The following is a 208,854-nucleotide window of genomic DNA, read 5'->3' as shown; positions in this document are numbered from 1 at the left end:
ATATTGTCTGTGTGAACGCTCGCTGGGAACCTTCGCATGCCGCCCGGCGCAGAAAACCTCAAAGTCACCTCTATATTGTTCTGTTCCTAATGTTTGTATGTATGTGTGTGGGGGTCTGTATGCGTGTATTTAACGACCATCATCTAATGTGGAAAAAGAAAAGAAAACAAGACAAACACGAGTTCAACCACAACAAATATGGTGGGCAGAAGAGGCGACCTCTCATCTCCAGTCCTTCTATGCAATGAATCATATTTGGAAAAACAGAAATACAAGGAGGGAAAGGGAAGTGAAAATACACGAATGGGAAAAGTCACGCAATCATTGTTTATCACACCTGATTACTTTGCTTTGGCATCCCTCATGAATCAGAATAAGGATTCTGTGAATGTGTTTGTGCAGTATATAGGTCACCTGTAAGTTAGAATAAGAAGGGTCTTTGTTTTACTTGTGTTAACCTGGCACATGGTTTAGGGTCCCCTCTCCTCCCTGACTTGATGTCTCTGCCACAGGGTCTCTCTAAAGATGAGTTCATGGCAGCTGGGAAATGTCATTGACAGCTCAGAGAATGAGAAAGAAAATGGCAGTGTTGCTGCCACAGACTCACTGTTTTCAGTTTAAATGGTTTTCATAGAGTAGAATTTATTTATTTTCTATAAAAATTTAATTCTACACCCTAAATGAGAAACTGCTCATGGCTAATCAGTGTTTCCCTTTGCAAACAGTTAGTTTACTGCATTACAATAAACCTAAAATGTTCACAAAAGATGCTACATAACAAACGATGTCCCATTTACCTTTCTAAACACCAACATTAGAGATGTTTCTCCCCGACAAAGCAAGGAAATAACAGGCGTTTTAAGTGGGCAGGTAGCAGAAGCACTGAAAGATCCCAGTGTCCTGAAAGCATCATAACAGCTGTCGGCCATCTTGTTTTGCTTCAAGCAGGAGTTAGCTGAGTATAGGAAAGTTAGAGAGATTTATATAGACAAAAATAAAAATTTAAAGAAATATAGAGTATATATATGAAAAGATTTAAGTATATTCCCCAATATGGCGTGTGTCTGCTCAGGGGTGATGAAGAAAAGCTCCTCTTTATTTTACTTTAATTATTTATTTATTTATTTTAATAACCAACGCCCAAAGTTCCCAGTGACCTGAATGTGTACTTGTTATTTTGCAGAGAGAAGTATTGAAAGGATGTTTAGGTGAAACACAAAGCCAGTACACATACAAATATATACATATTATAGAAAATATATAATTTACAGATTATATTTGACTAAAAATACTGCTGTAGGCCACCAATGAAGGCTTACTAAATTAACTGGTATGAGAGTGAGTTTGTGTGTGTGTGTGTGTGTGTGTGTGTGTGTGTGTGTGTGTGTGTGTGTGTGTGTGTGTGTTTAAAGGTGCACTGCCACAACATGCTTAGAGAGATTTATAAGTTAAATGATGTGGAAGGTAAATTTCTGAAGAAAAGTTTACCATCTGTCTTTTTTTAATTTGCAGCATGCTGTGAAAAGGCAATTATATAGACGCTATTTATGAAAAGAAAGATTTAAAAAGAGACGTTTTTTGCAGCATGAAAACATCCCTCAACTCCCAGATCCTTTACAACTCCCACACTTTATTTCAAGTCATTGAAACTGTGTAAAAGACGTCAGTATATATATATTTTTTGTGAAACATTTATGAGATGATTTATTTATTTTATCATATTGAGGAGACAGAGAGCTGGACGGGAGCAAAGAAAGAAGAGAGATTTAGGTTTAAAATTTATAGATGCAGAGTGAGAAATTATGTTTATGTAGATGTCGATGTATCGCTGGATTTATGCACAACCACAACAATCAGATTGTTAAAAATCTGAATCTGAAAAATCTATTTCATTGAAGTTATGTTATCAAGTTTGCCTAAACAGAAAAATGTCGTCCTATTTATTTTATTACAAATGATTGGTGGGTGTTAAAAAAAAGTTTCTAATGTGCTGTCAATTGATTATTTTAAAATCTTCTTCCATAGGTTTCCCTTTGCCTACTTTATGTACAAGACTACAGGTCATCATGCTTGTTACCTTGTTTTGTTTCTCTTTTAGAGTTAAATTCAGCTGTGGGATTAAGAGTCTGATTATTCTGGTTCTGTTTGGATCTGGCCGTGGCCCTGACAAACAGCACTGAGCCTGGAGAGACCACGTCCCAGGTACACTGCCACCAGATCAGTGACTTCACCGCGAAAGCTTCAAATTAGTGTCAAAGTAGAGTAAATAATATGAGCGAGAGTTTAAAGTTACCCAAATTATATTACCAACTTCCTCTATTGTGTGTCGTATGTTTTTGGAAGTTTGTAAAAAAATAAAATGTTCAATAAAATGTTCCTCAATCACTTTTGCCTCAGGAAAGCACACTACTAAATGCAGCATCGCAGCTGAGATGTTCAATAGACAGTAGAAAATAATGGGTGTGTTCATGCAGGCGCAATAAATCAGATCTTTCACTTTATGACACAGATGTGGCTTTGCCATGGCTGCTTACAACAAGAGGGATTCTTCGTAGAGATCTGTGTCAGAACGTGTAAACAAAATGTCACGTTTTTTGCTCCTGTGTGAACACAGCCACTTAAGGTGACTTAAATATGCATAGCAGCAAGGGCTTTTATACTACAATACTGGTCACTGAAGAAAGCCATCCTGTTACTGCCCTCTAGCCAGTCGTGGTCTCTGTCTATATTCTGCATGGTGTCTGTCTATATCCAGGAGCGCAAGTTCAGACCACAGCAATCACCAGTGGGCAAATTCACCAAGCCACAGCCTGGTTTTCCAGAGGTGTTTGAAGCACAAATGTAGACCATAATAAAAGATAAAACCTAAGAGTTGTGTTCCATGTCAAGATGCTAACAAATATGAATTGAGATGTACTCGGGAAAAGCTTCTTTAAGCCCCTAAAAACAGAAAGTAATGTACGTTTTACTACATATAAAGAGCTAAAATTCACTCTCATTCTTCCAAATTATGTTTTGGGCCAAAACTCTTGGTTATAAGTTTGCAAAAGAACAAAAACAGATTTCCAGACATGTAGCCAAGAGAGGCTAAAATTGCCATAGTCTTGACTCGTCTTTGAATCCGACATCAAAAGTCTCAGCAATAAGGTTGCATTTACGCAGTCAAAGAGTCTGATTTTTGACCTTTTGTGGCACTGATCTGGTATCAGAATCCATTTTTTCTGACTGTACAGCCACGAAAAAGAGAAATGACGAACTTTTAGTGCCACAAATAGTTAAAAACAGAATTTAAATGCAGCTTAGAATACTTTTGGGAAACCCGGACTGTGTGTGTTTGCGTGTTCTTAACCAAAAAGGTAGCATACAGTGCTTGTACAGTACGTAGTGTAGTAACTGTCACCACTGCTCTTGCTGTCGGTCGTGCAGACAGTCGACATGTATAGCAGGACCGGAGAAAGATTTTAAAACACACACAAATATATATATAAATATATAAAAAGTAAATGTTTCATAGGTGAGAGGTTGTAAAAAAAAGAGAGCAAGAAACAAATAGAAAAGTCCATTTTTCACTGTAAAACCATCAGGGAGCGTTTAATCATCTTTCACCTGTAATGAATCATCAATTAAAAATTACAAGTGCATGACCTGGACACCTCCCCCACCCGACCTTACCCCACCCCCCACCCATCCCCTGACCCTCTTCGACCTCCCACCTCACGGGCTGCCATCTTTTTCCAGTGTAAATACCAGACGATGCCAGAGTCCGCTTTGAACAAACAACATGTAAATGCCATGAAGGACATGTTGTCTGTGTAACATGTCAGTCACAAACATGCTGACACACACACTCACACACACATGCGCACGCAGGCATGAGAGAGGCCTTTGCACACCACACAGCGACACAAGCTGGAGCGTATGCAAGCCTGAACCTCCCTGCCCAAACTTGTGCTTTGTGTGTGTAAAAACAACAAGAACCTACATAACAAACAAAAGCAGTTGTTGATTTGAATAATAAATGACAAAAATCGCATTGTGTACGTATGTGGCTGGCTCGTGCAGACTGTTTAAAACTCATTAAAAAGTTGTATTCGGATATAAAAAAAAAATAAAATAAAAACATATTGGTCTGTGTAGAGTTTCTATTCATGTTGTGTTTGTAAAATGAGATGACATCAAAAACATAAAAAAGGGAAAATATTCTGGCTTCCATGTAATTTTTTGGGGTGGAAAGATCTTTTTTTTTTTGGGAGATGGAGATGAAGAGGGTGAGATGGTGAATTGGACAAAGGAGATGTGTAAAAAAAAATGAAATAACCCAACTGAATAAAGAAAAGAGGGTGAAAATAAAATACAGAAAAGGTCGAGAGCCTAAAAATGATTACAAAGTGTTCCATTCACTGTTGTAAGTGCAATGAGCTAAACTTCCTGTTTCCCCATTGTAAAACCTTGTGTATGTTTCCGTGTATTCCTCCTGTAAATGGGTGTAGTAGACCTGGTGCATCATGCCATGTAATGTGATGAATGACAAATTATGACCTTACAATACATTTCAATCAGGAAAAATAAATAAAAGACAAATACATAAAAACTACAAACTGTTGTGTAAGCTCTTATTTCTTGTTTATTTTCAAACTGCATCCTGAGTTTAGATTTCATTCATTGTAAGATTAAATCGTACAGTAATTTATCTTATGTCAATATTAGGTCTTTGCACAATGTGTTAAAGAACATCTTGTTTTTGAAGTTTGTTGAAATTTACTCTCAAACAAATCTATAATTACCGTCTCGCAGTTTTATGCCTCTGCCACCAGTGAAGTTGCTGTTACAGTTTACAGCCATGTCTGTGAACACATGGATGCCTCACACACATCTTCCCCCTGGCAGCACAGAAGATCTACACAGCTGGCACAGTTTCAGCATTAGAGTCACCAATTCAGCATCTGACCAAATGTCTCCCCTTCTGTTCCTGAGAAATGATGTTGAATAATGGTTATAAAAGTGTTTTTACAGAACATAATGATGTCAAAGTGATCTTGACCTTTGACCTTTCAGATATAAAATGTCATCACTTCATCTTTTTTTCCTATTAGACATTTGTGTGAAGTTTCGTCATACTTAGCATAGGAATTCCTGAGTCATGGTCAAAAAGATGTTTTGTGTGGTCACAGTGACCTTGACCTTTGATCTTTGACCACCAAGAGGACATTTGTGCCAAATTTAAGGGAATTACATCAGGGTGTTCTTGGGATTTTGCATTCACGAGACTGAGAAAGAAAAAAGGTCATAGTGACGTTGACCACCAAAATCTAATCAGCTGATCATTGATTCAAAGTGGATGTTTTTGCCAAATTTAAAAAAAAATCCCTCAAAGCGTTCTTGAGATATGACACTGACAAGAATGAGGCAGACAAGGTCATAGTGACCTTGAATTTTGATCTTCGACCACCAAAATCTTATCAGTTCATCGTTAAGTCCAAGTGGACATTTGTGCCCAATTTGCAGAAATTCCGTCAAATGAGATATCACGAAAATCAGACAAACAGAGGGACAGATAGATAACCCGAAGAATAATGCCTCCAGCTGTTGCTGGCACAGAGGCATAAGAACATTTTCTCCCTATAGTATATCAACAACATATTTTCATTTACAGTTACTGTGGATAAACTGTGGAGGGAACAGTTGACAGTTTCATAGGGACTGTTTAGTAGACAGATAAAAAAAAAAAACTGCTCAGTCTCATTTTTGACCCCTGAGGGATCAGTCGGCTGCCTCCGTGGCCTGACTAAAGATACAAAGCACTTTATAAAACCAGTTTGTCACGGTGACCTCAAACTCACCTGGTAGTGTTTGCCCCATTTATAATAGGCTGGGTCCTTACAGCAGCCTGGGTTTGATTCTAACCTGTGGCCTTTCCTGTATGTCATCCCTCTTCTCTGCCCCCTTTCCTGTCATTCTTGAGTTGTCCCATAATAAAAGGCAAAAGCCCAGAAAAATGAGTAGATAAATATAACTTGTTTTTCACTCACAATGTGTCAAAATTGCAAACACACATTTATCAGGTGGATAGTGGGAAATGTTCTTTAATTATTGATTATTTCTTTTATCATTCAGAATGGACCCCTGACCCACTTCTGGACCATGAACCACCTGTTGGGAACTACTGCATTATGGGATGGACTGTCATGACATTCACGACAGAATAACAGCTTAATTCCATTTTGCTGCTTCAGTTTCAGGGTGCTGGTACAGTGCATGCTGTCTCACTGTCACAGCTTACTGGGACATTAGTACAGAACAGAGTCAACGTTAATGTTATTAGTAACACCTGCGCTGTTCCCAGTGGGACATGTAGCATGCTGATGTTAGCATTTAGCTCAAACCACTGCTGTGCCTTAGTAATGCCTCACAGCGGGTCATCGATATGCTCCAAGGAGCCTAGTCTCGCCTTGTGGTGAGTTCTGAGCATTTGTCTTGATAATAGAGCTCATGTTATAAGACATTGGGGATGTCTTTGCAGTTCAAACAGAAAAAAAGCCATTTTGAATGGTATAATTGTTCATCCACCGCAGATATCAATGTCTAAATTCAAGAAAACTGTCTTGCTCACACATTTGAAGGCATAGATTTCAAAGAGATAACATCAGTAGGTTATAAACTGTAGGCGAGGAAACATATATTGGAAATTTGACCAAGGATAAAAACATTGCTGAGAACATAAAACCCTTTGAAAGGTTTCCTTGATGTGTCACATGAAGAGGATACTGAGGTAGGGAACACATACAGTAGGACCCTGCCCTCACAGTCACCAATGTGTGGAGCTACGACAGTGACAGTGAAGTCCTGTTCCCACCAAACACTTTCGGTATGGTACCTTTTGTACCAAAAGTAACCCTTCAGACATGGTAACTAGCATTTTCACCGCAAACAGTTCCCTTAAATGTGGGCAGTGTTGTCGTTACTCACTGCTCCGTCCAGCACTCACTGTATTTCCTGCTTTATCAGTCTGCACCTCGTTTATCATCCACAGAACGAGGCTGCACGCCGACATTTTCAGAACAAAATAGAACAGGCTGCAGTGAGAGTCTCTCTTCATGTGATATTTAAAAATAGCAGGTTTGTGCATTTAGTCCTTCTCAGGTAAGCTCAGGGGTTTAGTGTTGCCACAAGAACAACACTCCACAACACTTTTTTTTTTCTCAGAATGAGGATTAGAATACATGCAGTTCGCCTAACCTGGATGAAATTAATATACATAAATGCTTGAAGATTCACTCATTACTAAAAGTGTGTATCATCCAAGAGACACAATAAAAACATCCTTTTTTTGCCAAATCTATTTTCAATGCCAAAGCTTGTTGTCACTGTTGTAGCTCCATACTAGCAAGGCTGTAGTCTTTTTCTTCTTTGACCAATTTTTTTGCCCCAACTTAGAACAACCAGCCGCACATGCACTGTAGTCTTCATCTGGGCTAAACCTGTTGTTAGCCTGGGCAGGGTGTGGACATCCCACAGTAACATGACACGTGCAAAAAAGCATAAAGCATAAAATCTTCATAATCTACAGGACAAGACATTTACAGTCATGTTTTGACTGTATGAAGAGTTGTGCTAGCGTGTTTATCAGTATTCATCTTACTCTAAAAAAGAAGGAGACGTGGTCATAAACTGAAATTAGGATTTTATTAGTAGACATTTCCCCCCGCTCATTATTCTACCAAGATGTCCACAGATTGGATATGACCCCTTACACTCCCCCACCTCAAAATAAAACATCTGGTACAATGTTCTCACCAAAAACTGTTTAAATACTATAAAAATAAATCAATTGCACAAAATAATATGCCATTTTGCTTGTGATTAGCTCTGTGCAGCACTTGTACACATACATTATAACATCGACAATCCCATGACACAGTCCAGGAGAAGGAGGGTCAAACTCAACAACAACCGACACTCAAAGCAACATAGATCTACTTTAATGACGGAGCATTAGTCTGGTGGAGTCTGAATCAGCACTAGTGAACATGACCGCTCCGTATGTGTACTCGCCACTTGGACCAATCAACAGCTGGAATCACTTCACGGTCAAAAGCTTTGTTGCGACTATAGTTTGTTCCCGTTTGTTCATTTGTAGCATTTGACCTGTGTACAGTTCAACTCAAGTAGTGTTTGATTTATAATTACTTTTTAATGACAAGTCTACCTACACACTGTAAATGTGACAGATGTAACGGCCACTGTAAAATGTACAAGCTGGTGAATGATGTTCACTTCAAGCTCCGATCAGACACTCTGCTCCTCTATAAAAACACTCCAGATGTTGGTGAAAGAAAGCAACTAAGAGCTGTTTGGATTAGCTACATGAACAAAAGGAAAACAGAATTATTTCATAAAACCTCAAACATCATAAATAATACACATAAATTAAAAAGACACAAAACAAAGAGGAATGAAAGAGAGGAGGCACTAAGCATGACATAGAAATACATTTTTAAAAAACTCACAAAATGAAAAGTTAAGTGGGTCCAAGACGTGTCGTCCCCAAAAATTAGAATAATTTCCAATTATGTGGAATATATTAAGATAAACTAAGAAGGCAAAGTCATACATCTGACTACTGAAGCTGAGAGGCTGAAGGTGTGTGTGTGTGTGGGGTCGAGGGGAGGATGTAAAGCTACTGTACAATAACAGATCACACATGTACTGTTCATGTTGAGGTGCAAAACTTGCATAGAGATGGTGAAATACGTCAGAGCTCCTGGATGCACTGATGAAAACGGGATTTTTAAACTGTGAGATAATGCCGGGTAACATGTTGTAGTAAGATTTCTGAAGATCACACACAGCCAATAGATTTGTTTCTCCATTATGACATTAAAGGGCTGCAACCGAGGCTTTTTTTTTTTTCTCGACAAAACCTCTCGAATCTTGCTATTTTCTATCAAAACGTCACATTCTCACCAGTGCAAACAGGTCATGTGAAGAGTGTGTGTGTGTGTGTTATGGTGGCGAGCTGTAACTTGTTTACGATACAAAAATCTAATTAAAACTCTGATGCGAGACGAACCAGGGTTTTATATGAGCGAGCCACACTACCTCAGACTGTATCTGCTTCAACATGAGCAAAGCGACAGATAAAGGGATACTGTTTCTCCACTGTGCACGGGATGTGGACGACTCCAGTTAAGAGCTTCTGTACAAATACTAAAGATCCTGTCTGCTCAGCTGGAGAGCTGCAGACAGTCCCTCTCAGGAGAATCATCTCCATTCTTTTTTTGTGCTAACATTCATTAGAGTACTTTTCACTTTCTTTTATAAATTTTAGTTTGGGAGTTTAACTCTTGACTTGCTGTCGATACATGGACAGTCTCATTTTTACTACAATCAGCGTACGAAGAAAAAACATGGACGGGTTATGAGACTATAGAAAGGCAAAGTCCCTCCCTGTCCAGTGGACCACTATGGGACCTTACTCTTTTGACAATTCATTTCTGATCACATATGACTTGTGCCATGAATTACACACACAATGTTTGTCAATTTAAAATATAAAAGTCAAGAAATTAAATTGCACACGTCACATAGATGACATCATACCTTTCTCCCTCGTTCAAGCAACAATGCCTGTGTGTTTCATACCGGAATGTAGTCACATGAGCACCGAGTCTTGCTGTTGTTCATTTACTATCCAGCTAACACAAAGATCAGGAGTCGCTGGATACAACACATCAGGTAATGTTACTTTTGTGCGTGGAACAGAGCTGGCTAGTGGGAATGGGGTGGGAATCACCAGAGGTCCCTCGATACGATGTTATCACCATCCTTTAGTCACGATACAATTTTATTGCAGTTTTAAACATTTTGCGAGTATTGCGATGTCATACATTGTGATTTATCACCTTAATTTGACTGTCAATCATGTCCACAAAGGAAACATTTGTCAACATCTGTTTGAAATTCTAAGTTAAAGTTTTAAAGATAAAGTTTCTCACTTCACTCTTTTTTATTGCAGCAAAACTATCTAATGGACTGAAATAGCAAATTAATTTAGTAAGCTACCAAAATTTTGATTTGTATTTGCAATATTATTAAGATATAATCAGATATAATCAATACTTAGCATCCATGTATTGATACAACCATGCCACACAAAGTATCACAATACTATGCTGTATCGATTTTCCCTCCCCTGCTGGCTCGCTAGCTGGTGTAGGTGACATATCGTGCGAGACAGAAGATGTAGCTCAATGAGAGGTTTCACACAAACCACAACGAACCTACGGCAAATTGCAACTTTCTTCACATACAGAATTCTGTTTTAAATTGACAAACATTACATGTCTCATTTATGGCACGATTAAACAGTAAGAAAACAGTATATGTCTCTCGCCATTGCCTAACGTACATATTTTCTCGAAAATAAGGTCCCATGGTGGACACCGGAAGAGGAGATTTTGTAATCATGCTATAATGAGTGAGATTAATAATAATGTAAATCTTGAGGGCTCACATCTTCAAATTATCATCGTTCACACAACAAATCCACTCTCCCTCTCTCTCCCTCTCTCATAGTTAATATGGCTTTAAGTGTCTGTACATATTATACACTCATTCACACCATGAATGTGTGTGTATTGTTACTGTTACTCACATTACTCTGTGTTAGTTGGGATTTCATCAGTTACTCAACACAGGGTGGTTGTGTCTGATGTGGGAATGAAAATATTCACTAATAAATGTCAAACTCGTGAGAGGTTCAACTGAGAGTGAGTTTAAGTTCAGATTTACACGCAGGCACTGACGACCATCAGATTTTACCCTACAGGGGGAAAAACAAGATTTTTGCTTTTCATTCAGCAGGATGGTCCTGTAAGAAGAGGTCATTACAACTTCAATCAGATTGCTCAGATTGAAGCTCACACACCCCGCTGAGGTGTCCTTGACCCTGACCTCTGACCTGCTCATGAGGGGAAACAGAATTGTGTCTTATAATGTGCTTTTAATATGAGAGATTTTCTCCATTTCCTCAGCCTTGTAAAGATAAGACGTACGAACCGGAGGATGAATAATGAGATTTTCTGCACTCGTGTGTGACTCCTATTTTGAACATCCGTAAACCTCAGCTATGACTCAGCAGCCAGTTATCCAAGCTGCGTATACACATTCAGTTAAGTGTTTCCTACACTCTGCGCTGGTTTCTAAAAGAAGACGTAGAGCGACTGGAGGTCAACGTGAGCTCACGGTGGGTTGTTAATCACACTGTACATCTCTACTGAACAGCTACATACAGAAGCTACTGTACAGGCCGAGTTAAGACAACAGAGTTACATTTTGAGGAGGTGAACAGCTCAGGCTCAGCTCTACGCATTCATCTGTTGCCATGTACAACATCCAATTGCATGTGGTTTCCTCTTTGATCCCAGATCTGGTCCCGCTCGAGCTTCACATTCCACTCTGCTGTCGAGGAAACATCCATTTTCTAGTAGTTGCCTTGATTTATTTCAATACATAAACCTCAAGCAGAAGGTTAATGGGAAGGTTTTAGGATATGACACATGGACAGTAATGAGCTCAAGCTTGCATTCGATTCATCTTGACCAACTAAACCAACAGTATTTCTTTATAACTTTGTTCCTTAATGAGTACAATGTCGCCTATATCTATTTTTTGAGTGTTAAAAAAGGAAAAAAAAAGCATCCTCAAGATTCATCTTCAGTCAAAGGAGCATTCACATCCCTGATTCCCCTGTTGACTGGCAGTCCGTCCATGTCCATATATCCATCCATGTGATTATTATGTTTTACTTCATGTTGTTTCTACTCATATTTACTCATCAATGACACTTGACTGTTCTAAACGTCGCCGTCTGGAAGCCTGGCGGGCGGTTTCTCAGAGAAGAGAGTTTGATTGTAAAGACTTTAAACATTCAGGTTGGATCTGTGAGTTTGTGGGTGCGTTTAACCGCCGATGCACACGTACCAGCTCTCTGCCGCTGCGATTGGTCAGGATTAAAATGGTTCTTGTGCTCTAAACGATGCCGGGGCAGAGAGATGGGAAGCGTTTGCTGGTTGTTATGTGAGAATAAGACGCTCAAGTGAAGACACAAAGACCTGATGACTCAGGAGACACCAAGCAGGCCGCTGTTTGAGAAAAGGGACGAGCTTTTGGCTTCTTTGTAAGTCTTTCCAATCTGCGCTGGTTGTGTCGGTCGGCTAAGAGATGATGAAGGCAGTGAGATGAAGGTGGGATGTGGATTCTGACATTTCTCTCCGTTTCATGACAGGCAGGTCATTGCAGGTTATAGAGGAGCAAGAGGAGTAGTAAGAAGGCCAGCGGGCTATCAGTAGATATCAGGCAGGTCTTTGTAGTTCCTATTGAAGTAGCCTCCGGTATACAGCCAGCCTGGGGCGTTGGTGTACGGATTTGTGCCCAGCTGGAACCACCTGAGAGACACAAGAGAGATTAACAACTGCTGAATTTATCTATCAATGAATGCGATGTTGATGTGCTTAAAACGTGGCATCTTTTGATGGCACCTCACTTGCTCAGTAATCATCAAAATATGAAACTACAAAGGAGCCCAGATTTAACCTGTTAATGGTTTGATGTGGACGCTCACAACAACACAGTTATGTTATGTTTGTACCACCTGTATGTTTAAATGAGTCTGACTGAATGTTAGGGAGCACTGAAAGTTAGAATGTGTGTGTATGTGTGTGTTCCCACCTAGTAGACCACTCCTCCTCATTCTTGGCTCTCTCCTTTCTGGCAGCTCTCTGTTTCTCCTCCAGTCTCTCCTTCTCCCTACTGGCCTCGTCTGTAAAAGAACACACACACACACACACACACACACACACACACACACCGTCAGCAGATTGAACCATTTAACACAATAAAAATACATTCATTAATATACATTTATAGGTTCAATGCGTATGTCTTTGTAGATCACTCATTTAGATCTGCAGGATGACATGAGACAGTGACACAGACACCCAGCAGGTGGCAGCATTGTCTTATTACTGTTCTTTGTATCCCATATGAAGTCATAAGCCGTCATACTCTCAGATGTATTATTTACCAGCACAAATGTAGCATCACAGGAAAGCTTTTTTTTTTTTTTTTTTTTAGTTACAGAGAGGATAATCCGTGACGTCGGTCAGCTGACTATTTTATCTTCATAAATCTCTGCAGGGCATTACTGCCAGACAAGTCGCTGTATGTTCAAGCTGACAGAACTCCATTAAACACTGATAATGGAATTTTAAATGGAATTACCCATGTTGCCATTCTCCATGGCTCTGATGTCAGGCCTGAAGCGACAGTCTGTGGACGCCAAGATGGCCTCCATGCCGGGCTCCAGCTCATTGAGCGACATTGCAAAGTTGGTGAAGTTGTACATCTGGGGAAGGAAGAGAGAGAATCAGGGACAGTAAGAGTGTGTGTGTGTGTGTGTGTGTGTGTGTGTGTGTGTGTGTGTGTGTGTGTGTGTGTGTGTTTGTAAATGTAGTCTTGAGAGAAAAATGTGTTCTAAATTCAGGCTCATTTTTCTGGTATGACTTAGATCTGCTAAAATCAAAGAGTATCAACATTGTTTAGCAAAAAATCAGTTGATCAAAACAGCTCATTAACTGAACTTTTGTTATTTGGCCTGAGTGTTTGTGAGTCCATCAGACCTTTCTGTACTGGACTGTCAAGGCCAGCTAAAATGAGACCAAATGACCACGGCCTGAGTGTAACAAGACCAAGACAAAACCAAGACTGAGTGGTTTGTGACTAACTCAAGACCAAAGCAGGGCGACTCCCACACTGCAGGACACACTTCCAATAAAATGTGGAACATGCAAAACACAGGCACTCATCAAATTGACCTGCGTGTGTGCATGTGTGCGCATTTTAGTGTACCATGAGAGAAGTCTTGATGAAATTATCAAAAGCCATTGCAAAGGTGAATTTTATGTGTGGGAATTTTCTTTTGTTTTCTATGAGCGAACAAATACCAACACTAAGGAGATGAAATCAACTTAACCATCTTTATTCGTAACTCCTGTCCTGCACGGGCGATTTAATGACACCCCTGCAGTTGTGATCTTGAAATAAAATCCTGATTCATCTTTGTCTGAGACCAAGACAAGACCGAGTGCGGTTGAGTCCAAGACGAAATCAAGACCTTGAAAAACTCTTGAGACCAAGACTGATCTTAAGTACAGCACTGATTGTGTGTTTTTCTTATTTTCATACCATGGCAGAGTGCCCCGGTCTGGAGTCTATCCTCCACAGCAGAGTACTTCCTGGCACAACGGAGACTGTCTCCTGGATTTCAGGCATGTCGTCTGCGTCATCGTTCTCCGCTCCCTCTTGCTCCTCCTGCAAATAATACACTCCACTGTTACTGCTATCACTCTGAGTAGATGAAATCTAAATGATCTGAAATTAGAAGTGATTTTATTTATACTGTATCTACAGGATGTGTCTGTCTTGCTTCTGCAGAGGTCCCACCAGGATGCTACACACATTTTGAAGCTATTAATGCCTCACCACAAATAACCAGGCAGACTAAAGCTGAATAGCTACAGACCTCAGCAGTAGCCTACAAAAGCCTGTTGGTTTACCTGGATAAGACCTCACAGAGTGCTGTGCACACCAACAGGAAATCAAGAGAGAAGGAAACAAATAAATGGGACTAACACCAAACACAATATAGAAATCAAGCAATTTTTGAGCCTTTTGTATTGCATTAAAAACTTAAGCCTGCTTGAAAAACAGCAGACACAGAAAAGCGATGCTTCTATCACTCGATGTGACAGTAGCTCACGATGCTGAAGAGAAATACAAGCAGCAGATTGAAGGAACAACAGCTGTCAATCACTTGTTCTCACATGTTTGTTCTTTTTGATGTCTCCTTTCTTCTCTGACTTCCTGTGAGCCTCGTAGGCCTGAGGGTCCACGCTCCACATGCACTCGGTCCACTTCCCGTAGATGACACAGTGCTTCTTTTTACTGGACAGACACAAAGACAGAAAACAGATGCGAGGAGAGGAAGCAGAGGAATAAAGGGAGAAAGAGGGGCAAGACGAGGAAACAAGAGAGAGAGAGCAGAAAGGCAGGAGAAGACAAAATGTGAAGAAGCAGCAGTGTGGGGAAGAAAATTATAGAAAGGGACGAGAATAAATGTGAGTGAAGAAAAACAAAAACAAAAGGAAGAAAGGACAGGCACAGACGGAGGAGAGGAAGAGGTGCACAGAGGAGATAAGACACAAGCAAAGAAGGAAAAGGAAGAACAGATTAATGTAACAACTTTCTAAACTTTAGGCGCAGGAAAACAGAGTATGCACACTGTAGGTGACGTGGAAATGTACTGTAAGAGTAAACACTGACTTCTTATCCTGGATGTATCCCTCCACTTTGTGCAGCTCTTTGTCAAACATCCCACAGGCCTTAAAAGTCAACACGCACTTGTCTCCAGTGCTGCAAGAGTACAAGAGAAGAGAAGAAGAACCCGTTAACATCAAGTGAAACTAATGTTTAATTCCTTGACACTGGCATTTTGGAGCTTTTTGTTTATTTGTTTTAATGAAGATTATAGAATAAAACCATTAAATAAGCATTTAATTAAATGTAAAGCACATCCCTTCTTAATATAAAAGATGTGTGCTCATACAATGACAACTACCAACATTAAAGACTGAGGCCAAAGTCTTCAAGGTTTCTGGTCCTCAGGAGAAAAGAGTATTTTACTAATTGCTATTAAGAGTGTCATTACTATGATTTAAATTAAACCCTCCTTAGGGGTGTGGTGCTGTAACAAAAGGTTGCTACTCTGAACCCAAACGAAACTGAACTTTAAATTAGTGCAGATAAAACCAAAAATGGTTCTCCTCGTTTTCCATGCGAGAAGCTGATCCAATCAGTGCAACAGTAAAGTTCTGACACCGCCAGCGAACTGTGCAACACTGTGATTTGACTGCTCCACAGCTCCTGGTGTGAATCTGTGCGACTCTGTGAATACGACAGAGCGTGACAGAAATAATGATGATACAAGCCTTGCAGAGCTTCCCTGGACAAATAAGCATTAAAAAGTGGTCAGCTTATTGTTTGCCGGAGAAGTCACACAGAGAGTCAACAAGCCGCGGTTTTAAGTATCAGAGTAAACACTGTGACAGAGTGAGTGAAGGCGCCAGGCAGGAACGCTGAACAATGGACAGTTTCTCGGACAAAACAACCAATTTACAGCCGTCACCTCTGGCTTTAGAAAACACTGATGAGCTTTTTTTTTCTTACTATATTCTGACATTTATAAACTAAAGCCTGGGTCTCAAAGTGTAGTTTGCTCCCTCACCTACATGAAAAGCAAATACATGTCAAGACTGCAGCCTGAGGCCTCTGCCTGACAACCTCCACCTGCCCAGTTCAACACACAACTCAGTTTGAACAATGTATGTGGTAGGCGGTCCCTGCTCCACCTCTCTTTCAGCTAACAGGTCCTGAGAACTTTTAATGATCCCTGAACTAAAGTATAAATCAAAAACAGTGACAAAGTTAATCAGTGAAACTAACTGTTGGCTGCAACCCCCTTTTTTAAGAGCCGTACCAAATGTCCAATTTTTAACATTCAAAGCTATTATTGAGTTTTTCAAATAAGGCTTTGAATGTCTGTGGTCACCACCCTAAAAAAAACCCTTTAAACAACATGCTCAGTGTGTATAGTGATTCACTGGACTAAATAAGTTAGTCTTTTTTATTGAATCAACTTTCTGTTATAAATAAATGTAATTTATGGTGCTGCTGGGCCGCTCCATTAATACAGGAGCAAGCCCCCACTTGTTTGCAGCAAGCAGGAGAGCGATCCATTTTTCGACCGCGGTGAAATGCAAAAAAATATATATAGATCGTAAATGATATGCTATAAAAAGACAATAAATGCACGGTCACAGACGACACCTCACATGTATAGTTTACCTGTGGTTGACGATTTCCACTGTGCCATACTGCTCTATCCATAGTTTTCCCACAATGACGTTGTGTATGCAGCAGGAAGGGTTACTCCATGTGTATGCCTCATTGTGCCTGGAGGAAAGGAGAAAATGGGAAGGGAGGGTACAAGAGGGAGGGATGAAGGGTTTGGGACCAATAAAAAAAGAAGAAAATGACAGGAAGGATAAAAGAGAGAGGGAGAGGCAGAACATTGGGGAGAGGAGGAGGAGAAGATGAGGAACTGATTTAGGATCAGAGGAGCTGTGATATGAACACGCACACAGTTTCACCAGCGTCTCTTTTAGACTCACTTGAGTAGCTCTAGTGTGATGGTCCCTCTAGGCTCAGCCTCAATACTCTTCCCCCAGAACTTGAGTTTGGGGTAGATGGAGCCGTGGAAGACAAAGTCCCCGACCAGACTTTCTGCATGGAAGGCACTGACTGGGGGATGATGGGATACCTGCTCCGATACCAGCCGGTAACCCTGATCCTCTCTGTAGGAGGCAGTGGAGAAGATGGAGGTTAAATGATCTGTTAAAAACTGCCTGGGCACTCCGTGTGTCTGTGTGTGTGTGTGTGTGTGTGTGTGTGTGTGTGTGTGTGTGTACCTGATGAGCTCATAGGTCTCTCCCAGCAGAGGGTTGAAGGGTTTTCCAGTTCGGTCCCACTGAGACGCAACTGCTGACACAGCAAAAGCAGCTACTGCCTGAAGACAAACAATTATAGACAATGTCAGTGATTGTGTGTGACATAAAAGTGTCTATACTGTGTTTGTGTGTGTGTGTGTGTGTGTGTGTGTGTGTGTGTGTGTGTGTGTGTGTGTGTGTGTGTGTGTGTGTGTGTCTGACCCGCATGCGTTCTATGGAGTCAGGCAGCGAGCTGGCTCTGTTGATGAGGTAAGTGTGTTCCATGTATTCTGTGATTCTCTGCAGGAAGCTCAGAGGCTCGTTGAAGACAATGGGCATCGTGATCTTCGAGAGTTCCTGTGAAAAGCACAACATGAAGTCTGTGTTTTAAATTTAACCTTGACTAACAGACTTTGTTCCAAATCATTAAAATTTCTTAGAGGCTCTCCATTCTGGTCCCACCGTATCTAACAAATACTAGAGAAAAACGTAGCCACAAGCGGCAATCCCGAGTTCAGGCCCTTTCTTGGCCAAGAAAAGGAAGTAGCTAAATTGCCACAATCACAGCCACCAGCACTGTTGGTTTCACAAAGGCTAGCATGTCACTACAGCTGATGTAATTTTGTCTAAAGAAGAACTGAAACCAATCACACACCACTGTCATCATTACAATGTGTGCAGTGAGTTCACACTGAAAGTCTTGCATTTTGCTCCCACTTTATCAGAAGTAAACTAAACTTGGTGTGTATGCTCAGGACTTCGTACAGGATGTCTCCACTGAGTTTAATAAGGATTGCTCTGACACAACTTGAGTTACAGCCTATTTCCTGCGAATCAACCCCTTTTGCGAAGACTCTTTGATTGATTGTGGTCAAGTTTTTTTACTAGTATTTTTCATTTATCATAGCATTGTATAGCTCTATCCCGCAATACCGTATACCAAATTTGGTACTGATTCAGTCAAATCCAAACAGTTGATGTCAGATTACTGTTTATGACATTATGCAATTTGCAATAAATCCACAATGGTAATATTCCAAAAGGCTTTTGGAAAGCACATTGAGTTGAATATGTGTGTCACATTTCAAGTTCAGTAGACCCAATGTGTGAGGGGCCTGGTCAGTCAAGGTTTTCACTTTTTCAGCTGTTGATTTTGGGGCCACCATCAGGCTGATTGGGATCAAATTTGATGTAAAGCATTGGGCATTATTTCCAGTTATGGTGCCAAGCATCAAGTCAGTTGCTCATTCCAGCCCACTGGAACTTAAGTAAAGGCATAATATAGACTTTAATGCTTGATTATGACTCTTCAGATCTTGGTAAACACCTGCCTCCCCCAGAATATGCTCCAAATTTGTTGAAATTCTGTCACCTGGGTTTTGAGGTACATATCTGTGGTATCTGTTGCACCCCTTATGGGTCAGGCTGCTTTGATGGGCCTGTTCCCCAACATGTACTGAAGGTATCTACCCATATTTATGAATGGTAGACAAATTGTTAAATGGCTCTGGCCAATTTACTCCTGAGTCCCGCCCTTTACAAAGACTTTTTGACTGATGGCGGCCATGTTTTTTTGACCAATCTTGCTCATTTATAATAGAAATGTGTGTGTGTCAGTCCCATGAAGCTGCGTAGCAAATTTGGTGTTGATAGATGAAGACATGAAGTCTATTAATTTTACTGTTGTTCACAATATGCAAGTTTGAAAAAAATCCATAACGGCACCTCTATGTTCCAAGAGGCTTTTTCTTAGAGTAAACTGAGCTGTGCGCGTGTGTGCCAAATTTCAAGTCAGTTGGACTTATGGTATGAGGGGAGTGGTCTCTCTCAAATTGTCTTTTTGGGTGTAAATTACAGCGCCACCATGTGGCCAACTGGGGATATATTTCTAGAGAAGTATTTGAACATCATTTCCAGTTACTGGGCCAAGTCGTACATCTCTAGCTCAAACCAGCTCACAGCGTTTTGAGCTGTGACATGAGACGGCAAATAATAATAAACCTGCACAATCTCAATAAGGTTCTGTCTCTTTGGGGCTCGAACGACTGATGCAACAAACCAGACAATGTGATAACATCTGCAGACTGCTGTTGAAACCATTTCTGGCCAGTGTTATCTAATCAATAAAAATATTACACTATCAGTTTAGACATAGCAGTCACAGTAGACTGCACCATGGACACTTTATTGACACTATGGACACTATGGACACCACAGCTGTCTGCTGTTTTGCACATACAATCACTTGCACTAGATGTGCTTCCTTTATCCACTGGTCATTTTCATTCACTGCTGCTCATTATTATCCACTTCCTATTATTTTATCACTATTATTATTGTTATTGTTATTTATTGCCGTCTCTTGTATTTTTGTACTTATTTGCATGCCTAGTTATTTAAGTTTTTTAAGTTTAAATTTGAAATCTTTAATCTGACTCTTTTTCCTTGACTGCTGTAACACTGGAATTTCTCAATTATGGGATCAATAAAGGTGTATCCTATCTTATCTAATCTTTAAAAAAGTCATTTCATAAGTGTGAAATAATTCAAAACTCTGCTTAATTTCTGGTGACATGTCCCCGAAAATGAAAAAAATCTAAATAAATAAAATGAAATAAAAACAACAATCAAACAAAAAAATGGCCAATATATCAACACAAACTGCTACAAACCACACTAAACTCTCATGGGGCCTATCATCTATCATCGCCTACTAAAGAAGTTTCCATCTGTACAAGGTATCTGTCAATGGTATACTAAAGTTGTCATTTACTGTGCATGTAGAAAAATTGCATTTGCATCTGGAAATCTGCGCGTCCTTACCATTCCGATGCATTTTTTCAGGATACTCCAGACACTGATGGTTCTTCTGGAAAACATGGGTGCAGGTAATGACGTCCTGAAATGACAGAAAATAAGAAATTACTCTAAGTGCATTTCTATCCACCTCTTTTTATGCAAAGTTTGTTTGCGCCAAAATTACAAAACATACATTACCTACATAACTCACACAACATGCTTACACACAGGGCTGTTAACACAACTCTTCCCAGAGAGCTAATTTCCTTTAAATGTGGTTAAACTTTGCACCACATTTAGATGGAAACCCAACAGTTCTTCATTCATGCCCACACGCACGTACACAGCTTCCCCAAAATTCACTCAATACATTCTTTCTTGGCTTTGGCACCTCATGGCCAACTGATAGCCTAAAGGTTGTTTTACCCACAAAAACCGCTGACTTCCTTTAGGTTAAAACACACAGCGTTGGTTTCATGAGCCACACAGATACTGACAGCCGGCATGAGAGAATGAAAGGCCTATCTTGTTTTTGTGTGTATCAGTACCAACAGTATCTGATCTAACAAACTGATCAGGATGAAAACTGCTGTTGTAGATAAGCTGAGCATGTGGTCTGTCAGGTGTGTTGTTAGCAGGCCTGACACAGCAAATGCTACATGTAGAGTGGAAAAGAAATGGTAAATAGAATGAGAAAGAAACAATTCACCCTAAGTCTAACATGATACTCTGCTGATTGTGGACGAACACAGACAGACAGGGACAAAACAGATATGTTCGCATGAAAAATTCAAGGCTCTCTTTCAAAGAACAGCTCTGCTGGGAGTGAATGGAGAAGTGAGTAAATTTCCACTCTGCATGTCTTCACTGAAATGAAATAAAAGTAACTGGCAGTGTAGGTCAGACACTTTTATGTACGAGTCAGCAAAGTCGGTCCCTCACAGACAGCGATAAGTTCCTATCTTCTGTATTCTTCCCTTGTTTTTTTTTTTTTCACTAACTACTGTAGAGACATGATTGTGTTGCGCAACGCTTCCTTGTACAAAGAGTCGATTCCATGGACAAAATTCTAAGAAGATTCCTAGAAGACGCTCTCCAAGAATTTTCTCTTACAATTAAGACTAGATCCTGGTAAAAATAAAGTTATTCACAAAGCATCTTAGCCCTTAAGAGAGCGTGAAACTGTTAGGAGTAGGGAGGAGGACTTTTAAGAGGCTTCTTGAACAGAGGAGAAAACAGCAGAGAGATAGAGGTAGGAGAAATATTCTCCAAACCTATGAATGACAGCGAGTTAATGAACCACTACAGATTAGACTATGCAGGGATAATGTTTGGGGTCGATCTCATTACAGATGCGTTCACATATCTCACCCAATGCAATAACATCAGAAATGAAAGTGATCACAACTGTAAGATATTTGGTAACTGGCAAAACGCAACAGTGCGGAAGTGATGGCTTGCCTGTGTTGCAGCCAGGGTTATTACAGTTAACTAAAAGTAACTGTTAAGTCACGTAAAAACTAAAACTAGATGTGAAAAAACATTTTAGTTGAAATGACAGTTTTTGTCAATTTGGTCAAATTTGTCAACACAGCAAACGTGAGGAGGCAACAGTGCGTGTGCCGAGACTGGGATGTCTACATGACTGTGAGTTAACTAAACCCCCCCGCCCCCAAAATATAAACTAAAAAAAACTAAGCAAACATACTTTGAAAACTAACTGAAACTAAACTGAATTGAACAAAAATTAAAATGAAATAAAAATAGAAACTAATAAAAATTATTATTATAACTCTGGTTGCAACCTTCCATCAGCAGAGTGATCACACAAACAATTACAGTACTTTTACAGCTTCCTGTTGTAATGCAGTTCATGTCCTTTCCACTGGATGTCCACACCTTTTTTTTCCATCAATCAATCACACCTTTACTAAAATGAGTCATAGCAACAGGGTCAGGTTAAAGTCAGTTGCATGGCTCAAAAATACGGACTGTTGTACAAAAGAATTAAACATAATTATGTTTTTTTCCAGAGCTGATGATGGAAGTAGCTACGAGGTGAGCCTACTCTCTTCCTTCCCAACTCTGCTTTGAGTTGCATGTGTTCAGTACCAATTGGGTGCTAATCAGAAAACAGCGACAGATAAAGACAAAGTTTAAGAGCTAAAGCACAAGCGAGCATCTCACCTATCCTGGACACAGGAGTTTGCTTCATACTGTGTTCTTGTTCTAATTCATTTACTTAAATAGAGATGAAACATCGCAATTAAAATTAGTCTTTATTGTTATTTGATAACTGCTAACAAATATAACAATTTGATTTGGGGCAAATAAAATTTTAGAGTAGATTTCTGACCCACTTACCCAACCAGGCATGTGAAAAAAATACAGCTGAACCATTATATGTACTGTAACAAAGCTGTCGCTTATATTAATTGTTTTTTAATGAATTCTTTTCAGTTCACTTCACTTTAGCTCACAGCTTCATATTTTCTATGTAAAAATGGAGGCCTCTAGAATGGGTAAGAATAAATGTCAATGAAAACTTGAAAATAAAACAATAAACAGGGGTTCATCAAGTGTCATGGTTAAAAACAACAACAAAAAATAAACTCAGCGCCAGTGAATAAGAGTTTTGACCCTGCCTAACACAGTGTACTGGTTTCAGTGGGAGGCTTTAAATAGTTTATGCAGCTACAAACATCCAAATACACAGTTGGAATGCAGTGCAGGAATGCAGCAATACCTGTGTTTCTTGATGCCGTTCTCCTGTGGCACCGATCCATTGTTCTTCTGACTGCTGCTGTCAAACACAAGCGCATCTTGGAAACTGGCCTCCGACACCCCTTCATACGACTCGTCCGAATCCAGGCCTGTGGGAGAAGAACGTGACATAAGGTTATAACAAACCAGGTTGTGTGCAGAACACCTGCTCATTCAGCAGTGTGATAACAAATACAGACAGTCGAATGCACAGAGACACATTGGGCTCTATGGTTTTGCTGGCAGTTGATTTTGGGTCAAACATGAACATTTTGTCTGCAACATTTAACAGTAACTGCCAGTGCATGCATTTGCATACTGTTTTGCATCAGGAACTTATTGTCTGTGTTTGACTGGCAAATTTTATTGATTGCCTGTAACTGTTTACACTGACCAACCTCTTCACTGAAACAGCAGTCGCTCACTTCAGAAACTCTTATACTATGTTTTTTAATTCATCGTCAAGATTCCAAAGTTTAAGATACACACATAAAACTGACATGGTGCAGCCATGTGGAAACATGACATGATGTCTGAATGTTTGCAATAGCTGGAATTAAATATAACACACAGTATGCCATATCATTACCATGCAAAACAGAAAAGTCAAAAAGCATTACGACAAATTGGTACAAGATTATGTTGTCACAAAGCAAAACCACACCAGTAATAAAGAGGCACACCTACAGTATGGACTGGCAGGTTGTCAATGTGGTGTTACAATATTTATTTCTGTTGATGTCAGACATATTTTTTTACTATTTGTTCTGAATAACGTTGCATTATTTGGCCTGACAACAACAGTAAACCTGCATGTGACTGATTGGATTCAGCAAAATACATGCTGGTATTTACCTACACCTGTGTAGTAGCCAGGACATCAAAATGTCATGTGAGTATTTAGTGCTGCAGGGTGGAGATGTGGTGAACTTAAGGTGGGGCCTTGCCAACGGCTTAAAATAGACCAAATTGTTTCTCATCATTTGGTAAACACGCCTACTCAGCTGTCAGAAGTAAGACAAAGGTACCAGGTGTGTATTCTTAACGTATCAGGTGAGCCATTTCAGAAAGGCAAAGGCAAAGGCCTCTCACATTGATAAACAGTATAATATGGTAAAATACATAATGGTAATAAAATTACAGCGCTTTACTATGTGAAAACGTTTCATTTATATTTGGCCCAAAACCTGCTGGCATGCAAGCATAAAATCTGACTTACATCATGTCTGTTTAATGAGGGATCTGCCATTGTTATTAATACTTATTAGCCAACAAAGGAAGGGCTGGGCAACATATCGATAGTAGGGATGCACCGAAATGAAAATTTGTGGCCAAAGCCGAAGCCGAATAAAATTAAACGCTTGACCGAATACCATTGTTTAGTTTTTCATTAGTTTCTGCAGATGAACCCTCTCCAGATTAGTGTTGTCACGGTACCAAAATTGGGACCCACAGTACGATACCAGTGAAAATATCATGGTTCTGAGTAGTATCACGATAACAGTGCATCCCTAATCGATATTATATTAATACTGTGATATGAGACTAGATACCATCATAGATTTTGAATATCGTAAAAGGCTGTATTACAGTAAAGTAATGTAATTTCCTGAACTTATCAGACTGCTGTGAAACACAAGTTTCATTCTAAATGTGTTGTATTGCAATGGTAAACTTGCAATTCCGCTATTTGCTGCAAATCTCCAAATATTTATAATATGCATTGTAATCTGAGAATGTTCTCCAAACATCTATAGCTGCCAGGGAGTGACCTTGGAGCAGAACTCTGCGATGAAAAGCTAGTTAAGTCTCACGTCCTACAATTCAATTTTGGACATGCACCTTTATGAAGTGTGAGGTGGGGAGAGAGAGAGGGAGTGATATGCAGCAAAGGGCCACATGCTGAAATCGAGCCCGGGCCACTGCAGCAACAGCCTTGTACATGGGGCGCCTGCTCTATCCACTAAGCCACCGCCGCCCCATTGAATTTTTTTCTGATCCTAGGAAACATCCATCATTTAGAATTAGAGATTCAATGTGGGAAAGAAAGGAGATAATAATGCTAAGCTGGAAACCACCTGGTGCTGATCACAGCAAACCCCATGCACATGTACTAATGAATAATACATCTGCCCTGCTCTGCATCTGTCTCAGATTAGTAAGATGATCATAACAATGACACAAAGACGAGCAGACATACACACCCATGCACACACATACACTTTTATTGATATCTGCATGGAAACAACAACTTGCACACGACATAAAAACAGTGACATGACAATGACGTTACGTCAAAGTTGACACCTAGCCATATCACACGACCAAGACACAACTGGCAGTAAAGGTACAAAAACAATGATACTAATAACTGCTGACAGAGAACAACACCCTGCTCTGCCCTGCCCTTCAACCCAACATCAACTCCATCAGGCTGGTAGCTATAATAATTCTGCCATAGTTTAATGTTCACCACCATAATCAATGTTGTCGACATGCTCTTACTTCTCATAATCATATCCCAGGATTCATTGCTGTCATTGTCGTGTTGTCAAAAATATCGATTTATCAATACACATCAATACTGAATATTTGAAATGGTTTTAATACTCATCTTCAATGTACTCATTCACAGTGCTGTCTTCTTGTCACTCGTCTCCTTCTCTCCAGTGGCGTATAGGCTTATATGCACATTGTTTTGTTTTGTACTGCACTTTTTTGCCTTTTAAATGTGTGACAGTCTCAGAGTCTTTTGAATATGTGCACTACTGCGGGAAGAATATTGTTTTAATTAACATAAAAAGTACTTAGTTATTGTTAATGTTACTAGAATCAGTCTGCTGTTCTCTGCTGCTAACCCAGAAAAGAAAAGTAGTCGTCATGCTATGGCCTTGTTATAATTATCTTTAATAAAACGTTTTCATTGTATGCCCTAAATGTCTTTTTTTTTTTTTTACCACGATAGTAAAAAATTGTATCGAATATTGTAGTAATGTCAGTAGATGTTGTACGGCGGTTTAGTGTTGTCATCATACAGGAATTTCCAAGATCACAAGTCAGATTTCTCAAAATGAGTGAAGTCGCTCCAAAACCAAGAGAAGGATGAAATGCTCTCCAAAAAACACATCTGTTCATCGCCCATCTCTCCACTGTCTGGCGAGTCAGACCCCTGGAATGTTCGTCAAGCTAGACTTCTACAGTAAACAGTCATTTACAACATCCTCGGAGTCGAAACAACTCTTTAAAGATTTATTTTTAGCAAACATATTATTTAATTAGCTGCTGCATGGATATCAGACCCTTCATGGCAACTATCAGCATACATGGCAACCCACTGACTACTTATCTAATCTCTCCACAGTAGAGGAAATCTGAAACCGATTAATCATAAATACAAGTCACGATTCATTTAACTGCCTTCCTCAAGAAGTGCTGTCAGATTAATAATGTTAAGTTATCCGCTCCATCCCTTCTCTGCCTCTGCTTGAGCAATTCTCAAAAAGAAAAACCTGAAAATGAACTGGTTGAGCTTTTTACTTTGTCTATGTCTTTGTGTTTTTGTACTGCATTTGCAAAAATACAGACGTGAACACAGCTATACAGAATCCAGGGTGTTGCTGACATTACTGATCATGTCTGCAAGACAGCAGACCTCTGAATTATTGAACTAATCATCAGACTAAGGCAGGTTAGGTTCCACTGGATGGTATAATGCTTCTATAATGGAGACAAAAACACACCGTCTAATTAGGACTGTCAGCCCCAATCGAGTCTTGCAGCAAAAACAATGTCACAATCCCTGATGCATACATGATGTGTTTGGTTTGTGACATTACAAAATTCTGTTAAGACTGGAGCTTATGGACAGAAGCCATCCAATCAATATCAATAATTGTCTCACAATTCTGGCATCTCTTGGGCATTTGGACTCAGCATTAATGACTGTCTCTCTAAGGAAGAACTTTTTTATTTCTGAACTAGCACAGAAAAATTAGTACGAACTGCTGCAAATTTTTCCTTTTTCTTTGACATAGCTCTTCAGATCAGCAGCACACTCTCTCACCTGTGACGGCGTCGAAGAACTCATCCTCATTGTTCATCTTCTAGAGTCAAAGCCAACCAGTTGTTTAGGACAGATGTACAACTTCTAGCACATGTTCCTTTTGGTGGCGACCCCTCAGAGGTCCTCTGGAGGGAGACCTGTCGATCAAGGTCCCTCTACAGTGTCACCACGACGACAGCACAACGTTCACTCAATATCCAGGCAATGTCCCGAACTCAGTGTGATGCTGATTTCTGGCAGATGGCTTCACACCAGCAGGTGTCAATCAGAAGAGTCTGCCGTTTGATTGACAGACAGCACATGGACAGCTGGTGCAACTTCTGAGTTCAGGTCGTGTTTCTTTGGCTTTGTTCAGAGAGGAAAATGAGCGACCTGTAGAAACAAACAAACAAACAAACAAACAAAAACCCATAAGTCTTGAGTTTCTGTAAACCAAGAGTCCTTTTTTTACCCTTAAACCTGTCACTGAGAGCCACAGCCAAGACAGACTTGTCATGGATGGAGTCATAGTGTGCACAAATCAAATCTGTCTACTAAGAAGCACTGTGAAAACCATATATCACACCTAAGCTGTGATTTTTCTTAAAGTATCTGCAGTCCTCTTTTTTTGAGAATAAAGTTTGACTAAAATACACAACGTACTATTGTTTATTAGTTCACATTTGAGCAATAATACTGTATATCAGAGCTGAACAAAACAGTCCGCCTTACATCTAGCAGGGGCTTTATTCGGCTTGGACCTAGAGATGCTGGACTCATTAGTAGAGGTCTTCAACGGTCCAAAATGACAGACCTGAATCCAAATGTATCCAGGAAACTCATTCCAAGAGCTGATTAGATCTGATAATTACTAAGAAAATATATATACCCGACCCATTTGCCTTGGATATTGCAGACTCTATGGGTGCATGTCCGAAAGGATAGAGACCTGTCTATTTTATGAACCCAAAAACAAGTCTAGTAATTAATATTGCTACTAAAAATGCTCTTCTACTGCTAAAAAACGTTCATCTTGGGTATATAATGTTTGATAATGTTTGAGATGTCCATTTCTATTTTATTTGATTCTACTGTCACTTTTTTGTTGTTGTTTGTTGTGATGTGAGCTGCTGTAACACACACATTTCCCCGGTGCAGGGATCAATAAAGTACCTTTGACTGTCTGCTACACACAAAACCATGCAACTCATGTCAACAAAGAAACTTGTATTAGCTACACAATATCCGGAACAGGAACCCTTTGACAATATAACAATAAAACAAATGAATAAAACGAACAAATAGCCTAAATCCTTGCAATAATAATAAAAAAAAAATAGGCCTATAGCCTTCAGCTTTCCTCCACCCCGCCTCCATTATGCTCAACATTAGAGACAGAGATGGAGACGGACAGGAGATGGAGATTTTCTCATGGATATGGGCAAAATGGAGCAGTACCACCACAGATCGTGGAGGCAGTGTAGCATAGTTAAAGCAAGATACGACCCTAGGACACCATGAAGAAATTTAAATAATGGCAGAACAGAACAAATCGGTCATTTAGTGAAAATACTTCCATCCACCATGTCCGGATGTTATGGCGTCATAGACCACTGCTGCCTGACTACAACGCTGCCTCCGTGTAAAGGTACAATATTACGACATCCTCTACTGTCGCCATGTTTGTTATTGTTTGAAACTTTTGACTCTGGCCTCTATTTCCATCTGTTGGCTATATCTATGCTATCATTAAGGATGCATGAGAGTATGAGGGTAGTGACATTTATAACATTTTAAACGGGCGTATCTATTTTTGCACGTATACATGAGTCTTTATTCACCTTACTTTCGCTCTTGTAATCTCATCCAAAGTCAGTGTAATATTTGTTATGTGTTTCTCTCATGACCTGCGCTGATCACAGGTCTTAGATCAACTCCAATATTACACATAATGATAAACAGTCCCAGAATAGAACAGAATGAAACACGACCTGGACCCCAAAGATCACAGTTAAACATGGCCTAAACTCATACACCTGCCAGGTTGTGTCTTTAGTCCAAGTAGACCCAAGACGACCTCAACTCACAAGCTACAACAGCTAGTCACAAAAGGGTTGAGTGTTACTTTATTGTAAGTTTTCAGAGGATACAAAAGGGTCATTCCCAGCTATCTGGGTTACCAGCTGAAAATCTGGTCGGCCTGGCTGAGTGACAGTCGTTTCTATCATGGCCCACTGAGTGCAAACAGAGAGTTTTCTAGTCCAGTAGTTACATAATCAGGACACCAGGCATTCTGGGTCTTTGTTACCTTCTGCTTGGTACACTGGCTCTTAATCATTTTAAACTCAAGACCCCAAATGGCCCTCAATTTTTAAATTCTCAAGTAAAAATTTAATATTATTACAAACTGTTCTTGACAAGACCAAACAGCATAATCTTAAACCCACTTTATATGAAAATCAGAGCAGTAACAGCAGGTTCAAAATTGCCATTGAGCAACAAATGCCAGAACAATTTGGAAGACAATTTGATGACAGCTGTGGCACTTGTATGGCTTAGTTTTTTTAGTCTTCACTGTTGACCTTCGAAGTTTGCTTTCAGAAACCGTACTCTTTCTCTACATGTGAGCAAATCACTTCAAAGCAGGACAATGACCATGTATTAAACAGGTTTCTGCTTGGCTGCTAGTTGTGTTTGCTCCAAGTCACAAAAATAAATCTGGTTCACAGCTTTTGTCTCATTTTGTTAGTTGCTAAAAATAATAGGCTCTTATGTGTAGCTGACCAGAAATTGGTAGCCAAGAAAATAATGTACATTTATCCCCTTTGCATTTGGCTAGTTTAGCTTTAGCGAATGTCAGTGAGGGTTGGAAATTAGCAACAGCCATCAGCCAAATACTGGTAAAATATGCACATGGCAGCTAGATTTGGACAATAAAGTTAATTTCCAACCCTTGTAAAGGTGATAGGATGATAACAGGATAAGATAGACGTTATGGTCTTGGTGGGACATTTTGGACATCACAGTGCCTGTGGTATAAAATCATAGCAAAGCTAATACATGTCGCCATTGCACCTGCCCATAATCTGTGAGTTTAATCCCTCAACTCATACAGCGTGAAGTGACGCCAGCAGGTTAATGAGTATTACACAGTCAGTTAGTCATCATTTAAAGCTCAAAGAGTTTTTGAAGGTGACTAACAGAAATGCAAATGCTTCACTGTGCTGGCAGAGGACCACATTGTTCCGCTGAACAGAAAGGTAATATCACTTACTCATTGTTTGGTGTCACTGCCCACTTCACCATATTCTCCACAGTGACACAGAATACACAATGACACATCATTTATCCCTTTGTTTACATGCCACTATAACCCCCACATTAGTAACAGCACAAGGAAACCTAATTGGCATGAAATATTTCCCTTACAATGACACAGCCCACATGACAAATACGACAAATGTTGACTTCTTCGACTCATCATTAGCAGAAGAAGCTCAGTATTAAGCTAGACACAATCACACAGCAGATGTCTCCTTTGTAACACACAGTAAAGCTAAATCCAGTTCTTCATGTATTTCATCTGAAGTTATATATTTCTCTGAGCATCAGCACTGGAGCTGGATATTGAATACTTTCTGGGACAAAAGTGGGTCTGTAACCTTGAGTACTGAACATGTTAAGCATTAAAAATTAGCACTGAATGGTTGGTTTGTACTAATTTGTGCAAACATTTCCGGATACAAATTTCTTAAGTTAAAAAAAATATGTTCGTATTCTCCTAACTAAATGAACAAAATGACCATTTTCTGTGTTGGTGCCAATACAATACCTATGTTTCGGTACCAATAGCAAAAAAAAAAAAAAAACAATACCCAGCCCGTATCATGACATAACTTAAGTGTATTTATTTATACCTACTTACATTTATTTATTTTCAAACAGTGGCCAATGAAAACTGCATACATTTTTCCCTGCCAAATTAGGTTTCAAGGTATACTGTTGTATGAGAATTGATGGTTATCGTACCGTGTACATTTGCTTATCTACAATATTATTTTAGTTATTTTCAAAAGGGAGACTTTTTTTTTTCTCCTTTAGTCGTCATTCTGACTAATAACGGTAATAATTCTGTGATACCGTGACACAGTGAAACTGCAATAGTTTCTGAGACCGTTATCGTACTGTGAAAATCTCACACCATTGCAAATCTACTCTCATCACAGCTTCTGAGGAGCCTCCATGTGTACATTTTAAGTAGTAACATGCCAAACATACTTTGCATGCACATTTTTGAAGCCCTAGTAACATAGTGACAGATGTCAAAAGGGAGCTGGAGGTTGAAACAAAGTAAATGTTTGAAGTGTGAAAGGAAATGTTACGGACCATTGTTAAGTCCATGTTCCTATCTTTATCTACAGTGTTTTTAGGCTCCTTCACTGTTTCAAAAAACAAATCATTAAATGTTGCCCTGTGCGTTTACAGTGACCCCTGCATTGTAGGATATGATTAATTAGTAGCTCAGGCTTTTCACTGTTTCTGAATGTAGTCTTGGACATTATACACAGTCATGTTGTCATGGGAAAACTAGTCATGGAACAGCTGCTCATGTACTATTTCTAAGTTGGTCAGCATTCCAATATATTTCAGCGGTTAAAATTAAATCCAGAAAGAGACAAATCCTTTCATACAGGTATTCATTCCTGAAGGTGAAAGGCTGGATGTGTGGAGAAAAGGCGCTCTCTTTCCCTTCCTCTCACTCTGCCTTTCTCTACACAGTGGAAGGGTTTTACCTTTGCTGGTTACAGGTAACGCCTTCAGCACACAAATGAACCTGGGCCTCAGTGTCCACGATCGATGAGGTGGACAGAATGGATGATATGGATACGCTGGTATTCAATTGTTTTAACAGCTAAAATAAAGTCCAATTTTGAGGTTCTTAGTATGTCACATGCACTTATACTAACTCAATTAAAAACAAAATAAAGAAATCTAAAATAGGAGTTGACTGCTCATCAGCAAATGATATCAGCCAAGAGACCTACACAACAAAATCTGATATTTCACGTGGCCTCATAATCCCAAAGTCAAAGCCATTCTCTGCAAAAAAATATGAAAATTTAACTTTTCAAGTGTTAAACATGTATCCTTAGTCTGAGGTTACAAGGAAAGCTATTGTTCGCTTCTGAAGTCGCCAGCTTGTGTACCAAAACATGACCAAGCCCACAACTGTGATAACCCTTATCACACATACTTCATCAGTACTCAATGTTCTACCCATGTTCGGCAAACAAGAAAGAATCTACATAAAACCCAGCTCCAATCCAACAAGTATTCACTTACACCCATTATAAATTAACAGTAAAACAAGTGCTCCATTTCTTCTTTCTAGTGGTGACAAAGTATTTTACTATTCTGCAGAGTTTAACGTTCAAATTGTTGTATCATATGATGGTAAGGTAAAACATTTGGTAGGCCAAAACAGAGCAATTTTATTTGTGCCAAGTCAATAATGAAAATCTTGAAAATCCTCTTTAGGTCTTTCTGCAGCAGCTCACTTAAAATGATGGATGACTCCATTTGCCTACACTACATCTTCAGAAGAAACATGGCAGGCGCTGGTGTGCCAACCCCTGTTCACTAAACTTAAGAAAAAATATTTCACAACGTGGCATCTGGCACTGTGTGCCAAAAAGCAAGTTATACCTATGTGGATGTCTGTGAATAAAGCAAACATAGATAAAAATGTAATTTGCATGAGTTATAACAGGCTCATCATTTTACAACCCTATGGCTGGTGATCTGTAGGATCTATTCATACCAAGAATAATGATGCTTTACTGAACCCTTCTTGTCAGAAATAGGCAGATGGGACTGGCATAACAGCACGGTGAGCAAGGGCTATTTGGTGACTGAGGCTGTAATCAGTAGTATTATTGCATTATTGGTTTGATGCAGTAAACTACCTAGTTCTGACTAGAGTTGTTCTGACACTGATACCATTATTGGAAATGGCTCCTGCCTAAAATGCTGGACTTCCTATCTCCTGATAGGGCAGCCTGCCTTGATTGTAAATGCATTTTCCAATTCGACAAGTAGGGATCCCTCAGGGTATCTTAAACGTAATCTCATGACATAACAACCAGCTATGAGCCAAAACCACACCTGGGAGTCACCACACATTTTTTTTACTGTGTATTAAGCAACAAGAAGCATCAGGTTGCACACAGTGTCCTAAGTCGTTGCAGTAAACGCAACACTGACTCAAACTCCAGACTTGTACAAATTGCTCCTACTGTACAACCCTTTATAAGCAGACACAATTTTCAGAGTTGGTGTGCAAATGAGCGCACAGAAGCTGTCCAGATCAGAAGAACATTCCTTCTGATTATGTGGCAACACTTAAGAAAAAGTATGACGACGACTGGTTGAACTACAACCCCCAGGCTGTGCTTGGCCTTTCTAAGATGTTAAACAGACTCTGCTCCTTTAAGTGTTTCTGAAGCATGGCTGAGGAGGCACACTTGACATAGAGACCTCAATAATTAGGTCTGCATGTTTGAAAAGAAACAGGAACTGAGAATTAGTGCAATATCTGGGAATAGATCTTGGCTAAGATCTTAATCTCAACTGCTTTCATTTTTAGAGAACATTTGTTTCTTTGAGTCTCATAGCAGCTTCAACAACTCTACATGAAAGTGAAATTAACTTCTTCAGTTTACCTGAGAAGCCAATGTTATACTATTTTCATTTGTACTCACTTAAACCTCAACTCACTTTTCTGTTCCACAGCTGTGCAGATAAAATAAGTAAATTCACACACACACTCACAGACAGAGAGAGAAAGAGAGAGAGAGAAAGAGAGCTCTCTGATTGGTTGCAATAGGCTCTTAGATCATGTCGCTCGATCTGTTTCAGACTCCCGTGAGCTGTTACATAACAATGACAGACATGGCACCATACACACACCACAAACTCACTCCCCCATATTTGGACAATAGCTTATCACAAGTAACCTCAATCTAAGGCTCTCTGATTTCATAAGATACACACAAATACAGAAAAACATGTCTGACATGATGGCCGTAGAGATAAATGTTTGAACACAGAAGGTGAAGGCGGCCTCATCATGTTGATGTTGACTGTTCCTTGATCTTAGGGTTTCTTGCATGTGACTCATTTAACACAAAACTGCTGACTACAACTTGACAATGTTAACAGAGCTCATCTTTTGGGGAAAAAAAAAAAGAAAGAAAAACGTGAAATGATGTTCACTGTCAATTATTTACATCAGACTTTAAACCCCACTGGGCCTTGAAATTATTACATATCCCTATTCTAGGGATAAGCCTACTACAATTATAGAAAAAAAAAACCAGACATCACTACATTACATTAAAGAAACAGGGGAAGACCCTCAATTTCAGAGTTTGACTTCCATATAAATAGGAGATGAGAAAAGTATCACATCATATTTACCGGATTTTACTGGCACAGAACCATTCATTTACAGAGACAAAATTAACAATATTCGTAACCAATAACTAGTATTGCCATGTATATGCCATGCAACAGTAGAAATGTGCCAACAGATTAAGAGTTAACAATACGGTTGCTACCACAGGAGCTATTTAGGGCAGGCAATGTAGCCAATAAGGGCTGGATTTTTGCGTGATCTCGTGATTCTCGCATGCTTTCATGAATCCAGCTGCGTCGCAAGGCAAAATGATTTAAGCAGAAATGGAGGAAAACAGCGAAGTTGTAAATACACTTAAAATGATCGTTGTAAGGAACCTTAAAAGCTTCCATTTTGAAATAATAGTTTAATGGTTTTGAGTCTTTCGTTTTAACTCCAGTGTTGTCTTGTGTGAGGCAGTTGTATTTTGTTTTTTGTATGGAAATTCCAAATAAGAGAAACAAAACAATCAAATGTGATGAAATACAGAATGGTTATTTTAAACTATTTTTAATCAAATTTACAGAACAGTTACTGCATCATCATGATGTAAAATTACATATACCGTGATAGAAGATTTTAGCCATATCGCCCACCCCTAACCATCTGTCAAAGAATGTAACTTAATTTAGGGTAATGTAGTAACATCGGTCCAGATAATCAGACAACTGTATAAGCATGTCAGCATTCAATATTATTATTAAAACCTCCCATCTACCAAATTCTACAGACGCCACAGGCCTCACCTCTTCATTTTGCCCTCTTAAAACAAACAGGTAATATCTAAACTTGTTAGCAACCCCACCGTCAAACTTTCCAAAGGCAAATAACCTCACTGCCAATCGAAACCTTGAAGACAAACCTACCGATGTGACTGTTCCATTCATAAGTCCAGTGTACAGATACTAGCCTAGCAACGTCTGTGTCTGCTGTCCTCCGAAGGCCGACAAAAACATCCAAAGCCGCAGGGACAAAGAGAAAGAGAGAGAGAGAGAGAGAGAGAGAGAGAGAGAGGATAGACGACCAGAGAGACGGAGTGTGAGAGAGACGAGGAAAAAGAAATTAAGAGACTAGAGCTGTTGCCATGCGAGACGAAACCCAGTGCTGAGCAATGATACAGCACACACATACACACACCTCTTTCTTTCTCTTTACACATACCTACCTCAATAGGTGACACACCTCTGCTGTCCATGAAACACATACCACAAGTCAATTTCACACTCACACTCTGAAGCGCACAGTAAGAAACCCTGAAAGAGGAAACTAGACCACATCAAGCTTTAATGTAACCAACAACAAAAAGAACAATGTTTGGGTGAACTGGGGACATAAAATATGCAGAAAGAGAAACAATTTAATGAAGTTGTCTGAAACAAATGTAGGATTGGTGGAGTTAAATAACTAGCTGGTGTCTCATCTGAACAGAATCCTGTCTGTCCAGACCAGTAGCTTCTCAGAACAGACAACTGATCCCTCTCCAATACAAACATTTTTGTCAGAAGCCCCTAAACTTTTTTACTAACTGATTTTTTTCCTCCATTTCAGCTGTAGTTTCTGCCCCTTTAGAGAGGGTCTTTCTGGTGGCCTGGGAGCCATTATGAAGGGGTCTGTCATGTTAAAATGTCTGCTCAAACGCAAGCCTACAAAAACTAGTGTACAATGTTCACTAAGATTGCAACAAGCACAGGTTGTCACTGACTAGCATCAGTATTGGGACATGGATTTCTGGCGATGCTATTGATGTTTGTTGGACCTCTTGATCAGCTAGAAAAATAGCAAAAAGAGAAATAACAAGCAAGCTGCTGAAGGTTTAATTGTGACTATTGAGTTGAGATTCTTAGTTCCTGGAGTTTTTGGTCAAAGGGGCCAAATGACAAACATCGCACACAGGCACACACAAACACTGCAATGCAAATTATGGAATTTTATCCATAACGTACTTTGCTCTTAGTTTCTTGTCTCACCAACATTTTAGTTCACAAACTAAACAACCTAACAGAAGTCTCACTGTGGTAGTTTTTAACGCTATTACCAAGCTGAGACGTTTCTGTGTTGTATTTAACAAATACATAGGACCATCCTATTATTCTGTCTTGTATTCATTTACAAAAGAAAGAAAGAAATCACCTCTCATACAAGAGCAGGCTCCCACTGATCATCATCAACCTGTATTTATATCTTACAGGTCACATAAAGGAGCCAGCTCATAGTACAAAATGACGGTCATAGGTGCTAAATCTGAGAACTTTCTTCAATCTCACAAACCAGCCAGACCCTGGCTCCAGGGGGTTTTTCGGACCTAATTGTATTGCCGAGTTTTGCACAGCGGCGACTGGATCTTTGCTCTCAAACCACAAAAAAATGTGATGGCACAACAGTCTCCTTCAGTACAGTATTCTATGCTTTCTTTTGATTTTAACATTGGCTAGTCATCCTGTTTAATTTGTCTTCTAATTAAACCGGAACCGTTGAAACAATTTGTAGGAAGCCTCTGCAAGTAATTGGTTGCTGGCAGACACTGCGTGCTGCAATAAAATGGTTAATCAGCAGTGCCGTGCACTGTAGAGCCGATGCGCTGCTGGTTCTGCCGGCCTGAATAGAATATAATGTCTATAGCCTTACTGTTGTGTGTACAGCCTTATAGACTGCGCTGAGTAGTGATGCGCGGGTCGACCCGTAACCCACCGGACCCGCCAATGCACCTGCGGGTCGGGCAGCAGTGATCGTCTGTTAAATCGGTCTGTAAATGATATTTTGACATTATTGGCTATTACTGTCATGGCATCCGAAGGTACTGATGCGTTGAGCAGGTGACAGTCCGCGGCCGTTTACAAAACACACTTGTGTCACGCACTCCAAAAGAAACTTGTTGAAACTTTAAACAATAATTTATTGTACAAAATGGGGGAAACAAAAGTTGACAAAAACGGTTCCACAAATCACATTAAATTCAAAAGACAACAAAAAACAACTACAAGTTAGAGGGAATAGTGATAAAGTGGTAAAACTTGGCATTGATCCACAGCCTCAGATGGATGCGCTCAAGTGTCGTGCACACAATCTCAGTTGGTAGGCTATACTATATTTTCACATTTTTAACAATGCAATTTAAAAGTTTTGATTTTTATTGATAACCTACATTTACCAACAACAAAAAGACTACATTTAGCACCAAAAAAATGTTTAAAAAAAATTAGTTTAAAAAAAAAAAAAAAGGTAAATAAAAAAAACGAATATCGAATACCAAATTTTCATAACAAATACCTACCCATAGAAACGAATATATTCGAATATCCGAATATTTGGGTACAGCCCTACAATGCTCCTTATTTTTCATGAGCTGCTCCTTAAAACAGTAGCTGGGTTTCCATCCAAATGTATCACAAATTTTAAGCGAATTTTGTGAAAATGCGCAAAAGAAAATGCGAATTCATGCACGTTTCCATTCATTATTGTTTTGCGAGTATTGGGAGTCAACAGGTCGAGCAGTAGGTGGCGCTTCTCATGAAAAATAAAATGCAAAAGAACACCCGTAGAAGAAGAGGGCGCCGTGAGATGACGTCATTGAGAGCGTCTCATATCCACAACTGATGTAAACAATTACCGGCACATCCATGACTACGGCGAGATGGAGAGATTCCCTGGGAACTTCTTGGCTATTGCGAGAGCTCTCATCACACTCATATCAGCGTTGTCAGCGTAGCCTACATAACGCTGTGATGTCTGTGTTGGTACACCAGGCAGTGCACATGATGCAGCGGTATTCAACACATCCAGTCTATTCAGGTAAGCTGTGAAATAGCCTACATTCACCTGACACTGGAGTAATTACCTCTCTCTAAGTTCACACAGGTGTGTGTGTGTGAAGTAGAAGTAGGATTCAGTAGCTTACGTCATTGTTTATTCGCTAAATCTGTTTCCATTGCCAAAAGTCGCATTTTCCTAATATCGATACGCTGACTTTTCCACCCCCTCTGAGCGTAAAAAAATTTGCAATATTTCGGCCCTTTTTTGAATTTCTGGCGTTTCCATTCAAGTTTCTTTTCGCAATTGTTGAAAATGCGAATAAAAATAGGTGGATGAAAACCCACCTATTGTCTACTACTGTATATCATCTGTAGGATGTGTCAGTGCTGTCTGTGGGAAGTAAAATGGAAGAACACATCACAAGATCATTACCAAGGCAGAGTCAATAGCCCACAAACTACTTTTTATTAGAGTATGACCGCGAGTATGAAATCATTTTACTCAACCTCAATCACAAGACTAACTTTGTCGGAGTGTATCCACTGACTGGAGCGATTTGTGAGTGCTAACGTCAACAACATTTATCCTGGTCTGCAGAGGGTGGACTTGCACTGCTGGCTACATTAATGACTGCTCAGCAGAATGGAAATAAAACTCAGAGGTACAGCAGCAATATACTTTACTTAATCAGCTTAAAGCACACAGTGGTGCAGCTGAAAACATGATAAATGAGAAAGTATAAGGAAACTGCAAAACTTATGAGAGCAGAAGCAAGTACTGGCTGCAACTGAACTTAACAGAGGCTGAAAATGTGCCAAATGTTAATTAGTTAATTGTAGAAAAAATCTGATCTCGTCTCTTCCTATCCTATCTTTTCACCCCATTGTTTCTGTTGTTTCTCTCCCCACTATAGCAAAACAATATGCAAAGAGACAAAAGAATAAACTGGGAGGGAACAAAGAAAGATAACAAAAACATTTTCACTATCACTTAATAAATGTCCACCAAAGACAGTGTGAGAGAGATTGGTGCAATATTTAGATTGCATCAGTCATTTGGCCATCAATGGGGACATCAGCTCAGAAAGTAAATCACAAAGGGATAAACACTGTCCCACCCACACACATGACATTAACAGTCCAGCCATTTAGACTGCTATCACACTGAGGACAATTTCAAAGTCAGAAATACAAGGATATCAAATGTAACACTTCAAGGAATTGAGCTACTGTGCCCTGAAACCAGACAAAACCTTTCTAATATATTTGCACTGGTGAAGAAATATTAGCCAGGATGCCCACACAACCACACAAACACAGCTGCATGAGTCAACCTAATGGCACTAAAATGATACGAAAATAGCTTTCAAAGTGATCACCTAAAAACAAGATTTTGAAGGTTTGTATGTGAGTCATGTCTGTCATCCAAAACTGAAAACAGCAGCTCAAAGCCTGGTTTGTTCAAGCAAAGACTAAAGCTAGTCCTAGACTAGTAGAAGTGTTTTTACCATGGATATCTCCAATTACTTTTGTTTTACTTGGGAATTTGTCTTACTCTCTGTGCAGAGGACAATCCTAAATCGTTCAACGTGTACTAGAACTCAGTGTAAACCCTCAGGGGACAAAACACTGTCTCATTCAGAGCAGGATGCTGAGCACACAGTCTCTCTCTCTCTCTCTCTCTCTCTCTCTCTCTCTCTCTCTCTCACACACACACACACACACACACACACACACACACACACACAGATAAACCAGTATTCAGTGTAGTGTGAGTCAGCACGTTCCAGCAATACCTGCAAGGAAGTAAAACCTGCTAGGATGAGTCTTACGTTCACATCACACAGGTGTATAGACAGAAAGCCTGCTCAGCAAATTGCCTCGAAACATCTTTCAAGCGTCCACCCTTTAAAGCAAATGACACTCCTAACTGACTGCACATAGAATGACTGTGCTGGTGTGTGGCTGGTTCAGCTGGATTTTTGTTGAGGTGTTCAGGTGGTCCCACCTAAGACGATTACTGTGTAGGGTTGTATTTAGAATTTATTTTTAGCTTTAACCTGTTGATTGCTTTAGGAGCTCTGAATGAATAAGTTTCACACTATCTGGACGACGCACATGTTTAGTTAATGGGGTATTACAAGGACTAACTGTGTTTACATTCGTTCAGCAGTGCAACTTAGCTAGATCACTAAATACTTTGTTGTGTGTTATCGAAAAGGAGAGCACTAACTGAGCCCTTCTTCAGCTTCCTAACTGAGAAGGGTTTGTTGATGTTGTCTTCACTATCAGTAAACAAAAACAGGAAAGGTGGAAGCAAAAAGCAAACCAAGCTGCCCTATCACACTTCTTGCAGCTTTTACATGGTTCCCTCATTGCCCTGACATGCAGGGACAAATAACAATCAAAAGTTAAATATCTGTCAATATTGTCAGTATTAATAACATTAATATCTACATATTGCTTTATATCACCAATAATGAACCAGTAATGACAGAATGCTGATAAATGGTGTATCTGTAGCAGGTTTCTTCTCACACTTTGTCCCCACTGACCAGCATGCACTCCCTATGACCGTGAGCCAAACAAAGCACAGTAAAACAATACAATGGCTGTGTATCAGACAGGCTCCTGATTGGCTACTCGCTACCCCGCTCTATCATAAATTATACATACAGTATTGTTTCTCTGTTGCCTGGATGGTTGCCTGGACTAGCGTTAGCTCAAACTTTGCCTTATCCCCAGGTGGCAACACACTACAGACACAGCCTATGCATAAAAACAAAATGAAGCCTGTTGTGATTAAGTCCCATTGTTCATGCTTTTTATATTAGAAATGTGATTTAACAGGTAGTAGGTAACACATTAATCAGAAATTCTAACATCTAATTCTTTTCAGAAAGACCACAAGATGCATTTCAATTCCAGAAACTACAACTTGGGTGCCCAAGTATTTCAAGTTTCTACTGGTGTTACACTTGCTTGTGAGTGTGTTGGTCCTGCCATGCAATATTTCTCCCAGCTGTGTTGAAACCTGGCCTTTAGGACATGCCTTGCAAAATCTCTTTCCTGTTCCCTTAAATTCAACCACAGAACTCAAAAATACATATTGCATAACTGAAACATCTCTTAAGGTGTTCACAGCATTAACACTTAACTAGCCGACCACTGAATTACCATACAGTACTCTCTCATTCATCCTGCCTCACTCTGCTGTTCTGCAGGGTGGAAGGTAGTCCGTTGGTATGATTTGATGCTCCCCTTTCAAATGGAGACCATTGCCATAGCAACTAACTAAGGAGGTAATTAAGGCACCTTTGGGAGGAAGACGCATAACAAAATAACAACAGCAGTAATTCCACAGAGAATGGCCTGGTGTCCTGTGTAATGTAGCAATAAAGGTAATTTTAAATAGAGCTGTGCAATATGGCCAACCAAATACCTCGATATCAATAATGCAAAGATATTGTAGGGTTGATTACTGGTGTTTTCAGAATATATTTACACAATGAGATTTTTGACAGATAATCATTAATAATGTGCATTTAATGACTAATTGGGTAAAGGCAAATAGTAGAACAGCTAGAACAGTCTGGTAAGTTCAGAAAATGACATCACTCTTCTGTATTGCAGCCTCTAAAACCAGGAAAAGACAAAACTATGTTATGATATCCAGAATCTAAGTCAATACCCAGTGTCATATAACGATATTGATATAATATTGATATATTGGTCAGCTCTAATTTCAAAGTAGAACTAAAAATAAGTTAGGCCCTAAGAGTCATTTCTCTAGGACAGGAAAAACTTTTTAAATCTATTATATAATATTTTGTCTTGGTGCAACTGAACTGTGTTTTAATTTATAAATGTGAAGAAAAATATTACTGTTCAACTTTAGTCAAGTGCGGTGCTTAATATAAGCGTTCAAGTATTATCAGTCTGGCAACTATTGTTAGTGATTTATCTACACAAGATAAATAATCAGTGTCCTGTTAATGTTAACAGGATGAGGTGTCTTGATACCTCTGTATCAGTTCCTTATGCCAGCCAGTACCAAAAATGCGTCTGTATTTTTGTCTGTTATTGTAAGGCAAGGTTCCCAAGTGGTGTAGTCAAAATATTTTCAATATACCAAACCACAAGATATTGGTACAGTATGTACCTGAACACACACTCAGTCTCAGTGTAAGCACTTTTCCCCGGTATCATCACCATCACAAGCCAGTTGATGCAGCAATACAATCTCTGCCGCTGAGGAATATGTCTACCAGGGGGAAGAGATAAACAGCCTGGTGTGTCAGTGCAAACCTCGGTGTCAATGACCTACAGTGCACCAGCATTTAAAGACAAGGCGTTGTTTAGTCTCTCCTGTGAGTTGGATCTAGATGCTGATGGGGGCAGTGGGAAGCCAAACAGGCAGGGGGACATTCCCACTGTTAGCTGAGGCAGTTAAACGCGATAGGAGACGACTTAAACCTACGCCTTGTCTGAGATAAGTGCTGCTGGTGACCCTTTACAGACATTTCTTACACAATAGAATCTGACAGGTTTTACACAGAGGGCTACTCTTCTCTTGACCTGCATATCATTTGCTTTTTTAAGCTCTGTCTCCCTCACATTTCACCTTGGGCAGATTTCAACTGACACTCGCACTACTATCATACCAGAGAACTTAGTCGTGACTGCTTGCTAATGATTAAAGAAAAGGAGCCCGGTGGCTAACGGCAGTTACAATACATATTTCAGTCAACTGGCAAGCTGTGTGTTGTTAATGACATCTTCATTCCACATAACAACGTCAAACTCGCAACAGAAGTACTGATATGAGGAGAAGCCATCCCAATTGCAACGCTACCGTGGACTGTTTACTTGCTAACATTAGCACAGTGTAGCTATTCATCTAGCCTGACAAATCAACGCTTATTTAACCTCAGCCAACGTTTATAAATAAGTACAAAACAACTAAATTAAGCATATGGGACACTGCTTGTTCTTACCTATACACACCAAGCTGGCAGCTCCAACTCTGACCGGACATCAGGGAGCTTTTTGACAGCTAGCAGTAACGTTAGCGGGCGGGCTAATAAAAAAAGGTGGCTAACTAGCATAGTTAGCCTCCATCCTTGCAGACAAACCGCAAAGCTAATTTTGTGGCCATGAAAATACAACAGCAGACCATAGACAGAGCAGTAAAGTGTCCCTCGTCTTACCTCGGCGGTGTGTGCAGAATATGTTTTGACAAGTCCAGAGTTGAGAGCAGGAATTTAGTGTACTGCCTTGGACTGACACAGAAGCGGAAGTCGCTGGCGGTGGGGGCGTGGTTAGATGAGTGACAGACATGGTCCGCAGCCAATCAGATGTAAGGCACGGAACGGTTGTCCAATAATGTTGAATCACCGGTAGAAAAGAATGCTAGCCAATATTTATTTATTTATTTATTTATTTATTTATTTATTATGTTTTGTTTACTTGTTTTTTATCGTGTTATGGATATTTGAAATCCGAGCAATAATACGGCAAATTTCACTATATTGTTTTATTGTTTTATATTGAGTTTATTTATACAACTTTACATATATATATATATATATATATATATATATATATATATATATATATTTTTTTTTTTTTGTATATATATATATATATATATATATCATGTTTTGTTTTTCTCCTTTATGTTATGTTATGTTATGGATATTTGAAATCCGAGCCATAATATGATAAATCACACATTGTTTTTTTTTTTGTTTGTTTGTTTTTTTGTTGTTGTTTTTTTTACCATATTGGTCATATTTTTATTATTATTATTATTATTAATTACTAAATCAAACACACAGTTACAGTTCTTTTTTTATACTTTATTGCAGGAGTGCAGCAGTTAACATACATTCACATTCAATTACATATGCTATTGTTCATACTAATAGCATCCCTACAATATGGAGGGAAAAGGAAAAACAGGTGATAGTAAAAGTAGTAAATTGAAATTACAGAAGATAATAATAACAATAATAAATAATAATAAAATAAAGTAAGTGAGTATGATGATGCAAATACATGCATACATGCTCTACAGCAGATACACATACATGCATATATACATGCATAAACCTACATATCTGCACATATACACAAATGAGAAAAAAAGGAAGAAATTATTCTCCAAAACATTTCAGGACTGAATCCATCAGTATTATTTAAATATGATCCTCATATGTAATCCATTCATTCCACTGTTTCAAATAATGTTGCTCTTGATTTCTGATTCAATAGGTTATTCTTTCTATCTCTAAAATGCTGTTTACATTTATCTTCCACTTGTTAAATGAGGGCAGAGTAGGTTTTAACCTGTACCTATCCTGTATAGATATCCGTTTATTTCTAGTGCAAATGGTGATATACCCAGAATACCACATTTTGGTTCTAGCATCTCTTTAAATCAATATTTGACATTTTTTGGGCCAACATAAAGCCAGGTGGATTGTGCAATATAGGTAGCCACTAAACACAGCACCCTGATGGTTTCATATTCCAGATGTCCTCTCATTATCTCTTAAGCAGATTAAGTGAAAATGATGAGAATGACTGGAATGCATGTCTCTGTACTGGGCGGCTTTGCGTATGTTTCATGTCAGCAGTTGACTATGACGGTGATGATGATGATGGCCATGAAAAATGGTGGTGATCTGTAGATTGCTAGAAAATATAGAGAACGTGGTTCATATTACAGTTTTTAACATATTGCATCTTTATATGTTATGCTGGTACTTTTCAGTGTGTCTGAATACATTAAGAGATATATTATTATATTTTTTAAGAAACTAGAGGTTAAGCATTAGAAATTCATTCATTTTTCTGAATGTTCGCAGTTGCTTACCAAAAACGCTACTTTCTTCAGCTCCCCAGTTCTTGTGGAATAACATTTGGCCTTTGGATAGCACGGTGTTCATTTCAAGCCCTGTTTATAAGACAACAGCTTGTTCAGTATATTATCTCTCTCATCAATAATGGAGCCTGCAGTCACTGATATGTTTGATACAGCTGGCTGCCTGCTTAGAGAGTAACACAGGCATGACAAAGAATTAGGCATACTATACGGTCTCCATTGACAGTATCTCCTGTGCACTCTCAGCCTCTCTGTGTTCACGTTCTTGTGTTTGTACACTGCTATATTAGTCCTTGCTGAGTTGATTTGTCATGTTGGGGATTGTATGAATAAATATTCCTTTTGTTCTTCTTATCATCTTTTACTAAGCTATAAAACTGTTGTGATTCAGTTTATAATCAGTTGCATACAGCTTTTCAAATTGTTGTTCTTCACACTTGCTGGTAACTGGAACTCATCAGACATGCAAGACATGATGTATTTCTGGTCTGTCTGTAATAATTTAACTGGGTAATTTAAGATGAGCATGTGGCCAGTCATCTTGAATGAACACTGAGCTGAGATGAGAAAAACTGAAAGTATAAAAGTCTAAGGACAGAAATATCCCACTGATTGACAGTTGATATCAATGAAGCCCAACAAAGGTTAAGCACTAAAAGCAGAGAAGGCATTAAAATAACCTAACAGCGTCCCGGTTTGTCTTGCTGTTAACTGAACTCTGCAGATGACTGCAGAAAATTTGAATCGTCAATAACGATTTGCTGTTGTGGGCAGCATCAGACAGACATGCACTGTACTCCTTTTCCCATCATTACATAATAACTGTGATGGTGTGATGAGAAGGAAAAAAAGGGAACAGTGGATAGGATGAGAAAAAGCAGGAGATGAGGAGGGAACAGGCAGAGAACAGTGGCACAGAGGAGAAAATGCTCTCTATTCATGCTCACAGTGGGACAGAGTCCTGCTTGTCCACAACCACCCACACACAAAGACACAGTCATGTACTGTATACATACACATGCTCACAAAAGCATACGTAACACACAGACATGCACAAAAAGAATGTGTTAATAGTGGTGCTGTACATTTGAAAAAATATTCCACCAGGCTAAACAGATACTCAACATAATTACTTCTATTGTCTGCATGCATTGCTTAGTGAGCAACACAATGAGAGGTGTAAATGATACTTGCTGTCATTAATGAATGCTTGAAAGATTCAAAAATATCACTCCTGAGAGAAGAACATTGTCTATTTTCATGGTGGCATGCATCATCAGGGAGCTGTAGCTGGTTAAACATTAAACAAGAGTGTCAATCAGTGTAGCATTTTCTCAACCTCTGCATCAGAATAATATTTTGAATACTTAACTTCCTGTTTGCTGTGTGTGACAAATTGCCTCTAGGCATAAAAACACTTCTGGCCAAGCAAATGCTTTGATCTTTACCATACAAAGGCAACAGGAAACAGGCCTTTTCTTCCTCATGCTGGTCCCCTACACATGTGCCGGACCTCACGGCAGGTTCCTCTGCTCACCAGTAGATGGAGGTAGAAGATAGAGAAACGTCCACATGGTGCTCTACTCATCACTTAAACAATGTGGAATATAATCTGGATAACATCTAGTGGTTGGTTCTTCATAATCCTGTCTGATATAAACTGGTTGTGATGCAATTAGGTCACAAGATACTTTAATTAGACTTTTGGTGACAAGAATGTGTTGTTAAAATAATTCAAACACACACTTTTAAAAACAGCTGTGAAACCAAAAAGGAGGTATAATGTATAGTACATACCCAAGCTAAATTATATGTGTAATTTAGGAAAGCTGAGGTATGAGCAAGACCTTCTGACATACGATGATGTGTAAATGTCGCCTTCATCATATTTACATTATGGCCCTATATGCACAAAAGATATGACAAGTTGAATAAAAGCTCTCTCATAATTAAATAAATAATTATTAGATGATCAAGATTGAGGAGATACTTTGAATTTGTTCGTTTGTTTGTTTGAACGTCAGTAAAAGTAGCAATACCACAGTATGGAATTTCTCTGTGACAAGTAAAATACCTGCAGTAAAATGTTACTTCAGTGAAAGTACAAGTATTAGCATCATAGTATACTTAAAGGTCCAGTGTGCTGGATTCAGGGGCATCTATTGGCAGACATGTTATCCACCTTATTCTTGAGGGCGCTACTGTAGCAAATTATTATGGATGCAACCTCTGGTGAGATAGCTGAAGTAGCAGGAAGGCACTTAATCGCTTTGACTGTCTATGGTCAGTCCTACTGGCTAATCCTGATGGCTAACAGCCAACAGACGTTTTTCCAAAAGTACTTCACTTTGAATTGAGCAAATGTTGCTTTTTTGCTTTGTTTTTCAGCAGGCATTTCACTAACATTAAATTAGCATGTTCTAACATTTCCTCACAGAGCTTTGGCACCCTCTGCACTGTCTGCATGTGTAATGTTAGTAATGTTAGTACCCAGAAATTAAAGGGATCGTTCCTGTGACCAGGGGTACCGTTTCCATTACCTGTACGTTGCCACCTGTGCTATACCAAATTGTCCCATATTGAAAAATAATATGCACTGTCCTGTCCTGAATCAATAAGACATGATTTGCCCTGTATTTTCGTGCACTCTAATGTATACACTACATTTTCACATGCTTGGAATGACATAAATAATAAAATCAAAAGAGTCTGGAGAGTGGAGTATTAAACCGGAATTTGTGGAGGAGAATGACACCTAGAATGACAGGTCTGTAACTCAACGTCACTATGATATTCCTGTCTTTCCCTGTCTCACTGTATTCTCAGGCTACATTAGAAAATAACCCTTTATAAAATAAACTCAGCAGCATACCTTTAATTATGTATTTAAAGTTATTGAGGCTGAGAATGTGTTATTGATTTGCCATACCTCTTTCATATCATATATGAAACAAATGTCCAAAGTTATTTATTTCACTATTACTTTATATTACTGATATTACTGAGGTCTGCTGCTAAATTCAGTGTGATGTTTCACTCAGCAGAACTGATTTTATCAGCAGTTATGAAAATGTGTGAACTGCGTCATCAAGGCAGATGAGCGGAGTGTTAGCTGATAAACACCATGTTTATTGACTTTACATGCTTCACTTCACATTTACATTTGAGATGGCTGTCAGAGATGACAGAGGTATGATCACATTGTCCTGTCTGAGGTGTAACAACTGGTGTATACATGTTTATTTCCCAATCACTCTATGAAAGAGGATTAACATACAGTTAGTTTATCATTTACATCGGACAAGGCTGGTTCCGGTTCAGCACTGAAAGTTGGGCCCATAAATCACTCAGTATCCCAGGGACTAGGATATATACTAAGATAATGAGGTGGATATAACATTTTAATCACCTAAAAAATAAGAACTGTTGTGTTTTCATTAGCTTAGCAGTTTATATGTTTACATGTTGTTCTACAGTGGCCCAGAATGGATAAGCCAAATACTGGCTCTGGTTAGGACCATTTGAGTTTCGCAACAGCCAGGGTAGGTCTCCTACAAGGTTGGCACAAGGGAGAAATTTCTGTTCTGCAACCTCACCACTACATGTATCATTTCAGTATGCTTTTTTTAATGTGTTGGTTCCATCTTTTTCAAATACTGCTAATACTTAAAATGTACCTATTTTAATGCAAAGCTCTTTAATGGTTATGTAGTGTGATATTTTGTATTTGTGTGTGTGTGTGTGTGTGTGTGTGTGTGTGTGTGTGTGTGTGTGTGTGCATACAAAGCATCACCTATTAAACAGCAACCACCTGCTCAAGGACACTTCAACAAGGGAGAGACTTTGATCTTTCTCTGAATACAAGATGATATTTAGTTGTTGAGTTGTGATGAGGTCTGGAACCAGCTGCAGATCTGCTACATGACGATCTTAACTTTTGATCCAATAATGATATTTTATTATCTTAAACTATAATACAGTATGGTATCACACACACACACACACACACACACACACACACACACACACACACACACCAGCCAAAATGTCCTCACTTTGAAAAATGTCCTCATTCTGTTGCTAAAATACGTTTTTTGGTCCTCACTGTGTCGCATGTATGTACACACACACACTCCACACTTTTTAGGAGCCCCAGGTGAGATCCAGCAGTGTCAGCAGGAGGTGTGTGATTTGATACTGTTATATATAGGCCATCTACTGTACCCAGCAGGCAGGTACATCAGAGGAGAAACTTGTTATTCCAGATAAAGTGGGCCACATGAGACTCATTTTACTCGCAGGAGACAAAATTCCTCTCTGACTCTCGCGGAGGGATTCAAAGTAATCAGTTGAGGCTGACAACAGTGCTGTAGAATTACTAGAAAAACCTACTGAGGTTTGGTCTACTCCACTAACACAGTGATAAAACATGTGGAAGTCATATGCAGTATTAATGAATGTAGCATAGATGAAGATTACTCTGAGACTGTTTAGGTGCAAATGTGAAAACTGAAGAGAAACATTTAAAGAGACTATTAAACATTTTGGGAAATGAGCACATTCACTGTCTTTCTGTGAGAAGAAGAAGATTAGTACCACGTTCATGGGTATGTGATAATTATACAGTTACTACAAGCAGCCATTAGCATTAAGACTGGAAACAGCTCACAGTGTCCTAAAGTGTTGAACTTGGGTATTTCTTTGAACATGTTTTTTTAAAGAATCTGAAGGAAACAGAAAGAAACAGCCAGCACACATACTAATGGCTGTAACTGAAAAACTGGGCTGAAATTTAAAATGCCCAAAACAATATACATCAACAAGGAAAGTGAGAGCAAACACAGAAGGAATGTATCTGTCCCCTCATGTCAGCAGGCAGAACGAAGCAGTGGCACTGCTGATGCAGCTCATCTTCATATAGACCAACACACACCAACTGCTTTCCAATTACTCGACTAAAGATAAATTGCAACGACAGCAAGTTTCCATTATGGTCTTTTTTTTTTCCTCTCAGCAAAGCATACTGGAAATCATGCACCCTAATACCCAGATTGGACGTCAATGAAAGGCACACCAGGGTGTTTTTTCACAGATAATTAGTAAAATATGCTCATTGTTAATGAGTATTTGCTGGTTGGTTGGCAGGGTTTCTTCCCTCCAGTCTACTATTGAGGCCTTAACTGCAGACGGATGGTATGAAGCATCATGGTGCCAATGTGGCATTCATCACCTCGTTTACACTCGTATTCTTGATGAGAGGTTGAATGGCTGCTTGTTGGCATCAAGGACGCACATAACAATTCAAAATTAAGATATCAGTCCTGAAAACACCCTTGTTACGAACACATGCACGTCACTAAGGTTAGATTGATACATGAGAAAGACATGACTGAACAACCCAGAAACCAGTTTTAACAGATTCAGCCATGGTGTCAAAACAAGAAAAAAAATGAGTGGCAGATAACTGGTTAATTGGCCATTAGTCTGCTATGCTGGCCGGTTGCCTGTCTGGTTTCTGACAGAGAACGCTCTGTGTCCACAGCACAGGGATGCACAGAGCAGTTTCCACTTTTTAAGTAGGCAACGTGTGTGGAAAAGTAGGTCTAGATTTGGTCTTGTAGCCACTCTACATCCAGGCAAGCAGGGCAGAAGAGATACAGATAAGCTAGCAGAATGGAATTTGAAGTAGGCCTAGGTAGTTTTTTATTTTGTTTTGCCCACTTAACTTCATCTGGTGTCATATACCTAAGTTCACTGTTGCTTATATTTTCTATCAAGATACAACAATCCTCAGAGAACAGGCTGAAACCAGTGCATTTAGTTGTGGTTCGACATGTAGGCGATATGGAGGGAATCAGAATTTGGTTCCTGATTTCCAACAGATTGGAAGTTGCATGTTGAAATACATGAATATAAATATGGAACAACATCTATGCTTATTAGGAGAACTTCAGCTGTACACACCATGCTGAAAAAGCTAACCAGAGATGATTTTACCACTAGGTTAGCAATTTCGAACCACATGTGTGCTCTCCGCTAATGCTAGCATACTGAGCAGCTATGAGCTACGTCATTAAAATGAAGGAACTAAGCGCTGATTTTTTTCTGAGCTACTACTCTGCTGACAGGACTGAGTAAACTAAAAAAATCCAGGTCCCAATGTGTGTTAGATGGTAGTGGTTTTTTTCATGCCAGTGAGACAAACGTCTCTATCTGAATTTTACAAAGCGCTATCAGCAAAGTGTAAACTGCATTAATACTATAGGGACTGTTGCAACACTGCTGTTGTGATACAGGTATTTCACTTTATCATGAATTTGCTACACTACCTTGTGTTTTGATACAGGGTAATTAGTGGGGGACTGGCTGTTTGTGTAGCACTTGGGTTTCTGCTTAATTATTCAATGAATGCCTTTTACCACCTCTCTATATGCAACAATGGTTGGCCTGTTCATTAATGATTCAAAGATCCATTCTGCTCATCCAAATTGCAATTTCCATGTTGAACTGGATCCTTAATAAGTATGCAATTTGAGCATGGAATTACAATGCACAGAAGGGGAACAAAATAGCCGGTGTGACTTGCACCTCCATGTAAATGGATTCTGGTTTGGGAAATATCAACACAAAAGGAGTGCGACAAAATTTCACACATGACATTTTGACTTGTCACAGTAGAAAAAGCACAGGTATAAACAATCAGATGAATGATGGCTGAGTTCCTATAAGCTGCTTCAGTTTCAGGGTCCTAGTGTTGCGCATGCTGGCTCACTGTTACTGGGACACAGAGCCACTGTTAATGTCATTAGTAACACCTGTGCTTTTCCTGCTTTGACAAGGTAAGATGTCTTCTGTGCAAACCCAATCGTCAAAATTAATGTCTGTATTGTGCAATTCTGCAAACCACATGTTACATTTACGTAGTTCAGGTGTTGAAGGAACAGTTTGAAAGATTTAGGGGGATTTAGCAGCATCTAGCAATGAGAATTGCAGATTGCAACCAGCTAAAACTTCAGTGTTCATTGTTCAGGAGGTTTTTGTCAGAAGCCAAATTATCCGCAGAGGTCTCTTTCTCTCAAAAACAAGCAGACCCAGTAATTTAAACCGGTAAAGACAATGAATAAAGCAGTTTCATGTTACAAATCAATATTTTTACAACAAGATTTGGCTTGTTGGAGTCGGGCCACTAGCCCAGCACTTGCTAATGTGTGCTCACCTTTTTCTCTGCTAACTTAAGATCCCAACCTTCAGGAGATTTTTACCAGGAGTTGAATCCTCTGCAGAGGTGATTAAATCAGCTAAAACACTGAAAAAGTAGTTTGGCGTTAAAAAATAAGTGTTTTAACAATGCTTTCGTCGTGGTGGAACTGCTAACTACAATGACTGACATGAAAATGCAAATGGCTCTATCAAGAGCCAGTGTTTGGTTTGTCCCTTCTGGGCTACTGTAGAAACATGTCGGTGCAACATGGCGATCTCCATGAACAAGGACCTGCTCCCTATGTAGATTTAAACAGCTAAGGTAACAAACACATGATTTGTAATTTCAGGTGATTATACACTAAAGAAAACATTCTTATTACATTATATTCCATTTCTGCCAATATAACCCCCTGAATCCTACACTGGACCTTTAAATTGGTACATTTCATTTGTAGAGGTCAGCTATGTTTAAACTTTGTGTCTTTATGTTTCAATTTTTGGTGTTATGTTGTGACAACATGTGGTGATCACATGGTAAGGTTTAAGCACAAAAAACACTTGGTTAAGAAAAGATCATGTTTTGGCATAAAACAAACATGGCTAGAAATGTCCCAATGTGTCGTTAAAAACACTGGTTAACTGTTTATTGGTCTTGGATAGTGGTCTGTTGTTGCTGTTTGGCAGCCGTCCCACCATCCTCTCCTCCTCTTGATGACAAACTCAGCTCATATGCATTTAATCTGTACCAGGTCTCTTCAGAAATGTTAATGCATGTGAAATGTACAAATGTAACATGTCTGTGATTAACATTAACATACTGCCAGCATATTATTCTGGTGACTTGGTTGTGAAAAAGACCTATCATCATGGATATAGCACTGATCTTCTTGTGTTCTTGTAGTGGTTACAGTATTTTTGTTGCTGAGCAGTTATTGTATTTTATAATTTATGTTTTGTTTCTCCAAATATTGAATAGTGTAGACAATGCTGTGACATCTTTTACATAGATTTACTTTGAATCAAACAGACAGAAAAGAACAACATCTGTCACCATTCAGCTAAGCTGCTTGCATGCTAACTACAAAAAGCTGCTTAGTTTTACTTATCAGCAAAACAAACCAGAAATGTAAAATGCATCACTTCCTCTGCACACAAGGATTTTCCTCATGAAAGAGATTCCAGACACTAAGTGTTTAAAACGACAAATGTAAAATATTTTTTTTCAGTACTGGCATCCATTCGGTGTGTGAATTAAGATGTGGTGTCTATCAGATGTGTTTCTGTGGCTGCCACAGCAGGATCATTGGCCATGAATGATTTAAAGAGTGCATGATTTCATCTAAATCCCTCCAGCTCATTAAAGTATCTTTCTATAAATATGGGATCCCTGCCAGAGGATTCATAAATGTCACAGAAGTAGGAAAATGTGACTGGTATGAAAAGTTTGGTGGAAAAAAATAAGTCTCTTTTAAGAATTTTTAATAAAACAACAACTACCCCAGCATGGACTGGATTCAGGAAAGAGCCAGTATGTTAATCAACTGAGCCAAGGGAGATTTTCTAACCTTACACCACTACTCATCATATTAATGGCAACACTGGCTATGTGTTGTGCTGCTCGCATTATTCTGTGCTCACATTGTTCGGTTTAAAGACAAGTGGTTTCGTCTCCTTGACTTGGACGCTCCCAAAAGAAACTCTAACCTGCAGTCTTTTCAGGTCGTGACACCGACTGCACATGAGGTTGGTGTGGACTGTACATGTGTTTCAACTGGTCTCCAGTGTGTGTACAGTTAATTTACCTGACATGAAATTACTGTGCTGTAAACACTGCTGGGCCTAGCACATCAAGCACCCTAGAGGTGGTACCTCTACTACAGAATGACAGAATGAATGAATGGCCTATGTCGCCCATGGGAAGATCCACCGCTAGCCATTAACATCTGGATTATGCTAAATGTATGTCCTTTTTAAGTTGGTCACAATGAATTCTTACAGCTGGGTTTGATGTGTTTAACAATATGGAGTAGTTTCCTCTCTTCATACAGACCCATGTGATCTCTCGAAACACACAGTGAAACCTGGCAGTGATACATGACTGCTTTACGTGGACCAAGAGCATAATGGCACCATAATCAGTTTTGTCTATGAGACCTGCATTACTCTCATTATTGTCACAATGAAATCACATTACTTGCGTGCATGTAAGCATGGTCAGTATCAAGAAAGACCTGCTACACTGGTAGGTAACAAATTCCAGAGTTGTAACGGCTATTCTAACTGCTCTAACTCTATGTTTGCCATTCTCGAGTTACTGCTCATAAATCATTCACAGAGTATCATTCAGCCCCGCGTACTCTATCGACATCTTGCATTGGTTCTCTGATGAGACTTTAAACTGATGATGGTCACAGTTCCACAACAGAGACAATGTATCAGGGTAAATTTGAATAGTTTTGCTGTTGCATTAACACCAGAAGCTATATTGTGATGTAATAACGTGTAAGAATGTAGCCTATATACTATTGAGGAAAACAGCACATGGGGAGGAGAAGCATGAATATGGTTATTATTAGAAATAGGGAATAGATGGCAGCAGTGGAGGAGGTCCAACTCTGCTTTCTGCTTTAATAATGAATTGACTTATCTGTTAATAGCTGGAGATGACATAATGTCCCTGCCACTTGTGGAAAATACTGCAGGAAACACATTTTTACCCATTAACTTAATGGTTCTTACTCAATCTGTATATAGTACATCTACTGAGAAACATGTTGTATAAGGGAGTGTAGTTACGTAACATTTTAGGACAGTATAATTAGATATATACATAATGACGTATTTCCCATATCATCAATAATAAAAAAGTGATGACGCATTTGCTTCATATACTGGACATGTTGGGCTTTAAGTGGAATATCTCAACAGCAATTAAAAGGAATGCCATGAAATCTGATATAAACATTCATGATCCACAGAGAAGGCATGCTAATGACTTTGGATATACTCTGACTTTTACTGTGAGGTTGACATTTGTGGCATTTCATCAAAGGTCTTATTGGCATTCATGTACACCTCAGGAGGATTTGTAATCTTTCATCTGGTGCCACTAAACTTCAATTCATCCAATGCTTTTACTACATTTGTGACTAAATACCTTCAAAACTTAGACATTCACATAATGAAACCTCAATAAAATGTGTCTTTATTGCCAGTTGGCATATGTTTGCATGCTAACACACTAAATTAAGATGGTGAACATAGTCAAGACTTAACTTGCTAAATATCAGCATTTTAGCATTGTTATTGTGAGCATGTTTTCATGTTGATGTTAGCATTTAGCTCAAAGCCCCACCTGAGTACAGTTCCGCAGAGCTGCCAACATGGCTGTAGTGTCTTGTTATAGAACGAATGTGACTTATATGATTATATGGTCTTGTATTTCAAAGGCTGTCGAGCTTTAGAAGGATAATTAATAGAAGGGTTCAGTACAGCACTGTGTTACTGCCTCTCTGAATCACGCTTATACGCTCATTTATTTACATCTATTAGGATAAATTGTGCTGGATGGGAGAGCACATTTCTGATGATTCAGCCTGACATATTTTGTAAGCAGTGTTATTTTAAGATTCTGACTATAGATCTGTAGCTTTTAATAATACTATTTGTTTGTTATAACAACAATGGCTCCCAGTAGTGCTGAAGGCATGAACTTGTAGCTACCTGCATCCTTTCAGGTTTTCTTAGAGTGCACTGAGCTGTGTTTTAGTGGCTTAACTGCCTCAGAAAATGTGTTGACTGAGGAATCCTGGGCTTTCTTCTCTTTCTGGCTGATATCAGAGAACGAGAAAGAGAGAGAGAGGTAATCTGAGACTTACTGTGTTACCATGTGCACATGGAATCCCATGAGGAGGTGAATTAATCATGATGGGAACAGCTGCGTAGCCTACATGACTGTATATGGAAATACAGCATGCAGACATGTTATAATAGATTGACTGGATATCTGATGGAGAATATTATCTAATTATCTTTATCAAATTAAGATAATGGTACTAATGATATTTACTAAATGTTTCATTCAATAGATTTTTATTTTGTGGACCTATTATTATTATCATTAATTTATTTTTGCCTATTTAAGGCCATACAATAAAATTTGGTAGCACCCAACTTTCGGTTTGGAGACCTCAGAATTGCATCTCTGCTTTTCGCAGATGATGTGATTCTGTTGTCTCCATTACACCGTGACCTCCAGCATGCACTGGGGTGTTTTGCAGCTGACTGTAAGCAGTTGGGATGAGAGTCAGCACCTCCAAGTCTGAGGCCACGGTTCTCTGTCGGAAACCGGTGGATTGCCTTCTCTGGGTTGGGAGAAAGTTACTGCCTCAAGCGAGGGAGTTCAAGTATCTTGGGGTCTTCTTCACTAGTGAGGGTAGAATGGAGCGTGAGATGGATCGGCAGGTCGGTGCGGCTTCTGCAGTGATGTGGGTGCTGTGCCGGTCTGTCGTGGTGAGGAGGGAGCTGAGCTGGAAAGCAAAGCTTTTGATTTACTGGTCCATCTACATCCCAATCCTCACCTATTGTCATGAACTCTGGGTAGTGACTGAAAGAATGAGATCGCAGATACAAGCGGTGGAAATGGGTTTCCTCCGTGGGGTGGCTGGGCTCAGCCTTAGAGATAGGGTAAGGAGCTCGGACATCCAGAGGGAGCTTGGAGTAGAGCTGCTGCTCCTTCGCGTTGAAAGGGGTCGGCTGAGGTGGTTCGGACATCTCACTAGGATGCCTCCTGGGCACCTCCCACTGGTAGGAGGTCCCATGGCAGACCCAGAACATGCTGGAGGGGTGCTTTGCTCGGCCTGCTGCCCCCACGACCCGGCCCTGGATAAGCAGATAAAAATGGATGGATTTTCCAGGTGCTACAGATGTCAAGTGAGATGTTTTTTAGATATTTTTTTCTGAGTGTCAGATCTGAACAATAAAATACAGGATTATTAAAAAATGTTGTAACTTCCGACAAATTTAATGTCCATCTAATAATTACATACTCCAAATATAATTTCAAGCATGTATGTGTTGTGTGTTGATCTGGTTGGCAAGATTCTGCATGCAAGTGCCCTTACAGAGATCAATGAAGCTGTGTTGAACTGAATTCAATACTGTGTGAGAATGAATAGCCATAAGACTTTTTAGAAAAGCACCTCTAGGGGCTGGACTTGCAAATTCAGGCTACAAATGCTGCGCCATGATATGTAAAAAAACAAAAACAAACAAAAAAAAAAACGTTCAAGTGTGTATTCATAAGATAAGCATACAGTAATTGCTGACAGTGTGCAGACAGAAGCAAGATGGTGAAGAAGGGTCTATCAGTCAGTGGATTGTGTCATTTTGCGGGAGTGGTCTCTGGCTGACAAACGTAATGCTTTTCAAACACTGTCCTGCACATGAATATCTTTATTATATTTCAAATTAAAGTGACCATATCCCATTTTGTCACATAGCACTGGATATAAACCAATACACAGTGATCCATGGTGGATCCTGCTCTTTCTCCATCTCTCAGAGCATCCAATTATTTATTTCGCCTGCTCCCGCTGTCCTTCTTATATCCTGCAATGGTGGCGACAGAGAGCTGCAGTAAGAGATCCAGTCTCTCTCTCTCTCTCTCCTCCAGGGCTACATCCCGTTATCTGGGCGGAGAGACAGGGAGAGAGGGACCTGACCATATCCACCACACTGCCTCTCTGTTCTCACCACAACTCCTCTGTGCAGGAACCGGCTAGTTAATGTCATCCAGACAGACATCCTGAGGAGAGGAGAGGATCTAAGAGAACAAAGCGGGATATTTTACAGTTTTACTACACACACAGTGGAAAACGGGATTATATGTTGCGTTTCTGCAGTTTTTGGGCTCCGCTTCCTGCTTCCTCGCCTTGTTGCGCTACATGAGCTCTCATTGTGACTGGAGCGAGGATCCCCTCCTTTTGTGTGGCTCTGCAGTTGTTTATTCACACTCCAACTTCTGCCTCCTGTTTCCCCTAAGTGGAGGTTTCGTTTCAGTTTTTCCTTGTTTCGGCCTAAACGGAATGAATGACAAAAACAAAGGAGGTTGATGTCCATAACTCTCCGACTCACCTCGCCTTCGCCTCGCCCAAGGAACGGAGACTCCATCTCCGGCAGAAGATGGAAAGCGGAGGCGGGACGGAGGTCTCGGACAGCGGGCAGACGCAGCACGCGGTGCCCGCGCAGCAGCAGCAGAACCCCCGGCCTGAAGCTGCGGAGCTCCAGGCCATGGTGTCCGCTCAGCCTCCGGGCGAGAAGAAGAAGATAAACCGGGCTCCGTCCCCGGCCAGACCGAAGGATGTACCCGGGTGGTCGCTTACTAAGATTCGCGGAGGGATTGGGACCCCGACCCTGAGCGTCAAGCCGGGAGCTATCCACCTGGGTAGCCGCATTTCCAGGCGCAGCCCCGTGGGGAGTCTCGCTGGAAAGGACGGTAAGGTGGACAAGAGCGGTGGAGGCAAACCGGCGGGTAAATCCTTTTCCTCCGCCGCCTTGTCTAAAACGGCCAAGACGGCCAAGAGCACCGGAGGGCGGAGGAAGGTGTCGGACGCCAGCATAGGCTCCGACGATTTATCTAAGGACTCCGGCTGCACCACCGGGAAGCTCTCCCCAACCGACAGCAGCTCCGAGCTATCGGACTGCGCCTCTGAGGAAAACAAGCTCTCCGCGGACGCTGTTAGCAGCGACGCCGAGTCGAGGAGCAGCCGGGGCGGGGGGCTGGACGGAGACAAGCCGCTCAGGGATGGCGTGTTGGCGGACAGAGCTAGCCAACAAGCCGCCGCCAAGACCACCTGCTCCTCCGCGGATAGGGACGACAAGGACCGGCTCTCCCTGGGCGTGGAGACCGGGGAGGGGAGCATATCCCCCGGCGACGAGCGCTCGGTCACCTCTTTTGACAGCAGGGTGCCTGCCAGCACATCCCTGGCTTTCTCAGACCTCACAGAGGAGTTCATGGACGGCATGCATGAGGAGTTTGTCCGGGAAATAGAAGAGCTGAGATCTGAGAATGATTACCTCAAAGTAAGTCCAATATAATAAATGTGTGCATTTAAATTTCCTGCAAGTTGCAGTTCCCAAGTTTTAATAATTTTGCCCCAAGGCCTGATTCTGCAACAAGAATCCTGTGGGAAAGGTTTTCAATGAGACAGCATAAACAAAACACAGGTCCATATTATGCTACACATTTTCCAAACTTATTCACCATTAATTGTCAGTTGACCACGATACAAAAGCAGATCCCCAGGCAGAGATTCACTGTTTTATTTCAAAGTCTGTCGGGTTTATTTACCAGTTCACTCTGACTTGTTTCCCAGTGTGGAGAGAGATGCCTTTGGATGCCATCCAAGGCTACTCACTACAAGGATGATGATGTTATGAATAGAGTCTGCACCCTCACCAGCACATGAAAACATGCAACCTTGTAGCCTCAGAATGTTTCACATGTAACATCTGCACATGCAATCTGGAGGAAGTGAGAAATACTGCAAAGAGCAAAATATAGTGGATGTAGTATTTTGGGCAGATGGTGGCATTTCAACATAATTTGCCAGTCAGTGTTGTCAGTTGCGTTTCCCTCAGCTCATGATGGAGGTGAGGATGTAGTTTTACTCAACAGCCTGAGGGGCTGTCAGTCTCTGAAACCAGCAATGAAATCTGCCTCACTCTGCCTTGCATCTAATTTGCGGAGGCATTACAGATTAGCATAATGGGGAGTCAGTATCTTGTGAATGTCAGAATGCTGTTTCTGAGTCTTTTCCATCCTGACAAGAGCCACTACTTAGGGAAACATGGATTCTGAGCTCCATATTCTTTTATATTTGTGTTTTGACAGCCCCTTTCCTACATGAAATGTACAAAAAAAATCTATTTTTCAGTCCCCATATTCTATTTTTCGGGATGCAGCGCTCAAAACAACAACCAGTCCATCACTGCATCATCACAAGGACTCACAGTGGGGTCACATGTCATCAGATCGTGATACTAAAGACATCTCTCAGCTCCCACATGCAGTGTAAATGTAATTTATGTGCATCCACCGGTCAAGCAAATCCATCCCGCCTTGAGAGTGATTGATAACAGGGAGGATCAATTATATTAGCATGTCCCTAAGCACTAACTGGCAGTTACCAGACAAGCCAATAATTGTCAGAGATTGATTGTGCAGGGTGATTGATCAACAGCACAGACTAAACACGGGGAACACCTCGCCTTTTCTCAGGGTTCTCAAGTTTTTCTATTGATCACAGCGGTGACACTGACACATTTACTTTTTTTGTGGCACTCACAATTCCACAACTCTAACAATACAATGAATAATCTTGATTATCATGATATAATCTACTTTATTATAACTTGTAGTTATGCTCACTAGCAGAATACTATGTTTATTGCTTTATGTAGTCCCAATTAGCGTTGAATAGTTAATAAAACCATTTGTCAATCAAAGAAATTCAAACATTTGCTGTTTCCAGCTTCTCAGTCATGAAGATTTGTTGCCGTTCTTTCTTTTGCATCAGTGCAAATCGAATAGTTTAGGTTTTGGAGTGTTGGTGGGGAAATGTTGAGCAATTTAAATATGTTTTTCACAATTTTCTGATGTGTTCTACTTGTTGCCTTAACTCTGATTACATGTGCTGTCTGTCTAAAATCATGATTTATTGAAGTCTCCTTAGACGTTAAAAGCATTCAAAGGCCTGCTTTCTCTCTCTTATACAGTATACATATAGTGTATATATTATATATTCAATGGATTATATATTCAATGGATGATTCTCACAGGTGCACATTTGCAGTTGTGTGTATGTGTGCGTGTTTCTGTGAGTGTCTGTGGCAGTCCATCGCTGCTGCCTGAATTTATAGGACAGTATGCAACAGAGCTACCTTATTGGACCACCCCAAAGCCTTTGGGAGGCCCAGCAGTAAAGTGAGTGTGGTTGTGTCTGTTGTTGCAGCTGTGACGAACACCTGGTTAGTAATCAGAAGATGAAAACAACATGCTGCCGTGAGGTGTCACGCGTCCCCTCAGTCTCACTCTGTGCCTGATTTATTTGTAGATTCAGCTTCTAATCCACACTCTCCAGCTCATTCTCTCTATTCCTACAAGAATGTTCATCCATTTTTCTCTGTCAGCGCTTAATGTCTGTCTATCCTCATCTTCACTTTGTGCATATCAGTATGCTGAGTGTTTGTTGGTGCAGTTACTGTTTCCCATTTGGTCTGTAATTAACAGATCAAGACAACTACAGCAGCTGTTGGAATCTCTGTAATTATGAGTTAATATTTCAGTGTGTACGTTGTTTATGTGTTGAAGCTATGAGCGAACATGTGGTTAACAATCAGATCCTCCAGCTTCCATACCTGCAGGCTCTAACCACCTCCTCACATACTTCCTACTTTCATACAGACAGAACATACTTATTGTTATGTCACATGCAAACAGCAGTTTGATTGATTTATTGTCATTCCTCCATACGCATTGTAGCATCTCTCACTCAGCAGGAACCACAACAATTAATTCAATCGTCAGTTCCACACGCTGCGATTAGACATAGTTAACACCATGTAGGTGTTAAGTGTTGGCCTCATGTTACAGCAGAAGCTGATGGAGTCACAAAGATGCTCCTTACTGAGCTTAATTTTTAAGGAATGTCTTTCCTGTGACTACAATTATGGGTAGTAGTTGAGTGTCTGTGCAGGCTGAGCTTGTATAGATGACTGTTTTAGCCTGCTGCCTCTCAATATTCACAACATTTTTACATTGCAAAGAATTGCCTTGGTAGTACAGTTAACAGTTCAACAGTCCAATATGCTCTTATCAATTTGGACATGTCACTTATGCTGCATTCACATGGAATCAGGCAGACGGCAGACTGCAAACTGGATATCATTGTAATGCATGAGAGTAGGTAGGGTAATATTACGTTGGCACAGAATACTGACGTGAGGAAACAGTAGATGCCACTGCCGTCCAAAGTAAAAAAATAATAATAATAATAATAATTTTTTGGCATTCTCCACAACAGAATTTACAACCAGATGTTAAATAGCTCCCTACTGAACATTACTAGAATAATATAAAATAACAGACACAAAATCATTTTATTTAATGTATTTCATTACATTCTTTGTAAACAATTTGTCATCACCATAGCAACATATCATCATGGATGTTATGTTTTGCTGTCCTGCCATTCCGTCGAACTATTTGTTTGTTTTTCCCGTGCCATCCCGAAGGTATTGTCCATCTGCCGTCTACCGTCTGCCGGATTTCTCGTGAACGCAGCATTATGTGACATTAAATGCTTGTAATGCTGGCTTCAGTTTATTTTCCTCTATTTCATTGAGGCAGTTTTAAGTCTTATAAATAGTTCCTGTTTTAAGTATACACATTTGATATGAGCCTAAATACTTAAACTGAATTAAAGGCTGTTTTGTAACAAGACAAGGTTTTTAAAGATGCGTTACATGTGACAGACAGACACATGATGGCAGCTTTTATGTTTCATGTGTCATGCTTCTTTATTAACGCAGTATCCATCCAGATCCCCTGTGTGTGTGTGTGTGTGTGTGTATGTTTATTAGGATATATATTGTATTTGCTTTCATGCCAAAAGTTAGCTCAGAAGATCGATACCACTCTCATGTTCGTGTGGTAAATATACAGAGCTACAGCCAGCAGCTGGCTAGCTTAGCTTAGCACACATTTGGAAACATGGTAACAGCTAGCCTGGCTCTGTACAAAGGTATCAAAACATCACCACCAACATATTTTACCTCGTCCTGCAGCACACAGTGAGGTCTGTTATCACAGCAGATGTGCGTGAGCTCTGATGTCTAGTCTGGCTCACTGAAATCTGACATCTGATTGGCTGATTCCATCTCCTGACTGGCTGGTTGCTCTCATGACAGAACCCATCTTCCCTGTTCTTCTTTAGTTAGCTGTGTAAAGCAGGTCAGTGGACCACCTCTCTCCCGCTCAGTCTCTCGCCACATTAACTTGTGATTCCCTCGTTTCGTGTCCTTACATTCTCACCCTCTGCTGTCGTGTTTTATCTCCCTCCCCGTCTACATTTCTTTCATGCTCTGTTTTTCCCATCCCTGTCTTTTTCTTATCTCGTCCCCTTTCCTTTTCTCTGTCCTTTGCTTCCATTTTCTCCTCTGTCCTTTTCTTGCTTCCTCTTTCCTTCTCTTCTGCTATTTTTGTGTCTTTGTTTTTGTCTTTTCCTCTTTTTCCCTTCTTTCTTTCTTCTCTCCTCCTCTTTCCTTTTCATTCTCCTCTTTCATCTCTCTTTCTTTTTCCTTTTCTTCTTTCTTCTAACCTCTTTTTCCTTTCTTATGTTTTTTCCCTGTTTCTTTTCTTTATTTCTCTCCTCCCATACTTTTCCTTTTATTTCTTTTATACCATCTCTGTCTCCACACACACACACACACACACACACACACACACACACACACACACACAGTCTCCTGCATGCTAAACCACACGTTATGCCACCTTAACATGTTTGCTATCTACACTGAAATTGTTTATGCTGTAGGTAGTAGCAGCCCCCACACACACACACACACACATCCTGAGAGTTACGCATTGTCGCTACAGTTGGAGCTGTGCAGAGGCTGACCCACATTCTCTACTGTACACTTTGACAGCACTACTACTACTACTACAACCACTTGTACTCCCTTAGTTATTTTGCTTACACATCACACTCGCGCAGTTTTTTGCACACACACACACTGGAGACACGCCGTTGCGTAACACCCCGCCTGTCGTCCCACAATGCCCAGCGACCCAGACATCTTCTGATGGGGTGTGGTTCATTTCGGTGCAGACACGCACGCTAATACAAGAGCTGCACCTTTAAATGCGATTCAGAGGGATGATGCAATTCATGCTGTCAGGCTGAAATGAATAATTCATCTGTAATATGTTCCTAAGAAAGATAGATAACAACACTGGTGTGCGTTACTCATGTGTAGTGACGTAATTTCAGTGGTATTCGATACTTTTTAAAAACTTTTGCGTAGATATTTTTATTGCATGTTTTTAGAGTGTAGGAATTTCCTTTTCTTTGCTCTCATCTTCCCTCTCAGGGACTGTTAAGAGTCTCCTCTGAGGTAATCTGATAACCTGACCCTGACCTTTGACCTCCTGGAAGGGAGACAAGAGAGAGGAGAATCAATACAGTATCATATTATATTAATTAGCGCACTGTTCTGCTACTTACATGTCCATGTAGATCTACGTTTCTGATGACCCCTTTTATCTGAGAACATTACTCAGCAGTTCATTTTAACACTAATTGTTGTAATGGCTGTGCTGGTAATGAGGATGATGGAGATGAAGATGTGGTAATACAGCGAGCAGTGATTGATCGGGCGGATTGTGAACAAGGTTAATGGATGATGATTTTTTGATGGTGATGATTGTCTAAGCATTTATGACAAAGATGCTAAAAGCTCTTATGGCTCCTATTAAACTTTAAAGGATTCCCTTTATGGCCTGCATATGTGCACATAATGCTGTCAGCAGTGGGAGTTACAGTCAGTTGGAAATCTCTACAATACATAACAACTCTTTCCCCACAGGCTGATATCGAAGGAGTGATGTTAATGTGACAGATGCACTTATTCACTCTCTCTTCTTCACTGTTTGCAGGATGAGATGGAGGAGTTGAGGTCTGAGATGCTGGAGATGAGGGACATGTACATGGAGGATGACGTCTACCAGCTGCAGGATCTACGGCAACAGCTGGAGCAGGTACAACTGTGGGCGGACAGACAGACTAAATGGACGCACACTCATTGAATTCGTGCTGTCATTTTATCCTAATGTGGAACTTTAAATGTATGAAACAGGCAGACACTGCGAAATGTTTTGAAACGGGCAAGTAAGATAGTGGCCAATCAATCATCTGAATGTCCTCTTTGAGCAAGAGTTGTTACACGAGGCCAGGTGCATGCTCTCATTTGTATTTTAATAGCTGCTGCAAGGCGAAATTTCCTTGAAGGTACAATAAGCAGAGTGACAAAGAAGACTAACACAGATGACACCTAACATCAACCACTCACACTGCTTCCATTTTTTTAGGCAAACAAGACCTGCCGTATCCTGCAGTACCGGTTGAGGAAAGCAGAGCGACGCTCTCTCCGTGTGGCCCAAACAGGGCAGGTGGATGGGGAACTGATACGAACGCTGGAGCAAGACGTCAAAGTAAGTCTTGGTGTTTTTGAAAGTAAGGGTGACTGAAATGGCTAAATGGAGCTCTGTATGAAACAAGCAGAGGTTCTGAAATTGTGTCACATCTTGAAATTAGCAATAGATACAGTACACTATATGAGGAGTGTGGCTGTCTAACTTTAATTTCAGCTTTTAGTAACAATCCTTCAGAAATCAAAACTTAGTTTGTATGGAAATGTTTAATTAAAGATGCATCCTCCTAATCTTTATGAGGCCACTCTCAACCAGACATCTTTATTCTTCAGTCTAATATTATGCAGATAAAGATCCACTTGTATAAAAACTTTCTTTTTCATTTAATAGATAATATCTTGCTAATTTTACATCAAAGCTAAGGGTGGGGTGCCAAATTGATTCTTATATCTATTGTGATTATCTCTTGGAAGATTATGTCTCAAAGCAGAAATGTCAATAATCACACATTTAAAACACAATTCTTGACATTATGATCACCCGTAACAATTTATTTTATTTAATTTTTTTTAAATCTGAGCTGTATGTTTCTTAGTGTTGAACCAATTGGATGGTAAAACTAGGGTTCCCATGGGTCCTTCAAATCCTTGAAAGTTTGTGAATTTGAGGGGAAAAAATGAAATGAAGGCCTTGAAAGTCTTTGAAAATAGGCATAAATAGACATGGATCATTGAAAGTGCTTGAATTTATATGCTTTGTGCAAAAATAGCAATTAATGGTCTTTTAATTTTTTTGAAATGTAACAATAGTAAATGGTCTACGTTCTGCTGACTGCATGCGTCTCCAGCATTTGTGCTATTGTTCACCTCGAGAAAGTGCAACAGTCTCTTGCGTGCATGAGTGATTGAAGTGAAAGCTGCATTGGGTCCTTGAATTTGAGGGAATTGGATGTGAAATGTCCTTGAAAAGACCTTGGATTTGATGTTTAAGAAGGTGTGGGAACCCTGTTAAACCTAACAGACTTGAACCTGTGCTTCACTGCATTGTGATTATGTTTCTTACGGCTGAACCAATTGGATAGTGAAATGAAACAGATGTAAACATGTATGTCGTGTTTACATTCCAAGCTAGGCTAAATCTTGAGTTTTAGTGAAGATGGCTGAGTGTGACCAGGACAGGAGTGACACTATATTCAAGTAAATTCATCTGTTTATTGTGATAATGTATCAATACATATATGCTAAGTTTTAAAAGTATCAAGTAGTCACACAGAGTGAAAAAAATTGAATCGTGTGTAGAAATCAAAATTTTTGATGCATCAAGATACACCGATAATCATTATAATTGCAGTTGTTATCAACCTGAATCAAGGAGACATCTAGAGGTTCTCACTCCGAACCAAAGTTAGTGGAAATGATCTGAATAGGAACATCAGTGTAATGTATTAGTGGTGACATGACCAGACCTAAGTGAGAAACAGCAGAGAAAAAAAAACCTTATCACTTTTACCCAATATGGCTGATTGTTGTCACACACATGCTGTCTGTGTTTTGTTTTGGATGGTGTTTATGTATTTCAAGACAGTTCTCATGACCCTCTTCCTGCGCAATGTTGAAGTCACAAGAGTGTGGTGAGGTCAGGGTTCCTCTAATATGTTTCAGGAAATCCCCTGTTTAAAAAATATATGGCCTAAACATCCCACTGGCTTAGAAACACTGAATGCCACATTAGGACTCTCTACTGACCTCACATGTGTACGTTAACAGGCATACCTTGATTGGTCATTCCAAGAAACAGAAAAGACCAACATCACACACACATACATACATACATATAGACAACTTTCTTTTACAAGCGTTCATCGCAGTACACTTAAACACCAGTCATCCCAATCACGTCAGGAATCCCTGGTGAAGGCCAGTTTATACACAAACACTCTGGGTGCAGGGTAAAGCTTCAGTGTGTGTGTGTTTTTTGTCATGCTGACCCTGGACTATGGATACACTCTGTCAAATTCACAGCGTTCCGCCAACATTCTCCATGTGATAGAGGATACAATGAGGCCTTTATACCCTCTGAGAGAGAAAGAGAGTGTCTGAGAGTGAGACTGTGATGTCACTTTCCAAGGGCTTTCCGCCGGCTGCTGCTGTCTGTCTCTCTGCTGCTGTCTCACCATCTGGTTGTTTTGGAAGAGGGAGGGAAGGAAGGAAGGAGGGAGGGAAAAGGATGAGCGTACATCCTGTCTGTCTGAGGGGGAAAAAAAAGGGGGATTGGTCACTTTTTGAAAATTCAAATTAACCAATCAGAGAGGAAGGATGAGGCGGGGAGGAAAACAAAAATCAAAGACAGAAACGAAACAAAAATAGAGGAGGGGAAAACAAGGTATTCAAGACGGATTAGTTGATTTGAATGGAGGTCTGACTTGAATTTAAATCTTCAGTAGCCAATTGTAGTGTTGGGTTAAGGAGTGGGAGAGGTCAGAAATGATGGAGAGAATAGAAAAACAAAGCTAGAGAAAAAAAGAGTGAGTCTGCATCTGTTAGCTGCATTAGCAAAGAGGAGCAGAAACACAGGATACTGAAAAAATATACACTGCAGGGAGACAAACCTGACCTCTCTCACAACACATGGCTGATTGTGTCGTCTTGCTGCCACAGCCAAAGAGTCAGACGGCTGGTCAAGTTACACCATGATGTGTGTGTGTGTCTGTGTCTCTGTGTGTGTAACTGTGCATTAATCCCAAGCTAAGCTTCTCTTTTGACGTCCTCTCACAGTCACTCCTCTGTTTATTCTGGTGGCTTTATCAATAGCCTTATAAAAACAGACACTCACTCCTGCCTCTGTGACTCAACACTGAATCAGCTCTACTGGAAAAAAAACCTAACCAATAGTTAATAAAAGACAATAAACAGTTCTGCTTATGCTGAAGTATAACACAAGTCTGAATACTAAAAGTAGCAGCTGCAAAAGCTGTGGATTCCTGGTTTGGGGAAACCTTCCAGCTAAGCTAATGGAGTGCTGCAGGGATGACATGACAAGTTAGCGTCACCCTGGTTCCAAAAATGCAATGTGATTTTTCAATTGGAATTTGGATTACTGCAGAAAATGTGCTCTGAGGCAAACAAAAGTTTATATTACTTTAGCAAGATAATCTTAACAAATGAACACCACTTTTATTATTATTATTGAAGCCTAAATGTAATTGCTAGAAGTAAAAAGCTAATGTTTACTGTAAACGAACTACACTAAGGTCGCATGATCTAACGTCACCACCATAACAAGACTGTAAAGCCGTGTTCGGCTCAGCTCATTGTAATGATGATCTGTAGTCTCGTTTAGCCACTTGTTAGCAATTGCCTTTTTTAAAATACATAGAAACTTCAAAGTTCATGAATGGAGTATTTACTGTTGTATTTTATTTATTATTTTGCCGTATTTTATATGTGTTTATGTTAAGAACAAAACGTGAAAGTCTCTTAAGCTCATGTTAACCACAGACCTTATTTTAGGCATCTAACCAAAAACCCACTCAAAAAACCCATTGACTTTGAGACAAGGGAACCAGGAGTGCTAAAATGCTAACTCATTTCTGGGTTTTAGGACTCTTTCCTGCTGCACTCTACAAGTGATTTTAAAAAAGGTATCAAAATCCTCCATCTGTCTCCAACATTTTATCTGTTGCGTACAAAATGCTACACACTCAACACAGCACCCCATAGCACATTATATTTACTTTTGGCCACAGTATCATCAGACACCATCATCAGCTAACAGCATACTAGCTAACAACATATAAAGCTAATTAGCATGTTGCTATCACTAGCAGCATGCTGCTCAACCAGCCAAACAATCAACCTCAGCTACTTCACCGTAGTAAGCAACAAAGCATGCACTTCCATTCACCACACTACGTTGAGCTAACTTACGTGCTAATAGCACTTAACTGCTTCTGCTTCATTTCGTAGCACAGATTGAAAAGAGAATACAATTTAGCTGTCACCTATATTTATAAGATGGCCCTCCTTAAGATGTACCATTTTTCCACCCAAGTTAACAACAAGAAGTATGTTCAGGTTTTTTAAACGGTGGGAAACTGGTTAAAAATAGGCAGAGCTCTCTGTAGCTCTGCTCTGTAGCAGATGAATATGCTTTTCTGTTTCTCAGGACGGAAAATAGGTTAGTAAAAAAAGCAGCATAAAGGCCAGTGAAAATGTTGTAGTGGTTATTTCTTTTTTTTAATCTCTTACTCAGTTTTGAACTATGTTTAATAGCTGCTTGGATGGAGACGAATGGTATTTTGTGGTGGTCCGTCAGTGCATTGTGTTGGCAAAAGGCCTAAAATTAGCGAATACCAATTGTAACCTGTCCCATGAAACACAAAGACCAAATGTGAGTGGGTTTTTTGTCCAGTGGGAAAGGGGCTATAGTTAGGCTAGTGGTGTTCCACCTGGGGATTGGGGCCCCACGAGACCTCTCAAGATTAATCTAAATTGAAAAACCACCCTTTGGATTACCTGCTTAAAGATTTTGGACTTACGCAAACTGTATGTGGTTGCAGGTGCACATTTCTCAAACCAAAACTGACTAAAGCCCTTCAGGTGTCATTACAGAAAATGGTTACAGAATTGGATGCAATGTAATCTTTACAGGTTTTACCATTGTGTATATATTTACTAAAAATACTCTAAGTGATTTAAACTGATTATCACTTGAATTGCTGCAAGGAGATGTTAGTTGCCAGTCCTTTCAATACATAAGCCCCTCTTGGACTGATTACAAATCAGACAATGCTTCATATAATAGAAAGTGGGTAGAAAAATATCAGGACAACATGCAAATAAGTTGGTGATTACACTGATTACTGAGAGGCCCTCTCAGTGAGATTGTCAGAGATTGTTCCTCACTGTTGGAAAGTAAAGTGCCGCTGCTGGACGTGCCCAGTGAGTGTTGCACTTCATGGTCCAGCTTGACCTTTAACTTGCTAAGCTGCTTTACAAAAGAAATTGGCTTAACTACTGTTGATGCTTTAAGGCCCTAATGTGATGACTCACTCACACGCGAATCCACACAGACTTAAACTTGTGCACTGTAACACACATGAACTCGCTCACTCTGTCTTTTCGCTCACTCAAACTTAGTGAACTGTTGTTCCCTGTCTGTCTTTTGGGTCACGTGACTTCTAGTGCGCCCCGAGGGAGAAAACGGGGGCTAGTGTGAGTGATGAAGGCAGATGGAGAAAAGATAGAAAGAACTGAGAGAGAAACAGAGAGATTGTGTGTTTGTATAAATGTGTTTGTCACATGAACATCTCTTAATGTACGTCACATGCTCCTTTTTTGTGTTGTTTAGAAATCTTGCATTTGTTGCCTCACATGTGACTTGTCAGTGTGTGTCTGTGCGCGGTACAGCCGTCAGACTCTCCATGAGAGTATCTGACATCATTTCCTGTCCCACTCACACACTTTTCTCATTCCCACAGGCTGCAGACATCTGGACACACACACACACACACACACACACAGAGGAAATAGTTGTTAGGATTCTCATGATGTCAACACAGCAGTTGTGTCTCCAGAGAGAATCAGTTGTGCCTTGAAGGGCCGACTATTAACTGTCCGACACTTATGACGCTTAACCTAATCTTTCAAGTGAGAAAACATGTGTATTTGTAGATTGACTGAACAGTTCCTTTAAAAGCATGTGCGACATTTAAGAGAACATGCTTTTTTTTCTGTCTCACCAGGTGTTAGATGATAAAATATCAGTTTCAGCTCTGTTCCTTCAGTATAGAGAGCGGCCCAGGATGTTTGTAGCATAGCTAGTTGCTGCTTGCCCAAATAAGGAGAGACCTCAGACCACTACAGCAGTGACTGTAAACCAGGACAGCTTTATGGTGCCATGTATAATAGTTTAGCTACACATGTCACCAGTGTACAGTCTGTGCCACTGGTAATGTAAACATACCACCCACCCTTCATGAGCATATCATCTCTACACTATACAGTATATGCATCATCTGCTGCTACTGCAGAGTGTAGTGTGTGTGTGTCTCCTGTAGATGCTATTATTGACTTTATCATACACTTAAGAGCCACCCTGCCTCTCTCACAGACACATTTAGCATACATTGCTATAGTTGTGAGGACCCTAATTGAGACAATACATTTACTAGCACCCTAACCTTTACAACTACATGTTTAAATCGGGCTGTTAGCTTTCAAGAAGGCAAAGGCATTGTGAAGAAGTGAGGCTCGGACCTCACTATCCAAAAATGTCCTCAATTTCAAGGTCTTTAAGTCAGCCGGTCCTCACAAAGATAGAAGGACAGGCGCTCACACACACAGTCATTAGATTAGAGCTGGGAAGCAGCAGTATCCGGTACATTTATCTGAACAGGGCCAGCTCCCGGCTTCATTTCCATATGGTATGGTGTGTGTGTGTGTGTGTGTGTGTGTGTGTGTGCGTGTGTGTGTGCGCATTTGTGTGTATGCGTGAGTGTGTGTGTGAGAGAGAGAGGGGGAGAGCTAAAATAGGATTCATTTTAGTTCTGAACTGTATCCAGTAAAGTGTTCCTCTTGCATATCTCTCTGTCTTTCTTCCTCTGTCTCTCACACGCACACACAAACCACACACTGAACACACACGCACACACACACACACACACACATGTCCCAACCTTATGTGTCATACACACACTGTAGGAAGTACAGTTTCCATGCGAGTATCAGTCATTACATCCCTGTTCCCAGTAGGAACTGTGGTTTCCACTACTTTGTGTGTGTGTGTGTGTGTGTGTGTGTGTGTGTGTGTGTGTGTGTGTGTGTGTGTGAGAGAGTGTGTCATGTCAGTATTGAACAAAGTAGTATTACTAACCCTTACCACACCTTACTGAAATTTCACCAGGGTTAGTGATGGTATTTGTGTACCACAAGTCTCCTACACCAGTGGCTCCCAACTGGTGCAGTCATGGGCTCCAGATTTGTCCTTAGTCATTTGTTGACGGTCCACACAGAAAAATATATTCATCGTCATACTTGCATTTGGCCATGTCATCAAGCTAGTTTGCTGTCTCTGTCAAGTGGCTGTCCGTTAGTTACTCACTTTACAGCAGGAAACGGCACTTCAGAACAAAAGCTTTGTGCCAGAAATTCACTGTACATCAAAATAAAGTGTGTTTTTTTTACAAACTTAACAAGTTAATAGCGGTTGATTCAGAATGGACCTACGACCCACTTTTGGACCACGACCCACCAGTTGGGAACCACTGGCTCTACTATACAGCTTTTCAATGCATATAATAGGGATATCAAACATACAGACCTGGGGCCAGAGCTGGCACATGTGAAGGCTGAGAAGTTTCAGGAGCAATTTAAACAGTGAGCTGATACTTAATGTACAATCCTGCCTTAGAGGTTTTTCCACTCTGACCAGAATACAGCTCTCTGAAATAGTAAAGTACTTTCTATTGTCATATTTAAAGATATTGAACATTGTGCAAAATATTGTCAACCAGCAGCTTCAGTACAAAAGAATCTGTATCAGATTTCTGTCTTAAAACAATATCAGTGTAACCCTGCTGCTGGGGCAGTGACAGAACTTGGATTGTAAATGGATTGTAACTTAACCTGCTTCTTCAATAGCTTCCACTTTAGTGGAAAATTGTGGAAAAAAGTCACATGTAATGAAAGTGTGTAGTAGACTGACTGAATTTGGAAAGACATATTGTTGAATTTGCAATTTTCGTCTTTTTTTGGTAAATGGATGAACGTTTTCGAAATGAAAGAAAAAGAAAGGGTTGATATTTATAGGTTATTATGCAGTGGTTTCAGTGGTGCGGCGCACTTGAGATCAAATTGGGCTGTATGTGGTCCCTGGACTAAAATGATTTTGACACCCCTGGCAAAGAAGAATAAAAAATTAATGTGTGTTAATGTGAAAAATGAAGTTTGGCTAAGCTATAATTGGATAATCGCTGTTCAATCATGCTCACATTATTAGCTGATTAATTGAAGGGTCGATCCACAGAAAATATCAAACAAACATGCAAAACAGTCACTGGTTACAGCCTCTCAAATGTGATAATCTGCTGCTTGTCTCTGTTTTATATCATTGAATATTTAATATCTGTCGGTTTTGTACTGCAAAAAAAAGCAATATAAAATTGTCACCCGGTTGCCTGGCAGTCAGATATGGACATTTTTTACTATGACATTTTGTCGATTGATAAATTAAATGAAGAGATCATTGAGAGATAAACAGATAATGAAAATAATCATCAGCCCTATCAAGTACTACTGTTAATACTACTACCACTACTATAAAATCAAGCACTGCTTCTAGATGGCCGTACGTACAGATGCATGTATGAACGGATGGATGGGCAGAACGATGGTTGTGATATTGGAGGTGTGATCACACTTTTCCAACTGCCAAATGACGTGCCAAGGATTGTGGGAATTCATCACATTCCACCGCCCTCTGTCACTTTGCTGCGTCCCTCCCGCTCTCCCTCTTCTGCCTCTATCCAAAGATAGATGGATCACAGGCTGTACTGGAACAGCTGTCACGCCACTGGCTCTCTCTCGCTCTCGCTTTCACACATAATGGTTTTATATATAGACACCAAGCAGATTACTTGTGATGTAACCTCCTCTAAATGGGTATTGAGAGGCCAGAATGTTGGACGAATGTCAAAAAGGTCAACAGCATCAACACCTAAACTTCAACACCAGGGTTACCTCAGAGTTACTCACAGCCTCTTGCACAATCATGTAATTCTTTAAAGCAGGCTTGATTGAAATATGGAAACTGTTTGTCTCATTTTAGGCTGTATTTTACAGCTGACAACTTTGAATATGGAGAGCACAGACCGTAAATTTCAAGCGAGCGAGCACCTACATTAGTGATATGGAAATTTAGTTTGTACCAGCCTGTTCCAACGGATGCTGGTACGTGTTTGACACACTGTGATAAGTCATAGCGGCTGGGCTCCAGGGCTGTAAGGCTATTTCTTGTTATGAAATGATGACAGTGCTCGCACAAAAACAGCAGTGATGAACTGATGCAATACAAAGCTTTTGCTGGAAATCCACAGCGTAGATGAGAGAGGTAACAAGTAGAGAGCCAAAAATGTATTCCCAGTTGTCATTCATTATTTTATAAGCAGAATAAAGCTGTGTCATCTGTGTTGGTAACCAAGACATCTCTTTCATTAACTAGCGCTGTCTGCCAGGCAATCAGAAGCTAATGTTTCCCCGGAGTTCAGCATCTTTAGATACAGAACTGTGCAGGGTGTTACAGAAGAAGAGGGGAAAGTAACTGTGTAGATGTATGTCATTATAATTTTGAGATTTTGCACTTTGAATATTTCAATTTTCTGCAGCTTCAAACTTCTGTTGGACTAAATTTTAAAGGGAAATCTCATACTTATTAATATACAGCATTTATCTTATGGCTGTATTTTGATACTTGGTGTTTTTCTAATACTTAAAGTCAAGATTAAATGAAAAATGCCTTTTTAACCCTTTTAGATCACATCCCCAGCCATATTGTGCACCTATTTAACAATATATGCCAATAAACAAGTACATTTCTTTGTAGTCTTCAGTCAAAATTCAATCTTGTTTTCTTCCTGTAAAACAAAATATGACGCTTAATATGAAGCTTATGAAAGCTTCCAACCAGAATCCATCCATCAATCAGTCTGCAACATTTAGCCACACTGAGCTGTGATTAAGTTAGCAACAGAATATTACACCAGACAGTGTTTCTCCATTTCCCCAAAATACTGTGGTTATAGACCCACCGGCTAGAACTCATTCACTTTGAGGAAAGTGGTATCTGTGACAGCTCCAGATTAGATCATACTGACTGCTTCAGCAACTAACGTTACATGGAGCATTGCATCTCTTTGCCTGACAGACAGTGCTATCCTCTTGGCATTACACCATTGAGGCCTCACTGTTTTGACATGCCCTCTTCTTAACGATCAAATCACATTCCCCCCAACTTTATGTCCCGTCTGCCTATCCTGTTTCACTTAGAAATGTGTCACAACACTGAGGCTAGATACTCACGAAATGCCATATCATCTCGACTTCAGATAAAAGATAGATACTTATTTCACCACTGCAGGAAAGTTACATCGTTAATTAGTTATTGTATCGCAAAAGAGAGTGCAATTAAATGATGTCCTATGTGTAGTAGGATTGCAAGGGTATGAGATTTTCATGGTACGATAATTGTCTCAGAAAATATCCAGGTTTCGCGTTATCACGGTATTACAGAATTTATATTATTGTCAGTCAGAATGACCCCTAAAGGAATGAAAATGGCAGGGTTATTTTAGGTTGAACAAGGGGGCCTCCCCAGTGTAGTGGTTAGAGCACTCGCCTTCCATGCGTAAAGTCCGGGGTTCAAATCCTGCTGGCGTTGACATCAGCAAAGCATGCAGTCGCAAGAGGCTCCCCGAGTTAAATGGGATCAGGTTCCTTAAGGAGCAACTCCAGAACCTGAGCCAAGTCCTCCAATGGTTGGCACGTCTCAAGCCTGTTGTAGACAGGATTTCCCATTTGTAAAAACAGATTCTCATTTTTGGTTGAATAAATGTTTCATTATTGAAACTTGAAACCTTTTTGTAAATGGGAGTATGTGTAAAAAGTCTCACCTTTGAAAATAACTAAAACAAAGGGGAGATTCTCCGTTCAGTTGCATTTTTTAAAAAAAAAAAAATCGTAGATAAGCAAATGTACTCGGTATGATAACTGTCAACTTTTACATCACGGTATACCTCGAAACCGGTATATCAGTGCAACCCTAATGTGTAGAGAAAACAAAATGAGACAGAGCAGCAGTTTATTTTGGTTTGTCAGACAATTAAAAAGCCACTGGTGTGGCAGTGAAAGAATCACGAACACTCCTTGTCTGTCTGCGGTTCTACGAGCTGATTCTGCATTTCCCTCCTCTATGATAAACTGAGGGCTTCAGCTAAACAGCAGGCTGTCGATAATTCTACAGGGAGCCGCACCTTGTAAGCACATTTCATAGCTCATTAAAAAAAACAATATAGTCGCCTCCAAGGTTGACTGTAAGACCTCAGACGCTCGTCGTCGTTCCCCAACATGAAGCCGCAGTGTGTGAATTGATCAACAACACGCAGTGCTGAGCTGATGTAGAGTGCTGAGGTAAATAAAACTGCAGATTGGAGGAGTGTTTCTGTCAGATTTAGCACCAGTATAAATGGTTATGTTCTTATTTTACTTGACAACATAATGACTGAACCACTGCAGGAAGCTAAAACACTCTGAGATAGACAAAAAAGCAAAGTGAAAAAGCATCCATAAATACAACTGTGGCTCCAACATGTGTTCAGCAACAAAAGCCTTATTGTTCTTGGTCAATTTGAAAACCAAACAATACCACTCAAAACACTCTCAGCCACAAATGACATTTTGAAACAACAAAGGAAGTGGCTGCTGAGCTTGTTTTTTGAAGTGGGCAAAGTGATGTGGTAAATTAATTTCAAGCAGAGTGGCTCTGTGTTTGTTACTGTCGCCTCAGAGCAGGAAGGTCCTCATTTCAAACCCCATCAGGGCTGACTGAGGCCTGTACATGTTTCCTCCCACACCAAAGACATGAATGTTTCAGTAGGTGTGAGAAGTTCTTCTGTCAGCGCTCTGGGGCAAGACTAGGGTCGTCCCCTGGTGCCTTACTGTAGCCACCCACTGCTCCTTAACAGAAGAGCTTTAAATCTAGACAATAACCAATCCAGTCACCAGAACAAATGTTGGCACTGCACATCTCTGCAAACCCCTGGGTACATACAGATATGTAGAAACTTTCAGTCCTAAATTTTATCTTGTGACAATGCTGTGGTTAGGTTCAGGCACAAAAACCATTTGGGTAGAGTTAGAAAAACATCACGTTTTGGCTTTAAATACGCAGTTTGGACACTAAAAATGCGGCAGAAAATGTCGTGAACATCTGTTAAAATGTACCTGCTTTTGTTTGTTTTGTTTTTTGTTGGTTTTGAACAGCCGTCTCACCCCCATCCACCATCCCCTCCTCCTGCTGATGACAAATTCAGCTCATGTACATGCAATCTGAACTTCATCATCACTTTAGAAATGTTGATATAACAGCCTATGTATGAAACATACAAATGTAACACATCTGTGCGTACAAGGCCAACATTTTATCCTGGCGTCTGGGCTGGTATAATTTACATTTTGGGAATAAAGTAGCAGCAGCATCTTACAGACTGAGAGAGCCTTTAGGCACACAGATAAAACTGAAATGTATCTTCTTATCTGACAGACAAAATTAGCGATTAGCTGGTGAACAGTCGAGCTTAACCGCTAAAGAAATATAACATTGCATCATATTACATCATATCGCTGATTTAAATCCCTACAATTATTCACTAAGTTTAAAAAATGAATGATCAGAATGTATTTTTCTGTGAAATTATAATAATAATAAGAATTTTATAATATCATCTTCCTCAGGATACATACATGTGTTTGTACTTCGTTTGTCTTCTTCTGAGAACTCTCATTAACATTATGCCTTCCATAGTCCCTAATGATCACAGACATATATGTGTCTAACCCCAACCTTTACCATAACATAAGCTTAAACCTTAGTACACACACACACACACACACACACGTGCGGGCATGCACACACACACAGCTGCTGTGTTTCCATAACAGTCATCTCTTTAACGGCTTCCCTCCCCTGTAGATTTTATCAGAGGGGTTTTACGTGCAGCCAGTAAAGTGTGTGTGTGTGTGTGTGTGTGTGTGTGCACGTGTACGCAGACCAGCTGGATAACAGGAGGAACAAGACTGGTTGTTGAATGCAATCAAACACCCCCCCCAACACACACACACACACACACACACAGTGTACACCAAAGAGATCCATTTGATGACTAACTGCCACTTGTTGAATGATATTACTGTTTGCCCTGTGGCCAGTGTGTGTGTGTGTGTGTGTGTGTGTGTGTGTGTGTGTGTGTGTGTGACTAAAGAAGCAGTCAAGAATCCCCTGCTCCCTCTGCCTCTGCTGTCCTCATTCCATCCTCTCTCTATCAAACACACACTCTCTTTAACACATACACACATGTACGCACACACTCACGCACACACATGCACTTTCTCAGCCCAGCAGCACCCTGACTGAATGCTAATTACATCCTATAGCTCTGTTGCTGGGTGAAACCACAGCTTCAATGGCGTTAAATTCCTACACGTTTCCCTTTAACGTAGAAGAACAATGCAGCATTTATGAGAAGTCAATGGCTGACAAAGGAAAGATGAAGAGGAGGGAGGAGGAGGTGGAGGAGGGGAGAAAAGGACTCATAAAGCTGTGGTGGTGAAAACATCCCATTAATAAAAGCAGTTTTCTCTTTGGAATATTGATGCATCAGTGTTAATCGATAACCTTTTCTGTCTGATTGGATCCACATAAACCTCGGGGGGCTTTCAGCCAACGCACATTAACAACTCCTCTGTGTTTTAATAAACAAGCACTGATGTTGAAGTGCACTGTTAATCTGCTAGAGAGGGACACAAATGAAATGCAAAAAACATCATTTTGGTTAAAGTGGTAATCTGCGAGATCTTCATATTTCATCTCCATATTTATTACTCAGTTCTTACTGCTGTCATGTTTCCGCACCGCCCAGAGCTGCCTGTCAAACACTACGGGCCGGATTTTGACAACATCTTCCTTTGATTTCCTGTTGCCGGAATTTACGTCCCATGTAATTAAGCCCCTGGGGACTATACAGCACCAGGCTGTACATTATGTGTATGTAGTGACAACAGTCGAAATTACATCACCATTGTAAAGAAGTGGTTGTAAGATTGTTAAGATAATCTGTTCAGTTCCATGTACTTGTACTGTCACACCAGGGGGTTCATTAAAAACAGAACATTCATTATGAGCTCTATTAGCATTTCTTTGTATTTGTGCCATTAAAGTGTGCAGAGAGTCCGCTGACTCAGTCAGTGCTTCAGATTAAAGTTATTTCTGTAAGTGGACTTCCTCAAAATTAAATAACAATATATATTGCAGTTATTTCCTTTCAGAAAGACACATATGTTTTCTTATTTGACGCCACAGTCAGCAGGACAGTGCCTTCCAAAGCCAATACAAACCACTTAAAAACAAAGAAAAGCCTTTTCTGACCTGACATAACCATGGTTAAAGTTTGAGTTAGGTTTAGGCACAAAAAAGACATGTTTATGGTTTGGGTTAAAATGAATACTTAGTTAAGGTTAGGGAGTGGCTGTGATCATTGGTAAAAGAAAGGAACAGGGGGTTCCCAAGTCAAAGTTGGACCTCTTGTCAGCCCATAAGACAAAAGTAACGCTCTATAATTTGTATGTAATCGTGAGCCAGAAGGCTGTAATCACGTGACCCATGCGGTACAGGCTGACAGGAGTAAAGGAGGACGTCAGGGTACGACGTATAAAGAACGACAAAGTCCATGTAGCAAAGTAGTCAGGGTCGTGGACAAGACAAACAAACATAGGACTTTGACCCAGGACACTGCTGTTTGTGTCGAGTGTGAAACCAAAGGTCATTGTTGAGTTATTTTAAGCTACATACTCAATGATTGTTTTCCTAAACCCAACCAAACAGGGGCTTGACTATCATACGAAGAGTTGTACGAGGATATGTCGACCCACGCCCCCTTTTTCCTCCAGACAAGAGGCATCATTGCTTCTGATTCTAGAGGACATTTTCAGGCGTTGTTCTGTCGCTACTTTTCTGTTGCAAGCTAGCTAGTTAGCTATGAAAGAAGATAACGCTGCCATCCTTTTGTGATGAGCTGTTTTAGCATTTAGCTTCTTTTTACTATATGTTGTTAATTCAGTCACATGGATGATATTGGAATGCAACAAAAGCCCCTCAAGATCAAAACCCTTTTTTGAAAAATAAAAATAAATCCAGTTGTCAGACGCTTAGCAACAGTTTTCTTGCTACTTAAAGTTGCTAAACTGGTCATTTTTTAATGTAGTGTTGATGGATATTGTTGTCCTAGAATTCAGTATGCAATTTAAAGAGAAGGAGCTGCTCACTGTACAGCTGGAAAAAAGATGAAATATCATAGACGCTGGTGCAAAGGCTCCAGTGACAGCTTGGAAAACCTATACGTGAATAAATAAGTCCCCTGAAAAACATCTTGGCTGAGGACTGAAGTTTTCATATTGGAAGTTGGCAAAGGAGTGTGAAAGTTAATTAGTTTTCATGTCTTGAATCATTTCTCTTACAGCACATTAATTAGTTTTATGTTAACTGTCCAAATACTGCACTCAGCATAACAGTGTTAGCATCAGGAAGGTGTGTTTTGACCAGTGAGTGGAAAAGCTGTGATAAACTGGATTAAGGTTGAACCACTAATTACAGAGAGTAGAAAAATTAACATTTTATTGTAAATCAAATGATTGTTATCATAATCAAATAACATAAAAAAAGAGTCTTGGGAACCTGTCTCCCAATGTAAAGCATTTTACCCGCAATTTGTGTGTCATCTTTGACTCTGAGCTCTGTTTCGACATACAGATACCCAGGGTTATGCAATCGTGCTTTCTTCAAATTAGAAACATTTTGCAAACATTTTTATCTCAAGCAGACCTTGAAAAAGTCATCCATTCTTTCATCTCGTCACGTCTGGATTACTGTAACTCGTTGTATTCAGGGCTCAGCTAAAAGGCCACTTCCTGTCTCCAGCTTGTTCAAAACTTCGTTGTAGGACTTTTAACTAACTCCGAGAGACAAGACAATATAACTTCCATCCTTGCAACGCTACACTGGCGACCTGTTAGGTATAGAATTTATTTCAAACTTTTACTAATTACTTTCAAAGCCCTTCATGGCCTTGCTTCTACATACATTATAGATTTACTTACCCCCTATGAGCCTAGCTGCTGCCTGCGCCTCCTTAAAAAAGGAATCCAGGCATTTTCCATTAGAGCCCCACAGCTGTGGAACTCCTTACCTGAGGAACTTAGGTTATCTGGTTTTAGCCTATGTTCAGTGCTTTTTATGTATGTTACTGCTGTTTTATCTTGATGGTGTATACTATTTTATCTGTCCCATTAAGCACTTTGTAATTGTGTTTTGAAAGGTGCTACGCAAATAAAGTTTATTTATATTTTTATATTTAAATGAAATTGAGAATTAGATGAAAAGTGGTGAAGTGTAAAAAATAACAAAGGAAAAACACACAGTACAAGGGGAACTATTAAGAATTAGGTGTACAAAGAGAAGAAGTAATGCACACAGACAAAGACAGACACACATTTAAACATGAATTGGCGCATGGTGGAGCTCAGGGAGCCATTGGGTAGAGTGAGAGTGGGCAGTACAGAGGGGCATTGTGGGACTCAGCTGCACACTGGCACTGGTTCAAACACACACACACACACACACACACACACACACACACACACACACACACAGACATACAGATATACAATCACACACACATTCACACTCTTCATACGCACACAGGCTTACGGTAAATACACACAATTACAAATTGTGTTCAGAGAGATTTTGCAGATGAACAGTTCAAGAGTGAATCATCTCACAGACACAAACAGTGAAAGAAGATACACATACAGACACCCACTGATATAATTACAAACCTCGTTTTTATATCCTCAAGATATGGATCTTTCATGCGTGAAACAAATAATTGTTCTCGTCAGCAGTAAGTCAAGGGATAATCGACTAACTGAAGAGCTTTTCTTAAAAGACAGATAAGTTATGTTACTGGACCACCTGGGTTAGGCCTTTGGGCACAGAAAATACCAAGTCATATCATCACCACATTGTGTTGTGCTCTAAAATCACCTTTTTTCCCATATAATCAAATGAAAGTTGTACGACAATAGCATTAGGTTTTTCTGGGTTGTCACCACTTTGTGTATGTTCTTATGTCCTTTTTGAGGTGGGACCAAATCAAGTACAGAATACATGATGTAATGATTGTGAATAATACATGAACCCATTGAGTGCACAGTTGCCCACGTACAGATTCACATGGTGTGTGTTTGTGATACACGTCGTAGGAAAAGATTAAATAGTCAACTGAACCCATTAAGAAGAGCAATGTATTCAGACAGAGTTTTTGTGAATTTGACAGTACAATTGCAGCCACAGCGATCTGTCACATTTTAGCCATTTTTCTGTTGTTATAGCGCCACCCAGTTGCCAATTAGAGTTACATTTCTCCAGTCACCTTGACGTGCCCTGTTCTACATATCTACCAAGTTTAGTAAAACTCGGTATGGCAGTTAGGCCTAGATAAGAAATTAGCTCTCTAGCGCCCCCATTTTGTTTGATGGGGTCAATAATGGAGGGGTCCCCTCAGATTATGTGTGGTCATATGCCTACAAAGCTGTGTGGTGATCGGTGAAACCCTTGAGATGTTATACACCTTTATGTGATGAGCCACGCCCTCCGCAATATTCATTGCCTTATAGAAGCTCAGTTTTAGTAAGTTTTCCAACTTTTGCCAAGAGGGAACTTTAGATATTGGTCCCTAGATTATGTTCACTGAGTTTCATGCAGATCGGTCAAACTTCCTAGGAAGAGATCGATTTGAAGTGTTTTTCAAAAAATCCAAAATGGTGGAAAATCTATATAACAGGAAGTTATGGGTTCTGAGGCAGATTTGTTCCTCATGAGGAGAGACATCTCTGTGCAAAGTTTCATGTCTCTATGACATACGGGGCATGAGATATGCCTATTCAAAGTTTGCAATTTCAATCGGTTGCTATAGTGCCCCCCTTTGGCCAATTGATGTAATATTGCTTCATTCACATCCTCCCATGACCCTCTACCACTGTGCCAAATTTCACATAGATTGACCAAGTCAGTGAGGAGAAAAATGCGGAACAGCCACACCCACAGACAGACACACACAGACAGAGTTTTCGTCATTATATATTAAGATTAGAGCCTACTCTCACTAATTGTTAACATAAAAGTAAAATCTATGAACACAAAACTGTTAAATCATCAGATACTAAAGACCCTCTCCCACTACATTAAATCAATATTGAGGTTAATGGGGCCTGAGTACATTTATGAGCTGTTGAGTGATTGATTTAACTCAAGCATTTTTCTCTGAAACAGAATATATCCATTTACTCAGCTCCCGGTGGGAATCATTAAAGTTTCATTTCATCAAATCTAATACAGCCTTTTAGAATAAAAGCCCTCATAGTCAGTGTCAGTGGAACCAAAGCAATCATTTTGAAGTTTAAATTGATGTTTATTAAAGCAGTTGACCTCTTTTATATTCTTTTTTTTTTTTTTCATAACCAAAAGGCACTGATTGAGCATGATGCAGCGGGCGATCGTCTGCCCAGTATTGTTTTCTTGTTTGTTTGTTTTTAGTGTGCAAGTCACCTGAAGCTTTAGAATCATACAAAAACTGAAGAAATACTTTCAGCTGCATCTGTGCTGCAGTTGCCGGACAAATTTCCTGAAAAACTGTGCATTAAAAAGTATTGCACATTTTTGTTTGAGTCTGTCTGCCTTAATATAAATTCCTTGATGCCTAGCTGTATTTGCATTGCACACTAATGGTGCATTTGTCGTGGAAAAAAAGAGATAAATGATACTGCTTGTAATTCAGCATAGAAAAAATACATTACCAGATACCCTCATAGGTTTGTATATTGCAGCACGAGTCAGAGATGGCCATCATTACAGCTCAGAATATGAAGCTTTATGCCTTTTTTATTGTTGCCCAGTTCATAAAAGTTGGAAGGCAATATTTCCAGGACAAAAAGCCCATCCAAAATGTCAACTGCTGGTCCAAAGACTATAACAAGGAAAAGAAATGAACACCATGGTTTAATACTGGCTCTCAGTGTGTGCTTTGACTTCAGCTATTTGTCATCAGGACATTAAACCCAGATCTGGAACGCTGACTGTCGGGGATGCACCGAATTCAGGGCCGATATTGGTGTTTAAAGTAATATTTGGACGACAGCTGATACCTATTTGTGTGTATGTGTGTGTGTTTATTTTGTTTTTCTTTGTTGTGTTTATTCCCCCTTTCGTGCTAGGGAAACAAAGAAGTATTCATGATATAAAGAAAATAGCTAAAATGAAATTAAATTACGCTATCTTTGAATGAGCACAGATTCAATCATACACATTTATGAAACAACCTTTAATATAACCTCACACGATAAAAATACATACTATATATATCATAATACCCTTTCTAATATCTATTGTACATTGCTGTTAAAACATCAACAAATTTCTCCTTCAAACAACTTCAGTATTAAAGTCAAAAAACAAAGTTTTGCAAGACAACATTTGAACCCATTGTGATGAATTTATTTACTTAAGCCCAGATCTCATTTCTACAAAGAAGAGCTTGAATGCATCATAATGTAACTCAATGCAACCGCCGTTAGTTTCGGAGGCTGCTAACAGCTAACATTAAATAGCTCTCCTCCTGCTGATTCCAAACACAGGTTTGTTGTTCACAATGTAGCATGATCAGGGAAAAAACATGAGTTCACTGCGTACTTTCGTCCAGATGCCGTCTCTCGGAAGACCTCTGTTCATCCTAAACACTACTGTCCCAGAGGTGACGGAACACTGTTAGTCTTGAGCCCTGCTTTTAAGCCTGAATAAATTTGATGTGACACAACAACAAAGCATCAGCCACTGTCTTCAATAAATGCCATCTTATTTGCCAACTGGCAGGTGGCAGTCAACAAGGCAAATTGGCAGATACTGATGTTTGGATGATAAACTAGTGCATCCCTACTGACTGTGTCGCTGTAGCACAACCACTTCATGTACCATCTAATGGACTTCAAACCAGAGATAACTAAAGCAAACAATATCACTAGACTTGTTCTTGCACTTGTCTCATAATAAAGTCATTCTAATTTTGAATATTATAACGTTATAATTGCATGATCTCCAGTAAACTGTAATTCAGTTATCAGATGGTGTTACTGCATTTTGTTTCCTGTTGTGCTGTTTTCATATCAGACTCCAGGGAGTCGACTTTGCCCTACTTTGACTCTTTGACATTAGAAACTTTTAATGAATCAATCCCCTCGGGGGGGAACAATCAGACTTTCATAAGATCACATTATGTATAAAGATCATCTCCTTGCACTCCTCCAGAGTGCTGTTAATTATCTTTTGGGCTTTATTAGGTTAAAAAAAAAAAAAGGTTCCTGTTGATAGAGATGACACAAATTGTAGACTCAGCTAAAATAACAGTCATTTAACTGGTCCCGCTTGCAATGGCAGCGTTCCTGGAACATTTCTGACACTTGAAAATGAAGTGAAATAGAGCCAAGGTTTCATCTCTTTTACCTGAACAGAGATTAGTGACATGAAAAGCAATATCCCGTGATGACAGTTTAAAGGTTATTGTAGCAGCTCTGGCTAATGGAGATCTGTTTACTGAAATGACTCATGACTCCAACTTATGTACTTTATTTTGGGGGAAGATATGAGTCATGTCTTAGTGTCCTCTCATTTGAACCTTTTTATGAATAGTTTAAGTGTCAGTTTAGGCCAGTCTTTGGAAATATGTCCTTTCATCAGAAACAAGTTTGACTTTTCTGAAGACAATCAAACTCACATAATTCCGGATTCCAGCGTACCACGAAATTAAAACAAAAGGAGCCCACTTACAATAGTATATGAAGCCAAATGAAGTATTCTCTTGTTTAGTCCATATTTGCTATATGTAAAGTGTTTTGCACAACATTACTGTTTTTCATCTACGAAGCTGGCACAAGCGTAAAGGAATTGTAAGATGCGCTGAGCCTAATTTCCTCCATCCCTCCCTCAGGTGGCGAAGGACGTGTCCATCCGTCTTCACAGCCAGCTGGACAGTGTGGAAAAGAAGAGGAGTCGTCTGGAGCAGGAGAACGAGGAGCTGAGGGTCCGACTGCAGGACCTGGAGGTCGCCAAACAGGTCCTGCAGCAGGAGATTGACAAGGTACGATCAGAATCTCCTAACTATGCTGTGTGCAGCCAGGAGAGGCCATAATGGGTTCAGCAAGGCTAGTTGGCCCACTGAACGGGTTAACTGCTGTTTGTCAAGTCTTGAGTATTTGATGTAGCTCTAAGGCTTTGTGTCTTGATGCAGAGTCAACAAAACAGTTTCTAGTTTTTGAGAATTCTGGGAGTTGTCTGTATGCAAGGAAGCTGTAGTATTGCATTTAGTTGTGTCATCTTTGTAGCAGTAGTTACCCAATTCACAATTCACTGCTGGGCTATTTAAAAACTTGTTGCAGAAGATTACTATGGTCTAAGTTCAGATTTAAGTGTCTGTTTGAGTTTGGACCAACCTGGAAATTTCAGCTAAACACTGAGGTTCAGGCAAATCCTTATTTAGCCTGTCGTCCTTTCAGCCTTTTGAAGAAAACACTGTTTACTGCACTCGGTTTGCCTGTGAGCCTCAGGAGAGCCCGTCTCTGCTCTCATCTAGTGTTGACTTTGTTTCTGCCACTCTGCTGCCACTCCAGGGACTTTCTTGTTAAACCAAGTGGAGCCAATAAAACAACGCAATGAAAAGGGAGAATAAGATTTGATGTCAGGGCCAGACGAAGTGAAAATAAAATAAACAGAGTTGGCGTTGCACTCCTTTGAAAGGAAAATAAATTAAAAAATAAAGTGATTTTGGACCTAGATTCACTCCGAGTTAAGCAAGATCAACCTCTCCACTGTCTTCCCTCTGAACGGTCTAATCTGAGTGAAAAGCATAAAATGAGGCCCCGTCTTTCCACCCTTTTCTCTCTCACCCCACTGGTTCTGCTTATTGTCTCTTTTCCTCAGTTCCTGATGGGCTGATGCTCACGGCCTTGGCCCAGCACCAGGCTCCTGATGTGGGTCAGGGTTGGGTGGACGGCTGGCTCGCTGGCAGGAGATCTGGGTCTGTCTGCTCTGGCTTGGCTGGACTGTGTGTTCTGTCTATACAATTGCCAATTTGCTGTTTGCGGATGGTTGGAAAGATGGCTGTGAGAGACGCTCAATGTATCTTGGTGTTGACTTTACAGCAGTAGACAGTTTATTTAACTGGTTACTAAGTGGTTACTTTGTTGCCTTTCTTGTTCACTAATGATTGTAAAATGGAGAGCAAGGCTGATTGGTAAATATTTATTGGCACCATCACCTATAGTCATGATGTTTGGGTAGTGACCAAAAGAATGAGATTGCAGATATCAGCAGATACTTCACTTTCTCCTTCAACCATGCTGTATTGATAGTTTTCTGTCATGCTTATTGACGGGTTAGCCTCAGTGCTGTACTTAATGTCTTAAGAATTTGGCACCTAGTTCGGCTAGTTGATTGCATCATATGTTTTGTGTTTGCATCATAGACTGTTTAAAAAGTAATGGACGTAGCCAACATGATGTCACCCATTGGTTTGTGGACTGTCGTCTTGAAGCCTTGACTCTTGGAACTGGGAGTGACCATTTTTGGACGAGAGGATGAAGCTGTGGAGGAGCGGATCTGACTCATAGATTGTAGCACAGCTCACAGACAGCCTGTCACTCATATATCCCCACCCTTAAATATGCGTAACTTTAAGCCTTAATAAAAAAGTAAGTGGGTGATATAAAAACGGGAACCAAGCGGGTTTATAAAAATTCACTCCCGTACAGTTGTCATGAGTGTTGAAACAATCTCTAGAGACCAAAACTGTTTGTACCAGGCTGTAAATATATTTATTTCAGCTGTTAAGTTTGGCATTGTAGCATGGGGTCTACAGGGATTGACTCACTTCTGGAGTCAGTCCCAAGTGGCCGTTCAAAGAACTGCAGCTGTTGGCACTTCCATGTTGCCTTCATTTTTCAGCCCTGGAGCTTTGTGCTTCATTTGCATCACTAGTTCCAGAAGTGTATTCGCTTCCAATTCCCATTTTAAAGTCTTTGTTTGTTAAATAAAATCCTCAACATTCTTCTGCACAGAAACACTGGAGTCTCTTACATAAATTGACCAGTGTTGATTATTCTAGCATTGTTTCTGAAAAGTCATGTTTTTTCCTTTATTTTGGTGGACAGCCCTTAATACTACTATTATTATCAGCTATCAGTGCAGTGGTGAAGAATCCAGCCAGAGGGGTGAATCAGAGTGAAGCTGTAGCAAATTTTTAACACGTTGTTGTTGTTGTTTAAACTGCTGAGTGAATTTTGTACAAAGTGTAATCATTAGCTTGTTCTTGCTGTTAGCAGTGGATGAAACAGAAATTTAAGTTTGGTGCTTTGTTGTTTCTTAACAAAATGCCCCACAGGAGTTTTAGTTGTCTTTTTATGTACATGGCTTGCTTTGACTTTTTACTCAGAGGATGAGATGTTTTCTAACACAGTTGCTCATCCTTCATACTGACGATTCAGTGTCAATCTAAGCCTTGAATCTCCTTCTGTTGAGTGACCACATGACTGCCATGAAGGGCTCTCTGCTTGTTTGCTAACTGTCTGACTGACATGGTTTCATGAGCTGTGTTTGGGTGTGTTGTGTTGAGATACGCTAACCCTTCAGTGAAGGGGATTCTTCACATAGCTGATATGATTCAGGGAGCCGTGTTTGTGTGTGTGCTCATCCACACAGGAATGTCTCACTCAGCTGTGTCTCAACTTTGATCATAACAGTACAAAGAGGAGAATTAAAGTACATCCCAGAAACTGGAGAGATGGCAGCGATAAGAAAAACAAGAAAAAGACCTTTAGATAGACCACGGACGGAGAGGCGATAAAGACATAGGTGAAAAGAAAAAAAAAAGAGCAGTAAACTGGACAAAAAGGCAGAGACACAGAAGAGCACACAGACAATTGAGGCTTTGGTGATTCACAGGTGTAAAGGAGGTTTGTGAATTATTGATTGTGTCCTGGTGGCGGCTGCAGCCTCCAGTCTGCACTGATATTGATGTTCTTCACAAAGCAGAGCTATGCTGCGTAGGGCTAGACCTTTAGTTTGCTGCTGCAGGCCGATGGTATTTTACTGGGAACTGGAGAGGGATTAGTTTCTGCAAACCTAACGATCTTTATGCTGTATGCACAAAAACTAAAGGAGAAACATTCCAATAATCGTCATTAGAAAGTGCATGTATATAACAGCAGTATTTTTATCTAGAAATGAACTGATTTTGGTCAGGAATTTTTGCCCTTTTAAATGTGTAACCAAGCACCTAGTAGCACAAATCATAATATAAATTTCTAAAATGGTACTTATTAAAGGATCAACAGCAAAACCAAAGCATCTTTGTAGACAACAAAGGGATGGGATGATACACATTTTTATCATGGATCGCGATAAAAAAAAAACAATAAGTTGATCATAGTGAATTTCCATTATCATGACAATTGTTAATATCCAGCAGCACCCAAAGAGACTGCTGGGCACCCAACAACAAAAGACACTGCAAAAACAGGCTGCATACACACCAGCCTTAAAAATCCTTAAAACCTGAATCAAGGATCAAGATGGGTGTCCTGTCTGTGATGTAATAAAAATATTTGTTTCTTCACAAAATGTAATGTTTTAGTGCCATTCTAAGAGTTTTAAGCTCATTTGGTGATTATCATAATATTTTGAATCACTGTTATTTTGGCCAGAATAATAGTGGCATGAATTTATTTATATCATCCCATGCCAAATGCAAAACATGTTAGTAAGGAAATGTAATGTGACGTAGTGTGTAGGGGTCTAACAGTTAACAAAATGTAAGCTTTAGTTCAATGGGACACAGTGGTGTCACGGTTCGGTATGTTTTCAACACAGCAAAAAGGTAGAAATCTCCTTGATTTTAAAAGTTCTGTTTCTGAAATGAAAGAAAAATTCATTCATTCTATAAAAGCTATCATCATAATTTGGGCTTTTGTTTTTTGTTTTGAATTACAGTCTGGTTAATATGGGCTTGTGAAGGAAAATTGTTACGGGGCTCAGTTACATTGAGCATGTTCGTCAAAGCCTATGTTTTTCACTGCATAGCCGGGTCTCATATCCGTGGCAATAAATGTAACGTCATTAATTGCCGAAAGGATTTCTTTCTCCCCTGTTTGAATCAGTTGGGAATGGCTGCCTTAATGCTGCGGGAATAATGTTTGCATGTAGTGTTTGCATTGCTCACACATTGGGGTGAAGTTGGCGCGCTACATGGCGTAAATGAGATGTGACATACCTTTGTTTGTTTATTTTCATCCACCTCTCTTTCTCTTTTGTCCCTGCCCTCATAATTCACAGACAAAACCAAAGTGGCTCCAAACGTCAGACCTGTAGGCTATTCGAGGGTTTTCTATTTCTGGTCTAGTAATGGTGTCACAGGTGATAATAACCATCTTGCAATGAGCTAGCTTAGCATAGCTGCCTCCCACTGTGTTTCACTGGAGTAGAATGTTATGGCTTTGTGGGGTTGGGGGGGCAGACATCATGTTGCCTTCTCCATCGTGTCGGCTGCCTTGTTGTGCTTAAACAGGATGCGTTCGGGTATAGTATTAAGTGTAGGTCACCCACCTTTTTGCTGCAATCAGAGCCCAGCACACAATGAATGTAGTTAGACATATAAATTGGAAGAAAATGAAAAATGTGCTTTAGGTCTTGTATACAAGAGTATGACCAGAGTAAGCTGTTACGCAGCCTCTGTAGACAGCTTAATTTGTTTTTCTAAAATAAATGTGGATCTGTTTTGTCAAAAGTGTGTGAGACGGACAACTAAAAAACATGACTTTTCGTATGAACACACTGTTAGTTAGTGTTTTGTCTCAGATTTGAACACAGATTGTTATGTTGTACGTGCAGTGGTTGCTTTCTGTGAAACCATGTGCTACTATAATATACTGTGTTATTGTAGTATTTGTATATTTAGCACATGGTGACCAACACACACTTAACTGAGTACACACAGATCTATATTGTTTACCACCCTGTGGGTAAAGAGACAATCAATGCAATTAAGTGGAGGGAGGTGTTCCCTGTCTTCTTAATTCTCTCTGTCCTGCTCTCCTTCTCTGCCATCCCTCCCTCCCTCACTCTATCTCTCCCTATTTATTATCACCTTCCTCCCTCCTCTCGCTGCTGCTGCTGCATCCACAGAGACCCAAAGGAATGCTGATGCAGGGATTTCTTTATCCCATCTCCCTCCTCTTTCAAAATCTCCTCTCTGCCCATCTCCTCCTCCTGTCCTCCCCCTCTCATCACCCTCTCCCTCCTCCATACCAAAGCCTTTACTCCCTCGCTCACTCATACCTCTCCATTTCTGTCTCGCCCCTCCTCTCGTCTCTCTGCTTTCCTCCTCCTGCTGCTGCAGTCATCTCTGAAACCATCGATCTGTTCCAGCTGTTTGACCTTTGAAGGAGGCAAGGTCAGATGTGATGGAGGGAGGGGGCGTGGGGGAGAGTTATAGAGGGATGTAGGTCAGCGAGTATAGAAGGAGGGAGAGGAATGATCTCTCTGTAGAAATCGAGGGGGGGGGGGTAGCCTATATAGGGTGTGTCTTTTCCAGGTGTTTTGTCATGTGGAGGCGAGGAGGAAAGGATTGATTGAAAGGATGGAGGAGGAGGGGATGGTGGAGGAGATAATGGAGCTGAGTCTGATGTTGAGGGGATTTTGAAGGATGAGATGGAGGGTAGTCTTGTGGATTTCAGCAGCCTGTTGTGAGGAAAAGAGAAGCGTTTTCAGACAAACACAAGAGCACGCTGGTTTCTGATTCTGCAGGTATTGTTTTTGCTGTTTTTGGTTACTACCATTTCTGCTCTCTCTTTGTTGTGGCTGTGCGATACACGGTGTGCGGTGTAAACAGACAAATAACACCAGCCACAGTTTATGTGTGCTGAATTTTTTATGTTACTGTTTCACACGGGGTTGACTGTGCTGTGGTACATGATGTCCCTCTGCCTCATGAATAAGTACGCAATGAAGGCCCACAGGAGGAGGAATGATGGGGCAAAGAGGAGAATAAAGACGGTCAGGTCCTCGTGAGGTGATCATAAGCAGATTGAATGAATGACTCTGACCCTGCTCCAGCTGCCGTTAACGTCTGCCCGATGTATCATTTTCTGTTTTGCTCACTCCCTGCAGTGACTGATGCAGATTTAACAGAAGACTTGACAACATGCACATAATAGTTTCCTCATGCAGTCTTGTTTCAGTCTATATCCAGCACAGGATATGTACACAAAGGCTGTGACAGTCAGGATGTGTCTGCATGTTGACAGATAAAATAGTAAACTATTATTTTACCTTATGTATATCACATTATGAAAACCATAGTTACACATATTGTACATGAATTTAAATGGCAACAATATCAAAATTATAAGCTCCTCTCTCTCTCTTAAAGCCACAAACCAGAGCAGGAAGTCTCAAACTTGTGATGTCACAGGGTATAAAGTCTAGAGCTGCTCCAGATGTTACTTGATGACATCACAAATTTGAGTTTTAGCACTCTCGTTTTTGGATTTTTGGAGAGTTGTTTATGTTTACTAATGTTTTTGGACCATCTTAGACCATAGGAATAACATGTATGAATTTTGAAATGGACATAGCTCCCCTTTAAATGCATCAATTCAGCCGAAATGTGAATATTTTATGAACATTAGGCAATATAAAAAGTGCAAGAACTGAACTGGAGTACACTGGACTACTCTGGACTTGACTTGACTTGACTTGACTTGACTTGACTTGACTTGACTTGACTGGGCTGGGCTGGACTGGACTGGGCTGGACTGGTTAGCATTGTTCAAAGTTCAAGTTAAGAAGGTTTTTATTGTCAGTTGCTATATGTGCAGGACATACGGAGAATTGAAATGCTGTTTCCCTCTCACCCAGTATAATGTCTTGCAATTTAAGAGCTAAAAGAAAGCTAAATTGGAATAATAATAATACAGTAAGTACAACTAACTCTAGAAGATACTATAAACCGATGTACAATCAAGGTGATCACGGTGCATGTTAGAGCAGCCTATGGGATGTACATGTTGTCGCCTCACAGTAAGGAGGGTTCCTGATCTGACCCTGGTGCAGGAGGTTCTAACCCTGGGGGCTGTGTACATGTTCTCCCTGTGTCAGCGTGGGTTTTTCTGTGGGTACTCCAGCTTCCTCCCACACTTCAAAGACATGCAGGTTAGGTAACAGGTGACTGTAAATTGCCCATAGGTGTGAATGTGAGTGTGAATGGTTGTCTGTCTCTGTGTGTCAGCCCTGTGATAGTCTGGCACCCTTTTCAGGGTGTACCCTGCCCCTCACCCAATGTCAGCTGGGATAGGCTCCAACCCCTCACGACCCCCAATAGGATAAGCAGTTACGGAAAATGAATCAATGACTATGCTTAATATCAGGTGGTCATGTGCAGTACAGTTTGCATCCCTTAAGGACTGAGCCTGTAAGCTGCACAATTAAACATCAACACTTTATGTTTTGTTAACTAGTTAGCTCCCATCACTGTTGTCTCACTGCCAAACAAAAAGCACTACACCTTTATGAATAGCAGCTCACACTGTGGCGAGCTGTTGTGTTGTGTTACCCGCCTGAATCCTGGTGTTTCTTTGTTCATAGACTGCAGTAGAAGTTGACCAGTAAAGCTTGTATTCCAGCTGTGGCCACACTGCCTCAAGGTGACTGAGCACAAAAGAGAGCTTAAAAGAAGGAGAGGTAGACAGATGAAGGGATGTGAAATGTGGGAATACAAAGACGGACAGTAGGTTGGGTGAACTTGGAGTATTGCACTCAGATAGATGGAGAACAGGAGGAATTAACAAAGAACAAAGGGAGAAAAGAGAGAGAAGTAAGGCTGAGAGAGAGGCAGAGGGAAAAGAGAGGAAGTGGAGAGGGGGACTGTACCATGTGGGGTCTTTGCAGGAGGGCTGGCAGTCGAGGAGATAACAGCCTTAATTGGAAAAAAATCCTCAGTGACTTGAGGGCGAAGGGAAAAATGCAGCATGTCACTCGCTGATTCTCTTTTTTCATTCTGTTGCTTCTTTTCTTTCATTGGCTGTTTTCTTCTCTTTCTTTTCCACCCTCTGTTCTTTGTTTCTCTTACAAGTAGATATACATATATACGTACTACCTCTCTCCTCCTCTTTGTGTGAGTTTAATTCCCATGTTTCCTGTGAAGGTCATTCTGGAGGTTTCTTTCTCCCTTTCTGTGTGTGTGTGTATTTGATAGCATGGTGATTTAGAGTTAGTCTGTTGAGGATGATAAGGTCGCTCTGTCTGCTTGGGCACACACACACACACACACACACACACACACACACCAGTATATAAAATGGACGTTTTTATGCGTTTTTTTTTCTCTCTTTGTCTTTCACACAATCTTCCCATAACACACAGGAACACACCTGACACACACCTCTCTTTGTCATAAATGCAGATATGTTCAAAGAAATGGTGTGGCAAACCCAGATTGATATTGGGTGATCCTACAAAACCATGTCAACATCCATTGATCACATTACTAGTTACTTCTTTTCTGCAGTATGTGGGCACGGCAGTGATTTGGTAAAGATTAAGGAAAGATGGTCACTGTTAAAAAAGTGTTGTCAGCCTACGATTAAAAGCTTTCTTTTCATGTGTGACCTCATCTCAAGTCTATTGGGCAAGAACAGACACTATGCATCCATTTATTACCACATCTGGCATGTTGAATTCTGTAAAACGAAGGATAAAATGTTATGTTATGGGGTCAGAAAATTCTCCTACGTCTTGAGCAAAGTAAACCATTTTACAAAGCTGAAAACAGGAATCTTTCTCATAGCTTGGAGATGCTTGGTTTTCACAATATAGCAATTACATACAATGGGCCACAAAACACAAAAGAAAAATCTTTTAAGGGCACCTGCGCTAGGTGACAACCTGAAATAAATGGGTGCAGTTGCTTTCATTGATACACAAACCTCTGGTTCAGCTGCGTAAAAGCATAAAAACTTTTGTGATATTTCAACTTTTTTTTTTTTTTAATTTCCAGCATTTCCGCTCAGGGTGTTCCTATGTGCCAATAGGAAATTCCCAAAAAACAGGTGGAGGGAGATGTACTTAGAATATGTAGTGTGACAAAGTATATGCTCTTTATAGTGCCCCTAAAACATTCCCACAATTGTTAAAAATCGACTGTGATATATAGAAAAAATGATATAAATTGCTGATTCATAAGTGTCCCACATTTCAATTCACAGCTCATGAAGCAATGTGAGTGGTTTTGGACTCAGTATCTACCTCTGTGGAGGCTACACGGACTTTTCATTGCTCTCTCTCTCTCTCTCTCTCTCTCTCTCTCTCTCTCTCTCTCTCTCTCCCTCTCTCATATTCCCCAGTTACTGCTGAAGGAAACTGTTCCCTGTTATTTCTGACTTTCAGGAAGTGCTGCCTATTGTTTGTAGCGAGTTGAGGGATGTGGGGCAAGGGTAGCCTGAGACTTTGCAGTGTGTATTTTGTAAGTGTGTCATGCATGTGTGTGTATGTGCGTGTGTATTCCTTCTTTCTGAAAGCGAAGACAGGGCGTTGACTCACATGCAGGTTAGCCTGCAGTATGTGTTAATGTAATTTAATGCCCACATTGACCTTTTGTATGTTTATTCCTGCATGCATGTGTGCAAATCTGGCAGCATGAGTATGTGCATGCGAGTGTGACGTCCATAAGCACAACAGAGCACGAGATACATTCAGGGTTAATGGAAGGTCAGTTAAGCCGTAAAGTTAGTGCGACTTTTTGAAGGTAAAACCAGGGTGTTTATATTTAAGGCCTCAATTAACCCTTTGAACCCGAGGCTGTTTCTGCTTGGTTTTCACTTCCGTTATTTACAAGATCAGCAAGTTAGTCTGCCAAATGTACAGCAAAAAAATCTTCAAAATCTAATTTAAGACATGGTAGAAGATTATTTGTGCTGCATTAGTAGTGCAGTAGGACACACTGCTTGCTTTAGGGCTGCAACTAGGACTATTTTCATTACTGGTTAATCTGTCAATTAATAACTTAGTGGATAAAATGTTAGAAAATTGTGCAAAAAAAATTAATAAATCTCAACTTACTTTCATATATGCAGGGTTTCCACAGTCATGGAAAACCTGGAAAAGTCATGGAATTTCACAATAATGTTTTGCAAGCTTGGAAAAGTCATGGAATCTTGTTGTAAATGAAATTCTTACAGTATTTTGCTGTGAATACTTTACAAAGTAATATAATGTAATTTCGGTAAATGTATTTTCTGTAGCTGTTGACCTCATGTAGCTCAAATGTGTGTCAGTGTGTGATGTTTCATTCACCATGATGTACGTTTTTCCATTTTCTCTCTTGAATCTAACATGTCTGAAAAAAGGTGGGCAAGTGGGGCAAGAAAAAAAAATATTATTGGTCCTTGAAAAGTCATGGAAAGGTTTTAAAATGTTGTCCAGGACAATGTGTGGGAACCCTGCATATGACAAAGAAAAGCAGCAATTCCTCTCCAGAGAAACAGAATATTTGGCTTTTCGCTTGAAAAATGACCAAAAAAGTTGCCAGGTAATTTTCTGTTGATCTGCCAAAGTTCACAAGCACGGATTCTCCATAAAAAGAGAGTACTGCTGTGAGTGATACTAAAAAATAAACATGCCGTCCTCAGCGCCAGCCTGAGAACTTACAATTTACTTCTTGAGAAAGGTAACGGCTGGTAAAGATGCTGTGAAAACCTGTGGTGTAATTCAGCTAAACTGAGTATCAATCATTCATTGGCTGAGTCCCTTTTTTGCCTCCATATCTACTTTCCTGCAGCACACAGGTCATGGCACCCGTGTTATTTCCCCCGCTGCCAATCTCAGGCCAACAATGAAAGCAGTGCGTTGTCTGCAGGGACACAAGTGCCGTTAAATGGGTCAGAGCATCAAAGCAGCCCGGGTTTAAACTTAGCTTTATCTGGGTCAGGGTGATTGATTAGAGTGAAGATGGTCTTAGAAGAACAGAGAGCCACGAAACACCAGAGTCAGGGTGATGCGTGTGTTAGAGAAGAAGACGATCGAGTGAAGAAAAGTTCATTCTGTTTCAGGGGTTTTCATGAGATCTGCGATAATCAGAAAACTGCATGGTGTAATTGAATTATTAATATATACATAACAAGCATCAAGAGAGATGCTGTATGTGGAGAGGCAGAGAGAGAAAGATGAAGATTCTATGTAGGCAAAAGAAAATACAGGGGCGATGGAGAGATTGATAGAGGGAGAAATGATCAAAGAAAAAAGTGTTTGGTGAGAGGATAAGCTACAGTAGGTAAGCATGGAGAGGGAATAAAAGAGAGATCGGGAGTAAAGGGGAGCGATATGGAGAGAAAACAATAGACACAGGGAAGACTAAGATGAGTGACAGCTGGGAAAATGAGGAATTCGTAGAGATAAAGAGTAGGAATAGATTTAGAGTGAGAGTGACAGATAGAAAGTGATACACTGAAGGTAAAAAGAGAAGGACTGAGGGGAAGACAATGAGATGACGGGACTAAAAGAGATTAGGAACACAGTAAAAACAAAAGAACGTATGAGAAAGTGAAACATAAAAGGAGGGGAATACCAAGAGGGAAAGGGCACAAAGATGGGGATTGAGAAGACAAGAGAACAACAGATAGACAAACATGAGATACAGGGGTATTACAAACAAAAGATAAGAAAGAAATGTCAGGGGAAAGGAAGGAAGGAGAAAAAGAAAGACGGCAAGGAAAGACAAAGGGAATCTTGCCAGTAGCATTTCTGGGTCAACAGGAGCTTCAGTGGTACCAGTGGGACAGACAGAGGCTACACACACACACACACACACACACACACACACACACACACACACACACACACACAGAGTAATGTATAGGAGAGCACAGAGTCCTTTGGGGAAATCAAAGCCTTGTAGACACACATGCACAAAGAGAGAACGAGGGAGAGGAAGCAGTACAAGGGCAAACCCAAGAATATTACATCACTGCTTTATATCACACAGAGTACACAGGCCTCTATAGCTGCTGGTCTGCTCCAGCCCAGTCACCAGAAGAAAATGTTGGCAGGAATATGTAACATTCATTACTTTCACATGTATCATGTCAATGTTTCTGAAGTGACATAGTATATGAGGTCACTTTGTCATCAGGAGGTGGAGGGGAGGGTGGATGGCGTGACATCTAAGTGAGATATGCTGCCAAGCTGCAGACCACTGTTATACACCAACATATAGCAACACCAGATATGTTTTACAGCCAATCGCTGTGTTTCCAGCAGCTTTTGCGCTACCAAACATGGGTGTTTTAAGCCAAAACATGATTTTTTTTCCCAAACCATAACCAAGTGTCTTTTGTGCCCAACATAACGACACAGAATTGAAGTCTGACAAACAAATCAGTCAAGTAGTAAAATTAAGTTTCATGCAGCTGTGTACACTCTCCAAACGCCTTCATATTCTCCCACCTCGACTATTGCAACTCATTATATTTTGGTTTTACTCAGTCTTGTTTATTCCATCTTCAATAAATCCAAAATGCAGCAGCAAGATTTCTACCAAGGTCAACAAAGAGAAAGCACATTAACCCGACTCTTACCTTCCTACACTGGCTGCCTTTTAGCTACAGAATGAAGTTAGGATTCACTGCAGGACTTTTCTGTTAGACTGCATTAATTTCCGTGAAGTATACTGAATGTGTATGTTGCATTTCTCTCATAGTGCCATAGTGATAAACCCACAGAGGATTATTACCCCACTCTGCAGCTCTCCTCATCTCTATGGAGGTTTTTAGCAACTTCAGCTCATTGTTGTGATTGATTTGCAGCTCTTAGACTCTGATGATGACACAGTGGTGTTGCAACGTTAGTCTGTTTGCACAATTAAAGGCTGCAAATCAATCAGTATGCTTCAGTCCCTCCTTTCCCCCTGGGAACCTGATTAACTGCAAGCTGCAACTTTTTATGATTTGGTTACTCGCCCTTTTTGAACAAAGCTGTTGGAGGTTTTCAACATAAAACCTCCAAAGAATGGACGAACACAGGTAGCAACTAGCAGCTGGTTAACATACTGTAGTGAAACATTTGGCAGCTAAAGAGCCAAATGCTTCCTTCAGCAGTTTATGGAAACCAAAAGCAGAGTTAAATAAGGGTGAAAACAGGGCTTATATTCATCAGGTGGACAGAAACATGACTCCAAATGTATGCTAATGTTGCTCCTTATCTGCTGGATGTGCAAATAAGCAACTGCTGACCAACAAGTTCATCATATAAACTCATCAGGTTGTTTGTGCTGCATCAAATGGCTGAAGAGATCACTTACTGCAGGTTTTATCTCTGCATGGACATGTTTTATACTGTATGTCAGCATTTAATGTGGCTCAAGAAACGAGCAAGTTGACTAGAGCAAATAAGTTGCTGCTGCCTTGTGGTTAAGGTCAATAGTTTAAGCCAGGGATACCCAACTAGCTAGGGGCCACATTTGCAAAATGGCGAGATGGGGAGTGAATTTTATACTCTGGTGTCAAAGTCACACACTTTGTATTCTCATCCACCACTCCGATGCTCTGACTTCTAGCTGCTGTAATAACGACACTATATTCTGCTCTGCCTCTGCATATACCAAGGTCATAAAGGGCTGTCCGAACAACCAACTAATGCTGCTGTTTTTCTGTACAGGACATTCTCAACACAAGACACAGGCAGGCATCAGCCTCACTGTCGCCTGTTTTCGATTCAGAAACAAAAACCCCACTTAACTGTACAGCCTCTCGTGTAATTTCCCCGCCATCAAATATATTTACCATTAATTTTCCAATAATCTCTTATGAGCCCAGACGAAGAACAGAGCTAACGCAGTGCCTCTCTGACATGATGATGGTTTTATACACAGATGATTAGCACCATGTTTGCCTCTGCCTCATGTTCCTCCTCCTTACTGCCAATATTTGTGTTCAATTTTCCAACAGTTGAGCATCTTTTGGGGGCCCGGAGGGGGCGCACAGGCAATTTCATGCCTCAGTACCTGAAACACGAGTGTGTCTGAGATGCCCCACGTACTGAAGGGCCATGAACCATTGGAGTCACCGATGGAGACATTGTGAAGTGACTGGGGAGCAATAACACTGTAAAAACACAAGAGGAAAGAAAAGGAAGAGAGGCTGATGATATACAAAGAAGTAGGATGGATAATGGATGGATTCAGAGAGGGAGGGATGAATGTTTAGACACTGTTTAGTGATAGAAACCCCTTAGAGAGTAGGGAGGAGATCCAGCTGGAGGAGAACAACGTAAACAGCACTTTTTCCTGTCTACTCAGAGTCTGACACTTAAATTGTTGTTATTAAGACACGAGATGATGTCTTCACATTGCTAGTCCAAAACCCAGAGACTCAATTTACAGTCATGTGAAACTGAGAGTCTTTACCTTAGAGAAGCATGAACCAGAGAAAGGTTGGCAATATTGTTGTCGGAATTTATAGATTAGGCGAATGGAAGGATGTGCTGATAGTTTGGAGGCAGTTTTAATAAAGAACATTGTTTAATCAGAACAAAGACAGAAGCAGGTGAGGACGAATGTGCTTCTAGTAAAGCTTCCCTGACCTGTAGTTCTGACTGACTGAGTGCCATTAAAAGCTGTTGTAAAATACCCAATAAATGCTCACCTTTGACTGTAGGACACTCTGTGAGAGTGCTAATGCATTACCGGGCTCTTATCAGGTGTAAACCTCATCTCTCTGAAATGTCACCTCGTTAGGAGCTGAGAGGGACACCGCTCACAGGCTGACCCTGATGCATTCTTGAATTTCCAGTTTTGAAAAGGTTTCAGAGGAGCTTGTTATTGTCACTCGTTAATTCCATTGAGTGATTCAGCTTCAGCCTGATTATAACTTTGCAGCTCGCAAAGTGCAACTCAGTTGATGGAAAATGTCAGACATAATTGTTCCTACATTTTCTCTGCAGCAGGTGGAATATTGAAAGCCTCAGACTGTTCCACTGTCGCCTTGACTGGCAACACATCTGTAAATATCAAAAGGTGGAAATCTGCTCTTTTCAGTCATCACTGAAGTTTATAGAAAAGCTTGGAATAATTCTGTATGGGAGATGCGGGCAGACCTGAGAAAGCAGCTCAAATTCCCAGAAGAGATAGCCCATACCAGCCTCAGACCAGATATCATTCTCTGGTCTAGAGGTACCAAACAGGTGGTGCTAATAGAGCTGACGGTACCCTGGGAAGAGAAGATGGAGGAGGCACATAAGCGTAAGCTCAAGAAATATCAAGCATTTATCCTTGAGAGCCAGCAAAAGGGATGGAAGGCCTGGAATCTGCCCGTGAAGTTTGGCTGTAGAGGATTCGCTGGACAGTTGCTCTGGAGAACCCTTGGTCTACTGGGGATTGAAGGGATGGCTAGGAAGTGACTAGTAGGCAACGTCATCAAGCAGGCTGAAACAGCATCCTGTTGGATCTGGATACAGCAGGAGGTGCGGTGGCAGAGCCAACCAGCTGAAGATTAACAATGGCCAAGAGTTGGGTGGTGGTCAGCAGGGGCAGATCCAGGACACGTTCCGAGGTGTCGTGGGCTTAAATCAATGAAACACCAATGAAGGTGGGTGCCTACCTGAAGACCCGCTGTAGCCACCCAGCTCTTGCCTAGCTGAGTTACGGGGCCTAGTCCTCCAGTTGGTGCCTTGTAAGAAAAATAAGAGGAGAGAGCGATGCTGCTGGTCCACAAATGGTGCAGGGAGTACCTGTGAAGGTGGGCCAGGTGCGATAACCCATCATATTTTGCATATAGTAAGGCTTTTATGAGTTGAAATTTTTTTCAGAAACCCCAAAGCAGCCAATGAAACACCCACAGGAGCCAGTGTAGGTGTACAGTCTATTAAAGAAGCTTTTTATATTGATATAATGACAAAGGGGCCTTTTTAATCCAGTTTGGTCTCTCTTTTCTCCAATTTTTGACAGACATTTTTAATAATCACACAATGGAATGGAAAAAAATGTCTGATAATCAATATTTGATGAACCTGAGCAGGAATGGCATTACCCCGCCACCTTATCCAGATTCCCGCTTGAGTGTGAGCTCAGCTTTCCCCTTACCTTCAACTGTATCTGCATGCAATAACTCTCCACATTCGCTCCGTATAAATTAAGAGCTGGATGTAAAGGATAGATTCGAAGTGAAGATGGATGAAGGTTAAATGGAGAGTAGATACACTCAGTGATGGATGGGAAGCTTTAGGCAGTAGGTCTGTACAGGTCCACACAGGACAAAGTGGAGTGGATGGGTGGGTGGGGAATAGAAAAAGACGGGAAGAAAAGAACACAGCGGGTGAACAGACACCTTAGAGGCGGTTGGTGGAGGACAATACTGTACGAAAATGGAGTGAAAGAAAAGAGCAGATGGACGACAGAGGGGAGGAGGGATTTTCTCTCTCTCTCACACACCCATTAAAGTGTCTACAGCTGTTAAAAGCTGGCCGGAGTGCAGATTATCTCACCTACTGAATGGGGGACAAACTGGGGTTTGCTAAAAAGGTTCCACTCTGACTCTGGTCTCTGTTGGGAACCATTGAGTCTGGAGATGAAACACACACACACACACACACATGCACACACACTGGATGCACACACATACTGTATGTATCCTATTGTATGTGAGTATGTGTGCTGAAAGTGTTAGTGTGATTATCTATTGATTGTCTTACATGCAGAATGGACCATATAGATCCAACTTGGCTCCCTTGAGATTGTGCTTCACTTTCCTGTGTGTGTGTGTGTGTGTGTGTGTGTGTGTGTGTGTGTGTGTCCGTTTTCAGGCTATTTCTTTAATTTATATGGAAGTGTAATTGTGTGATTGTGTGTGTCTTAGCGCATCAGATGTGTGTCGCATCAGACTGTGAAGCTGAGCAGCTCTTGGCTCATGAATTAAACATGAATTATACGTCCTGATGTCAGTGGTGATCTGCTGCAGACCATTTATACTGCTACTGTACCCAGACTCTGCTGTCAGAGAACAATCACAGTACTATGAGAGTAGGAATCTGAATACATCGCTGGTTTCATCTATCTTTTAGAGCTGTGGTTTTGTCTTTCAGGTTTTCATTAAAAGTTAAAGACAAAGTCAAAGCGTCTGCTGTGGAAAAGGGCCTCTACTCTGTACCATGGTTCTTGTGCCTGCAAATCCATCGTTGTCAATGTAGTAAGGTGTGCTCAAAGGGGAGAGCAATGCTGTCCCAATTGCCCATTCTTCAGGGTGTGAAAGCTGCGCCCTGAGATGAACCAAGTTCAACTTTTGGAACGCAGTCATGTCATGTGATTAGGGACAACTGATCAGTCACAGCCAGCCGATATCTTTCCTTTCTTCCGTGAGGATAAATTGATGATTCAATGCTTAAGGCCTATAATACACACTGAAAAAAAATAAGAAAGAAGAAAGAAAGAAAATAAACTCAGAACTCAGGATTTCTTGTAAGTAGGCAATGGTAGGGTGCTTGATATGATTGCTTAGCAACATACCTGGGCACCCTTGAAATTTGGCACAAAGTAGAACCCAGTGTTGACCTGATGTTTTCCAGGCGTGAATGAGCCCTTAGAGCTATGAGAGGCACAACAACAGTTTGAAAACATGTTCACAATGTGAATGCAACACATTCATGTTCATGAAGTTTACCGTGTTCAGCGTATTGGCTTTACATGCAAGCATGCTATTTTTCTGAATTGCCAGTAAATACAAAGTACAGCTGAGTGTTTCAGGTGTTTGGACAGAAATCAAAGTATTCTACAAATCAAAATTTGGACCTTGTGGTAGCTTGATGAAGAAAACAGGAGGATTCATTTTTCAGGGGCAATGAATGTCTGCACAAAATTCAATAGCAATCTGTCCAACAGTTAAGATATTTCAGTTTGGACCAGGGGATGAGCATCAAATTCTGGATCCTGTGTATACGCGGGCTCTGTGGGCCACCTGCCCTTTCTCCCTTTGACTCATGTCTCTCTCAGGCACCTTGAGTCATTCTGCTTTCTTTCCCTTTCCTTTTCTTTCTTTCATTTCCTTTCTGGAACCCCAGTGTTCCTTTTTGGGAAAGACATGAGCAGCAGAAGAAGTCACTCACTCGGCTCTAGATGCCCTTAGAGATGAATCCTAGTGCAGATGTGGTCTAAACCATTTTTGCATTTAAGGGAGAGAATTTTGTTACACAAGGTTCAGTCTGTCAACCCATTTGTTCAGCCAATTTTAATTTAGTCATGGTACTGATTATTTAGAAATAAAAAATTGCAAACACTTTTTCCCCACTATGACTGGTCTCAAACCAAAGAGGTGGACTGGCCAAGAGACCATCACTGCTGTCCCTGGAGCCTCACGGCTAGCATAGCCAATTATGTTGCTCACAACAGTATCTTTTCTGAACCACTCCTGGTCACTCATGATCAGTTTCATATTAAACATTATATGCCAGACCAATAGATACTACTCTCAATGTGGCATCTTTAGTGGACAGAATATTAATCTGATTATTTGTGTGTTCCATTTTCTTATGTACCCCATCTCACTGTGACATGAATAAAATTTTCCAGTGTCACATGAGTTAAACCTCCTGGCATAATTGTTAATGTGCGCAGCAGCTTCAGTCTGTCTGTGGTTTCAATGCTGGTTTCTCACTGTCGGGCAGATAAACGGAGGAGGCTGGAGGCAGCCGAGCTCGAATCAATACGGGCATTTAAATTTTTTAAGAGGATAGAGTGCCTTTGAATTTAATGGCTTCACACTTCGCTAAGTGAAAAGGCCATGCTTTCCAATGAGCACCTCTGGTACAGCACTGTGGGAACCAAACCTGAGCGCCATCATTCAGCAGCTTGAAATCTGTAGTTTTTGTGCTACTGGTGCTTTTTTATGTAACAGTGAAGTTTCGGTACCCTTTCCTAATGCCATATCCCTCAAGCTCCTGTTATATTTAGACGTTAAAATCAATTAAATCCCCAGTGTTAAAGTCAAACTTCTTTTCTCAGCGCTTCCCTGTATTTGAGCGGAAATTCTCCACATTCAGGCCGAATATTCACCAGGTCATGTTTTTGGTGGTCTTGCTTTTATTTCCTCGTTAGAACGTCACAGTTGACCTTGTCTTTGTAATTAGATGAGACAAAAGACATAAATTGCAGTGATTTATGCCGTAGAGAGTTTAATGCTGTGTGGATGATAGATGAAGCAGCGTGAATTGATATTCCCGTGCAGCACTGGCAGCTCTAACTACATTACAGGTGTAAGGTATTAAGCTGTGTACAGAATCCCAGTGTTCCCTCTCTGTCTTGTCTGATCTCACTGCGGCTGCTTGAAAACCTTAAAAAGCCAATTGATAGGATTTTCACGTTTAACACCAAATGAGGGAAATGCTGCAACTCCTGAAACACCTTAAGAAACCACTGGAGAAACTCCTCAACATATGAAATATAAACAAGAGTTGCCTTTTGATATCGCTGGGAGATGATTGTACCAGAGCACAACAGTGACATGTGCATTCATGCAAGGTTAAATTGTGGCTCGTTCACAAGGTTATGTAAGCTAAGCTCCAGCAGTATCTTTTTTTATACCTTTATATCCTCCTAAAATGTCACCGGGGTGTACGGTATATGGCGGTATTTATGTATTATTATTATGTTATGCAAGGGTACCTTGCATGTCGTATCTGGATGTGGAAAGTCCATGACCAAACGTCAATATGTGACGAGGTCAGAGTGAGAATTTGTTGCTGAAATAGTAATTTCATTCACTGTGCTGCTCAAATTTACCACTGGCAGCGGGTGGAATGTTTTCTTGCATGTTACTCAGTGCATTAATTGATGTTAATCAATCAACATACCCTAAATGTCAGTATGACAACTTTGGCCATTCCATTTGTTTTTGTCGGCTCTCTTGCATGACATACTAGACATATCCAGACTAAAGTGATGACTGGATCTTCAGGTGCTTAGAATAACATATTTGAATTTCAACCAGATTATGTGAACTTGTGAACTGAAAATGTTCTTTTTACTGATTTGGAGAAAAACAGTGGCAGAGTGTCAATCCAGTGCTTCGGCAGCACTACACTTGTGCTTCTGAGACATTGCAAGGCAGCTGAGGGAGAAGGGCATGTGGCACAGTGCCAAGAGAAAATTAAAAAACTCTGACAACAGTACATGGAAATTGTTTGGCATTAGCAGAAAAAGAAAAGATTTGCAGAAACTCACTTATTCAGCAGAAATCCAGGGAACTAGATTTAACTGTTTTTGTGTTCACAGTGTTTGATTGACACAAACTGATGATGGAAAGGAAAATGGACATAACAAGGGTCTTATACATGAAAATGTAAGAAAAGCAGTTTCTGATTTTGCAGTGGAGGAGCGGTTTATAGGCTGAGGGTGGATGATGGATGTGGAGGGTTATTGTTAATGGATCATGAATGTGAGCTCTGCTGCGTATTGACGTGGCTCTGCAACGGTAGCACTCGGCTGTGTTAAACCACAGTGAGGAGATAAACGCGCTGCAGCAGGTCATTTGTAAAACACACATGAAGGTGGACTCACAGTGTGTCCTTGTCCTCTCCCTTCCTTTTTCCCCCTTTCCTCTCTCTTTCCTCATCCCCCCCTGCCTCCTTCGTTCCGTCGCTCTCTTCCTGGTCGCAAAGTGAGGCCATGTGACATCATCACGGCGCTGCCGGCTTTTGTTGTGATGTGGAAGTGGAGACGTGGAAAATGAGTAGCTGGCACCTCCCGCTGATGCTAGTCTGGCTGCACCGCGGTTACTATGGCTACATTGCTGGTGTCGCGTGTTGCTATGGTTACCCTGCTGCTGTGATGTCCCACAGCAGCTGTAGGCCTGGCAGGGAAAGACAGACTCGAGCTCTGTACTGTAGACTGACTGTTAAATGTGGGAGAGATAATGTGCTGTAAGATAAGATACAAAATGTTTAGTTGGACAAATCAAAAGATTTTTATCAGTAGAGTACTTTTGTTTAATGTTTTGTTTGATGACATGATGATTTTTAGCCTCTATTAGTGTTTAATTAGTTTAATAGGAAACTTAACAAGTTTATTAGTTTGACCATGGGAACATAAAACTGTGATAAAACATCAAACAGCTAAGGTTCACATCTCAAATCATCTCATGGTGTTGTTCTGTTATGTTACTGGGGCGATGTTATGTGCAAACTTGAAACAAAAAACTGTTTTACTGCGGAAACACCTCACCCTTTGTTTGTTGTATTAAAGCAAAACCAACTAATAGCATAACATCATCCGTGGAGTGAAGCATGAAGAAGGGATCACCATGATTTGTAGTTGTTATGCTGCCCCCGGGCCTGAACAGCCATTACTCATTGAGACAAATACCCCAAAACACATTAAAAAATTAACTTCAAAACAGCTGAGACAGAAGAAAAGCAATGTTTCAGAATGCTTCATATTAATCCTGGTCTCTAATCAATTAAGGATCTGTGACAGGAACTGAAGAGAGCCATTCATGAAATACATTCTTGAAATATTAGTGTAATTAAGCAGTTTTGTACAGTCTCAAATTCCCCCTGGCCAATGTGGAGACATGTTTAAAAGATGCAGGAAGCATTTGGTTTAGGTCACCTCTGTTAAGTAAGGTTTAGCTAGCTACTAAAAGCAGGGGTTTGCCTTCTTTTTCCATGAATTTTCAGGCAAATAATTTAAAAAATACACTGAAACATACAGTTATTATTATGTCACTATTTCAAGTCGATGTTGCTTGTCCATTATGGTGAATTTAAAGAATGTCAGACCATATTTTGTGACTAAACTATGCAGAAATGCAAAGAAATCCAAGAGGTTTACTATCCGTTTCTTACTCGTGTTTCATTGCACTGAATAGAAGTATATCAGACATGAATCTCTTTGTTTGTTTTACAGCGTTTTTTGGGTGGCGGGCTGGGGGTGGGGGAATTTTAGTCTTTATTTAATTTGGAACATGTGCCGAAAGGGGAAAAAGTTGCCTGAAGTGATTCGCTGTTGGACCCGTCCCTTATCACCAATACACATCAAGTGTGATGAATTAGCTGCTCCATCAAAGCATTTTTCTGTTACAAGATAAAAAGGCCAACTCTCACATGACTAATAACACATGAGGACATTCACTTAGACATTTGTTGATATTGTCCTGTATATACTGAAATCTAATTTATGATATAATAAAATTAGAACAGGACTACATCCATTTATTCACACACTTATTCAGTATAAAAGACGCTGAACCATGAAGAAGTGTATAATTGGGATGGAGTAATAGTTGGATGGTTAGAACAGCCTCTATGGTGCTATTATTACTGATGTACTTAATTCTTTATGTTCCCCAGCAGTGACTTCTTGACAAAGAAGCTCTTAAGCTGTTGCCCCGGGTCTGTTGTAAGGGGAAGAGTTACATGAGGATGAGGATGATTCGATAATGTCTGTTCATAGTATTTCACTGCCACTGTTTCATGGTTGTAAGTCAGTGTTGCATAATTCACAGCCCCATACTTCCATTGGGTCGCACTCATTAGGGTGGATCCGTGTTTCTGTGTCGTGTTTCGACAAATTCCTCCTCTCTTACTCTCCTCTTCCGCTCTGTCACCTTTTCCTCTTTCACTCTCTGCTCACTTCTACTTTCCATCCCTTTTTGCCACCTTTCTTATTTTTCCCATCACCTTGCACCTATCGCTTTCTCTCACTACTCCTCTGTTCGTGAGACATCAGGACTAGTACGTGCCTCTCAGGAAATAGGAAGTGAGGCTCAACTTCAGCTGAGACAAAAGTTTTACATTTATATTTATACTTAAAAGAGTTCTGCAGATTTTTTCAACTTGCTATCAGGGAAATATTCAGATCACAGTTTGATGATTCAGTGCAGGTAGCAGCTACAGACAGTCTCAGACAGAATATTGATTTTAGTATTTATACACACAGGTAGTAGGATCAGTGTTTGTCTCAGTCTGTCTGTGCTGTCCTGAGGCTTTTATCTGATTTGTTGTGAAATGTATAGGAATCTGTGAGGATTTTCTAATAAACAAGAGAAGCAGGAACATTTCCTCATGTTCTTTCTCTTGTCCATTGATTCTTGCTTTTACCATCAGTGCTGCCATGCGTGGAAATTTCAATACAGATGCAGCCCGGTTGTCATTACCTGTGTCGAACAACCTAATGGACCTCAAAATCTGATTAATGGTGTTGTGGAAACATCTGCACAGATGTATTTGCTGCGCACCCTCAGGCACTTTTCCATTTAGATGCATTTTGATACAAGTAATAACAAAAACAAACACTACTACAAATCACTATGACGATTATCTTTTTTTTAACGGTGATGTATTTTGACCCAGATAGACGGCGATTCTGAGAAAACTTTTTAGATCCTGTCCAGAATGGTCAATAGTTGCTGCATGCATTGGTTTGTGAATACTTTAATATGAATGTTTGTAACCATTTCCAGAGATATATCGAAACGGATTTACTGTGCCATGATGTTTTATATGTGTATCGTCATATAGTGCCAAGTATCGATTTTTTGTTATATAGATTATCAATATTACAAATACAAATTAAACTTAAGGTAGCCTACTTGAATAATATAATCAGTTGCTTTTTCAGTCCACATGATACATTGTGCTGAAAAAAATGAATGAAAATGAGATGAACAGACTGAAAACTTACAGATGCTGACAAAGTTTTCCTTAGGGGACATAATTTACAGTTGAAAAGAGGTAATAAATCACAATATATCACTATATTTTTTTGCAATACGCAACATTTCACAACACTAATATGATATCGTGACTAAAGTATCGTGATAATATCGTATCGTGGAGCCTATGGTGATTCTCACCCCTACTCGCCAGCTCTGTTCCACACAGAAAAGTAATGTTATTCTACCTGATGTGTTTTATCCAGCGACTCCTGGTGTTTGTGTTAGCTGGATAGTAAAAGAACAACAGCAAGACTTGTTGCTGGTGTCAGTACATCCTGGTATGAAACACACAGGCGTTGTAGCTTCAACCAGCGCCTTCAACCGGATTCCTTCCTCTACCAACCAAATTCTATTTGGCAAAATGTATACTTTTACCTTTAGAATCATAATACCACACACAATGGTTTGAATGATGTTATGTTAACACACAGTGACGTAATTAACGTAAAGTTACAGAGGTTAGGTTTAGGCAGGTAAAGTTACTGTGGTTATGTTTAGGAAAAGAAACATAGTGAGGATGTACCATAAAATGACTCAAAGTTCACATGGTTCTGAACACTGGTCTCCTGAGGAATGTCCCGGGTTAAAGTCCTGTGTTTTGTGACCCATCCACCACCCTGGCCTGCCTCCTAACTGGGCCTTCTTAGGACCGCTTCCTTTCATACTCTTGTCATAGCATTGGTCACATGATCGCAGCATTCCAAAATATGTGGATGTATCCTATCCTATCATTGTTACATGGGATATGTAACAATGAACCGATTTTGGTGCATTACCTAGCGTAGGAAAACCTACGAACAGTGCGTGAGAAAAGCCTGAATTTAGACCTAGGCTAGTGACTTGAACATTGAGACTGTGTTTAATGGTCCTTTTGTACCAGCAAAGAAACATTGCAGGGTGTCAAATGTTCATGCAACCAGTTAAACCTGCATGCAAAGTTAACATCTTGCAGTATGAGTGGAACCTGCTATTCCCTCTGTATTTCTATGACTATCTATTTACTCTGTGTCTGCTTTATATCCATCAGTCTTATCTCCCTATCTAATCCGTGTCTCCTTTTCTAACCGGTGAATTATGTAACTGGGATGGATGGACAGGAACAAAAGCACATTATCTCTCTGGCCTTGTCCCCCTCCCTCTCTATGCTCCTATGATTCCACTGATGACCAGGTTATATAAAAGATGCTGAATAGCTGCGACAGTCTTTTCTGTTTGGATCAGGAAGAAGAGCTGACACGAACATTTTTGTCTGTCGTTCTGTCCGCCTGCGTGAGGCTCAGCGTGTCAGGTTTGCTTTGAAAAGTGAGTTTATATCTTAGCAGGGCATGGATCAATACTGATTAAATCAAGAGACATTCATCACCATCTGAAACCTCTTCTTTGGCTGCAGATGGACTGTGGCGGTAATAGTTTGGACTGAAATACGATCTGATGTAAAGGTGCTGAACCTCTATTGGGAAATGATAATAGAGGGATTAAAAGAAAAAGAAATTCTGCAGCATCTTATCTCACTTGGGCTGGATTTTATACTGAAACCTTGAGGATTTTGCTCTGATATATGCAATTACGTCTTACTGTCTACTTAATGAAACACAGATATTTAATTCTACGGTTTTGATCAAATGCATGTCCAAAAAGGCTATTTTCTCTTCGGTATTGTACCCAAACAAATCGGCATTCAGTTAAAGTCATGTCAATTTGATTTTAATTGAATCATGTTTTAATTAGAATAGCACTGCTGAAAAGTGCAGCAGTACTCAGGTGATAAAACTTATTACTTTGTCAGCTTTGATAACATTGACATCCCTCTCCAAACAAATGAAAGAATAATATTGATTGCTTTTAGTTATTACAAATGGTCTCCACAGACTAGGAAAAAACACCAGATAATCCATCGAGGCATATTTCAGGCCTCAAATAGATTTTTTTCTTGTTTTATCTTGAGAGTTTTTATATTAGCGCTGTATTATATTACTCTGCTGCCTGTCAACCATCTAACTCCCACAGGATGAAATGGAGGTTTCCTTTAAGAAAGTAATTCTCCAGACACAGACATTGTTATCACAGCCTTGCAGTTTGTTTAGTGTGTCTTTCACCTGTGAGGCAGGTTTGACATTGAATCATAAAGTAGCGAGTAAATGTGCAACAATACACAGCATGCACTGAACAGCTACTAAAGGCACAGACACACGAAACCATTATCAATGACCCAGTGGTGATGAAGGCCAACTATTGCGTCACCTTAAGACGCCTGTGTCTTGGCCAGAAAGTTGTGCTTGATCACACTGCAAAGACTACAGCCAAGAGTCAACTGGCATCAATGTTCTGTGCCTGTGTGAGAGGGTAAAACTCCCCATACCTGCAGGCACCAGAAGTCTCTGTTCATTATTCATAAAGGGAGACCGCAGGACTGACAGGACAGATTTGAGGTGTTAAGTTAGCCAGTTAACACATTAAAAAACACAACCTGATGTTAAAAGAACTGATGATATTGAATGTGCACTACTAAACAGTTAGACAGTAAGGAAAAGTTTTTGCTTAAGAGCCCAATGGCAACAAAAAAGATCTTACCGAACAAGTTTGTTTTAATGTCAAGCCCTTTTGACTTGAGATATTGTTTACTTTCCTCACTTCCATTTCTCTTCTTGTGCACTGAGCTGAACTGCCAGTCAGAGTGATCACTCACCGATGGGCTCTGCTGGGTTCGATACTGATTCAACATGCTGAATTGGCTGCAGCCAACAAAGGCCGACTAGTACCAACAGTGTGGGACACACCGCGGGACAGACACTAAATGACGGCGCAACATTGACCAACGGCCAGCCGACGGCTTTTTGTGTGTAAGGGTTCTTAATGTTAATTTAGACAATAAGATTCTTAATGTGACCAATAATTTAAGGCTCTGTCTTGTGCTTGGAAATAATAGTTTGTCAAAAGAATTCCCAGCTCAAGGTCGACTTGGTATTTTTTTAGCTTTCAACCGAACCACATGTTCTTCTTCAGCAGAGAGTTTGTTCGGTAGCTGTTGTGACTTCATTCACATTTAGGACCTCTTGTCCATGCTGGCTTCAGAGCATTAAAAAGATCCATATCCATGACAGCTGAGGGAACTTCTTCTACTGACGAAGACCATGTGATGTGGTTGAATGCTCTGGAAAAGCTAGTATCTAGACTTTGAGACAGATCATTTAGAATTTGTATTACTTTCTACCACTAAATCATGTATATGAGGCAAAATGGTGCTTCAGGAAAACCGTTGTAGCTTCTATGTAAATTATCAGTGACTAGATATGTAAAACAGTTTCATAAACTTGTGCTTTTTAATATTCCCAGTATCATAATGATTTTTAGTTATTTTCTTATTACCAGAAAGCTGGTATTATTGTTTCATCATAATTTTCTGGCTATCGCTGTCAGAGGTTGTGATAATTCACTTACAGCGCAGCAATGAGCCTTGACCAGTCATCCAGTGCAGAAACAATCACTGGCTGGTTAATGGGGCAGAATGGAGCTGTGGGTATCTGGAGCTCAACTGAGCAGAGAAGAGAAGCTCTAATGTAATCACACACTGACTGACTGGTTGGAATAGATAGAAATAGAGGGATTATTATGTGGCGGCTCCGGTGGTGGTGGCGGGGACTGATTGTGCAACTGCCTGAAGAGAAAAGTGCCTTCAAGGGTCCCTGTGTTAACAACTATGGAGGAGAGCAGCGGAGGAGAAATAAGACGAAAAGAGAGGGAGAAATTGTCTTTTACTGCATGACCTGACTTTGCAGAGAGGGTTAAGATCGACTAAGATATGAATGTGAGAGATATCGGGTGCCACAAGCTGCATTTCATGATCTGAATCCACAGCACACAGATGGCACAGGTTGAACAGAATGTGAATTTGAGAAGGGTTTGCTCTGATTGAAACTCTGAAACAACAATTACTAACTGTGTCTTGAACAGACAAATGATTACCATATTCATTCTGAGACATGTCTTACTGGCCTATCGCAGCTTAATCATCAGGCTACAACTGTGATGTTGCAGGCAGCACCTTCAATGCCTTACCATTAACATCTATGATAAATCAGTCCATGAATGCTAATGCTTTCACTGCATTGATTTCTTTCCTCTCATGCCAATGTTTGAACCAGATTGAAACAAAATAATGCAGGCTAGCCAGAATAAAGATGTAGAGTTAAAATAAAATTAGACAGGTGAAAAGAAAAAGTGAGACTGAGTGAAAATCAGAGGATTTCAATAGAGAATGAAGGGACCACAGAGTCAGCGAGCTTGGAGAACGCAGGTACAGAGAGAGGTGAGATAAAGTATGGAAAGACAAATCGGTGAACTTGGAGAGTGAAGAAGAAAATGAAAGGCAAAAATGTGGTGATGGAAATATACAAGATGGAATATAAGAAAGAAGAGAGGTGTGTGAGGTGTGGGGGTTGGACATGCTCAGTGGAGTGGATGACTCTGTAATCCTACAGTCAGAGAGATTTATCTGTGTCCTTTTGTGTGATGGTAGAGGACACCAGTGGACCATTTATGGAGAGACGATTTCATCAGGAGACTATGACCACACTGTGGGTTTTAGATGAAAAAGGGATCTATTAGCACGTGAAGAGTCTGGGATATTTTTTATTTTAAGTGCATGTCGTCCATTTCAGAGTAATTAATTACATGTAAATGGTTGGTGGTTTCGTTTTTTGCACAAGGACAAAGCACATGCACATTAGTGGGCACGTGTTCACTGTTATCAAACCTACGAATTAGAATATCTCACTAAAATGGATTGTAGTTAATGGTCGAACACTTGCAGAACTATTTGTTTTATAGTTTAAAATACAGTCTTCTGTGAAACATAAGCAAGAAACCTGGACCGACTTCAAAACTCTCTCTATTAAGTATAAAGCATTTTATGTTTGGTCGAGTTGGAAAACATGAGCTTATTGGCTGCGTATTACTGACTGAAAAATGTTTTAAACAGTTCCCTCTCAAAGCAGAGTTGTCTGCCAGGATGTGAAATGGCTCGCTGCAGCTTTAAATGTGAAAAGATTCCTTTGAACGTGTCCTGTTGTCAAGGTCAGTTTGCTGAAGGTTTGTCCTCTTTTATTACGGTACATTTTCCCTTCATGGACATTCAGCTGCTTTCACTGAATGTTCTGTACCCTCGCTGCACTGTCGTCAGGGTTAGCTGCTAGGACAGATAATGGCGGGAATTACAACATTGCTGCGGTGCACAAGGCCAGATCATCACTGGTTAAATGGTCAATATCCACACCGTTACAGATCATTAACCTGTGCATGTTCTGAGTCTGCTGCACTGAAGCACTTTGACTGTCTCGAAGGCTGTTATTGTATGAGGGGACAGTCTGAGCGAGGAGGCAGCTGTGTATACATGCTGCTATTAAAATGTAGAAACAGACTACAATCTGTTGGAAAATTGATGATTCACCCTCTTATTAATTACCTCAGACTGATTATAAGTGTCCTGGCGTCCTTCTTCCAACAACTGTGGATGTTCCCTTGAATAGGTTTTCTCATAATTAGCACAAACATCGCCCACGGCTGCAGTGCAAGCCTGGACTTAAACCATATGTGATCATAATTAGAAAAAAAACACTCCACTATTAAACACCCACTGTTGTAGGTTCCTCACAGAGTTTACTACTGTTTCATCAGGGATTTTAAGCTGAACGACAAAGCAGAGACAAACGTGTTTCGCAGTGTAAACATGCATAAAAATGCTAATAAAAAACAAAAAGAGGAAGCACTTTGCTTGCATTAAAAATAATTTCTTTATATTATCAGCCTATTCTAAGTTTTAGCTGAGGTCAAATTAAATGTTAACAGTGTGATTAGAGTGGTGAGTAACTGCAGTAGGGCGAACTCCTGAGTAATAAATGAGAAAAACCTAAAGGTTTGATCACACCAGCAATAAATTTCAGTTCAATGGAGGTCACTCAATCAGTGGATTCACTCACAGAAATTAATTCGCATCTGTTCAGTCTATTAATGAACTTTGACCCGTAAATTTGCGGCAGAGATGAATATCAAGGCGTCTTTGACAGAGCTGACCTTGGAGTGAACTTAGAGTCACAGAGTCCAAAATGGAGGAAGATGTTGTAACATGCACGATTGCATCTCCGCCCTTGCAGATGATGACACTCTGTTTACTTGGAGAGACCATGACCTCCAGCATGCACTGGAGCGGTTTTGTAGCGGAGTGTGAAGCAGTCGGGATAAGAGTCAGCACCTCCAAGTCTGTTCTCTGCCGTAAAATGGTGGATTGCACCCTCAGGGTTGGAAGAGAGTTACTGCCCCAAGCAAAGGAGTTCAAGTATCTCGGGGTCTTGTTCATGGGCGAGGGTAAAATGGAGTGTGAGATGGACAGGTCATTAGGTGCGGTGTCAGCAGTGATGCAGGCGTTCCACCGGACCGTTATGGTAAAGCGCTGAGCTGAAAGGCAAAGCTTTCGATGTACCAATCCATCTACATTCTGACCCTCACCTGTGGTCATGAGCTTTAGGTGGTGACCGAAAGAACGAGATCATGGAGGGGCAACCTCTAGGTCACCATGTAGGCTGACTCCTTAGCAGCTGCTCAGGTTCAGTTTCAACCTTGCTGAGTGCCATCCCCATTCTCTCACCGCCCTCTCCTTTCACTCTCTAGCTGTTCTGTAATAAAGGCAAAAGGCTTTAAATAATCTATAAAAATAAAGACATTGCAGATACAAGCAGCCATATTGAGTTTCTTCCATAGGGTGACTAGATTCAGCCTTAGAGATAGGATGAGGACCTCATACATCTGGAGGGAGCTCAAAGTGGAGCGGCTGCTACTTTGCATCAAAAGGGGGCAGGTCGAGGTGGTTCAGATTACACTTCCACTTTTTCAACGCTTTGCTGTCGGGGTATAAACTGTTCTACAAAACAGAGACTGTATGAAGTCAGTTAAGAGACAGGGAAGTGCTTCTTTTGAATGTCAGGGTCTCCCACGCATTTATTTATTTGTGGCGCCCCACCACAATATCAGCATTGTCTGTCACATATTGATTTTCTATTTTTGGAGCTGCACTCCCGCTCTTGCTCTTTTCTCACTAATGCATTGGATGCATTTGTAAATAGATACTCTGAACACCAGAGTGCACTCTGGCACAAACTGGACCTTTTGTTAATTTGGAGCACTTTTGGAATAGATGGCCTGTATTGTTCGGTTATTCAGAGCACCACACTCTCGGAGCTGCACATTTTTCTGTGGGCACTCTAAGGAGACAAAGCAGCAGGGCGTCATACGCGGTAAAAGTGAAACCTAATTCACTTACTTGTACAATGTCAGATTGAATTTACGAACACACTGACAGTGGTCCTGTCTGTGTCTACCCTAAACCTCCCATGGAGAGCTTTTTCCCCCCTTCTTCCATAAAAATCTTAATCATGTAAGTGATGTATTAACAATAAAATGACGTGGACAGTACAGAGAAAGCCAAAGCTAGCAAAAGGCTTTGAGAGCTATTCTCACTGACTCACTAAAGTTTGTGGTTTGCTAGTGTGTTTGTGATAGTGCAGCAGCTACTGTAGTTCACCAACTAGTCTGGCAAATAGTCCCTGTTTCACCGAATATTTCCCTAAAATGCCAGATGAATTTGACTCTGACTCTCTAGTGTGACATGACCTTAAGACTGGCAACAAACCAACTAGCAAGAAGTTTCATCCAGTGAAAGCTTGATTCAGCAAAAACTATGAGAACTACAATAAAAATAAATCTTTATCTCAAAGTCTCAACACTTAATGAATAAAAATAAATCTGATGCTGACACCACATCACTGGGCTGCTGGGTAATGAAATCCCTTCCATGTAATGGAATGCTGACAGCTATTTCTTGAGTGAAGACTGAAGAGGTACTTTGTGCTGCGTTAAAATACATTTATGATGTGGCTCAAGTTTCGTTACAGCAGGATAGAAACTCTGTTGACAGTTGCTGATGAAGCCCGAATTTCACCTTTCAAATACTTTAATATTTTAACATGCCATTTGAGGTTTATTGAACAGAACTGGATGTCAGAGTGATAGTTGGCCGCCTGTTAAATTGGCTGTTAAGTGTGAAGAGCCAGCTGGAGTTAGGATTTACGAGCTTTTGGTGGTAATTTCCCTCCCGAAGTTATCTTTGGGTACTCTGGTGATTCCCTGCACAGTTCTCAAAGGGTTCAGTAAAGCAGGTTTTTTGTTACTCTGTCAAACTGAGGTCAGAAATTAATGGCTACCTCCAAGTTGGTCCCAGAACTGATCTGATCAGAGCAGTGAGGCAGAAAGAAGTGGTCTACAGTGGTATGTGTGTGTGTGTGTGTGTGTGTGTGTGTGTGTGTGTGTGTGTGTGTGTGTGTGTGTGTGTGTGTGTGTTTCCAGGGTCTGAATCTCTGCTAAAGGCTTCACCAGAGTAATTTATTGCAGCAGAGACAGAGAGAGACACACTGCCCTATAAATATAACAAGTGAACAGAGGGTTCTGGTGTTGACACTATCACTGGTGCAAGATTGAATTGGAGCTTTTTTTTTTTTTTTTTAGTTTTTATCTAAAGGCAATGAAAATCAATTTTCTTTATCAGCTCCTTTCTATAAAAATTGGGACCTTAAGTGAAAACACAATCCTCCAATGTTAAAACAGCACGGGTTATTTCACATGAGCAATACATGTATTTGTGTTCAGGCTGTGCCCTTCTGACTCTTTCCTACCTTGCCATTTTGTTTCACTTCATTATTCAGCCTTACATCGTGTTCATGCTGTTGTTGCCTTAGCTATTCAATAGTGAGCACTGTATCCATTCCACCATCGTTTTCAGTCCATATGAAAGGTGCAGTAGTGGATGTGAGGAGCATTTAACATTTGACATGTTTTAGAAGAAATATATTGATTACATTTATTTCTGAAAATCAAATCAGCAACATGAACAGCTGCATTAATCTCTTTGGTGGCTCTTTTTATGTTTTCTATAGAGTGGTGCAGGGATGAAGTTTCTCTATAGGCCGACGCAGAAGTAGGCATCACCCAGGTTTCCTCATCATAAATCCAATGGGATTTTTCCATTGAATTTTGGATGATTGTAGAAAATAAGCTCTGCGGCAAACAAACTACGCCACAATCATATGACTTCAACATGACCACCAAGATGAGGCTGTAAAGTCGTGTTCGGAGTGATGTTGTTCTGTAGTCTCCTTCAGCCACTTGTTAGCAACCGCCTTTTGTGAGACATGTTAAGGCTTCAAATTTCCCAAGTTGATGTACTTTATGTTTTCGAACAAAACGTGAAAGATTCTTAAGCCTATGTTAACCACAGACCTTATTTCAGGCATTTAACCAAAGACCCATTCAAAAATCCCATTCACCCCCCGAATAGGTTGCAGAAGCTTAAAGGCACATGGGAGAAGGAGCTAAACATCATAATTGATGATGAAGAATGGAAGGATGTCTGGAGACATGCTAAATCAATTTCAGTTTGCAATCGTGCCCAAGCAATACAGTTAAAAATTATACACAGAATGCACATATCCCCCAACTGCAGACGTTATTTCTATCCTACTTTCTCACCCACGTGTCTTAAATGCAAGATAGAAACTGGTACCCTAACTCATTGTTTTTGGTCATGTCGGAAAATGCAAATGTATTGGTCTAATGTATTATCTGAAATGGAGAAGATATTTGGTTTACAACTGGAGATGGACCCTGTGTCTCTCATACTGGGCCTCCCAAGTCGACATTTAACATCAAAACATAATAAGAGGCTGTATTGTGTTCTTACTTATGCAGCGAGGAAGAATATTTTGTTACAATGGATCAATGAAAAGGTACCAACTGTTAAAGGCTGGCAAGGAGTAGTGTTTGATCTAGTGCCATTAGAGTACCTTACATGCATATTACATTTAAAAACAGACCAATTCTATGAAGTCTGGGAACCCTATTTGATCTATGTAGAGCCTGGTGTCTCTAATATAATGTTGCAGGGATTTTCTTGACTGCTCATACCGTACATTTTTATTGTAACCCCAAGTATTATTTATATAGATCTGAGCTGATGTTTTTTTTGTTGTTGTTTTTTTTTTTTTTTTGTTCTGTTTTGTTTGTTTGTCCGCTTGTTTTGCTTTTCATTCCTGTGGACCATATTATGTATCCACCCTTTACTTGTAAAAGTGAAAAAATTAATAAAAAATATTGTTTAAAAAAAAATCCCATTCACTCTGAGATGAGGGAATGGGAGTGCTAAAATGCTAACTCAGTTCCAGGTCTTAGGACTCATTCATGCACCATTGTATTTGGCTCTACAAGATGATAATGTTTACATTTACATTGGCTTGTTTTTTTAGTCCTAATGTAGCTGGTTAGCTTCAGTTTCTGAGTGTTAAACAATTTTTGATGAATAATTAAAGCTGTGCTTATCAATGTTTTATATATTAAGAATAGAAAGAGTTATCACCCAAATCAGTTTATCGAAGTGCGTCAGCATCTTTCACTTTGTTGTTTAGGTTTTACGACCACAACTTTAATGTTGTACTTCACTCTTACTGCTCTAATCAACCTTGTTTACACATGCAGTAGGCATTGAAAAAAAAAAAAAATCTGGCATTTTGCCTTTATTCGACAGGGCAGCTTTTAGAGTGAAAAGGGGAGAGAGGGGATGACATGCAGCAAAGGGTTGAAATCAAAGCTGCGGCAAGGATTAGAGGGCACCTCAGCAGGCAACTTTGTTTAGGGTAAAAGTTTTGATGAAACGGCTCTATGCTACCTGCCCAGCACCAAACAGCAGATAAAATTCGCAACTAGCTGGTGAATTTAATGGTGCATTTAGCAGCTAAAGAGCAGGACTTGGTGGAGACCAAAAATGGAGCTAATAAACATTTAACTTATGTTCATCAGGAACAAACATGAATGCTAACGTTGCTCTGTGTCTGCTGGATGTTTAAATAGGCAGCTGTTTGCTAACATGTTACCATAACAATTTTAAGATTATAGTTGGTTATATGTTCATGTTTTGCCGCCAACAAGTGACAAAAATCAATGAATAAAGCTTTAAGTCAGTTATTTTTACGTTATTTTTTTAATCAATATTTAATATACTGTTCAAAAAACAAACAAACTGGCATGTCTTTGAGTTTAATGGATGCTGACCCAAAATTCACAAAACTAACCAATAAAGTCATCAGCACGCAGAAATCAGAAGCCTATGTGAAACTTTTAATGATGCACAGCAGCAGGAGGAAACAGACGCTCTCCAGCCCAAGGCGCTCCTCAGGGTGTTACATACTTATTTGTGAGTGCTGATGACTTCATTGGCTCAATATTTAATATAAAAATATTCCCACACAAAACTTAAAAATGATAGAGACATAATCTGGTTTTCATTTTGGGAATTATTTTGACAATTTACTTATTATTAATTGATCCTCACTGTTTGCTCTTGTGGTTTTCTCCTTCCTTTTCATCTTCCCTTTCCTCCTTTCATGTCTCCTCTCTCATGTTCTGCTCGTAATTTATGCAGCTCTAAACTTTATTGTCCCAGGGGAAAAATGTGCTGTGCAGACGGTAACAGCCACACAATCACAAACACAGAAGCCTCTCATGATGGTCCTCTTGTTCATTAGTTGTTTATCTGTGATCGGGGATGTTGTCCGTTCTCAGCGTCTCCCACTCCCTCGTAATAACTTCAGCGAGGCAGCAGGTCGATAAGCAGCCCTGTTAAAAGCACATTAAGTTCATCCCCCTAACTCAAGGCTAATATATGAACACATTCATGCCTGTGTTCATTTGTGTGTGCTTCTGCGCCTGCATTAGCATCTGTGTGAGTCCCGTTAGCCTCAGTAATCAGGCCACAGCAGCTTGTAACTGGGTCAGATCAGTTCAGACTGTGCCATGTGGAGAACATTTGTTTTCCTCAGTTTCCACTCCTGTTCGTGATGTAATTATCAACGCCACGTCAAACATCATCACTAATTCACACAGGGGTAGTTAAGGCTCTCTGTCTGAGTCTGTGCATCACTACTGAGTTACTCTGTCTGGAGTCTGGGAGGAAGAAAGAAAGAAAGAAAGAAAGAAAGAAAGAAAGAAAGGTCAAACAAGATGGAAAGAAAGAACAGTAAAAGAAGAAAGCAACTAAGAAAGAAAAGTAAAAGAAGTAAGATGAAAAGTAGAAGAAAGATGGAAAGTAGAAGTAAGATGGAAAGTAGAAGAAAGATGAAAAGTAGAAGTAAGATGGAAAGTAGAAGAAGAAAACAGGTAGGAAGAAAAAAGTAAATGAAGAAAGAAAAACAGTACAAGAAGAAAGAAAGATAAGTAAAAGAGGAAAGCAGGAAAGGAAGACAAAAGAAAAGTGAGTGAAGAAAGACAGAAAGAAAGAAAAGTAAGAATGCAAGACAAGAAAAATAAAAGCAAAAAGAAAGAAGAAAAAGTAAAGAAAGAAAGAAAGAAAGAAAGAAAAGTAAAAGAAGAAAGAGAGGAAAGTAATAAAATGAAGAAGTAAAAGGAAAAGATTAAAGATAGAAAGTAACAATGAAAGAAAGATAAATAAAAAGAAAAAGAAAGGAAGAAAGACAGCAAGAACAATGGAAAAGAAAAAAGTAAAAGAAAGAAAATTAAAGAAGAAAGAAAAGTGACATAACTAAGAAAGAAAATAAAGTGAAAAGGACAAAAAAATGAAAGACAAGTACAAATAAAGAAAGAAAAATGAAACCAAGAATATTTTAAAATGGGAAATGAAATCACAGCAGCAGTAACTTGTTAAAGCAAAAGGAATGAGCATACAGTAGAAAATCTTAAATTCAACATATATAAGTAAAGATTTTATAATGAAATGCTGTAGTATTGTATGTTGAATGTATTTATAAAGAGCTAAGCAAGATTAAAAAGCAGTTAATTGTTATTCAGAGAGCTTAAGATTGGGGCACCAAAAGTTGTAAACGTATGCAGTGGTAGGTAGAAACAATATCACACTTTGAATATAATGAATATCTGATATATAACTATGGCCAGATTAAAGAAAGAAGAAGAAAACAGCATCCTGCACATGTGCGGAGCGTATAGACCAAGAGGAGCAGGGTTTTTTTTTTCTCCATAAGCTGACTCATTATTGGGGACAAGACGAGGTCACGTCTCTTTCTCCTCAGAGAGCGAGGTTAAGGCTCCAATCGGCATGTCATATCCTGTTTGATTTCCTGTCAGAGGGGCTGATTGCCAGGATTACAGGACTCTGATGGAAAGAAGGCATGAAGGATTAGAAAGAGGGAATAAACAGACAGGCTGAGGGAGAGATGGTGTGTTTAATGTCTGTCGACAAACATGGGAAATCTCTGACATTTTGATGGGATATGTTTCAGCTGGTATGACAGCACAAGTGTGTGTAAGTGCATGATGGGTACATTTTTGTCACACTGGAGCAAAACTACATTTTGTGAGTGGCAATAATAAATGTTGTCACACATCAGGTACGTGCAGTTGTCACAATAAAAACATAGCAAAGGAAGGTATTAAAAGTATAATCCTTGATTTGTGACGTAAGTTGTCAACAGCACTAAATCAGCCACAAACTTTTTACTGCTGTAATTATTGTAGCAGAAGGTGATTGGTCGCCTCTATCTCACACCACTGGTGTTGTTTCTCTAAATGAAGACCATAATTTCCCATAAATGCCACAGTAACGAGGTTGTTGCCTGTTCTTCCCCTCTTTTGTCTTTGCTAAGGAGGAAAACATGTTGTTTTTCTCCGTTAGCCTCTCACAGCCTCTACCATCCTCACAGATTTATACCAAAGATACTGAAGGTTTACAGCGTGATTATTAAAGACTCTGTAAATCAACTTTAATACCTCAGAGAGAGCATGAAAACAGACAAGCCACCCTAACAATGTTGATTTTTCCTGGCGTAAATGATGTTAATTCACTTTAATAGCTTGGGCTCTGTGTTATTTCCGTAAGAGAAAAGAACGTAGGGCTTCGAACAGACATAATAGATCGATTATGACACAAAATACAGCAAACTTTAATAGCTGAAGTCTACATTTGAGGCCTTTTCTAAGGACAAAGCAGGCAAGACCTTGGTTTGAGCCGAATACTTGGATAAAATGAGTATCCAGTACAGATACTGCACTTTTTACGAGTACAGATATCATATGAGTAAAATTTGTGATTATCTGTACTTGTGATAAAGGACAATCCGATGGAAGCTATATGTACTCTATTACTCTTGTGAGAAAAAAGAATCTGAAGCTCAATTCCAAGGCTGTTCTGTCAATACTTTTCTTACAAGTAATAAATATGGCAACTTCTGATTAATCCATATAAATTTCAGTCTTAAAATATTTTCTGATTAGGCCCAACCCACTTTTGATTTAAACCCCACCCACTCCTGGCATAAACCCCACCCATTTCAATTATGGATACACACAGTTTAGTTGGTTGAACAGATACAGATACAGATAATGGTGTACTTGCTCACTCCTCGCAAGAACCAACACATTCTCACTCCGACCTCGTCACATATCGACGTTTGGTCATGGATTGTCCACGTCCACATACGACATGCAAGGTACCCTGGGTGCATTGGTTGATGTACTGGGACATAGTGTCAAGTTCTGCCTGTTACATGCATTGTCGTTTGTCATGATACACTTCTGTGTCCACAGGAAATAAATGCACTACGTCGGTACAACACCGCAAATTGACGTTTTTTTTCCTTCAACAACTAATACACGTGGATAGGTTTTGGAAAAAAGAACAGAGTTTGGCTTTAGAATCTTACGGGATGTGAGCACCGCTCTCTCCGGTGAAAGCCGGTGTTTGTCAGACTTTCACCACCTTAACTTTCATCCTTGTCCAGCTGCATGTTTTGATTTAAACCTTGAGCTTTAACAGATTTTTTTTTACGAGAGAAGGGTGGGATTTTCCTGCTCAGTACTGTAGAGCAATGTATCGTCTTTACCTCCAAATTTGACTCAATGGGTTGGAATGGAAAATGTTGAGGGATCATCATTTCATTTTAAATATGAAAAATAATGTGAATTTTCCCTTTTTATTGTGAACATTAAAAGAGAATTCGCTCTTGCTTTCTTGCCAAGGGTTAGATGTGGCCAGTGACTTAATGGAGTCATCCTGGAGATATAGCATGGTAATAGTGAGCTCATTATGCTAAGCTGAGCTGAGCTGCTGGCTCTTATTTCATATTAAGTGTGCAGACATGATAGTGGTCGCGATCCTCTCGTCTCAAAGCTGAAAACTAAAATGCCCTAAACAGCGATGAAGTGGAGGGTATACGCAGGTATACAGTCAGGGTATACCCACGTCTATTTCTGGCCCTTTACAGTGCACCCACCTATCAGCCACAAAGTCATTGGAATATACAGGAGAGTACGCCTACCTCCTCCTTGGCAACCTACCCACAGTAGACCCACCTCATCAACTACCACTACACCGCTGTCACCAACCTCAGCAGCGTAATCACACTAATGTAGCCCAGAAATTGCTGAGATGATTGACTTATGTTAAGCAGTTATTCATATCAGCTTTGTGTGGTGCCCGTGTTTGATCTTTGTGTGGTGTTTGAACTGTCAGACACACCTAAAGGTCACCAGAGCCCCGACATGTCCATCAGATCCCTGCTTTGTTCTGCTGTCTGTGAGCTCAAACAGGCCGTTATTATTCAAAGCACAAAGAGCTTAATAGCACTTAGTCTGCTTTGATGGAACACACACAATGCTTTCCTTCAACTGGCTTCGACTGTGGCACTGGAAAATACTGTCTGAAGGACCCGCTGTTAAGTAGCCCTCATAGAATCATTATTGTATTTCTCATATGTTTTAAAATAACATAAATCAATGCAGAGACGGTGCATATACTGTTAGTATTTAATATGTCACATGACAATCTGTTCACCATCACTGAATTATTAGGAGAAATAATTATAGTTGTTATCATAATGTTTGCAGCTATCATTTATGCAGCACAACCGTGACACAAAACACACAGACACACACACACACACACACACACACACACACACACACACGTTGACTTAACTGATGCAGTTCACGTTGCAAATTACTGGACAACCCAGTCAACCTGTCATACACGCTCCACTTCACTCTCTCTCACTTTGATATGCCACTGACTTGCGTGTGTGTGTATGTGTGTGTGTGTCAGGTGTGAAACCACATGTGACAAGGCATGCGGATTAATTAAAGATGTAAACCACGTTTATCAAGAAGCCACAGGCCATATGGGGGTCATATGGACATGTGAGCGTGTGTGTGTGTGTGTGGGTGTGCGTGTGTGTATGTGTCTGAATTGTACATGCATATGTATGAGCTGCTGAGTGCGGAGGTCAGGAGGTTGTGCATACTTAAGATGTGAGACAAAAATACAACTTTTCCAGAGCAGGCTTTGGCAGACCAACTTTGCTTCAGGAGCAGTAAGCACCATTTTGTATTGAACTGTGAATGCATCTTGTCAAGAGGAGTTGTAGTTTAAGAGCATTCCGAGGTTTAGTTTTTTGCTATTTGAATTTTGTGACCTTTTGTGACCTTTTAAAATCAATCAAGCCAACCAAATCTGAATTTGACTTCCTTATTAGTCACTACAGCTCTGACTCTCTGACCCTTTCTAACCCTGGCGAATATGTCCCAGAAGTTCCCATCAGGCTTCAGCCACTTCCTGTCTCAAATCTAAACTCGACAGCGAGATAGAGAGGGCAGAGAGGTGTTGCTGCATGATGCTCCCTATTTATAGGATATAACAGGGTGCTGTGTTGTGGTTTGCTGGGACACCCTCTGTCACACACACCAGATGGAGGCTCTCTGTGTTGGTGGAGAAGCTTGTGTCGTGCGTGTCTCTGTGTTCTTGTTCACATATGGTTTCTCTCTGTGACACTGCGGTAACAGTTGCTGGCAGCTCAGGTGCCTGCGAGTGTGAGAAGAGGGGAGGAAGGGGGAAGATGATGTTTAACCCTCGTCTGACCAGGCAAGATGGCGAGTAAACACATTATGGTGAGGAGCAAAAACAAAATAATATTTACAAAGATTTTTACAACACAATATTGATCTGAATCTGTTTGCCTTGAGGGCGGGTGAAGCAGGTTCAGCTTTAATTACGTCTTCATTTAATTACAGCTGATCACAATCACAGCCGTCACAGGGATTCAGAACACATCGCTACACTGGAGTAATACTAATGTAGATCCACGTTAATTGAAGATCTATATACCAAGCAACATATCACCGTACCTGTGTTCCAGCATGGCCAGTGGCAAGATAAAAAACAAGTTCTTGAAGAAAATATTGAAAGAAAGCTCCACAGAGCACCAAAGAAAAGAAACACTGTCCTTGGTTTTAATGTTAGGAGTTTATTTATTCACTACAGCTAAATGTGAGATTTTACCTCCTGTGTTTGGCCAGGAATACAGAACTACATCTTCAGAAAGCCTCTGACCTAAAGAGAATTGCAGCAAAGTAAGACAATATTAAATAAAAAGACTTAAACAGAGTGGCCAGTATGAATGTTGAAAGCAAGTAACTGTTTCTCTACAGCGTGCTTCTTATTAAAGCACAAAGGAAGCCATAAAGCAGATGTAAGGCAGACACAAGAGTCACTGCTAGATTCACCGAGTGCAGCTTTAATCCTCTGTGAGCAGCAGATAACGCTGTAACACATCTGGGCTGCTGGAGGCCAGAGGGGTCGTCTGTGCCATCGGTCTTTAGTTGAGATCGATGGTGAGGAGGGAAATCACTGGGTGTGATGCTGTGGACTCACTATAAGGTGAAGTTTAGATGCGGTGTCAGGGCAGTGTAATCACGGCTGGGTGAGAATCCATTCAGTCAATGGGTTCAGTAGATGGTAGAAAAGGTGAGGGGTGAGAGGGATTGTGGGATATTAATCTTTCCTGTGGAAGCGTCTCAATGTGCCACTTGGCCTAACTGAACACTAGATAGTAGGGCCGGGGCGCTATTCTCATCTCCTGATTTGATATTGCGACAATATTTGGGTGCCAATTTGGTATGTACTGCAAATTGACAGTAAGATTTGTGAGAGATTTTTGTTTACTTTATTAACTCGAGACAAAATGTATACACTTCTAGAAAGTGTTAATCATGAGGCATATTTCCAAAGTCAGTCGTCAGTCAGTCTTTCTGACTTTATTTCAGCAGCATCATATACTGTATAGAAATGCAGTAAGTAAACTAATTAGTTAACTAACTAGTTTTAGTGTTGTCAAAAGTATTGATTCATTGATATAAATTGATTATCATTATCATTTTCCACAGTCTCAACACAGCAGTACCTGCTCTCTCTTGTCATTAAAGGGATAGTGCACCCAAAAATGAAAATTCAGCCATTATCTACTCGCCCATATGCCGAGGGAGGATCAGGTGAAGTTTTAGTCCTCACAACACTTGCAGAGATCCAAGGGGAGAGGAGGTAGTTTAAAACTCCACCTAATGCAGGCCTTTGGCGCCCCAGATTCAAACGTCCAAAAACACATAATTGAAACCACAAAATATCTCCATGCTGCTCGTCCGTAGTGATCCAAGTGTCCTGAAGCCCTGATATAAAAAGTTGTGGTGCCCATGTCTCACGGTTTCACACAAGCGCACACACGTCAGCGCAGTGCACAGAGAGGGAGTTAGAGCTACAGGCTACAATGAGGCTAAAAACAGAGTTCAAATGACGTTTTTCCAAACAACTTTTTATGTCGGGGCTTCAGGACACTTGGATCACTACGGACGAGCAGTATGGCGATATTTTGTGGTTTCAATTATGTGTTTTTGGACGTTTGAATCTGGGGCGCCATAAGCCTCCATTAGGTGGAGTTTTGTTGCTACCCCCTCTCCCCTTGGATCTCCGCAAGTGATGTGAGGACTCTAAAACTTCACCTGAGCCTCCCTCGGCATATGGGTTAGTAGATAATGGCTGAGTTTTTATTTCTGGGTGCACTATCCCTTTAATGTTCACTACAGTCATTCTGCTGTTCTCTGCTATGAACAATGAAAAGAAAAGGAGAGTCATCCTTGTCATCTTAAATTCTCATTATATTTAACTTTTAATTAAAATGGTGTAGAATATTGATATTCTTCAAGGTATTGTATTGAAGTTAAAAATTCCAGTATCGTAACAACACTTACTGTTTATGGTCTTGTTTTTAACAATTTCTTTCCTGTGAAGCATTTTGTGTCTTTGCTTTGAGAAAGGTGCTACATTGAAAGAAATACTTTACTTACTTACTTAAATCTTAAACTGCTACATTAAGCTGTCCCTGCTCATCAAGCTAGTGCAGTGTTTCCAATACACTAATTTATTTTTGGCAGCCGCCATAATATCAGCACCAGTGTAAGTGGATTGATTTTTTTCCCCACCCCTACTAGATAGCTCATATGATTTAATAACATTATGATTCAAAGGACCAACCTGTCACTTTGCTACATATTGTCACACACACAGTAATTTCCAACTTTTACTTCTTACCTAGAAAAACATTGTCAGACACATACTAAACATTATCATTTTCAACTATCATGAACCCATTGATCATCTGTCCTCACATGCATGTAAGCATTATGCTCCTTTCTTTTAGTGCTCCATAACACTTCAGTACTCCTACACCCCACCAACCAACTAGTAACACCACACCAGCCACCCTTAATACTTCAAGCAACTAGAAACCCCCAAACAACCATCCACTAAGCAACACTCTAAAAGACACCCCAACACCCCAAATGGACTGACCACTCATAGTTACATTCACCCACCCATTCATATACTGGTGGTTGAGGCTACCTTACAAGGTGCTTCCTACTACTGCACACACAGCCATCGGGAGCAATTTGGGATTCAGTATCTTGCTCAAGGGTACTTCGACATGCAGAGTGGAGGAGCTACTGGACGACCTGCTCTATCTCCACCTTGAACACCCTAGCAACCAAATCAGACACCCCAGCAACAGACTTACAACCACCAAGACACTAATCACGTACTAATACCCTAACAACCCCCCACCAGCCACTCTTAATACCCTCTAGCAACTACCCAGCATCCACTGAGCAACACCCTTAAATGAACCCAGAACACCCCAGCAATAGCCTAGCAACCACCAATCACTGACTGACTGACTGACTGAATGACCCTTGCCACAATCAAGCAATGCCATGGTACGATACAAAAACACTAAACGTATCATTTTTTATATCCACAGTCACTGTAGTAAGACCATAGAAGAGCAAAGATAGTTTTTTTCCCAGAAAAAAACAGCTTTTGTAGTCTATAATTTCCATCCTACAGTTCTTCATTTCTGGAAAAGTTAAAACATGAGACTCACAAACCCATTCATCATGTCTGCAGTCTTTTCTCTCTCTGCTCATATTTACAAATATGATAAAATGGAGCACCAGTGGAGAGAAAAGCTTTTTCCATGTTTACAAAATATGCAGATATTAAACAATACATCATGTTGATGATAGACTCACATTGCTTTGTGAATTAGAATTACAACATATTTCCAAATATACACAGAGGGATATTAGGGTTTTTCTGCTAGAAAGGAAGAAAAGAAAAATCAATGAGAGAAAGAGAAGCATTACAGCCCACAATAAGATTGTCATGGTTTTGTGTTATTTCCCTGATGCCACCATTGCTGCTGCTGCAGAGTTACAGTTTAGCGAGAAACGTCAAACATCATCATGTTGTTATTAAAGCAGTAAATTCTGTGACGATGCACAGAAGTGTTTTGTTGCAACAGTTTCATCAGTTTCTCGTTATCTCAGAGCCAAATGTTTACAGTCCAGTATCACTGCGTCTAAGTTTTTATAGCCTGACGTGATATTCAAATATACGCAGACATGTTTCGTTGTTTGCTGTTGATTGCTGTTTATGTAAATTGGGTTTACCTGATTCTACATAGAGGCAGCTTGCAAATGAGTTCAAGATGAGGTCTCGTTAACAAAGAGTGACCTAAATGAGAGCAAATAAAGAGGAGGACAAGAGGAGAGAGATGTAATCATTAGTCATGATTTACACTTTGTTTTGAGGCGGTGAAGCCGCCTCGTGTCAAGAGCGTCTTAAGAGTCTGTGCTTCCTGTACTTTCTTTGTCTTTGATTTGTTTCTCACTCCATCCAACCACCTTCCTTCATTCCTTCCTCTCCTCCTTCTCTCTCTTCTCCCTCCATCTCTTTTCTCTCCACTCCATCTCTGACCTTCTTATCATTCATCCGTCCCTCCGTCCTCCCTCCTCCCCCCCCCTCGTGTATTTCTCCTCCCTTCCTTCCTCCTCTTCCTCTTTCTGTCTTTTCATTAATGTGTTGCCAACGGGGTGCCTTGGCGACAGGCTGCAAAAGCCGTCGCCACGGCAACATATCATGGTCTGTGGCTGTTTAGGCGTTTTGCTGGGAGGCGGAGGGGGCGGGGGGATGTAAATGGATGCTGCATGCTTTGCTTGCTGGGGCTGCTCCTCGGAGTAAGAGGAGGTCAGACAATCAAATATTAAATTCTCCAGACGTTGAGCTCCTCCTTTGTCTCTCAGTCTTTTTACCTATTTTCTCTTTTCCCACCCTCCGTCTCCTCACCTCATGTGTACACACTGTCTTAAATTGCTTCATTACACAGATGTCTCCATCTTTGTAGTATCCTGAGGCTCTGTCTCCTACATCTATTCTACAAACCCGGGTTTGGCTGTGGTTGCAGGGTGAGAAAATATAAATGTTCAGGTTAATTTAGCTTAATGTTTTTTGTTGCTGGCTTTAACTGATTTGAAAAGGTCAGTTTCCCACAATAATATAAAATCATATACTGTAGTTTCCACTTTCCCCTGCTGGTACTGTATGCAGCTATAGTGCTGCATGCTGCATGGATTTTGATTTGATTTCCCAGGCAGTCTCAATTTTCCAGTCACTGTGGACAGGTTCTACCAAAAACAGGAAGTGACCACAACAGAAGAAACATGTTTCTGTTGAGTAGTTTAGATATAGTTTTAAACCAATATTAGGTCTGTCATTTGGTGATTTGGTCATATATTGACGATTAAAGGGATGATCAAAGGTTGTTTTTTCCCATGCCTATATTAAGGTGATTTTAACCGAGGCTGCCCCCTAACAGTTGACCAACTGTTAGTCAACCACAAACGTCATTAGTCGGCAATATTTCATTGGTCACAGAAAAAAAAACACAAAAAAGTGAAACTCTATTAGGAGCTGTGCCATGTCAAAATAAATCTAAACCTATATGACTGGACCATGTTGGAATTTAATTTGAAAGGACAGACACAGGAAGTGGCCACGCCCAGCAGTCAGACAGGGGTCAGGTTAATTTCCAGGGCTGGTACCTGCGGTTATTCCACAGGCTAGTTAATAACATGTCGGGCAGGAAATCCAAAGTGTGGGATCATTTTGAGAAGGTGAAGGATGAACCCAAGGTGATATGTAAACTCATCTTCACTGGTCGACTACAAACATGACGTATCCTCTGAAATATATAAGTCGCTACATGTCCATTAGCCACTTAGCACAATCATTACTGCTTTGCGGACAGCGTCATTAACAGGCGGCTCGCTCAGTGTGTGACGTGCACTTATAGATAAAATATAGGCCTATATTAATGAAGGTTCATTAGTACGGTTTTGTATTAATGTGGCACAGTGTTAACAATGTTACTGATACTATTCTTTCTCACACCTTCAGCTCAAACCACTGTGTGTTAATTTAATATTGTAAACATGCGGGAAACTAATCGACTATGGGCCCTAAATGATGATTATTGGTTGACTAGGAAAATTCTTAGTTGGGGACAGTCCTAATTTTACCTAACCGACTATCCAAACTAATCCCTTCAATCTTTGTCCTACTTTGTGTTGAGAAATGTTTTTATTGGAGTTGCATGTCCTCCCACTGAGGCCTGTTAAACAGCACAAGTGAATTTCCTCAATTACAAACCAGTATGGCGACTCTTTTCCATGAAACTGACCTCCTGCGTCTCCCTTTCTCCAAAACTGGGCTCTGAACTTCGTCAGAGTAGTTGGATAATCATGGATATGATTTTGATTTTGCTGTTAAAGTTAATTTGACAATGTTAAACAGAGCAGGATGCTGTGATATTGTGACACAGTTTTAGAAAGGGAGTCATTTGCATAGAGGAGATTTTGCTATTGAATAGATTTTTAATGTTTAAATATTTTAAATAAAATGTTCAGAGATGTAACCTTTATCTTTGACAGTAGATCGTCCATAGTGACGTACTGTGATCTAACTCTTCGAACCCCCTTCCTACTCCTGCTTCCCGTTGACAATCAGATTTCCAATCAGTGATCTCAAGTTAGCGCAATTGAATGATATACGAATAGAAGTGACCAACCCTAGCCACAATATTATTTTGGTGACATGGCAGTTGTTTAATAGTTGACACAGCAGTTAGTTTTGGTTGGAATCAGGCCACATATTCAGGTCCTTTCTGATCAAAAGCTCAGGAACTGGGAAAAAAATTCTCAGTATTTAAAAGAAAAGAGAACATAACTGTACATACTGTGCTTTTTTTATACATCATGCCTTGAGTTTGTTTCTCAGGACACAGTGAATCAGAAGTGTGCTGTACTGTAGAGCTGAAACAATTAGGCAGTTAATCAAGTCGATGCAAATATATCCATAACATTTAAATAATTAATTAAACATTATTAACACCAAACATTTGCTGGTTCCATCTTTAAGGTGTGCAGTCTTTCTTTTACATTGTTTTTTCAGACAGAATAAATTATTAAAAGGAGACATCTTTGGCTCTGTAGGTGTGTGGTGGGCACACAGTAATAAATCAGTTGACTGAACTAAATAATTAAAACATGTGTTGATAATAAAAAATAATCATTAATCGCAGAATTCTGCAAACCAAACAGAAATTAGCTGGTCTGAACATAAAATGAGACAATTAGCCTTTTAATGAAGGTTTAGGGGCAATAGGACCCTGAGGAGGGACGGGGGGGCGGGTGAGGGTGGCATTTGGCGTCGAGGTTTGATGCCTGCCACACACACACACACACACACACACACACATCCTCCTCTCAATCCGTTCTTGCACACGCAGCTCCTGCAGTGCCAGGCACACACGCATTAAAACAAATCCTTCCATCCTTCCACACACACTGATATATACACACACACACACACACTCTTTGCTTGCTTGCACAAACAACCAAATACACACATATACGTAAACACACCACACACACATGAATAATTCAGATCAATATAAAGCATTCAGGTTGAACTTGAAGGAGTGTTCATTTGTGCAAGGTCACCTACTAACACACTGCCTTAATAAGCAGAGTGTCTGGAGACACACACACACACACGTTGGCAGACATACACACATGCTTTTCTCTAATGGAAGTGGCTGGAAGTGAGCAGCGCTTCTGGTAACAAAGAACTGCCCCTCCTTCCTTCCTTCCTCCTGTCCTCTCCTCTCCACCTCCTCCTTCCATCCTTTTTATCCTTCTCCACCTTCATCCTTTGTTTGCATATTTCCGAATGTGTTTGTGTGCGAAGAGCCAAAATAAACAGAAGAGGAGGAGGAGACTGGTTCAAATACAGCCGGTTGTTGGCATGATTACTTTTTGGAGGAAGAAAAATAAAGAAAGGGGGAAATGAGGGAGTGGAAGGAGGGGAAGACAAAGTCAAAGCAGGGTGACGGAGAGAGAGAGACAGGCTGCTGATGCACTTTAATATGTGTGTGTGTGTGTGTGTGTAGCTTCTCTGCGGACTTAGAGTGTCATATCCATCCCATATCAGTGTGGCAGTGCTTTGTTGCCATGTTAATGCTATGCTAATGCAATGCTAATTGACCATTCACTCTCTTGGCTTTGGCTTCGCTGATACACACAAACGGATGTGAGCTGATTCACTGTTGTGTTACATCATGTCAGCGTTCATTTGCACAACTAAAAATACAACCTGAGACACAGTGGGAGGATTTAAAGACACGCCAGGCTCAGATGTTTGTGATGCTTTAAACATCAGGCAGAGCTGAGCTTTTAAATAATCATATTTAAATTACACACAACTGAATAAGAAAACAGAAATGAACTTATACAGCTGGGAGCTCATTATTACTGATGCTTTCCTGAACTAAGTGTGTCTTATCTCAGTTTAGGATGACAGTTTGTATTTTTTTTTTTTTGTATTACGAAAACATGTTTCCCAGCTGCATTTAGAGAAACATCCTATCTTATCTTAGGATTGGAATTTAGCTATCACAGAACTGCCAGTTTAGAGATTTCCTAAGTTTTCCTGATCCTGAATTAAGATGGCATTCACCCCGTCCTGAATTCAATATAACTGCCAAATGGCAGCAGCACTGTTGTTCGGACTGTATGGCAATGGCAGAGATGATGGGAAATAACATGAACACCGAAACATAATCACCAAAGGGCTACTCAACAATATAATGACACTTTAAATTTCAGTAAATAATTTTAACTAATTGATTGATTCAAATCATTGAGAAGACGACTTTCTAAAAAGCTGAGGTTACCTCTCCTCCACCAACACGATCAGTGCCTCTGACCCTTCGTTGCTAAAATTGATAGCCATTTTCTCTCCACGATAGCTTTTGATATTATGGTTTGTCCATCTCGAGGAGCCCACTAGTGCATTCCGATCAAAGATACATACAACAGTGTTTTGTATACACTCTAAACAGAGATACAGGCATGACAGGATGAGGGACAATTGAAGAATCACATTTACAGTTAAAGTTAGATTTCTTAAGGGAAGAAACTTCAAGGGACAGTTCACCCCAAAATCAAAAATACATATTTTTGGACAGGAGCTCGTGACATTGCAAGATATAAACATTAATGGCGTCCTCCTCGACCAAGGTGTAACATTAGCTATCTCAGTGGTGCCAGGTGAGCTAGCAGTAGATGCACACTTCCTTCTGCACAGTGATACATTTGGTGGCTGTTGTAGAGAGAAAGTAGTTCCTGCATGAAGCTGCTCACAACAAGGTCTATGGATTATCTTGAGTATCTGGGTCATGATTTTTGGGAAGAGACATTGCTGTTGAGGTTTTCAAATGTATTTTCTTGGCACTTTGAGCAGCACACACGGAGTGCCATCTAGTTCCATTATATTCAATAGAAGGCAGACATCTCTACAATCTATATCTCCACCACTCAGCAACTCACAACAAAACAATCTAGACTGAGAAATAGCACTACAGGTAAGAGGAAAAATATATAGTTTTGATTTGGGGGAGAACTGTCCCTTTAAGTTAAGATAAGGACATGCAGTTAGGATATTTCTCTGTAATGAGGCCCCTGGATAGTAGCTGCAGATGTGTAATATGTATCTGCCTGGAGTGCATGGGTTTAGCTTCAGGTGATTTACTGGAAAACTGCAGCTGATTCACAGCTTGGTTGGATAATTTATATCAGCCAGCGTGGAATTTTACATTAAGCCTGCGGCAGATTGATTAACACCATTTTTTAAGAGGAAAAGCCACCTCAGGAGTGGTGGTGATGAAAAGTGTGTGCCCTCAGTTGTGGTAAAGCTGCTCCAACAAACTAAAAAAACAGTTTTTTGTGATGTGCTAGTAGATGTTATGATGTTAAAATACTCACATTGTTTTTTATTACAGTTGAAAGATTATATGATTTATTTTTTAATGATATTCAATGACATCTCAGATTAAGGGAAGCTCAGGGGGTCAGGTTCCTACTTGACAGTTGGACGGGTTTTTTTTTGTGTGTGTAAAAAAAAAAAAAGTTATCTTACTTTTATGTTCACTATATATTTGTATTCCATTGGTATCCAAATGGGTCAATTAATGTTTAATCTTTTCCTATAGAGTAATATTTGCAGCAGGGTATCGTTATGCAGCGTTAGTATCAAAACTGGATCCAGTGAATGCAGCTGCAAAACTACATGAAGCTAAAAAAAAAAAAAAAAGCCTCTAAGCGCTAATTTAACTTTACACTGGAAATACTGTAACTAGCTACAACACAGTATTGATCTAATCTGAACAAAATCAATACCGACATGATGGGGTTTTCCTTGTGAGTCACTCGCATCTCTGTGCGATATAGTTTTCATTGCTCTGCTGCCTGGCTGCAGACACCAAGAGGGAAAAACCCTCGATTTGTATCACTCTGTCTGTCTCAGTCTGCCGGGGTCGCAACCTTATCTCCTCGACAACCCAAGTCACCGGTGAGGAACGGATAGATTAATATTTCTCAGGTCGGCATATCTGCTCCCCCTCCACGTCTCTCTATGAAGTCGCTCGTTTAATCTTCGTCTTCGCGACGCTGTTCATTCAGATTCTCATTCAACGGCTTCAAAGTGAATCCCTCGAGCTGTTTTAATAAAAAATGTCCATCTCCATCCCTCCGTCCTCACAAGCCTCCCTGCAGTGGTGTGGACACAGGGAGATACTGTGTACAAGCAGACGTACAGTAACTGTGAGTGTGTGTGTGTGTGTGTAAAGGAGAGAAAGAGGGCTTTGTTTTACATGTGACTAGAAAGTCCAAGCTGACGTCAGCTAAATGAGAAATTCAAGAAATAAAATGCTTCAGTGTTCCAGATGTTCCTTTAGTGATTTTTTCCTTCGGCCATTTTCTGAGTAAGTCATGATGTGAGATCATGCAGCACAGTGGCAGTGTAGATCATATTTACACCTTTAATGGACAGCTTGTTGGCCTTTATATGGCCTCTGTAGTTCACTTCTTTATGGTGTTAATGACTCAAACAGTTTGATGGTTTTGGAAAGCTTGTCCATCCCACTCTGACTCTACCCCGATCCTTTCCTTTCCTTTCCTTTCCTTTCCTGGATTTTCCTGGACTTTATTTCCCCGGACTTTCCTTTCTCTGTCTTTCTTTTTCTGCATGAGAGTATGAAAATCACCTCACAGGGGGAGACACTCGGAGTCAAAATACACATTTGCACAGTTCAATCTGGTCCTGTTCTGTGCCTTTAAAGCTCATTTGACACTGTCCTCATGAAAATAGTATATTAAAGGGAAGCTACGGCCATTTTCAATATTCATACATGGTAGCTCTGTGGTCTAAGACAGTCCAAAAATATCAGTAAACATGAACAACTCTCTCAAATCCTAAAATTAAAGTGATAAAACTCATATTTGTGATGTCATAGGGCTTAGAGTCTGGAGCTGCGTCATAGACTATGAATGATTAAAGATGTAACACATGACACTGAGAGCATCCAGGACAATGTTTTGAGTATATGGGTACATTTTCTGTTTCAGAGCTGAGAACACTACAATAGGATAAAGCTCTTTTAGGTATAAAAAAGAACACAAATATTGTGTGGTGCACAAAATCAGGCTCTGGGGATGCACGATAATTTCAGCATCGGCATGGCATCAGTATCAGACAATATCAGCTTTTAAATGAACTATCAGAATTGTCCAACATGCTGTTTCTTATTTTGCATAATGAATGAATGTTACATACTTTGAAAAGTATTGTGTTTCATGTCTCCATCTGCTGCTGGGCCATCACGATAAGAGTATGCATGCATAATATGATGTTAATCCCACTACAGAAGAGACTTGATGATCACTAAAATTAGGAAGGGGAAAAAGTGGATATATTGATATTAGTATCGATTATTGGTCAAATGAGTTGTTCCATATTGGCATATCAGATACTGGCAAAAAAAAATCCAATATCCTGCATCCTTATCAGGCTCCCACTCATTGTTTATGGAGCAGCTCCAGTCTTCATACCCAGTGACATCACAGGTTTGAGACCTTCTTCTCTGGTTTCTTGCTTTGAAAGAGAGAATAGCTCATGTTCACATATATTGATAAAACTTTCTCAGGCCGTGGAAATAAAATTTTGGAATTCTTGATTTAGGTGGTGTTCCCCTTTAATGTGACATCATGTAAGACGTTTGAAAGAGGAAATAACTGTCCTCCTCTGGCAGATATAAAGTTAAATTCATAAGCAGTAAGATGGGCCTTTGCACAATCTTGTACATGCCAGGGTTTTACAGCTACAGACTTACTCAGTTTGGTATCACCAGTAGCTAACAGTGCTGAGTTTATGACTCTTCTCTGCTTGTTTTACTGTTGCACTACATTTTAGTTCAAAACAAACAGCGCCTCACCAGGAGACATGATTGTTTTCTTTACCTTGTGGTCTCATCCTTCTCACTCTCAGATGTGTTGCCTGTTGTCTTTAACATCAGCCAACTCAAAAGAATCTTGGAAGAAGAGTGCATTTTAATTTTGTATAAATCAGGCATAGGCTATAGATTTCTATTTTTATGTAGGGTTTTTTCGGTTTCGAGCACCTGTTGTTTATTATTTTATGTCTGTATGAATATCAATAAGCTGCAGACTCTGGTTACTTACTTCAGTCGTCTAATTTATGAGCAGTCATTTTTTTTATTAGTGTTACAGTATTCTCTTTGCTGCAGACCTCATAATGATAATGTAACATAAATTACAGCCGACTTGCTGTTCACTGTAATGGATTACACAACTGAAAAAGTGTGTGAATAGACTTTAAAATCCTTCTATTGAAACGAATGTAAACAGTAAAGAAAATACGCCCAGATATCTCAGACACAGCAGCATTGTTTGCAGAGCGGTTAAGGTGATGTAAAGCTTGATTCATAGTAAATGGACTAAAGCATACAACAGTGGTGTTGTACTTAATGAACAACTGGAGGGCAAAGAGTCAGATTTATTTCATTTCTGATCCTCAGTTCAGGGTTATCAACACCATCGCAGCAGACAAAGACGCTTTATGCTCAAAGCGCCGACAGTAAATGGGCTGTTTATATCCTAATTCAGCGCTAGCAGGGTGTTATAATGTTTTCACAAAATGTGTGTTAAAGTGTGCGACACACTGCAGAGTGTGAAAACAGCGTGAGCGTGTAGTAATGAGCTGAGCAGACTGGGGATTTGGGAAACGCTGGTGTTGCTTTCGTCTTATCTGCTCTGCTCCGTTGTGCTCTGAGCTGCTTTCCTCTGCAGCAGACAAGTGGAGAGAGCTGCTTAACGCTGCATTTGCATCCTTGGAATTCACTAAAAAGCTGTTATCAAGTGTGACTAAGAATAAACATGATGTGAGGATCTGTTCGCAACATTACAAGCATCCATTTGTATTGTGATATGAACATCACTGGATTGTTCTTTCTTGGTAAATAGCAGGATTTATGAAGAAATTGTCACCTTGTCAGTCTTCTCTTTGTCACTGCTGCCATCCATCCTGATCACACACACACACATTGGTTATGCAACCCGTTGTGTGTTGCATTGTGTAGACCCTTTGTTCCAGTTTGTGATGGCGATGATGCCGATACGTGAGTGTTCTCTCAGGCTGAGACTGGCCCCTCGCTTGCAAGAGCGTACCACTCTGTTGTGCACTTCAAATCAATCGCTTTTCTCAAGAAACCCACACTCTGTTTTTGTGCACACACATCTAATTTCTCATTTCTGCCCTCAGAGGGAAATAATAGCTGTAGATTTCCAGCACCACATTTTTTAAAAAGTCAAATAAAAGCCTTGTGACTTCAAAATTTGGCTTTACAGTGTGTTGAGTTCTTTTATGTCACTGACAGAGTGTTGGAAAATTGATATAAGCAGTAACCTTGGATGTGTTTTTCCTCAGGAAAAAGTAGCTTTCTCATATTACTGTAACTCTGTAGCCCAAAAATGTGATGTGCCCATGGCCAAAACAACATTGCATTGTTGTAAACAACCACTGGAAATTAATAGTGGCATCACAGCCTTGGCAAGAATTACTGTAATTGTTCAGTTCACCTACCAGAGGCTGTGAAACCAGGAAATTATTACATAAAAGTGTCACCTTAGTGTGAAATGAGACATAACCACCTCAAAAATTAACCAGCCAATATGATAAGTTACTCTTACAAATATATACGCTTTGGAAGTTTAAAGTTCAGCATGTAACGCCCTCTAAAAACACAGGCAGTCATGTTTATGTCTATTTGTGCAGATTAAAAGAATAAAATACAAAGTGTTGGTAGTCCTTTTGGGCCCGCTGTTTCCCCCTGCTTCCTGTCTTTGTGCTAAGCTAAGCTAATCACAGTGCAGTATCATGCTCTCCTTTAACTCTAACTGTGAATTTTGAAACCTGGGTCACAAGTTTGAGCCCTGCAGCAGCCACGTGTCCTGTTAAAGCGTCCAAACTGGTGATCACCTGATAGAAGAGCCTGCTCTAAATCAAGAATTTTGGTCGTATAGAAAAGTTTATTTCTGTAGTTTCTTTCAAGAGTGAACATCAGAGTGCTTCACAAACAGAAAATAAAACATGTCCCTGCTTGGAAATGGTGGAGAGGAAAAAAAGATAAAATATCAGTTGGACACAAGCACTTAAATTGTTCTCCTCTCTGCTGTGCAGCTCTCAGGATTTCATGCCTGCTTGCTTCAGGTGAGGCTGTACACTGAGAGCAAATCTGATTTCTTCCTCTCCGACTGTCTCCCAGAGAGCTATCTCATCTATTGTCAGTTAACCTGTGTGATGGGCTGTAACCTGACGAGGCTGTTAAAACCATTTCCATTCGGAGGCCATATCAGCACAGCGTAAAAATTTACAGTGCTTTGCTCCGGTCTGTCGCCAAGACAGTAACAGCTCAATCCAGCAGGTTAGCGTGTTGCTGCCTGCTGAGGTGACAGGACACTGTTTTTATTCCTACAGCTGTCATCACTGAATATTTTTGCATTTTACTGCATTCACTTTCCTGTCTTTATTCAAAGTTTCAACATTATTTTCAGTGTATTCAGTCCTCATTTGCTCCCTCGCAGTCTCACGATCTAGCAGAGCTTGTATCACACCCAGAGTTTCCACATTAGTTTGTTTTGTTTCATTCATTACACTTTCCTGTCCATCTCTGGCCGCAGTGTCAACACTTTTCACCATCCTGTCACAGACTTTTCCAACTCTTTCATCGGGACACTCAACGTGTTTGATCCAGCCGTGCTCTGTGTCCCCAAGTGTCACGGCTGGTTGGGCTGCAGATCAGATTGGATTTGAAGGCGGAGGGTTCACACTGCTGTGCCTCCTCATCCATGATGGAGGAATGACAACATCTCTCTCTTTCACTCTCCCTTTTTTTATGCTCTGCCATCACTGTAGTTATCTGTCTCTCTATCTTTTCTCTCTGCCGTTAACCATCTCTTCCTCGTTCCTTCTCTGTCCTGATCTGTTTCCCGCCATCCACCAGGCAAAGGAGGGCTTGGCATGCATTTGTGTCTTTGAAAATTCATCTACCTCTCTGAGTTTGTCATCCTATTTCCACTACTTGCTCAATATCCATCTTTTCCCCTTCATAGAATCCACTATGTGTTTACTGTGAAATGACAACACTCACGCTGCTGCTGGAAAAGCAGAGGATGCAGCCAGAAGCTGTTAAGTATGCTATCAGATAACATGGAAGTCAACCTGTTATCTTATCTGCAGTGTAACTGTAGACCTGCGGGCTCAGAAACATGAGAACCAGGCTCTGGTCACAGTGTGTGTGTGTGTGTGTGTGTGTGTGTGTGTGTGTGTGTGTACTTTTACATAATGAATAATGAACATTTCCAAGCATACTTCTGTAGAGGTAAGACCCAGGTGTGCACAGTTATAAACAATCTAATAGCTTCACAAAAATAGAACTGCACATGTGAGAAAAAGATTTCAGGAAGTGATAGGTGATATTTTCAAGGAATTTGTTAGAGGGATAGTTCACCCCAAAATTACAAGGTCACATTTTATCTCTTATATGTAGTGCCATTTATCACTCTAGGGTGTTCTGGTGTGAGCTGCAGAGTGTTGGAGATATCGACCTTCTGAAATGGCATTCAGCTTGTGGTTCTCAAAGTAGCAAAAAAAAAAAAAAAAATACATTTGAAAAACTCAACAGCAGTGTGTCTGCCCAGAAATCATGACACGCTTACTCAGGATAATCCACAGACCTTGCTGTGAGAAGTTTCATGTAGGAAGTATTTTCTTTCTACCAAACTACACGACAGCCGTATCACCACGCAGAGGGAAGTGTGCATCTACTCATGGATGAGAGGCTCATGCTTGTGACAGCAGGACATGTAAACATTAATGGCGTCCCCCTCGGCTGATTTGTAACGCTAGCTAGCGCAGTGTTGCTAGGTGAGCCAGCAGTAGATGTGTCCTTCTGCACAGTGATACGGCTGGTGAATATAGTTTGGTAACAAGAAAATAGTTCCTACATATGACTGCTCATAACAAGGTCTGTGGATTGTCTTGAGTTACGGGGTCATGATTTCTGGAAAGAGACGCTGCTGTTGTTTTTTGTTTGTTTGTTTGTTTGTTTGTTTTTTACGCTTTTAGCCCCACGAGGTCAATGCCATCTAGTTCTATTATATTCAGGGGGAGCTCTAAGGCTGATATCATCAACACTCAGCAACTCACACAAAAACAATCTATACTCAAAAGCAGTATTTTGGATTTTGGTGTGAACTGTCCCTTTAACATCTCTGTTTGCCGTGTTCTTCATAAGACCATCAAGAGGATAAAAGATAATGCAACACTTGCTCTGTAGCTAAATATTTTTACAGATAACTTCGGCTTAAAGGTCTAGTGTATATAATTTAGTGACATCTAGTGGTGAGGCTGCAGATTGCAACCAACTGAAACTTCTCCCATGTACCAAGTAATTAATTTAGTTAATATTATCTTCCATTTATGCCAATATATCCCCCTAAAATCCCTTCTCCGTCCAGCTTCAGGCAGCGCTCTCCCATTTCAGCTGTTCAGCTGACAGTTCTTGCAGCCGTTTGCCTGCTGATGCAACTTGTCACTGAGGGCAACTCAGACACAGCTCAGACCCATGGTTATCAGTTTAGGCAAGTTTAGAGTCACTGACTCAGCACTTTGTGGTTCAGGCTGTTCAGGTATCTAATTGCCAGTTTATGCTGCTGTTTGGTATTTTACAGTATGTACTGTAATGTCAGTCAGAGCAAGTCAGAGGAGGCTCAGACAGCTGACTGACAGCCCAGGTAACTCTTCTGGCAGTCTTGGTATTGTGCATGTTGGCTCACTGTCACACTGTCACGACTTTCAGGGACACTTGAATAAAACAGAGCCATCGTTAATATTATTAGTAACACCTGTGCTTTTCCTGCTGTGACAAGTGGAAATGTCTGCTGTGGCAAAGGCCTATTAAAATGGTGGAGGGTGGCAGCTGTGTTAATGTGCCTGTCTCACTGTGGGGAACTTTTAAGTAGTTGCTAAATGTAGATGACTTTTTATAACTTTAAATTATGTCTGTATAATCCCTGCCAGTATTTCAATATTTCCAAACACTATTATACAGGCAAAGAAACCGCTATAACAGCTCCATAATACTCCCATCCAGCATTTCAAAGTGTCTCTCTGCTAGCTCCGCCTTAATTAGTGATGTAAGAGTTTGTCTGTGGAGGTATTCTTACATCACTCACCCTCCTAAAAGTCTCTATCTCCACAAGCTGAAAAAGTGACTTTAACACAAGTCTATTTTTAATCGTTTTCGCACATGAGGGCAGCTCTTCCGCTTGCTGACAACTCAGGAACCGCTCATGCAAATGAAACAAGGTGTGATATTCAGTGTCATGAGCTCCCTCTCAAGAGTCTAGCACAAATTCATTTCCATCTTTTTCCATCAAAGCCCCCCCCCACCCCCTCACCCCCCTGTTCCCCCATTCCCCCGCAACTGAACTCTGCTCAGCTGAAAGCCCAATCCAATAGTCCCGACATCTGTTCAACTCCAGCCAGAATCAATGGTTCCATTATCAGGCAGGCTTATCGATCGGAGAGTTTAGAGCCATTCATGGACTTTTTGCACCCTAATAACTGATGTTAAAATGGGTTAGTAGACAGAGAACGATAGAGGGAGGAAGCGAGGGATGGGAGGGAGGGAGAGACAGCAGGAGATGAAAAATTAAAAGGTTGGGAAATAGCCCAAAGAGAGTGATTAAGGGATAGAAAGAGAAGAGGTCAGGGGCATGGAGGAAAGACTGACAGACTCATGGAAATAAAGTATCAGATAAATAAGCAAATCTCCTTCATGCTGATGCTGCAGTGCAACTCCACCTGGACATGAGAGGAATTACGGAGAAAATTCCTCGAAGGTTTCAGTATTTTAACACGTCACTACAAACATTACATTTACATTTTAGGAAAATCTAAATCAAAAAGAATAAGAGCATTATTTTTTCTTATTTTTCTGGCCACCTTTCTCACCTTTTCTTCCCTCCAGTTCTTCCTTTTGTTGTCGCTGGCTCGTTGCAGAGAGAGTAGCTTGTTTCCATGGAAACGGGCAGAGCCAGATGAGCTTAGCTACTTGCACTGCAGCGTCTGTCCTTACTGTGTGTGTGTGTGTGTGTGTGTGTGTGTGTGTGTGTGTGTGTGTGTGTGTGTGTGTGCGCGCGCGTGCGTGCGTGCGGGTGTGATTGGTCTTGGCTCTAGAGAAGGAAGCATGATGATTTATGAGAGTCTAATGCACTGGGCAGACACGTGGATGAACAGAGGATGGTGTGTGTATGAGTATGTGTGTGAGCAGAGTAGTTATTAGCAGTGCAACCCAATCATTACGTCTTATATCTACGCTTTTGTGCTTTCTCTTTCTTTTTCCTCTCCAGCTGTAATTCTGCACCCTTATCAGTGTCGCCGTGGTGATCAAAATCACTACGAGGATGGTTAACATCACCATAGCAATGGCATCCGGGGCTCAGCACGAGAGGGGAACTGTGTCATATGATTTTTAAACTTTGGTTTTTGTTCAGATTACACAAACAAGATGTAACATGTTGATAAGTGAGCCTTTGAGATGCTGGCAGGCAGATTTCTTAAGGTTTGGACAGAGTCAGGGAAGCTGTTTCTTCCTCGTTTTGAGTCTCTGTGCTAAGATAAGCTAACTCTCTCTTGGCTGTAGCCTCGTGTTCAACAGATAGACATGATAGTGGTATCGATCCTCTCATGTAACTCTCAGCAAGAAAGCGAATAAGCACATTTCCCAAAATGTCAAACTATTCCTTAAAGGAGATACAACTGAAGACAATCTTGGTAAACTGGTGAGCTGATAAGGTTCCCATGCATCCTGGAAAACCTGCAGTTCTCTAGTGTTGCCTTCAATGTCCTGAAAAATGGGAAAAATTGCCTTAATTGTACTGTGTCTTGTTTTTGAAGTTTGAAAATAGATCAAAGACACACATATTTGCCAAATGCTTGTATGGAAAGCTTGAAAACTTCTTTAAAGTTTATGACTAAATCGTGGTATTGGACTGGTGAGTAGACGAGCGTACACACTGAATCTCGAGCACTATAGGCCAGCGGTTCCCAACTGGTGGGTCGTAGGTCCATTCTTAATGGACCGCAAGTGACTTGCAAACATGTCAAGTCTGTGAAAAACACACGTCATTTTTAAGCACAGTACATTTTTGGCACAGAGCTTTTATTTTGAAGTGTTGTTTCCTGCTGTAGAGTGAGCGAATAACCTACAGCTTCTGGACTGAGACAGCAAACTAGCTCATGAACTAATGACTAAGCAGAAATCTGGACCGTGTGGCTACACCAGTTGGGAACCACTGCTTAAGGCACTATCCATGGCAGTTCCGATTATGGTATTGGTATCTGAGCAACTCTAGATTAAATCCCACCAGTCTATTCCACTGCAGGTCATCTCTCACTTCCTCTGTGTTGTTTTTAGACTGAACACGGTCATTCTTCATCTCACTGAAACAGCTCACAGCCGATGTGGTGTCACATCTTACTAATGACACTGTGTGTGTGTGTGTCTCTGTTGCAGAACTCCCAGAAGAAAAGAGGAGCACGACCCAACAACAAACCTGACAAGAAGCTCTGTCCACAGGTAACACACACGCGCACACACACACACACACACACACACACAAACAAACACACACGGCCACGTTTCCCTCGAACGGTTCAACAAATCAATAAGAGACACAAAATGCAGCTTCAGCAACTAAACCTTTTAGACACTTGAACCTGGAGAGACATTGATATTTATCCAACACACATACATACACACACACACGTATACAGGCAAGAGAGCATGTAACACAATCATAAATAACAAATAGCTGAGTGTGGAGTTAAAACATCTGCAGAATATGATGGAGGGAAGAGGAGAGAGAGGGGAAAGACACAAATACTGCAGTCGATACAAAGTGGGATGGATGGATTTATTGACTTTATACGGCAGAAAACCAGTTTCTCCACAGATACTCTTACATTTTCCACTCGTTATTAATGATTTTTGTGCAATTCTGTTTCTTAAAATAGTAAATTCATGATCAGGGGGTGAGAACCAGAGGGGTATAAGTGACATTTGACCAAATTTACTGGACAGCCAAAACAAAAAAATGACCATACTGTGTCCCAACTTTGTTTGAATTTTAATGTTAATATTAAAACTTCATGAACACAAAGATAACAGTGTATATTTAATGAATATTTTTTTCCATTTATTGAAAAAACTATGCCCTCACAAGTACCCCTTTAAGAGTGGGAAGAGCTCATCAAGAGCTTTCATTTGATTTTTATGACTCATTTTCGCCCCAAATGTCACTTGTGCCCCTCTGGTTCTCACCCCTATTCTTTATTGTGATGTAAAATAAAGTAATATACTTACTTAGAATAACCCCAATTGTGAAATGAGGATTTGAATGCTGTGCACACTGCACACAGTTACACAACTCAGTATTACATGTTATTACAACAGCAGTCCTGTCTGGAATTGTTTTTTCGTTTCCTCTTGTAGTCATATTCAGCACTGCAGTTGAAGGTGCCAGCTGAAAAATATGAAATACAGATAATAAATATCATATTTTCATCGTAGCTTTTTATGGCACCACCATCACCCGCGGCAGCTGTCGTCTCTGCAGAAATGTAATTGTGTGCACTGTAGGTGACTTGAAACCACAGAAACTGTGGCAGCCATTTCCTGCTGACATTGATTGGGTCAAACAAAGCAGCACTGGTTTCAATTTACGTAAGAATCGGAGTTATTTAGAAATATGCTTTTTGATTCCATCAGTCAGTCCCTGCAAGGTTTGATTCTCTCCACCAACATCATGATGAAGTGAAATGTGATCACTTTATGGAAATAATTTCATGCACAGAGGAACTTTAATATCATGAAGCATTTCCTGCAGCAGAAAGCATTTTTATGTCCCCATTATTATGCTTCTGGAGAGTGCCACTCTAATTAAAGTACATACACGGTTAATTATCTTTATTGTGAATCCTCCATTAAACAGCTGTTACTTCATTTATTGATCTTTATGGTTTATTGGAGGCTATTATTATCTTAATTTCTGCTTCAAACACTAGTTGAGTTCAGAACAGACAGTTGTGGCCAGTGGCCCCAGACAACCTTAGCCTGTCATGTTGGAAATCTATCATGTTTGATCCTTTAAGTGCGCTCCTGCCTCTCAGCTCATGACTGCGTTGTGTATGTGTTTCTCTGTTGTGTGTGACCTATTTCCTCTGAGGATCACACTCTATCTGTCCAAACAAGCCGTGTGCAGTTTGAAGCAGATAGATCAGCATTTCCTGTATTCCTCCTCATTACTTCTTCATCTGTCTGTGTTAACCTCACTTTTCCAAAGCCTTACTCCCTCCTGTATTTTTCTAAATCACTAAAATGATTCAAACACAGCTGAAAGAACTTTTCCCCTCTCTGTGAAACACTAGAAGGCTAAAGGAGCGAGAAGATTAGGTTTTACAGAAAACCAGAGAACATAGAGATACAGATTAAAAACCCTCAGGACTAAGATATCGCTACAGAAGGTGTTTGCGGTGAAGTTAATACTCTCACCACCATCCCTCTCCGTCTGCCAGCGCGAGCCCAGGCTTCCTCTCCAAGCCACATACCATAAATGGCTGTAAATTCGCTGGCCCTCGCCTCCCTTAATGTGGTTGGGAATGCTCCACAGGCCGTAAAACAAATACAGCCACAGAGCTGCTTCTGAGGAATGAGGTACGCGGGGTCACCTCAGGTCAGCAGCAGTTACTGAGTGTGAGATAGAGATACATACATGAGCATATATTTATGTTGAGAGCGTTGTACAGCTCCTAAAAAAGGGGGAGACGAGTTAAGAGCTGCATCAACTGTTTGGTTGTTTTGCCACTAGGCTGGAAAAGTCCCGCAGCAAGCTGACAGAAACACAGCCCTTCTGGAGATGGTTTGGCTAACGTGGTGCAAACAGTTTTTTTTACGCATCCAGCAGACACAGAGCCACATTAGCATTTATCTGGAGCCATGTTTGAGGCCACCTAGACTCACAAGTCAGTCTTTAGACACTATGCTTAACTAAAGACTGATGACTTTCTCCCTGATTTTGTGTTTAGATGGGCGGATACAATTTCAGAGTTTAAAAAAACTCTCTACGTTGCAGAACCAGTAGTAAATCTGCAGGGCGGTCCTTCGGTGGCTCGCTGAACTCTTGTGCTTGTAAACATAGTCCGACTCGAAACACGTGTAGCGGTACAAAATGGCTCAACCATGCTCGCAGAAAACTCTGTCAAAGTTAGTGGATGTTTGTCGCATTTGCGGCGACACATTCTCGCCAACTAAAAGAAACAAACATAATCTTTTACAAGGCCATGACTCATCCGTCTGGCCGGACTATAGAGGGAATCGCCTTGTAGACAACAAGGCGATTCCCTCTATAGTCCGGGTAGAAAACCAGCAGAGCTTTTAGCTATATATATATATAGCCTATATATCACATTTTTCACATCACTGTATCACCATTTAGACTAATCCGATGTTTGTAAAGTCTATAAACACAATGATTGAACAAACATTACTATTTCTGTGTGCACGTTTAGCTGGGCTAACCGTTAGCTGTTAGCCCTGTTAGCCGTTAGCAGTGCCTGTAATAGGTCATTAAACGGTCCATGAAAAAAATATCTTGTCCAGCGGATATCTTAGTTACAACATGATTGAGCTAGCAAAGAAGTTTTGTGTTGCTGTGTGTGGTATTTATTCAGTTTTGGGAAATCACAATGTCTAGAAAGCATCAGTTGACAGGGACAACTAACATCTGTTAAAAACCTCCTGTTGTCGGATACGACATGAAACTACTCCAGTTAGCTCAATCATGTTGTAACTAAGACATCCGCTGGAAAAAATATTTTCTTACGGATGAGCACACGTTTGATAAAACAGAGTTTAATCTCTCGGCATCCATTTTCAAGCTCTCTGTGTGCTTGTTTCCTTGTGGACGAAAAAAGGGGGAGCGCACATTTCCGAGAAGGCGTGTCCTTTTCAAAAATGCAAGAGGTGTTGCTTTGTTGCCAGCTGTTTTTGCCGGTGTGTTAAACACACTTTAGAAAGGAGTGTCCCCAGACTATCAGAAGGCGGAGATCTCTGATTGTCTGGTGGCAAGACTAGAGGCCACCTGATGAACGTCAGTTCAATATCCACTCTCTTTTAGCTCTGTTTTGGTCTCTACCAACTCCTGAGGAAGATTTCTGGCTCTTTAGCAGCTAAATTCTCCGCTGTGTTTATCCAGCTAGTCGCTAACTGTTGTCTGTCTACTCTTTGGTGGGCAGGTTCAAACAGGTCATCAGAGCATACAGTAAATGTGCCATAATACTAAAATGATTTATTAAAGCTGTAGATGGTAACTTTTATAAAAGATAACTTTTTCACACAACACTAAGGAGGAGGAGTCTGTTTTGCAGCTGCCAATCAAGTCAATCGCTTAGTAAACTGCGGTCAAACTGTCAAACTAGGCAGCGCTGAGTCAAGATTCTTTTACTGCAATGTCTGTTTCTCACCTCGAATGTTTTCAAAAACAGATTTTAGTGTACTGTTGTACAGTTGCTGTAAAATGACAAAGTTCTTTCCAGCCAGTTGGAGGCCATTGGTAAGTAGGTTGACTGTTTTCAAAATGGCGGCTGGATGACAAACTTTCTCATTAACAGCTAAACAGTACACTAAAATGTGTTTTAGGGGAGAAATAGGCAGTGCAGTAACAGGATGTTGATTCATATTTGATCAGTGCTGCCTAGTTTGACAATTTTACTATAGTTCACAAGCAGTGATTAACAGCTGTGTTAGAGCCTCCTCAGCTCTGATTGGTTGTTTTTGATGCCGTCCATTCGAGCAAATGCCATTAGAGGAAGTTAGAGGGGCGGAGGGACATGATTTTTTACAACTGTCTCATGTTCCTTTTTTTTCAGAATATAGTGACAGTTTCCGCAAATATGCTGCAAAGTTATTTTGATAAAAGTTACCGACTGTAGCTTTAAAAGACACTAAAATGCTGCACAGAGTCACAGAGTTGGTGATCATTCTATGATTTCTGCACTGTGAGTGATGTCATTGACAACGGAGTCAGTTGATTCAGCGTTTACAGTGAAACAGTGTAGCTTTTGAAAAAAGACACAACGCATTCTTTATTTTACAAACAGAAGTTTAATTCATAGACAGTAACACACACTCTCAATAAGATACTCAGTTTTTTTTTACAGTTTATGTTATCTGGTGTTAGCAAACTTTAGATAGACATTGGTGTATTACTAATGAATTTATGATTCTCCTTTACTTGTGCTACTCTTAACAACATGTTTTAACCTTCACCATTATCCCATAACTGCTACGTAGGACCACAGTGGCTGCTGTGCAGAATGACATAGCCATGCTTTAAATCCAAATACTAGTCATTGTAGTTTTAAGGTACCACAGTACCTATAATGCTTCTTCCACTACTGTGTGTAGTGTAATTTGCTTAGTCATTTGGGAGCTACTCTCAGTCTTGCAGTTCTGTATTTTGTAAAGTTAGTTAGTTAGTAAATATTCATTTCATATGCTGTCTGACGTCTGAGGCGAACCACTAATGAGTGTGTTTTCTGGAGTTTCTCTGTTTCCTTTTTTTCCTCACGAGGAACAAACACAGCACGATTCTGACCTCACCATTTGGTAGCTGAAAGCCGCAAGCAAGTCAAATAGCTCTTTGTCATTATTTCTCAAGTTCAAGGCGATTTTAAATAGAATGAAAAACCAGTTCATCCCAGTTGGGTTGCAGGACTGTGACGGATTGTGGCTTGTGTTCAAATGACAGACAAGCAAACAGTTCAGTGCAGCATAGAACTGTAGAGATGATGGCCAAACATCACCGGGGTTTTAAAAATACTCAACTTTACCGAACATCAAAAAAATAATTCAATGACAAAATCATCACATGCTTCACTCTAAAGTTCTGATGTTGTCCAGTTGTCAGTCTGGATGGCTTTAAGTCACCTTGTTGTGTGTCCTGTGTGTGTTTGATTGTGTGTCTGCACAGTTCCCATGCATTTATTCATCTGTCTGCAGCGTTTCCGTGCCTGTCAGGTTCTCTGTCCATCTCTATATAACGTCTTTCCCCAGGTGGACAGATTGAAGTGGCCTCCTTCCTTTGTCTGTCTCTTGTCTTTCTGATCTTTGTCTTTGTCTCCCACTTTTTATCATTTTCTGTCCTTTTTTTATTCTGAATAATGGCAAACACAAATGGAACATTTCTTTCATTTGGATTAATTGGCTTTCATTTTATTTAGTATCAAGACAGTGCACTGATCACATTCAATCTCACACCTTGACAACAAAACTCATTCAGCATTTTCCATGTGGTCATTTTTAACCTGCAAGTAGACTTGGGCGGTATCTGTTCCTGTTTAATTTTCATAATTATAGTATATTCAATTCAGCTTAGTTTTGGCGGGGTATACAGTATACAACAGTATTTGTGTAAGAAAAAAAAAGAAAAAAAAGCTAAGCTACTTGTTATATAAATCATTATAGCATGTCATTATCTATCATTTCTAGTATGCAATTAGCCTACTTAGACAACTCTTGCTGGGGGTAAATACTGATTGCCCATAGAATAATGAATAAATTGGAAATAAGGACCCTCTGACACCATGGGGGATACCAGAGGTTGAATGGAGATGATGTAATGAATAAAATTAAGTGTCTAATAAACTGCTTTTAATGCTACAAGAAGTCATCTCAAGATAAAGGTATATGTGGCAATACTCCCAAATGGGAGTCCTGTAGCGTTATCCCCACCACTTGCCATCACCATCTTTCTCAGCTCAGCTGCCTTTTTCACCAGTAGAGACTGACCTCTGGTTGCATGTAGTGTGAACTACATCACCTCAATACAGCATCTCCATATCAGTTTAAAGGAAATGACCACTTTAGAATGAAAATACAGACAGTACTTACTCACCTTCATGCTGACAAGAAGTCCAGTGTAGTTTTTTAATCCACAAAACTCATTTAGGGTATCGGAGGATAACAGCTAGCCAGAGTAACAGCTACACTTGAAATGCATGGAACCCACATTTTGAAAATGTAATAAAACTCCGCTAATGTATTTCAAAAACGTCAGAACAGCTCGTCCGTCGTAATCCAAGTGCCCTGAAGCCGCAGCATGCAAAATTGACTTGAGGAGACATAATTTAATTTGCGAGATGTGTTTACATGGCAACTCGCAAGACTCGAGAACAAGTCTCACGCGAGTTGCCATGTAAACACAGCACGCCTGCAGGCTAACTGTCCGAGGTGAGAAATTATGCTATAAAAGTGGAGTAAATTATGTCTCCTCAAGTCAATTTTGCATGCCGCAGCTTCAGGGCACTTGGATTACGACGGACGAGCCGTTCTGACATTTCTGAAATGCATTAGCGGAGTTTTATTACATTTTCAAAATTATTTTGGACGTGGGTTCCATGCACTTCAATTGTATGGAAAAATCTGGCTACCTCTTATCCTCTGATACCCCAAACGAGTTTTGTGGATTAAAAAACTACACTGGACTTCTTGTCGGCATGAGGGTCAGTAAGTACTGTCTATATTTTCATTCTAAAGTGGTCATTTCCTTTAATAGAAAGAGGAGCGTCTGTATTTTTTACAGTATTGAAAATCATACCTTCAGGATTTCTAAATTCCACTGTATACCGTAGTACGGTGATTACTACCCAAGGCTACCCTCAATATCTGACACAACTGAATTGGTTTATACATTACTGGTTTCCTTTCTGAGAGTTTGCATCATACATGGATAAACATGAAAATTATCAGTAGCATTCACATTTCTATCAAGGTCCACTTTCAACATTTTCTCTTAAATCGAAAACAGTTCAGGCTAGGACAGCACCAAATGGCTTCTGTCATTAGTGATTAACATATTGATTATTTTTCAACTCATTAGTTAATTGGTAATTGTCCATTGCTAGTCTGACCAAAACAAGTTAAAAAAAAAACAAAAAAAAAAACAAAACTCAGAACGATTTTCCACAAGTAATAAAATTGATAGAAACTGGAACATACAAATGTTTGGCTTTTCAATTTAATCAATAACTTTAAAAAGACAAATCAATTACTACAATGTCTCTCAGTTAATTTAGCATTAATTGATCATTTAATCAATTGTTACAGGCCTAAAACAGGAATTCTACATTGCATGATAACAGATATGTGTGCGTCATGTCAGACTCTCTGTGATACAGCAGTTTTTGTATCGACGTCACTTCAGTGCTCTCCTCTCTTTCCGTCCCGTCACTGCAGGAGGACAGTTCAGACCTGAAGTGTCAGCTCCACTTTGCCAAAGAGGAATCAGCCCTGATGTGCAAGAAGCTGACCAAGCTGGTGAAGGACAGCGAGGCCATGAAGGAGGAGCTGGCCAAATACAGGTCGCTGTATGGAGACGTCAACGCCTCGCTCACCGTAGAGGAGGTGAGGATGGAGGATGGTAAAATCTGACAAGGAAGTTTGTCAGATTTTACTTTGTCATTAGTCATAAAGCAGAGATTACTGTCTGGAGAATAAAAAGCTGCCACACACTGGAAGAGTTGGGAGAAGGAGGAGGATTTTGATTTCACCTTTAGAGGCGTGATACAGAAGTGTTTTCTGACAACACCTTAAGGAAATTAAAAAACCCAAGTTTCCATCTTTTCTTACCATTTAACTCTGAACCTCTTAATGTTTGTCTGAGAGCTGCAAAACAGGCTATTATAGTGGTCGTGGTTTGAAAATATTCCCTCCCTTTGTACCCATATAAAACCCAAATGCCAAAAACGCCTGGGAAAACTCTACAGAGGTGCATTTGTATTGTTTTAGAAACAGCCAAAACACTCTGCAGAACTCATTAAATCCAACTCTTTTGAGCCATCTCACTGGCTAAAGCTGAAAACAACAGACGGACTCAGTAGTTGTCACTTGTGTGTTGAGGATTTAAATGTCCAGGACTGGTAATTCTGAAAACATTGTCATTACTATTGAAAGTGTTATTAACATGACAGTTTGTCCTTTGCATCATGGTGGAAAAAATTGGTTTAAAAAATACTTACAAGCACTTAAATAACAGTGTCAACCCTGTGAGTCCCGCCGCATTGCAGGCTATCCCAGCCGACATTCCTGTCTTTCCTGTCCTACCGTGGTACCAACCATGTTCTGCTAGCTTCTCAGGAAGGGGGCAAAATAATGCTCCAAAGTGAGCATTGACCATTTTTTTCAATTCTCATGTGGTTTAACATACTTGAATTTAGCACCCAAACTGTGTAACAAATGGTATCAACTCAAAAATTGCTGTAACAACTTATGAGACAGAAATAAGCATGGGAATGGCCGCCATATACCTCCATCATAATGCATAATCTAAGCTACACTCTAACCCTGTAAAATTTAATGAGGCGCCTAATCAAAACAAAATATTTATTGAAGAGTTATAACTAGAAAAGTGTGACACACAGCACTGAGCTGCATCTCAAATTAATCGTCAGGTTCCCAGCTTTCAGATAATGTAAACCACTTCTTTGTGGCACATGCCGTTGATCTGTTATCTCCCCCTAAAGGTCTCCTGTCCCCGCCAAAAAAAGACAAATATGGGTCTATGTGGGTCTCAAAGGTCAGCACTTAATTTTAAAGTGTGTGAATGACCAGGTGGGAGGTGAGTAAGGAACTGGTTCTCCTCTCCTTATGTCTTTTTATATGACTCCCCCTCAGGTTGCTGACTCCCCCCATACCCGTGAGGCAGAGATCAGAGTCCACCTAAAGCTGGTGGAGGAGGAGGCCAACCTGCTGAGTCGACGCATTGTGGAGCTGGAGGTGGAGAACAGGGGGCTGCGAGCTGAGATGGACGACATGAAGGGACCACAAGGTAGTTTTTAATCTCACCTAATCAGTCAATTATACATTTCCATAATTCATTTATCAGAGGCGTGAGCTCCTCTGGAGACGGAAATAATCTTGAATCTACAGGTATAATTAGCAAATTGGAAAAGGTGTAAAATGTGGCTGGAACTATTTTTTTTTTCATTAATTATCGTCCATGGTATTCTTGGTGTTAGAAGATCGGCAATGCTTACCTTAAATGCCAAACACTTGTATAACTAGTTTGAACTTTAAGGGTAAGTTAGGCTAACTAGCTAGCTTATAATTAATTTATCAATTTCTGAGTTAAAGTAAAATAAAAAGTAATGTAAAGTGTGTTCACACAACTATCTGACACAAAAATAATACACTGAAAGTTATCAATCTTAGCAAGAAAATATATTTCCCAAAATGTTGAACTGTTCCTTTAAGATCATATTTGCTCCCCTCGTTTCAGACATGTTTTGGACATTTATATTTCATACATTTTAGTCTGTTCCTCTGTTGCTTTCTCAATTTTTTGACCTTTCATTGTTTCTATAGATGGTCCTCAGGAGCTTACTGGTGTTGGTGGTGGTCTTGGCTTAGGAGGAGGAGCCATGGTACTCGGGGGAGGGGCCTCATCTGAAAACGTCATGGAGCTCCAGAGACACCTCCAGTTTGTAGAAGAGGAGGCGGAGCTACTGAGGAGGTCTCTCATCGAGATGGAGGAACAGAACAAACTTCTGATGAATGAGATTAACCGCTATAAATCTGACCTCCCGCCGCCGACATCCACGCTGTCGTCCAATTCACTGGTGTCGCTAACGGACGGCCTGCTCAACGACAGCCCAGTGCACACTATACAGGAAGGGGCGGTGCTTATCAGCACAGACGCCCCAGCCCAGGAGGAGGAGCTCAGACTGGCCAGGCTTCAGATTGGAGAACTGAGCGGGAAGGTGAAGAAGCTGCAGTACGAGAACCGAGTGCTCCTGTCCAACCTGCAGCGCTGCGATCTGGCCTCCTACCATTCGCCTTCCTCCTCCTCTTCTTCCTCACTACGACTGGCTCTGGAGACTGACGCAGAGGCTGGAGACTCAGCTGAGTGTCTCCCAAGGTATTCCAAGTTTTTAGTTTCCCTTATAACATTTTTTTGGGTGAAACTGGGTTTTTACAATGTGAATGTCTGACCAAAATTGCTTGAAAATCCAGATTTTCTCCAGATATGCACAGGCTTGATAAGAGATTAGAAGAACCCACAGTTATGTTAGACTGAGAATGATAATTCTTGACCTTGGAAACAGAGGGTGACAAAAAATAAATCACACCACAGCTACCATTTTGTAGCTCTCTGTGAACTTTTGATCATCTCCAGCAGAGTTCACCCAGTTATCATGGAATCACAGATGTTTGAATTTTCATTTTTCTGAGCACCTAAAGGTGAACAATGAACTTTCAGTCTCGACTTTTAAGCTACCAGGCATGAGAAGTCCTGACTGTACTTCCTCTGTTTTTCCCTCAGCCCGCCTCACCGCAAAGAGCCAGTAGGGGGTGAGACTGACGCCCTGGAGATAAAGGAGCGGAAAAAGAAGATCGAGGACAACGCTGACGCACCAACCTCACTCCCAGGGTACCTGGGGCAGAAGGACCATGATGCCTTGCTGGCCATGAGGGACCAGGCTCGCTTGGTTTCCACGGCGATACAGCTCCTGACCTCCCCCGAGTCTAACTGCCTCTCCTCCTCCCCATCCATCTATCACAAGGTCTGCAGCAATGAGGCAGCAGAGCCGTGTGACCTGGAGAAACCTCAGCCTCACAGCCAGGTACATGTCCTCTGTGGTAGATGAAGCCTTTGCATTTCGAAAGAGTCAGCTTTTTCAGGATGTTCATGAAAGCTGAATAGATAACCCTGTGGCTCTTTAATCATTTTCTCATAATTTTCTTACTAAAACTTTGCAATGTATGTATTAAAACAGCATCTGATTCATAGAGTAATTATTGTTTGTCTCTAAAATAGCCTTTGTTGTGATTGATGATAGCTATAGTCCAGTGCCATATAGAGAAAATAGATATGTTAAAGTCCCCTCCAGACTCAGATTTATACTCTGCATGATTAATGTTTAGTTTAACATTGTTTTCCTACGTAAAAAGTCAAAAAGAAACTCTGAAAAGGGGCCGGAAGCAGATCTGCTCTTTCTTTTTCAATGAAAAATTCTGGATTTGCCCTCTGCACAACGCACCACTGCCGCTTGCAGTAGGCTTCGCTTTCGCTGTCTCCAGTGCTAGCTTGACCGGTGAAAGAGCAGTGTGCATTAAGATGGCCGGAGCTGGAGTTAAAGTGAACATTGGAGAGATTTAGCCATGCATGTTTGAGCCTTAGTTCGGCCCTAGACTCGGATAAGGAGTCTGTTGTGCACCAAAATTGGCGACTAGCAGACGTATCAGAAAGGTAGGTGTAGTTAGCATCTTTTATTTGTTTATGTTGTTTGTAACCTTGTAGGCTAACTGGCAGCAGTGGCTGTGAAACATACACTATTATCTGCTACGATGTTACAGTGTGTTCACATTGGTCCAGTTTAGATCCAAATACTGCACACTCTAAAAAGTTTGCTGTCAAGACTCTCACGATGCTAACTCTGATCCCTGTCCTGAGAAGTCCACTCTGGGCTGGAGGCTTCGGGTTTCTTACCGGTGTTGTGCGAAGTCTGTTCCCCCTGTCAATATGTGTTTCCATATTAGACAGCAAATGGCTTTCGTATTAGTGACATACTTATCAGATTTTAGGGAAGTAAATAGACATCGCCCCCTTCAGTAGAGGAATGTGAAAACACCTCTCTACTGACAAACTTTGTACAGAGCGTCAGATATTTTAGGAGACATAGAAAGAACAGAAACACATTTTTGAGTGTAGGGGATCTTTAAATAAGATGAATTAAGCTCTTCAAGAGCAGCATGACTTAATATTAGTCACCGGAAGAAACTGTTCAGATTTTCTGATGATTCAAGGAGAGAAGTGACCAGAGCTGTTCAATGAATCAGCTACCTTTCTAAGCCTCGGTGTATTTTCCCTTGAGTCACAATAATCCCCAATTTAACAACATTTAAATGGCAACATCGGATCACTTTATTTCTTTGGTTCAACTGAAGGAAGAGAAACTACAGGAGTGAAGAACACAGCCTCAGTGACAGTTGTTTAATCTTTCTGCTTTGACACTTTTTCTTGCAGTGATTGTTCAGCTACCACAACCTATCATTCATCAGCTCAAGCTGTTCCCTCACACAGCTAATAATGACTAACAGTATTATAAAGTCTGTGATTTCTTTGATGCCCAGATTTCAGAGCTGTCTGACCTGGCGGACCGGCCTCTAGTTGGTGCTCTGACCAGCAGGCTCCAGGCCCTACACACACAGCTACAGGCCTTTGTGGAGCGGGTCGACAACCTGGGTAAACCTCCAGCAGGTGCGAGGGACCCTCAGGTGGAAGGAGCATCTCCTCTGCCCTCACCCTGCACCTCCCTCCCATGCTCTGGAGACGAGCAGAATGGACTGAACACTGCCGCGGAGAAGGTACAAGACAAGAGACACCCTCCTCCCTCTCACTCCTTGTCACTCTGTCTCTTTCATTTATTATCAGTCTCTTTTTTTTAAACTTTTGCCTTTGTTGAGTTTTTATTTTCTGTTGTCACTGGTTTGTTTTTCTGTTCTTCAGTTTTGTCTTTGGTCCAGTGCCTAATCATTAGTTTGGCTGAATAACACTCCCAGTCTCATCTTAACACGCTGCTTTAGTTTCTCCTCACAGTGGAGGATGGATTTACACAGCATGCTCAAATCTGATGCGCTGATGTGTTAACTGAGATGCTTCCAACATGGCTGTAAATGGACAAATAGCCCTTAAATGGCAAACATAAATGTAAGACTATGAACATAAACCAGCCATTGCTATATGTATTGATAAGATGAATTCAGATTTGAGCTGCCAGTGTAAACCTCTCCACGCGATGCCACCCATAACCTCTGCATGCTGTTAAATCACCTCCTAACCTGGTATTTCGATGTTGCTTTAGGCCTCAAATGGAGCCTGTTTGTATGCATGGACATAGTGGGGTTATTAAGAGCACATGAAGCATCATTTATTTATATATATATTTTCATCAGCATATCATAAAACCAATTCAACATACAGTCTGGGTTTACATCTAGTGTGGTTGAACAATATTGCTTATATCTAAAGATTTATTTATTTGCACCGATTTGCACACATTTATGGTGTAACTGAGTGTGGCGTCATGATAGAGGCTGGCAGGATTGATTGTATCGTACAGTCCCGAGTAAGATTCAGTGAGGTGAATTCTGTAGCATCATGCAGTGTAGCTGACTAGCAAATAATTAACTATAAACATAGACTAAAAGCGCTATCTGACACAGTTTTCATTTGAATATTTTGTTTAAAAATCTAGAAGGTGTAAGACCAGTGTTTAGCTGCTAGTAGATGCATATTATGCAGGGATTGTTGGTTATTGTTTGTAAACACAACATTCAATTCAAATCAATTCAATTCAATTCAATACAATTCGATTCAATTTTATTTATAAAGCCCAATATCAGGTATCACAGTTTGCCTCAGAGGGCTTCGCAGCATACGACATCCCTCTGTCCTTAGACCCTCACAGTGGATAAGGAAAAAATCCTTTAATAAGGTTAACTCCTCAGCCCCTCTTACAAAAATTAAGCCAAAATGTCCCAAATATGGCTGCAGCCATCTTGCACTGGTGACATCATTTCGAGCCAGTCTGTGCAGTAGTCTTTTCCGCGATTTCAAGTTCCCGCCCACACACCCATACAACCAATCGCAGGCACCGCCATTAATCCTTAGCACACCGATTGGTGCACATAGCTGTCAATCATGACATCAAACCCTCTTTTTATACCATCAAATAACTAATTAAAGCCAAACTTATCAGGAAAAAAATTAACGCTTAAAAAAAAATTACTTGAAGTGTACTTTGAGTTTTATTTTGGCCCATGTCCCATCTGCTAACATGGAGGGGGCGAGGTTTATGACCTGAACTGAAGCCGACCACCAGGGGTTGATCAAGATTTTTTGGCTTTACTTTTAAGGACTTGTCATGTCCTCCAACTTTATATCAGGTCATGGCTTGTATTTACACTGCAAGCTACTGTAATCATTGTATGGAACATTACAATTGTTGTAATGGAGAAGCCAATATAGCAAGCTAGCTAACTGAGCTAACCGCCAGCACCTACCTGTCCAACAGAAAACAGGCCAACTCTGAGTTAGTCTTCATCCCTATCCTCTACCTTGGTGTTCGCAGTGAAATTGAAAGTGAAAGCCAATCCCAGATTCAGTCTTGTTTTAGAACAAGCTGTGTCTGCTTGGCTTTTTGCCTCGCTGCATTTGCGTTTTTCTGCGACGTGTCTGCGATTTTCATAGCTACTTTTTGGATGCATGCTGCTCACAGTCTTGCACCTAGTCCCTATCCTTTTTTTAAAGCCCCGACCTCACCTAAACAGTGTTATTTTCTTGGAGCTACATGCCCAGAAAAGTCCCAAAGATAGCAAAATAAGAAGAAAATGAGAAGTCAAAGGCAGAGTGCAGAGTCTTTGTAGGTACAGACACCACCACACTCAATCATAAGTGATTAATGAGAGGAATTTCTTTTGTTGGGGTCTATACATATTTCTTTAAGGAAAATCCTGCTTAGTACACTTTTAAGTTGTTCTGACATTGATAGAAACACAAGACTTGAAAACAACTTCAAAACTGACTCTATACTTTCATCACTATAACGACAGTCATTAAAATCCATCGTTTGTATGAGAAGAAAAAAATGGTGCAGGTATCTGCCAGGGATTATGATTGAAGAGTTCACCACACAGGTTTCTTAAAGCAGCAGATGAGACAGATGAGCTCAGTCTAAACAGATTTACAATCTTAACTCATAAATCGCATTTCAGTCCACTGGGACATTCAAACCACTGAGTCGACTGTCAATGATTTATAATTTACTCAGAGCATCTATTGTATTTTCCACTCTATAATGGTCCAAATTCAGTATAGGACCCACAGTTATAAATGCACATTGGAATCAGCAGAGACTTTCAGTTTATACTTGACTGTCAGGAGCATTATTTTTAACATCTTCAGTTCTGATGAGAATCCATCATTTTCTCACCACACTGGTTATTCTTTTACCGTGTTCGAAAAAAAAAACAAGAAGACGTTCAAGACTCAATAGTGGACAAAATTGACTTAAGAGGGATGTGTTTGCAATTTGGTGTGCTGCCTTTACAACAAGAGAAACTTGTTTCTTTTAAAAGTCTGTGTTTTCTATTCTGACCTAATCTGATTTGCCTGTCTGGAGGAGGCTGTGATGAAATTATACAAAGTTTTAACATAATACATTTCAATGTTTAGACTCCATTAGAGGCCAATTCTGAGTCCCAACTCCCCTCCGATCTCTCCCTCCTTTTCCTCTGACCCTGTCCCCTTCCCTTCGTCCCTTCCTCCTTCCCTCTTTCTCTCTGCACGGGCACCATAACCGTCGGTTTCTGCACTTCACTTTCATCCCCTCCTTTCCTTCCTTCTCCAACTCCTCACGCTTCCACCTCTTTGTCATCTCCTTATCTGCCTCCCTAATTCCTCTGACTCCTCCTTGCTCACCTCACATCCCTTTCCTTCCCTTGTCCCCACTCTGCTCCTCTCCTTTCTCCTTGCTTCGCTTCCCCACCTGCACTTGTTTCTCTCTCCTCTCCTTCACCTTGTTGCCCCATCGCCCCTTCGCTCCGACTTTTCATCCTAACTGCCTTACTCCTTCTGGTCTTATTTCTTCCCTCTTTCCCTCTCTCTTCCCTCCTCTATCTCCAATTGCTGTTTCTTCCCTGTCTCTCCTTCCTTCCCAATACTCTGTGTCCTCTTCCATTTCCTTTTCCTCTCCTCCCCCCTCAGCCGTTCATTCTACCCTCCATCCTCCTGTTCTTTCTTTTCTCCACTCTCTCCTTCTCCTCTTTGACCAAGCTCTTTTTCCTCTACATCCTTTTCTTCGTCTTGTGAGAGCCATACTCAGCTGTTTCTGTTTTTTCGTTTTTCATTATTCTCAATGTTGTCACACGGATGGACGCCATTTTGGTTGAATTGTTTTTTATTCTTATTGTTGTGTTTGTTTGTCTTGTTTTTCTTTCATTTCTATCACTCCCCTCCTTTTTGTTTTTGTTCCACGTCTCCTTCTCCCCTGTCTCTCCCTCTCTCCTCTGTGATTTTTTTGTTTGGGTTTTTTTTATTCATTAACCTGCCCATGCATGCATGCAGCAGCCTGATTATAGGGACCAATCAGAGCCGGAGATGAAAGGTCAAACTGAGGAGGACAGCCAATCAGACAGCAATGAGACGCAAAAGCAGGAAGACAGCCAGCTGGAACAGGGAGAGAAGGAGGCAGATGATGCACTGGTGAGTCGCTCAAAATCACGACCATTCACATCATGACAGGCACAAACTAACACGCTCGAGCCTGAAGCCGAAGTTTCTCAGTCTCTCCAGACACAGGCAGACAAACACTAAAGCTTTTAGCTGGTCACAGTCTAAAAATTCCTTCAGGGCAAAAAAACAGAAGGTCTTGTGTGCTCCTTTAAAGCCTGTCCCAGATGATAAAGTAACTAAAGAAGCTGACAGTTAATGTGAAAAGGGACTGTTACTGATAATTTCATGCCTCCGCGCTGGTGACAGCCGTGGCCGTAGGCGTTATGTTTTCAGTTTATTTGTCCATCTAATTCTCATGGACGTGATATCTCGTGAACGCCTTGAAGGAATTTCTTCAACCTTGGGACAAACATTCACTTGGATGAACTGATTAGAATTTGGTGGTCAAAGGTCAAGGTCACTGTGACCTCACAACACACATTTTTGGTCATAACTCAAGAATTCATACACTAATTGATGAGTTGATGACATTTTATTTCCTAAGGGCTAAAGGTCAACTTCACCATGACATCATGATGTTCTGTTAAGACACTTATTCGGCCACTATTCACATCTTAAGTCAGGAATAGAAGGAAGACATTTGGTCAGATACTGAACTGGTGACACTAATCAGGGGTGTCCATCTTTTTTTTTGTCAAAGTAAATGTTTCTAATTAACTCAAGGTCCACCTACTAGCTTTTTCCAAAGTTTTCAGCCATACTTCTCGATCTTCTTCAGTGGGAGAGAACTTTGGTTACATGATAATGGCTCATTGCTTGTATATGTTGGATTAAGTCCTGCCTCCTGCCTTCAAAGATGGTTTAAATAATGGCAACTGAGCCATTTCAGTGACAAGTGAATAAGTTCCATCTGCTGAGGAAAATCTAAAATGTGGGTAAAAGCTCTGGAAAAACGTTGTTAAGTGGACTTTGTGTTATGAATTGGAGGCTTAAAATTCTGTTTCTTGGGTCAAATATGAACTCATACCATCCACTAGTAATATTAAATGTTTATTGGCATTACTGAATCTGATAGAAAAACTGTCATTATGCCTGTGAAGATGGGCCTCTATTAAACATGTGCTGTGTATACTCACATCACTTGTTCTTGAGCAAACACATGAAGACAGACAGCCCTGCAAAGGTTAATTAAAAGCTCATTTATGTGCATATTTGCACAGACACAGACACACACACATTGTAGCTTGAAGTTGCTGATGTGGTACAGTGGTGGCGAACTTATGCTAGCAACACTGTTGTAAACAAACATAAACAGTGACTTCACTGTCAGCTGTGGGATTGATGGGAAGAAAAGACCTTTGTTTGGTTGACCTTTTGCTGGCGTGTCTCCATGGTAACCAGGGCTGTGTGTGTGTCTGCATCTTTATCCTGAGCGGATGAATGGAAGAGGGAGAGACTGAAATAGAATGAAGGAGAAAGATAACAAGAGTGTCAGATATATTACAGAGGAACAGTTGTTTGTAGCAGTGACACAGCAGCACCCACATCCAGTGTTTACATACACTCAGTATTCAGATCAATGTGCTATTTGTTTTGTTCTTTGTTGTTGTTTTTTTGTCTGTGTGTTTTGTTTTATACCTCCTGGTGACATAGCCGTGGCCGGAGGCATTATGTTTTCTGTCCGTCCCATTCTTGTGAATGCAATATCTCAAGAACGCCTTGAGTGAATTTCTTCATACTTGGCACAAACGTCCACTTGGACTGAACGATTAACTGATATGATTTTGATAGTCAAAGGTCAAGGTCAGTGTGACCTTGCATCCTTCTCAGTCCCATTAACATATTACCTCAAGAACACCTTGAGGGAACTTTTTCAAATTTGGCAGAAACATCCACTTTGAGTCAAGGATTCATTGATCACAATTTGGTAGTTAAATGTCAAAATTTACTGTGACCTTGCGTATGTCTCATTCTTGTGAAGTTTTCTCAAATTTGGCTCAAACCTCCAATTGGACTCAGAATAAACTGATTATAATTTGGTGGTCAAAGGTCAAGGTCACTGTGACCTCACAAAACATGTATTTGGCCATAACTAAAGAATTCATGTGCTAATTATGACAACACTTCACAAAAAAATCTAATAGAATAAAAGCATGAAGTGATGATATTTTATATCCAGAAGGTCAAAGGTCAGCTTCATTGTGACACTATAATGTTCAATAAAAATACTTTTCTGGCCATTATTCAACACCATCATTTAGAAACAGAAGGGGAGACTTTGGTCAGATTCGAGTTGGTGACTCTAATCTTGAAACTGTGCTGATTGTATAGATCTTTTGTGCTGCCGGTGGAGATGTGTGTGTGAAGCATCAGTGCTTTCACAGACATGGATGTAATCTGTAAGTGAAACTTGAGTGCTTCATGGTATCATACAACTGCAAGGCGGTAAATCAAATTGTTGTTTTTTTTTTTTGTTTGTTTGTTTGTTTTGCAGAGAGTTAAATGAAAAGATTGATTTCACTCTTAAATCTGTCCGTTCAATATGTAGCGAGAGGCAGGAGTAGATAAGCATAAAGGCTGGAAGCAGGGAGAAACAGCTTGCCTGGCTCTGTTCAGAATTCAAAAACACACCGACCGGCAAATCCAGAGTTGTGGTTTTATGGGGAATTGCGTGCTGTAACCATTTCTCTTTGGCCGCAGTAACTTGTTGGAATCTAGTCGTCACTCTGTCCAGCTGCTGGTTGCCAAGAAATAGTGAAACCACAACTCTAAGATTTTACATTTCAGTTTGTCTGCAAATTAAAAGAGACATGTCAATTAGTGATCTTAAGAGATGCTGTTCAGCGTAATTTTGAGCTTAGGACAAAGTCTCTAGCTCCAAACTTATTGTACAAACATAAGAGTGGAATCGTGTCTCAGCTAAAAGCAAGTCTCCTAAACTATCGAACTATTGATTTATGGTGGGTGACCCTGCCTTATTTACACCGTAAGAAAGTATTTGTAACTTTTCTGGCATTGGAATAGTCACATTTAAACTCACAAACACTTGTTTTTTTGTTAAATATCTTAAAGAGAATTAAAGACAGATGAGTCTAAGTCATTCTTACACTGTATCATCAAAGTGGTGTTATTAGTGTATTTAAATACACTCAGTCTTCACACGTTTGCTTTTGTGTTGCCACAGTTTTTAATGATTTTGCACACATTGCATGAGCAGCTGCTGCTTTTTCACAACAGTGAGTCATACTGGAACAGAGGTCAGAGTCGTTTTTCAGGCTGGCGGTGGAGGCTGTGAGCGGCCCGGGTGGTGCTCAGGGTGGAGGGTGATGGAGGGCAGAGGCTGAGCCCAGTGGAGGGTGAAAGAGGACATTAATGGTACAGTGGTGGGTCGATGGATTGCACTCACTCAGCAGCCAAATGAGGCATGGGGGAGTGTGTGAGATGAGGTGTGTGTGTGTGTGTGTGTGTGTGTGTGTGTGTGCATACAGTAGTGTGCCACAGCCAAGGTGTGATTTAAAGGGTGTTCTAGCACAAAACTGCCATGTTACGTGCTTCTCACACTTGACTGTTCCTCCCTTTTTTACATCCCTCTAACTCCCCCTCCCGTCACCACTTCTCCTCCCATTACATCTTATTCTTTTCTTTAATCTCTCCCTGCTTCTCTCCTTTTTTCCTACTCACCGATTTTTCCCTATCTACTGCTCCTTTACTTCTTTCTCTCCCTCCATTTATTCTTATTTTTTCTTTCACTCCACCCTCCTCCCTTCCTATTTTTTTCCCCTACTCATCCTGTCCTCATCTTCCTCTTTCTGTCTTCCAGTGCATCCAGTTCAGTGACCTCCAGGTTCGGCTGTCTGAAGCAGAGGAGTCGGCTCTTGGCACTCAGGGAGAGCTGGAGAAGGAGAGGCAGGCTCAGAGAGAAACCAATCTTAAACTCACACAGGTCAGTCTCAGCACTAAACACTGACAGACACACTGAAACACCAGTTTATAGAGAATTGTGCAGAAGAACCCACTAAAGTGCTGATGTATCTTGGTGTCTTAAGTCTTGAAAAACAATGAAAGCCCCTTCTTATTGTTCTGTCTCAAACCATCCTCCCCTCTCAGCTCCAGGACGAGCACCAGAAGGCTCTGCTCCGTCGGGACTTCCAGTTGCAGAGTCTGGGCCTCCAGGCTCGGCTTCAGCAGAAGTTATGGAGCCAGGAGAGGACTCTGCTGGTCCAGGAGTCTCAGCACCTCAAACAGGCCCTGCTACTGCTCAGCCTCAAACTGCGCTGCTTCCTCAAACAGTGGAGGCTGGGCTGCAGGAAGGACACAGAGTGGAAAGACATCTTGGAGGTAGGAGGGGATGGAAAGAAAAAAGCTTTTCTTCTGGCAGAGTCAATAGCTGACTGTCCACACTGTTGACATACAGCATATCCTCATTTTGAACAAGATATTTATTTATTTTTGCAGCTAGGCTGTGTATCTAAAAATCAATACTCCATTGTCTTCAAAGCCTCACAGGATATCTCCATTTGTCCTCAGAAATGTAAGAGTGATGTAACCTCAGGTTTTGTACCAGTGAAAACATTAAGAAACATGTTTTGTGGTTGAATGTGGTGCAGAAAACAAATGACAAATGTATTGTATTGTGCTAAATTTTGGATTTTGTATCTGAATGGACATTTTAGAAAAAAAAGGAAAAATCATAAAATTGTCCTACTGTAGGAGATCACCTCTAAGTGTGTGTTACATAATATTAGAGGCCATGATAAATAATTGACAGGTGATCCTGCTCTGTGATTGGTTCCTTAGATGAACAGTCTGAAGGACCTCTACCTGCTGCTGGAGGAGGAGAACCTGACAAGCCCCGCCCACCAGACTGACAAGAGGGCTGCTGCAGACGAACAGCCACTCAGCCCCACTATCAAGGTTGGTAGAGTAACACACACCCACCCACACACACACACACACATACGCCCACATACTCACAGTGTTAAATGCATATCTTCCCCCGCAGTCTAGCGCCGTGAGCAGCACCTTGGCAGACCTGAAGGTGGCGCTGCAGGATCTGAGTGGAGAGCTGCGACAGGAGCGACAAGGTTCCCAAGAACTCACCCAGCAGTTTGCAAAGGCCAAGGCATCATGGGAGGTGGAGAGGACCGAATTAAAGAGCCTCATTACGCAGGTAGGAAGTGTTTCTATAAGTTTAGACAGGAAAAGTAATTTAAGTATGAGTAATGGGCTCCTACGTAATCACAATATCTTCTGCCGGTGATAGAAAAGTTTCCATTATATCACAATTCAAATGGGATTTATTGGCACAGGAAATATGTCACACAGCCAAAGCAAGTGTAAAATAAAAACAAAAATTGTATGTGTAATAAGTAAAGAGCTGCTAGAATTTGGTCTATATACACATCACTGCTGATTGGGTGCAACTCTGACACGCCCACCATACAAGAGAAAACGTACCTCAAGGCACGTTGCACACTGTTTCACACCATTTCAAGGAAACTGTCTTCAAATTGATCGTGCGTCACAACTCTGGAATAAAAGTGATGTCACATGTTTCTCTGCACTGGGATTCATGTTGCCAAGCCATTATCAATCAACTCTGGTTAAACTCCACCCACACTGCTGTGATGATGAAGCAGCTAAGCAGAGCTGATGAGTGTTGAACTCTTAAAAAAATAGAACAGTCTTTTTCTTAATTGTGCTTATTTAGTCATGAAAATTAATGTTGTAGAGGAACACTTCCTATTTGAAACACAGCTGTTAAAGGCAGTAGTGATACATAATATATAACTTGAGACCAATCAACATGCTTTTTAGTGTTACTCAGTAAAACAAAACTTGGCCTCAGCCCTTTGCTCCATTCAGAGTGAACCACAGTGCAGTCCATTAAGAGACACAAACTTGAATTGGTGTAATGAGATGGAGGGTCTGATGCAACAATGTACATAACACTGCTGCTTTGATTTTATATTCTACAACCTCTGTGTTGTCCATTAAGGGAATAGGATGATCCAGTTTCCTTTAGTTGCTCTGCAGTTTTGTGTCTTGGCATTTAAAAAAGATCAGATACTCAGATGTTGGGAAGGTTTAGCAGAGTGGAACAAATTCAGGACAAGAAGAAAAATCAATGGAGTGGGGGGAGATCCTCAATAAATCAGCGCAGGAGCACATTGCTCATGGACTACAGAAAAGTTTGCTGATGTTACAACCACCAAGTCTGACAAAATAAACAAGCCACTTGTGAATCCAGCAGACCGGGCAGTTACAGTAGACCTGTAAGGATACAGACAGATGAAAAGAGAATTATTTGGGGTGTTCCTGGTCTGAAGAGGCAAATAAAATGTTGACAAGTGGTTCTTGAAATCGATGACATCCTAGGTGGTCAATTTTTGCTTCTCAAACTGTCAAGTGGCTTATTTGTCCATCAGAGCCTGCCATCCCCTCCCTCCTTCCCTGTCTGTCTGTAGTCTGTGAGTAATGCTTTTTAATGTATTATCCTCCTCTCCTCTCTCATTGTCTCCCTGTGTGTTTCATAACAGCAGCAGAGGCAGTAATTGTGTCAGTGTTAATTAACAGCCTCTGAGATAGAACACAGCCTGTGTGCTACCGCCCGGTAATTGAGACAGAGAGAGAGAGAGAAGAGAGGGAGATAAAAGAAAGAGGGAAGACACAGAGAGGCCTGTTAAAGTTTGGCAATTAAAAAAAAGCCTTTTCATGTGTTTTTACCTTTGTTCCCAGAGTATTAATCATTCTACTATCTGTTGTTGTGAGACATCTGTCATAAATGCAGTTTTTTTTTCCACAAAATGTGAGCTTACTGTAGATTTTGGGGCAGGACCAAACCTGCAGGTCTACCTTTGTCCCTAACAGAAACAGCACGAGCAGCATTAACACAGGCTGGAGCATGTCTGTTTGCAAAAACATGTTTTTTTTTTATTTCAACATTAAGTTCTTACAACATGACTTAAAAACCTGCTAAACCATGAAAGCAAATTACGCCATCCACAGCAACCTCACCTTAGTTTAACCTTTGTAGGAGGTAAAAAGGAGGGAAGGATGACACTGTAGCATTGTGTTGCGACATTTCCAGCTGCCAAAATTGAGTCTAAAAGTTGCAAACTGTTAAAGCAGTCTAAAAGAAGATCCAGGGAATATACCAGAATGCAATGCAGCACCAAAAAGGCCTTTTTGTGTCTCTTGTTTTCCTTCATTTACTGAATACAACAAATTAACTCCTGTTCCACTGAGTTTGTTAAAAGGCTGTCTGGAAAATAAAGGAAGTCACTGACTGAGGTAGACGGAAAGTAAATTATACTTAATCATAAACACATAATCTACTTACATAACTGTAATACAGGTGCACAAGAGCATGAAATCTAATTTCCTTTCAAGTGCTGCACACTTTGAGCACAAACTTGATCACAAAAGCAGGTACAGTTCAGTCAGAGATGAGTGATAAACATTAAACAAATGATACGTTTGGCAGCATTTTTATATTACAGCCACAGGCTGCAACAACCAGTCACAAAGGTATTACATATCAGGTACACCAGAAACGATTAGAGATTAAATGCATAATTAAATGCATATATAAGTCAAGAAACATTTAGAGAAGGACCAAGCATGAAATTATATGGAATGTTAAAGAGAAATTGTTCAATGCAATGTGATAGTTTTTCAGTAGGTTAATGTATATAGATATGTCTTTAATCCCTAACCAGAATCTGATTCCTTTAGCCTAATGCTAATGCTAATTCTAATCTACAGGAAAGACTGTCTTTTCATAAAACAAGGCTGTCTATGCAGTAGAAAGACACAAATGCTTTTGAAATTGGTGCTATATGACCAGAGAAAACAGAGGAAAAGAACTGTGGCATTTGCTTTAGCTCAAGAGGCAGAAAACCTACAACAAATACACGCTCATGCTGGTGGGTGGCGTAAGGGGTTGTACACATGCCACGTCTTTAGCCGCCTGGAAAACACAAGGTCAAGCGCTTGGTGCTGCTTTTGTGCCTTTTGTGAGCCAGCTTTTAAGAGCACAGCGGCAGGTTACATCTGAGGTTGCTAAACAATCTTAACACGCATTGTGTCGTAGCCGATTTACCTGAAATCCTGAGTCAGGAGCTGTTCTTCTTCCAGGCGCTGTTTGTGTGTAGGCTTATCATTTGTGGGAATGTGGTCTGTGGGACAGATGAAAAGGTCTGGCAACTCTGCACAAAAATGATCAACTTTTCCATATTTATCACAAACTGATATTTACAGAAGAAGGGAAAGATATCTGCCAGCTGTGATTGGTTGTTCCTCATCACGACATGCATTGCACACTGCTGCGTTCCAGAAGTTGAACTCCCTGAAAAATAGGTGCTCGGAAACCAAGCGCGCCATGACGGTGTCTCTGTGGCGTCTCTGTACCGAACCTAACGCGAGTTAGTTCATCGCCGAGAGTGTTGAACACCATTATGGTGTTTAACACTCTCGACGAAAGTCCAGGATGATCAAAATGTTAGATTTACTAATAAATTGTGAAGCTGAGCAAGTGCAGGGTGCGGGATTTTCTGTTCAAGGACTCAAGTGATATTGTCCAATGCAGCTGCATCTGAGACAGTTGGATGTGTGAATACCTTTCTTCAAACTAAAGGTGAGAAATAGGTAATACAGTAACACAATCTTGGTTTTCATTTGATCAGCACTGCCTGGTTTTACCATTTAATCTGTTTGGTCTGACTTTGAGAGAGTGAGAGAAGGGCGTCTGTCTCTCTCGATCCACTTTTATACCCTTTGTGTGGTGGCGGTGTGTAGTTCGAGCCACACAGTCCTAGAGCCAGCGGAAAACGGCAGTGTGACGCATCTTACAGCAGGGAGACCTGGGTGCTGACAAGATGGAGGGCAGTTTACCACAGTTCATTTGTTGAAAATCAGTAAAGTGCCTCTAAAACTGAAATGGACCTTTGTAAAGTAGTAAATGCCCTCAATATGAAGAATGTGTTTTGGTCCACACCAACACCGAAACCCAAAAACACACACACACACACAAATACAGACACTCACACACTGACACAAGTCATTAATCACCGTCATGATCAGAGAGATTCTGCCCTCGCGCTGCGGTGCGAGACCATTTGTCTTCTGTTTGGTTTGGCAGCATCTCTTGGCAGCCAATGGGAAATGCGAGCGGCGTTACAAAGAGATAAGATGCTCTGCTTTTCTCTAAATGTGACGTAGCAGCAGGTTTTTATGAGATTAAATTTGCGGACGAACCTCTGTGGCTTAATCAAAGAATCGAATCAACTGGCTGCGATTCATTCTGCGTGAAACCCATTAATCATATCAAGCTGTGCAAACATGCTGGATGTGGACGCACACGCAAATATGAATTTCATTTTTTATGTTGCACTTTATCACAAATTTTGTTAAATTAGAACAGAAACGTTAACATCTGTGCAACACCTTAATGCCATTAATCTCTTTTCTGCCCTATAAAGTGTGTGTGTGTGTGTGTGGGTATGGGTGTGTTACCCTGGCCTAGATGCCACAGCTGGATCCAATCACTTCTCTGCCAACAGTGCACACTGTAAAGTATGCCATCAGTTTGCCCTGAGTGTGTGTGTGTGTGTGTGTGTGTGTGGATATTCACCAGCCCACCAAACCACATCGGTGCCAGGCGTCCTGGCAGTGTGCAGCGGCTCCTCCAGCTGTTGCTTTGTCAAACAAGTCAAATCAATTTCAAACACTGTCCTACCTGTCACGTCGCTTGACAGGAAATTCTCTCCGCTGCTCAGCCTGATAAACAAACGCCATCAGTGAAGTACAAATGATTTCCAAAGCCTTGAATGCATGCTGTACAACACTGCCTGCTTTTTTTGCCCTTAATCAGTCATCCATTGTGACTGTGGGACATGTTACAAACACCTGTTGTGAGCAGCTGGAAGTTCTGATTGCTTGCTCATCACATCTGCTGAATCCATTTCGCTCATGACGGGAGGATGATGATAAAGGAGCCGGCTGGGAAAAACAATGATTATTTGTGTTTTCAGACAACAGAGACGCAAATGTGCAACACATACATTTGCAACTGTCTTCTGTGATGTGTAACATAGACTGCTTGCAGTGATTTTACCAGTTTTAATTGCCTGGTCCGATTGTTTTGAGAAGAAGAGACCTCTGCAGATTTCAGTTCCCATTAAAAACCTCCTGAATGATGAACACCGAAGGAATCCTAACCTGGAGAAGTCTGAGCTGGTTGCAATCTGCAATCCTCACCACTAGACGCCATTGATTTGCCTTAAATCTTAGGCACTGCTTCCTTAATATAGCAGGAATTGACCATGTGCTATATAAAGATATAGTGGAGAACGGCATCCTGAAATGAAGCCACGCTCCCTCTGTGTGTTTTGTAAACCGAGCTGCTCTGTTCTTTGTTGTGGTATATGGTTCAGCCCATGTGCATGTTAGTGCACAGGAGTCCTTGTGTGTGTTCCACTGCCTAGCTAATCACTGCTGCTCTGTACTGCACTCATACAGCACTTACCAGCAGTTCCTCCCCAGGTTTATGCCATCATCTTGCCAGCACTGTTGCCATTGTCAGCACTGTTAGCACTGTTAGCTCAGCCACCTCCACGTTGAGAACCGTGTGCAGACAATCCCCGGCTCAGACTCTCAATCATTGATGTGCTCTGAATGAATGATTTTTTTTAACCAGCAGCCTTTTTCTCCACCTTAAAATCAGCTGTGAATCTGTTTCTCATTGGTGTGTACATGCTGTCAAAATAAATCAGCATTTGAGTCCTCATGTGAGATCCCCACCTGAGAAAGTCAGAGGTAAATTAAGAAATCTCTGATTAGCAAAATAATATTAATATTCTGTGGGCTAAATGTTCTGGGTATTTTTTTAGAGTTTGTTTACACATACTAGAAATCATTTATTAAGAGCCACTGACAGAAAAAAGCAAGATTGTGGTTGAGACAGGACTCCAGAGCTTCAGTTTTAAATACGGAGCTGCAACACAATCAGCTAGTTACATTGCTATATTTAACATCTGTATGCATTATATAATATCTGGGCTGTGTTTTTATTTATAAACCTGGCACACATTTTGTCTCTCAGGACTGTTGTGGTTGCCCTAGAATTAACAGCTGGTATGAGGTACTGATAACATAAACAGATAAAATCAAATGAGCTGTTGCGTTGCGGTAAAAATGTGCTGCAGGCAAATGATGTGCTGCCCACAATAGCATATAATGCCCTGCCCTGTGAGCCACTATTGCACTAAACAGTGGTATTGTTTGCATAAACATAAGTGATTGTTATCAGATCATTTATCTTAACAGTCTACTACAGAGAAGTATCTATATAAAGTGTTCATCCAGACTCCTCCTTTCTCCATATCTTGTTATTAAAACCATTGATTTTAGTTAATTATGAACAAAAATTACTTTAATGTTAAAGTTAGTAACAAATCTCTGTCACAAAACAAGTGAATCCTCTTAAAAGTGATGTGTGTAGCATTCTTTAGGTTGTTTTAGCACCTGCACATGTATGGTTAATTCCACATACCTGACTATTTTTGTCATCATAATTCATAGTATCTCTTTTTAAAATGATCTGATTCAATGTTATTTATATAGTTGTTATTATGGCGGCTAAGGGTCAACACTTCTCAAGCAGACAAACAGCAAATCACATTTCAGCAAAGGTGGGACCAAGTCACAAAAAATCTTTGCACTTAAAGGGACATTGTGTAACATTTTCAGTTGTTTATTGGCAAAAATTGATGTCTGCATTCATAAATATGTCATCACTGGTGTACTATTGTATTGTACTATTGTGTGATTGTATTACCTTTCTCCTTCAGCAGCTCTCTCCACCTGGGAAAGGCAACCCCAATGCTGACCCTTGTTTTTTTAATTCGCCGGTCACGCTGCCTTTTTGATTCCCTTTTGCACTTTCTTGGCGATGAGGATTCCGTCTCCCGTGATGCTGCATAATACATGATCCTGTATTATGCTCAAAGAGTGGGACTTTGTTATGTGGCAGTAGTGCCACTGGCCACTAACAGCTGTTAGCGGTGCAGTAATGCGAGGAGAGGGATGAGGTGTGTGAGGTTGAGCCACTTGTCAGTTGTCAAAGGACAAGACGTGATTGGTTTGTTTCAATTTACATCCGCCCCAACAGCCCTACATTGTAAACACAGCCAGCATGGTGAGGAGGGAGTTTGTCAACTCGGGTCGCATGTGTTTGTGTAAGAGCCTGAATGAGTACTCCATGCAGTATCGGATGACATGGTTTCATCAGTGTTATCATAGCTTTTTGGTACAAAGCGGCTACAGTTGTTGCAATACGTGTTTGAAACAGTGAGGCGCTAGAGTGCGCCATCTGTTTGAATACAATATATGATTTCAACGTTAGATGGGAGAAATTCCTACACACTGTGGCTTTAAGTCCCAAGGCAAATCCCAAGTCTTTAACTCTGAGTTTCAAGTCCTAAACAAGTCAAAATGTACTAAACAAACAAAACACTAAACAACAGAACACTAAACAAACAATGATCTTTTAAAATTTTGATATTTAATGTTATCATTTGCTGTCATAACTAATATATAGCTGTGTTAATGTCATGTTTAGCTGGTTGTCTTGTTTTACCTGTCTTTAAAAGCACTAATGGAGTGGCATTTTATTTAATATGACAATAAAGCTTTCTATTCTATTCTATTATATTCACCAAATGTAATGCCAATAATATATTGAATTTACAAAATATCCCAAGTAAAATATGTACCTCTTTTGGGTGTCCACTAGCTCACCTGGTAGAGAAGGCACCCCATGTACCAAAGGCTGCGTCCTTGTCACAGTGGCCACAGGTTTGATTCCAACCCAACTTCTCCGCCACCACACTAAATCTGTCCTATTCAATAAAGACAAAAAAAGCCGCCCAAAAAAATATCTTTAAAAATTAACTTATTTGTTAAAGCAAGTTTGTTGGAAGTTGTTGCATTTCTGTTCTGGATGCTGTCAGATTGCTTCAAACAAAGTAGATCTGGGGAATTAAGTGTTGACCTGCTGGGAATAAGTAGTGTCAATGGTAGTTGATTCAGGAAAAATGAAGGGAAATTAATTGATTGCTGGCACACTTTTTAAATGACATATGTTGCATTCTTTGGGCTTGGGGAAAGGTTTTGAGTATTTTCAAGTCAAAAGGCTCAAGTCAAAGTCATGAGTCACTGGTGTAAGAGTCCAAATCAACTTGCAGGTCTTTTTGGATTTTGTCAAGTTTTGTCAGCAATTTTGTGACTTGAGTGTAACTTGAGTCCAAGTCACCTGACTCGAGTCCTTACTTCTGCACTTCAGGCATTATTCCTGATTTAGTATTGAATAAAAAATATGCTACAGGAAGATCACAGCAGCTGGAACATGTAGCGGAACATGTAGGAGTAGTAATTTTCATACACTCTCTAATGGGTGTAATAATAATAACAGTGATAATGATAGTGAAATTAACTCACTCCTCTTGACCTCCCACTCACCACTTAAAGAGCCCTGTGGGTTTAATTGGTGTTTGTTGTCACAGGGTTGTTAGTATCTCTCGGCTTTGTTTTCCTACAAATACTCTCTATGTCTCTTTCCATGTCTATGAAAAATTGCTTTTGAATAGACACTTGAGGAAGACCCACATGATGAATGTGACAAATGCAAAGGCAAACATTTGATCAATACAAGACTTTAAGGGTTATTTTTTTAATGCTAAAACAGATTTTTCACTAACCAGGCCCTAAAGTCTCCTCTTAGGGTGTTTCTAGTAAAATGTGATTAATAAATCTACCATGGTTTTAGTTGAATAAATAGAAGTAATTGAACTTGCTAAATGGTGAGTGGCGAGTCGTGAACCAGACGTCTCATCCACCAATAAATGCCAGTCATCCAGTAAAATCACCTCCCTCTTAACGCCTCAGCAATAAACCTCGTTAAGAATTGGGGGTCGTTAGGCTACGTTCATCATTAACGAGCAACGCTCTGTTGCCATAGGAGACGGGAGCTGGGCTAAGTGTGCGTGTGTTATGCTGTGATTGGCTGCCATTAGCACCATATACGGATGCCAGTGCCACAGAGCCAGACTGAGAGAGGATTGATGGGTCTGGGGTGTGTATGTGTGTGTGTGTCTGTGTGTGTGTTTGTCAAAATGATGGGCCCAGTCGTGTCGGCTGTGTGAACTATGAGGCTCAGACAGAGGAAAAGGGAAAGCAGAGCTGCTCATAAAAATTTCAAGAGATCCCACCTACAGGCTCTGTGACAGCAGGCCAGATTCATGGTGAGCGAAAAAATGGGGAAGAGAGCAAGAAATAGAAGGTGAGAAAGAAGAAGAGAGAGGGAGAGGGGGTGAGAAGGATGAAGATAGGGTTAAGAAAGGGTTAGATGCACAGAAGAGGAAAACATCGCAGCAGAAAATAACAAAAAGAGACAGCTCTCTTGAGTACAGAGCTTTCCGCTCTCTGTCCATACCTTATCATGCCCTGACAGAACGTGACCATCATTCAATGAGCAGCAGTAAGCCCTTGTAAGTTTTTCATCTGTGTGGAGACTCTGCCTCCTTTCCGGGTGTTGTTTTGGAAATTGATGAGGTCATTTAAAAACCTGTGAGGATGAAACATGAGGACCAGCTGGGAATTCCCATTACAAATCTCTGCGTGGTCAAATAAGTCATAGTTGTAGTCATCATAACTAGTAATTATTTGTGTGTGTGTGTGTGTGTGTGTGTGTGTGTGTGTGTGTGTGTGTGTGTGAGCTAAATTGTTTCAACTGGAACCAAACTGTTTGATGTGGAAAGTAACTTTTGCTCAAGGGCAGTGATGAAGCAAAAGTTTGAACTTAGAGTATTTCCATGTTGTGCTACATTATACTTAATACTCAAGAGGAAGATACTGGACTTTTTATTCCACGACTATGATGTCATGTCTTTATAACAGGTTTAACTGACTTAACATTTTAATATTTTGTCATTTATCTGGTTTTAATTTTTATCGTATATCTGTATTACTGCCCTTTATTCAAGCATTTTGTAACTATCTTATGAAAAGCGCTATTCAGATAAATCTGTAGTGATATATTTGGTTTGCAGATTTTGCATCTTGTAAAATCATCATATGACGATGCTCCTTATACATTCACACTTCATTATTTTAACACTCAAAAAGGGCCTGCTACATAAGGAGCTCTTTTACTTTGATAAACGTGTGCATTTTCAAATTCAAATTTAACTTTGTTATCCAAAACAGGACATTGTTGTTTCTATGTATTCTATTATCTAACACTGTTTTTGCATTGCAATATTGCTTTCTTTACTCAAACCTAACCTCTCTAACAGTCATGATTTATGTTTACCAAACATACAGTTAATAAGTTTTCAATTTGCCAACAAAAGAAAGATCTCCACTCACAGACCCCTCATACTTATTTTGATATTTACCATGATCTCTCTGCCTCTTTCAGCTTGAGACCAAAGCAGGCAAAGCAGCAACAGCAGCTCTGTCTGCCTCTGATGCACTGGATCCTCCAGACCTGAAGGTGGCGCTAAAGAGGGAGCGTGAGGAACATCAGCACCTCCTGGCTGAGTCCTACGCAGCCGTGATGGACCTAACTAAACAGGTAAATGTGTGTGTGAATGGACCGAGCTGGTTTGGAAGGTAACAGGCTGTGACTTTATTTACTTGGACAAAGAAAACTGTGTTATCTGCAAACTGTAGAAACAGACGGGCTCAAAGTGGTTTAAATATTTAGATGGAGATTTTCAACACAATGAGATAAATCACTCTGTGTGCCTTGGAAATCTGTCCGAACTGAAGAGTCTGTTATTCAATGTGTTTGTCGGATCGAGAGTTGTTTTTCCTGACATCATTGCAGTGTTTCGATTCAGCTGTCATATTTCTGGTGCTGTGCACTGCACATCGATCTGACGTTTGCCTCTTCTTCTTGTCTCTCTGCTGTGACCCACCTGCTGACCAATCAGCTTCAGATCGGAGAAAGGAACTGGGGCAGAGAGAAGCTGGAGCTGCTGGAGAGGTTCGGCCAGGAGAGAGCTCAGTGGGAGCAGAGGCTGGGAGAGGCCACCGCACAACAGGGGAAGGTATGACAGGCAGTGTGTGTGTGTGTGTGCGTGTGCATGTGTGCATGTGTGCGCTAGTGAGTGTTTGTAGGGGAGACAGAAATGTAAACGATGAAGAAGAGATAAGGAGCAGGTGTATCTTGGGATGATGGAATCTGAGAGGAGGGTGCACATCTGAGATAAGGAGGACATCTGATACCGAGTCATTGGATCAGATGTGTTTCCTGCTACACTTGTCCCAGTACGTCCAATATCATTTGATGTGTTCACAGATTTCTCTGAAATTTAATTACATTTTAACAAAAGCTATCACGATAAGGCTGTGTTCAGACTGAAATTAGCATCACACAAAAAACAGCCTCTTCATTTCAATGAGAACACTGAATAAATGTTTAACCCTACCCTCCCTCTTCCAGCAATGAAAAACAGCATCATCTAGCTAAGCTCATTTAAATGTGTGCTGCGTCCCAATTTATGCCAAAATATTTGCAAAAATTTTGCAGTTTGGCCAAATTAACTAGTATCGTTTTTCTTTTTGGTCTCATTTTTATTCACTTCAAGCCAATGTGATATCCAGGCTTCCTTCCATTATATGCACAACTTCCAGTTTCTTAAGAAAGTCATGCAATATGTTATCATTTGTAATAGTATTTTTGTATTTTGAAGCTTCATTGTTTGATTTATTTAAAAAGGGTAATTGTTTTGATACAGTGCTGGCTGAAAATATACAATCTGGGTAGTATGTGTAAATGAACTGTGGTAAACTTCCCTCCATCTAATCGGTGCCTAGATAGCCCTGTTAGGTACAGGTTTTGTTTGGACCCCAAAGCAGATACTGAAGCAGGTCAGTTCACAAAAAAGGTTTATTAACAATAAGAAAAAAACAAGAGCAGGCAGTGGAGGCAGGGGGCTGGCTGGCTCGTAGTATATTCACCGACGGATGGATTGGAAAAACTCAGGCATACGGTGAGGCACAAAGGACGACCTGAGTACAACGGGAAAAAACCACAGGTAAGTACAAAAACCTCTAGCAACACTAGAAGAATAGGCAACAAAGTATGGCTATGCAGCAAGATGAGCACAAGATACAAAATGTAAGAACACAGAGCGCTACCGAACATGACGGAATTATCTGGCAGCGTAGTGGAGTGAAGACCAGGCTTTTGTAGACAGGAAAATGAGGTGATTGAAGACAGGTGTGCCTCATCTGCTGCTGCAGGAGAAGCCAGCCACGCCCCCTGACACACACATGCACTGCAGAACAGGAGAAAGGGGGAGGGAGAGAGAGAATACAAAAACATACCACCAGAACCAAAATCATCACAGTACCCCCCCCTCAAGGGACGCCTCTTGGCGGCCTACCAGGCTTGTCCGGGTGCTGGGAGTAAAAGTCTCTGAGGAGATCAGGGTCCAAAATGAGGGAGTGAGAGATCCAAGAACGCTCCTCTGGCCCATACCCCTCCCAATCTACCAAATACTGGAAGCCCCGGCCCCGCCTACGTACATCCAACACCCACCGGACGGTGAATGCAGGGTGGTTGTCAATGATCCGGGGGGGTGGAGGGGGTTCGGCCGGAGGGCTCAGAGGACTAGTGGAAACTGGCTTTAGGAGAGACACGTGAAACGACGGGTGGACATTCAAGGAGGGAGGCAGCTTTAGCTTAACCACACTGGGATTAATAATGTGATCAATTTCAAAAGGGCCAATGTACCTGGGTGCCAGTTTCCGGGATTCGGTTTGAAGTGGGAGGTCACGGGAGGATAACCAGACCTTCTGACCAGGCTGGTAATCTGGGGCTGGAGTGCGGTGGCGGTCTGCCAGTCTCTGGTTCCGAGCAGCAGTGCGGATGAGAGCCGCCCGGGCTTCACGCCAGACTCGGCGGGCACGCCGGAGATGCCCTAGCACTGAGGGAACTGCCACGTCCGTCTCCTGGGCTGGGAACAGTGGGGGTTGGAAACCATTAGATGCCGTGAATGGAGACATACCTGTGGCGGAGCAAACCAGGGAGTTGTGGGCATATTCAACCCAGGGAAGGTGGGTGGACCAGGAAACCGGGTGATGAGAGGTGACACATCGAAGGGCTGCTTCCAGGTCCTGATTCGCCCGCTCCGTCTGACCGTTAGTTTGTGGGTGGTAACCCGACGACAGGCTGGACGACGCCCCCAATGCCTGGCAAAAGGCTCTCCATACCCGGGAGGAGAACTGTGGACCCCTGTCTGACGCTATGTCCTGCGGAATGCCATGAAGTCTGAAGACATGCTGGATGAGCAGGGTAGCAGTCTCGAGAGCAGAGGGTAGTTTAGGCAGGGGAATGAAGTGCACAGCCTTGGAAAAACGGTCAACAATAGTCAAGATAGTGGTGTTACCTTCCGATGGAGGCAGGCCGGTGACAAAATCCATGGCGATGTGAGACCAAGGTCGGTGAGGAATGGGAAGGGGGCAAAGAAGGCCAGCGGGGGCACGGTAAGATGCCTTGCTGCGAGCGCACACGGCGCAGGCGGACACGTACTCTCTCGTATCAGCGGACATGGAGGGCCACCAGAAGCGCTACTGAAGAAGGGCCAGGGTCCGATGAAAACCTGGATGGCAAGCAACCTTGGAGCCATGTCCCCACTGGAGCACTGGAGATCTGGCAGACGGAGGCACGAACAGCCGGTCTGGAGGACAATCCTCAGGAGTCGGATGATCCTCTTGGGCCTCCTGGACCACCCCTTCAATCTCCCACCTGGCTGCTCCCACCACACAGGAAGATGGCAGGATGGTTTCCTCAGATGACTCCTCAACTGGAGGGGCAAACTGACGTGACAAGGCATCAGGCTTGACATTCCTGGATCCCGGCCGGTAGGTGAGCGTGAAGTTGAACCGGCCCAGGAACAGGGCCCACCGAGCCTGGCGTGAGTTGAGCCTGTGGGCGGAACGGAAGTAAGACAAGTTCTTATGATCAGTCCATACAACAAATGGGTGAGTAGAGCCCTCCAGCGAGTGCCTCCATTCTTGGAGGGCTAAAACTACCGCCAGCAGTTCTCAGTTCCCAACATCATAATTCTTTTCCGCCGGGGTGAGTCGGCGGGAGAAGAATGCGCAGGGATGCAGCTTCTGGTCCGAGGTGGAGCGCTGGGAGAGGACTGCCCCAATACCAGAGTCCGAGGCATCAACCTCTACCACAAACTGAGCTGCAGGATCAGGGTGAGACAACACAGGGGCAGAAGAAAACATGCACTGTAACTTCACAAATGCAGCCTCGGCTGCAGGTGACCACACAAAGGGAGATTTCACAGAAGTAAGTTTGGTTAGTGGAGCAGCAATTCGACTATAGTCATGGATAAACCGGCGGTAAAAATTTGCAAACCCCAGAAACCTCTGAAGTTGCTTTCTAGTTGTAGGAGTGGGCCATTCGGCCACTGCCTGAACATGGCAGGGTCGGTCTTGATCTGCCCTTTCTCCTACAAAACCCAGAAAACTAACAGATGAAACATGAAATTCACACTTCTCGGCTTTAACATAGAGTCTGTTCTCTAACAATCTTTGCAGCACCAATCTAACATGCTGGACATGTTCTTGGAGAGAACGAGAGAAAATTAAGATGTCGTCTAAATAAACAAACACAAATCTGTTGAGCATGTCACGCAGGACATCATTAATGAGTACCTGAAAAACTGCTGGTGCATTGGTTAATCCAAAAGGCATTACAAGGTACTCAAAATGACCCAGAGGAGTGTTAAAGGCAGTTTTCCACTCATCCCCCTCCTTTATTCTCACCAGGTGGTAGGCATTGCGGAGGTCCAACTTGGAAAAAACAGTGGCCTGGTGGAGGGGACCGAAGGCTGAGTCAATGAGTGGAAGGGGATATTTGTTTTTAACAGTTATGTCATTCAAACCCCTGAAGTCAATACAGGGGCATAGAGTCTTGTCCTTCTTATCAACAAAAAAAAAAAACTCGCCCCCAACGGTGAGGATGAGGGACGAATGATTCCAGCAGCAAGGGAGTCAGTTATGTAAGTCTCCATGGCCTCCTTTTCGGGCCTGGAGAGATTATACAGTTTGCTGGAAGGTAAGGGGGCGCCAGGGAGCAAGTCAATGCTACAATCATAAGGCCTGTGAGGGGGTAGAGACAAGGCACGATCCTTGATAAAAACCTCCTGGAGGTCATGATACTCAACAGGGACAGAGGTGAGGTTAACAGGTTTGGGAGGAACTGGTGTGATGGTGGCAGTGGTGGGGATGGCTGAGTGTAAGCAATGTGAGTGACAAAACAGACTCCAATTGGTGATGGATGAGGTAGACCAATCTATGTGTGGATTGTGTAACTTGAGCCAAGGGAGACCTAACACTAGCGGGTAAGTGGGCGAAGAAATGATGTAGAGTGAAAGAGTCTCGTGATGATTACCAGAAAGTAGCAGTGAAACTGGGGCAGTACGGTGAGTGACATGGGCGAGAAGCTTTCCATCGAGGGAAAAAACGTCCTTGGGTTCAGGAAGGGGCTCTGTGGGTAAGTCAGACTGCAGAACAAAATCAAAGTCAATAAAATTGTCATCTGCACCAGAATCAACCAAGACTTGGAGAGGTAGAGAAACTTGTGACCATGACACAGTACCCTTAAGCTGAATGCGATTGGAGGGGGGAGAAACGACAGATGCATTGCTCACCAGCGCCCCCCCTGTGGCTGATGAGCCTGCTCTTTTGGCAGAGCGGGACAGTTGGCTAGGATGTGGCCAGCCTGGCCACAGTAAATGCAGAGCCTCTGGTGGAAACGGCGTTGACGCTCTGCAGGGGTGAGCCTCATCCTCCTCAGCTGCATGGGCTCCTCGCTGCTGTGAGGTGATGAGACCGTAGGCGGAGAAACACTGCAGGAAGGTGGCTCCAGAGATGCAGATGGTGCCGGCTGCCGAGGAGACTTGGGCTTCGAGAGGGGAAAAGGGAAACTCTGCCTGCCTGTTCTCTCCCTACGTCTCTCACGGAGGCGGTTATCTAAGCGAATGGCCAAAGAAATTAACTCTTCTAAGGAGGAGGTTTCATCCCGAGCAGCTAGCTCATCCTTTAACTCCTCACTTAAGCCACGAAGGAACACCCCTTGTAAGGCTCTCATCCCACCCACTCTCAGCTGCAAGAATGCGGAAATCAATGGAGTAACTAGCAACAGAATCTGAGCCTTGACGTAAAGAAAGAAGCCGGTTACTGGCCTCCCTACCTTGTAGCGGATGGTCAAAAACTCTCAGCATCTCAGCAGTAAATGACTGAAAAGACTGACTAATGGGTGAGTTACTGTTAGCCATAGCCACCGCCCAAGCTGATGCCTTCTCAATTAACAAGCTCATAATAAAAGCAATCTTAGATTTATCAGTAGAATACGTTAATGGCTGCTGATCAAACACAAGAGAACACTGGTGAAGGAACTGACGGCATGACCCTAACTCTCCTGAATACCTGACAGGTGTGGGGATGAAGGGTTCACGGGGGTGGCTGGGCTGGATGTCTGGAAGAGCTGGAGCTTGAGGAGCTGGAGGAGCTGGAGCGAGGACTGGAGCTGTCAGTGTGGTGAGATGAGTGGAGACTTGGTCCATACGACCGCCAAGCTGAGTCACACTGGTGGTAAGGTTGTGAAGAGTGTCCACAATCTCCCATAGGGCTTGTTCGTGCTGCCCTACAAGGGCTCCTTGAGAGGATATTGCCTGCTTGATCCTCTCAGTATCTGCAGGGTCCATGGTGGCCAGATAATTCTGTTAGGTACAGGTTTTGTTTGGACCCCAAAGCAGATACTGAAGCAGGTCAGTTCACAAAAAAGGTTTATTAACAATAAGAAAAAAACAAGAGCAGGCGGTGGAGGCAGGGGGCTGGCTGGCTCGTAGTATATTCACCGACGGATGGATTGGAAAAACTCAGGCATACGGTGAGGCACAAAGGACGACCTGAGTACAATGGGAAAAAACCACAGGTAAGTACAAAAACCTCTAGCAACACTAGAAGAATAGGCAACAAAGTATGGCTATGCAGCAAGATGAGCACAAGATACAAAATGTAAGAACACAGAGCGCTACCGAACATGACGGAATTATCTGGCAGCGTAGTGGAGTGAAGACCAGGCTTTTGTAGACAGGAAAATGAGGTGATTGAAGACAGGTGTGCCTCATCTGCTGCTGCAGGAGAAGCCAGCCACGCCCCCTGACACACACATGCACTGCAGAACAGGAGAAAGGGGGAGGGAGAGAGAGAACAAACACAAAAACATACCACCAGAACCAAAATCATCACAAGCCCTCCTCGCCCCCCAGCTAAACACTCGATGACAGAATTTACGTCATCTTGCAGAATTTCACTGGCTCTCGTGCTGTTGCTGTAGCTCCAGGCTGTACTTTAAGTTTTACAAATATAAAACCTCCATGAATTCAAAAAATTAGAATGAAACAATTAGGTATTGACCTTGTTTGCAGTTCGAGGTGTCCTCTCAACAGTTTAAGGAGCATCTCTTTTACAATGGTGGCATATGGGGAAAGTGCTTTTTGGGCCACTGGGAATTTTTTTGGTGCAATATTGCGAGTGGCCACTGGGAAATATGTGCTGCAAGACTGAACGGCTTTCCTGGGGCCCTGATTGTCCGCCACCCATGCCACCAGCACGCACACAAAGAGTATAGAAGCGCTCTATCGCGCTCTCAAAAATTCAGACCGAAATCCAATCAAACGGTAAAACTGGATAATGCTGATCGAATATATATCAAGATTATGTAACTATATTGTCTATTTCTCGCCTACAACGTTTTTAGAAACATATTTTAGTGCTCTGTTTAACTGTAATAGTGAGTTTGTGGACAGGAAGTGGGCACTATACTGTTTCCGGCTCAAGGAAAATGGAAGCCGAAGAAACAGATCTAACAATACACCTAGGCAGCACTGATCAAATGTTTCTGTAACTGAGTTGCCTATTTCTTTCCTCACATTTTCAGACACATGTTTTAGCTTACCGTTCAGCTGTAATACAAGATTGTTTCTTGTCAACCAGCCGTCATTGTTTCAAATGGACGTGTTCACAATTATGTCACCCGCCAGTGGGAGTATTTATTGGTCTGGTGTGGTGCAGTGTATTCTGGTAGCTGGTAGGTTTTCTCCCTCATAACCAGAAGCGCCCTTTTTTTCTATTTTCTCTGGTCTTTCTACTGCATACATATCCTAGTTTTATCCTCTTACACTCTAAGAAGCATAAATGGCATTAAGAAAATAGAACAGGAGAAATTAATATGATTTTTAACACCCTCCAGTGCAGGTCTCACATATTTTTGTTTTTTTGTAAATCCGATATTAAGTGCAGATGTTTTTGTTACATAGACAGATACAACACTGAGACAGAGGACAAAATGATAGAGCACTAACCCGAGTTGTAAAATCCTCTCTCCTAGTATAATAAACTACTGTGCACTGTGTTGGCCTTCAGACCCCTTGGTCTTATCTCAGACTAGACATATTTCATCCTCTCACCAGCACACGTTGCAACACACACAAAGCTGCTGGTGTGTTTTTAATGCAGTGCTATTTTTGGTCTTAACACCGCCTCGGAGCAAGACAGTGACTTCTTCCAGTTCAAAAAAAGCATCACTTCTCTTTCTAAAAACCTTTTTATATACTGGAAGATAGTTGGACATGGTTTTACAAAGAGCTCTCACTCTTTGATTCTGAGACACTGATACCAAGTCTGACATGTTTTACTCTGCTGAAAGTTTCTATGCCGTCAAAACTTCACTGTACCCACGCTAGAAATGACGAAACAGAGCAACAATGCGTGTTACTGCTGTCTGTAGAGTGGTATTTTCCTCTCAGGAGACTCTGCTGATGTTGACAGAAACCACACAGCTGTTAATGCCATATTGTGAGTAAGGAGCGCTGTCTCTGGTATTATTGCTTTACTGTGCTGTAGCTGCAGTTTAATGTTAAGTTGAGGTCACCAGGAAAACATGGTCAGTCCAGTCTGTTGATTATACACCAGCGCAGTCACTGCCAAGCTCCTGCAACATGTCTGGGAGGGATTGCATCAGTGTTTCAAAGTGGTCATTAGTTTTTCCATAAATATATACAGAGTCAAGATCCAGATACACAGTTAGTAGGTCAGTACTCATTTTCCCCCTCTGTCTACTGTGCCTGCTTCCTTTGAGGTTTTCAGTCCAAGGGTGTCCTTTCTTTCCCTTTCTCATCCATTCCCCTCCTTTTCCTTCCTCCTGTCAGTTGAGTATGATCCTGTCTCACTCCTTCCATTAAGTGGCCATGGTCGTGTCCTGCTTTGGAAATTTGGCAGGAGACTGAAGCTTGTCATACTTTAATTCACTCTGTCTCAGTCTCTCTGAGTGTGTCTGGGCCATGCTCTGTCACCCACAAATCTTATCTCCTATCTACTCTACTCATATTGTCGAGCCTGTCAGAGAATTCTGATATTTGACTGCAGTGCCCCCTTCAGGCCAGTTAATGTAAAAGTAGCTGGAATTTTGTGCAGTTGGGTCTGAGTTGAAGCTATTCAGTGTTACATGTCTGATCTTTACTTATAAATAAATTCTATTTATGTGAATTCTTTTAAAAATTGCATGTCAATTTTAGATTGAATTTTTTTTTTTTTTAATTATTATTTCCCTTTTTTCAATTAGTTGAGTTACTCTAATCTTTCCACCCCCCCCAAGGCAACTGCAGAAGTACCGCCTTGGGTAAAAGTACACCTGTTTGGAAATCACTGAACTAGAGTACATTTAGCTCTCTGTCATTATGCCATGCACACCCAGGGAGCCTGCTCTGCAGTTTGACGAGATGCAGGTAAAAGTCCATCAGTGTGTCTGCACAACTAAGTACATTATGTGCAGATGTCCCCATTCCCCTCTCCCACTCTGTCTCTTTCCTCTGAGGGGAAATGGTTTCAGAGTGTGAGATCACCTTTCAAGTGTGAAACGCACTGACTCAGCATCACCATCCATGTGTGTATACGGGCATGTGTGTTTGCATGCTGCCTGCCACAGATAGATTGTACTAGTCAGTCTCTACTTCCTCCTGCCAAAACAGCTCTAGAGGAAATGGATGGCAATGAAAGGAATGTGTCTACAGTGGATGTCTTCCAGGGTATTTCTTCCAAGTGTAGAAATGCAAAATGCTATAGGAACAATTTGCGCAGACGGTGCAGGTCTTTAAAATGCAAATTAGCTGTTTTTTAAAAAAAAAAAAAAAAGGTACTTCTGTGGTTTCCTTTTCACTGAGGTGTTTTTTTTTTCTATCCTCACAGTCAAAGTCATTTGGCAGCGAGTCTTCTGCAGACACAGTCGTCACTAATGGAACAGGATCACCAAGGTAACAGTGAAACCATTGCCTTACAGGAAATTGGAAATGTTCTGAAATAAATGAATATTTAAAAGGGGCAAAAAGCGAAATCGTTTCACCGCTAGGTTTGCTGTTGTGCACTGCCTGTAGACCAAAACAAAGTGTGTCATGAGCCACTCCTCCCTCTACCTCTCCTCTTCACCAGGCTGCCCACTTGGCTCGCGGGCTTCTCAAGCTCCGGACATTAACCCATCCCGGTGTTTCCTCCACAGCCTCCACTTCACCCAGCTTCACTCAGCTGCCCGATAATGTTAACGTTAGCTCCCGGTGTTAGTACTAGCCGAGTCGGCTGCCACCGGCTACTGGAGTAACTTACAGCTATGGAGCGCTTCTATCAGCTCTTCTAGTCACTGAGCCTCGCCTCCATCTCAGCAAATATATTAGGCTACAAAAATGTAGCCTCGTGGGGAGGATACATTTTACAATGCTAATTGAAAATGTTAGCTGGGCTGCCAGGCTGACTTACACACTTAACACAACCATAACGCCTGACCCATTGCTGGGACCGAGCCATTAATAACTCAAGCTCCAGACATTAACCCATCCCAGTGTTTCCTCCGCAGCCTCCACTTCACCCAGCTTCACTCAGCTGCCCGATAAACCCGCTGCTTCTTCCCACATTAACCTGAATAACAAACCAGGGCTCGGTGCTCCGGTTGGATCCAAACAGAGAGCCGGGGCTAGTTGGGAAGCTAGCGGAGGCTAACTGGCTGTGCTTTCCTCTGGTCATGCTGCGGCTAACGCCTCGCCAGCCGCTCCCAGTTAGCTCCGGATTGTTATTGAGGTTAAAGTGGGAGGGGCAGCTGAGTGAAGTGGGGTCTGAGGAGGAAGCACCGGCTAGCCCCAGTTTTGTTCCGCTCTCTGCCATTTCATTTCGAAAATGTGCGCTGCCATAGCTCATACTATACTGCTATATACATGCTATACTCCAGATGAAATTACACCTCTAGTTCCTCACATAGCAATTTTTTAATTCCTTCAGTCTAGAAATGATGAATTTCACTTATTGCTCCTTTAATGTTTTATTAATGCTTTTTATTTGCAAAATGGCTTCATAACTTTGTGTTAATTTGTCATCTTGAAATCAGAGCATGACTTTGCCTCTCTTTTCTCATCATCTCTGTCCTCCTCTTTTGATGAAAAGAACCAAATCCACATCAGAGCTGGACGTTCCAGAGGTCAATGGAGCAGCCAATCAAGAGGAGAGGATACACTTTGCAGCCCCACAGCTGGGTGACCTCACCAGGAAGAACTGGACCTATCTGACCAATGAGGTGAATAAGCTGTGATTTTATACATTTGCTGGTTTAAAACATTTAGGTAATTGTGATTTCTTTAGTTAGTTATTTTTAAAATCTTTGACAGGGCTAGTGAAACAGTGACTGGATATATTGCTTTATACTGACAATGAAGTTTAATTTCTAGACCTATACTCATCACTGGAATTGAGACATTAATAACTGATGCTAGCAGATATATTTGATTTGTACAGTTATCATTTGTTATCCCCTGTTACCTCTCCTCAAACTTAGGACAGCATAGCAAAAATGTAAACTCATAATCGCTTTGTTTCTTTTGTCCCCTCTCTGTCATCTCATCTCAGACTCCAGAGGTTGGAGACACCTGTAAAACCTGGGATGGCCCCAGCGGCTCCTGCAGCAGCTTAGTGGCATCAGAGCTGGATCTGGAGTCTGTCCAGAGGAGCTACACTGCTCCAGACCGCACCGGCATCCGGATCTACTACAGCCCTCCTGCTGTGCGACGCATGGAACAACAAAGACGGAGCCAGGAGGCCAAAGTGCCACAGCAGGCCCAGAACGGGAGCTCCTCCCTGGGACTGAGCGGCTCAAATGTGGGCGTGGCTGCGGCGGAAATCCTTGAGCAACAACCTTCATCCTCCTTTTCATCCTCATACGAGCAGTGGCTGAGCTCGCTGTCCAAGCAGCACAGGGAGCTGCTGGAGAGCAGAAGCGGCTGTATCGCCGGTTCGATGCCCAGTGTTGCCAGCAACGGCGTTGGTGGCTCAGTTGATGGGATGACAGCCTCGTCAACTTTCCATGGCCTGGAGATCGGAGAGATTTCAGCCAATTTAAGTGATGACATGAAGGAGATGACCAACTGTGTCCGACAGGCCATACGCTCTTCCTCTCTGGAGAGGAAATCCACCAAGGAGCCTGGGAGTCAGGTACTTTATTTCTAATAATGGCCAACTTTTGGCCTTCAAGTTGACTTTCATGCACGAAAGAGGAAACAGCACTTGATCTCTTGTATTTTATTCTCTCAGCACACTAAACATTCTCCATTATTTCCATGTCTCCACCCAGGCTGTGGGCATGTCCACCAGGTCCACACAGACTGCTGCGCAGTACGTCAGCATCGGGCTTCAAACTGACCACCTTCCCAGCAGCAGGGGGACGGGGTTACACTCCAAAGCCTGGTCTCCTCGCCCCTCAGCAACCACCTCCTCGCTCGCATCAGCCCGAACTCGTCAGATTTCAACATCCCTGGATAAAGTTCACAGCCGCATAGAGAGGCCATGCTGTTCACCCAAGTATGGATCACCAAAACTACAACGCAGAGTGTCTTCTGGTAATTATTTTGTTCACTGAGCATTTGTTTTAACTTTTACTTAATTTGGAGTCAGATCGCTTTCAATCACAAGAATGTTTTGAAGCCAATTCATGATGATTTGCAGTAATTGTTAACATAGCTCCGTTGATGTGCTTCATAGATCTTCAATGTAAACAATTTTGTTTGGGAGGACGAGACAAAAAACTGTTCTGTTTTTAGGCTCCACCTCCAGACTAGATGGGAGTTCCTCCTCCAGGGACCGGAGCCTGTGGAGCCTCCAGCAAAGATCCATCAGTGGAGGAGGAGGCTCGGCCTGGGCTCGCTCCACCACCACCAGGGACAGCCCTGTCCTGAGCGGCCTCACCGACGGCCTCTCCAGCCTCTTCAGCGTAGTGGAACACTCTGGAAGCACAGAGTCGCTCTGGAGGGGTGACGGAGGTAAGACACTGTATGGAAATGAACCTTTTTCACGGAGGACATTTTGACATGTCAGAGAAAGAAAAGCACAGGTGTAAAAAATAACATGTCCTGTGGTGTTTTGAACCAGTGCGTTAGCGGCAGATCCTTTGCATCTTTTGGGCTTTGAAGTGGGGTACCAACAAATCTCACGCATGCTTGATCAGATTGGGATATGGGGAATTTGGAGGCCAAGTTGATTCCTTGAGCTCTCCATCACATTCCTCTGGCCATTCCTGACCAGTTTTTGTGGCGTGGTATGGCACATTGTCCTGCTTGGAGGGCCGCTGCCATTGGAGAGTGTTGTTGCCATTAGGGGTTGTACTTGGTCTGCAACAGTGTTTGGGTGGGTGAAGGGTGCCAGGTGGCATCCACATGAATTCTAGGACTAGGGATGCAGCAATATACTGGTTTCAAACTGTCATAGGGAAAAGAGGCATATTTACCCTTAGAGGGGTCAAGAAACAGCTGAGTAATACCAGTATGACAACACAATATAACTGCCATGTTGCATGTGATCAGGGTTTTATCTAGAATACTTGGTGAATTAAATTGCTACTAGAGGGCAGAGGGAGAATACAAACTTGTACTACAAGTGAAAATTCCTGATCTTGTTTTGTCACCCAAAGCCTCCATTCATGTTGAATGTCATTGACCACACAGTGTAAGCATGCCTGCAGGACTCAATTAATTATGTAAACTACAATTTATGGAGATAATTATAATACCTGTCTTGGATCCTTGTTTGTGATTAGGAGCCAGCCAGGGTGCCAGTCCAGCACGTCAGCCCCCTGCAGCAGGGAAACCCTCAGGTGCAGCAGTCTGCGGATCTGACCCTGGCTCTCAGCGGTACGGAGGCCTGGTCCAGGAGTTCATCAGGAATGTCTGCAGCAGCCGTGCCCAGGGAGGAGTCACCCTGTCTGGGGAGAGAGCACAAAGAGACACCAATGGCAGCATCGGAGGTCTGGGTGTCTTGGGGACTTTTGCTGGCGTGGATGAGCCCAAGCCAGAGTGTGTGTCCGCCGGGATTGGAGGACTCGGAGCTCTGGCTGCAAGCAATGACAATGTGACCAGGATCGTCAACAAGAGGTTTATGAGACAGACAGCCGGGGAGGAGATGGTCAGTATCATGGGAGGAGGGAAAGAAGCGGTGAGCAACGCGGCGACTGCAGGATCTGGGACAGAGGTGCGGTCACTTCAGATACGCTTTTATTTTAAACTTAAATAAGGACCATACCAGTGGTTATGCTTGTTTAAGCCTATTAGCATTAAATGACATTTACGATACGATACGTAATACTTTATTGTAGCTAGATCTTGCATTAGTGCTGTCTTTTATTCTTAGTTTTTAAAAATCAATCAAAATAAATATATTCATGTATAATATGATAAAAAAAAACATTCAAACCTGTTTTCGTGGGTAAATAACACATCTTTCCATTTCCCAGGATGCACCTTGTGACTGTGCTGTCCAGTCTTCCTGCGTCTCGCGACCATCAAGAGCAGCAACCCGCCATTCGCTCGGCCAGTGCAAGCACCGCCCACAAGAGCCTCCGGCAGCAACCGAAGAGAAGGGGGACACCTGCAACGAGTGATGACACATCTACTGCCATGTTCAGAGACACGCAACACACACAAGCAATACTGATTCTTCACAAACACTGTACGCCACTGCCATGATAACCCACTTTCTCACATCCCTCGCATCAGCAAATGTACACACACACCTACAGCCTGCCACACAGGTGCACTGCCAAATATAACACACACCGCTAGCACACTGCACAGACTGCCCCACAGACCCACTGCCACACGCACACATTCATAAAAACACACGCACACATACACAGAACCCGGGCAATATTCAGCTTGTCTTGGACTGTACCATTCTGATGCCAAGGACAGGGAGGGATGAAACCCCAACCCCAACAGATCCAACCAACATAAAAACTACCAGCAGGTCATGAAACATAAACGCACACATAATCTGACATACTTAACTAAACAAGAACAACTCAACGAACTGAGGAGAGTCTAACAAGTAAAACTATGATGTCAGGACTGGATCTACTAAAACCTTCCTCCCTCCTCAATTTACACAATAACAGGTACTACAAATGGTCAGTGTTTGGGCTGAGAATCCACCCCAATGACGTCATATTACCCCCATGCTGTTGGACCAGCAGCCATGTTGGATTTACAAATAAGCAAGGAGAAAGCGAGGACGTCGTCTCAGTTTGAAGATGCATTGAAAGTACACACGTTACTGCTGCAGTATAAAACTGGAGAGGAGACGTCTGTCGCAGCTGGAAAGATCTTCCACATTGTGGTAGCAACATTAAACCATCACTCGAGGAGTAATCTGGATGACACCTCAGATGATTCCCCTCCGATCCTTGTCATAAACACACATGCTGTGCTGGGAAATGCAATTATGCCTTTTTGATTTATTAGCACAATAACATTCCAGCGGGTGTCTCCAACACGGATCTTAAATCGGCCACATCCTGATGACACATCTGCTTCAACTGCAAACTTCTATTCAATGTTTCTCCTATTACAGTAGATCCCAAAAGGAAGAACTCAAGGACTCTCGGACCACAAATTCCAGCATGACCAGATTTGGACTCCATTGATGGATGTTTGGACTTGTCAGCTCTAGAACGGAGACCATTAAACTGATTTGAGTGGACCTCCTACCATTGTTGCTTAGTAGCAAACCTAAACAACAAAGAAGCTCCTGTCCACTGTGTTCCCAGGAGGACTTTGGCCACAAAAAACAGGGACAATTTGTGGCATTGTAGCCATGACTCAGACCTTGTAGATGTAAGAAAAACTACTACTTGTTACCCTCTAAAGTCTGATTTGGAAAAATACTGTTTTGGTTTCAACCTGTTACCGCAGGCAGAAAGTGCCTGTTCGTTTCATATTTTGGAGATATTCCTTCACTGATGTCAAGATTCATCCTGAACCCTTTGATGAAGACATGTGGTGTGCAGTTCTGCAGCACACTGTCCTGGAACACTGCAGTTGGTTACACTGATTGGTTCCTGATTGACTGCAACGTTACCTAAAAGCCCATCTGCAGAGTTAAGTGGGTGTTGGATAGAGATGCACTGATATCACCTGTTTCAACTTACTTTACCAGTTTTAAAGAGTGCCTCAAACAACTAGTTTGGGGTCACGCTACAGAAGCCCAAACCAAGACATGAGGAAAATGTACGGAAAATTAAGTCAAAGACTTTTGGAATCTGATTTACATAATTAGCCTAATGCTGCATTCACGTGTAATCAGACAGCAAACTGGATATCATCTTATTCAACCTGAGCAGGATGGTAAAATTATGCGTGACTGGCAGAGAATACTGTTTGTCCTCTGTGTGAAATTTACACCTGGATGTAGGTAGTTCACACAAGGAGAAAACATGGGCAATCTGGACAATTACTAGAAAAATTACATCAAATAACAAACATGAAATGATTTTATTCAGTGTATTTTATTACACTTGGTGTAAACAATTCGACATCACCATTTTAACATAAGTTTTTTTTACCGTCTTGTCATTCATCTGACTGCGTTTTCCCATGCCAGAGGGTGTTGTCCATTTGCCATCTACCACCTGCCTGATTCCATGTGAATGCAGCATAAGACACAATTACATTATTGACCTGATATCCATCAGTTTTATCGGTGCATCCCTACTCTCTGTGCTCCATGGGATATGATGCGTGTCCAATCTTGAAATCTACCATCACCCAGAAACACCCTCTAACTCTAAATCATGTCCAAGGAGAATTGAATCATGATGCATTCCTTTTATTAGAGAGTCTTTCCAAGATGTGTATGTGTTCGTATGTGCGTTTAGTCATTCAATTCTCAGCGTTCCAGTATGCCTATCATTTCTAGGTCTAGCGAAGGGGATAGTTTAAAAATACTTCCTCTTTTCTCTCTGCTCATTTCTCACGCACAACTCTCCTCGTGTTGTAGTGCAACAGCGACGGCGTAGCTACTGTACGAAATCTATAGGCATTTTGAAGATGTAGCATTATAACGTGATCTTGGTAAACAACAAGCTAAGAGCTGCGACTGTCCATCTGCAGCCAGAGTAGTTAAGAGCACTGACAGTTTTTACTTTTTAAGAAATATATTCAGGATTTTTTTTTATTTATTTAATTTGATAAATTTCAAATTTAAATGTATATCCTTCTCTACCTACACGGCAGTCAGATCCAATGATATAAAATGTCTTAAAGTAGGATGTCTGCACACTTAAGAGAAATATCTGGGGAAAGAAGTAAAAGGCTGTAAAATATGTTACATGGAAAATGACATAAATGTTCTTATTGGTGAATTGAAAACAATCATATTTGAAAGGGATGTCATTCCATTGCTTTCTCTTATCCCTTTGTTTGCCATGTCGCTCTCTTTCTAATCAATCAACAGATATTCAAAGTGCCTGTCAGATTACCTATTTGTCAGCTCACACCAAAACTGGACTCCATATATAAAACTCAAACCTAGCAGGCCTTTTTTTAATGGGTAAGATTGTTTTTATGCACATAATTGAGATCAGGCTGTACTAAAGCTACAATAAAGTACTGTACCACAGTGGAGCGAGGACAAGATGGTTTACAGGTAAAGTAGGATATAGTGTATTAACTTTTTTTATACCAAGGGTTATTTTATCTCTGGAAAGTAAATTATTTTTGTTTTTGTTTATTTTATATGGATGTTTTTGCTGAAATATTAGCCTGTTTCTATTCTTTCTATTTAGTTATCATGGTGCTACTTAGTGTAAAGTCTGCTGCGGGCTCGCCATCTATTTGAATCTGTCTCTCCCACTGTTTGTGTATGAGCTGCAGTCGAGCATTTCTCCATCTCTGCACACCATTTAATGACTCAGCAGTTTAAAACAGGGCATTACGGTAACAGTGCATGTATTTAAATAACACAGTGAGGAAAACCCACAGTCTAAATGCTGCTTGTCTGTCTCCACTCCAGCCCTCACTGCTGGTAGAAAACCAAACGTCTGAAACTGGTCACTGCTTCAAAAGCTAGCCGCCACAGGAATAGACTGTCTGATTTTTGACCACAATTATACAACAGGTAGTTTTAGCCAAGCGATCTGATGAAGTCATATAAGCCCATTAAAATGCTTCCAAGTGTCCCAAAAAGCACAGCTAATAAGTTTGAACACACATCCATTCCTCTCTACATTCCAGGATATCTTTTAAAGCTTCGTAGTTAAGTCACAAAATTAAAGACCACATCTAGTGTAGTCACTGAAGATGATTATCTTGATGATGATACCTTTTGTGTTTTAACAAAAAACAGTGGAAAGGGGGAAATGCTAACAAACAGTTTCCTAAGGCATGGCTCGCTAACAAGCTAACAGGTCAACTTAGCAATGCTGCTACAATACGCTAGAACTAATTTTTTCCTAGGAAAAATGGGACAATTTTAAGGAATACTCCAATGAATTTCCACAGTTTATAGCCATAAACAGGGCTCTGTAAAGTTTGTGTTTCTTCGCAGCTGTCATAGGTTAGCAACTTCAGGGGGTTCCAACAATGACCCAATTCTCAGTTTACTACTTTGCCACCCCTCCATATGTTGGCTAGGTTTCTTACAATCATATATTTGCTATAATGTGGCTTAATATACTGTTTCTGTTCTCATTAGCATGGTTAGCTATGTATGCTAATGTAGCCGCCATTTTTAATCAAAACTTTTGAGTGAAATATTCCTAGTCAGGAGGTCTGGCACATTTTATCAAACCTCAGTTCAGATACATCAAGAATACAGAAGCTCCACATCTGGTGTTAAAGGGCACACTTTCCCATAAACACGACGAACATACCAACAAAGTTGGTTTAAAATCTGTACGGTTAGCCAAGTAAACACTTGACTACAGACGTCCATGTTTCTTCCAACCAAGATCTTAAAATAATCACGATTGGTAATGATACATTTCCCACTTATGTCAAACACTCGCCACTAATCCAGCTTCTTACAGCACATACTGCGTCTCATAGCTGACTAGCAAGCAAACATGTCATTATCTACACCCAAAATAGTTCAGACATATTAGTGAGGCATTATGGTAAAAGAGAAATCAAAAACAACTGAACACACTTTTCCATTCATTGTGGCCCATATGCTGGGGGGGTCTCCATTACAGCTGATGATTCTTTGCCAAAAGTCTCTGTATACCATTTAAAAAAAAGAGCTTGAGAAGTTAATACACAGCACAGCTTGTAACCACAGTCCAGTAATGACTCAGTCGTCCCACAGTCTCTTCCACCACACATCCAGATGAATAATCTAAAGCCACAAAGAAACCTATATCATACCCTAATATTAGGTCTGGCACCATTTCTGCTTTTTGGATACACTGCAAAACTAAACAATCTGCCATAACAAACTATTAATCCTTCACATTAAAATGTATAACATGTGAAACAGCAACCAAATGACAATAAAAGGTCTCAACATTTAATGCTGTTTTGGTTTAATTGGAAAAACACCTGGACGCCTACAAAATAAAAGCACAAACTTTAAAAAGAAAAAAAAAATCTACTTTTTACAAAATAGAGAAACTTGTTAGGGAAATTTTGGTCATCCATTATTCCAGTGCAAATATTTAATCAGTGATATTAATGTTAATCTTTTCAAAAGTTCCTGATGTTGCCCATTGTGAGAAAGTTCACCAGATTCTGCTCTACCTCTTACACTTCTTACACCGTTACTGTACTATGAGACTCGTCATTAAATAACACAACACATATTAATCCTCTGAATACATTTGAGGCCTGTAAACCAGGGTCTCTCTTACTGTCATTCACTGTTAATGAGAAGGTCACTCTGTGCCTTTCCTCTACAAAGATGTCTTGGTTTATTTTCCTGCAAATATTTGGCTCTGACTAAGTACAACCTGCATGATGATAACTTGCATCCAAAATTAAGATAACATGTCTTAGTTTGTTGTCTTGCAGAAGGTGTAGCCTGGTTTGTGTTTACATTAATCTTCAATGGTTGCTGTACGACATAAATTTTGACAAACAGTACGTGATGCAAGCCAATAAGGGATCCAAGTGTCAGGAGTGCAGTACGCCTTAGAAATTAGTTTTGCTTCCCTCTTGTGTGACCAGACCTCCAAAAGGTTGGAAATTCGGACCAAGGTTACATTTAGATTAAATGTTTTTGCAAATCTCCAGTCTTAGGTTTTCTGTTGATAATTGCAGAGTCGAATCAAGACGGTATGATGAGATAGATTCCAGCACATGTTCAGGTTGTACATAAAACTGCCACAGTTGTTTTGATGCTGGGTTTATGTCACATTAGAGGACTCAAAAAAAATAAGGGACGTTTCATGTCTTTAGCTGATTTGAACACATACAATAATGACTTTGTACTACATTAAAATTTAATGATGATCATTTAATAATGATTTTTCCTACAACATCAGATGTGACATATCATAGCAGGAAATACACCTCACAGCTCCAAGTGTTTACTGTAAGGTGGCTGTATTTTCTTGCATGTACTATAAAGATCTGAAATGGCGCAGTCAGCATAAGACTCAAATCTCTCTCCGACTCTGATGTCATTGGTCACTTCTGTCTCTGCCTCTCCAGCCTTTGCACCTGTCTGTCAGGTGTTACATTTGCTCCTCCCCCTCAGGTTATAAGTACTAGACATTGCAGCCAATGACAGACAGTTTTACAGGTCACACAGCATCACCAGCCAATATCTGATGAGTTCTTACAGGTTGCATGGCACAAACCATGAGTCTCATTATTCCCTTTGTGTGTCTGTAAGCCTGTTACAGAAGCAACATGAATCGTTCCAGCCTTTTTAATGTGTTTCCATACCATTCATATGATTATTACATCCTGGGAGTATGTAAATGAATTCTTAGCTGTTCATAATTTAGCTAAACTATTACCTAGAGACTGCCTGTATATTCGCTTTATATAACCTTCTCTTGTCTTTTTTAATAACGCTTGTTTCTTGAATGAAAGGAGAATGCAATGAAAGGAAAATAAAATGAGTACACGGTAAGGAAATGTGTCCCCTTGTGTTGCGAATTGATAAGACGGGTTTGTACTCTCTCTCTCTGTCCTTTTGTTTCTTTGAGAAAAGCTGAATGTCAACAGCTGATCTGAACAAGGTCGCTGTGGAAGTATGTAGCTCTCTCCCTTTTTAGACCACACTTGAGCATTTCTTCTGTACATAGGTGCATTTTGAAGCAGATGAAAAACAAAAAAATGGCAGCAAACGTTAAACGAGTAAAATGAGAAAATTTGATCCAAGTGGATTTTTAAAAAGGTTGGGGATTTTTGTTTTTTTCCGACCAATGTAGCCTGTAAAACGAAATATTATAACTGCCTCCTGTTTGTCATAGAATTCACAAATAAATGTTTGTTGGAATTTAGCATGGCTTGTTTTCTCGTCTATTCTTTTACACACTGAATTTGGGTAAAATGGTATCCCTCTTATTTTTTCCTGTCTTCTCCCATTTTACAAACACAGATTACTTAGTAATAAAGCACTTGTTGAACAGTTTGGTGATAGAGATGGGAATTGAGAACCGGTTACGGTAAAGAACTAATTCCAAATTGTCCAAACATCAGAATCACGAGCCTCCGGGTTTATCAGTTCCTTTTATCAGTGCTGTCATGTTTTTCTGACAGTTGAACATTGCAAAAATATTGACGTCAAACTGTATCTAGGCTATTGGATACTTGCAAGAAGGAGTCATGGCAAAGAAGAAACGTGGCTTTATTTTACAAAGAAAGATGACCAGTGCTGCATGTAATGTCTACAAAAGGATTATATCAAGTGAGGGTGGAAGCACCAGCAATATGCTGAAACATCTATCTACACAATCTGGGCTTAAATTATACGCACAAGTGCCACTGCTTCCCAACTGAGCAGCACGTCTGTTACCGAGGGTATGTATCCTCTGTTATTATAACATTAGTGGCACGTAGGCAGGCTTAGCAGATGTTTTCTTGAATGATGAAATGAATGTTGTACAAGTATTCTCTCATTTCATCCATTTAAGATGATGACAGAAAGAACACTGGTCTACTGCTTCTACACTGTTTAGACTAAAATAATAAAACAGCTGCATTGATGCTAAAAACCTTTGTAGGTCTATTTTTTTCCACACAGGAAACTGATCTGGAATCAAGTAGGGAATCGATAAAGAATCAAAACAATAAGCAGAGTCAATGATGGCATTAGTATCAATAATATCTCACCAATTTATATCCCTATTTAGTAGAAAATGCCAACTGTGACTAAAGAGAGGAAAGAAGTTGCCTGAAATGATTACGTGAAAACAATATGGAGGGAAAAATTGTTTCAATACTTTTAGCTAAATAACAAAAATAGGTCATTTGTTGCAATTCCCATAAGGATTATGTGATCTGACCTCTGGGTAATAATTTGAGTTTAGGCAACTAAAACTACTTGGTTGATGTTAGGGGAGAAATGAGGCCATAGTTAAAAGAAACCAACAGTGATTGTTAAGACATGGCAATAGTCTTCCGTATCGCTCACTTAACACCCAATCATCCACCTTCCAAACTCTCTCCTAAAGACCCCAACAACTTCAGGCTGTCCAAAATACAATTTGACATTCATGAGATTAACATGGTGAAATGCTGGTTGTTGATGTCCTGGATCGCACCAAGACATGTTGAAATTCTGCCAATGTCAGAAAGTTACTATAATCCACATCTACACTCACACGTACTTAAATGTGATGTTAAATGATGCAGAACACACTTGCAAAACAATTTCAAAATCAAGTTTTATGGATGAATGATACTTACATTATTGTTGTTTGCCAAATATGGCTCTAGTGGATGGCAATGTTGACTATTGATTCACCACTTTAGTTGAAACTTGATATCGACAACTGTTAAATGAACTGCTATTAAAAGTTGTGCAGGTAATCGTGGTCATCAAGGGATAAATTCTGACTTTGTTGATCCCCTGACTTTCTCTAGCTCACAATAAGGTTGACATTTATGCTTTTGAATGACATGTCTCACTCTGATGAATTGCCACATTTATTCCCCCCTTACCCCAGGATGAATTGTAATAACTTTTGTGATCCCCTGACTTTCATCAAGCATCCAATATTAGATACTGAGCATGGTAAACATTGCAGCTGCTAACTGTCAGCATGCTGACATTAGCATTTAGCTCAAAGCACCACTGTGCCTGAGTTCAGCCTCACCAAGCTCCTCAGTCCTTTCCTATTTCACTATAGTGCTACATTTCACTACTTTAATACATTACCTGACAGAGTAGGAGCTTAGCAGTACTTTGGTTTTGTTTGTTAATAGGTAGCAATGTATGCCCACTTATCAGCCAAAAAGCCAGTGGGATATATAGGAAAGTACCTATCTACCGAAGAGTACACCCACTTCATCCACTACCACTACACCACTAATATAAACAATTAGTTTTGTTATTGTGAAAAACAAATGTAAACAAAACCATGTTTGTTTAAAGCAAGAATTCCACAGGGTACCTTTAATTCATATTCTAGCCCACACACACTACACTGCATTATTAATGGCCATTTTTCAATCCATGCTGTGTGCCTTGTTAATTTGGGACCTCACTACAGTCCTCTTGACTTTCATTTTGACCTGGCCATTAATGCCCAGAAATGTTGATGGTGACATAAGTGCGGTGGGAATAAAAATGTTATTAACATGCCTCGGCTGCGAAAGCGTATTATCTCTATGAATACAAGAGAGCTTAAGAAGAGTCCTGACCAATTAGGAGGAGTGGACAGATGGTGTTTTTTTTTTGCATCAGCATTTGAAATACTCACAATGTAAAAGCTAGAATTATTCAGAGAAAGTAATTAGGAAGCAGTTAACTCCCTGTTCCCTGTAAAGCAGCCAAAACTGCAGAGTAAACAAAAAGTCTGAACCTGAAGCTTTATTCATTTCATCCTTTTCTTTGTCTTAAATCCCCATATGGCTCTAAGTGGCTGTAAATCTGGCACATTTTGCAAATAGGTGGGAGGAAAACAAAAAAAAAATAAAGTTAAACTTGATGGGACAAGGAGGCAAGAAAGGCCAGAGAAAACAAACAAGACCTGAAAAACAAGATACAAACCTCGGGCTGTATCTGTTGTTTGTACAACAATTACAGAGGAAAGTGAGAGAAGATAGTCCCTCAGCCTGCTGCTGGCTTTTCAGGATGGGAGACTGAAAAAGAAAATGAATAAAAGAAGAGATGAAAGAGCATTTCCCTGCAGGGAATCGCTTTATCTCACAGAAATACATGAAATGACCACAACCTCTTAATAACGCATTATGTGGTGGTGGAACACAATGAGCTGAAACTATTAGCCAGCACGACGGAAACAATCCCAGTGGAAAGTCATTAGGATCCTTTGTCTTGGTGGACGCATGTATGCAGGAGCACAGGAGGTAGTCAAGCGATGTAGTATAAAGCACAATAAAGTCCACCTAGGGAGGAGGTCAAGATGGTTGATGGGTCAATCAAACACAGGACTTTCATCCAAAATCACTGTTTTAGTCCCATGTGAAACCAGAAGTGAAGGGTGACTTATTTAAACTGTACACACTTACATGACTTATCTCCCATACGTAACAAATTTATTTTAACCAAAACCATGATCTTTTCCTGCCTACCTGTACCTGCCTAACCAAGCCGTTTTGGTGCCTAAACCTAACCAAATGCAACCATTTTACAATGTTAACCAAGTGTTTAAAACGGCAACCATTCTGGAACGTAATTTTAACAAATTACATGCCAACACCATGTAATGCGTAGTTACGAGGCTTTGAGCTAAATGCTAACATGTGCATGATAACATGCTCACAATAACAATGTTAACATGCTGATGTTTAGCAGCCATAATGTTAATGTTCACCGTCCTAGTTGGTATATTAACATGCTAACATTTCATAATTAGCTGCAATGATGATGGTGTATTACGATAGACAGTCTATGTACATAAGCAGATGAAATACGAAACAGGAAGTACAGATTGAGTAATGGCGTTATGTTTTAAGACTCAGCAGACAAGAAACCATGGTACAATATGTCAAATCATGAGGGTGGATTATACAACTCAGGAAAGTTATCACGGCAAAAGAGAAAATGTGCTCTTCTGTCCCGTCAACTGCAAAATTAGAAACATTATTAATAACATGATGTTACATCACACATGCTGGAATGTGCGCTCCCACATATCTGATCATTGTTGAACTGTTGGATATGAAATGTTTTATTTTTGTTGTGTTTAAGTTTGCCAATTTTGTCTCAAAAGCCTGGAAAGAAGGCAAGATTGATAGTAGGCTAAATGAGGGGTGTTGATTCTAAAAGAAAATAATTCCTCCACCATCGAATGGTTTTGCCAAATAAGCCCTCTAAACATAGAAGGCAAAATCTTTTTCAGTGCGTTGGCACAAAGACTGTCAGAAACAATACAGTTTCATCGATACATTGATCCAAGAGGCTGGCATAGCAGTCTTCTCGGATGCCTTAAACATACCAGGCATCAAATCCAGACTGCTAGGAAAGAAGGAAATGATCTGCATGTCTTGTTCCTTGACTTGACCTTCACCTATACGTCTTCATTCCCTACTGTCGACTGCCTTTATATTCTTGCAGGTGCCTGCAACAATAACAGATCTGGTGAATCACTACTTGTAGGATCTGCAATTTTGTCTCACAACATCCGACCAGGTTGGCAGCCACTGGAAGTAGGCATCATGTTGGGGTGCATCATCTTCCCATTGGTGCTCATTAAGGTAATGGAGCTCATTATCAGAGCCTCAAAATGGGTTGCAGGAGGAAAACAGCTACAGTTTGGTCACTGGTTATGATCTATAGGCTACGTCTCTATATGGACATCATAACACAGATGACAACTGTCCCCTGCACCAAGAGACTTCTGGGAAAGCTTAATCAAACATCACACGGGCAAGGAAGAAGATCAAACCCAGCAGGTGTAGAAGCATCTCTAGTGCCAGAGGTCAAGTCACAGATCAAAGATGTAATTTCAATGGAAAACCGGTCCCACTGTTCTGAAACAGAAATGCCAGTGATGAGCTTGGGCCAATGGCATGATACAAAGCTCAAGGACACCAAGCAGTTTGAAAAACTCAAAAAGAATACCATCACACATATAGCTCACATCAACAAGACCTTGCTGCCAGAAAAACTCAAGCTGTGGTGCCTCCAGTTTTGGCATACTATTAAGGCTCTTGGCTTTTAACTGTGTAAGAAATCCCCATCGACACAGTGGAAAGCTGGAGACAGTGATAAGCACACATGCCGGTCTCAGGCTTGTCCCAAAAGGTCCGAAGTGGCACAAGGCAATATCTGTGGAAGGGGGACAGCTCACAGTGAGGGAGGTAAGAGGTATCTGGCAGATAGAGGGATGTCAGCTAGGTTTGTCATCAGAGCCACTTATGACCTTCTATACCTCCACCCCAGAACCTAAAGCAATGGTTCGGAGAAGACCCTGCTTGCTGCCCTTGTCTTACATCTGCATCACTAATACGAGCTTCACCCAAGGGTGGTACATTTGGCAGCACTGCCAAGTCCTCAGGCAGCTGGCATCCATCTTGGAACATTGGCAGGAAATATCCACTTCACACCATTCGTACCAGCCACTTTCTCCTCTCACTGTTTGATTCACTCCCGCTCTCTCCTCTCTACCTCAACGTGTCCTAATTATGATAGTTCAAAGAAGAAAAAGGATGCCGGCAGCCCTGATCGACAGACAGGTAGTGACCTCATCATGGGAACACTCAAAAACAAAGGAGCCACTTCCTGTTTTGACTGAACTAACACACCACAGAAGGAATATTAGTGCTGGGTAGTTTGAGTATTTTAATGACTGGCCTATTTCTCAAAGTTGTCTTGTGACACTGTAAGGTTGTTCCTTCTTCTTTTTTTTTTCAATCAAAATTGATGATTTGTAATGTTTAAGTTTTTTTAATATCTGACCCTGGACCTACATACATAAATGAGTATTATATTATAGGATTTCATGACATCCATGAAGGGAAAATGCTTAGTTCATAGTGCTTGTTTGGTTTGGTCACAGTCTCACTAGCTACCTGCTCTCTGTGGGTTTTTGTGCTTTTCAGGAAAATACTGTCAACTGCAAACTATCCAATGAACACATTTACAATTAATTTGATCAGTTAAGCGAGTGATTTATTTTTTCAGTACCTAAAAATGAAGGTTGTTAGCTGAACAAAGAAGATCATTAAACAAATCAATTTCCAATTCCAAACAGCATTTCTAGTGTCTACTCATCAAACTGAAAAACTACTTAATCAGGGCACATAAATATTTCAACAAGTATAGATTTACTTACAGCTTCACTTAATTCCATGGATATCCTTCAGTAGGCAATCTGACTGAGCTCAAATCCCACTGCAGGAGTCAAACTAAGGTATAGATTTAACTCCAAGGCTGCTTGATTCCTGTTAATTCAGCCAACTCAGGATGTGGGATTACAGAGGGTTGAGATACTTTAGAACATTACGCAACATACCTCTAACTTTGTTTCAACTTTAACTTGTTTTTATCTTTTCTAGGCTTCTGCCTCAAAACCTAACCCTACTTTAAGAGTTCAGTCCCTCAGTGAAATAATGAATGGATTTAGCTAACTGCAGTCAGGCCCAGGAGGCATTGAGGTTAAAGATATAGATCTGTGCGTGTGTGCGCGCACACGTGCGCGCGTGTGTGCAGTCTAAAGCTAAAAATAAAATAGGTCAGTATTAGAGGAAGCTTGAGGAGGTCTTATGTTGAAGCACAAAGCAGCCACTTAAGACCCAGCTGTATTATTTTGTATCTATCCGTCTAACTCTGGGAATGGAGTGTTGTGTAAGATGAGGGAATAAAGGTAAAAGACCAAAAGTAAGAAGTGTCCATCAAAGGAAAAGCATGACCCTTTTTTCTTTCATTTCAAAAAGGTTTGAATTGCTGTAATAAATACTTCCTAAATCTTATATCAGTCGTGCGCTTACAGTCAGTAAATCCCATAACACCAAAAGCAACAATGAATTGATCCCAACAAATCCCAGAGCAGAGCCATACCGCCAAATATAATACTGCAAATGGAAATAAAGTTTTCTTTGACTAAAGTGTTAAAGGGCTCACTGAAAAACAACCTCTGAACATAGATTAGAAAGAAACATCACGTTTTAGCTCAAAATTTGTATGTTGCCAATGTAATGCAACGGACATATGTCACATACGTCATAAGCGCATGGGGCGTAGCAAATTTGCCACAGACACACAGTGGGTGAAAGAACAGACACTGATGGTACGTGCTCTAATGTCAGCAATAACATAGTTTCTATATAGAAGGACACAAACGATGAAAAAGCGGTCTAACTCCGCAATTCAGTACCACTCAGTTTCCAATCCTTTTATATATTCTAACATGTATAATGTGTTTAGAAAGAAACCACTTTGCTTTACCCAGACTTTTACGAGCCCATTTCAGCCAGACCGTAATTCCTGCTTTGTACAAAAAAAAAAAAAGGTTCAAATTGTTGTTTCATACATTTGAAATTTTAAAAATCATAGAAAAATTTCTCTGGCATTTCTACTTTTTTGCTGTGTTGAAAACATACCGAAATGCAAATTTGGTGAACTATTACACCCCTACGAATCAGGTGGATATACATGTTTGTTGTGTTGTCTCTCACAAGACAGTTCTCAGACATCACATTGATTTTTTTCAATTTTGTTTGTCCCATCTGTGTTGAAAAGCCTAGGTGGGCCCAGACTTTCAACTTGAAAGATGACAGGAGCTCTCCGACTTGTTTTCCCCTGCTGATGCCGCAAACTGAGTAGAGAAGTATGAAATTATTGAGCGACGGACTACCGTTGTTAGTACTGTTTATACATGGGATATGTTGACTATATGAAATGAAAAATATATAATCCCACTTTATCCTTTGAATTCAAATCAGAGATGTCTGAGACATGACCTCATATGTTAAACAGATACAGGCAGATACAAAGAGATTCATAGGGGAGCAGTTATAAACCAAAAGGACTGTAAGTGACTGGAGACTAAAAAGTCTTTCATTTACATTTCAGGCTTGCATATTTGGTCCAATGAAAGATCCTGATCAAAAATACTTTTTTTAAACCAACAACAAAAATGCCTTCAAATTAAAGGGGAACTTCACCGATTTTCATACTTCTTACATTTTCTTCCTATGGTCCTAGACAGCCAAAAATATTAATATAAATGACCAAAGCTAGAGTGCAAGGGTAGTACTATCAATTCACATCATATAGTCATATAGCTGAAAACACACACACACACACACACACACACACACACACACACACACACACACACACACACACACACACACACAAACAGGATA

General features: G+C 40.9%; 2 protein-coding genes across 5 annotated transcripts; one reads left to right on the top strand and one right to left on the bottom strand.

Annotated features, from left to right (window-relative positions):
• Nucleotides 1-7,664: 7,664 nt before the first annotated feature.
• On the bottom strand, nt 7,665-43,747 carry LOC125891392 (oxysterol-binding protein-related protein 2-like). Of its 3 annotated transcripts, none has more exons than XM_049580656.1 (14): nt 43,623-43,747; nt 27,229-27,600; nt 23,149-23,275; nt 20,427-20,502; nt 17,826-17,960; nt 17,586-17,683; nt 17,289-17,471; nt 16,963-17,070; nt 15,382-15,471; nt 14,883-15,003; nt 14,245-14,370; nt 13,282-13,405; nt 12,730-12,820; nt 7,665-12,446 (listed from the first exon to the last, which is right to left on the bottom strand). In XM_049580656.1, exons 2-14 carry the CDS (start codon nt 27,263-27,265, stop codon nt 12,344-12,346), a joined length of 1,419 nt encoding a protein of 472 aa, XP_049436613.1. In that variant the 5' UTR covers nt 27,266-27,600; nt 43,623-43,747; the 3' UTR covers nt 7,665-12,343. The 3 variants fall into 3 exon arrangements, with proteins under 3 accessions (XP_049436613.1, XP_049436614.1, XP_049436612.1); XM_049580657.1 differs by lacking the exon at nt 43,623-43,747 and adding an exon at nt 43,410-43,531; XM_049580655.1 differs by lacking the exon at nt 43,623-43,747 and adding an exon at nt 35,530-35,671.
• Nucleotides 43,748-58,047: 14,300 nt separating this feature from the next.
• Nucleotides 58,048-200,829, top strand: soga1 (suppressor of glucose, autophagy associated 1). 2 transcript variants are annotated; one of them, XM_049582001.1, is made up of 24 exons: nt 58,048-59,587; nt 65,226-65,327; nt 65,658-65,780; nt 86,587-86,736; nt 147,181-147,243; nt 154,960-155,127; nt 156,397-156,550; nt 157,087-157,639; nt 158,045-158,345; nt 159,856-160,089; nt 163,853-163,987; nt 167,778-167,900; nt 168,065-168,295; nt 168,755-168,871; nt 168,960-169,127; nt 179,439-179,594; nt 179,956-180,072; nt 189,299-189,363; nt 190,538-190,667; nt 190,997-191,578; nt 191,718-191,982; nt 192,184-192,402; nt 193,176-193,606; nt 193,869-200,829. In XM_049582001.1, the coding sequence occupies exons 1-24, from the start codon at nt 58,595-58,597 to the stop codon at nt 194,013-194,015; spliced, it is 5,727 nt and encodes a 1,908-aa protein (XP_049437958.1). In that variant the 5' UTR covers nt 58,048-58,594; the 3' UTR covers nt 194,016-200,829. The 2 variants fall into 2 exon arrangements, with proteins under 2 accessions (XP_049437958.1, XP_049437957.1); XM_049582000.1 differs by having other exon boundaries at nt 58,049-59,587; nt 163,850-163,987.
• Nucleotides 200,830-208,854: the final 8,025 nt, after the last annotated feature.

This window comes from Epinephelus fuscoguttatus, linkage group LG7, assembly GCF_011397635.1.
Source record: "Epinephelus fuscoguttatus linkage group LG7, E.fuscoguttatus.final_Chr_v1".
NCBI lineage: Eukaryota > Metazoa > Chordata > Actinopteri > Perciformes > Serranidae > Epinephelus > Epinephelus fuscoguttatus.
This window is presented reverse-complemented; position numbering and strand designations above follow the sequence as displayed.

Coding starts and splice junctions, on each gene's coding strand:
- LOC125891392 (XM_049580656.1), bottom strand. CDS start 27,265: ATGAACAATGAGGATGAGTTCTTCGACGCCGTCACAG. Junction 17,472..17,585: donor GAGACCTATGAGCTCATCAG/GTACACACACAC, acceptor TGCCTCCTACAG/AGAGGATCAGGGTTACCGGC. Junction 15,472..16,962: donor GTGGAAATCGTCAACCACAG/GTAAACTATACA, acceptor GTACTCTTGCAG/CACTGGAGACAAGTGCGTGT.
- soga1 (XM_049582000.1), top strand. CDS start 58,595: ATGACAAAAACAAAGGAGGTTGATGTCCATAACTCTCCGACTCACCTC. Junction 157,640..158,044: donor TCAGCTGAGTGTCTCCCAAG/GTATTCCAAGTT, acceptor TTTTTCCCTCAG/CCCGCCTCACCGCAAAGAGC. Junction 191,983..192,183: donor ACAACGCAGAGTGTCTTCTG/GTAATTATTTTG, acceptor TTCTGTTTTTAG/GCTCCACCTCCAGACTAGAT.